Raw genomic sequence first — 288,358 nt, forward strand, 5'->3', positions numbered from 1 at the left:
GTTCTACTGTTGCTGCCATAAGAAACTTCTTGTTTTGGAGATATAACATTTCATGCCAGAAAGAAATTATTCTAGTCTACATATGCTTTAATTTACTGCCAGGTATATAAGCCTCGTAGCAATCCCAGTGGTCTGCAGGTGTTAACACTTCCATTTTTCTGTGCGCATGGAAAATGATGTCCTGGTATACAACTTCTTTTGGTTCAGCTATGAATTAGAGCTGTGAGAACTGTGTGATCCTCCTTTCTGCTGAGCCTTGGTGAACTGAGAAATCTCTTTAGATTGCAGCTATATCGTAGCACATATGCGAGGTATTGCAGGGTTTTGATTTGCAGACTACTGCGCTAAGACAGTGCCAGATTCCGTATCTGCTGTGTGTGTGCATGGGTGTTTGTATCTATATGTATGTGCAGTCAGTTGCTCAAGTGGTCATCAGGCTTGCCACTGGAAGATGAGTCACAAATATAAGATGTTTCTGTCATGTAGCATCCTGGTGAGGGATTGGAGAACTGAAGAGACAGTTCCTTTCTAAGAATGATACAATTATGCCTCCTGCTTTATATATTTTAATGAAATCATTAAACCAACAACAGTAAAAGTTTAAAATGGAAAAGGTGGTAAATACAGGCAGTTCCTTGAGTGGCTGAGCTAATGAATTCTTCTTCTTTATGGATCTGTGTTTTGTGGTTGGATGCCTAAGTGTTTAATAAGATAGAAACATTTCCTGCAGTTGAGGCATTCGTAATGGCTCTTTTCACTGTGGATTATCGAGCGTCTAATCGGAGTAAAGTTCACTTTGAACCCTTTTCCTTAATGAATGCACTAAGTTGTAATAATCTCTTAAGAAGCTTTTTTAACTTTAATGGTATGGTTATCGAGGATATGGATACTGTACTGATACTTCACAGTCGACAGCTCATCTCTTGCCATCTAGTAGAAACAAATTGACATGGGAAGAATAACTGCAAACTGCTGTTTGAAAACTGTAACATAAGAGAGCAAATTATAAAAATAGATTTCTTTTGTGAAGTAAAACAACAGTTTCATTAGTAGTTTAAATAACAGTGAGTGATAACGTAACTCAACCTGAATTTTTTGCAGTAGGAATACCTAAATGGAGATTAGCAATAAATTGTTGCTGTGCAGATTTCCAGTGTGGGAAGGATGATAATCTGTAGAAAACATGAAGATGAAGGGTGAGAAATAACAAAACAAATCATGCTTATTTATTATAATTTAAAAATTTATTCCTTTTGGTGCTGTTCATATTTGGTTTGTCTTTACTTTCTGCAAATAAGATGTATTTTGTAGTTATAGTAGTCCAACACGATTAAATGCTTTTTAAGATACAGATTAATGCATTTGAAGGCACATTGGTGATTAACAAATATTTTTGTCTCTCTGGCCTTGCTCCTTGTGGTCGTGTCTTCATTAGGGAGAAGAAAATATGCGTTTAACTACATCTTAGTTCACCTGTAGCAACTAATACCAGATAAAATCCTCATTAAGACAAAGTCAGTTTGTAGTTTTAAGCCAAGTTAGCAGCTTCAAGTAAACTCTTGTTCCCTTTGGGCCCTCTGATGTTGTTGGCTAGCAAAACTGCAGATTGTTTTTTCTCATCATCTGATTAAAGGTGTCTATTTTTCACTGTGTCAAGCATCGGTAACTTTGGGTGTCTAAACAGTGAAAGTCCTCTGGTAAATTAGTTACCATGAGCCAATAATGCAATTATTTTATATTTTAATGGGGAATATGTAGCCTTCTTGTTTGTGCAGTACCTTTTCCCAAAAAGCTGAAAAGAAAGAATTTTGTAAATGTGGAGTTCAACTTTGAATCATTTAGGTACTCAAAACTTCCGTTAAAGCAGGTTCTCAATCTTCATTGGCTCATAGAGCCTTGTTCAGTAGTAGGATTTTATTAACAGATAATGACAGAATATAAAAAGTCCTGGTGTGGGTAAGGCAGCTATAGTTTTCATAGATACTGAGTCATTATGATTGGATTTCAGGTCGATCGGGGCTTCTTGTATAATGTTGGTTATCTATAGATGATGGCTTTGGGAGGACTGAGTAGAATTCAGTCTGGTTTTAAAAGCAAGCATTGGAAAATACCCAAATGCCAGGTCTGTGCTGGAGGTCAGGCTGTGCTTTGGTCTGGCTGAGGCACCACGCTGCAGATTTCTAGTTACAGGACCCAAGCGAAGGCCATGTCCCCTTAGGTAATTCATGAGGACAAAAGAATAGGCTCAGCCCCTTCCAACCCCAGCCCACAGCCAGGTAAGCCCTTGAAGGAAGGGCGTTAATCAAGGATAGCCTTTGATGCCTGCCTATGCGCTTTCAGTGACACAATGTCAAAGTTCCCATTTTTTGTTCTAGTGCAGAACAAAAATATGAGTCAAAACCTCTGTGTTTCTTGCAAGATGCAGTTATGATTTTGATTAGTGTTTTCATCACAAACTGATGAAGAGAAAGTAACTTGACATTTTGCAATTCTGGTATCATTTCAGTGTATGACTGAGGAGAAAATAGTGCTGAAATATTGAAAGGTGGCTGCTCACTTCCATGAAACTGATTTGAAAATTCGATGCCTATTTATGAAGGTAATTTCAGTTATGGATTCTGTGGTGCCCATAGATTAAGTCTGCTGGTATTTCAGAGCTTGGATGAAAACCTGTAAGTACTAAAAGTGCTGTTTGGAAAGTAATTTGAGTTATTTTACTGGGGGAAAGTTTATTGGCTGACAGTCTAAAAATGAGTCAGCTCTGTTAACAACCGGTCTTGAATATATTCATTAAAAGTTGATATTTCATTTGGAGAAAGCCACAGTTTAGAGAGTTAAGTATGCAAACTCTTTTCAGAAGACCGGGGCCTGGAAACTGGCTTGCTGTCACCATAGATAAGTAATGAATTTTTTTGTAGACACTTTCACTATTTGCTTATGCAGGCAATTGAGGGCTGTGGTCTGTGAGGTACTCTGAAACCTTTAAAAAACACCCAACCCACTACATAATACAATGTAGTCTAATTTCTGCCCCCTCCCCCCCCCGATTTCTATCTTTCTTTAAGATAGAAGAATGGACATGGGTTTCTAGAGACCAAAAAAAGGTCTGAACAAATTTTATTAAACTTTTGATTTAGTTTTTTCTACACTCAATGAAAATTTGCATTCAGAGAGTCAGCAGAAACATGATTTAAGCCTGTACAGTAAATTAAGGTTTAACATAATGATATCCTGACTATTTAGGTTGTTTTCTTTCCTAATATTTATGTTAGAAATGCTTGAAGTTTTCCTCTGAATAGATTAGAGAGGGGTACTTTATGCTAACCTACTGGCATGTCAGTACTTTGTCAGCATGATCTCTATGACCTGCTCTATTCCTGGCCTGCCAAGAGTATTTCTTTCTTTAGGACCTCATCCCGACCACATACCACATTTGCAGCTTTGCATAAAATAGTTTGCCTGCTTTCTAGCTGCACTTGTGTTCAGCCACAGGTCAGATTGCACCAATAAAATAGTGGAGATTTTCTGTATTTTTATTTTCTTGCTAGCATCAAGTCCATTCCCTTCTTAGGCTGCTATGCAGTTGGGATGAGATGCTAGGGTGCTAGATATTTTTTTGAAATGAGCTCCACGAGGAAGACTAGAGGGAGAGGAGGAGATGGAAAAAGAAATAGAACAGAAAAATCTCTTAATCTCATGGCATGATTGAAGAGATTTTTAGCTGTGTCTGGACTACGGTGGTGTATCCTGGTCCTTTGATTGTCCAGACTCAGCGATGCTTGGAAAATGCTCCACTCTGTTTCTCCTGCGTGGCTTGGTTTCCTTTCTGTGCAGTCAGAATTTGGAGGGTCAGAGGCCTTACACAAGACCCAGGTCTTGCTGCAGGGTGGAACCACGGGGCAGCTGGAATGTGCATCTAGAACTGCAGTTTTGGAGATACTTTCGGGTACCACAGGTAGATGTGTGGCCTGCAGACTGCTTGGTTATCGAATAATATATAAAACTCAATAACCTTCCTTTCAAATGCAATTATTCGAATCAGTGCCAAGAAGAGGAGACTGGGAGAAGCAATAACAAAGGTGTGGGTTTTTGTTTTTAAGGAAAGAGGAAGTTGGGAATGCGTTTGAGGGAGAACAGGAAGAGGGAATAAATTTAGATTTATGTGCAGTACTACACATTCAGAGAAGGAACCCTTAGATTAAAAGCTGAAAGGGGCAAAGTTCTGCAGTGCAATGAACTGTGTCTTGAGATATGTATGGCACATGCTAAAGCATGCCTCTAAGCTCTCATAACAACTGTAATCAGTGTGCTCACTGAAGGACAGAACTTGGTCCTGTATTTTTATTTCATTGTAATACAGTTCAGATGTAGAAATTAAAAAATAGCTTTCTATTTTGAAAATAAAGAAATCATATTCCTTATTTTTTGAATGCTAGAGATGCTCTATTATAGTTGCATTTGCAGCAAAACTTTGCCTGTAAAAAAAAGTAGTTATTTCCATGACTCATCTTGAAGGAAAAAAATAATTCCCAGTAAAACTTATATTTTCTTTCAGTTTTTGGGCTATAAAAAATTGGTCCATGTTAGGCAAAAAGGTGCTGGGGTCCAAGCTAGGTTGTTCCTCACAAATAAGTTGAACAAGAGATTGGTTTATCCACCACCTCTGAATATTAGGCTGAGGTACCTAGGCTTGACTATCCGAAAAAAGGCTGCTTTCCATGCTTCTGCATTCCATCCTGCAGGCAATAATGTTTACTCACCCTTGTAAAGTCATTTGAGGTCTCGTATCTGTGACAGTGCGAGTAGTAATTAGCAGTAACGCTGAACAGAGAGGGAAAAAAAAAAGGCTTAGAAGCACTGTATTTCTTTTTTTTTAAAAAAATAATGGATTCTGACTTTATTTGCATAGCCAAATGATTTATTTCTGTACACATTGTCTGCCAGAGATCCCTGTATAATATTGTCAAGTAATGAAATCTAAAGACACTATGGATTATTGTTTTGGTAGATATGCAATGTTCAATGTAAAGTGGTTTCATGCAGAGAACTGAAATGAGACACAGATGATTCATTTACACATTTATTTACTATCCTGCTTATTCTATCAGACTGAAATGGAGAACAATGCATTTATTTTACAGACATTTGACATAAATTAAACAGATATTTTGATGTTGAACAATCGTACAGACTACAACATGCATATTAATATGTAGATTGGTGCAGAAATATTTAGTTGATCAGCAAAATCTAGTATGACAAAAATAATAATCACATTTCCTTTTTTATGAAGTTAAAATGCAGCTGATATGGAGACATTGATACGATTACCACTAAATGTGAGAAGTTACTAGTCTAATGGAATCAGATGGTTAGCTGAAAAAATAAAGCTATTGTCAAACAGTCTTATCTACAAAAAGAGAGTAAATCAAAATGTTTCTAACAAATACAATAATAATGAAAAAAAGCATGTTTGATGCAATTACCATTGCAAAATGCCCTATTATTCCCCTGCCCCACCCCCAAATACGAACAACGCATGAAGCAAAAGCAGCATAGTCTCCCGCAAAATGTCTGGGGCATTTTGTAAAGGCAGATGAATGAGATTAGACAAGACTTATCACATATGCTTTTATCTCCTAGTGACAGTTCTTTAAAGAAAGGTATGTTGTTAATATAGCATTGTACGATGAAACGTTGCTAATTCTGTAAAATTGAACAATAGTGAAGACACTGCTATCGCGCCAAGAGAACTTGAAAAAATACTGTTGTGCTTTTTTTGTTTGCAGCATTCAGAGCATTCACAGAGGAATACAAAGTAAAGTTCATTAAACTCAATAAAACTAATAATAGTCATGCTACTGTATCTATGAAACTAACACAGTAATAACTTATAAACATGAATTAGTACATATTTTTAGTTGATATTTACAGTGATCTTAAAGCAATAGGCTATGTATTTATTCAACTCTCAGGTTTTTTGTACACTAATCCCTCCATGTTTCAGCTTATCAGCATGGCTCCTTTGACTTTTGAAAGAGTTACATAGGTAAAACTCTGCATAACTCTTTGAAGATTTAGAGGTATAAATCCAGAACTCTGCATCCTAGCAGAAGTACCCATGATTGTCCCCAACAGTGTTTTTTTCTTTTTTTCATTTTGTAATATGTGTTAGAAACGGTTCCTTTTGCCTAAAGCTATAATATATTGCTCCATCCTTCAGTTTTATACAGGCAGAATTCCCATTGGCTTTCTGCTTAAGGACTTCAAGAACAGGCATAAATGTTTCGTATTCTGAACCTCCACTGAGAGATGCTATCTGAGCAAAACTTAGAGCGAAAATATCAGTATAAGACATAAATCCTTCGCCTTGCAATTGTTAAAAAAGTAAGATAAGGAATAGGCTTTTTGTTTCTTGCATTACCTTTTACAAGATATGTCCTAGACATCAGAGCAACTAAGCACACGATCAAAACCCTACTAGCCCCCCAATTTAAATAAATTTCATCTGATGATCCAAATGGAAAGATACCTAGACATCGTAGATGTCTACCGGCACAAAGTATTCAAACTGTGCTTCTGATCCTCCATCACTGCTTAGCCATTTGCACAGCCATTTGCTTTTATTCATACCGGTATAAACTAAGAGTTACTGTTAAGTGAAATAGGGCTACTTGCAGTCAGTTTAATCATTCCACTGATTTAACGATTTTGGAGTGAGAGTCGATGTAGGGCTGTCTGTACTGTCTTAATCAAATGTGACACCAACTTTAGAGTAAATTGACTATAGAAATACGCAGTATTTAAGAGAGTGGTCCAAACTGCAAACCACAACTATCCAAGGGTTATCAAGAATTTATTGTTTAGATGATTCCACCTGGGTTAAGTTGGAGAACACACTGGGGACAATTTCATCTTTGGCTATATATTGCTCTTTTTATGCAACACCACTGATGACAATGGCAAAATTTGCTTGAGTAAGGGACTTAGCCAAGACTACATAGACTGGAGGTAATAACCATGGTAGAGATAGTCTATGTCTACATTAGCAAGTAGTACAACACAATAGAAGCAGATTTGTTGAGGAAAACAAATTTGTGCTGACAATTTACGCGATGTGTGTCAGGGGTGGACTAGCTCTAGTCTGGTACCAAGGCCTGAGTGCTTCGTACTGGTTGCAGCCCAGGAGGTGCCCTCATGGAACAAGTTTTCTGGTTCAGCTTCATCTGAAGATAACCCAGTTGGCATGGTCCAAGATTGCTCTGTGATGTGAACCAAAGCACGAGAAGCGGGGATAGCTGAGAGATTCACGTTAAGAGAGCTCTCCTGATTTCCACTAAGATGCCAGTGTAAACGTAGCCATAGACTTCCAGATTTAGAGGTGTACATTACTCCTGCTGATGTTAAATATGTATTTAAATACTTATTTGAGGTAAAAAATTAATCTACTGAAATTAATCACCCAGACTGCTCTTAGATTCAGGGTTTACATTAACCACAGGACTACAGTCAATGTCTAAGGTAACAACGTGTCACCGTTCTGTTTGGTTCACAGGTATAATTAGGATAATCTTATCTTTTTTTAATTAAATGTTAGCTAATAGCGTATTCTTGAGCTACTTTTAATTAAAAAGAGCAATAATATTTGTGTGCTATTTCCCTGTTCTACAATGGGATCCATCTGGATCTGTGTTAGGTGTCATAAAAGAAAATTAAATAGCAATCAATAATAATATAGGACTATAAGGTATTACTGCTGTTTTGGAAGAAATCTCCATTGCACTAAAGGGTAATACTTCTTATATATCATAACACAACATTTCGAAACGATATTATTTAAACCTGCAACTGAAAAGACAAGTATGTTACTCCACCTGCAGATGTCACATGGTGTATGATTACTGAAGAAGAAACCATCACACGATGCAATTTTGTCCCTGCCTGGCAGTCACCTAACCTTTCTTCATTAAGGAAGCCGATAGAGTAGCTGTGAAGGATTTGGCTCCCAGAACACCTGATCTGTTTTAGAATATGAAGGCATTTCAGTTGGAGTTTAAACTGAGTACCACTAAGTAATAAAAACGTATTGGACAAGAGACAAATATTCACACTTATGGTGATGGCTCTCTTAATAGCATTTAGCAGTCAACTGCTTTTACAAAAGCTCTTGCAAAAGCGCTGAACAAATGCATTGAAACAACTTGCAGGTTGAGGGGGACACTGGAGGAGTCAGAGCATTTTAAAACTAGAAAACGTGAAGCTGTGAGATGGTATGGCTGCAAAAATAACAGAGAGAAATGACACTCAGTTCTTCTTGCTCCTTGGTTCAAATGCGATGGAGTCCATCTGGCCATTTGCACCAGACTACCAAAATGCTTTCCTGATAAACAAGACACACCTATCATCTCGTTTGGTGGGTTGTCTTCTAACTGCTCCCAAGAAGAAGAGAAGGTTGGTGTTCGGAGGGCAACGGGAAGAGATGCAAAGATCAACAAAGATAAGAACACACAGTATCTTCTTTTTCAGGAAAGTCTTCTGAAAAACCATTACAGACCAGATGTTCATGTAGCAGGCGAGCGGGTAATAACATCACTGAAAATCTCAGTAGAGACCTGTTGGTTCTAGGATAAAAATTAAGATGGAGTACGACTGGAATTAAATCTTTTTCTACTGGCATTTTTACCTCATTAAGTGTGAACAAGGACTATTTTATATATGTTTTGTTATATCTCGTTTATATAGTATATTAAAACATGCCTTGTTTACTTACAGTTTTCTGCCTTTCTTCCCTTTATGCTGTATTTGCATTTCTTGCTTGATCTATACTGGCTACTTTGAAAAAAAACATATTTCTTGCATTGTTTTGCTTTTAAAGTATTTTTTGCATGGTCAAAATGTTAAACTTTATTCTTTATCCAAATGATTCAAAAATTATATGAATGAAAAAAGCCAGTCAGGTAGGCCCTGGGTATTTTTACCAGGCTGACTGTATTTGCAATAGGGCTTTGAAGAAGACAACTGGCTTTTGGAGTGGACTGCGGTTTAGAGATGAAGTTGAAGGAGTTAATTAGATGATTTGAAGGTAAACCTTGTTTCAAATAGACCTAAGGAAACAGAAGCTCAGTCTACATGTTGGGGAAGAGAACTACTTTTAAAAGAACGCATTGTTTTCCAAGGAATAAAAATATGTTGCCCAGTGTTACCTGTTAGGAGAAGACTCAAGAAGCCAATTGTCATTTTGATTTATGTATGTTATACAATTTTCTGTGTGCACTTTTGGTTACATAATATTGTGCTAAAAAGCTCTTCAAGTCAGTTGCTCTAGTGTTAGATCAGATATCACCTCTCTAATATCACTAATGTTTGAATTTTGAGACCAATTTTGAAGTGAGGACACAGTGCATTAGATTGCTGCATTAGCACAGAGGCTCCTATGTTCTATACAATGAAGCATTAAAAGGCCTTTTGTGTTTTTATTTAAAAAAGTGTATTTTATATAAATTCTGTAGTGCAATAACTTCGTACACCTTGTTACATTCTTTACGTTATATGCTTCCCCTGTAAACAGCTTTCCTGTATGAACTTCCTTTGCAGTTTGTGCGATATATTATTCCCCCCACCCTAGATTTGGATTAATGTGACTATTTACTCAAAAATTGTTCCGATTACTCTGTGAACATCTTTTAAATGTATACATTTGGTTTCATCATTGAAAAGGAATTAAAACTTTGATTCAGGATTCTGCAGTTAGTATAAAATATAAAAAATAGATTGATTGCAAAGCTATCTCCCTGAACAATCTTCATTTTCCAGTGATACAAAGAGTCAGACCTCTTTCAGGTGTACAGGGGAGTGACTTCATCTTAAGACTCCTTAAGTTGTTTTGAAATTCCACAACTGTTGGAGACTGACTCCAGAACTCAAAAACAACCCTCCCCTTTCTGTGGTGAATGGCTAATAAGTCTGAAATGGCTTCAAAGTGTTAGAAAAACAGAAAAATATACTCAGGTAATTTTGCATAATTTGCTACATAGCAATTCATGATGAATGAAGTGATCCTGGACTGCACTTCTTACACATGCTGTACTGGAATGAAAGCTAGGTCCAGTCCTGCAACTGCTCAAGTAAATGTTTTGATCAGGAATTATACATGAGCTAGGTATTCAGGAGTGGATCCCGTGTATGCAGCCAAGACTGGAAAAACCAAATGTCTAAACCTGTGCTTCTGGAAATAATATTCAGCATAGTCAAAAGTATATAATGAAATTATACCAAAAGCACTTCTAAAGCTTGATCCTTTTGCTTCCAAGATTTCAAAAAAAAAAAAAAAACATCTATTAATAAAGAGAATTGCATTTCCTTTGCTTGTACAATTTCAAAATAAATGTGCTTCTCTGAAAACATTTAAAATATGGCAGTCAATAAGGGCCTGGTCTTCTCATCTGATTTATATATTTAAAGATCCTGTTGATTTTAATCAAGACAGAGTGAGTCTTGCCATCCTCATTTATATTTCAGTCAGTCCCTTTTCCCGTCAGACTCCCATTGGTTTCAGGGGAAATTCATCTGCTCAAGGATTGAAGCTTTGATTTTACCACTATTGAATTAGTGATTTTAATAGGGCAGAATCAGGTTTGCATAAAGTTTAGCTCAGGAGAGCTTAAGGAATCAAATCTCTGCTCCTGCAGTACGTTCCCTATGGCTGGACTCCTCCCTTTCCACCAAGTGGCACAGATCTGAGGGGGCTTTTCCAAAGCGTAAGGGTCACCTGGGAGAAAGAGCACACGGTAGGAACACAACACAGACCTCAGTCTTGCCAGAACAACATCATTATCTGGAATGGGATTTTTCTGTGGATCCAGAGCATGGGATCAGATCCTATTTGGACTTAATTTGGTCTTCATTAGTTCACTAGGATGTAAAGGCAGATCGAGCAGGCCCATGTGATTTCATAAAACTGCACATAGAAAATACAGACCAACACTTTAGGCATATAAAAATTGACTGGCATTTAGTTTTAGTCACTGAAAATATGTAGGAAGAAAAAAATAAAAATAAATATAGAAGATTAATGACTATAAAATACCCAAGAGCTAATTTTTGGAACAGTGAGACACAACATGATTGAAAAATGTTAAGCAGAATGCCATATAAATAGGTAAACTGAACGCAGCAACAAGTTGCAATGAACTGCAACTAAGGACAAAAAAATTAATTTTTATTTTGAGAATTAATGACCAGACGTTGTTTGGAAAAAATAACATTATATTCCCAGTTTTTCAAATGACTGAAGAGACACCTCAATGTTATCTTGTTATGGAAATCTAGGAAACTTTTTTTTTTTTTTAAAAAACTGAAGGATTGTGCTGTGCTCATTGTTTAGCTCAGCCACCAGAATCCATATTTTGGGGCTTTTCAAACTTGCCTCTTTTCCATGGGCCAGGCTTGAGTGAGGTCTGTGGCATCAGCGCAGCCATTTCAAGCAGAGGACAGTGTTGCAACAAAAATGCTTGCTCTTTTACATTAAATGCATTAGGTGCCTGACTTTTACTCATTTAAGTGACAGCAAATGGCACATAAATGAAAATTAACCGAGGTCCTCTATAGGAAGTAGAAGCCTGTGGTTACAAACCACATGTTGGTTGGTCTAAAGTGCTTCTGCGGCTTCCATTCTTGCTGACTCAGTGACTTTGCAATGCTTGCTGTTACAGCGCTGACCTGGAAGGAGCATTCGCTCCCTTCTGTGCACGGGGCAGTGAGAGGCCCGAACTCCGGCAACATGCCCGTGGAGCAGCGGGGAACTGATGCTAGAATTTCTAAACACCTCCTCAGACTTTTAACTGCTGGACCCTCTGGCTATTAGCTGCGAGGCTGGACTGCTGCTTTTACAAAACCGTCATAAGGGAGTATCCAATTTCAGCAGAAAATCAGAGGACAGCAAAAAAATACCTGTATTCTGTTTTCCTAAAAAAAAAAAAAAAAAAAAAAGAACATTTTGTAGGACATGCCTGTGTAGCGGCATACTTTTGCTTAAGATTAGGATTAATGAATTGAACAAACTTTTTATGATTTAGGGAATTAAAGCGATTTATAGGCTTTTTTATATTATAGCATAGGAAACTATTGATGCTGGATAAAAAATCAATAGCTTTTTTCAGACAGTGGTTAGATGGATACTTTGTAATGAAGGCTTTGCTTCAGCATCTTTCTTTTACAAAGCTAGAGAATATCAGAGAAACCAAAGATGCTTTGGCAGGATTGACATTTCCCTTTATTTAAGTATAGGGGAAAGTGTATACTCTGCTTTTTGGAGCAGCCATGGGCGTATGGGTCGAGGCAAAAGCTGGTGAGTCCGGTGGTACTTTCTGTCAGTCCAAACGGTTGAACTGAAAAACACAGACAAGCTTCGGGGCATGGAAGACCTGGGGCAAGTCACACGTACTTGAAGCCTGTTTTTTCCAGCTGCGTGATTTGTGGTAATAAAAGGTACTACTTCCCCCTACAAAGCTTGTCTCTTATGTCCTTACAGCATAACGGCTTCAACAACATTGCCATTATTGAAGTATGGGCGCTGCATGTAAAGCAAAGGGAAAGAGAGCTCAAAGATCATGTAGAAGCAAATATTGTTAAATCAAAGGAAAAAAAGAATGTGGCTAATATTTTTTTTTTAATACCAAGTTAAAAGAAATATTCTAAGAGATTGAGAACTTTTGGATATGTCTACATAGCCATTTGGCACTATTTATTGCCACAGAAATAACTATTTTTTTTTATTTTAAAATGGAACATTTTTTTCCTTAGTTATGACATGTTGACAGTTTTCTATAAAAATATCAAATGCTTCAAGTTCTGGTCATTAAATCTTTGCTTTTCCTCACAGGATCATTAATTAAACTGACAAATGCAATAACTAAAGTTATGCAAATAAAAAAAAAAAAACCATCATGATTTACAGCACAGATAAACTAAAATACTCTAGTCCTTAATTAACAGATACACTCATGAGCTTTTTAACAGAAAGCAAGATACGTGAGATGCTTTAAGTAGAAGTTGCAATTTTGCAACATAAGTCTGTACAAAACCTCCAGGCAGCACGCTGTGAAGGAAGTACCTGTGTCCCAGGAAATGCTTTTTCCATAAATCCTTGTTAACAGTAGCTTTCCCCCCAGCCCCAAACTATTTACAAATATATGCATTTTGCAAGCTCAAAGCACCTTGTTTCACATCTTTATGAATGCATGCATTGACATTTCATCCTTTCATGTGCAAATTCTAAAATTCATTGTAACCAAGAAAACAAAAAAAAGTTAAAAGACTTCAAAATCTGTCTACAATCATAAGTGAAAGGATCAAAAATGTCAGATGTTGCAGAACACTGGCTCCTAACAGAGCTCTCTTTATTTTATTCACTGTTCTTGAGTCATTTTTTTCCCGTTTTTTTGTTTGTTACAAAAAGCAGTCTTTTTTTTTTTTTAAATTAAACAGTATTTAAACTAAACAACTCTTCATGCCATGCAAAAATAACATTTTATGCACTTTTTTTTTGAGGCTTTCCATGTTTTAGTTCATAGGCATTACTAACTGTGTTTTAAGAAAAGGTATTGTTATTGCTTTTGTAACTAGTCACATGCTAGTTTCGCGTGTGGGACAGTAACCAGTTTCTCCTGGACTTGAATGAATTTCTGGGGCAAATAAATGGTTTTCCATTTTGTGACCTTCTTGGTTACTGTCTTTCTTTACCTCACCCACAGCATGGTAAATGTCTTGGGTACAGTTGTGGCTCATGCTTTTGGGTGAAGAGCTGACCTGTGGCTCCTCTGTTAAGTGGTTGCCATCACTGTGTTTATCCCCACAGCAATTTGTCTTGGTATTCTGTTGCTTTTCATGTTTTATACCATGTAACTCCATAAACTCTTCTTCTTCTCCAGTGTCTATTTCAGTGAAGCTCCTCCTCTCTTTTGAAGGGAAGGTGAAAATCTTTTGTTTGGGAAAGAGAGGGGATGATTTTTTAACAGGTCCCTGACAAAGTGCTGACGCATCAGCACCAAGTAAAGGTCGTTCACCTTGGGGTGAATTTTCTTCTAGGAGAATGGTGCTGATGTGCTGAGGGGTGGCCTGTGTGAAGTCTGCTCCTGCCATTACTGGCAGTGGCCTTGCAGTGCTCGGTGGAGTTTGTGGAGCACCACCTCTATTGTCTTTAAAATTAACTTTAAGGGATCTAGATTTTAATGGGTTGCTACCTTTCAGGGAACTTTTGGGGCTTTCCATGGCAGTGTCTAAATGCAAATGACCATGCAAAACAGTTTGGGATCCACTGCCGTCACTGATAACAGCTCTGTCGATTGGATTATAGTCAAAGGTGACATCGGTTGGAGAAAACATTCTGTCTTTTGTGAACGGTATAAACTGAGAATTCCTTACTCTTTGGTTGTCTTCCAGGTTAACGGCATCAGCTGGAAATCTCATTTGCAAATGAGAGCCAGAAAACAGAGAAAGGGGGGACCTCTCCATTTCCGTGAAGTCGGTTGCACAGCTGGCAAAACTGTCGATACTGGATGTGCTTCTCATGTCTGTTATGATGTCTGTAGGTCCAGCTGGCAAAGGATCTCTCTGACCTGTAACTTCTTCCATTTCTATTTCTTCTTCATACACAGGTGGCTTTGCTGACTGGTCTTGGTAACCGGCATTAAGATTAGGCTGAGACTGAGTTTTAGTAATTTCATTGTACAACATCTCCAGTTTTTGGGCACTGAGGTGCTGCGGGCTGGAGGATGCTGCGGCGTTGTTTAATTGCTCGTGGGAGTCTTGTTGACTAACTTCTTGGTATTTGTTCTCATAAGACTTGTTTGAGCTTGTTTCAGACATTGTCCTTCTGGCCCACTTCCACCGGCTTGGGGACAGGTGGTTGTCATCAGGTGTCTCCTTTGGATTGGCTGCTTCTCCAGGCTTACCTGAATCTACTGCTACGTCTATCATTTCCATACTGCGAGCAAAGGCATCCTTCAGGTTCATGGAGACAATACTGCCGTTTCTTTTAGCTCGCTCAAGTGCTTCTCTCCTCTTAATTGCCTTCTCCTGTCTTTTCTGCTCCTTATAAAACTCTGAGAAATTGTTCACAATAATTGGTATGGGCAGGGCTATGACCAGCACTCCAGCGATACAGCAAAGTCCTCCAACTATTTTACCTAATAATGTCTTAGGATAAATGTCACCGTATCCTACAGTAGTCATAGTGATTGTTGCCCACCAGAATGATGCAGGGATACTGGTAAATTTTGTAGCATCCTCATCCTTTTCAGCAAAGAATACAAGACTCGAAAATATCATTATTCCCATGGCTAAAAATAATATCAACAAGCCCAATTCATTGTAACTCCGCCTGAGCGTAAAACCTAAAGACTGAAGACCTGTTGAATGTCTGGCGAGCTTAAGAATCCTTAGGATCCTCATAATACGAAATATCTGAACTACACGTCTGACATTTTGGAACTGCAGGACACTTTTATTGGACTCCGTGAGGAAAATGGTGACATAGTACGGCAAGATAGCCAGTAAGTCAATGACATTTAACGGGCCTTTGAAGAACTTCCACTTATTTGGTGAGGACAGAAAACGCAAAAGGTACTCCATGGTAAACCAAGCAATACACACAGCTTCAACGTGTGCTAGCTGAGGGTTGTCATTTGGCTGCCCAAATTCATCTATTTCTTGAAGCTCTGGCAGTGTGTTAAGAGACAAAGCAATAGTGGACAGTACGATGAACAGAATGGACACAATGGCCAAAATCTGTAAAACAAAATAAACAATGTTTTGGTTAGACTGATACAAGCGTATTTGTCGGGGCTTGCTTAAATCCTTTCAAATGTGCATGTGTCAAATAAACTCAGAATGGTGGAAGCTGCTTTGGCTGCTGCATTCATTATTTTGTTTTAATGTTTTGATTTTTGCACAGAGAGAAGACATTAGAATCATCTTAGACATAGTCAAAACCTGATGGTTTTACTGCCTGCAGTAAGCCAATTCATTTCAGAAAGCAAGCCATGACTGGTCTTACCATTTTTAAATCACAATGGGAGGTGATATTTATTATTGCAAGTTACCAAGAGAAGGATATAAAGTTCCTGCTAGCGTGCAGAACATTATTAATTTTCTGCATTAAGTGTAATTGTGTAAAACTTTACACAGTGCAGAGAAGTGATTGGGAAATACCGTATGTAAGCTGTCAATTTAGTACTACATAGTGCACACCTTCCTAGCCATGCATAAATTTATGAGCCAAAAGTCAAAGTTTAGAAAAATAAACAAGAAGCATTGTTCAGGAGACTAGTCCTGCTGAATTGTCATGCCTAGACACATTTCAGGTGCTACAAGAATTGAAGGTATTGGCCCTGAATTAGGTTGAGAGCAAGATGTTAAAAAGTAAGCAGTAGTATGAAGGTGAACCCAGTTTCTCATCATGATTAAAATGTGTAAGTAGACGAATGCTTCCTAGAAATAATGTTTCAATTGCTGTCTCGGGAGATAGATTTTCTGAAATATTTTGTCATTCATTTTGATAAAGTTCGGGCACCTCCGTACCTCACAGCCTTCCATTTTGCCTGGAATAGCTGGTCATTCTCATTTACAGAACCACTATTATGAGAAAAGAAATCAATCTATCAGAGAACCTAATGGTTTTACTACAAAGTTTAGTTATTTACACTCAAAGGAATATGGGCAGCTTTGAGATAGTGTGTGAAGTGTTAAAGTGATGCAGAAATTATTGTAACACTTTACTTGGAAAAAATACATTGTTTTGGTTCGAAGTTCTAAGTAAATCCAGGTTTCTACTAGAAATACTAAAATAAATTGTTTTCTGTTTTAAAGCTCAGTGTAAGCTCATTCATAAAAGCATCTGCTCTCATTTCTCAGAAATGGTACCGTTAAATCCACTTGGTGATGTTTGGTGTACTTCCCAGGACACAGTAAGTCTGACAAAATTGCTGTAATACCCCAGAAGAGTGAAGCGCAGCTAAGCAGAATGCAGGCGTGATGAGTATGTGGGGAGAGATTGGTCACAGTGGTGATAACGGCTCCAGAGACGGAAAGGCCACCTCACTCTAACTTTGAGAAAAATAGCAGTAAGCCTGTTTCATCTGGGGGTTACTAAGCACAAATTCAGCTCTCTGAGCAAAAACTGAAATTGCTCATGGTGTTAGGGTCCGTATTTGGCATCATCTTGTACTTATCTTGTGCTACCTTTGGCCTTTTTCAGCTAATAATAGTACAGAACAGGTAGCACCTTTCATATTTTGAAGTATTCCAAACAGACTTGTACTCTCTCTACCAGTGCTACTTCTGCCTTTTTTTTTTTTTTTAAAAGCCATATTTATTGGAGGAATAAGATCCATTTCTTTCTCCTGCCAAGTGAATTCTGGACCACCTGTCTTCATCCTTCATACAGCCATTCAGAAAACATACTCTGGTTAATCAAGCCTATTTAGAAGGGCTGTAGAACCCCTTAAAACAACAGCAAAAGAAGCCAATCTTAGTAAAGAATGAAGGCAATAACACTGCGTACCTAGGCAGGGCTGAATAATGAATTTGTGAAGTCCTGTAGCTAGGACAGAGGCAGACAAAAGGCAACGCTATTGGAGAGCAATAACTACCTTTCAAACCGTGAAAGTTGCCTGTATCAGATTTCACTGTGAAAAAGTTTGAAGCTTAAATAAAGTATATTAGGTTCTCCACTTCACTGAAATTACTGTGAAATAACTAACGCGTGCTCGAGTTCTCCAACATACTCAGTAACATAATTATACTTTCAGAATTCAAAGAACAAATAAACGTGGCACAGATGTGAATTGTTGAGTTTGCAGTTTCTGTCAAACTGATTGCTTCCTCATTGGGGCCGGCATCACAACGTACATAACAGCATAGGAAAAAGGTGTACAATACAAGGACACAATTACTTGACATGTGTTGTTCTTAAAAAATAAAATCATGAGAACGTATCTGCCTGATTGTCATCAAACTGGCTGTGGTTAGGAAACACTGGCGTTTCAGTCTGTCATAGGGAATTTATTTTATGCCTAAATGTTCCCCAGCATACAAAAGATCCTTTGAAAAGAGGTGAGTCGATGTATATCACCCCTTCTTACACTGTGCGACAATGCTAAAACTCCATGCATTTTATAGGTCTTGAATACAAAACTTCCCTGTTCAGAGTTGCCGCCCAGGGTGTTTTACTGACAACAACCATCTATCTGTTCCAGCCATTCATTCATATGCTGGTAACATGCAAGCCTGAACTCTGCCAGCTATTTGAATAAAATCTACAGAATAGCAGGCCTGGAATTTTTAGTGTTTTATATATATAATCTATAAGCATGAGCCTGTTCTCAGTGAAAAAAATTTACAGCAAAAGAAAGTATTTTGGTTTCTTCTAATGTAAGAATCTCAAGCTTTTGTTTGTCTAGGACTTTGTTCTGTAATTGAAGTTGCGCATCATTCCACACACAGTATGTTTTAATTATTGCAATTGATTAGATTTTACAACTCATTAGGCAAGGAATGGCAGGGGATCACTAGGAAGAACAATAGCAACTATGAGGAAAAAAAAGAAGAAAAAAAAGGGACTCCCTATTCTGAGTCTACATAAAGAACACTTTGCAGATAGTATTACGCTGGTAAATCCTGATAGACCAGATGTAGCTGATATTAACAGAAGCACTGAGTTTATAAGAAAGGCCTGTAGCAATCTGCTCGGCTAGCTATGCTGATACAGAAGAGTAAATAAAACCTCCGCTGACTGAAAAACAGTCCTGTGTTCTGGGCATGTTTCTGGAACTGTATTCCGGACTGAAATGCCTGGAAAATTTTGCATACTCCAGGTAATCAGTCTATGACCACAGTTTAGCTATATAATTCTTGACATACTATATTTAATCTGCATTTCAGAATACAAACAATATTCTTTTAAATGAGAGATTCTGGCAGTTTATGTCATTTAGATACGGTTCTACAAAACTACATAAAAATCCAACTCATTAAACTTTAAAAATATTTCCTTATAAATTGCAAAATGCTTCTAAAAGAATGGACATATTTAAATTCCTTTCTTATGGGCTGGGTATGAAACATTTTAATCTGCTGCTGATGCAACGAATAGTAAAACATTCCTTGAGTTAACGATGCAGTCTTAACAGGCTCTTCCAGATACTGTTGTTTCTGATTTTTGTGGGGGCAAGAACTGGTAGCAATCTGAAAATGTAGTTTCCCAGTATTAAATTGCCACTAAAAACTGGCTTTTTTTCCCCTATGCATTCATCTCATTACTTGTTATTGCCAGCACTGTGAGGATTTCTGCATAGAATGAGCGTACGAATTGAGGCAGAAAAGAAAGGTGTAATGGAATAGGCTTCAAATTGCTCCTTGCAGTTCTGCAACAACTGATACTGTGAAAAGGCTCCTGACGTAACTGGTATGCCAGTCTTATTGTTATATAAAGCAGAGAAAAAAGTATATATTAGGTTCACACTGAAGTATAGCTGCTCAGGGAAAGTACAGTTGATCCATATCTAACAGCCAGTGCAGTATATTTGATTAATATAGATTTCAATCTGTAATCAGGTAAAACTGTATTAGCAATGTTGTTTACTTAGTTTTTGTTCCAGGGTGGGATCTAGGGTAGGATCTAGACCATTTAAATAACAGACAACAATATAGTCTCATTACTTTTCAAATCTCTAGCCTCCATAGGCACCGAAATTTATCAGACTGTTACATATTCTCCTCTTTCTGCATTTAAATGTACGATATTATCTTCAAATAAAGTGCTCTCGCAGTATCTTTAGCTCTGGGTTTAGAAAAAAACTCAGAAAAAATAATCATCGGTCAGCTTTTGAAAGACTTCTGATAACAGTTTGTGGAGAACTGTGTCAAGTTTCTTGGGCACTTAACTATATATTCTCAGAAGCATCTGCTCTTGGGAAAGAAGTGTCTAGGTCTAGATTTGGGCAGATAGATAGCTGGAGTTGGTCTAGGTTCTTCAGAGAAGCCTGAGAGCTACCAAGTGCTGTAGCCAGCAGGCTATGCCGTATCTTGCATAAAAATGTCCTCAGCCTGTAGCACAGAGCTCCCAGCTTGCGCCCAGTCAATCCATCGACTCACAGCCACACTGGCAGAAGCAGAAGGTCAGATCGTGGAGGTTTTAATTTCTCTGAGGGAGTAAGCCCATGAAAGTGGAAGACATATTTGTAGGATTGATGGGAAGTTTATGGAAATCAGTTTAAATCAGCAGCACCCTTACTGTCAACAGTCTTCAGATTGTGATACCGAGTTTGCAACTGAATGGAACAGAAAGTTGTGCTCAGTAGGAGGACTGTCGGGTACATCTGCCTAAATCTGTGTGTGTCCTGTTCTTGACACTTGGGATTATCCAAACGAGATGCCCATTGGAGCAGCAAAGACAACGCTACAAATTGAGCTGCCTTCCAACTATAAGCATTATCACATGAGGAATTTCAAGAATAGGCAGGACATCAGTCTGTAGATATTTAGGAGAAAGGGCCATTATACTTTCCTTCAGCAATGCAAAGGAGGAGCACATTTTTACATTTGTACAAACTGGGTAAGTACAAGGATATTTTACCAGCTATATAATAGCACTTACCAGTACAACACCTTGGCACTGCCTTCAGCAGCTGCCACCGCTGTTCCTTGCTAGTCACTGCAGAACAAGGTCATGAGACAGCATCTCTGTCCCTGCTCTCTTCATTGTCTCCCTTCATTGTGTCCCTGGGACTTCCCAGTTACAAGCATGACCTCTTGCTTCTGGCCCACGATTCTACATTGTGCTGCTCTGCAGAGAGGACTGTATTCAGCTCCCACCTGCCTGCTGGCAGTTCTGCACTCAAAACCTGTACCTGTGTGTCACAGCTCACAGCATGAACAGTCTGGCAGACTTAGAACTCTGTTATTTTGAATCTGAGGTTTCCACAGGCCACACTGAAAAAGTTCAACAAAGAGGCAAGACATTTTGCTATTGATAATGGGGTATGGCCTTTACTGGCTAATGCTCTTTATTAACATAAAGTCCGTGGCCAGGAGACATGAAAAAGGAGACAAATAGGGACAAACCCTACTTGGATTTGGTCCAAACTGCCAATTCCGGCCAATCTAGCCAATAGTTCTCCAACACTGAAAATTATGTAAGAATAGATGTATTGTATATGTTTGCAAATACTCCTTGTCTTAAGTCATGGAAAAATTCATTGCCAGTTACTAAAATTAGACCTAGGTACCAATTTAAAATTATCCTAAAACTATTACTGAAAAATAAATAAGACCTCAGCCTCCAGTCGGGTCAGGTTCTCTGACCTCAGCCTCCACTTTCTCATTATCAGAGCTGGGTCAGTACTTGCAAGAGTGAAGACAGAATTTCATGATAGAGTAAGAAAGAAGTTTATATCATTCTGTCATAAAGTCTCAAAACAGATATCCTTTGTAGTTATCTTACAGGGCCTGCAAACCGTCATTACAAGTGGAAAATTGCCACTGCTTATGCACATCTACCCTTTCAGAGTACACCTTTCATCTCTTTTTACCTCTCTAGAATAAACTCTGATTGCAGACTCCTGGCACAGATCTAACAGCTCCACATAGAATAGAGTGTTGGATTTTTGAAAAATAAGATGGAGGAGAGGGGCATAATTTAACAGAATAACATAAATTTAGTTCAGTTTACAGCTCTATCACAGTTGCCCTTTCAGGAACACATCTGATAATGGCTCTGACAGCATGTGTAATCACTGAACAGCTTCTCTCTGCTACTCTTGATCTCCTTCCTTGATGACATTATTTAGAATTCTGACCTTTCATTTCCACTTTTTCCTAGATCATCATTATTCATATTTTTAAGGACTCAATTTGAATGTTCTTCATTGATCTTTCAGGGATAGTCATTAAGCCTGACATTAACCTCCATATATGAAGGTTAAGTTTTTAGTGTTGTACTTATCTGGTGCCTAAGTGATGCACAGTCTTTTCTTTTTGTCTCTTTGCACTGGGATGACTGTCACCTTAAAAGCTTAGTCTAGAAATGCTCATTTAGGAGGTTTTCACTAAAGATTTAATGACTAGCTCCACAGACACTCCCTATCATATCTTTAGATAGGAGAAGTGGCTACTAGTTCATCAGTAGATGAGCAGCCACTGCTCTGCCTTCAGTTCAGCTTGACAGATGCAAGTTTCCATTAAGCTAGGGAATTCAAGTACTTCTAGATGTTTATTTGTGGTTCCACGAAGTTCAGTGGTGACTCTACCTAAGTAGTCATTTCTTAAGTGGCATATGTCCAGGGATGTGCTGTCCTATCAAGATCACCCAGACTGGGAGCCAACATGTGTAGCAGTGAAGCTGAGGGCAGGTAGTCAAAGGGACTGCCTTTGCTTCTGTAATGAGGTGTCCTTCAGGTCTGTGTCTGAGGAAGCTCAAGGGAGGTGGCAGTTTGCTGCATACCAATTCCAGTATGCATGGGAGACTAATGATGATAACATCATGATCATAACGATGATAAGTCTGGTGGGAGGGGTAATAACAGGTAGTTAAAGCTGACATTTTACCACTAGGTCACTCAAACTTCTTCAAGCACAGCTATATCTAAGCAAAGTATTTTGAAACTGGCTCTGGTAGGTTTACCTGACCTGAGAACCTATCACTGTCCTGGCACATCCTTCACTTCAGTTCAGTCATAAAGCTTTTCTGTGTAGCTGATACTCTTCCTGCTTGAGGGCCCTGCGAGAACTCCATTTTTCTCACAAAGCCTTTCCATATCTATCCCTCTTCCACTTTGTGCTGTCCTTCCCATTCCATAGGCTAGTATTTGCCTTAGAAGACCTAGACTCTTGGAGGGGATAAATCTGCTTAGGAAAGGATTCTATGTTCTTTGAGAGCAGCCTGTTATACTTCTGGTTTAAATTAACAGTAATAAAATACATCTCTCCTGCATTCTGTTACAGGTAAATCACTGTTTTTTGTATTTATGCTATTAGGATAACAGTAATAGAATACATCCCTTCTGCACTCTGTGGTGGGCAAACCATGTTTACTTAATGATTTGCTTATTGCTTTAGGGAAGGATGACCTTGGGGTTTGCACCACCTAGAATTTCAGCATCAGGATTCAGTAAAATGTGGGTTTGAGCATTTCATTATGGCTGAATGTGGAGGTGGCTTTGTATAATCCAATCTTCCAGTGGATAATATGGGAAAATGAGAACCCTGGGAATGTGGACTGAGTTTCTATGAATCTGAAGACAGGGGCCATTAAAGTCAATTAGAACACTAGTTCTAGGCACATTAGCTACACAGTAGAAAATTAACTACAACATTGCTAAAATTTGAAGGATGTATTTACTAAATATTACGACCAAAAAGCGGTGACATAGATCTTGGACACCAGAGAAATTGCTCTAGGCACAAGTAATAGGCAATGGATTGCAAGTGTGACTATTAGCTGGAACTTCAGCACAGCCCTGAAGAAACCTGCTGTAATTAATTATGAGCAAAAGTTGAGGATAATACTGGGGGTATCTGTTAGACTGGCAAAGATGGGAGACCTTAAGTAGTCACAGATGAAGGCAGTCTTCATAGTTTGGGAAGAAGCATATGTATTCTGTTCAGCATCAACGGAGACAACCCTGAATACTGTTTATTTAGCACAAAGCTAATGAGCATTACTTTGGGCTTGTTAATAGATTAAAATCCATATCAAGTTAGTTCTAATATTTTTTTGCTGAACAGCAAAAGGCTATCCCAACTGGAGACATGAAATCAATTATTTAATGATAAATAGCAAACTGTCCGCTAGGACTTAATGTAGAAGAAATGGCAGATCCAGAGTCAGTGTAAGTGAATGGGAATCGCTTTATTCTTTTCACTAGGAATTGGATAAGCCCATGAATTTGTCTGTCATATTATTGCCAGAAGTGGAGCTAGTACCTGCTTAAAATTATAGTGTAACTAGTTTAATCAATTAAATCATTTAATGTAATATAGGTTACAGTGAAAATAAAAAGTATATCTAGCTAAAGCTTTCTTTGCTCTATAAGAATGGGAGAGATTAACTCCCCATTACAAATAAACACAAAAAATTAACTTCAAGAGTCGTGTTAAAGGCTTTATTTATAAAACAGTTTTGTGTCTGCAGAGCTTTTTGACCTCCCTAAATCTTATTTTTAGATGAAACAATTTGCCCATGCGTGTAAGAAAAGTCAGCTAAATTTATCAAAAATGAATGAGATGTCTTTATTAAAGTCTCTGCCTGTCCTCATTCAGAAGTTTTCTGAACCTTTTGATGATCACAGCTGGCATGTTTCTTATGTTTAGCTTGTGTTTTGTACTAGCTGTCTAATTTTGGGGTAGTGAAAGCTGATCATTATTACTTAGATGAATGTACTAGAACCTTCAAAATTTCCACCTAAGTCGTGACAAAGAGCTTGCAGTTTCCAACTCTTTTGCGTAGCAGACCACGTGCAAGATCTGTTCCGCACTCCTTGCATGCACAAAACATTGGCTTCATTACCGGGAATTTCATTTTCAAAAAAACCCCGGAACAACGCGGCCCCCAGGCCCAGAGGAGGAGGTCATCTCCAGCAAGCCGCTGGGCCGACGGTGGGACGGGGAGGCGGGCGGGCCGGCAGCGGGGCGGGGGACCCAGCGGGGCCGGGCCCGGGAGCTGTCCCCCGCCCCGGTGCTGAACAAGACTGGCAAAATAAAGAGAATGCCGGCGCAGTATTTGTTTCTCAGACAAAATACCATTGAAGTAGGCTGGAAAATGTCTCCAGAGGTGAGAGATTCCTTTTTACTGCTTGCCATTAAATCAGTTATTAAAAGCACCCGGCAAATCATGGTGGAGCTAAAGAAGCAGGAGCAATGAAAAATCAAAACGCAATTGTTTAGCTCTGAGAAGTTCTAGTGTAGGCTGTTGAATGGATATAATGGGGAGAATCAACATATCTGATGTACAGATTTATTCTGATGCTACTCATTTTGATATTAACATTCAACTTAAAACAGAAAGCTGGGTATAACTGATTTCAAAAAGAAATGCTTTGGAAATTAGAAGTTAAATTTCTTGGTTCTCACTGTTTCTATTTGCCGTTCAGTTTTAATGGAATTTGTTTGCAGCTGAGACCTCAGATTATTAACCAGGACTGTACACTTGAGTCTCATTTGCTGACATCCATATTAAGATTATTGTTTAAACTATTCTCATTCTATCATCTTTTTACCATTGACTAAGACTGTCTTTTAGTAATATAATATAGCGAGTAAGGATGACCTCACACCTGAAGACTGCTGTTATCTATCAAAGAGATTTGCTACTCAGCCTTACTTGAAATTATGACAGGCACAAAATTCAGACATAATCTTGACTCACACTTTTAAAATTATTTTTCTATCTTGGCTTCATGTCAATTTCTATATATATTTCAGAACTGCAGCTCTATATAAAATGTCTACATCAATCTATAGGTTTATATAAAGCTTATGCCAATATTTCCCACACTTGTGGAATCAGAGAAATTGTTAGGGAAATGAATCCAGTCTGTTGTTTCCTCTTTTGCAGTACAGTCATGTGTAATTAAAGGCCTGCATATCTTAACTGTCGTCTTTTTTACTAACTGTAAGGTGACTTTCCTTTCTTTCTCCCTTTTCCCTATAACCATTTTAGACTTCTGCTGGAAATATACACAATATGATACTTTTTCTCATAACTGCATAGGCTTACATTTATGACATTTAAAATATCAACTATAGCTTCAACAGAAATATATGAACCTTTCATATCCTATCACGTATTTTAGGATGCTATCAAATTCTAGCAGACATTGATTTTTTAGTTACGCTCATTTCATTCTTCAAAAACTATGGCCATAACCATGGGGACTATGGACTTACTTAATATAAATTAAAAAAAAAAAGAAAAAAAGAAGAAAAAAAAAAGAGAGAGATCAAGCTAAAGAAAATAGACCGACTTGTTTATCAGCCTTTAGTTTTTTGCATTTCTTGGAGGGAATTCATCGTATCCTATTGGGAGAAATTGCCATCTATACATTTTCCATTCACAACTTAAAGGACTTAATTCTCTGTGGGGTTTTCACCTCCTTGAATTAATAACATTTACTATAAATATATCTAAAAAAGAATATTGATTTAACTTTAGAGTCAAGTCCTGATACATAATATTTTTACTTTATGCCTATCTTGTTATAAATCATTAAACAATATTCAATTCTCCATAATTCATATTTTCTCCTATAAGTATGTTTTATTAAGAAGATATTTAATAAGCTTTAATTTCTTTTACAGTAAGTTTAATTATTCTAACTACACAACAATCCTACCAAAACATTCTGATAGCACAGTCATCAAATAGTATGATGATCAGTTGATAATGCATTCATAACTTCCCTATGAAAGAAGGAACTGCTTAATTGTCCAGTCTCCTACTGCTATTTTAAAGTATTTTTTCTGTCCATGGTTCACTGCATATTGCTCTTGATTAACTTCTAAATTTTAGAATCTCTTTTCTTAAATAAAACCTTAAAAGTTAAATACAGTGCTAGGGAAAGTTAATTTAGGGGATGAAAAAATGTGCAGCAGTTTAAATAAGATACTAGTCTTAATCAAATCAATAAATAAAGAAAATTTATTTGATTAGATGTAGATGTTTTATAAAAGTTTCCCACCAGTTTCAGCAGAATCATAGAATCATAGAATGGTTTGGGTTGGAAGGGACCTTAAAGATCATCTAGTTCCAACCCCCACTGCCATGGGCAGGGACGCCTTCTGCTAGACCAGGTTGCTCAAAGCCCCATCCAACCTGGCCTTGAACACTTCCAGGGATGGGGCATCCACAACTTCTCTGGGCAACCTGTTCCAGTGCCTCACCACCCTCATAGTGAAGAATTTCTTCCCTATACCTAATCTAAATCTACCCTCTTTCAGTTTAAAGCCATTACCCCTTGTCCTATCAGTACATGGCCTTATAAAAATCCCTCTCCAGTTTTCTTGTAGGCCCCCTTCAGGTACTGGAAGGCTGCTATAAGGTCTCCCTGGAGCCTTCTCTTCTCCAGGCTGAACAACCCCAACTCTCTCAGCCTATCTTCATAGGAGAGGTGCTCCAGCCCTCTGATCATCTTCGTGGCTCTCCTCTGGACTTGCTCCAACAGGTCTATGTCCTTCTTATGTTGGGGGCCCCAGAGCTGAACGCAGTACTCCAGGTGGGGTCTCACCAGAGCAGAGTAGAGGGGCAGAATCGCCTCCCTCGACCTGCTGGCCACGCTTCTTTTGATGCAGCCCAGGATATGGTTGACTTTCTGGGCTGCAGGCGCACATTGTCGGCTCATGTTGAGCTTCTCATGAAGACATGTCACTGAGAAGCAAAGCTGACAACTTGAGAAACCGGAGGAGAAGCAGCTAAATAGTTAGTGAAGCCAAAGTATTCTGTAAATGTAAAGTAAAAGGTAGCATTCATAGGCTATGTCTACACTGCAGACTGAGGGGGAGTGGAGCCCTATTTAGCCTAGTTCTAAATAAACCATCAAGGACAGCAAAACCAATGTAGTTGTTGCAGCATGGAAATTGTGATTCTCACATACAATATTTAAGCAGCTTAAGTATCAACATCATCAGAAATCAGATGGGCAACTCAAGTGAGGGCTGTTTGGAGTAACACTATAGCAGAAAGCAGTCTGCTGAATAAACTCATGGAACTCAACCTCTGATTTCCCCTACCACTATCCAAAGCAGCTGGAGAGCTGATTAAGTTAGTTGGGTGAGAGTTAGCCTAACTAGCCAATCATTTGGACGATGGATCTTTTATAACATTTTTGCCTTAATATTGTTTCTGTTAGAAAGGATGTAGTTCAGGAAGAATGGGTTTTGCCACTGATAGCTAAAATGGCACTCCAGAGCATTAGACAGCTTGGTGGAAAACAGGATACTTTAAGAGAGGCCTAAACTAGACACAGTTTCAGAGAGCCTCTGAAAGTGCAATAAATATTCATCCTGCACATGCTGACCCTATCAGATAATGTAAGCAGGTAATGTAATCAGATCTTATCGCTATTACTGGCAGTGAATCCGAATCCAGTGATTATTAACTTTAATCTTTTAACTTCAGCAGCTCCTGGAATTCCAAACATTCAGGAAAAGATGGAGTCAGATTCTTTGAAAGCTGATGCGGAGGATGGCCAACCTTTATTGGAGTTCTCCTGTTTTGGACTTTTTTTAACCCATGGGAACCACTGCTGGTAGAGCTACCATGACAAGACTGATGGGATGGATCTGGGAACAGAGCTATGTATTTTGAGTAGAATTCCTTACTCTCCTTTTCAAATTTGTCTTTCATGTGGTAAGAATGTTTGTTTTCTCCAGTGACTTTGAAAGCTATGCTGCTAGGAGTTTTATCTCTTGCTGTGGCTACACAGCCAAAATTTGCAAAGGTAGGCATTAGATTGAGAACAGTTCTTTGGCCGGGTTGGATGCCAAGTAACAAGAGTTCAGATCCAGAATTTGGGTTAGAAACTTTTCCTTATGTTAGATGTCCCTCCAGAATTACTGTTGAAACTTCATCTGTAATACTACAGTTTCAAGCCTTTATTAAGGTGTGATGTATTCTGTAACACATCCACAGAGTACCAATGCTCTTCAAACAAATATATAAATGTCCTCACATCATATTTAGAAAGGTCAAATTGTAATTGAATAAAAATCTGATGCACAAAATATTTCATCTATTATTAAAATATTATTAAAAGGTACTGCTCATGCTGCTGTGAGCTCAGACTAACAGCATACTAGATAGGAAAATGCCTGTAAGTTATGCGAACCTTCCAATTTAGGGCTGTATTTTAGACTCTGCTTTTAGCACGAATAACTTGGGCAGGTGCTGAATAGGGTGTTCAAGGAATGTCTGTTTTCTCCTAAACTTTGGATTGGCCAGAAGCAGGGCTGCACATTCACTGCTCTACAGAAAAGACTGGTTTTGTCTGGCCACATATAAATGCCTATTAGGCTTCAAACACTCATGGTCTACCTGTGTCACAAGATCTGGTTTTGTTCTCAGGAAATCAAAGGGAAATTTGCTGTTGCCTTTAACCAGAGTGCACAAGTGGAGTTTGAATATCTTGGTAAGCTTTATTCGGAATGTGCTGATCACCAAGGGAAGAATGCTGTCTATGTAAAGAAGAGCAGGTTTTGGACTTGAGCAGTGGAGTGGGGAAGCAAAGGAAGGAAGTCTGACAAGCCTTAGTCTAGTGTTCCACAAAAGATGTTTTGATATTTTTCCTATTTCGTATTTTAACCAGTAGGTGTCTCTGTTTTATCACGCAGTTGTTGACAAGGACACGATATTCCTGTTGTCACAACACATATTTAGTAAAAAAACATATGTTTCCCATGGAATGAATGTATGTGAGTGTAAAAATGCCGTCTTAATGCTCTTGGCATAGCCTGCTGATTTTCTGACCAACCTAAGCCCCTGGAAGCTTTAGTGAGAGCTCTGGCTGCTAAGCAACTTTAAAAATCATCCTTGTGGAAATTTCCTATAGGATTTTACAAGGACAAAAAAAGGAATTGGTGAGATTCTATGGACATTCATCTAGAAATGTAATAAATCTGGTACAGCTTTCTTTATCACATGGGAAGGCTCTCTGAAGCAGCTTGCAGAACAGTATGGAGTATTCGATTTCTACACAATGCCTCGGGAAATTCCAAGTTGTGGTAGATGAATTATCTTCTCTGCTTCATGAATGTGTAAGATAATATTATTTCTGTATCTATAGCTATCAGGAGTAATAATGTAGATGATTTGAAACATTCACATCTAACTGAAAAGATAAATGTGATGCAATTCTATTCAGACATTTGTATTTTCCTCATCATTTGCAAAACATATAGTGCATATAAATATATATTTAGTTTTTCTAAAATCTTTACAGAAGAGATCAGCAGTTTTAAAATTATATTCAAATTATTTTATTTTAAATACATATAAATATATAATTTCAGAAATTATGACTTCTTGAATTTTAGGAATTGTCTAAGAACGTGATATGTTTCTATTAATTGTTTCTTGGCTTTACCCTTGTTGTCCTATGGCAGTAGTCCATGCATTTAATATCAGGACCTAGTTTTTTGGCTGTTTTCCTGGGTATCTTTATATTTGAGATCCTGGATTAGCTCATCAGTATTTGAGATCCTGGATTAGCTCATCAGAGAGAAAAAACTCCAGACTGGATCTGCACTGAGCCCTGAACTGCGTCAAAGCTTTTTCTTTGTGGGTTGTTCCATCCTGGTCAGGTGCTCCCTTGGTAGAAATCCCTATAGAAACTGTTAAGATTTATGGTTGTGCCTCACGCTAATTAAATTTCACAAGCATATTACCTTAGAGGAGAAAAATGTTGCCTAGTTTAGATGATAGCTGTGCCCACATGAACCAAAGCGGTACATTGAGGCTTTTTTTTGCCATTGAGACCCAGGTCTACGTTGGAAACAGAACTTCTCCAGCTGGAGGGAGCACTGCGTCAGGGACAAATGATGTGTTACGGAGTTCTCCTGCGTGTTCACACTTCCACACATTGTGGCTGTTTCTCCTACTGTTAAGTGGAGCCATAGGTGAGCTACTTTTTAGTCCACATTATGCTCCAAATGCACTGTGATGAAAGGTGCGGATGGCCAGTCTCTACGAGTCCCTAGTCCTGTGTCACCGGTTCCACCTCCTCAGAGGGTGGCCATTTCTAGGAGCCAAGCAGAACGTGAAGTAGTAGAAGGAAATATCAGGCCTTACCCTGAAGTGCTTATTATTAGACACAGCTGTTCCCCGAATGTAAGGACAATGAGGAGTTGACTGTAGAAGGGGAAATCCGTGTTGAAGAGTTGCAAAACAAGGAACAAATTGTGTTGAATCTTCCTGATATTGTCAAACTGATGGTCAGGCCACAGAAACCCCAGAGGTTTCCATGACTGCAGCTATACAATAGTTTCTACAGCTCAATCAAGCTTAAGACAAGACATAAACCTGAAAATAAATTTGTCAGGTATGAACAGCTATGATGCAGCTATTTGCAGCAAGGTTATGGACAATAAAATTAATCTTCAAAGAACCCTTGAACATGGAACAAATACATTATACTCTGGCTATGCCTCAGGAAGTATCTTTTGTAGCTGACAATTTCATAATACATATTTTTTTTTTCTTTTTAAATGCCAGCACCTGGCAATTTATGAGAAAGACTTGGAATGGAGGCTTTGGGGTATTTACAACTGCTTCTATCTACACACTGATTATATCTACTTCCACTTCCTGAAAGTCACATAAAAAACCCAAGCACTACCAGAAAACAAAAAATTTGCTGTAAGGACAATGTGATTATTTTGCACGATCTTTATGATAAGGGATAGCACTGCATGAGAAAGTCATAAAGACAAAAATTTGTGTTATTATTCAGTCAGAAGTGCTAATCAAAAGAAAGCAAATATTTTTGAAAAATCTTTTACTGTGGAATATATATGACAAAACCAGTGGCTTCTAGTAGTTTACAGAGAATTATGGGAGTACTCGAAGAGGACAGTATAATTCAGGCACCAGTCAGTTACATGTGGAATAAACTGGAATCACTGTGTATAAGGAATATACGTAATATTACTATATACTGTTACGCATGGTTTCTCTGAGATGTAAACATACAGCTATGTTCTTTCAAAAGGATTATTTATTATTGATCTTGCAGATTATAATTGCTTCTGCTTTATTCTGGGTCCTTCATGCCCAGTTATTTTTCTGTAAATAATCTAATGAGAAACACATTTTTATGGGAAAATACCTGTTTTACTATACCTATAAGCTAACTGACATTGATGTATTTCACTGCTATTAATAGAAACATGGCAACAGCACCATGGCTGCGGTTTGGTTTTTTTGCAAAATGATTTATCTTAGTAGTCATGGAAGTACATGCTCCTATCATTGTCCCATGCTCCTTTGAAGGATAAGAAGTGGGAGAGAGGTGATTTGTTGCCTTTAGTACAATACTTTTGTCATTATGACAGAAAGTTAATGTTAGTCTGAAAGCAAATAAGTGGCAATACTGCTTTTGCTGTCATACAAGATGCAGAAATGCACATGACGTGGAGATTAAGGAGTCAAAGCATAGGAATATTTGAGGTGCTTTTCAAAATTTGGGATCTTGAGTTGTGAACTGAATTTTTCAGCATCTAAGAAAACACTCCTCATCTTTAAGCTCCTATTTATATTTACCTCTAACAGAACCTGTAATATCTCCCCTTCTGTCTTAATGGTAATATTTCAAAAGGAATTTAGTTTGACATGAGACTGGGATTATTTAGAAATACGGGACTATATTAGTCCCAGTGACTAAGGGAAATATACCATCCTCCATCAGCCCTAACATCACTGTTTGTGGATACATTTATGTTCAAATGATTAGCTCCCTGCTTCATTTCCAAATCCTGGTTCACTTCCAGGCTCTTTCTGGTGGCAGGTAATTACCTCCCTCTGAGATGAAACCAATATTCTTGATAATATACTCCAGGAGAGCAATATGGACAAAACATTGAAGTCTAAAAGCAGGAACAAGGATGTTTGGACCAGATTTGCCCGTGACCTCCACCTCTGCACAGGGCCCTTTTGCTGTAGGTGCCCTTAATGACGCTTCCTGTCTACGTGCTCGGGCTGAACCAGGACAGACATTTTTATCACTGTCACAAAGATGTTTTCAAATGTACATATTATAGCTACAATCTGACACCGAATCTGATTTATGAGAGAAAGCACTCATATAGCAACTGTGTGATGTTACTGTGCATATTTAATGCATCTGCTGGGGGAAGCATGCTATATGTAGCTCAACAAGATAAAAAGCAATTTCTATGGATTTTTATCAGCGGGAGGCTTGTTTTAGAGCAGCATGATTTGGGTAAGAAATTCTAAAAGAGGAATACAATTTCCAAATCTCTCTCAGTGGAAATCAGAGATCCAAACAGTAAAATGGTGCCAGTAAAGAAAGTGAGTAACAGCTGCACTTTTCATTGTCTGATCCTTCCACTTACAGTTAGTCTTTCAATATGATGAACATGATTGCTAACATGAAAACGTGCAAATAAAATCACATTGAAAGTGTTAAACGTCAGCAATGTTAGTAGGGTCACTAGCTGCACACCAAATCTGGAAGCTGGGATGAAAGGGATTAGGTTTTTTTTCTTCACATCAGAGGAAAACGTCTCCTCTGAAATACCCTGTAAAACAAAAAAAGCCGCAATCCCCTCTCCAATACAAAGCACTGTTTTTTATTAAAATTCATTTAGTTTCTAACTCAGTAGCTGGAAAGAAAAGCAATATTTTGGAGTTCCCAATTGCTTTTGAATTTGACAAATGACTTAAATTATTTGCTTATCAGATTTAGTTTAGGAATTAATTGTATACTTTTTCCAGAGGGTGTTACAATTGCTAAAGAGTTTCATCAATTTTCCATTAATGTGTAAGTCATTCTTAGTGATAATTACTAAAGCAGAGGCATCATATTAACCTCTTGGTACCAGAAGTTGGGATTAGCATATTAGCACTTAAGCAACGTAAGCCTTGGTCCATTGGTGAAAAGAGATTAAACTGCAGCATGCTGTGCCTGCTGTGAATGAATTTACTATACCTGGTCTAATCTATTTTCTGCAGTGCACAAATCCTTATCGAGGTCCACAGAACTCAGTTGGAATATCCAAAGGCCCATGTAAAGCAGCTGTCAGGGATAAAAATCCTACCTCAATTTGCTATGTCTTAAACCAGCTCGAAAGAGTGAGCCTTTAGCTGTTTCTTAAGTTTTCTTTCTGCACTCTATACAGTCATTACTGTTTTTTGGCACAAGGTGGTAGTTTTCAAGTTATTTAGATGCACTGAAGCATAGAAGTTAGAGGTAGATAAGACCTATTAAGGCATGTGGAATACTGCTCTGATAATGTCAGATAAATTAATACGCCTTTTGCTGGCTGACAAGGCTGGAATTGACCAAACAGCTAACACAAGAGTATCTTTGTGTGGCTGTAACATTACCAGCAATACATACACTTTTCTGATCAATAATTTATATATCAAGATATGCTTCAAAATCTGATCACCGCAGTAAACCGCAGTAAAAGCCCCATTGCTTTTAAAATCTTTTTAAAAAGCTTTAAAAAGTGACTTGCTAGAATTATGGTGGCAGCAGTACAATTTTAAATTCAGTGACCGAACAAATTTTTTTCAGTGAAATAACTGGCTTAGACAGTTATCATTCATTTTTTCTTCAAACAGTATTTAGACATTGCAAGTTAGAAAAGAAGCAGCAAATATATAGGCTTATACCTTAGATAAAATGCCAACATTTTCTATTATTTATTAAATATGTCAGAAGTTTCATGGGAATAAAGTTATGAAGGAAATTTGTTGTTCTGCATTACTATTGCCTTAAGCTTTGATGACCTGTGAGTTATCAAAACTTACAGTTAGGTCCTGAAATTGAAAACCAGGTGGCCTTTCTAGATACGAGCTGTTTAATTTTCAAGAGAAGTGCCAAGCGCTCCTGGGGAAGGCTGTGGAATATCATGTCTACTGCTTCACTTCTCCTAGCTATAAATTTCCTATTGTATGAAACTTCTGCATGAAAACTACTGTGTAGTAGCTGCCAACTTTACATTGGTCTCATGAGGATCAATTAATTATGTTTGGCATTCGATAAACTTTCAGAGGTCAGTTCCCATTTAAATCCCAGCACCTTGCCTGCTCTCTTCCTTATGCAGGAATAAAAGACGGGGTTATTGTTATCGTTCACCTCCTGCCACGCAGGCACTCAGGGATGGGCTGGCCACAGTCTAAGGACCTGCGTTGATATTCTTACTATCAATTTTTAAATGGTTCTGGAAATGATACCACGCTGGACCAACTGTTAGCATTAACCACAACTGAGCTACCTCTCCAAAGTACTGGTTCGCATGACATGATTTTATGGCATAAGATAACTTGTTTTCTTTATGATTTATCATTTACTATTTACATTGCATTGCTGGAATAATGTAGTTCACTTTGAAGTGGGCTCTGACAATTGTCAGACTCTCGTCTGGATCTAGATTAAACCTGATACTGAATGAACACAATAAATAAAATGGAAAGACAGGAAGATGGGAATGCTATCTTTACTGGTCAAAGCTTAGTACCACATATTATCTATTTTATATGGTTTTTATATGAGTGCCTTTAGAGGGCGTGAGTGCCTTTATGAATTCTGGGCACTGTGTAGCATTAAGTGCTCTTCACATAGTTAAAAAATACAATTTATTATTTTCAATGATCATTAGATTTACATATGATTTATATATGTAAGACCTCTTTGCAACAGTCAGAAATGTAAAAGCGCCCTTAGATTAAATGAGAATTGGGTTGTCACAGTAACAATATTTTTCATTTCCTCACAGCGAAATAAATACAATCCTCAAAGATAAGGGCAAAGCTTGAGATGGGTAAACTGGTCCAGAGTTTGTGTAGTTCAATTGGTGGGACTGGCGTCTGTTAATACTGTTCACTTTCTTCCACATCTCTAACAAATATCAAATAATATTTCCAACAAATGGTTGACGACTTCTCTTCCCTCCTGCACTTGTTTGCAGTTCTGCCAAAACCATGAGAACATGAATAATGTATTTATTCTATACATCTTCCATGGCAGAAAGAAGCTGTAAGTATCCTATTTGAAGAAAACTCTATTAACAAACTGGAAATGAAAAAAAAAATCATCCTTTTCCTCCACTCTCCTGCCAAGCTGGAAGACTGCCATTATTAATTATTCTCACTACATTTTGTTAGTTCATTAAAATTCCTGTTTACCAATTTATAAACTTCCCCTTCTGAAATGTGTATGAAGACATAATCTGTTTGTGCATGTATTTGTGTGGTTATCTATCTTAACTACAGCATCTACAAAAGCAGAAACCTTAATGACCTTAATGCAATCAGGAAAGGAACTTCTGAGTCCTTTCAATACAAATGTCTTATTAATGGCTTTTACAGCTGATCTGCTGAATGCTAAGTTGAAACATATGAGAACAGCTGATATTATGCTGATAGACAAGAGGTCAAACATCTACAGGGGTACATACGTTACTGCTGAAAGCTTAAGCAATTGCTTGCACGCACGGTTATTTATAGTGTTGAAGAGTGAACCAAGAGTATTGGTATCTGATCCATATCTCAGATACATAAAGCAAACTGAATGCCAACTGAGGGGACAACAGATGCCCATGAAGCTCGTCTGGTTGACAGATGTCATTTTGAATAAAGTTATTACATATTAATGACCACTTAAGCGGATTTCCTTTGCTAGTTTCTCTCTGGAACAGTCACCAAATCCCAAATGATCTGGGCTGCATTACAGTCCACGAAATACACCTACGCTACTTCAAGGTTGCATCTCAGGCTCTTTGATGAAGAGTCGTCTTCTTCCTAAATCTCCACAGCTGTGGAAGTTAACTCTCACTTGGAGCAGGAAGTAGCTGTGGAACACGGATCGCTGGCTGTAAGAATCAAAACTTCGTGGTAAGAATAAAACCAGCTCCAGACCATCAGAGGTCCTGGTTAGATCAGAAGTTTGAGTTCATGCATTACTTGTATTGGTTTCCCTTTAGCACATTTTTAGGTTTGATATCCTACTTTAAAAACGGTTCTTGGATGCAAACATATGCTGCTTGGTTATGAATAAATCAACAATAAAAATATTATGCTTAGTTTATGAATACAAGTAAGTAAAATGACTTTGCTTGGTTTTTAAACTGTGTAACACCTAACTGCAATGAAAAATGCATCAAATATGCCTAGGAAGCCAACAGCTTCTTTCTGAGCAGAAATGTGACTGGGAACTGCTGCTGTTGCTCCCAGCATTACCATAGAGATGGTACATGAGAAGAATAAACTTGGGGACTTCTGGAAGCCTTTGTATTTTGTAACAGACAAAACTATGCAGCTCAGAACAATGGGCAGCATCTCTCCAGGACACATGCAGGAGGCTATGCAGCGCAGAAGGAAGCGGGAACTTTACATGTAACGAGCCACTTAGCATAGCAGATTTTGGGGTAGCCTCTCATAACAGAGGAAAATACATTCCCCAGTGTGAGCTTAATTTTAAAAGACATCTGCTTACAACTGTAAGTGATAATATTTTGCAGTGATAGAGAACATTTGAATCACAAGCAAGAGACTGGAGTATTGGCTGTGACTACCTGCAATTACCATTTCAACTCTCTCTTACAAAGATTTCATTCCAGATCTCCACAGCTGTTCATATTCGTGTACTATACAGATGAGGAGGACAAAGATATCCGCTCAGACTACTTACAACTCACAGTCTTTTAGATACTTAGAGTAATCTAAAATGTACAAAATGTACATCTAAAACAGCAGAACATTGTCTCAAGATTACAGACTCTGCAGCAAAGTCACCAAATCTCAGATTTACTCTTACACAAAACTGCTGTTTACAAATCCCTAAATTTCATGAGAGCAGCAGATGGTGAAAATACATTTCTAACTCATTTCTGTTCTATGCAGTGGGATGAATTCTTTTTGCTCTCCTCGTAAATATCCTTCCAATATGATTCTAACATTATTTCCCAAAGCTGAAATTGGTTATGAGGTTGTTTTTTTTCTCCATTTCATTTATATTGTTTTTGAAGCGAAGAACAACTAAAGCTTATCTTCATTTACATTTCAAATGCAGCACCTGTCAGCATTCGTATATAACAATATACATATACACACATATACACATACACACATACACAAATACACACATATATATGTATGTATGTCCACCTATACAGAGAGAGATTCCTGTTAAACATCTTCAACTCTGAAAGACAAAGGCTTAATTTAGGAGTATTTAGAGTTGTGGGCTACATTGCTGGCTTGGTGCTAAATGCAATTTACTAAGCACTTTATGCAATGTTTTATTATACAAAAAATTGCAGATGTGCCAAAAGTAACAAAGCGGATTGGTTTGGAAGATTTAATGAATTTATGTCAGCTCTGAAAGCCTGAGTCAAACATCATATTCCTGGAGCTTAATTTGGATTGCTAGTGCAATTAAGAGCATACAGTTAGGAGATGTTTGAACTGGGCTGGAAATACTCTACTGGAAAATACGGTTTTGTTACACATCTTTTCTGCATTGTATCATGTTGGGCTCCTTTCTTTTTTACTGCATACTGCCTTGCCCAAGACTTGCACTTCCCGCTATGTCAATCTTTTCAGCCCCCACTGATTCCTGTGAGAATCCCACCTATGGGAGAATGGCAAGAAAGAAAAGCTCAAAAATAACAATAAAAATGCATATGTTCCATGTTAAAAATCCACGGGCTCTGAGGATTTCAGGTAGATACTTGTATAATAAATGCATACAGGGTGATTCGTTGTTCATTCAATATGATGAAAAACCTGGAACACCCCCACAGGGGGTTCTGTTGTGTTTTTCCGAAAAAATCAATTCACAGTATTTCCTGATTTGCTTCACCAACCTGATCTCATTTCAACAGTACTCTTTGTGAGGAAGATGGAATAGAGATCTTCTAACACAGTCAGTTCAGCTACAAATTCAGTTATACAGAAATGTTTTTAATGTAATCTTGTACTATGATTCATACCCATTTAGCAAGGCCAAGCATTAATAGAATCAAGAGAAAGAGGAAAAGAATAAAATTATGACTAGACCTTACACTAGACCTATTCTTCAGAAAAAGCAAAATGAAAGTGTCTTAAGACTGACTTGTGTATTAGAACAGTTATCCACATAATATTGATGTGTAAAAATTAGGAGTATCTACAAAATATTGAATGAAGCCTGGAGGTACTTCACCAGTGCTTTAATGTTCATTATGTATCATATATATTGATCACTAGAACAGATGGGTAAGCATTTACTGAGGAAAATTTTGAGTGAAATGAAAATGAAATAAATATTTTCTCCATGCCTTTTCTTCTGTTTTAATGATAAAAAGGAGGGTTTTTTAGAAACCAAATGTCTCAGATATCCATTACAAATGTGAAGATTTTCATTTAGAGGGAAAAGCTTTTCTAAACAAATTTCAAACAGTAAATTTCTGACTCTCTCCGTGGTAAACTAAGAGTTGAGCCTTAAGTACCTGGACAAAACACTAGTATACTTCTGGGGGTACTGCATCACTACGTGGACTCTGGCGGTCTGACTCACCTATTGGAATGGTCAAATTCTACCTTCCCAGTTTAACTACCACTTTGCCTCAGGTGGATGAATCTCAGCACAAATGTTTAACAGAGCCATCACAAAGGTGATGTGTTTCAATGCACAGCAAAATAATATCCAAATCCTTGAAAACAAGGCTGGCTCAGTATGCCCAGCACATCACCTTCTGGGGCAACTTGCACATGCTCAGTCATGGAGGTACCACCATAGGCACAAAAGGAAGAGTGTCCATCTTCCCTCTACGCTGCATTTAGGGGGATGCCATTGTGACAACACTTTTAAATGAGTTCATCAAAATTAAGGGTGTGAAGTTAAGGTGGAATGAATCTGAATTCTGATGTTCATGACATTTCCTGGTACTTCATATAATCACTAATTGCATATGATCTATAAAAAATTAAGATTAAATAATAAGCACAGCATATTAACCTTCTCTTAGCTTGTAGATAATCTATATGAGAAGAGTACAATTCATTTTTCTAATTGCAAGGGAATTTCATATTATTCAGTGGGGTACCCTCAGGCTAGATATGTGCAATGGCTTCTACTACTGAATCCTTCCCAAAACAAAGTTGAAAACAAAACTCACCAACCTATGTTCAGAACCAGGATTTTACAGAATCAGAGAATCACTAAGGTTGGAAAGGACCTCTGGATATCATGTAGTCCACCACCACCACTCCCTGCCCTCAAAGCAGGTCATGGTCAACTACAGCAGGTTGCTCAAGGTTGTCTAGTCATGTTTTGAATGTCTCCAAGGATAGAGACTGCGCAACCTCCCTGGGCAACCTGTTCCAGTGTTTGACCACTCTCACAGTAAAAAAGTTTTTTCTTATATTTAAAGGGAATGTCCTGTTTTTTAACTAGTACTAATTGCCTCTTGTCCTGTCACTGGCCACCACTGAGAAGAGTCTGGCTCCATCTTCTTTACCCACTCCCCCAATCAGGTATTTGCACACATTGATAAGATTCCCCTTAAACCTTCTCTTCTCTGGGCTGAACAGCCCCAGCTCTCAGCCTCTCCTTGTATTACAGATGCTATAATCCCTCAGTCATCTTTGTGCCCTCTGAAGGACTCACTCCAGTCTGTCTGTGTCTCTCTTGCACCGGAGCCCAGAACTGGATACATGACTGCAGGTGTGGCCTCACCAGTGCTGCGTAGAGGGGAAGAATCACCTCCCTCCACCTGCTGGCAACACTCGTCCTAACACAGTCCAGATGCTGTTGGCCTTCTTTGCTGCAAAGGTAGTTGCTGGCTCATGTTCAACTTGGTGTCCACCAGGACCCCAAGTCCCTTTTCTGCAAAGCTGCTTTCCAGAGGGTCAGCCCCATGCATGTACTGGTGCCTGGGGTTGTTCCTCCCTAGGTGCAAGTATTTGCGTTTTTCTTTTGTTGAACTTCATGAGGTTTCTGTTGGCTCATATCTCCAGCCCGTCAAGGTCTCTCTGAATGGCAGCACAACCCTCTGGTGTACAAACCACTTCTCCCCATTTTTTATCATCCATAAACCTGCTGAGGATGTGGTCCTTTCCATCATCCAGGTCATTAATGAAGATGTCAAACAGTACTGGCCCCAGTATTGACCCCTGGGGTACACCACTTGTGACTGGCCTCCAGCTGGACTTTGTGCTGCTGATTACAACGCTTTGAGCCTGGCAGTTCAGCCAGTTTTCAGTCCACCTCACTGCCCACTTACCTACCTTGTATTTTATCAGTTTGTCAGCGAGGATGTTATGGCAGGCAGCGTCAAAAGCCTTATTAACATCCACTAATCTCCTCACATCCACCAAGATAGTCATGTCATTGTAGAAAGCTATCAGGTTAGTTAAGCATGATTTCCCCTTTGTAAATCCATCTCTCAGTCACCTTTATGTCCTTAATATAGTTGGAAACAGCTTCCAGGATGATTTGCTCCATGACCTTCCCAGGGATTGAGGTGAGGCTGACCAGTCTGTATTTTCTCCTTCTTGCCCTTCTTGAAGATATGAGTGACATTTGCTTTCTTCTAGTCCACAGGAACGTCTCCTGATCACCACAACTTTTCAAAGATAATTGAGAGTGGCCTTGTGGTGATATCCCCTGGGTCCCCCAGCACTTGTGGGTTCATCCCATTAGGTCCATCGACTTGTGCATGTCCAGTTTGTTTAAATGTTCCTTAATCTGATTCTCCTCCACCGAGGGTAAGTACTTCTTGCTCCAGACTTTCCCCGAGTTCTCAGACATCTTGGATTGCTGATGGTTGATCTTATCAGCAAAGACCCTCTGTGCTGGTTCGAGCTGCAGCTTCAATGCTGCTAATGTGAACTGCATAATCTTTCATTAATAGTGGATGGGTTAGAAATAATTTTCTTAACGTTTATAGCCATTAGTCAGAAAAGCCTTATTTTTCCCTATCAGCAGTGATTTGCATGTAGAACTCTGAAGCACTGCGCTGAAGATGTGGGGCTATCAACCTCAGGATATACAGCAACTTTGAAGGATCAGTTCTTTGGTAAACCTCATCCCATGCTACGATGCCTTCAATGCTATTATTCTGAAATAACTAGATTAAACCCAGCAATTTCTATACATGCAACAATAACCTCTACTACTTTGCAGAATTCCGCCAATAAACAGATAAAAGGAGGAGAGTGGCTCATAAATAAATAATATAACATGTGGAAAGCAAATTATGTTATCATAATTTTTGGTTTTATTTTAGAGCTGAGAAATTTCCACTCTGAAGACCAGTTTTATGTTCCATGTAGAAGAACATCTTGTTACCATAAAGTACTGAAAGTCACACCTTCTGACTTGCTAGATACGGCAGAAATTGATTTTAGCACAGAAAGTAAAAAGCCATAGCAAAATTATCATAACTATAAATGGTATCTGAAGACCACCATTTCTTTTTTTGTGTGTCAAGTGGTAATACAGATAATAAATTCAAACGCACTTTGGAATGAAACAGTTTAGCAGATAAGATGAATAACTATTGAAAGGGTTTCCTGGAACTGAGAATGGCTAGAGTGAAAATAAGAATGAAACACAATTATAATAAAAAAGACTACTCAGGAAATATCTACTGTTTGGAATTTCCTGAGACTCTCTTACAGCTTTTTCCATGCTGTGCTAGGCCGATTGTTAACAAAATTTTTCTTTTTCTTACAGACACCTTTCTCTCACTGTTGTTACCTGAAAACTGATAAGGAGAATATATTATATCAGGCAATGAAAAGTCTCTTTACCAAAAAATACTTCCCAAACATTTGTTTTGAGCTTTTCTAAGTTTAAACAAGAGAACGAAGTCCTACCATAACAAAATAAACTTTTGCAGCAAAAAGAGTTAGAGGCCATATCCAAAAGGGTACTTAGAAAGTCACGAGGAAATCAACTGAATACAGACTTTCCCAGGATGCAGACCTGTGGCCGGGATCTGGGGGAACCGTGCTCACAGTGCTTGCGCAGCGGGGTTGTCTGAGTGGGTAGGCACGAAAGGAAGGAATCGGGTGCCAGGCTTCTGCAGAGTCTCAGAAAGCTTCTCCCTTTCAGTCCTGCTGTCCAGCAACAGTGGCTAATGCCAGCAGATGACAGCTATTAATGCAGCCTGGGATGAGCAGAGGGATTGACTGTGTTTGCTGAAGGGCAGGGACAAGTATGAGGCTCAAAAGAGAAAAAATAGGAAGAGAGATGCTGGGGCAGAGAGATGGGGTCTTTTAGAACAATATGCTGTTCTTCTTTGAGATACAGACAAAGTTAGAAAAGTTGGGGGCTTGATTAAAGTACCCTGTGTTTGAAGCAGGGCTAAAAGCTACTTGCTTACCACTGTGTTCACTAAACAGCTCCTTTTAGCAACTTCTGGTTAGAAAAATAAATAACTGACATTTCTGAGCTGTCATTGATGCAGTATGATACTTCCCCATGGCACATGGACTTAGAAATAAGCTTGCTTGACATTGGCTGGAGCACACACTTCATTTTCTGAGCCTTTGAATATATTTACGTTGTAGGACTGTCACCCTACAGCACATACCTAAAGCCCCAAGGTCATTAATCATCTGATATGAAAGATATGAAGTTACTGGAATAGAACATTGTCACCAGACAAATTACAGTATATTTCTGACCTTGTGTCTTAAATATTTATCATTGCTGTAAGTAGATTTGCGGGACTGCTTTTTTTAAGAATATGAAGAAAGCTGCAATGAAGGGAAGCTTGTCACTTGTTCTATGAATAAATAGAGCACTTCAAGATCCATCAATCCAATGCCTTCCCAAAGCAATAAACTCAGTTTGAGAAGGAAAAACCCTTCCACCCTCAGTTGCAGATTTAATTTGTCATCATTGTACACATATGTTAAGGTTGATGGTTTAAAGGAAATTCTTAGTGACATAATTTGGCAGTCAATAGCATTAAAAAATTATCTTTACAAAATATAATGCGGTGCTTCACTTTGAAATCTACGTCGTTATGCTCACATGTATTTCCAGACTTTATTAGGGCACGTGGTAGAGAAATCCCATCAAACCAATCAGAACTTCTGAAGATAGGTTTGTCACAGTTGTCATTCATCCTGCCTGGTTCTGACTCTGTTTCACATACCCCAGAGAAAACACCTTTATCCTTCAGTGAAAACACCCTCACCCTTCCTCTTTTGGTTGCTTCTTTCAAGAACAGGAGGTACTTTCATGCCCTGTACATCTCAGATATGAAAGACAACTATGTCATAAGACAATACACTGCAGAGGTCAGTCCCCATGGGAAGGGAGTGGTAAAATAATTAGAAAGGATATTGTATTTTTTGCAAGGGATTGTCTGCAAGAAAGCCAAGTCTAAGCTTTGAATCCTATGAGATTTCCTCCTCTCTCAGTTGAATGACAAACTCTCTAATTAATCAGAAAGCCTCCTCGTAGGCTTGATAGCTATTTGGACTACTATTTGAAGCACACTGTTAACATTTGCCAAAAGAGACGTGCTTAGAAAACCTCCTTGCTAGCATTAGAAGTTTGAATACAGCTATGTAAGGCTGTTACGTACAGACACACAGACACAGGTTCTGCTCTCAGTCACGCTGGAGGCTGCCGCACAGAGGCTGTGGACATTAACAGAAGCAAAACTTGGTCCCTCATAATAATTTGTAAAATAATTTGTAGCTTTGGCTAAATGAAAGCTCCACATGGCTCAACACCTCTGAAAAATATGGGTCCATAATATGTCACATCAAGCCATCGTAAAAGAATGCAGTTAGGAAAAGAGGAAGGGAAGGGGGGAGAAAGTGATGTTGGGCAGTCAGTGAACAGGGTGCAAGGAACAGCGCGCATGTGTGTGCGTGTGTGCGTGTGTGCGTGTGTGTGTGTGTGTCTGGGTGACTTGGTGAGACGGCTGATGAAATCAGGAGCAAGAGCAGGAAGCCACAAATATTTGACATTTTATTTAGGTTGGAGGGTTAACAAAATTAATTGCCTTTCTTTTTTTAAATTCTGTTGTCAATTGTGATTACAAGCCAAAATGAGCAGTCCCGATTGGGACGTTATCCTTACACCTCTGCCTGATGATCAGGCCTCTATGTATCCGCAGTGCACATGCACAGCTCGCACCCCTGCAGTGGCAGCTCTTGTTTTGCAAGAAGACCTCTGAACAGTGGCAGGTGGCATTTAATGCAACCCCACGGTCCTGTGAAAGTCTGGAACTTAAAGCTTGACTGGCTACAAACATGACAACACAGGAGAGAGAAACTGGAATGGCATATTACTACGCACACCAAAGAGGCATTTTGTGTGATTTACATGTAACTGATAGAAGCATATTCTATTTTGACAGCCCATGCAAATCAAAGGGATCTTCCTATGTCACATACTTTGCGATTCAAAAGCACAAAAAACCAATGTAATATTAACAATCCTGAAATACTGTCATGGAAAGGATAGACATGCACAGTCAATATAAGACCCTTAGTTTCACAGAATATCTTTACCACTCAACAGCATGTACATTTGCTGGGATCAGACTGTTTCCTCCAGGCTTGCACTAAGCACAACTGCAGCAAGGAGTTAGTTGCCAAACTGATAAGCTATGTTTTTAACATCTTTCTTACAGAATCAGAAACATCATCCTCTATAATATAATACAATGACAAATTCCCACCCCTCGTGTCTTTTGAGTACTCCCTTTGATGGTTCCCTCCAATGCTGAGTAATATTCACAAGCACAGTAGCTGATGCATTTTTGTATGTGTTTGTGTAAAAAAAGCAGTCAGTAAGTAAGTTACATATACTCTGCAGGGACACCAGTGAAACTCTTGTCCTCCTGCGCTCTGTTCTCCTGTGCTCTATCATGGCTTTAAGGTGCTATGCCTCATTACAATTTTAGCCTCTTCAGATCAGCAGTTGACCTTTTCCTTTGTCACGGAAAACTCCATGCATATTCCTGGAGCAATACATATGATAAATAAAAATCACCTAGTCCCTAGCTGGTGCACAGCAGAAATGCTCCATGCTAAAATTTCTAAAATCATAATCTGCCCCTAGGTATTCATTACTGTTCACAGCCAGTGATCAGGCCATAACCTGAATAAGCTTTGTGGAAGGATATATTTTAAGCAGTTGAGACTAAATACATAAATAACTTAATTTCCAGGTTCAGGTAATAGAAAAAATAATCTGTACAGAAATCTTGCTTTACCTCTCTAGCTCTACCTCTACCTCTATTCTTTTAGGCTCTGTTTCTTGAACTTTTAAAATTCATCCTCTTATCCATGATCCATGTCTGTTTTAATGGCCTAGTATCTAATGCATGGCATTTAATAAAGTAATAATCTAATAAAGCCTAAAAATGGTTCTCTTCTAAAATGCTCTTGAAGAAACACCAGACGGTTTGTCATCCTGTACAAGGAAAGAATGAGTAAGTGATAAAAGTGGCTTCACATCCTTACTATATATAGAAATCCTATTACAATTACCCTTAACTGTCCTTTGCCTTCCTGTAGTAGTTTCCTCTGTGTCCTCTGTACCTCCACAGGTAAATACAGTAAGATGCCAGGGCTTGTCTGTCTATACAGAAAGCAGAGGCAATCCCAATCCACTTTCAGTGTATAGTTCATTTCCAAGCAAATGACTATCCTCATCCTCATCCTTTACCTTTGTTTCACAGTTTGTATATGCAGTGACAGTTCTTTATGCTGTACCTATTTTTACATTTTGTCAACTGAATTGTTGCTCAGAGTATCCTCCATTGGCAGATCTCATATTTGGAGTACAAAATATTCAGAAAAGAGTCAGGCAGCATTAATACCTTCAGAAAGCAAATCTGTGCAGAATTCATGGCCTGCATAAGGAATGAAGGTAGATTTTAGTGAAGGTATGTTAGCACATGCCACAGATGGATAATAGTTATAATAATCATCAGTGCATCTAATCACATTTTTAGCAGTTCTTTAAAAGTCTTCTTTGTTGCCAAAATTTTTTCTTCCCCTCACTGTAAGTGCAAAGCCTGTCCCTTTCCTTCTGAAGATTAATGGTCAGTTAAGTGCTCATGGCTGAGCAAGGCTCATTTAAGCAATATTCTCTAATCATCCACAACACTGCCAGTCTCTCCTTATTCTAAGCATATAATTTTGTGGAAACAGGATCAGAGATTAATTGAGTCAATTAGCAGCTAGATTTGCAGACAGGTTGGGAGACCTGAGATTTCCCACTTACTGTATTGATTTGTGTGCAGAATGGCATCTAATTTTCCACACTTCTCGGACTGGCAGGCATCCAGTCTGTTCTTTTTCCATCCTAATGGCTAAGAAAATGTCATGTGATCTTTGCCAATAAATTGCATTTTTTTAGTCTTCCTCCTGAATCCAGTCATTCTATTTAGGTACTTGGGGATTTGTTTAATATATTTTTCAAAAATCAAGCTCTGTTGCTAAAATACATGCCTGGCCAAGCTTAAATCTAAGACATTAGCTGTAAATCAGCAAGTTACATTGGTTTTCCAACTGAAAATGGGCCAACATTTGTACTAATTGATAACTGTACATTTCTGGTGAACCATTGCTTTTCGCAGAAGAGGATTAACTAACATAAAATTCCTCAGTATGTATATATATTTTAAAAGTTTTGGCTTGGAGAAAATAAGTTGTTCTTTTTCCAAGCTTCCCTCTCCCCAGATCTGGTCTCTGTTATTCTTTATCTCAAGGCAGAGCTGACACAACTGATGGATAACTTTCGGCCATTGACAGGGATCAGGACCTGCAACTGGGTTTCGAGCATCCAGAAAAGCACTGCTACCATCTTTCTGGTTGTTGTGGTTTAACCTGGCAGGCAGCCAAATACCACGCAGCCGCTCGCTCACTCCTCTCCCCCATCCCAGTGGGACAGGGAGAGAATCAGAAGGGTAAGAGTGAGAAAAACTCATGGGTTGAGATAAAGACAGTTTAATAGAACAGAAAAGGGAAAATAATAATGATAATGATAGAATATACAAAATGAGTGATGCACAATGCAATTGCTCACCACCCGTGCTGACTGATAACCAGGTAGCGATCGCTACTTCCTGGATCACGCCTACCGTTCATATACTGAGCATGACGTCACATGGTATGGAATACCCTGTTGGCCAGCTGGGCTAGCTGTCCTGGCTGTGCTCCCTCCCAGCTTCTTCCAGAGCTGGATGCTGGATGTCCTTGACTAGTAGACTACTTAGCAACAGCTAAAAACATCAGTGTGTTATCAACATTCTTCTCATACTAAATCCAAAACACAGCACTAGGAAGAAATTTAACTCTATCCCAGCCGAAACCAGGACACTGGTGTGCTTAGATATATGTAAGAACAATTTCATGAAGCTAAACACTTCTGCTTTAAGGGTGAAAACTGAAGCAGAGAAAGTCCTCTTTATTTAATCTTTTGTCTTCCATCCTAATAGTGCTTAAGTACTTCCCAATCATTAACAGGAAAAAGCTCGTATTATGTCTTTACAGGATGCAGCAGAAATCAACCATTTAATCTGTAGGCTGTTTGTGAAAATAAATGATGGGGAGATTTCACATGGCAGAGTAAATAGTTTTGTGGCTAGCTCTGAAAGCAGTAAGGTTGCAGGTTCTTCTCTTACGGGGTTGATCTTCCTGGGCTGTGTGGGGCCTTCATCTACCCATACCTCTTCCTCCTGGCCACTGCCAAGTGAGGGTGATTGCTGCAGGAGAAGGTCAGGGATCCACAAGCACAGCTTATCCTTGGTTCAAAGTAGAAACCAGACCCTGAAAGTACTGGTGAGCTGGCACAGCACCCTGTTAAACTGCTCCTGCTGAACTATGTGGCTTCCCATATTGCTTCCTCCCTTCTTCAGTGTTACATCTGAGATGCTCTGCCCTACCCTGCCCATCATGCCAGGTAAGCCCTGCTATTTGCTTTCTCTCTCCACCGGGAATCAGTTATCTTCTTTCCCCTCCTCTGGGGTCCTGTTGCCTTTTCCTGCTGGAATTTAGGTGCTCCCCTCAGCTCTATTGCTGTCGCCACCTGACACGTAAGGAAGAGTTGCTATCTCCCTCCTTCTTGCCTTTGCTCTCCTCACTTCCCCCTTTCCTCCACTCTCCCACGTGCTTTATAAATGCCCACTTTGGTCTGTCACATAACCAGCCACTGCAGGACAGCTGAAGGACCCTTTCCCAGCTCTCCATAATCCAACCCCATGCTGTCTCAGGGGCTCTGCTAGCGCTGTTGTGCATAACCTACTAACAGGCAAGGTGAGACCTCCTCACTGCTGAAGAAGACCATCCCAGCCAAACTATATTCTCCTCTTGCACAGGCAGAAGTTGTACACTTACTGATGACTCTCTGCATTTCTGTAGACTTGTTTGACCTGATGTCTCAGGAAAATGGTTTTGGACACAACTTTTCCTATAGGCAGCAGAACATTGTAAAGACCAGCTTGTTATGTTAATGAGTAAAGGAGTGGACACTCATGTGTTTCTATGAGGGACTGCCACACTATTCCATTTAATTCTGTCTTAAAATAGAAGCTAGTGAAACAGAAATGAAGGAAGGAGGAGGGCAAACTTCAGAGTCTGATCCAGATAGCACTTAAGCTATTGAGAAGTGGCTGGCTGATTTGAATGGGCTTTCATAGGGATGAAGGAACCTCGAACACAGAACTGAAACACCTCCAAAGTCATACAGCATGATCACCTGCTACACCTACAAATGGGACTGTTTCATGAGGCGATCAGGCTCCACCTACACCAGGTCATATTCTTTGTTCCCACTATTCCTGCTGGGAGGATAGTCCTAAGCATTACAGCTCTGATAGAAACGTTCTTCTAGTTTTCAGTTTAAATTCATTGTTAACAAGTGTATAGCAATTCATTCTTGTGCCAAAATGGTTAAAGTAGCTGTCTCCCTCCCTGATACTTACTTCTGTTATTTGCTTATAGATAGTCTTGGAAGGCTAAGCAAGCCTTTTTGAAGCTAGGCAAGTCCTTTAGTCTCTTGCAATAGAATGGGTTCTCTATTGCTCAGATTATAATAGTAATCCTTCCTTACCCTTTCTTCAATTACTCTTGCTTGAGCAAGGAATCAGATCCTCAATGTCCAACATTTTCATCTAGAAGCTTTTTGCTGTTCATGTATCTAAAAAGGAATTGAGAGGTTTTATCTGCTTGTTTCATAAGGTTCCTTAACAGCCTCATTATCCACCTCCTTAGTTTTCCATTGGCAGGTACTACAATTCAGCAGAGCGGAGAACGAACAGAGCTAATTGCTTGAAAGAAAGAAAACACAAATAATGCAAGATTTCATGAGCTGGTTCATTAGTGAGTTTCCTCTTCACTTCCAAAGTGCAATTCAAAGCTCTGGGCTGGTTATGCACACAAGTTTTTGATTCCTGGGGATTATTTAGTGAAGGTGGTGGGAAATATGCTATTGTAAGAAAGCACAGCTTTCATTTACTTAGCGGGTATAACAGATTCTCAGCTACTTTGTGTAATCAGATTTACTTCTTTAGCTAAATCATGGTATCACGTTAGCTTTAAAAAATATGTGAAACCTTGCTTCTAACCCCAGCAGTTTCCTGCCTTTTCCTCATCTGTTACAAAAGATTACATGCTTGCCATTTTCCTTTCAGGCCTGCGATAGGAAAGCATCTTCTGTGCTGGCTTCTTTGAAAGACGCATTTGTAACTGACTCTTTCTTTTTCTCCTCTTATTGGCCCCTGTTATCAACTGTCCTTTCACTCCATGGCAGGCAGGTATTCATCCAGGTGAAAAAGCACTGTAAGAGGAGCACTAGGGAAATAGGAAACTTCCAGTGGGATGAACAAACCTGCATCAGGTACAGCAGAAGTTCTGGTGAAAGTTGACCCCACAGTTGCCATAGGACAGACAGATGAGTAGCCACTTATTAAAAATAGCATGACTAGCCTCTGTCTTTCCCAAAAGAGTATCAGCAATTGTATGAAGACGGTATCTGAAATCTTGACACTATCCTGAAGAGCAGCAAAGAGCAAACCTTTCCAAAATTATGCATCTTGTAATGGAACTAAGATTCTTACTCATTGTAACCTCCCATGTCCATGTGTTCAGTACACAACAAAGTTAAAAGTTTTCTATTCAGTGAAGCTGACTATTTTACACAAGGTTAAGGGTTCTAAAGATCAGGAATACTAAATTCTATTTTGTATAATATTGGGGTCACAGTAGACATTCAATATTACAGGCAAAGAAGTGAAGATCCTTTAGGTAAAAGACCTCAGTGTATGAATAAACGTTCTAAACAAAAGTGCAAATTTCCCTTTCAGCCTCTTTAAACTACTCACACCCTCCAAAGTTGTAGCAAAGACCATAAGCCTCAGGTTTGTAGCTATCTCTGGCAGTGTTATCTGTCTTTTATTTCTAAGCTAATCTTTGCTATTGTGCTTCACTGCTAATGGGATACCAATTCAGCAATACACTTGAGCACATCTGGTGTGAGGGAGGTGCATAAGCCTCTCTCGAATCAGTGGGATGTAAGGATTTTTCTGAAGTGAAATGAATTCAGGAGTTTTACCCAGTATGAGGTGGGTTTAGTGGTGAATTAGAGCACATGGCACAGAGCCAAAAAAACCCACCTGCAACTGGATTTAGTAGATATTAGTCGCTGAAGTCCCAAATGACTTAAAAAATACACTGTTTAACGAACTACCTGGAGGTACCTAACTCTTTCACTGCCTTCCGTTCCTTCAAAGACTTCAAAGTCTCCTTGGAGAGACTGCACATGGGCAGAATGACCCTGTGTGAACCGCTACACTAAGCTGCCTCTAAAGAAACTAAGCAGACCAAAGCTTAAGACCAGCAAGACCAGGATGAGAGTGTCGCAATGTGCCCTGCTGTCCTGCCTCTCTGCCAGCCGTGACTGAGAGACCTACTGGAATTTTTCTTCTGGTAGAAACCAAGGCACAGGGGGAGGGAAGGCTGCAGGCACCCTGGTCTCATCCTGATAGGTAGTCAGGCTGCAGCTGGGCTGCACACCCAAACCTGAGGGCAGGACAGTGCTTTTGCATCCCACAGCTGAGTTGCAGTCTGAGGTCCAGAGCTGCCAGGCAGCTTTTCTTTATTCTAACAAGAGGCATCTCCTCTGATAGACAAACCCTATAAAGCAGCAAATGTGTGTCCCTTGTTGTGGTCTCTCTGTTCAAGGGCCTCCAGTATAGCAGCTGATGAAATGGTTTGGGGTAGCTTGTGAACCACCCTCTTAGCAACACAAGGAACTCAAGGAATTCAAAATTCAGCTGCACTTATTTGCCCATCTTAAAAAGTATGCAGCTAAACACACTGTAATGTAAATGAGAGGACAAATTAGCATATCCGACCACAGTCATTCTTCGAAGAGTGGTGTGTTTAGATACAAATGATTACTCAGTAATGAAATAGCAGCAGTAGCGATGAACCTATTTCCTCAGTTCTAATTACATAGGCTCCAAAAAGGTGTAAGCTATGTTCCCTGAAAAGCTAATTATTCTAGCAAAAGCACTTTCTGCATTACAAATAACTTAATCCCTACAGCAATAACTGAGATGAAGTAAATGTGACAATATTTTTCCCATAGGGAAAGGCATTTGCTCCAGGATTTTTAACCATTCAAATACTGGAAAAGCTCATTTTGCCCTCTTCAAAATAAATACATTTTGATAAACAGTTCAGATTTTGCAAGGTTCATGATGTCTCTCTATTTAGTTATTCATTACAATGACCATTTAAATTCCTTTCAGATTTTTCAGAAGACACCACTTCTGATTTTCTATCTAAAGTTAGTTACTTTAAAGCACCTTAATAAATGCTTTAATATGACTTTTAAAAGGACTTTAAAAAAAAAAGTCCTAAAACTGCAACAGGTACTGGACTGAACAGTTCTTCATATAACCTTAATGTAGTAATAAAAATTAATAAAATAAAAATGATCCAAAGTACATTGCTATGTTATAGCCTATTGCCTAGAAGTAAAGGAAATGCTTACTGAGAGCTCAAAGGCTCCCCAAAGTCAAGAGGTACAAAGGGGAATCTGGCACTTGTGTTCTGAGCCCTCTGTTTAGAGACACCCTGCACAAGACTGGGCCAAGTTTTAAGACTGCTACTTTCAACTTCTGCTAAAAGAAGGGAGATGTCTCTGGGGTCATATGGAAGACATTGACAAACCAAAGTCTACAGAAACTGAAGAAGGTTTTTGTCCCAGCTTGCTTCACTCTTGAATGCTAAAATAAGATAGAATTGATTTTATTTATAAAGATATCCTCCCTCTTTCAGCTCATATGCTCTATGTGACTGAAGTGACTCAAGTGACTGGACAAAGTGCCATTATGTGAAAAGCCCGAGTACCCTTGTGGTGCATGCTGAGAAATAGCCTGGCAACCTATTCCAAACAGCGAGAGCAGTTATATATAAATCATCACCACGTCCAAATTCTCAGAAGACATGCCTGCCAGCCTACAGAATGAAGTTAACAGTTACCACAGAGGGAAAGAAAAATGTTTTCTAGTGGTGTGAGCTCAGCATGAGAGATAAACTATGCTCATCTTATAGAGTAGCTGCCACCAACCAAAGTCTCTAAGTGTTATTCTGTCCTCCCCCGGCATTAGCTCTCTGGTTTTCGGCAAGCCACGTAACCTCTGTTTCCCACTCCGCAGAGCACAGGTAGATACTCTTTTATTTATATTGCAGAGGTGCTGAAAGGACTAATTAATAAAGCTGTTTACCAATCAAATATTTTTAAGGTGAGGAGCACAAGGGGCTCTTATTCACACTCTCAACTATACATGTTCTTAAGTTGTCTGATTAGCTTGTATTGCAAATTATAAGTAGAGACTATTTTAAAATAAGCAAACTAGCTTGTCTGCAGCTTTTCTTCCTTAGGTACTAACTATGTATGCTTCCTCCTCCTCACCTCTTCCTGAGACTAGCAGCAACACAGGTGGAAAGGGAGGGAAGGGGCAAAGTCCTCGAGGCTTGCAGTACTTCAAATTTCCACCTCAGGTCCTACTGTTGGGAAGATAAATGTACTTTGTCCCCACGTACCTAAACGGAGAGGCCAACACATCCTAGCAGGGTCAAAGAGAATTGTCGCATTCAGTTCTAGCAGCATCTTGAGAGCCCTTCCCTTTCTAATTTCTGTTTCTTTTGTTTCTCAGCTTTGTGTATGGAAGAAACCCACCAACTCTGGATTTAAGTATGACAGTCACAGATACTATCTTCTTGTATCTAAAAGGCTAGCTTATCTTAAGATAAGCTTAAGAAATTTCTTGAGACAAATACTCACCAACTCACCCTGCAGCTAAGAGGAAGGGAGTGAGCAAGATGCTCTTTTGACTTGTTAAAGAACACATTCCCATGGAAAAGCAGAGCCATCTAAAGTAACACTGTACTGCACTAGTAACCCACTAAAAAGTTGCCATTATATATTTTAACTGGGCAAGTTATAATTTGATCAGAATGGCAACTGGATTCAAATATTTAAATTTCAACTGGCAGATTGAAGAAGAGGGCTTATATTTACTGGATGTGGAAGTTTTATAGTACCTAATTTTATAGTACCTAACATACTTAGCGTTATAAGGAGGATTGATAGAACTAATCCAAACTTTTCACATAGAATTAAACAACATGAAAATGCGAGGACATATGATTTATAAATTATGAAATTATGAATAAGGTTACAGCTTTACACTAGGGAAATAAGCACAAGAAATACTTAATTTCAAACAAAAGAGACCAAAGGGCGTGATGGAAAACGTAAGATAATGAAAATAGTTGGGAAAAGAGTTCGGTGCCCCTTTGTTCCTCTGACATATAGTCCTTATGGATCCATCCGGGATATTTGACATAACTGCTCATGATAAAGAAAAGAAACAGCAGTTTGTTAAGAGGTTATAGCCTTTTGATAACATTGGCATACTGCACTTGGTTTTTATAATGGCAATTAGATCAATGTAAAACTTGAACTGAGATAGATGAGACTTTCATTTAGTTTTCTCTTTTACGATCTGATCTCTGTTTCTTAACTGAAAAACAGTAAAAATAAAGAAAAATAGAACAATGTAATTGTTTTGCAATCCATTAGATGAAGAAATATGTATGCCACTAGCTAGGTAATAGCTTTCTGGGAACTAATGAATACTCAAGATTCAGTCTGGTGGTGATGCAGCATAGGAAAGAAAATGCTATACGCAATGTCAAAATCAAAGACTTGAGGCAAAAGCAGAGGGAATTTTAAAAACAATGAATACGCTAGTGGAATGGCAGATGCAGCCTCCTGTAAAAACAAACTTTCACTGGTTAAATTTCAGAGTGTATTTTAAAATCACTTTACTTAAAACAGTGAAAACCTGTGAGGAAAAACGTATTTTGATGTGCTTCTAAGTGCCATGCTTATGATTTACAGTCCACCTTCAGCTTTCAAGCCTTCATTCCCCACAGGCCCTGACTATGGAAATGCCTGGTATCTCCACAACAAGCCTTAGCACTCATCGATGCCAGCTAAAGCAGGGTGCAGAGGCATGTTTTCCTCAGCATCACAGCCACTGCAAATGTGTCAAGCCTGGCTGCTGTGCTTTACACTGTTCCCTGAACAACACAGAACCAAGTGAAGGTCTTCATCTTCAAGGCATCTTCTCACTGAAATTTAGTATTCAAATGTTGACTTAAGCACAAGGATGTAGACCACAGCTGACAACTCTTCTCCTCAGGTGGGAAGGAATAATATGGCTAAAGATCATCTCTACAGAGAATAGGGCTGGCACATTCAGACATTTAAATAAGAGTATCAGACATTTCCAACCTGAAACTGAAAGCATATTTCTTTCACCTTGTCTTCTCACACGGGTATTAACGACGTCTCTTAGTTAATGTATATGGGTTTTCAAAACAAAACTCTGAAGTACTCACTTCTGTCTCTGGGGAAGGGGTAGGAAAACAAACACTGCCTGTCAGGTATTAGATACAGTGCTTAATGCAAGATAATAAGGTATTTCAATACAATGATAAACATAGTCTTAAAACCTATGAGCCAACAGAGAGGAGGTTGAGATGTAAAACTCTTGGAAGAAAATAACATGCAAAGTTATTGGTACGGAAGAGGAAGAGGGCAGGGAGGGAAGAAAAAGAGTGAAGGAAGGGATTGAGAGAAGCATTTTAAAATAGCTTCCCTGTATTTCTCTGATTTTCTGCTTTCTCCATTCATTTTCCTTTCTTTTAATTGACGCAAGAAGCATTTGACTGTGCAGAACATGGAATGGGAGGAATGAAGAGAAGTGCCCTTGAACCACACTCAGCTGCAGAAATCACCTACGTCTGTCTCTGTTTTTCAGTATCAGTTACCAAGAACAAGTAGGTAGTTTTTTGCCATTTCTAGTTAGACAATTCTAAAATGGCTTGTTCCTTTCATAATGCATAGTGCATTGTCTATAAGAAAGGGCTGGATGGCTCTGAACAGTGAGCAATTACATCTTAACCTTGAATGTGTTTTGTTCCTAGGGTGAGGCAGATTGCTAGTCTAACATTACAGGCAAACAAAGAATTGTTTGACAAAAGAAGTCACTTACAAGGGGACCAACCTTGATAATTGAGATGGCAACTATCCGTCCCCCGAGCTACTGGTAGAATTCCTCCCAAAACCTCAGCTTCTGCAGCCATCCAACAGCGTGGATGGGAGCTGCTCATCTGGGACTGAGCTTTTAGCAGAAGATCATAATCTTGTGCTTTGGCCCTCTTTGCTATGAGGACACGTAAGGTGATCTTTGGCTTTGGCCAGTGCAGAGTTAGAAACTGATTCTATTATTAGCGATAGCCAAATGACAGCGAATGCACATAAGATTTATCGCAGGTCATTAATTCACTTATATATGACTGTGTAGAAAGGTACTCAACATTTTTTAGGGAAAGACCAGTATTTCACCATTTGTGAAGATCTATGGCATTACACTGCATCTCTGAAGACTTGACAGATGAAATCTAAAGTGATGAATATTTCCAAACAAGAGTCCATCACCTTAAGCAACAGTTACTAAAGAATGAATGAAGGAAGGGAAAAAATTATACTGATTCATGAAGCAACTTCTTTGGAGGAACTTGTGATTCTTCAGAGGTTAAATCAGTCAAATGACAGGGATCCTGTAAAATCTTTATTCCATCTTGCTCCCACCAAATTGTGATAAAAATCTGACATTTAAAAGCTTTACAGGATGACTTTAAGGGAAGAACAGCCTCTCCTCTGATGATCTCACATTTTAAATTCAAGTTCAACAGTATACAAGACAGAAAATAGTTTTTCTGCAAACTTCAGTAAGCTTACATTATACTTTCAGGATGCACAAGCTCAGAGTCTAGTTGTGGCAGATAAGATTGCGGCAGATTTAAATCCATTCTGGATAACTTTATCCAGGTTTAGCAAACTTTTCAGTCTAAGGCTTTCCAAAAAGTAGCAGCAGAATTGAGGGAGAACGAAAGCATTAGAAATACTTCACGACCATCACTTTTAAGTATTTGGTTTCTTGCCTAAGGTGCTGGAAAAACATGGAAGCCAGTTATGTGAGGCAAAAGAATAAACTATGGAGTTGCTGGAAAATAATTATTTCTGATGATAAAATGTCTTATATTGCCCCCCTTGCAATTCTAACACATACATGCTTTCTACTGTAGTAGCCAGTTCTTTGCTTTGATTAATGTCAGCAAAACTGAGCTGCCAAGAACTTTTCCTCAGATAACTGAACTTATAATTTCAGGGTGGCATTCATCTGGGCATGTTCTGCTGTTTGGCTTTTTTTTAGAGGACCGGTAGGGCCAACAAGCCACAGGAACACCAGGGAGCAGCTGCAGCCACGTTGCCTGGGCACATTTCTGCCCAGCGCAGCCTGCTCTGGGGGTTCTGCTGGCTCCACTTCTGCTCACTCCTGGCCCCGTCACCCACCGCTGGAGTCTTCCCAAGAAATTCCCCAAGCATCCCCGCTAGCACCAGCTGCTGAGGAGCCAAACATATTCAGGCAATCTGTTCTATTACCAGAGACTATGATTCATTTCAAAGCACAGGGGTGAAAGGTAATTAGTATTAGTGGTGACATTAAAGTGAAATTCTTCTGGAGAGGGAACACCAGGAGAGAGACACATTTTTGTCTGATGTTTTTCAGCTACCAAGATTATTTCTAGATAAAAATAAGTGATTCACCCTAAGCATTTTTGTCACTTGTTATTTAAAGGAAATTATTGTGGTTTGGCATTAGTTTTGAGGTATAATTCACAATGTTTAACATAATAAATACATAAGATCCTCTTGGAAAACAGATCCATAGAAAGGATAGGCAGATGGAGGTCTGCATGCTGTTTTGTTATATGTCCAACATTACTTATATTTGGTAACCCTTGAAACTCTTAAGCTTCAGATCTGCTCTTTCTCTTATAAAATACTGTGAGATTAGGAGGGATGCACTCATCAAGTGCCAACATCAAAAAGACAACACGCATTGTGAAGCATCCCATGAGGACCAAGTGAAAGATGAAGGAATTGTCCCAAATCCTCAAAGATAGACCTTAAGTATATTTTTCTCTGGTTTGTGTTATTTTTTTAAAGCTTCTTCATCTTACAGTTGGGGTAGACTAAGTGACCTGGGTGTAGGTGCACAAAGAAGCAGAAAATAGCGGATGAATATCTAATTTTCCAAGGTATCTATCACAAGTGCAATTGTGAGCTGGAGGCATAACTTGTTCACACATTTTTTTTTAAACATCACAAAGCATTCATCTACACCCTTTTGTGCCTAAATACCTTTGCTAGTTTTCTTATTTGCCAAGAAATACAGCAACAGGGCTCTTGAAATATTCAGAGATGCACTGGTTTTGTAAAAAATTCAGTTTTCATTTCTTGAAAACCTTTCTTTCTGACATTTTCTAAGAAAATGCTTTAATTTGGTATTTGGAAGTTACATTTTAAAATAATAAAAGGTATGCAATGAGATGCATCTTTTTAAGCTGAACAAAACATCTCTTTCATTCAAGATGGCTTTTTTTACTGTAATATTTTCAAACATGAAATTGAAAAATCTACAGCTACTAAATTTAAATATATACACATATATATATTCACAAAGTCCCAGTGACTGTATTGATATTTACATTTCTAAGTTGCTTAACTTAGTGAAAAATCTAGATTCTCTTTCTAAGTTCTCCAGAGATAAAAGAGAATATTGCTTAGAGAAATGCTAATGTTAGTTCATTAGAGTCTTGTGACTGAGGGCCTTAAGCTGAGTATGTGGTACATTTTACCCTTGAAAAGATCACCCCCATATTAATAGAATTTCCTAAACATCCTTTAAGGAATATCACTTCTATCACTATTATCTTAGGTCTTTATCGAAGGCAAAGCCCATGAGTGTTTAAAATGAGGCCAATTTTGCTACATTAAGAATAATGATTATCACCTATATTGAGGATAAGACTAAGCCACCTTATATTAGCTACTTGAGAAAGAATAATAGAATTAACAAGGCTTCTTTTCTGAGTCTAATTATGAGAATATAATATAATTTGATTTAAAATTACCATTTTTTTAATCTTATGAGCCAGAGGCTGGGTGGGTGGCTGGAATTTGGAAGAAAAATCTTTAGTGTAATATATATGCCACAAACAGGATGCGCTGATGCCAACAGGAGCTCTGTAACAGACTCAACTGAGAAGTATGCTCCAACTGTGAATGAAGTTCAAGGTTGGCTACTGGCCTCTTGGCTAGTAAACATGGTCTGGATTCTGCCATGTAGCAGGCGATAACGTTCAGAATATTGCAGAAGTCATCAAGGAAAAGAAGTACAGCACAGAATCAGTCACTGACTAAACATTCATTTCAGTTGTGAGCACGAGCATGATTAAGATGTAACTATCGGAATAAACAACTAGAATGGAAAATAAAGATCTTGAACCCCCCTCATCACTCTCCCGTGCTCCCCTCACTACAAAAGGTTCTGGGACTGGAAGTCAGCTATAAGCAAAAGTTACAAAGCAAGAACTGATTTTTTTTTTCATGTGAATGATCATCAAGACATAATGGAGAAAACCCCAGAATATCTCCACCCTCAACATACTCATTTCAGCAGAATGCCAGAGGGCTAATGGGAGATGGAACGGAACAAGTTGGTAAACCCACTGTGCGTTTTCTTATGTCTTTTACAAAGGTTGAAATAGAATTCAATGGAAACTGCAAAAGTCAAGAGTCATCTGAAAGGCTGAGATTTTGAAGGCAGGAGTACCCATACAGTATAGTATTGTAGAACCTGAAAGTAAAAAAGCATATTTTCAGTCCCCCATAAAAAGCACTAATTTTCAGAGGTACAAGCACTTTCATCTTGCCCTGGCAGTTAAGAGACCTCGGCAGCTCTGAAATTCAGAAGAGGGGATTTTGTTTTAGGCATGAAACATACAAGAAACAAACATTTAAAATGCAGGTTCAGAAAAAGGTCTTAGCAGGGCTGGATTTGAAACCCATTTACATTAATTCCTGATTCAGAAACACATCTGTAAGACTATTCTCTCATTTAAAACCAAGGATTTAGAAGCAAGCGTGTGATGGATATACCACAGGAATAGTTACAGAAAGGTTTCCAGAGAGGTCAGCTTTTGGGCCTGGCAGTCTTGAAACTGTTGCTTTGAGCAGTAGGGATTATCAAACATCTCAAAATATTCAGTGTAAAGATGCTGCTTTTGATGCCAGTCAAATATATGCAAGTGTCAGCTTTCACTGGCTTTTAACCTTCACAATTATAATGAACAGCTTGGAAATGTGACAGTCAGAGCATGATTCAGTGACCTAAACACAGGCATCTAGTGTCATTTTGGATGCCCTACAGGACCCTGACTGGCCTCCAGCTACTGCTCTAGAAGGGCATGGGTCCTCTGTTGCTCCAATGTCACATCTGCAAAACTCATGCAGATGGCCCCGATACCGCCCCAGGGCATCTCAAATGATACTAGATATCTATATTTAGGCAACTGAATGGAGTCCTCTGTGTGAAAAGAATGCAAGCAAAAGGATCCAAAACAGATTCCTCAGGTCCATAATTATTTTTAAATTGTTATAATTATGGGAGGCTCACCAGTGATTTCAGAATGCTTCAGCTGGCAATACTGGAGTATGCAAAGTGATTTTTCAGATGTCTGCAATTAATTAGGCACTGGAAGTATTCAGCAAAGTCTTCCCTCCGATGAGCATTTACAGAGAGGATAGCATTTTGGTGCAATTCTTCCACTAGCAGGCTGCTTGAGAAACTGCAGTGTTTCGTGAAAATTTTGGACTGACTGCTTCAAAACCTTGACAATATGTTTAGTCTGCATAAACGAGGGAAAACATATTTTGTTTTGTTCAGCATGCTCTGAACTTTCACAGTTATATAATTATCCGCTCAGATGGTCCCACAGTCTTATTTTGACTGAAAGGGAAATTGGAAATGTTGATAAAATAAACCCAGGCTGGAAGCTTGGCAGCTCTGCCATTTGTTAGAGAGAAAAAGACCCAGGTTCAGGACTTTCTTTAGCGTGGGATATTTTTCACTGCAAACCGTTCCCTGACACAGTGACAGTTAGCTGCTATAAGGATATAAGAAACGGCTGGATTATGCTATTCTGGTCTTCTCTTCAAGAGAGATATTATGAGAGGGCTGAGATGCTGGCATTTCATACTGCCCAGAATCTGAATCAAAGTGCTTGATCTGACTTTTGAAATGAAACATCCCAGGGTTTCAAAACAAAGGTCTCATTTGCTGTTTCCCAGTACCTTGTATGTAAAACTATGGTGACAGTGATTTCCTCTCAAAGCACTTAGGTGATACTAATGTTATGGGCTGTTTAAGAGACAGGTATGATTTGAGTCAAAACAAAACGATAAAATTGAATGAAAAATTTCAGATGCTTTTTGACAAACCCAGTCCATGCCCATGAAATGGATTTCAGAGTTGCCCTATGGGAATTCTCTGAAAATTATTGTCACTCGGTTGTTGTGTACAAGCCCATACATCAAGGTGTAGTTGTATAGGAAATGAAAGCTTTTCCTCTCCAGCTCTTTGCCTCAAGACTGGGTTAGGTGCCTAGTTTCATATCAGCCAAAACAAATATGGTCCGAAAGTATAACTGCCCTGCATCTGTAGCCATTTTACACCTTAGCAAAGAGTGAAATCTGCTTCTGAAACTCTGGTTGCAAAAGCATTATCTTACATCCCTTGTCCCTAGGTGTAAATGCCATCATGAGGTCCAAGGCAGCTGAGGCTTGCATCATAAATTTTTATGTGTGCACCAACATGTCTAGTCTTGCTACTTACAATTTCATCGACAGGCTCTTGACAGACAATGTATTCACAGAAAAATCCAAACCGTCTCCTACTGAAGCAGCAATACAGAGGTAGGCTTTAGGCAAATCTAAAAGGGAATGCAAACGCTGCATTTTCCCTTGCACATACGCAGCGGTGTGACTACTCGGTATTCATGGGTGTGGAAAGTGCGATTTGATACAGACTTCTTAACTTCTAGGACTGCTAAAGAAATGCATTGCTTTTGGCTCCTCACATCTTAAGTTTCACAGTGAAACTTCTCTGCTTCAGATGCTGCCGGTTTCATACTTTCTTCCTTATCAGAGAGGCTGAATAAAACCGCCAGCCCTGCCTGCCCCTGCTCAGCCTCCCCAAGACCCCCACTTGCCCATGGCCCAGGACACCATTTCAGCCCCCCGGGGCTCCCTCCACCCTACCCAGCGCTCAGGACCCCGTGTCAGCCTGCTGGGGCCATCAGCCCCTGCCCCAGCAATGCCGCAGCAGGGATGGTCTCTAGCTCCCCACAACCCTGCCATGGGCTCCGCTGAGCCAGGCCCACCGTGGGCCCGCGGCCAAGCCCAGCCTTGGCCCATCACCATCCCCAGGGAGGTGCCTGATGTCTGGGGCTGGGGCTGCCCCTGTGCCCCCCCAGCTGCCCTGCTCCTGGCTGGGGTGGGATGGGACGAGCTGCCAGGCCCTGCCCTGCCACCCTTGTGGTGCCCTAACAAGAACCTCTAAACCATTATTAATAACTGAAACCATGACAGAGAGAATCAACACCTTCATATGTTATTTATTTGGGAACTCCTCGTTCTTAACACGTAATGGTCCCAGTGGATAATCACTCCAGTCACGTCACTGGAATACCGAGCTTTTGTACCGTTACTCCATGTCATTTAACTGAGGCCAGGAAATGAAGTTCACTTTCTCACAAAATCCCCTCTGTGTCCATGGTCTCAGGAGAACACGAAAACTTTGGTGAAAACTACATAATGTTCCCGTATAAAGAAAATTAAGAATAAGGGGAATGGAGGAGAGTGGAGTCAACTCAAAATTCATGAGTTGTTGAACATGAATTTTCAGAGGCAGGTGGCCAGGTGTACGTGTGGCATGTCTCTCAGTGGCTTCCTCTGGTCTATTGACTCTTCATGGTTCTCAGACTAAGCTTAGGACAAGAGGCTGTGCCCATCCTGCTGCACGGGATCAGCCTGCGACGGGCAGACCCACCGCGGCGGCCGGCTGGAGACCCTGCCCTTCAGGACGCAGCCGGGCGCAGGCCGTGCCATAGACTGCGCTGACCACCCCACGGTACCCGCCAGTACCCTTCCACCCTTCCACAGCCCGTCTGTCTAGACTTCTTATAATTTTATAGACCCGTGCATTTAATATTAATAGAAAGCTTTAAGATCCTGAAGATCTTAAAGGTTTTTCAGAAATCAAAGTTTGAATATTTTCCAACATGTACCTCTGGAACCATACCGTGTCCTTTCTGATGATCAAAACAGTTAACCTGGAATAGAGGAACTTTTTTATTACCGAGAAGAACTCTGTGCTGAGAGCACCGACAGCTTCATGCCGCTCAGGACCTCCATTGCTCTTCCCAGACAGAAGAGAGCAGTGGGGCTATGCTTTCTTGCAGATATCCAGTGCTAAAAGGATCATAATTTTGGTGGACTGGGGAACCCCAGGAAACGTTTCTCTGTCCCAGTGCAGCCTACAAACTGGCCTCAGTGGCTTTTTTATGCCAGATATCCTGCAGGTCCAGAGGTGGTGTTTCTGGATTAAAGGCACTCTTTTTCTTACATGGGCCTGGATTTAAGAGATAAAGGCTTTAAACCTCTCATCTAGAAGTTTTTCTGTCGGTGGGACACAAACATCAGGGCTGCAGGAACACATCAGGACATGCTTTCGCAGGACACTGCCCTCTCCTCAGAGCAGGATAAAGTTAACTTTAAAAATACAATCTGTTTTCATACTGCATAATGCTCGTGATTAAACACGAATTGCTCATAGTTGTTAGAGCCTGGGGCAGTCACCAAACCCCAGCTGATAAATGTTGCTTAAATGAAAAGACATTTTTTTGTTATGCTCCTGGCAATTAAAGAATGGTGTGGACAAATCTCTGGCAGGGTTTACTGCCAGACCCGACAGACTTCCAAATGGCATTTTTTTCAAGTGGCAAGATAACAATAGGTCAAATCACTAATTTTTGGCCCAGAATCATAACCCGTAAGGATAAAGCTCATTTCCTTATAACTCCTACATGACACTGAAAAATTTTCTGTTTGATTTTGAAAAACGTACCAGGAACACACAGAGCTGCAGTAAGAAATAGATATATAGACCCTGATATATGGCATGACTGATGAGCCATTTTGTTTTGTGAAAACGCCTCAGGGTCTCTGACAGGACCGGGTCCTGCGGTGCTGGGTGCTATGAGCATGTAGCAGTATAATCGCATCTGCTCGAAGATTTTGCAGTCAGAATAAGAGTTTGCAGCCCAAAGCACAATCTAATCCCTGTTCCACATCCTATGAGTTAGGCCTAAGAAGTGCCTTGGGTAAAGGTGAGAGGGGAACCTCACTTGTGTGGAGGTTCTAGTATTATAATTATATTATAAATGCCATGTCAGGACACAGGATGTTATGTAGGCAAGTTTGCTGATATATCCAGTTGCTGGAACTGGGAAAACTCTTCTTGATAAGTAAGTTAAATTCTTTAGCAGTTTTAACTTTTCGTATTAATCATAGTGTTAATGATAATAAAGTTCATGCTAATAGCAGCATTCTATAATTTAGGGATCTAAATATAGCAATTTCCTGAGGCTCTGACAGTGTGAGGTATTAGTCTTTCCTGACTGGTGTACTGAATGGGACCTTCGGCTGGGAGCAGTATGAATCATGGATTTAATATATGTAAATTCTTTAGTGTAAAATCTTTCCATGGTTTACAACCTGGCTGCTTAGACTCATGATCCACATTTGATGCATCTATAATAAGGAGTTACGCAATATTTTTTATGGTGGCATACCATAAAGGGAAAGGGTTGTTACATGTTACAGGGGAAAGGTAAAAGTTATGTGTTCCTCCTTGCAATACGGTATTAATGAAAATGACAAACAAATGCAATCTCTACAGCACTATCATTTTAAATTTCTGAGTCATTAGCTTTCTAGTACAATAAGGAATAAACGTCATTTAATAGGCAAAGCATAACAAAGGGATCTTGCCCATACATGTTTAAGTGATTAAACAGCAGTGATCAGCAGGTTTCAAAATGAGAAATCATTTAAAATAATAATTTAAACATAATTGCTTCACTCGTTAGCTTAAAATTTCTATTCCCAAGAAATTATGTCTCACTTCCCAAAGAAGACATATTTAGAGAAGATATACATGCTGTTTCTGCCACAGTGAAAACTGGGAAAAAAAGATGCCCAAACCTCTGCCTTATGCAAAGCCTACCACCTAGCCAAAAAAAGAACAGACTGTTTTTGTTACAGCTATAATGTGCTGTTCCCAAAGACGTGACAGGAGCATGTTTGCAGAACACACAGCATGCCTGTGGAAAACAATAATCCCCTTTACTTCTTAATCTTAGGGAGAAAGTCTAGAGCTAAGGCGGCAGACCTAAATTTAACCAGACTGGAGAATTTAATCAATTTTGGGTAAGTTTAGATCTCCCTCCATGTAATCTGGCAGCAGGGTGGTCAGACAGCAGTCTTATGAAAGGACATGAACTACTGAAGTAATGAGTTGGTGACCACAGCCTGACCTCAGATTGCTTCTACATAAGTGACATTCTCTCCTGGATGCTGTAACACAGAAACGAATCCAACAAATCTCACCCCCAACCTGCTGTTCACTGTTCCTAACTGAGCGTAGCACAGGGCTTCTCACCCTTCGGTCCCAGGGAGGGACGCAGGCTCCATCAGGGCATGCTCCCTGCACTGCTACCCAGAAGCCGCTTAGAGGTACCTTAGAGATCCTCAGCGTGTGGTGAACATTGACTGCTTCCAGGGTCCTGCTTAAAACAAACTTATGGCCATCAGCTCTGAAACTGCATGGCCTCTTTCTCCTTTCTTACATGCAGAGGACAATTTCTCCATTCCACTGTATCCTTTTTTCAAGAATCTGACCCATCTTCACAGACTATTTATGGTAGTAATAACATCAGGCATTAGCCTGGATGCTCTCTGGAGAACAATGTATGGGACTCCTGCTGGCAGGCTTTTACTCCTCACCCAAGCAAAATTTGTTCACAGAAGTCACGAGAGAGCAAAGGCATGACTCCTCAGCTAGTAGCATGAATGCTAGCTGAGATGCCTGCAAAGCACAAACCCTACAGCTTGGTCAACTAGTGGTATTTTGGTTCCCCCTGCATGAAGCATTAGGACAGAGGATAGAGGAGCACAGGGAGAACAGATGTTACTCTGGTGAGCGTATGAATAAAATCTAGACAACAGTCCCTCATTTCTGGGGAAGGATGAACAATTAATGCCAAGAATATGTTTATTACTGTATGTATATATGGGAGTGCATCCTGGTATCCTGGCTGCTCTCCAAGACGTCTCCAAGGTCTGTGGGTGATTACAGTACACACAGAAGTATGACCCTAACTACAGGTCCCGTAAATTATCCTGTTGCATCGTTTGATTAACATTCTTCTTTATGTTTTATATATATACTACATGTAAAATTGTAGAACTCATATTTATCTTATACCAGCATTTTACTAGTAGAAAGAGCGGAAAAAGGAATAAAAGAATCAAGATCAAGAACTATTATTTTTGTTACAATTACTTTCCCGTATTCACCTACTGCTGTATTTAAACTTTAAACTATTAGCTTTCCTGGGTAAGTGTATACATTGCACAGCTGTACCTGTTTCTTTAGTTCTCTGTAAGTAAGATAATCTAACCAATGAAGTTCAAAAGCATTTTTACTTCTGAATAGGGGTGGGTCAAGTGAAAAATTGAGACATGACTTCACAGTGATCAAAATCAAAATGCAGAGTTGGACTTTTGAAAATGATCAAACCTGAAGAAATATGAACTATCCAAAATCCTGATCTAGAACTGAGTTTTGAGTTATGAACCAATTTCTAGACATTTCTATTTCTCATTGCTATAAATAAATAACAAATTCCCCTTTCTTTTAAAATGGTCTTTTTTTGAGAGAGAGAGAGAGAAAAAGTAGAAGAAGTGGCACAAAGTGCTTTTCTTCCTCCTTTGCTACAAATTTACCAGAAGTTACAGAGAACAGTTTAGGTGGAACTGCATTAGCATGCAAAACCTTTTTTTATCATAATCATTATCCTCCCCATAAAAATACAGTGCTTTGTATCCTTCTGAGTAATATTGCGTGAAGTTTGCAGGACATAATAGTGCAATTTTGCAGGACAGTCATAACCTCAATACAAACCTAGGAACTCAGTTTGGTCTAAATTGTCTACTCTAATAACATAGCCAGTGGCATTTTGCCCGAGCTACACCAGGAATATGTGTTCTTTATGATTCAATAACAAACTGGTTTTTTTCTCTTCTTTTGTCAGTGATGGGCTAAAGTGCTTGATAAATAGAATAGAAAGCAGTCTCTGAAGTACTTTTGTGATGAGGCTTGACAGATACAGCTGTGGAATAAAGTCAAGATCTAGTGAAGAGTCTATAAATCCAACAGATTTCCCACTTCATATTAAAATCTGTTCACAGATGAGGACTAGCACACCTTCAGAAACAGGGAAGCTTTGTCTGTGGGCGGAAAATGTGTGGGAAGCCAGTGCCTGAAAGAATGTGTTCTGGAGAAATGAGGCAAGGTGGAGAAAGCAGGAGGTTTGGGACAATGAAACAGCTGACTGCCTAATTCAGGAATGAAGCTCCAAGTACAAACATTCAGCTTGAAGTCAGCCTCCAACTACAGCTTTATGAATGGTTTAAGCTTTACCATATTTATTGTTCTGTGTTATGTGAGTCCCTATCAAAGTCTTCTCGGCAGCTGTGGGGATCTAAAGTGATCAAAAGGAGCCCAACCATGTGAAAAAAGAACTCTGTAATGCATTAAGAATACATGCTTCTGCTCTGTGATCTAATGCACCGTTGAACATGTCATCCTTCACTTTTCTAATGCTGGTTTTAAGTTTTAATTTAAATATAATTAAATTTTTAATGTAATTTACTTCAAATATTCTTAGTAGCAATAGCAGCAAAATGAGGTATAGGAATGATGATAGCAATGTGCATTTTGAACTGATAATAATGGGGTCCTGTTATATCAGTCTATGCAACAACAAGAGAATAGTAATCAATCCTTACTACAAAGTAGTTATGGATCTATGCCATCTCTATCACGTTTATCACTTGTTCTAAGCAAATAGGTTGGTTTTACTTCTTCCACTGTAAAAAATACCAATTCTTACAGTGTGTTTTCTTGTTGTAACTTTTTCAATTTTTCAATATGTCTTTATACCACAGCCATCTGAACTGCTCTGTGGGTGCCATTAGCCACTGCTGGTAAGAAACAATGATCAGTCTCCTCCATTTCAAGTCATATGGGTGATTAAGAATGGGTCCTTATGGTCTTAGGCCCAGTAAAGAATCAGAAAATTACAGGTAGTTTCCTTTAGTTTGTCTCATAAGGACCTGTGGCGGGACAAGAGAAGTTCAGTCCACACAGCTGCTATGAAAGTTACATCTCCACAGACTATGCAATTTAAAATACAGCAAAACCTGTTATACCCTGGAGGTAGGAACGCGTTCTAGCATTGCTCTCTGAAAACATTTTGTGGAAGCAGTTTCAGCAGCAAAGGGATTTTGCTTCTTCTAAAATATGACAAGCAGTTTGGGAATTCAATTCATACATTTGTTAATACACCTGCTCAAAAACCAGATATTCTTCGTTTTCTAGAACTTTTTAGAAGAAAGCACTCTGGTACCAATGCATGAGCCCTATGTCCACTGAAACGCATGAGAATCCTGGCTGAATGAGTTTTAGCTGGATCACCATGTCTCTGTGATGTCTGCAGAGAAGACGCCTTATACTTACAGAGCCTCAAACATCCTTACCCCAACAAATGAGCTAGCAAATCACTGCCCTGCAAAGCAAAAGGCAAGCCTGGAAAAATAAGGGGGTTTTAGGCTTTAACCACCAATTTAACATCTTCTTCCTCCGAAGATCACTTGGGCTTTGCACGATTTCGTCCAAAGCCAAAGCCCCCCAGCCCAACCTCCCCTTTGGTTCTAGCAACAGTAACTTTCTCACATTTTCTTTTAGGCAGACAAAATGGAAGTTTCAGAGAATGAGCTTTGAAAGGAAGCAGTGCTGTCTGCCGAGAAGAAAAAATTCAGGAAGGAGTGGCACCTCCAGCTGTTAAGTCCAGATAGTCTTCTGCCCAGTAAATGCTCTAGATTCTTAGCAAAAAGGGAACACCACCACCTCCTTCCTCCCCCCGTCCCCAATTCCACACCGTTAAATCACTTTTGTCTTGGGACAGTTTATTCTGGGGTATTACGGGCATGAAATCATTAATGTATTACATGACGGAGCAGTGGTGTTACTGTAACTGTGACAGTCTAAGGATACAAGGCCCAGGGTTTGCGGGGAGAGATGGTATCTTCTACTAGATCAACCAACACAGTGAAAAAAAGCATAAGCTATTGAGTGAAAATATGCTTTTTCTGATGACTTGATATAACCTTCTTTTCAGCCTCTAAGAACTGCTATAACTGAAAAGTATTTGCCTAAGGATGATCACCATTTCTTGATATTTGATTATCCTGTGGTCATACAATAGTTATTTCCACAGATCATTTAGTAATACATCATGTTTTAATGACAATGATAAGAACAAACATTTAATGAAACATTAAAAATCAAAGCGAGTGTTGCCATTTATCCTGGTATTGCCAAGATTTGATCCAGTTTTCCACTGTTCTTACTAGTTCCAAAGGGTTTGTTCAATGTTTCATTATTTTCTTATCTCAGACTGTGGTTCATGACTGAAGGATCATGAAAAGAGCAGGAGAACAAAAAGGGGAAGATAATCTTTTTTGAAACCGGGGTCAATTATTTGTTTGGGTCAGCTGTTGTAATGGATGATGTCATGTATATCTCACTTAGCAACAAAATACAAATAGCAAATATTGTTCCACCGAGTCCAAAATACTGTAAATTGTGTAGATAACGAGTTTTTAATGACTAAGTTCACTTGGTGCAGAGTCTTAGAAATGTTCCAGTAAACGTTGTTTACATCATGAGAAGTGCACATTAAGTACAGTACAGTTTACCACTCTGTACTCACTCCCTGCACTTACAGGAACACCATTAGAGAAGAGATTTGAAGAGACTTGAATCCTGTTTTTATATCAACATCCAGTGAGAAGGAATATTTTAGTAACAATGTAAAGTTAAAGTGCTACAAAAGAGCCTAGAATTTCTTAAGCATTTTGTCCTGTGCTTGAATATAATAGGCTACAATTTAATTCCAGGTTAAACCTGGAATTGCAGCTATGTAAAACCCAAAACGTTTCATTTTGCTTGACCTTTGATTTGCTATTATAGAGCTATTCATGAACACTTACTGCATTTTTTCAGAGGGAAAAAAGAACGTATATACAGAAATATGCTTTTTGTTAAGAATAAGACAGAAACATGGAGAATAAAAGCCAAATTTTGAGTCGCTTTATTATGACAGTCCCTTTTAACTAGTTCAGTCAATTTTACACATGTTGGAACACTCTGACTATGATGATATGGTATCCACATTTGCGTCCTTTGGAAATCAGAAGCATTTTATTGTGAATTTAAGGGGATTCATTACATCTTCCATCCTGAATACACAGTGGTTTGTATAACTTAAATTCCTTGTTTCCAGCAAGTATTTGCTGATGAAGTCAATTGTAAAAATCTATTAATTTCAGCAATGGCCAGGTCTAAGTACTAATTATACCCTTGACTAGTGTATAGTGACTTTATAATTGCACGCTGATAAATATAGCAGTATCATTTGAAATGTTTGATTTAGACAGAATTAAACCATTTTGTTTTCATTGTTACTTCTTAACATTACAATTTATTGTGTAAAGTTTAAAAAAAAAAATCAATTTGAAATAGATTTTTTTCCCATTACCGAAAGGTTAAAAAGAGTTAATTTGGTTTCTTTTATTTTTTTGTTAAATCTATATTTTTCAGTGGAAAAATGTTCTGTCTGAAAATTCCTAATTAGCTCCAGTGGTAGATACAGTATATAAAAATTGCATGGCTATTAGCTCTCTTTTTCTATGGAAATTTTGCATGGCATGACTATTTTACATTCCCCAGTATATTGAAGAAAATCAGAGGGAACATTTAATCCTAATTATATTTCTCCCAGTAAATTATCTGAAAGTTTACACATTTCTTTGTCTTGGTTCACTATCACAACCCCCATCCTTCATTAAATGGTTAAAATTCTTCCCAGTGTCTTGGCTTTCCTGATCCTGGTTTCTAAAATTTGCTGTTAGTCTATTTTCACATAGCCTTGTTATCCAGTGATCACAGGTTGCCTTTGCTGTGATTTTTCTCCATTTCCCCACCAAGCATGTTTATCCTTAGACAACACTTCACCAGTGCTCATTGCCACTTCGTCAGCAATTTGCAAATGCCCATTCAAGCACTAAAAAGAAATCCAGAGAATCTAAAATTTGGAATGAAAGTTTCTCAAGTAGCTTAAAATGAGCAGTAGGGTGCCTACACTGGCTACATAAAGGAAACGGAGAATTAACTCTTTATTGATTGCTAACGCATTGATTAAATGTTTGCTAGCTGTCCTTTCACCTCCACTCCATCCCTTTGGCCACGGCTGATTACTTACTCACCAACCTTTTGAACCCAATCAGCCACCACAGTAATTATCAGCAGTCCTCATAAAGCCCACTAACTTTGTAACAGTACGTAGGGCCATTTATTATGGACCTTGCAATGATGAGCAATACACACAGCGGTTTTACCCCCCACTTGAAATGTTTCTTTTTGAATGCAGACAATCTGAGCCACAAAAGCAATTTTGCACGTAAAATGCCGGTATCACCTAACTTGTGCGGAGAGCCAGGGCTGCAGCAAGGATGTCATCTCTGTTCCTCTGGGTGGCTTGGAAATCACCACATTCTTGCAACAGCAAACTCAAATGCTGATCTATTTTATACTGGATGCTGTGAAGTCCAGTAGGTTGAGAACTTACAACTTTGTATCGATTTTCTACTCCTTTTAAAAGGCTCTACCAGGAGTATTAGTCTTATACCATCTTTAAATTAATGACATACTAGTTTTTATAGCCTGTTTCTATCCCCAACATAAAAAAAAAAGACCACAGAAAGAGCAAGCCCGTTTGTTCTATACTACAGAAGAGACTGTAGTCAGTATTTTGACTGGGCCTGTGAAGAACAACACAAAAAAGATTATACAAAAAGCAAAGATGCCACTTGACAAGGCGGCGGTTTTGTAAAACAATACACAACAGGTCAAATCTGTTGGGAAGAAAAGGAAGTCACAAGAATTGGCTGGGGTGAAGGCTTAACAGCATTCATAAATTACCTGATGCTTAAAAATGTTGTTCATTATGCTCTATTTATCAGCTTGTAAAGGCTCTCATTTTAATTTAATAACACTCCTCAGTCATCACCCTTCTGCCTCCTTTCATTAGCTTAGAAGATTCAGTTTTGTATACCCTGTTCTCCCACAGAGAAGCAGAAATTTATTTTCCTCCTCATCTTTTGACTACAATATGCATTCTTGCCTAGATCCTCCTGACTTGTAGTAATAATTTACTGGACAACTCCCCACCATCTCAAGGATGTGCCCATGAACAGCATACTGCATCCTGATTTTTCTTCCTGACAGCAGAATATTGAAATCAATTTCAAAGATAAAAATGCCATCCAGTTTGATTCATCAAGTGGAATAAAGCCCTCTTGCTGAGAAAGCCATTTGAATGCGGGTTAACTGTGACCTGTGCTCCTCCACAGTCCTTGGAACATCTGGCCATATGGGCTGTAAGCAGATTAATCCAGTGCTTTGCACTCTCCTCCTTTAAACAGCTTAAAGGTTGCTGTTTAAATAGCACAGCATGCAATTTTTTAAAAAAAGATCAGCAAATATCGAAAACAACTGGGACCAGATGAATATCCCCTCTCCACAGGAAATTTTCAGAGGACCTGAAGAAGAAAAATATTTGAAAATGACTTGGTTTTGTTGTGGTTTTGTGTTTTAACTCGATATATCTAAATTTAATCTTTCCCAAAGTTGTCAAATCCTATCTAGCTTACATGATTGATCCAGACATACGACTTCCACTATTCCTGCTTCTGACAATTGTAATAGACGGTTTTAAAGTCTGGCTAACCAGGGAGCTGTGGGTAAGAGGGACCTGTATTAACACCAGCTTGTCTGGATGAAGTCTTTATGCCTAGATGAAGCATCCCTCCCAGGGTGCTGGTAGCAATGTACTTGCTTGTAACTTCAGCTGCAGCTCCAAAAAGCTGCAAAGTACACCCTCACAGCACTGACCACCCAGCTGGTGCCTGTTAGTGCCCAGAGCTATGTAAGCATCTCACTTGACATGTCCTATGTAGAGCAGGCAGGAAGACGTGGCTCTGGCTACCTTCCTCACACTTGCTGATGCTTTTGGCCGCAGGAGCAATTGCAACCGGATTGTACTGATGTGCTAGAGGTCATGTGGAGGACACTGATGCAGAGACTTTTTTACTACTTTTTTTCACAACAGTGTAATAAATACTGTGGTTGCTCAAATAACTTGTATTTTAATTCAACTTCCTCAAAATTTGTGTTTTCTTCTTTTTCCACTGAAAATGGCAAGCTCCCTGCAGGTAGAATTTTGATTGTTTTTGAAGACAGGAAAAGAAAATCCATTTTATTTCTTTTAAAATCTAAGGTTTTCTAAAGAAATAATTATTTTAAAAACAAGTCAGGTTGTTCCTGAGGGCAAGTTCCAATAAATGTGAAGTCAATACCAGACACCTTTTATCCCCACCTCTGTTTCTAGGATTTTATTTGGTAAAAGCAGAAGCTAAACCCCCCAGCACCAAACTTTTGATTTGTTTGACATTGTACTTTCAGGTTTTGCATTGCATCTGAATTCATATTTGTCTGTTGATTTCCAAGCATTTCACCTCTCAGCTGTTGTACTTCACGGTTACTGCAGTAGTGATTTAGCCTCAGATGACTATGCAGGATGAGCTCTGGCCAGAAGAGTTGTTTCTCTATGTGAGTTTGAAGAAGTTGCCTTCTTCACAGGTGCTGGTGGTGATCGTTGCTGCTTTGCAGACAAGCTGAAGTCTTATTATCTTCATTTTGCATAGCTAGTAATTTTAATGTTGTCCATCAAGATTAGTTCCGGGACTAAATCCTGTCAGTTACCAACCACGGTGAGTTCAAGACTGTCTCTCAGCTTTTAAGAGAGGAACATCCTTGTGTAATGGTAGCTACTGTGAGGAAACTCTGCTGATACCCTTTGAACAGTACTAGAAAACAGCTTGTAAAGTTGGAAATCTTATTAACATGCAGAGCAGCACGTTGCCTATTACTCTGCATTCCTAGTTAATGGGGAAATTATTAGCAGACAGCACTAAATTAAGAAAAGGAATGATATTTTGATTTAGTTATTGAACTGGCTCTATTAAACAAGACTCCATCACTGCGCTGACAATCCCTGCTCCTCATTCTGTTGTGCATCTTTAGGAGGGGACCTGAATAAGAGCTGGGTGCCAAAGTGTCCACCTGAAGCAGACTGCAGGAGCATTAACACACCTAAGGCGGTGTTTTAAGGACTAGATCTCACTTCTTGCTCAAGTTGTCTGGATTGTGTACACCAAAAGGCCAGCTTGAAACAGAAAAGTGGCAGCAATTCACAAACTTTTGGCCTGATCCTGCCACTGGCGATACTCCACCAGCCAGTTCAGGTCAGATAAGTGTGTGATGCATGATCTTTGTTGATAATTAACAGCAGACTTTGTGAAACACGGAAGTGGCAAGCAATTCTTTCTTTCAAATAAAACATATGTAGCATTGACATACGAATTCTCTCTTTCCTTATAATTTGATTACAATTATTCCTAGAGCATGGTGGAAAATAGTTTTCCAGTGCTTTAAAAGTTTCTGATTTTACATCTTTCCCATTCCATCTGGGTTGAAACTAAGACCTTTCCAGTGAAAGTCCAAATCTCAGGATATCATGAGAGGTTAAGGTTCTCCTCTAAAATGGAAGATAACCCACCTGAACTTCCTTCAGCTCCCAATTTCTGCCAGAGATTTCTATTTTAGCAACTCATTTGGGATTCCTGGCTACTAGATTACAGACTTGGTATCTCTTGCTGTGTCCTAGTAACTACTCAATTATTTAAACATGGAATAGCTCCAACAGATGCTATTGCAAGAAACACACTCTCTAACGGCACAGTCAGGGCATTCATCTGGGACACTGGAAACCAAGGGTTCAAGTCCTTGTACCACAGAGTTTTAAAATCTTTATACGAAGAATTAAATTTATGCTAGGCAAACAACAATATCACTGGGTCAGGGGAAGAGAAGTTCAAATGCCTGTTCTGGGCTATATCCTATCCTACCATGGAATTAACTCCGTCTCTGCTTATTGGGAAGATAATTTATCTGTTGAATTTTGGCAGAAATGAGCTCTTACATCTTGTATGACTGCATCCTAAGAAGCAACAGAGATCCTCGCAACTCAGAAACGCAAAAGTCTAATTGGCAGTGTAACTGACACTGATAACTATGGGGTATGAAAAACAGCTATTTTGTGGAAGTACAGAAGTTTTATTGAAATGATAAGGTATTAAAGCAAAGTTCAGAGTTATTGCTGACAGCTCACTTTCTCAGCAACTCAAAAAGAGGCTCTGCAGTGCAAGCTATGGAGAAAGCTGCCTTGGAGCTGGGTATTAAACCCAATGTTCACGTTGGGGAAGGGACTCCTTAGCAGATGAAAGTCCAGCAAAGGTCCAGGTAGGTCAGTGGAGCTTTGTGGCTTGACACCTGTTAGAAACCCAGCATATAATCCCTTGGCAGCCAAAATCAACACCCTAGAAATTTAGCTATAGTCAAAGCATCTTTGATTGGTGTGCCACTGGGGGAAAGGCATTCACCTTCAGCTCATGACATGACTGCCACCATTATTTCCTAGGCTGCTAGGAGGTTTTGCGGTGTATCTCCCCTCACTTTGGTAGACTTCCATCATGCTGATGTTAGATCTGCAGGCTATAGGCTTTGAATGGCTCTCAGGGTTGGAGGAGCAGTGGCAGCACTGGACGGGGCTGGCCCAGCGTTGAGGAGCTGCTGATGATCAGTGCAGGCACTGCCTGCCCCGGCACAACGGGGCTGCACCCGCCTGGCCACACCTGGGGCCCCTGAAATCTGTACGAGCTTAGCAGAGCAGGGGGAAGGAAAGCACAGGATTATCGCATATGAAAAGCACTGATTCACAACTCTTGGTCGTCATTTCTTCTTTCTGAAACTCAGTGATTTTGTGGTATGAATAATTCTCTGACTACCGCTAAGATAATGTCTTTGTTCAAAGTGATATCCTGCAATAATTTATATAAACACTATAAATGACATATTTGTACTGTATATCAATTTTATGTCTGTGCCCACTGATTTCTCTCATAAAACAGAGAAATAAAACTTAACACACTTTTCAGATACATCACAAGCTGCCTGCCTGATTTCTTAAAAGCAAACAAAAACAGTGTAGGTGACAGTCAAGACAGGCAAACTCAGGCACTCCCAAATCATATTTACCTTCCATCACTGCCTTTTCTTTTCTGATTCATCTATAATGAATATCCCCATCTATTCATTAGATTCAGTTACTGTTTCTTTGTCTACGGTAACATAATCTGTGTAGTTTAAAAACACAGTTCATCTCCCTATCTCTATTCCTTTCCCCTGACCATTAATATAATTGGGATGAAACTTTGCCCACAAGACCTACTGATATTGTTCCCAGTAATAAGGTGTCAGAGGAGGTTAAGAGTGAGAGACCTTTAAGGCAGAAAGAAACGTACCACAGCAGCTGTTCAGTGAACAAGCCTGGGTTTTGTGAGGCTCTGCGCGCCTGCTGCTGCCGCGTTACACACGAAGAACTAAATGCGATGCCCAAAGGCAGAGTAAGTGCATTTGATAAGGTAGGATGCCTTCCCCCCGCCGCCCCTTGCTGGTTGCTTCCAGACCGAGCGGGAGCAGGGCCAGCTCCTGAAGGCCACATTGCAGCAGCTTCTCAGCCACTGCTGCTGCTGCACCGGTTTTTGGGAGAGGACGACAGCACTCAGCAAGCTCCTCACGGTTCTCAGAAATATTGCTGCAAGCTATCCGGGTGCCGCAAGAAAGAAAGAAAAGGATTTGTACAAGAGGCAAATTGTACAACTTCTGTACTCTTTAAAATAAATCTCTCACCCTGCACAGTGACTTATCTTTTCCGGGATTATTTTTGCAGCCATGGATTTCCCTCACTTCTTCCCTAAGTGAATATCCAAAGTAAGACTTTAGTCCTAAGACATATGGAAATCAAACAAATCAAGATTCATATAAGCTGATGTCCTCTGGTTAACCTGCCATGTGTGGAAAGCAACTTAATCCTCAGATTTTGGAATGCATCCAGTCTATAAAAACATGTGGACTGGGAGGAGCGGATTGGGAGGCAGGCTGAGCCGCAGCAGGCGGTAGGTGCTGCTGCTGCTGCTCAGCAGTGCCCTCAAAGAGCAAAAACCCCACAAGTCCGTGGGGTGCAACCCCCTCGGGTGCTGCTTCTGTCTGGTTTGGCTTGTAACAGAGAAAGCCTTATGACAAAAAGAGCACCTCTGTGTGCTGTGAGATTAGGAACCGCCATAGCCTAATAAACTGGCTTAATGGTGAAGTGCAACCTTCGGGTCTCGTCTCTGACGCTGAGGGTTAGAGATGGCAGAATAGCACTACAGCACATGTTCTGGTATTTGTTTCTGCCAGAAGCGCTCTATTTGTATAGGGGGGGAAAAAGAGCGAGCTTCTAACTGGAGTTTATTTCAGTTCCCTTGCCTTTCTACAACAGAATCCAATATGGACAGTGAGTATCATTTGAAAACTATTTAATAGGAACATATTAAAGTAATGAAGTGATCCCTTCTCAGCATAATACTGCCTGCTATTTGTCGGTTTTTTATAAAGTAGTAGCTGCTCCTGTTCTGTTGCAACGTATGTGCCTGTATCCTATCCTGCTTGTTACAGACAGAGGGGACGACACTGCCTCAATCTGTTTTGACCACTGAACCAAAATGCTGCTGAGAGCATCAGAGGAATATGCCAGAGATTAGCCAAAGAAATCCTTTGTAAAATGGCAGTACACAAGTCCTCTGAATCCATCTTCAACAGCACCAGGCAAGTCTGCCCTGTGAGCCAAGAGCACCAGCACCACGAAGGAGGTTTGCTCTTTGAGTTGCACAGCTCGTCAGCGGGTCTCTTCCAGCCCATGGGCCATCAGGCACAGAAGCTGGAGCCAGGTGCCAAACACAACGTGAGCCAGAGCTGGCAGCCGAAGATGCTGAGGGATGCACTGGTCCAGAGACCAGAAGAGCAGGAGGAGGCAAGGCCTGGCTGCCCTGTCTGCAGGAGGAGCCAGTGCAAGGATCAAGGAGCAGAAACGGGTGGCCTGGGGGAAGGATGAGGAACAAGGGCTCAGTAGCAAGAGGGGTACTCAGCTACTGCCAAGAGACACTGCAAGCAGACAGGCCAGTCGAGGTGATTACATCCTCTACCAAATGAGCAGGGCACACATTTGGCTAGTTGGATTTAGCAGACCATTTTAGCTAAAGAGCCGGGCTGCTGGGCTACTAGCTCAGGCAGAGCCTGTTACGTGACCCGGAGCCCATGCTGCATCAGCAGAGAGCTGATGACAGTGAGGGAGGAGGAATACAGCTTGAACAACTTAGTTCTCCTCTGCTAAACTTACCCTTGCTTACGGAGAGCTGGAACTTGCAATTTTTTGGCAGAAAATGGATGAGTTTTTTTTTTTTTGAATGCTAAAGCATGTTTTCTCAAAGAGTGATTACCGCAGGATTTTAGGAACACAATCAGAAAGCTGGAAGGAGGCCGAGGATAAAGCACACATGGCCGAAATGTTCCCTAGACAGGCAGGGCTGGCTGGACAGTGGCCACGGGCGAGGAAGCCAGCCCGTGCCACCACCACCTCCAGCTCTCGCCCGCCTCGCTCCACAGCCCTGCAGCATGGTAAGCACAACCCACCACAAATGAGGCTATGGTACAACGGGGTCTTCAATGAGGCCATGTTGCAATTAGCTTTCAGAAAAATCTACTGGTGTGCAGACCAGTAGCATGCAAACACATTAGGACCAGTCTTTTAAAAAAACCTCACTTGAACTCACCTACATTTTTTGCCTCTTGATACCTAACAAAGCTCTCAGACTCCTTTAAACCCTCATTCCTGGTCTCATAAGTAATAATCTCTCGCAGGACGAGCACAGGAAGGAAAAGGTTCCTTCATTACAGAAATTCTGCATAAAACACTTCAAATAGGTTTTAGGTAAGATATTAATGTAGCTGAAAACGGCTGAATTATATAAGCTGTAGTATAAGATTTTTCACATTTCATGGAAACACAAGTACAAAACAGCACATTTGTTATTCATGACATGAATCTCCATAAAACCCCAGTCTTGTAAAATGTAATGTCAGGAAAAATCTGATTAAATGGCACTGTCCTCCCTCAGGGAAAACCTACTTCAATTAGAAGAAATTGTGTTAAAGTCTGCATTTCCTGCTCCATTTCATCTTATTTATCATTTCAATAACTTTCTTTATGCTAGGCTAAAAATGCAAAAATCAGTGAGTGGCGGGTGAACATTAAAAAATATATGCATTTATTATACTTACCCATTTAGACTTAATGCTATTCAGTTGCCTAGTTTCAAAGCTTAAGTACTTTCTTTGGGTTTAGTTTTGTCAGCTTGACATTTTTAATAATCTGAATATTTAGCTACATCAGTCTCTGGCATAACTGGAACTAACTGCTTTAACTAGGAGCAATAAATTAGGGCAAGAGTAGTCCTTGAACTGGATAGTCAAGGCTAGTTAAAAGCTACATTTAAGTTTTCTCAGGTATTAAGTCAGTGAGAGATCTGGCTCTTGATTAATAAAAATCTTTGGTGACTCTTCACATTAATTGCATCAGTATTCATTTAACTTTGATTTAGGAAGACAGTTGTTGTATTGTGAGTGATTAGATGATTACCGAGAAGATAGCTGAAGATTATAAACTGTAATAGATGTTTCGTCTTCTCCCGCCTCTGATTTGAGTTTGTGTCTATTATGCAGCTGTGAATTCCAGTGATTATGTTCTTATTATTCAAGTGAATATAGTTGCTGCTCTGTTTATCAACATATAACCAGCTTAAAAAACACTAGCTAAATTCATACGTTAGACCACTGACACATACGGCAGAGGTACTGAGAAATGAAGCATGATACTTGGCTCCTTAAAATACTGATGTTGACTGCATATTTTCTATTGCATATGCTAGACTGCAAGGGAATATGTTGCACCATCTGAAGTGCATGACATCTGCTACGGCTAACAGATATTAACGAGCTCGCACATCTGTTCTCCTTCGATTCTTTGGGCTCACAGCAAAACTGTGAAGGCTGATGGCAAGGCAGCTTTCATTGACTACTTCATTTCCTAGTGCTGGAGGCAGCTAGGGACAGATACTGCAGCAGCTCAGGGAAAACTTGGGTGAATTGTCTTCTGATGGGGTAGGGGACACTATGCAGCCAGGTGCCAGTCATCGTATCAGTGGAGCGGTCTCACTCAGTCTGTCCTTCCTGATTACTTCAAACTTTGTTCATGTCTTATTGGTGATATTTTTGGTTGCTTCCTAGACTGTCTGATGAATCAGCTGTAGAGAGAGACAAGGCCAAGCAATACTTGTGTTGATGCAACTAAGGCCTGTTTTGCGGCTTTAAGTGGTATCAGGACACACTTCAGGGCAGTGATTTTCATTATTAGAGTAATTTTTGATTTGATGAGTTTTTGATAGATTTTCAGTTTCTTTTCTACCTTTTTGAATAGCAGGGAGGGACCATCTGAAAAAGGACATTTTTGTAAAACGCCGAGATGTGGCTTACACAAACACTTATCTTTTCAACTGATTTTTCAACAAACAAAAACCTACAAAAAGAAAAATTACACATTCACTTTTTCTATTTGCTGATTGGTAAATACAGGAATTCAATAGGAAAGCAAAAAAAAAATCATTCCTTGCTTCTGACTTTTCAGAAATTAACTTTCGTCACGTACAGAGAACATGGTGTTTAGCAGACTATCACAATGCAAAGTGCGAATTATTAATCCTTATATTTCCAATAAAATTGTTTGCTAATGCACTGGCTTATAATATTAACTTTGTCATTCTAGATGTTGAGCACTGGGGATGAGACTTAACCTAAGGGAAACCTTAAGGTCTAGAAAAGGACAATTCTGGTTGAAAACACACCCCAATTCAGTGTCAATATGAAGGTAACAGTTGGGATAGAACTTTTAAAAATAATAAACAGGGCAGAAAGGAAAAAAAATCAGTATACCACAAATAGCAATAGGTTGATGGAGGAGGTTATTATAATACATGGAAAAAAAATTATAGATAAGTGATGAAAAATGAAAAAGAGGACTAGAAGAAATTTAGGACTCGTATAGATATTTTTCTATGTAGATGGGGTATAATGCTGTGGCATAGACAGAAGTGTTTAACGCATCTTCTTCTGTTTTCACAAGGTAGCAGAATGAAGTATTGTAAGAGCACGATGAAGTACTTTCTAGCACTTTCAAGAAGGATATCAAACAGCATGCACAGGGGATAAATATTTTTCAGGCTGCAGCCCTGAAAAACTTGCACCCAGGAGTTGTCTGAGAGATATAAGCCTAAATTTCGGTTTTAAAGACAGCCAGAGACTGGAAAAGAGTTAATGTTGTGCTAATATTCATTCTAAAATGGCAGTGGATGACATGAGCATCTGTATAGATATAAACCCTGGAAAAATTAATACGGATATCAACTCATAGGGAATTAAACGATAGGGTATCATTACAGATAAACAGCGTGGCTGTGTATCAGACAAATCCAGCATAGCACCAGATGAGCATTGAAGAAAATGTTATACACATAGCACGATAGGAGTGGATCAGTAGATGAAAAGACTTGGTGCTGAGGCTCCTACATCCTTGTCAGATGTAGCTGAAGGAATTTACTTTGAAGCAGAGTTTGTCTGGTTCCTGAGACTGAAAGCCCCCCCATGCTGGGGCTCAAAGCTGTCAAGGCCAGTCATTGTTTTGGACTCTCCCCTCAGAGCTGGCATGGATTGATGAGCACTTGGAGGGGACTTTCCAATTTAGCTTCCTCCAAAAGAAATTTAAAATCCAAAATTTTTTCCCTAACTAAACCAGAACATACTAAATGGAGATGATGCAGGTATTTGCTTCAAACAAAACCCTACTGTAAGTATTTATCTGAAGCAACAGAATAAGGGCAGAGTTCCTTGCTGTGTCACCATCCGTGTCTCATCTCCACTAGTTCTGCCTAAACCCTCCTCTGTATTTAGGAGGCATAAATTCATAACACAACCAAAGTGTTGCAAGAAAAAAAAATAATCAAGTTATATCACTGTATGTCTCCTCTAAAGTTCTCCAGAGGATTAACTCTCATTTTGGCAGTGTTAGTTCCAGTTAGCACCCTGTCAGCTGGTAGGCTGAATAAGCAGTTGTGAAGGTATCATGCGGCATGTCTTCTTCTGCAGCTAATCTAGCTGAAGGGGAGAGTAAAAGCTATGAGTCATTTTGTCAGGCTATAGTACCAGAGTTACGGCCACTGCTGGAAAGCTTTACTGCCTGAGAGAAAAGCGTCAGGGCGTGAAAGAATGAAAAGCAGGAACTTACACAACTTCTTTAGGGCTAAAATGGTATCTCAATTTAGGAGCTCTTGGCATCAAGTATCCTTAGTTACCCATGGAAACTAGGCCTGTGTGAGTCAAAACCGCACAGCTGAACAAAAATAAACACAACTGAAAATCTTCATTTGAGTTGATGCAGACAATCATATTTCAATGTGTTTTCTTTGGTAAACTGAGAAGAATATTTGAGAATTTTGGGCCACTTATGATAGAAGTAAGGAAAGTAAAGAAATTCTGGCCTACTTTCATAACAAGATTCAATTGCCTTTCAAACACCAAAAGGAAGATGCAGCAATTCAAACCATGCATGGCACCATTAAATTTTGTAACTCAGGCTCTCCAACAATGAGCAGGCCATTTTCCGGGCAGATGGGAGTCTCCTGCTCAAATCTTGTCTGACTGTTCAGTGCAGTAATTGGAACCTCCTCTGAAGACAGGACTCTAGCCATCAGACTGTATGTGTAGATAGGCAATGAAGAGTCTCCATCAGTCTTTCTTCTTGAAGCTGCCTAATTTTGGCTAAATTATTGCAAATCAAGCTAAACTGAGTCTCAATTATCATGAAGAGAGAATATCATGCTGAGCCTGTAGCTTGTGTGCTAATAAGGAGGAGCCACCACATTTCCAGTTAAATCTAAAAGGTTTAATTAATTTTCCTACCAGCTTTTAATGAAAATAAGCTTCCAGTGATGAGAAAGTAAGATTTTTTATCTAGAAAATGTTCATCCTCTCTTCCAATCTTCCGACTAGTCCATAGGGGACATGGAAGTTAACTTCTTCACTTGCATCTGTGTATCAGATAGATGCATGCAAAATGGAATACGTAAATTACAAATTGAACATCTGTAAGGTAATCATCTGGTGAAGCCTCCTCAGCAAAATACAAGAGTTTTGGTTAAATTATTCTGAGCTGCAGTAATTTACACAGAAAGGGGCTCTTGGGTATCAATGCATGTGTCTACATATAAATAGACACACACATCACAATCCCAGTTTTAGCAAGGTGAATTTGCAGATGTTGTCTCATTACTCAGTGTTATGGTAATAAAACCAGACTAAAGAAATATATGTCACTTTCCATTTTCTGCCTTGCCTAAAGTATATTTAATTACATCCCAGCATGGAGTATCTTTGAATCCTGGTTTGGAAGGAATACCCACCTTTCTAAACTCTTACCTGTTTTACCTCTTTTCAGGGGAATAGCTCTCAATTCCCCTTCACCCACAAGGAGCACAGTATAAGGAACAATTTGCCAGTCTATGGGCAAAAAGTTCTTACACAAAGAAATCTTCCACAGGTCTGTTCTGTAGCCTGAAGGCAACTCTTTGGATCAGCACTGAAGACTTCTTTTGCATGTAACATTAATGGCTTGACTTGCTAGCACCTTCCATTTTAGAGACTGTAAATGATGATATATTTATTGTTGGTTGTCGGTAAGAAGCAAGTATTAGGATATTTTTAGACACTTCACCCTGTGTGTACCATATGTAAAGAAAACAACCTTAGGTGCAACTTAGCCTTCATATTTCACATTTAGTCCCATATTCTTTTAATACAGGATGGTCTGGCATATTTTTCTTCAACTATATGAAATTTCATATTATGACTTGCCAAGTTATTTTAAAGAGATTTATAAAGACAGCTCATAACATCTTCAGAGGCTGAAAACCCGTTATGTCTGTAGGAGGGAAGGAAAGAGAATCTGAAAACCATTTTCTGGAAGAGACTAATGGCTGAGAGCATGAGGAGAACCTGAGAACAATTTCAATGATATTTACAAGAATGCATTTTTCATTTAGCTCTTGGAAGAGGCTCTCACACGGGTCAAATGTGTCTTGGCAATTTGTCAGCAAAATGCAACTTGAGTTTGAAGCACTCTGAATTAAGGTTTCCAGAGTCTCAGTTTTGGCCTGAAGAGGAAGGTTTCATTTCAGTAACTGTAGACCTGATTCTCTTCTTCCTTTCTTAAACCACTAATGTCACTGACGCAGTGACTACACTCCCAAAGTGATCAAAAATATCAGTTCCTGAATGTCAGTACTAGGGCAGCTATCACCAGAACAGCAGGCTACAGGACAATGGGGGAAAATGGTGGCTGGACTTCTGTCATGTCTACATATGGGAAAGGACAGAGGCAAAAGCAGAGATGAGAGAATCACCTTAGACACCGACTTTTACTGTGTGACCCCTCACTGTGGCCTAGGGCATTTTGCCCAGTTTCAGGTTAGTCTCCAAAAGCAGCTGAATTTTGTGGCTGAATAATCTATGCCAGCTGGTCAGAAGAGTTCCCCACTGAACAGGCTGTACTAAGTAATGACCAGAAACAACAACTAATGAAGCTGGTAGGCACACTGGGTTGGAGGAAATCCAGAAGCATTTAATTGCTGACAGCAAGGAAAACCTTAAAAAAAATCCTTCTCACAAAGATGATAAATCTCTTTACAAACTGCATGCCAGTTGGTGGTACATCCACTACCCCTGTTTAGACATTCTCTCCTGCTTTACAGTCACAGAGGGGATGTTGTCCGTAACCTGCCATGCCTCACTCTCCAGGGAATCCATATGGCAATTTTAATGTTGGAGCCCTGGTCAAATATAACTTCTGTTGAGTTCTAATGCTCAAATCCTAAGGAAGGACGTTGCTCCCTGTTCATAGCAACTTTGGGGAACTCTTCTGAACAACACAGCCTGTCGATGTACATTGATGACAGTAGGAGTTTTCTACATAAACTCATGGCTGTATTTTACATACATCCATGCAAAATAAAGTGACATTGCTTTTGTTCTTAATAGAAAGAAATAAAATTTAATCCTGGTTTGAAGAAAGAGCACTTAATAAAGTATAGTTTCTACTCAGAGAGAACAGCATTTCGTTCCAACAACAAGAAAGGACAATGACAAAGACTCGATGAAAGACATGGTATGTTTTAATTTCCATATAACAATCCTTATCAAACTGAAAATGATTTTGCGCTATCACTGAAAATGATAGCAGGCTGCCTAAACCTCAGGCCCTTAAGAAAAAAAAAAATATGCAGTGGAAAGGGCATAGAGGTAAAAATGCTATATTGGATAACACATTTACATAAAGATAACATATTTAAAATGCTATTGTTTAGGATAAAGACAATCTTTGTTAAAAAAGAAGAAAAAATGCCTCTGAACGTTACTATACTACTATATAGACATTTGGTGAAGAAACGTACTATCACTCTAAGTCTCAGTCAAGCACCGCTAGTAAATACATCATTACATGGAACACTGCAATTACACAGAACAGTGACTTCCACAAAACTCATTTTAGACTGGTCAATTCTAGTAATTTATGCCTACCATCACCATACGCAAATGAGATGAAGAACTCATTTTGTGATTGCTAGCTGAAAGAAGATACAAGAGTATAGGAAGTAATTGCCTGGATCAATATTTTATTTATTTTTTCCTCATTTATTAAATGGGTCTGCTAGTGCATCTGTAAAAACATAAAAACAGAATAACACAGTGCATTGATCACCCAATGTTGGCAAATGCTATGTTATAAAAGAATTCTATAAATGTCTATATCTCTCCAAGTGGTTAACTGATAAAATGCCAATAGAAAGCGCTAAGAATAAGTAGCGGATTTTCTGGGTTTTGTACAATCAATAAAACTCCTGATTGCATACTGCAAATGAGTTCTTCTTTGCAATCCTTGACCTGGAACTCTTCTCATGCTCTGTATAGAAATGAACGGTTTGTCCAAGCTCACCTACAGATCGCACTTAGAAAAGGAAGGCCTTCTATGGGATTTGGAAAGGTCAACAGCTCAATTTCTAATCAATGCATTGCTTAAAGTCAGGAAGTCTTTAAAGCTTGTTGAGCTAGTCAAATGCAGGGAGTTACACAAGTAGCAAAGAATTAATGTATAATTATTAAGATTGCTCATAGAATAAAGGAGGATAAAGGCAAGAAAATTTACTTGATAAGACTCCCATATGAGTATCACTTTCCCTGGGATGGAAATTTTTCCAGCTGTAATGTAGACAAGCATACCTCTTTTGAACAACATGACCAACACTACAGAACTGATTAGAGAGGAAGGAAAGAAAAATACTACATTTTTTAGATAAAACCCCACAGGGAATTTCATAGATGGGATGCAGAAAAGCCAGTTGATTAGTATCAGATAACCTTTTTGACTAATTCTACAATACTTTTGAAAACTTCTTGCCATTATATGCCCAGCTTAGAGACCTAGCTGAATCACTCACAAATATATTTCTGAATATGTTCTTCAATGTGTTCCATGACATTTTAAGTAGAATGTACAATGAATACATTTGTCCAGTTCTCAGATAATTCAAGTAATTAAACAAAATTGGGATTTGGCCAGAACACGGGGACTAACAAAATTACTCTTACAAAAACTGTCATGAGATTTTTTAATGACCCAAGAATTATAATACAGCTTCCACTCTGCTTTCTGGACTCATCGGGGAAGGTTAATTGGGTGCAGGCAGAGAGAACATGGTCTAGTGAATGAGCAGAAGTACTGTCTGTGGTTAATTACTGGTAACCTCCATCCAAGCTGCAATATAACTATCTTAAAGTGGGAGAGCTGGTGGGATCTGAGTGTGACGTGTCAGCAAGGAATATGGGGCAGGTTAGGAAATATGAAATGTGGAAAGTAGGCATGCCTGCACACTGTCACTCCCTGCTTCTTTGAAAGAATTTAATAAATTTAAAGATATTAAGCACTGAGAGCTTAGGAAATACTAGAATTAGTGGTTTCTCTTCAAGATTTGTCCTTGGTTACCCTTCCCCCTCAAGCATTAAAATAGTTTTTAATGACTTGAACCCATATGATTTTTTCCATATGCCTCGTATCTCATTCAGTGCATGTATTAAATAGCACTTGATCTTCTGTTTTCTCCTTGCTTAATATGTTGTGTACACTTCAGTAGAGAAGCTCTCTCCTGAATATAATAGATACACTCCTGGGCTGTTCTGTGGTACACACAGAACCATCAGGTGATTTGCAGATTTTATTTATCTATTTTCTTGACCTCTAAGGTGAGGGGATATGTATCAGCACCATTTTACAGATATGGTACTGAGGCAAATAGAGATTAAAGTTAAGAGTACCTGCTAGTTTTAAGCTCTCATTTTGAGATGCCCTAGGACTCACTTTTCAGCACAGGCAATATTTGTGCAGTGGTTAATATATTCTGAGAACAGCTCTCCTAAGTTCAGCTCTGCCTGGCATTGCCCATACTTCTCCAAATTAGAACCGTGCTACTCTCAGGCTAGGCTCTAACGTACAGAGAAACCCACAATTAAAGACTCTGCAAAGCCTGGTTTATGTGACTTGCTCACTAACGCATAGGAAGCAGCAAGAACTAAGGAAAGAATCCTATTTCCTTGGACCAGAGTCATCTTAACTATCAGAGTATCCCATCTCCTCTAGCAGTTTCCTGCCCCATGCACTGCACACCTCAGCTTTCGCAGTGACAGAAGCAGTGGGATACAAAGACTTCTTAATCATACTTAATACTCCATTTGAGTAAATGGCAACACAAAGTAACACTCCCTTATGACAGTCCAAGAGGACCCCCTTCCAAAGACTGTGAACTTAGCAGGACTAGTTTGACAAAAGCTACAAAACTGTTTTTCATTAAAAATATAAAATAAAAAGAATCTGAACAAAGTATTCTAAATCTTGTAATAAATACAATTAGTAGAGGACCTGATTCTCTTACATAGTTCATGGTGCGTAGAGGAGGGGAACAAAGTGACAGCCATCTGCACTAAACAAGGGATGTCTGGTTCATACATCTATTTAGACATGTATCTTTAGCTTCCAAGTATGATCTCCAATATATGTGGAAGCAAGCCTTACCCAGGTGGATTCATTAGTTCAGAGCATCTGAACTGACATATTCACTGCCAAATTTATGATGATGTCAAGCAGTTGCAGTTTACCACTTCCAGAAATTTCACTATTTAAAAAGCAAAATTTTTTTTAACTTTCTAATACAAACTCAGTATAACATAAAAGTTATCTTTTTCCATTTCAAATAACTTAGAGCAATTGAAGACTGCTGCCAGCCTGGCTCCCTGTGTCTCACAAAGCATTAATAGAACTATTTCCTGAGCCTCATACTTCCCTAGTCTTAACAGTATAAATCAAATTATAAGCTCAAGAATCACAATCACTGCCTTGGTGCTGCAGCCTAGCTAATTTTCTGCAATATCTGAGAACATTGTGTTTTTCCTAAATACACTGGTAGCTTATTAGATTTATCAGGTAAATGAACTTCTTTTACCCTATGAGATGAATATTGCTCTGGAAGTAAATCAATACCAAGCCTTGTACAGTCAACAGCAAAGATACCAGACTATTGCTCTTTTTCTGCTGCAGCATTTTATTCTGAAATCAACACGACGACTTTCACAGCCAATGCACTGTGCTGGTGAGCATTGCTCTGTTCCTGTAAAGACCAGTGCATAAGGCACTGCAAACAGGGCTGATGAGAGCAGGTGACGTTTGTCAGAGGCAACTCTTGTTTCAATTGACATTGTATTCGAGTTCTGACAGCTGAAGGCTAAAGTTCTGATTAATTCATTTTCCTTTCACTATAAACATTTTCTTTTTCCCCTGAAGGTCCATTCAATCTAGACAACCGATGGCCCTTGGCAGTACTGCTAATATGCAAGAGGGCTTTGACTTGTAACTTCTCCCTGAATTTTCAGATCTGTCTGGACTCTGCTCAATGAGTGAGCAAAAGCACACCGTTTCAGCAAGCCAGTAACTGACATATTTACAGCCATGGACAGTTCTGTTCTCTGACCTGTTTTTTGGTCTCTGCACAGGCAAACAAATAACTTAAGTGGGAGTTTTGCCTGTGTAATGAATTTAGGAAGCCTTCCAAAATAGGAATAGGATGTGTGGGTAGCAACAGTGCAATCAATAGCCAACTTTTGTTTTCCCCAACTATCTGCAGAGAAAGAACAGAGATGGGACTGAGCAACAGAATTTGAATCCAGATTCAAGTTTCAAATCACCAGCAGAATGACGATATTCAGATATAGTTTATTTCTGACCTCTGAACCCCAAAAAGCCAGATACAGACATTATATACGGAGACTGAAGGAAAGCTACCACTATTTCCTCTGAGTCATAGAAGCATTTTAAAAACTATTTAATATGAATTTTAATTATTCACAACAGGACACATGAAGATAGATCCCTGTTCTGCAAATGACAGGCATGTATAGAAATTGTAAAGAAAAATTCCAGATGTGCAGCTAAACTTTTCCTGAGTTGCAATCATATTTTGTTAATATTTACCATTTCCCAGATTACTGGCTTTTTCTCAGGTTTTGTTCTCTTTGTTTTGCCACTGAAAAAATACTATGCAGTGAAATTGTTTATTAATCCTGAAAACATGTTCTTGAGGAGAATAAATTAAGGAAAACACTGCTTACTAGATGGACAATCAAAAGTGACATAAATTGGGCTTGAGGGAGAGTATAGGACAGAATTGTAGTCTCCTTCATGCTAAGCCAGGACCGTAATTATGGGCTCTCCGGTAAAATCGGTACTTTTTTCTCTAGGACTCTTGTGACTCCAGCTTGTTTTCCCATAGGCTTTTCTGGCAAGCAGAAGAAAGCACCTGCTCCATTTTTGGTTGAAATATGTGTTTCCTTCAGCTGGAAATGAACGGAACCAAGAACTCTGTCTGGGTGAGAAGATCTGAAATGTCTATCTATCTGTCATATTGATCTGGCTGGTGTTTGGTTTTGATCTGGACACTGAACAACCACAAGAAAAAAAACCCAGTTACATTGCCTTAGTGAACAAGAACTAGATCTAACTGAGGAAATTTTTACTTTGTTTAATGCCACAGTATCCACGGTGGTGACAGTGATTTAAGGCAAGGAGCTGGTCAACGCTAACAATGTCAAGCCAGTGCTTTCGTGCTAATAAATGATGTTAAGAGGCAGAAGTAAAGAGCCCTGTTAATGTAGGTGTCTGATCCTGGCCCCGGGTGAAGCTGTCAGTGCTGTGCCACACAGAGAAGCCCTCCAGGCTGGATTTGGACACTCACGTGCCCATACTCTTCAGCTAGCTCCTTCCTTTCCCCATGATAAACTTCATAAAGGATTCCACAGTGCGTGACAAGCCTGTGCTCACCAGGCCTTAATGCACTGGCTGCTTAAAGCAAGAATTTGATTGTTTGGAACAAAGGCTTTTGGCCCAAACTGTATGACTCTGTCCATTTACGTCATGAAATGCTATGTTCAATCTAAGAACACGGTATCTTACCCATCCAGCAGTCGTCTGCTAAGTATACTATGAACTAGTTGTTAATACATTTGAAATAATGACGCTGTAAATAGAGCAGGCCTTAATTTTACACAGTCCTGAGGGACATCTGCAATTTATCTGAGGTCAATGCTCTACACAAACAAATGTCGATTTCAATGTGACTTACGGAAATATAACCTCATATGAGCTCTGTTTAACAGACAGATTGGAATATTTGGGACCTGCACGTTTGGTGTTTATCTGCCAAAATACAAATGACAGTGGGAAGTGTGACAAGCGCTAACAAAGAGTTTAGGAAGCAGGGATCCTTTTATCTTTCCCAGTTACATATCCTTGGGCCAGCTGGGCAAAGCACTAATGTGCTGTCTAGACATTTATATAGAAGCTGATTTGGTTTGTTTGATGGTGAGTTATATAAATGACTAATTACCCTGTATCTTACATGAGCCATCTTTGACTACCATATATTTTATTGAGATGAGCATATTAAGAGGCATAAACTCTATATGGGACTGAAAAGTCCATATAACTTAATTTTCATAGATAAGAAATGCAAAACAGTCTTTCCAGTGTACCATGATTTTCTTCAGGAAGTAAATCCATTAGAAAAAAAGAAAGCTTTCTAATGCAATGACAGGGAGCACAGTCTAGTCATCTGCATGTAGGACTGGGACTCATAAATTATTGTTCCAGCTGCCACTGGGCAACTCTCTTCATCAGATCTAATTTACCCATCTTTTATCAAGCCATGTGAGAGACATCTTAATCGTGAAGGGAGGGATTCATCCTACCTAATGTCAGCTGACTGAAGTTAGGCAGATGGTACCAGCTAGTCCTCAAGGTGATGCTTACAGTCAGAGGAGAGGGGCACCTCTTTGAGATATCTGTTGTGGGACTGGGTCAGTGATGCTCTGGAGCCTCCCATCGCTTACTGTTGACTATCAAGAGACCACAGATATCTGGCTTAGACCTTGTTTTTAGCTTCCTGAACTGGGATGGGGTGAATCCCATACTTCTTTCACAAAATACTAATGACAGAGGTGAACCAAGGAAAATTTGGATCTGGAGACTAAATTTTTCCCCAAATCAGACTTATGTGATGCCTTTGATTTTGTTCCATCTGTTACAGAGAGAGGATCTCATGGGTGTTAAGACTGGTACTTCAGTCAGGACAAACTGAAGAAAATGTCCCTGTGAGATACAAAACACCTGGTTGATATGACTGACTGATCCTGAAGGCAGCTGAAAACACGAGCACCAACACAAGGTTTGCGACTTTGCTTTTCCAATATCTGGTAAGCACAAAACCTGACTTGAGAACAATGCTGTCAACCTGCAAACAACAGATTTTCCTTATTGTCAGCAGGAGGTATTCCAGACTGGATACCTCATATTCATCTGATGCTTTACAACACAATTTTGAATCCAAGTAAATTGAAATAATAATAATATGAAGGCCTTCAGATAGTTGCCTAGATCACGCTTGATAACTAAGAGTCAGCAGAGATAAAGAGGAAATGATTGGGTGAGAACATGAAAAAATGTTCAGTTTAAACATTAGATATGATTTTTGACAAGAGCTTGTTAAATTACATTCTCATCTGGCCTTCCTTAAACAGTCTCCTACCTGAACTTTGTTGTGCCCTTGAAACCAAACAGGTTGAAAGCTTCTCTAAAACGCAAAGAATCAATAGCACTCAGAGATGCTGTGGTTAAGATGGAAAGCAGTGCAGGGTACATAATGTTACATCACCAGCCTGAATTGTTAAATCCTCATTAATACATATACAAAAACATAAGGTTATGTTCTGTAATACTGGCTAGGCTAAATATATTGAGATCAGGTTTTATTTTTCCCAAATAGAAAGCTCTGTGTATTAAAAGAAAAGTAAATGCGTGCATTTTACGAAAATATATTTGGGAGTATACTGACCAGCTTCAGTAAAATTACAGAGATTGACCTCGACATGAGTCAAGCCATTTCCACAAAATGTTCTTTTCTTATATTTTCCATTTTCCTTTCCTGTAAATCAAGTTAATCCAAATATAAATAGTGTAAAATATAATGAATAACTGCTGTGAAGTCAGAAGTGGGTTAAAGATGGATAAAGAAGAACTAATCTGAAGACCAAAGGCCATTGTATTTCAGATACACAAGTTTAAAGGTGGAGAACTCTATAAATTTTAAATGAAATTTGGTAGGCTGAGGCTGGTGTGACTATTCTGGCCATCACAATCTGAATTCAGTTTGCTGCTACGCGTGTCCACCTGTGTAAGAAACACTACTGAAGTGAAAACACAACATGCTATATGGGAATTGATTTATTGTCATCATCCACAAGAAATGCATTAACTCATCCAATGTAATGAGTTAGTTTGATTTAGGTTCATTGATTTTACTTAGTTTTCTGGGCTACTACTGGGTAGTAGTCTCGTTATAATATGCCAGAAAAGTACATCCAAATATCACATACCTATACAAAGATTGGTGTCATCTAATATTCTCCAGTTCCAAATAATTGGGGCACCTCTTTTTAATACAGTGACAAGACATACAACTGCTTTTACACATACCAGTATCAGCAATTCCTAACATGATTCATCTACAAAGCGTAGTTCTAAATACCGGCTGATGAAATGCAGAAAACTTATAAATTTGATTAAATTTCGTCAGAGGTCAGAGTCCTCCTTTTTCACAAAGTTATCAGAGCCCAGTATTGGCTGCCTTGCTAAATGTGATAGATCTTCCTCTCAGTTTGTTGTTTTAATTTTCTTCCCGTTTAGATATTCAGTCTGAGGACAGTAACAGCAAATACAATGAAAGTACAATACTGCTGGAACACTGCTTACAGGGTCTGTGCAGGGGACGAGCCACAGCAGGGTATTTTACTCTAAGCCAATGCTGCAGATTGATCCTAAGAAAGAACATAAAGGGAAAACTGGTAAAAGGCTAAAAATCCAATCTGATGCTCCAGTACACGTCCAAGTATCTGTACTTCAATGACTTCAATTATGGAGGAAATGAGTGCATTAGAGATAATGCTGCCCTGGCTAATACAGCCTCTTCTTCCTCAAAAAGGCATTCAATTGACTTTCAGCACTCTGAGATTTTTTACAAGAGTTGATGTCCTGTGCTTTACCTCACAAACCATTGTAGTGGATGAGATCTCCTACATCCTCTAATAACTGGCTACTTTAAGTTTTGTGACTATCACAAGAAAATTTCACAAATTTATCTACTTTTCAACCTTCTTTTGCCATGTAGCCAGCTGAACAGCAGTCACATTTAAAGCTATTTCTTCTGCTTGATTTTAACCCCCAAGTTTTTAGAAGCTTAGGCATCTCACTAAATTTATTGGTAATTTGTCCTGAAAATGAAGCCCCAGACGAATGGAGTTCAGCACACAAGTACTGGAACTTCACATGACAGCAGGACTACTTCAGAGCTGTGGCCTGACATTGTTCCTCACCTGGGGCAGTGGTTTCAGGCATCTCCACAAGCACCTATCCATAAAGAATAACTCTTCCTTTTTGCAGCTGAGATGATCCTGTCCATTTGGAAGGTCCTTCTAGCACTGAAAGAGACTAGCCATGGGTAAAGCACAGGGTGCCACTGTTTGTCCAGAAGGTGAAGACCTGATGTTTTTTGAACAGAATATGTCCAACAGGGGAGGTGCCCACCAGACCCTTCCCAGGGACGTTTATTAGCTTCTCAGTAAAGTACTATATGGCACAATACGGCTCTAAACTGGCTTCAGGTTTACTGCCAGCTCCTTTCTAGCCAGCGTGGAGGGTGAGCAGGAATGTTTTGGTCCACCCGCTCCAATGTGAGTAGCCAGCCCAGTCTCTGTGGCACTGAGATTCCTCTGTCCAAGCTGTGAGAAGAAGGAACCAGGATTTTGTCAGCAATTTGATACGCTTCAGATTACTGGACTGGATCCTCAGCTGGTGAAAATCAACATTAACCAAGCTGATGTTTTTTGGTCAATGTACACCACTTGAGAATGTGATCCATTGTATTTTCCAGTGTTGAAATATCTAAAGTATTTGTTACCTTTGTGTCTCAGTTCAATTTGCTGCAGCATTCTGACAAAGTTATAGAGAAACTTCTCTTTGATCATTAGGTGATAGACATAAGAGCAACTGTCATTTTGAAAGTGAAGATGAAAATATAAGCTATACAAACAGATCTGAGAATTTATATAGTGCCACAGAACATTTCTCCTGAATTTCTATTTAGGAATTAGGGTTTGTTACGGTGAGTGAGCCCAGGTACACTGGCTGACGTCCATTTGAGTAATTACATTCAGCTCAATATGAAGTTCTCTTTTCAGAGGAGCAATGTATTCTCTTTTCATCCTGACACATTGTATAGAGGTGGTGCCTATTATTTCAAGGCTGCACTCAGCCTCAGAGACAGCTGCACTTTACTGATAGCTGAAACAATCTTTGTACCCATAGTTCGTATTCTCTTTCAGACTCTGCTCTGCTTCACAGAACACTTGCATATTGCATGTCTTGTGTAAAAGTGCTTACCCTCTTTCGCGAACAGCTTTGAGAAGCACAGAAGAGCAAGTGAGTCACCTGGGTGAGAGCTAGTCCCTCCATGACTGTAAGGAATGAGAAAGCATAAGAGGGGAAGAAAAGAGCTCAAGGTCATAAAGGACAGCTTCTGTGTCCAGAGACACCACTATAATATCCCTTTGTAAGCTTGCCTGAAAAAGTACAGAATAGGTCATACCTGCCCCAGCTATCAATCAATGAGATGTGCACAGAACTTTAAAATACATTTTTTTTTCCCGAAGACCACAAATTTCCCTCAGTCTTTTTTCATGGTTAATATCCCACCTGGAGTTAAGTACAATGTAGCATCCTTATTACTCAGCCTACCCCTGCGTTGGGCAAACTATGTTGCCACTAAGTACTGGCTAGTACCCCTAACTAATGTGTGATCACATGCAGGGACTGGACCTGAGGAAAGTCAAAGGGTAAGACAAGAGTATGATACAAGAATGATCCTACCATTCATCACTGTTCTCTTTTTTTAACTCTTCCACTTTGATTTGTCATCCTCCTTCCATTTTTCCTTCATCAGCTAGAGCCTTCCGTCTCAATGCTATAATTTCTTAAGTTGGTTTCATTACCAAGGGAGGTTTGCTTCTAAATCCATTAAGTGTCTTAAGATGTTTAGCCACAAGGTGTAGAAAAGGGCACTTTGTTTTGCCATGGAAGTAGTAGCACTGTGCACTGGTGTCTGATGCCATGCCATTTGAAACAACAGGGGTGCCTCCATCCTCTTCTTTAAATCAGTGTCTTCCACTTTTTAGTGTTTTCTTTCTTTTTTCTTTTATCCTAATTCATGTCTAAACCTGGTTCAACATCTTTAAAATGATACCAAGACAGAGCCAAATTCTATTCTGGTACATGACTGGCTGCTAGTAAATCGTGACATACTTAATTTTTACTTCATTAGGCGTTTACTAGACAAGCTGTTATTACCCATGATGCCATCATGGGGCAACAAAAGCTTTTTATGAGAATAGCGTACAGGAAAAGTTGTTCCTACACAAAGAACATTAACAGATATATTTATTTTATTACCATTCAACATACGGGAGGGAAAAATAAACCCAACGGTGTATTTGCCAAATGGAAAAGGACCAAGTTGATTAGAGGGGAAAAATTATTTTCAAACTTCTGACAAGATTTTTACAATTAACAAAGAAATGTGAAATTAAATTAAACAAAACAGAAAAATACTCAATTGTGCTCTTTTTACCATCATTGTTTATTCCTCCTAATAGTCCTGTTTACTCCTTTTCTGCCTCTTTTGATCTGACTCGATTGAGTTGCCACCCCTTTCTCTGGTTTCCATTGTAATCTCACACTTGGCCAAAGAACAGAGGAACTGAACAAAGCTGTTGATATGTAAATAACAGCTTTGAAGATAGAAGTACCAGATTGTTCCTAAAAAGAAAAAACGCAAATGCCTTTTTTTTTTTGACCAGACTAAAAAAAAAAATCCTGATGTATAATTCAAATGGTGCCTGAAATCAAAGATTCCATTACCTCTGAAGAATAATCATTTCAGTCAAACCAGGTATTTCCAGAGAGCTGTGGAAATTGTATTAAGAGTGCAAAATGTTGCATTCTAAATGTTGTTGACAAAATTGCTGATTTCAACCCTATTTCAGTTTCCATGTATTTCATTATGAGTATCTTTTGATAGGGCATTTTAAGAGATGGGATGATTTTCCCCTACATAAAAACAACTGACGGCCAGATTCTGATGCCTCGGCTCCCGAGGTGGTATCTGAATCACAGAGTCACAGCGTTGGAAGGGACCTCTGGAGGTCACCTGGTCCAACCTCCCTGCGCAAGCAGGGTCACCTAGAGCTGGATGCCCAGGACTGTGTCCAGAAGACTTTTGAATATCTCCAAGGACGGAGACTCTGCCACCTCCCTGGGTGACCTGTGCCAGTGCTCGGTCACTCTCACAGTGAAAAAGTGTCTCCTGATGTTCAGACGGCACCTCCTGTGTTTCAGTGTGTGCCCATGTGTGGTTCTCTGATCCCAAAGAGATTCTCCCCCAGATCACAGAATTTCTGATAGGTAGGCTCCAAAACTCACTGAAGTCAATAGCCAGTAACTTCTACACTTCTGGGCTTTGAACAGGACCCTGTATAACTCGAAGGATGAAATTATGTCTGTTCTCCTGCAACAGCAGTCTAGTCTAGTGTGCATTATTAAGGCCATATTTCTGTATGAAATCTGTCCATGGAGCGATTTACAAGGATGGCCGCTTTCACTTTTCAGTGAGATAGATACCCTAAAGCTTTAGTCCAAACATGCAGTTGGTGGTGTGTAGATAATACGCAGATTATCAGTTGCACTTGCACAAATGTCATAGAACAAGCCTTAATAATGAAAGGGGCTTAATGCAAAACAGCCTCAAAAGGGAGTAATTGCTGCTGATGCATGCCGGCTCCAGAACTCGTCCCAGAATACCCAGCTTGTCTGTGAAAGCTATCTGATGGAGGAATATGTTTACAGGTAAGAAGGGACCATTTGCAATTATCTCATCTACACTGAACAAAGAGAATGCTTGTGTTATTTCAACATGAAGACCACTTCAGTTTAATGGTGTTGCCTTAATATTGTGGGTTGGGGAGTATTCATGATGCCTAGCCACAGGGACCTAAATATAGTCCAAAGTCATGGCTGTCAATCCTTCCACTCTGAAGGGGAGGGCACCACTTTTGGTAGTATTAACTGGCTGAGCTCTTTGCATAAAGATTTACAATTTTCTGGATGTTAGGCAGGCCAGATTGTTGGACATGACAGACAAATAGCTGATGCATATGTATAGATCAACTGCAGTAAGACTAGAGAGTCTTGGATGTCAAGGATATCAAAGTTGGTTTAAATACACAGTACATAGCACTTACCACTTTTAGACCAGCTCGTGTTGATCAGTCCTCTTGCATAGACAAGGGACAAAGGCAGGGCTCCTGAGAGGGCCATGAGGAGCAGGACTGTTCCTCTTCCCACTGATGAACAGTGAGCCTTAGGTATCAAACCTAGCTGGGAATCTATCTGCGTTAGGTTCCCTTTTTTCTGGGATTGCAAATATTCCCTGCTCCTATGGGGCTCCAAGGGTAAAAATGAGCTCCTAGTTTCTTTTCTTAACTTGTCAGGCTCAACCTGGCAGCCAGGTACTCCCACACTACCCTGTGCCCCTATTCTACCATAACCATTTGTGTTTGCTTTCTTGCCATCTCTCTCATTCAGTATTTCTTTTTCTTGCTTATGGGTCTTTCTAATTCACCACATCTTTTTGTGAAAAACTGCACTCTTTTTTCTTTCTGACCCTGTATCTTCTTCATCTGCTTGTGCAGATTTTCCTATTAAAAACAGCATTGTGAAAAAAAACTGATATTGTTGCTTACCATGACAATGCTATAGTCTCATGTTGCTGATAGTCACTAAGAACAAGAAAAAACAGACTTTAAGCAACGTAGAACTTGTCTTTTCTACATCTGTAACTTAGAAACAAATCTAGTTAAACAGCCTACGTGCCAGATAAGAAAAGGTAATCTTATGCCCCTATTAATTCTGAATTGGTGCCAACTTCATCAGGCAATATAAGGTATTTACCTTTTGTATATCAGGCACCTTGATTGTTTATTACTGGTAATGCTCACCCATCGTTTATCATCATGCAGAGCTGCAACCCTTTGGAAAGCAGAAGTCAGCATCACTTCGCCAGTTTTCAGAATATGGACAGAATCAACAACAGATCAAACTGTCTCCGTCAACGTGTCTTGAAGAAGAGGCAAACTGGGCTATTTGCTAGCAGAGGCCAGTACATAATTTGTGAACTACCTGAACTTTGCCTGAGATCCTCCTGAGCTTCCCCACGGTTTTCTCCAAAAGGTGAAAATTGAACTGTTTCTGAACACGGAAGGAGTCTCTGACATGCACTTTCACACACTGACACCTTATGTAGCTCTTAGACAACAGATGTCTGCAATAGTGGATGTACAAGAAGGACATGGAGGTGCTGGAGCGTGTCCAGAGAAGGGCAATGAAGCTGGTGAAGGGTCTGGAGAACAAGTCTTATGAGGAGCGGCTGAGGGAACTGGGACTGGTTAGCCTGGAGAAGAGGAGGCTGAGGGGAGACCTCATCGCACTCTACAACTACCTGAAAGGAGGTTGTAGCGTGGTGGGTGTTGGTCTCTTCTCCCAAGTAACAAGCGACAGGACGAGAGGAAATGGCCTCAAGTTGCCCCAAGGGAGGTTTAGATTGGACATCAGCAAAAATTTCTTTACCGAAAGAGTGGTGAGGCCTTGGAACAGGCTGCCCAGGGAAATGGTTGAGTCCCCATCCCTGGAAGTATTTAAAAGACGTGTAGATGAGGCACTTAGGGGCATGGTTTAGAGGGCACAGTAGTGTTGGGTTGACGGTTGGACTCGATGATCTTAGAGGTCTTTTCCAACCTTAATGATTCTATGATTCCATGATTCTGCTCACTTCCACTCATTCACCACTGGGTAGCAAGATTTAAAAACAGAACACTTTATTCAGTTTGGGTAGTTGAAATAAATAATTTCTGAATCATGTTCATTTTTATTCATAAGGAGAATCAATAGTGCTCTCCCAGAAGCCACCAAGTTTTTTTCCTTCTTCTACAGGAACTCAGGTGTTTTCCCTCTGGCTTATCTAGAGCAGGTCTTGTTCTAGCACTGGCATCCAAGACAGTTGTGCTTCTTTCAGGCGGTGCGGAGATTTGCATTTCACTGTGGACTTCTTCGGCCCTTTGCGTCCATCCACTGAAGCAGCTCAGAAGGACACTCCACCCTGATGCAGGGGAGAAGCGCAAGGTGGAAATTACCATATGCATATTCTGCAGGAGACTGTTTGGACCAGAGCATCATATTACACTTCTGTCTGAAGCTGCTGCAAAACTACGTGCTCAAATGCTAGGCTGAATCAGTACCTGAAATGAATTCTCCATCTGAAGCAATTCAGCAACTCTCTAGTGGGGTGTTGGGTTTTCTCATCTTGTCCTTGCGCTATAAGAATGCCCTTGGCCACTACCAAGCAGGTTAGAAAGAAGAAAACCACTTCTCATAGTGTACATTTGACTGAAACAAGAATTAAACACTATTCTTCTCATCTCACAAAACCCCCGTTGTGTCCAAGTCCAGGATAAGAATAAAGAGTCTGAAGTCTATGCTCTTCAGGGTAGATCACAGTGAAAAAAATGAGAGGTTTGAGAAATTTCAACTTGCTCACTTTCTTCCAGCGTGAGTTGAGTTAAAAAAGGCTTAAATCTCTGCACTTTAAATACATCCACTCCTAGAATATATATATATTTAATGGCATATAATAGCAATAATCCCATTTACCTCTGAGCAGACAGGAAGATTAAAGCTTCAGTCAATCTACTGTGCAAACAGTCAGGCTGCAGCATCATACATCCCCTCTGTATATTCCAAGGCAAACAGCTTTCTTTTAATTAAAGCACAACTTGGACAAGTAACTTATGAAGCCAGTTATTAGTCGCATTAGGTTGCCCCCAGAAACCATACAAATTAACCTGAAAAAACAGTGGGTTAATTAAATAGAAACTATACAACCTTAGGCACACACTGTATTTTTTCTGTCTGTGGATGCATAACACAAAAGAATCCTGATGTGGCCTTCCATGCTACTATGAGATAAGATTTACTACTACTATGAATACCATTTTACACGTATTTATTTTGATTCATCCCAAAGCTATCTCTGTTATGGAGGCTGGGGTCTGGATTATCAACTATTAGCACCACCATGACGTTATCATGCACAGAATATATAGTAATTTGCATTGAAGGATCTCAAAATACTTATAATGTATTCATCAGAAACCTTTAAATGTTTTTAACTGCTTATCTGCAACTGCACATCTGTGAGATTTTTATCCTTGACTAGATGGATTTTCTAGTGTATCTATCATTCTTTAATTGAGAGAAAAATATGAGTGATTCTAAACATTATACTTGTGCTTTGAACTTAATCTTGTACAAAAAATCCTTACAAGGATCAAAAATGTGACTTCTTATTTATTTAATCTCGTTCTAATAAAAAATGGGTGCAAGCCCACTAGTGCCACTTTAACATTTGAACAGAGCCTTTTGTGAACCTTACTATTAAAATGGCCATGGTAGTAGGAAGCAACTATAATTTGGCTATGAATCATAGAGCTATTCACAGGAGGGCTCTTAGCAAAGACAAAGGCCCTGCTGTCCATTATAAACCCATGAATTGCCTTCAGATAAATGCAGCTTGTCCTTCGATGTAAAGCTACTCATCGCAATCCACCCAGCAGTCTCCATTGTTCGCCCTAATGAAAATGCACTCTGTAACGGAGAAGCTGTCTAATTCATTACAGCAGAGACTATTTTTTCAACCAACTGCTTTGTACTAAAAACTGTAAAAATCCCCAAAGCAAGCAGAAACAGATTTTTTTTCTACACAAAATTTAACCTTCATATCCAAATGGCAAAACCTCCTTTTTCTTTAAAAATAAGTAAATAATAATGGCGTTGCTTTTGTGTGTATTCAGCAGAAAGGTAAATCTCAAAGAGCTTTCCTCTATACCATCTTTAAAAAGAATCTCTTCTTTCTGGGTTTTATGTATCTACAAGGGCTTTGAACAAGAGGAGGCAATTTCTTTGGCTGCATTTATCTTCCTCCTGGCTCCTTTCAGTTAATATTTGTCTAATATTTGTTAATTGCTACTAAAGATGCTGTGTCAGGTAATGCATTTAATTTACCTACTGAGCCTGAAACCACAGGATGGAAAGTGTATCTATGGATATGCCTCTGTAGAGTAGCAAGAGTAGCTTTGGGCTACAGCTGCTAAAAGAAACTTGCTTTGGGCTGCAACTCAGGTATGAGAGATTCTGACCATTCATAAGAAATGCAATTAAAAGCATCAAATGGCATGGAAATACCCTCCTCCATCACTCTGGCAATTAGTTTTTGATGAGTATGTGCAATGGTAGAGTTTTTCTCTTGTTTTGCTTGTTCTGTTTTTCATGAAATCTCTTTTGATCTCTTTGCTGGGAACCAGTATTTTTAGAGTTTAAACAGAAGTGGGCATCATTTTTATTCCAGACAGCAAGGAAGAAGAAAAGGTAATTTTTCAGGCCAAACAATGTTAGACTACTGGCATTTTTTTTAACAAGGCAATCAATACAGTAGCCCTCATAATAAATAAAGTTCCTTTACCATTTATATAAAATGCAGCCTCCTGCATACATTTAGTTAGCATATTTTCCTTCATATAGTCTCTAAGGGCAAGGTTGATCTACTCTTACTCTTACTAAAGCATACATGCTTGATAAGTAGTCCCACTGAAGATGAAGTTGAAGATCTTGATCATGAAATTAAACCTCTCATCAATTGGGCCTCATAATAAATGCTGCAAAGTGACAGGCAAATGAAGAGCTGAAACCCTGCCTGGCAATCTTTCCGTAAAACTGGCCTCTGGGAAATCAGGCGAAGTCAGAAGCAGTAACTCGTATCACCCACTCGCATGGCCCTGGCGCCGAGGAAAGCGGCTCTGACAAGCTGAATGGCTGCACTTTGGCAGCCAAGGGTTTTCCTCAGCTTCCTCCTTTCTCAGAAAGCAATCCCGAAAGGCAGGCGGCTAACGTGGCTGGAGCAGCCGCTGACTTGCAGCGGCTTTGGCTACTGACTTCCCAAGGAGAGGCGAACAGAGCCTGGCCGCTTTCCCGCATTTCAGCAAGCCCAGGCACCCACGCGGGAGCAGGCTGTCCTCCTCACACAGCAGGCAGGAGCACGCCGGGGAAGCTGCCAGCCGGGGATCGTGCTGGGGCTGGCGGGGAGCTTAGGCCCAGCCTCCCGGGCAGAGGCACGCGGAGCAGCCGCGCTGCCAGGCCGGCTGGCCGGGAACCTCCCTGCTGCCCAGGGTACGGCCCGCTGCCCTGCGCTGGAGGGAAGCGGCTTACACCAGCTCCATCCTTGCGCAAGTTATTTGCCCCAGTGCTCAGTCTCCTCTTCACCTCTTTTACCGACGGTTTGGCCTTTCTCTGCCTCAGGGGACAGAGCACCTGGATGGGGGCAGCTCTACTATTTTCTTTCTTGGGAAAAACCTTCTTTCTCACCTCCCTGATGAGATCCATCCGCGGGTCCTGAGGGAACTGGCGGATGAAGTTGCGAAGCCACTATCCATCACATTTGAGAAGTCGTGGCAGGCTGCTGAAGTTCCCGCTGACTGGAAAAGGGGAAACATAACCCCCATTTTTAAAAAGGGAAAAAAGGAAGACGCCGGGGACTACAGGCCAGTCAGCCTCACCTGTGTGCCTGGGAAGATCATGGAACAGATCCTCCTGGAAGCTACGGTAAGGCACATGGAGGACAGGGAGGTGATTCGAGACAGCCAGCATGGCTTCACCAAGGGCAACTTCTGCCCAACCAACCTAGTGGCTTTCTATAATGGAGTGACTACATCAGTGGACATGGGAAGGGCTACAGATGTCATCTATCTGGACCTCTGTAAGGCCTCTGACGTGGTCCCCCACAACATCCTTCTCTCTCAACTGGAGAGGTATGGATTTGATGGGTGGACTGTCCGGTGGGTGAGGAATTGGTTGGATGGACGCATCCAGAGGGTAGTGGTCAATGGCTCAATGTCCAGATGGAGATCGGTGACAAGTTGTGTCCCGCAGGGGTCCGTATTGGGACCAGTACTGTTTAATATCTTCACCAATGACATAGACAGTGGGATCGAGCGCACCCTCAGCAAGTTTGCAGACCACACTAAGCTGAGTGGTGCGGTTGACACGCTTGAGGGATGGGATGCCATCCAGAGGGACCTGGGCAAGCTCCAGAAGTGGGTCCATGTGAACCTCATGAGGTTCAACAAGGCCAAGCGCAGGGTCCTGCACCTGGGTCGGGGCAACTCCTGGTATCAAGACAGGCTGGGGGATGAAGGGATTGAGAGCAGCCCTGCCGAGAAGGACGTGGGGGTACTGGGGGATGAAAAACTGGACATGAGCCGACAATGTGCACTCGCAGCCCAGAAGGCCAACCGTATCCTGGGCTGCATCAAAAGAAGCGTGGCCAGCAGGTCGAGGGAGGTGATTCTGCCCCTCTACTCTGCTCTCGTGAGACCCCACCTGGAGCAGTGCGTCCAGCTCTGGAGCCCTCAGCACAAGAAAGACATGGACCTGTTGGAGTGGGTCCAGAGGAGGGCCACAAAAATGATCAGGGAGGTGGAACGCCTCTCCTATGAAGAAAGGCTGAGAGAGTTGGGGTTCTTCAGCCTGGAGAAGAGAAGGCTTCAGGGAGACCTTATTGCAGCCTTTCAGTACTCAAAAGGGGCTTATAAGAAAGACGGGGACAAACTTTTTAGCAGGGCCTGTTGCAACAGGACAAGGGGGAATGGTTTTAAACTAAAAGAGGGTAGATTTAGACTAGATATAAGGAAGAAATCTGTTACAATGAGGGTGATGAAACACTGGAACAGGTTGCCCAGAGAGGTGGTAGATGCCCCATCCCTGGAAACATTCAAGGTCAGGTTGGACAGGGCTCTGAGCAACCTGATCTAGTTGAAGATGTCCCTGCCCATGGCAGGGGGGTTGGACTAGATGACCTTGAAGGGTCCCTTCCAACCCAAACTATTCTATGATTCTATGATATTCGCTCTGTAAAGGGGGAAGGGATCTTCTCTGCTCCACATTAAGCAGCAGCAGCAGCACAGACACAGGCTCAGCTGTCCCATTAAAACCAATGAACTACACAAGGATTAAGAGTACCAATAAAAAAACAATTGTTTTTTCTTTCTTCCAGTTAGAACAAACTGAACAGTATCTTTTTTTTTCCCCCCATTTTGTTCTGCCAAAGTAAACCAAAACAGTTTTCTTATCAAACTGTTTTGCATCAGAACATCTCTTTAATCTGCAACAAAAGGTTTCATCTTGTGGCAGACGTACAAGAAACAAAAGGGAATGAAGGCTCGGCTGCACCTCCTTTCCCAAGAACAGCCACTGTTGGGGACACTTCTGGGACCCGAACTCAAGTCCCAGCTCTGCCTGAAGGGCTTTGAATTTGCATCTCCTGCAAAATGAGCTAGCCACTGTGCTATGCCATTCTCTCACTCTTGGCAGCTGATGTTTTAGTGTTTCTAAAAATGTGTTTCAAAGCTGTAAATATCGAGGAAACACATATTGGGATTTTTTTTACCCTGATGGTAGAGGCACTCTGTTGAGGTGAGAGAATTACAGTTCAAATCAATGCAGGCAGCAGAAGACTGAATGTAACTCTCCCATGTTTTCCTTGACAACATTAATCACTGGACTCTGAAGAAGCAGAAAGGACATCATCTGTCCCTCTGTCAAGATATGTCACCTCCTCAACAGCCTAAACATGTTTGCAGCTGAAAGTACTTGGCAAATGTGATCCAAGCCCATGTAAATTTTGAGCTGTATGAAACCATGTTTTGGCAAATTTTCTATTTGTACTACTTCTAAATTTAAATCCTATTCTGCTATACTGTTGTGCAAGAACAATTATTTATAAGGAGTCATTCAAAAATAAGCAGTATATTTATTCATATTTTTGTGAAAACTGAACACATTTTGCATGTGAAATATTTCCTGTGTTAAATTCATTCTCACAGTGCTGTTTTCTAGCGAAGTTTCTCCATACTAATCAGTACCCAGTATATTCAGCATGTTTAGGCTGATATATACAGGATGATAGTGGTTTAGTACAACTACTAAATTATTCATGTGAAAACATATGTTGCACTAACACTGCCAAAGTGTTTATAAGCAATATGTCTGGAAAAAATAAAAAGAGGAGAGAGAAGGATGATCCGCAAATTACAAACAAGATATCTTGTAAAATGATCATTAATAAATTTGGCACAAGATGTAGTCGTGCGCTAATGAAAATTGCCAATTACACCAAAATAGGAGGCAATGTCCATTAGGTAAAAATGAAAATATCACATTGGAGGAAAGAATTGAGCGTTGTTAAAAAAACAGGGATTGGACAAAAGGGAATATGGCAAAGCTGAAGGTTATGTTCATTTATACAGAGAAGAAAGAGACAGTGGATGGAAGCGGCAACACCGAGCAATGAAGTGACACATCCAAGTTTGCATCCTAAGCCAGGGGAAGCACCAAGAACACAGATCTATGCAGCATCAGGCCAGTGAGCTAGGATCTCAACGTGCCACCTTTTCTGGTGATCACATTGCTATTATAGGACAAACAGACTCTCTTGTAGATGGCACCATGTAGTCATGAGTTTCCTGCTCAGGAACTGTTCTTAGACAGGCAGATTTTCATTAACTTCAAGAGCAAAAACACGGCCAGGGTCACCTGTTCCTCATAGCTATCATGTAGTCAGGGCTATCATAGCTATCATGTAGTGAGAGTATTTTGTGCCATTTCTAAACTCCTCTCTGATCCACCTTTTTCAAGAACTTTTAAGGTCAGCAGAGAGCAACATGTGCAGCACGCAGATTTAGTGGGCAGATTAGCTAAGTGACATCAGAAAGGGAACAAAGTGTGCTGCTTTTTCAATCAGCATCTTTTTACATCTCTGTTAACTAACATTGAAACTGTTGCTTTGACATGAGAGTTTGCTGCAAGAGTTTCCATGGTAATTCTTGGCCTCTCGACTGTGGGGACAATTTCAGCTAGCTCCAGCAGGCAGGATGGGTTTAAGGTTATCTTCCCATACTATTTGCTGCACAGACCCCGGGAAGAGCTGCGGTACAGATGTGGATGGGAAAGAGGGTGCACAGCACCCTCGGCAGGCTGCCCTGTGGTGCTAAGGGCAAGGGGTGCAAATGTTCCTTCCTGTTGGTAAATTTACCCCCAAATTGGATGCTGCTGAGATTAAAGACGAGAGATGCAGGATGGTGTTTCTCCCAGATTATCATGAGCTCTGTCTGTAGCCGGAGCACAGCTCTCACTCAGCGCAGCAGCTGGCTGCTGGCTCCAGCTGTGGGCTTGCTGCCTGTTCTCTGCAGGCCTCCCGGGACCCAGCAAAACCACTGCTCTTGGATGGCCTTCTGCTACAGACAGCAGGAAGGTGTCAGGCCGTGTGAGTCTTCTAATTGCCGACTGCCAGTTGCTCCTACAACGAAAACTCTTGTCCACCTTTCTAACCAGCTGAACTGCATTTACTAGTATTGTTCCTTGAAATACCTCTACAGTACAGCTATATACAAATAACACCTCGTTACTGGTTTGTGCAACTCATCTGATTATATTTTATACACATTTTTAGCATTGCAGTGTTTTATTTTCCTGTAATTGGAAGAACAAATACATAAACAACATGCCTATAAATATTATGCAAACAATAGTACAACACCATAAATATTGCATCTATTTTGCAAAGTATTATATATGCTCTATATGATATTATACATCAATGGGACATCTATATACATGTGTAAAGATGTACAAACCTGTGTACATCTATATAAGGAGATTATGGAACAGGCTATGAATGCAAAAATTCTTGTTTGGTTTAATAATGAAGCAAGCAAACACTCTCTTTAATAACATCTATGATGCAGAGTGGCACAGGAATATGGATCCTCCTTAATAAGGCTGTAAATGTTAATGATATGAACCGTCTTTGCTGCACCATTGGGTGGTTTTATAGCAGCATGTCATCGTGACATACAACACCTCCAAATTTCTATCAGCATATTTCATACTGAACTTGCTTATACATCCATCGGTTTCTGGTGTGTAGTACTTGCTCCTTCTTTTTTATTCTATTGTTTTGAATAGAGTGAAAGAAACTCAGAACAAAAGGCTAGGGTCAGGTTCACACAAATATCGAGTGTGTGCTGCAGAGAGCATTTCCATTTTGGTGTCATCAAGGCTGCTGCCAGTTAGCAGAAAAGCACATTGCAGTTAGCACAAAAACACCCATCCCAAGCAGGCTTTACACATGCGACCTTACAGCTCTGACAGGTTCAAACCGCAGTTCTGTGTGATGGGACGTTCCTCTTTGTGGGGTGATTTGCACCCTCCACCTTTGGGCGGCATACTGAGAAGTGCCACGGAGTAGGGGAAGAGGCAGGAATTCACACCAGACCCCCCCCGCAAAGCAAAATCTGTCCCAACACATTTACCAACCTGTGCAGAACCACAGTGTCATCAAACAGGAGATGCTAATTGCTATGAGGCTAACGAACCATGCCACATGGCTACAACTGCAAGGTGAACAAGCAGTCCCTGCTTGGCTCCTCCGTCCATGGGGCCACCTGGTGCTGGTCTCCAGGGGCACGTGCCGCTCACCCTGCCAGTCCCTGGGAAAGGTGCCTGGAATCCCCAGGGCTGCATGCATGGGAGCACCCACCGGGCTCCCGTGGACCACAGAGATGTTTGGGGCTCTCGGGGAAAGGCGATGTAGGGCAGGCCAAAACTGCCCCTTGGATACCTGTGACTGATGAAACCAAAAAGGGTGGTTTCTGAAATCTTATCTTTCTCTGAGATTCTTCTTTCTGATCTCTTTAATTCTACTGGGAGTGGATGAGCTGTGATTTGCTTGTGACCTTCACAGACTGTCTTGAAGAATGTATTTACCTGAGGTACTATCAAATATGGCAGCCAGCAGGACTCTCTGGCTCCCTAACAACTTGCTCTCGTTTTTTTTTTTCCCCCCATTCATGAGGTAAATAATAGTTTATTTGAGTTCTTTTCTTGAAACAAGGATAATTTTTTCTGTTATTCATCTCTAGACATGAGCTACCACATTAAATAAATATTGAGTCTTAAAGTCTTCTCTGAGACAAATCTCTTGTAGGCTTCAGTATGAGCTTTGTATAACTTCTACAGAGTTATTAATGTACTTGGAGATTGAGTTTTATCTCTGTTTCTAGCCCTCCTGTTTAATTTAACTACTTATATAAAACGAAAATGAAACTTGCAATGATCTTCAACTGAAAATCTGAAACCTTACCATCATGCCAACATAGCTGTCTAATATAAAGCTGAAGCAACAGGAGAAAATAGGAAAATAAACACTTGAAGGATGATTATACCTAGAGAAAGGGATACGAGGAAAAGCAGCATCATTTTTCAGGAAGTTATGCACTAAGAAGAGCTATTACAGACAAAACGAGTTGCTCCTGTTGTTTTTATTCCTGGTTGGAAAGAAACAAGAATATTTCTAGTTTTGAGATGTACCATGATTTTCTACCAGGACTGTTTTTACTAGTATCTTTTAAATACAAATAATTCTTGTTTCTTGTTTGAGAAATATTTTAGTTTAGTTTTGCTTTGCTCTCCTTTGTGGTTCCAAAACAATAAAGAAACAGGACAATGAATTTAGTTAACTTATCATGTATGGTGTTCTCCATCAATAAAAGACAGACACCAGGAATAACCACACCAAATTCCAGTCATTAATCACATTGCTTTTAATCTTTTTATCTTACCATTTATTTATTGTCTTCTTAGATTTTGCAGAAGTTTACAACATAAATGTGTTTTTCCTTCTACCTGCTAATTTCAGGCTGATTACAGCTACTATAACAACAGTTGTGTTTAATTAGAACATTCTTGTCAGCTGGGGAAGATGGGACATAAATTATTGGGTAAAGTTTCCATATAACATCTCCCTGGTGGAGGTAAGTGCTGATAACAATGAGAACCTCAATTCCCTGCTCTAATCCCCTCTTCCTATGGTTGTTTACCACTGAGAAGGAACTCAAAAAACAACACAACTGGTTGGCTGGGAAAACATCAGGAGAGCATCAATCTGAGGATGTGACAAAGGAAGAAGAGGATTTGGACTCTTTTCTACCAGCTACTCTGGGCTGCTGACGTGGCCAGCAGGCTCTTGGGAGGAGTAGCTGTGTTACAGCATCACCTGGGGTGCAGAAAATTGTGTATTCCTGAAGATGCTAAACCCATGTCTTTTGGGGGTTACAAATCAAAATCTGACCCACGTCTCTCTATATTACATTCAATTACATTAACCCTTTTGTTGGTGCATTGTATTGCATTCCAAAACTATATATTAACATTGGTTAAATTGTTACTGGATCACATCTGGCACTGTACTGGAAAATCATTCAGCTTGTACTACTCACAGCTTTATGAAGATTGAAGGTGATTTAACATACATATATGTGTAGCTGTGTGTATGCAGGTTTATATATAAAAGTGATCTCTAACCATCCTGTTTAAAGGGATAAAAAGTTATATGTGTGAGTATGCATGCGCTTGAACATATTTATGTGTTTGTTTGTAACACAGTATATAATGTGTTCACAAATACAAATGTAAGATATAACTATTTCAAAAAGTCAGTACTTGCACCAAATTTTGCCTTTCACTGATGATTTGCATTTTATTTTGTAACTGAGCAGTGAAGAATGGTCACAGGACTGGATGAAAAAATCACATCTACTTTCAAGTTATTTTAATCTGAGAAAATATCTACTAATATACCTAATAATAGGGATGGGAAGTCTGAGGGGAGGACCAATATGAACAGAATGGTTAGAATAAGAGTAACAGGGAAGACTGAGGGGAGGATGATATGAACATAAAAGAACCCTTCCCTTTCTCAGGAGCTCTAGTATCTCTCTGTAAGATGCGTGGCTCACTGAATCCTTAGGACTGAGAGAGCCAGAGACAACTCCCTGAAAATGGAGAGAACAATATAATGAAAAAGGCTTTGACAAAAAAAAAAAAAAAAAATCTGTCCCTCAATATATTACAAGCCTAAACAGTTCCATGTGTAAATATCATATGTGTACTATTTGTCCAAGATTATTTAAGTTTTCATGAGGGATTTCATTCTTAGGTTTTTCTGTTCACACCCCTGAAAGCTCAGTCAACATGTGTTATTAGACGGAACTTGGTTTAGATTCAGGTATGTCTTCCTGGAGATATAAGCATCTTATGTAAACTTTTCAAATAAGGGTGAAGAAAGCACCCTTATTTATGATGAAAGCAAGCCTTATTTAGTTGTGGACTACTTCTAATATAAGATAGCATAAGATTTAATGAATGAACACAGGTTACATTTTTTTCCCAAAGCTGTAATTTCGGGGCTCTGTTTTGTCTTTGAACACAACACATGATTAATCTCAGTGTAGGATTTACAAAATCCTCTTTTAGCTATAGGATATACTCAAAAAAGGGGAAGCAAAATGTGGCTTGTGCTAAATTTAGCAGCTTTGGCAATTAATCAACTTTATTGATTGACTTAGTCAAGTGAAATAGTTTGCTAGATACGTATAGGAATTGTAACTGCAATTAATACATAACCAGCCAAATGGGCTTTAGAATAAAGAGGCCAGTGTGATTTATTTGTAATCCCTTTAGTTGCTTTTTTATTCGTTCTTTCAGATTGCAGAGACTAAAGAATATGATACTTACCCAAACCCTTGGATTATTTCCATACAGAAGATTTGACCTTAATGCTCTGTCTACGTGTGTAACAAAATCAGATGGGTTCGAATGATCCTGGTACAGTGACGCATTCTTGATACTGTCTACTTATTTGAAGCATGCAAGTGTGGTAACCTATGCCCACTCTTTCTCTGCCTGCACATGATAGGGCTCATGTTAGCCTTTAACAAAGGACGATACTATGGCAAGTCCTGTTTATCCTGGGAGCATCATCAGCAGGGGAGGAGTTGGTCAAGCTCCCTTTCACTGCTCTCTGGGTGTCTTAGCTACGCTTTTATTTCAGCATCTGCCTCCAGATGTATTTCAATTAAAATTAAATGAGGAAGGGACCTTAGAATCCCACATTGTATATTCTTCACCAAGGAGGAACCCAAATTTCAATATCCCATTGGGAACAGTCTCCAGCCCAACACAAACCCTAAATGAGCCTTTGTCTGCTCAGATCCCAACCCCACTGGCCTCTCCTTTCTCATGCCATCATTTTGACATTTAAGAGCCCTGAGCCTCAGGAGGAGATCTCTGATGAGACCACACTGGGGAAATACGCACTCCCAATTGCTACTGACTTTCCTCTCATCTATTTGGTGTGTGACTAAGGGACCGACTGATGATATGATATTTGACTTGAAAACCTGGTTTTAGCAGAAGCAAGCAAAGACCCTCAAGTCTGAAGCAATCTGAATCCTAGGAAAGATAGGCATAACCTCCCCATGTCTCTGCAGTCTCATATACTGAAAATGCTATTCTACATTTTAAAGTACAGTTTTCACCAGTGGCTTTTAAAATATTTTACAAAGCATGTCAGCATCACTGCTCATGTTTCACTGAGATATGTGGGACTAGAAAATTAAATGGTTTGCTGAAAGTCACTTCAGGTGGGCAGTGGTCCAGATCTTACTCAAGTGCTTTACTGTGTCTCCCCTGCTTGTGAGATTATGATATTATTGATTACCGTTACCTCCTGCTACATTCTGCTGTTCTTGTCATCCTATAACTTAATGTGCAAAGATATACTGAAAAATGAAATGCTTAGGATCACCTGGCCACAAGACTGAGTAGCAAGTACTTCTGCATAAGAATGAAATGAATGGCTGTCTCACAGCACACACAGACTAGCAGACTAACAGTTATGCAAACTTACTTCTGATAACAAAATATTCAGACCAAGTCCAGACGCAAGAGTTAGTCAAGGGCATCATTAATATCAGCTGCAAGATGAAGACTGTCAGCATGTTCTCAAACACTGGAATAAAAATATCTGGCAGGAAAATCAGAAATAATGGCTAACTTTGGGTCAGGTCTTACAGTCTCAATGTACCTGAGCAATTCCACCCTGATCTTTGCAGAAACATATGTACCAGAGGTCTTTTGTTCAAACTTGAATCCCTAATTCTTTTATTTTCCTTTTCCAAATTAAAAGGAGCTTTCAAGAGTAGTAATTAGCTAGAACCAAGAAACACTGCACTTTGAACTCCACTGCTGAAAAATTCTAAGTCAACTCTGAACATTTTTATTCTTACTTTTATTCATTTTATTATATTGGGGCTGTGCTTTTTTGAATTATATAATTACACATAGCAATCCTGCACATAGCACAGTTCTCTTCTTCCCACCTCTTAGACTAACATTTATATATGCTTGTAAAATGTGACTAATTAGGGACCTGGATCCTGCCTATGCATGCTAAGGGCATAAGGTTTCTTTTTAGATTCTGTGCCTCAGATTAGTATTCTTTTTGCACTAGGTAACACAAAGTCTTTCCTAGGTTATCCACTAAACCAAACAAAAATACTTGTTGTAAAAACAAAAATTAGTAAGATATAGCAGGAAATACAGCATCAGCCAGAAAAAGCATCATTGCTTATTATCAGACAAAAATATTCAGTGACCAATAAGCCACACTTGCTTAGGTAGACGGAAGGAAAGATGAAGACAGATTCCGTAAGAACACAGAAATTGGTGAAATTAAGCAGTTTATTCAATACTTTTACGCTCTCTGAAAGCTACTATTATTCTTGCATGTGATTAAACATGGAACAGCTGCAGCCTAGGTCACTATAAACCTAAGCAAAATTGGCAGAGGTCATTTAAAGTGATCTGTATAAATATTATGAGGAATTTCTATTTCAGCAGTACATGGTACTTGCCATTGGTTTAACGGAATACCCTGTTGCATTGTATTATCTTGGGCTTAATGTTTTTCTAGTCACGCTCTGGGCATCTCCTACAGTTCCTCATTTCTCATGAAGCTTAATAGCAAATGCACCATTTTAAATAATTCAGAAGTGATCGTTTCACTTCCTCCATTGCAGAGGTTTGGTTGTTGTTTGGGCTTTTTTCTTTTTAAATATTACCTAATGTTACTGGACAAGGCCACAGGGATCAAAATTAGTCTCAGTAACTTCCCTCAGAAATTGTCCTGGTGTGTACCAAAGGACTACAAGACAAACAGATGCAGCTCGCTTCTGTACAAGTGGATACCCTGAGGAAACGTCGCTTTGCTCTCTTCTGAGTGAGAGCAACATATACTGGTCTGTTTAATCGCTGCATGGAGGTAGGTTAATGTTTGGGGATGGTAGCATGCTCAGGCTCTTTCTGGGGTAGATTTACCACCTGAGATTTTTCTGAAGCAACAAAAGTAAGAGCACAGATTTTTGGGTCTGGTGCAGGTACTGCTAAAATCATCGAAATGGTTCATTTTTCATGAAAGTTGTCTGAAAATATGCTATACGCTGTTGGAAGATGATGGCCACGCGAGTCCCCTAACCGCCTTTCGTCGTGCCATTCTGGGTGTCTGCAGGTTGAGCAGCGAGGGCCGGCGGGGCTGCCAGGCGGGACGCACCGCACGTGCGGCTGCCGGCCATCAACGCCAGCCGGCGCGGCCGTCCCCACCCGCCCGCCTGCTCCCTCCTGGGGCTCAGCCCTTCATCGCCGCAGGGAGGCCGGCCTCCGGCTTTGCTGGAGGGTATTTAGTCCCCTCTGACCAATGCTTGTGATAGTCTGCTCTACGAGCTGGTGTTTCACTACATGAGTCTAAGCTAGATAACTGATTAAAGCATTTAGGTCATACAATTTAACGAGTTACTAAATATTACCCAAGCCCAGTCCCAGGAAAAGGAGGCAACTACTTCTGAATTGAGCAGAGAAAATATTTTGCTATCTGAAGACAGATCAGAGTCTCATGTAAAGAAAAAATAAGATGGTTCCTGGATATCGTGAAACAACTTATCAAAACACATCAGAGGAGCTTTAGAAATCCACCCAAAACATTGAATAATAAATGAGTACATTCATAAAAACTTTAAATCAGTGTCGCATTTAACATATGTGATCTGTGAAAAGAACTGAGACTTATAAAATCTCTTTTACTCAAGGCTACTTTCAGGGCCCATGGATACTGCTAATGTTATTTATAACATTATTTTCTAAATATTCAAAGAAACAAGGTAATCCCAGATATTCCAGTATGTTAGTACTCAAACATCCTAAATCAAGTTAATCTGTTCTATAAGTTCTCTGACTTCTCAGGGTTGCATGGGAGAATAAAATGGTCCACTGTAGCATATGAAATCTTTTATAAGTCGACAGTAACCATCCTTCTTAAAAATTCTCCTAAAACATCCACATCAAATTCAAGAGGTGAAATTGTCCTAGAACAGAACTTCAGGCTATAAAAATAAATCTACAACATAATTATTTTAGGGAACAACTGGCAATTAGGAAATATTAAATTCAAGGACAGAGTCAGGCATTTTATGACTTTGCTAAAAGTCAGAGGTATGATTTACTTTTTCTGTTTGATTAGGTCACCAGATAAATAGCATAATTAGGAATAATAATAAAAAACCTTGAAGTTCTGTAGAGACACCAGCCAACTTTCTCTCACAAAGGGGAAACATATGTGCCTTTGAGCAACCCATAACATAAAATATGTTTCAGGTGCCATATGCTATCTTTCCTCTTTGGATCCCATTGTAGAACCCATAACCCCTAAAAACTTTTTTTCACCAATTGCTTCTTTGCATCAGTCATACTCACATTTTTTAGTCATAAATTTGCATTTTGGACATCATTTTTTTGTCAGACATGACAGGGTCATAAAATCAATTCCAATGAGCTGTGCAAAATTAACAGATGAAATGGTGTGTTAGGTTTGTTTTCACCACCATGATCATTAAATACAAGGCTGGCTCATTATGGGGAGACAATGTTTAATCATCCTCCAAATTTTGCAGATGGATTTACGTCTGTGCATATCCTCTTCTGTGATGCTCAATAGCCAGGCACAGTCTGTTCCAACCGTCTGTAAACAGGACCCAGTTCAGCAGGCTGCTCCGATTTAGCAAAGCATTTCAACATGCGTTTGTGTCTTGTTGGTTTCAGAAGTGTTTAAGCCCATACTGAAAGCTAATAAACCCATACCAAGGCCACATGGTAACGGAGCTTGGCCCTGTGCATGTGCATCGATGCTTTTGTGAGCTGGAGTTCACCACGAGCTATGAGGGCTATACGGAGATGCAGCAATCCTGACAACTGCATCTTGATTAGCCAGTGCTGCTACTGCAAATGAAAGGGTGGGAAGAACAAAAAATGGAAGAATTCCCAGTGTATCAAAAAGCAAGAACAAACGGTGAATAGCCATTTTCTTCACAAGATTAGAAGACATTCTAAGAAGAATTAAAAATATATATCAGCCTATGCTTACCATTTCCTTGTCACATTCCTGGCAACAACTTGGGGTTAAATTATGCTGAAAGGAATCTTATTTTGGTCTAATTTCTCAGCGTAATTATTTCCCTCCCAAAGGGATGACGCATGGGGGAGGCACTGCAGTGCTTTGAGGTTCCTTTCCTCAAATGAAACAAATGAGCAATGACGCCCAGGATTTTGCCAGTGGGACTCCGTTCCAGCTTTGCCCTTCAGCTTCTTGGCTGAAGAAATCGTGAAAAGCATAACCTGGCTTCTCACAAAGAGGAGCCTCAGTGATGCTAAATCTAACACCGAAGCTAGTTTTCTAAATTTTCGCTTAATGGTAGCAGATTTAAATGGTGACTTTAGGAAAACATATACAACTCATTGGACAAAATTCTTGGCTAGTATAATTCTACTACTGCTATTGGACATATCAGAGCATGGGGTTAGTTTTTTTTATTTGACTATGTTATTTATTAAAAAAAAATTTTGTTCTTTAAATAATCCAGAAAGAGTATCAAGATTAAGAAGCCTGTTCTCTCTCTACCATTGTGTGCTTGACATTGATCAGATCTATTGCACGGCTGTGAAGAAGAGCACAGCAGCTGCTTAATGTCATGGCAGAAAGAGGACGTCCAGTATATGCTTACCACTGGCTAGAAAGAGCAACCAGAAAACCCAAGCTGTCCAGAGAACAGAAAACAAACCACAACAGCGAGGTAAGAGACTCAGGTTCAGTTTCAGTCCTCGATGGGCCTGTTGCTTTTCAGGTCAGTGAGGTCTAGGCAGTGCTCAGATGACATTAGGGTCACGCATCATACAACTGATTGCTCAAATGCTTTATACTAGCAAAGCTATTTACTGAAAGTTAATGCTTTCTTAAAAAAACATTAAGATAAGCCACTCTGTAGGATCAGAAAGAAGAGATGATAAAAGGTGAGATAAATACAGTGACTAAAGGTAGATGTCCTCTTTCTGAGAACTCACACATACCTGATCCAGGACTCACTCAGATGAAGCACTGCAAGGCCCTTTTACTGGGTATTAACCAAGAAATAAAGACTAATCCATTTTTTAGCCAGATACGAAGGTTGTTTCAGAAACCGGGCTACAATGTTGTTGGAGCTCACTGGAAACCAGGGATGTAGAACAGGCTGTCACTGGTGGCAGTAAACAAAACAAACATGGGCAGGTGTGGATCAAAGATTAAAACTTTTTCCTAAATGAAAAATGTAGGAAAACCATTCAACAGAGGAGAGCAAATAAATGATACACTATTATTTATATCCTCTGAGGATGGCAGTTATGGAACATCCCAATGTAAACACAGAAATCCTAGATGAACGACAGTAAGATGATCCAGGTGACCCTGAAACTGGTCCTGTTAATGAGACTTCTTGCTCTCTAACTTTGCACAAACTTAGAGACAGAGCTATGAGGCAAAGCACCTTTCTCCTCAAATTAGTATTATAAGGAAAACAAGTTGTTAGTCTTCATTTTCTCCGACTTTTTTTAATATAATCTACCACGTATTAAAAAAAGGAAACTTTAATTGGATTATTTTTTAACACTCCCAAGTAACACGCTTTTGGGGCTTTTTCTACAAGGATAAAATTAAAAGAAATTATTCAGACTTTCTCCAGCTGAGCAATCTTCTAACAGCTTGCTGTCTCATCTCTTTCTCTATATTCTTTAGGAAGGGACTAGATACATTTAATTCAGGTTATAAAACTTAGCAGGGCCTGAACCTTTTCTTATCCTGCAATTAAGAGACTTGCAGATTCATAGTCATGCTCTAAATACAAATCAGCCAATACATAAATAATGATGCATTATTATTTTATTATCATTAATAAATAATAGCAACAACAAGAAATTTTGCCTGAGTCAGAACTCCACAGTTTGACTCCAAGACTGGATTTTATTCTCTGATGGGAAGAGAACCCGTAACGATGGGATGATATGGACCAGAGTATGAGAGGCACCCATTTCATATTGTTAAGCCCATTTTTCCCAGGAGATTGCTGCAGTCACAAGAAGTGACTTGATGCGGGAAAGCCATAGGCTTATGTGAGTACACCTGTGCTGTAGGTTCACTCTTGTGGACATGCAGAAAAAGCATGACTGCAAGTTATATGGAAATAAACACACTCCTCTACTCCCTCTCCCTCTCTTCCCAGGGAAAAGATGGTCTTTTAAATAGACTTGAAAGCAGGGCTTTTTCATGCCGAAGGCAAATTCACAACAGTCAGAGACTAGTTAATAATGTGGGCATCTGAGAGATAGGTCTTGTTATTCAGCTACAAATAAAAGTAGGCACAAGCTAGGAGCTGAAAAGAGGATTAATGTGATGTTTTCCAGCAAGATGGCTTTTTTCCCCAAGCTCTAGAAAAGCTACATTAAGAGTAATCTAAGCTTTTATTTCTAACAATGCCAGGAGAAGGTTTCACAGCCAAGAATCCATTTCCTTCATCCTAGAGTGTGCCGAAGGAGCTCGCATCGCTTCCCCACACTACTGCTTTGCAAAACAAGTACCAGGTTATCAGACAGGGACAATAACCACTTATTTCTGAACAACCACCATATTTAATCATGGGATTTGGAGGCGTACCTACTGTTGTATCAGGGCAGGAGAACGCTGCCAACTGCATGACTACTCCAGCTGGCAGCGGCACTGTTCAGGGGCGGCACAGGCAGAACTTGCTGTACTTCATGCACTGAACATGTACTTCATGTTTTGCGTACAAACCCAAAGAGTCACGTGCTGCTTAGGACTTAAGAGGGTGACGGTCAGAGGTCAGACGCACCTGCACGAGTGTGTGCCAAGGCCAAGTACCAGGTGTTTCAAGACAAAAGCCTCTCATTGAACTCCCACGCAATTTTGCTTTGCAAAAAGCTATCCTGCAGGCTTTGTCTGGGGAGCTCAGATTTCACCTAGGGTGCTTCTTTTATCACTAATGTTAACAGCAAAATGGCACGTGTGGGATAGTCAATGAGACTGCCGGTGAAAGTCAGGCTTCCACCTCAGGCCTCCCTCAGCATTGAATGGTTCACCTGGAGAGCACCCAATGTGAAATAATTGTCGAGAAAAAGAATCTGTTTTCCACTGGACAGATGTCCCCTCCCCAAAATCCACCCCAATTTGGTCCAATTCCACAGATAAAATGACCTAGACCGCTGTTTCTTATCCCAAAAATCCACTGCACAATGAGGGTGATGAAACACTGGAACAGGTTGCCCAGAGAGGTGGGAGATGCCCCATCCCTGGAAACATTCAAGGTCAGGTTGGATGGGGCTCTGAGCAACCTGATGTAGTTGAAGATTTCCCTGCCCATGTCAGGGGGGTTGGACTAGATGACCTTTAAAGGTCCCTCCCAACCCAAACTATTCTATGATTCTATGTCAAGGCTGTTGATAGGGTTGCTAACCCTGATGAAGATGTGCCATGTATACAGGACTCCATGTCAGAAGACTGGGCATGTTCCCAGTGAAGAGCTTAAGAATGAACAAAAAGAAGAAGGACTTAAAATAACATGATCGGGGAAGTCTGAGCTCTGGGAGTTTTGAACCAAATCCCAAACTTTCTGAGTCGGGATACGTTGGTGCATTTTTTGCTGACAAGTATAGACAATGTACTTGCACAGAATGAATTTGTTTCCTGCATTCAGAGAGCTTTTTTTAATAGAAAGAAATAAAACTGAACGCACTGCGGAGCTTAGGGGAAGCTTAGAGGGGTTTCAAACAGCATGTTTGCACTATTATCTTTGCATGAGTTCATAGCAAAACATGAAAATAGGTACAATCCTTCAGAGTAATAGGGAAAATGGATGCAGGAAGGAAAAGGGGAGGTAAAGGAATACCTATAAAGTTCAGTTGATTCTAAAACACTAATTTTGGAGATTATCCACATAATAAGCACAGGTTGAACGCAACAACCTATATTGCAGTAATACTGTCCACAAAGATCAACATTAAAGACATGGATCCAACAGAATAATAATCATATCACTAGTGACATAAAACATAAGTAGCAACTTTGTGTACGTTAGAGGACACGATTTAGAAACACTAGGCATGAAAGGTGAATGCAGACTAGTCCTAAAAAGTTGAGAACTCACGCAGAATCTCTTAATCAGATGTTTTATAAGGTTAAATTTCAGTGAACTGTCAAGACTTTAAAAAGCAACTGCACTGCCTGATTGTAACAGAAACCAAGTGATCACTACTGCATTGCTGTCCAGTTTCTACAAGCAAATGTCACACTCGAGTCTCAGACAGGCTTATTTCACGTGACAAGCAACAACTCTCTTCAGACAGCTTGTTCAATGCCTCCTTGGAGGAAATGGCAGGTCAAGTTTGAAACTGTTCTAAATATAAGTGCAGAAAAAGGCAAAAAAGTGAGGAGAGGAATAAAAAAATACATTAGAATGGTCTGCTTTCTATTACATTTTTTTCCAGGGCTATTACCAGTGTTAGATCTCCAACGGCATCCAATGACATATCTCAGAAGAAACCCTTCCGCACTCCGTGGCGCCTGTACTGTCATGACAACCTGTCACCAAAATGCTGAAGGATGTGTATGGGAAGGTTTCCTTTCAACCAGCCTTCATGGTTCAACCTTCCTACGCTGTTCTGTATTGTCACCAGAGACGCTGGGATCTGAATCCCTGCACTCATCCAATTTGAAACAGGCATTGATAATTAATTTCCACTGAGGGTTACAAACCCTTTCGTACTTGTATTTAGCCTCTTCGTTATAATGTTTTGATAGACCATATGATCTTTAGGCAGCTGAAATAGCCATGATTCTTCCAACTTGGCTGAACAGGACTCATTTGCCCCGATGAGCAATGCGGCACGGCAGCTTCCTCCGCATGCCTTTTGCTGCCTTGTGCATGACTGATGCTGTCAGGCAGAGGAATGTTCCTCCTTTTTTTTTTTTTTTTTTTTTTTTTGTAAACAACTTCTATCGCCTATTGCAAATCGACTGTCACAATAACAGATCGGGTTCTTCCGCGAGGAGCTAGCTAGACGTTTTAGGAGTAGACTGATTATTTGTGCATACTGCATTTTGCAATTCTTTATGTTTATGAGTTATTAGCCTAGTACTCTGAGAGATTTGTCATCCTCTCTTAGAAAAACATTAGAAGATGTTACATATAATAACACATTATGCTAACAATCCCAGGCTGACTACTTTTCGAGAACAATTTTCTTCTCTAAAACATGAACTGAATTTTATAAATGTGGCCATTTTCTTCTTTAAAATGCAAAGATCCTGCTGTTTTCCAAGCATATATATTCTAAGTCTTCCAAAGCTTAATACCAGAATTATTCCACCAGGGTCCTGTAATGACTTAACAGTATCTAATCATTTCCTGTCGGTTCTGACTTGTCTCTAGCACAGTAAAAAAATTGCTTCCGTTCAGGAAGTCTCTTTCATTTGTTTTGATGTGATTGATTTAAAAATTATTAAGATGGAGGATTAAAAGTGCAGGAATAAGATACTCAGAACCAGATTCTGATCTTTTTACTCATAGGAGTGTGTCCATTTATAGTAACTAACATGGGCAAAGCAGATGTTAGAGCAGGACCTGGACTCCAGTGTTCATCAGAAATCCTGGGACAGCATCCAGCACTCCCTGTCTCCATTGGAGGTCCTTCAAATTTTGCCTTCCAACATATCTATGAGGTGATTTTGGCCTACTGACGCTGAAGGTCTATGAATGTAAATAGATAAAGAAATTTAATTTGTCACATTTGAAATGCTTATTTGCAACAAGACTCCAACTACTGAATCTTCATCTGGTGCTGTGGATTTCTCTTTCTCCTCTTGATTCCTAATAGTGTCTAACAGGGCTTCATCCCTAGAAAGCTCTCGGTCTCAAGGTCTGTGTGAAATGACTTGCTCTAGATCCTTTGGCTCAGACGCTACTGCTTCTGCTCTCATGACCTGGAGCTTGTGTTACATCCAACAAAGGTCCAACAAAGTGTCGTTTGGTGGATGTCAATACAGGCAAAACATTAATAAGTAGTCAGGAAATGGGAAGCAGGCCCTTTCAAATTCAGAATATAGCTCAAGAACTGGCTTGCATCCAGTCTAACTCTTTCGTCTTCCAAACTGATCTTCCCAGTCCTAGTATGAAGCCTTTCTTGTGTTCAAACAGCCCAAGTGTTTCGTTAAGGAATGACAAGACCCTTCTTCTAAAATCAGAAATGCAATTCTAAGTCCAACAGCCAGAGCTGGTCACTCTGTTTGGACTCCCCTCATACATAATATATACTTGTGTACATATTGGGTACACTGTCTCCTCAGAGAAGCAGGAGATCATTTTGACACTTCTTTTAAAAGAGGACTGCCAACACCTTCCCATGTTTACTGAAATGTTTGGAGGCTTTCCAGTGTGGGTGGCAGCTCAATTGTGCTAGCTAGCAAGTCTTTTACAGAACTTGGCACCACGGCTACTAACACGCAGTGGTATGGAAGAAACATCAGTTAAATGTAATTCAGGAACACTGTAAATACTGTACCACGTTGTTTGTAAACAAGCCTCAGCAGGTAGAAAGTTTGGCCTGGAGAAGTCATTCTGAGAAATTGGCCACCAGTGAGAAGACCTGGGGAGAAATAATGTGAGTTTCTGAGGGTTTCCCCTCTGTGAACAGGGCCTTTTTCAGCCTGCAACTCCTCTCCAATTCACCAGAACTAAACGTTTTTCCTTCAGCTATCCTCTCTGCTCTCTTCACTTTCCCTGGCTGCTTTTATTCTCTGCTTTCTTCCAGTTGCAGCCTTTTTGCCCCCTTTTCCCACTAGAAGGCCACTTGGCCACCTTACCACCACCTGCTCCCTCTGTTCTTGTTCCTGTCGTGCCTCTTGTGGGAGTCCGAGCTGGACTTCATCTCACCTGGCCTCTTGTGAAAGATAGGGGTCTGACCCAAACTAGTCATCCACACACCCTCTATAAGCAATGGGGAGACAGGCATTCCCATAGCATGGGACAGCCCATCCTAAGAGATGGATCTATCCAAACTCTCAGATTAAAGGCAAATCCCATCCGCAGCAGCTATGGTTCTACCACCTCCCACTCCACCACCTCCTAGCCCACTGCTACAAAACAACCAAAACTGGCATCAAGGGATACTCCCCTGAGGCCAGTCTCTTGGGCCTTTTTATCTAGCCACTGATTATCCCAAATTTCCAGGGACTCCTATTTCCTTGGCAAATTTGTTCAGAATTTCTTTGCAGTGAGAGTGAGGATAATGGGACTGACGGAGAGAAGGATGCAGAAAAAGACAAATAAGCAATGTGACTGCCTTTAGGCAACCCAGACAAGAAGTATTTGATCAAATTTTTCTAAGCTACTCTTTACTTTAGCTCTATATTCACTGATACTTCTTCATCCATACATATAAATCTGTATCTTGTGTCTTCATCATCTCATATCTCAGCATTGCATATATTTTTTTGCTTTTTTGACCTTGCAAGTCTCTCCTTTTCTGGTAGACATCACAAGCTCTACTGCAAAGAAATGGTTTTCTTAACACTTCAAGTATGATTAATCTGCTCTTAACAGCCATTCTCTCACTCTCCCTTCTCCAACACATGAAACATACCCTGCTTGAAGTCTCAAGCCCTTCCCAATCCACTACTAATCCTTTCACATATATGCTTCAAATGCTGCTGCATGTAGAGCCAATGATACCTAACACATTCAGTCTGCTTTCAAAGGGGCACCTTCGTCCTGCATCTTTGCACTGAACTCCTCAAAACCTTTCCATCACACTCAGTTCTGCGGAGCTGCAACTTCCCACACCCTCGCTCAGTGCTCTTACTGTGTCCAGTTTTGGGTGCCAGGAGGGAGCAATGCAAATGATCAGGTGTCTAAACAACATGACCTCTGAGGAAACATGTAGTAGTTGCTCAGTCTGAGAGAAGGCTGAGGGACAACAGGATGCGATTTACGTCAGACTAGTGAAAAAGGACTGCTGCAATCAGCTCTCCACCTCTACTATGGAGACGACAAGATGTAACAGCCTTCAATTTCAGCAAGGAGCACGTAGGAAAATCAGAACAGATTGCCTGGGAGGGCTGTGAAGATGCCATCAGTGAAGGTGTCAAAGCAAAGATCAGAAGTTTGTCAGAAGCAAAGCAGGTGTATTTGGTTCTGCGCCCAGAGGATTCGCTAAGTGCTCTCTCCATGTCTCTTCTACTTTCTTACTCCATGACTCAACGATAAACACATGTTACGTAACTTCATTGTGGTTCTTCAAATATCTCTATACAAACCTCATTCATCATAATCCAGGAGAAAAAAGGACCAGAGCTTATCATAAATTGTGCTCACTTCTTCTACCTATTCAGGCATACTAACTCATACGGTTCGGATCACCTTTCTCTTACCAGTTCACTGACTGTCCTGACCACATTAATAAACATAAAATCCCAGCCCTACACTGTACAGTACAAATGGCATTCAAGAAAGACAGCCATGAGTGGGATGGTAGTTCACCTTGAAGCCAGTCACATACTCTTCCCAAAACAGGATACAAAGTGGAAGCAGCAAGTCAGTTCCAAACCACTCCCCAAATGCACTCAGAAGTGCTTGCTGTCCTGCAGGCAAGCCTGGCTGATGGCAGCAAAGGTCGTCTTTATATTTTTCTGTTTCATATTCATTAGAAAATTTTATTATCTAATATGATGCCTGAGTTCAAATTTTGTTGCTGGGCTATTTGTTCCATGAGCTGTTTGGGGAAATTTAGGAAAAAGTAATTACCTTTTTTTTCCTAATTTTAGTTTTTTCTTTGAAAATGCAGTAGTAACAGCAGTGCCATAGCAGTGAAGGACTTCTGTGCCCTCAAGCATGTCCATTTTTTCCAGCTACTCCCATCTGGTCCAATGCAAGACATTACGTCTCCCTAGAACTTCTGCCTGTTCCCAAAAAGTTTTTATTTTTTAACCTTTGACCAAAACGCTGCACCAAAAATGGAGTTGAGAAGAAAAACATTGTAATTCACTGAAAGCTTTTTACCATTGAGAATAGGACACAGGCTTTTTGGGACATCTTTCATATTGATATAGACAAAACAAACTGAACTGCTCACAAATAATGATCTTAACTGAAATTTCTTACAGCACTAAAAGCTCCAGGACTCCTACCTTGGGTTTTGGGAACAACTGAGGCTTTTTTGCTTGGCGAAGCTCTGCTGAAGGCTTCCTGGTAGGATACAGTAAATGAAATCATCCCTTAATTTGCCTTGTATGTCAGAGAATGCCACGCACCTTTAGCACTGCAGTGGAATCCTGTAGACACCAAGCTGCTCGTTGGTGGTGGGGAGGTGGTCAGGAGTCTCTGGCACTGCCTCTCTCTCCAGCAGAAGCTCTCTGATTACAGCCCCAGGGTGGGGCTTATCGTGATCTTCCTCCTCATGTGGCGGAGCCAGGTCCGCTTGTCTCATCTAATCTTTTGCTACAGATAATATCCAGCCTTCTGGTGTTACCACTGTTTCTCCTACCCCATCCCTCCTTTTGTAATAATGACATGATCTGGAAGAAGGGTGGCTTAGTCTGCCAACCAGCAATGCTTACTGGGATGAAATACGGTTTATCTCCTCTCCATACTAGCCCATATATATATACCAGAGAGCGCTTTCCTTCAGATGTCTTTGTTTTCTTTTCATGTCTGTTCATCATCTCTGACACAGCACCTTGGATGAGTGAAAACTATAAATGCTAAAGGGACATTTTTACAGGACAGATAAAATCATCAGTTCAGATTCACCCTTGTGAAAAGTAGAGAGAGAGAACAGGAAGAGAGCCGTTCTGGCACTAACGCACCTGATACTGTTGGGCTAAATGAAGCAGTTTGTGCAAACACTGGTAACGCCATCCCTAGTGGCCATTAGCAGCGGATTACCTTCCATACTTCTTTTGTTATGCTTTATGAATACATTATGCATATTTGTGCTTAAGTGAAGTTTTTTTGTTACTCATTTTGCTTCTTAAAAGCGTGTGTTGAAGTATGTCATTAATGTGGGCTACTTCGGCATTAAAAAAGGGAGACGGTCACCTGAAGGAAAGCTGCAATAGAGTAATTTTGGTCCTGAACTGCAGCATATCTGGGCACAATTACACTCTTGGCCACATATGGGTACTGCTTCTCTGCCTGAGACCCCAGCTAGCTGGAGGGACCCAGCCAGAATTGGCTGCACAGCACTGATCCACTCCATGGGGCTTACCCTTCCCCACAGGGACAGACCCACAGGAGTCAGCATGGAAGATGAGGACGTCCTTGTAAAGCACTGACATCAGAAGACTGAGCTGCATGGAATAGCCTCTCATTTGCTCTGTCTATTGACTACTTCATTAAAATGTCCAATGTTCAGATCTGAGACAGGGATACAAATTGGAAGATAATGGCTTTGAGCTTGCTGTGATTATGCCCAGTCTAGGAAATAAATGGATTGGACTAATGCTATCCATAGAAAAACTGTCAAAAGGTGTTTCACAGCAAATGCCAAGAAGGCAAAGATGAAAAAAACCCAGAAATTTAAATAGGAATGAAAAGAGTGGAGGATGTTGATAGGACTGATAGGACGTTGATAGTGCTGCTGTGGATGCACGACCACGGGGAACGAAGGAGCTGATAAGCAAATTGAGATGTGTGAAAACAACAGCTGCAACATTTGAAAAGCTTCATCATTTGAAATAGGCGAACACCAAACCTCAGCGTGAAGCGAAGGCTGAGGAAAGTTATTGTTTATTTTTGCAGCTGACGACAGGTGTGAGAGATTGAGAGCTTTTATGTTTTCTACATATTTTTTCACCAAACAAATGTTTGTGTAGTGACAGAATCAGTTAAGTTCAACTGGAATGTGAGTTCCAGGTTTGATTTTGTACCATTCAATTTTCCACACTGTTTATTTTATACAGTCCATGCCAGCAAGAGCAGCACGAAGTAAACAAAAATCAGACTACAGTGATATGCCCAGAGATCATACTACCAGATACCAGAGTGTTAACTGAGACTCACTGGAAAGGAAATATGGCCTAGTTTTCTCACAAAATAAGGGAAATTCAAATATATCCTTGTGTATACTAAAAAGTGATACCTTAAACCAGAAAGGATTGAATATGCTGTGTGAAAGAGACAAATCTAGGTCTTCTTGACTAATCCATACCTGAACCTCATTTAACGCCTCCTCAGTTTTTTCATACAATTATTATGTTCTTATGAGTTTAAAAAATGCTGCTATATTTCAGAGGGGTTTCTCTAATCTAATGAAAATTAGAGCCTTTTATGTTTGCCTTAGAAATATTTCCTAAATTTGGGTCAAACAGCTACTTTATTTCTTTCCATAGAATCATAGAACCACTGAGGTTGACAGGGACCTCCTGAGATCTTCTCATCCAACACCTTCCTGCTCAAAGCAGGGTCAGCTAAAGAAGGTTATGCTTGACCATATCCAGATGGGATTTGAGTATGTCCAGTACATAATACCTATTTTACTACTTTTTTTTTTTAGCTCTCCTTACCTATCATTCTCTAGGTTTATGTTTTTTAAATTTGCCTTTTTTTTTTTTAAAAAATTACATCTAGCAACCTCAGCTACCCAAGAGCTAGATTTTGGCAGAGGACACAGTCCATAACACAACTGGTAACACAAGTCAGTACAGGACTGCTCCACTTCAAGAGAGTCCTGTGAAGACTGGGTGGCTGGGACTCTAACCAGTGTCTGTCCAATTGTTTCAGCAGGAGAGCTAGTGGCATGGCAAACGTACATATTCGCCTGTCTCTGAACTATGGGTTTGGTAGTCTGAATTGTTATATAAAAGCTTTTATTGTCTTACGTTAACTTGCAGAGCTCTACCATCCATCTCACAACCTACCCTAAGGAAATGGATCCTTCTTAAATTCCTCTTACTTAATCTCAGTCTTGAGTATATCAGCATATACTTTACAGTTTAGACACAACATTTCCACATTAAAGATAAGATTTCAAATGAATAATATATTGGAAGCAAATTTCTCAGTGAATCAAAATAGCCAAGGGTCAAGGACCAAGTTAACGTTTATTGCTTCTATTTAGGTGCCAGATAATCCTATTAATCTCTTATTTGGGAAGAAATACTTCAGCTGGGTAGGGGATGCCCACAAACAGCTTCATTTTATAAAAAAAGAGGAATTGCATCCAGTCACTGCACTGACATTAAAACATGTATATTGATCTGACCAGGAAGCCCCAGAAGTCCTTGAACATCTTTTATTTGGATTCCATTGAAATGGGAACCAGGCCTCAATGAATCAAAAGAGCGTTTTTTTGTAATTTGTTACACTGGTTTCCACCTCTGAACACACGTTTTCTGCACCACTTTGTCACTCCATTTAAATTAGAGAATAGATTCCAGTTAAATTAGAGAATAAATCTAACCACAACTATAAGGCAAAACCCATTTCAGATTAAGGCAGGCATATAGTCTCCCCTGAAGACCTTCACATAATTATTGTGGATTTCAATTACAAAACAATTCAAACAACTGTCGGGATCATTTTATAAGGGAAAATTTAAAAAAGCAAATAGGGCTAGCTTGGCCAAATACAGACTAAGTTATTTGTCTTTCAACCACTTCCACTGGAGAAAAACATTTAATGAGTCTGCTCTCAGGATTAGAATGAAGTGTGTACTCATGTGCTTGCAGGTTTGGATCTCAGGATCTAACCCCGCAATTTTTTATACAAGTATTCCCAATATAATCAGTAAAAATACTTCCTGCTACATGAGTCTTCAGAAATGTATTCCCTAGGAAAAAAAAAGAAATGGTAACAGTAAACAAATACTGATGGCTTTGGGAATAACAATGTGGAAGAGGATTTTTAAGAGCTTATGACTAAAGATTGTGAATAATATTTGATGCACAACAGAACAAACAAGTAAACATTTAAGTGGGAATGAAGTTCCATTAAAACTGGGGGAGCTGTACAATCATTTCCCTGACGTGATTCTAAATTATATGGCATTTCAATTGTACCAAGGGTCGCCAGATTTTCTTCTGCTGTTGGTGCCTTTAGAAGAAATGTAACAAGCCAGTGCAAACTCAGTAAGACTGGAGTTTTAACCGCAATATAAGAATAAAAATGACAATGTGTTTATAAACTGCATGAAGTTCAAACCAGCACAACTTTATGAAAATTAATGAGAATTATTAACAATTTATTTTAGTTTGTGTAATCTGAGGTTTAATAGTAAAGAACTGCTTAAAATTTTTATGTTGAAAAAAAATATGAGCATCTATGGCATCTGATTGATGCTATGTGAATGTCTGTTCAGAGATGGAAATGCCAGAATTCTGTCATGGACAATCCCTTTGCAAAGAAAAGGCAGGTTTCAGGTAATAACCTTTTCTTATTCTTCTTCTAATGTCTGCTTAATAATAAATGGTAACACTTTTGCCTAACCTGGAAAAACAGAAAGAACAAAAGCTAAATTCTGTTCATGCCAGATCAATGTATATGGAAGTTTTGAAGCCTACATAATGCCTTTTGTTTGACCTCCTACTTTTGACTGCAGAAAATTACTAGCACAATGGAGACAGAATATACCGACTGAGCAGGCTAAACTAAAGGTTTCTAATGCATGTACAGAAATAGCCTGTAGATATGTAAATAGCACCTACATACATACATAAAGCTTTATTCAGGTTTCCTGCATCAGTGTTGACTTCATTAAGTCCTAAAAATAGCCTTGCAAAAGCTTTCTCCTTACAGGAACATAAACAATACTATGACTGTTCTATTATGGGCAGTGGTAGGCTGGTGCACGTGTACAAGCCTAAGAGAAACTGATGTGGGCTTTGAAATTTTTGACTCTAAAGAACCTAAACCCAATAACTAATTTATGAAATGGTTATCTCAAGGAAAAGAAAAACTAATAAACAGTCGTTTAACCCTTAGAACACCAGAGCTCTCCAGGCTGCCAGCAAAATCAGTGCTTTGGAAAATACATGTTGACATCTACACTACATACTTACTCTCCAAAGGGTTACTTTAAGTATTATTAAGCAAAACTGTCGGCTTGAATGATCGCAGCATTAACAAACAGGTTCTCCTTGGCAGCCGGGAAGCCGTATATTTCATGCCATTGGCACCCAGGAAGCCTTGTATTTCATGCCAAGATGACATCTGCCATTTATAATTGCTTGAAAAAGACAAAGAATCTCCATGACAGTGCTGTATAAACGCATGTCTTTTATCTTTTACTCTGATATCCTGCACTTTGAGGTTCCGAGCTGTTTACTTTTAATATGTACAGAAAGAACCAAGTCTAGAAGTGACAAAGATAGACCTTGGCAAGGTGACAATGACATTTGGTGCTTGCTCTTTTGCTACCATTTGCTACATTTTTAGGCACAAAAAACTCTCAGGATGGAAACTCTCAGTAGGAAATTATGTCTTCCAGCCAACAAAATGGCCCAATGAACACTGCCTTAGTATATTGGCAACATAGCCATGATCTAATAAGCTCTGACAACGTATGCAATATTGTCTTGTTTTCCATTTGATGTCTGTTGATCAGAAATAACTCACAAAAATAAATAATTTGGCCTCAAGCCATTCTAGCAAATTAAAAAGAGAAAAATACCTGGACATATCCATTAAAATTAAGTGCTGTGTCTACAGGAAGTGGAAGAAAAGGAAACCTCTCTTTTAAAATCCCTTACGTATTGATGTCTGTGTTCACACCAGCTTTGGAGGCCTCTACAGTACCGGTGAGAGCTCACTCACGTACAAATTAGAGAAGCCTCAGTTGCTTTCTTTCACACTCACATCTGCCATTACGTATGAGCATAGCTAACGTGTACAGCCCCGTGCATATTGCCTTTATGTCTCCTCCCTGTTCTCAGTGTGCAGCTGCCTTGGGTGGAGGAGGACCCAAAAGAACGGTTCTGCCATTTTTTTTTGCCATGCACAGACCTTCCTCCAGCTGCTGTATTTCCTAGAGGCAGCACATTTATTCTGAAGGATCACAGTGGAGCACTTATCCTGGTTCTCTGTATGCTACAGATGTATATGATAAACTCATGCTACTTGTCCTAAGAACTGTTAGGACCAGACTAGAACAAATAAGTATATGACAGAAATCCACACACAATACATATTTCTGTGTAACTTTGCTGAATACCTGTGTGTTAAATGTATAATTTCATCCTGGATTTCTCTGTAGTTGCTTGGCTGAAGTTCTCTCCACATCTTTCTCTGCTCTGTTGTGCAAGGTTTCTTTGCAGTTAAAAACCCTTCCATGGTTTACCCAGCAGCTCAGTGTGATCACATGCAGTGTGATGATATATGAAGGTCTCCATTACACAACAGGTATGACAGTTTGTTCGTGGCATGACTTCCTTAAGGATAAAAGCCTTGGACTCTAACATTCAAGGGACTGTTGTTACAGAAGTGGTCTTCACAACTATTTTGCTGTCTTCTTCAGTAGGGGTTTTTCTGCTCCAAGAAAACTGGAAGTATGAATGAAGGAGCTCGGTACTGACTGTCACTATGTGTTATTATGTACCTGCCTGTCTGAAACAGATGGGCTGCAGGAAGAACTGGTGATGAAGTTAGATTCTGAGTACTCTCTGATTAGGGGATTGCTCTCAACAGAGGTTTGGGTTTGGGGCTGTGTCTGGCTGAGAGGTAAACAGCCGCCGCAGAGGTGGCTGCAACTGTTTTGGTTTTATTCAGTTCAGTGGCTGCTTTTAATAGAAAGCCTATCAGCTGATTTGCAAAAAGCAGGGGGAATCCGGCTTCCTGTGACTGCAATTTTGTTTTGGAATTACCACAAAAAGCAGCCCCAGACTGACGACTTCTCCAGGGTTTTTAATTTAATTATAAGATCTGAGACCTGCTGAACTTTCCTGTAGCTTCCACACAGATGGTAATTCATTTCTATTCCTACTTGCACTCCTAACAGCACTGGATCTGTGTGTATGAGGGAGAGATCTGCAGTTGCTGGAAGCTTGTACACAGCCTGAATTCTCATAAAATAATAACAACAAATGAAAAATGCAATAAAAGACATGACATGGCTTTTACTAGCTAAATCTAATTTATAATCCAAAAGCTTCCTTTAATATAAGATGTCATCACAGTAAAGACATGATTATAAAGCTAATAGCAAATGCAATGAAAGGAAAGAGAATCCAGAGACATATTGTTTAGATCTTGCCAGTCACTTACTCTCCCCATAGAACTATAGTGCAAAATAAAATTAGTATTTGCCTTAGTTTTGCTCATGTCATGGAGGACATGAGCAAAACTAGGAAGGGATTCAGCTTGGTACCAGCTCACATGCTGCATAGCTGCCATAGCCACAGAAAGTCAGGAGCCAGGTCTTGAGAAGAACGCAAGTGCCTTAAACAGGTTTTAGACAGATTTCTGTTATCAAAATCCAAAACGGTAATGCAAAAATTTCTATTTCACGGGCTTTGCAGGAAACTGTACTTGCTGGGCACCCTCCCTTCTTCACCCTCTTCTTCTTTCTGAGCAATCCCTGCAGCGGTGCAGACATGAGGTGATGTACAGAAACAATACACACCGGCGTCCCTCAGCTCCCCCGAAGGTATCACCGAGCACTGACAGTATTTTCTCATGTGAAAAGTGCTCAGACGCGTGTCTCCCGCCCCACAGAGCTACCCACCTGTGGGCTGGAGGTGCTGCCGAAGGGCTGACATGGATGTGGTGCTCTTTGCTCTTTCTGAAGAGGATACAAGACCCAATGACTATTGACTAGGCTGGGCTACAATTTGAAGACTCATCTCCTAAGATTGTTTTTTTTAAAAACAGGAAACAAACTCTTTTTTTTTTCAAAAAGCATGCCCCTCTCCTTAACGGAGAGGCAGCCCTGACTCAGACACAGAAGCTCCAGAGAGGACCATGACTGATACCAGCATCCAGGGTTTCCTATCGGTGAGCCCCAAATAATCCCCTGTTCAAAATGGGGACCTTTTGGATTGCTTTTCCAGATGTCTCACTCTCTCCACCAACTCCATATTGGACAGCAGGGACACAACACTTTTGGAGCTCTGGAGTTTTAGGATGAGACAAAGTTTTGTAGTCCGCTCAGTGGACTAAGCTGGGTACCCAGCCTCCCTAAAATGGACAGCCACAGCATCTGCTATGGAGGCAATCTCCTTGGAGGAATCGACAGGCTTCAGAGCTCATGGGTCATCGTTAGAAGTCCTACAATTGTTCTGTGCCTCAGTTTCTCATCTGTGGAAAGAGGTCAGGTATATTTCTCTTCTCCTACTTGCTCTCTGCTTTATATATTTTGTGCCATATTGTGAGACTTTTATTCAAAAGAGTGAATTGTGGTACTTTAAATACCACTGACTTTACAGAAACTACCCATCAAACTCATCAACCTGAGACAGGGTTACTTATAGTTTATCAGCTCTCTGAGGTGAGGGACAGTCCGTTCTTATGGGTTTCAACAGTATTTAACAAAATAAAGACCTAATTTTCATAGGTTCGTTTCCTGTGATCAAAACACTAACAAACCCTTTGCAGGTTTTTACCCCAGGCACTCTTTTGCTGCCTAGTCTATGCATGTGACCAGCCCTTGAATATCACTTTATATAGGGTCATTTTAACAATTTAGCGTATCAGATTAAATTAACAGATCAGTTCTGTGGAGATGCAGATACCCAGCTGACTGGATGCACTCTAACATAGACATTTCAAACTGGAGATGAGAGTACCCAATCAAATTTATATGTCAGCAACATTTGTGCCTTCTGTCAAATCACTGTACAGTTGCAGTTTTTATACTGCTGCCAAATCCCCATGCGGTTGCTGGTTTTATACCGCTGTCCTGTGCAGCTCAGAGCTGTCTTCATTGACTTCAGCAGGCACAAGGTGCTATGGATTGCAACGTTAAGGAATCTTTAACAGCGGGGGATTAACGAGAAATGTTAGTACTGGATGGTAAATACCTCAATCCACAAGTCCCCTTCACATTCACAGCTTTAGTATTCTGACTCTCCTGGAAGTGAAATGTAAATTTTGGAAAACTTCCCAAAAGCAACATACTTTCCCCTTCTTTCACCAAATTGCTCATAAGCAGACGTGTTCGCTATGTATTAAGTTATGATCCTCTCAATCAGAGGCTGAATAAGAATTAAACAAAAGCCCTAGCCCTAAGCTATTGCAGATGTGAACTCTAGGATGTGAAAAGAAAAATTTCAAAGCAGAGAGGAATATCTTGACTCAGAGGTAAACATCAGTCCATCATTTTTGCTTTGGATTTCAGAATGACCACTGTGAACCACGAGATCCTGCTCCCCAACTGCTTCTGCTAGTCTCATACCATAAATATTCTAAGCTGATGGAAGCAGATGTTCATTTTTACACAGAGGTCACATATAGTTTCCCATATAGTGCTTGTCTGCAAGGCAAAATAATCTGATTTGTTATATAAACAGAATTGCATTTTATTGCTGTGTTTTCCTGTCACATAACCAGAGCTCAGGTACATACGAACTTGAAAGTTATTTGTCTGAGACATATTTGGGAATAAGATCAGGCTATAATATGACCCTGTGACATCAGCTAACCTTTTGGAAGCCCACACAGAATGGGGAAGTAGCAATGAATTTCAGGAAACAGCATTACAAAGCGGGGTTGCAGAAAATAAACATAAACAAGAGAAAACACTGTATTTTAAAGCCATTGACTGTCCTTTTCCTTCGTAAGTTAGCTGCAATAGTCTCCAACAAAAAGTGCCCTGAATAATAAATGTGAAGAATTGGATGGTACATGGAGTATATGTAATAGGTAGGGGGTGGAGATGCAATTACCGATAACTACTCTGAGACTGTACAGAATGCAGAGCGTAGGCTATTTGGGCACTTTGCCATGATTCTGAGTTAGCACTAAAGTTGTGCTAGTAAACCATGACAACCACTGTTTTTATTAGGTTCAGCAATGGAAATGTATCAGCTTGCCACACAGCATTAGGATGCAGAGCGCTTGAAAATCTGGGATGCTGCTGCAGCCTGAGGGTGGGATGAAATGGCTGGAACAAAGAATTGGTGCTACAGGGAAGGAGGCTGTAACACCCTCGGAGGATTTTTAACACACCGGTCAAGTTGCATGAGTTAGCAACACTCCTTTGGTCCCACTCCGAACTTGCAACACCTGCAACTCCTACCCTGGCAGCACAGCATCAGCACCTCCCTTCTCCTGGGGGCATATGCACGCAAGCAGAACTGAGTGGCCCAACCCAGCAACTGCAGCTGGCCCAGGGGGACCAGGCTGGGGGCAAAGGGGGCTACACTCCTGCCAGGACGCCTGCCCATTGCACGGAGGCTCCACGTTCAGAGGCACCAGAGTTGATGGTGCTCCTCTAACTCACTCCCCAGTGCGTGATCCCATGAAACAGGGATGCTGGGAAGCCCTGTCTTGTAAGCCAGCGCATGAGCATCTCCACCTCAAGTTCTCCTGTCTCCTCCTCAGCCAGCCCCCTGCCAGGGGAACTCACACAGGTTTATCCAGCCACGCTGCTGGATAACTGAAAGCACTTGCAGAGTTTCCAACCTGCCTGGAATAGGCAACCTGAACAATTTTCACTTTTTACCTGTTGGACATGTATGGGTTCTTGCTTCCTATGGAGAAAGCCAGATTCTCAGAAGAAATACTACTGACAGTAAATTGCAGAGTGAAATATTTCTCACTGAACCAGGCATGAATTAAAAAGTATAGTAACCTCAGAAAGCATAGTCTGACATGAAATACTTAGTAAGCCATGTCATGATAGGAGTTTAATTAGCATATATCCAGCTGACTGCTGTACAGGAACAGACCCTTTTCAGTTGGCATGTGTCAATAGGACAAAATTCACCAATTAAATGACTGTTCTAATTAGAAGCTGAAAAGAATTAGCCACCACAAGCAAATTAGTGACCAGGCAACATGCCATTTTGGGGGAGAGTAACCAGAGATGACCCAGTGATTTTTGTAAGCAATACTGAATTCTCAAAGGTTTCTGCAAAGCAGGAGTCACCGTCTCACCTGGGACAAAAGATGAAATATTGCTCCCACTCACTCTTTTCCAAAACAACTGGTAATTCTTTCAAAGTATTAAAGTCAACCTATCCTTGCAGCAGGGGATAGCTAAATACTCTCCAGCTCCATTTCTGAATATGACAGTGCTTCCCAAGGTAAGGAGATAGATACTGTCAATCTGTATTTCTGCAGTTCCCCAGAGAGAGACGTGCCAGATAAGCTGATCTAACAGCTGGCGATCACAAAAGAGGAGTCCCAGTGCACTCTTTTCCCACCTCTTCTGCTCCTGATCGCAAGCTTCTGCTGTTTCTCTTTACAAGGCCTGGTGCTCACTTGACCCCACTGTAAGCTGGTTTCATTCATTATTTCTGGAGGAAACTAGAATAACAGGGCAAAAGAAAATTAACAGTTTTCTTTCAGGATGGGTAGTTGAATCGGCTCTCCCTAAGGTCTGATGAGGGCTATAATAGAAAAAGCAGGATTGTATGGCCGGGAGCAGGGGTAGGAAGAGGAGGGGAAGAGGGTCAGAGAAATGGGACTGCCCTTTTCAGCAGCAACCAGCCATCAGACCAGACACCATCAGGCCTCCAGCAACACATTCAGTCTCTCTTCAGCCGATAGCTCTGTTCCTGCAGCAGGACTGAAAACCTGCAGCAATTACTGGCTTCAAGTATTCCCACTGACCAGGGAACCGCTAACGACCTTTAATTGCTGGCAGAAGTTCTAGTGTCAGTAATTCCAGAGCAGAAGACCAAGAACAGCTATCTGAAACAGTAGCTGCGGATGGCTTCACTCCCCCATCCCGGTGGGGGGTGAACCTCTGCTAACTCAGGTGCTCATGCATGTGTGTGCCAAACAAGGTTTGTATTTAAATTTGGGAAACGTGCTGTTTATCACGCTCTCAAGCACACATGGCTGTAAGGCACAGAGGCAAAGTTAGCCCTGGCATTCAGCACTCTCAGTACAGCCACTTTGTATTTCATGACTTGCTTGAAATAAGCAATTCGCAGCCAAGCTGTGCACACAGTGTTAAAGCCTTGTAAAAATGCCTTGAAGCACAGCATTCGGTTGCTTTATGGGGCCAGGGAAGCTGTATGAGCCGAGTCCGGGGTTTATGCCACAGAAGCACTCAAAGGACAGAGCTTCGGAAGAACCTGCCGAAGAGGTTCTGGAGAGGAATAAGTTGTGTCATCTACCTGCCTGCAGGTAGTGAAGGAAATGGCATTGGCTCCAGTTATTTCTAAGGACCCTTGCACTTTTTATCAGCGTGCCAGTCACATGCATCCATTTGTGTGCAGCCGTATGCCGTGAGGTGCTCAGGTGTTATTCCACTCGTAATCGGCTTCTTGCCAAATAAAATCTGCACTGAGATAACTGAGTGCACTGCGTACATATGCCTATTTTAGGTGTTTCCTTAGATTACAAAGGGATCCATTTTATCATCTCAGATTAGGAAAAGAACAGATACCCAACCTGAAAAGATAACTGCACTGCTTTTTGTTTCATAGTTTAATTTGGAAGGTGCAATTAAGAAGTTATTGCTTTGCTACATACCACAAACATTATTAAACATAAATACTGACACTAATTCTGAACTGGAAAGATCTAATAGAGGCATTATACAACTTCCATTGAACAGCATAATTTCTATTGATTAGTCCATTAACAATGAGGAAATTAAGCCCTGTAACCAGTTACAAGCAAGTAATAATATTTAGATCATAATTAATTGGTTAAGGGTGTGGGTAAAATTTTGAAGTGTCACTAAGAATATGGTTTCCATCCAGAAGGACAATTCCACTTGTTCAGCTGGGGGCCAAACTCAAAATGAAGCAAACTACATGGTTTTTTGGGAATGATAATTCCAGCAACAACTTCACATAATGAAGACGCAAAATAAGGGCGGCCACGCGGCAAAGTTTCACCAGATCCAAGAATGCCTTGCATTTAACATTAAGTTAAAGATGCATTCTGAAATGTAAGGTCCTTTCCTCCCAGGACAGAGAAGTAAGTGTAATAGTGTATACTTCTCTTAAGCAGGATGTGCGTAATCAGGATGGCGCCTTATTAAGATACGTCCCAGAGAACCTGTTTAGCTTAATGATAGCGAATGGTAACGACAACTGCTTAACTGGGATAATATTAGCAAAAATTTCACTTAATGGGATACATGCAGATTGTGTCAGGGGGTTAAGTGGTGTTTAACTAAGTGTGAAATTCTAAGCCCATGTCCCTTAATAAAGAAATTGTCGAATAATAATTAAAAGAAGAAACTGAAATGAACTGTAATGAATAAAATTTGTAGCCCTGTGTTTATAGACAGCCCTGGAGTGTTATGTACACAAAACAATGTACTTCAGAAAAATAACTTCTTTTTTCCTTCCTGAACAGATTGCTATTTTTCAACTGTTTTCATTATTTGAAGTAATTGATAGACAGTGTTGCAAAATAACTCTTTAGCTGAGGCTAGTCTGAAGCAGATCATTGCAAGGGTTAGCTCTTCTACACGTGAATGACTTTACCTGGATAAAAAGACCACATGACAGGTTGCTGGTCTTTGGCTGGATGGACATAATGTAGAATTGCGTTCACAATGCGAAAAGCCGATATATGAATTTCATTATCTGATGATGCTCTCCAATATTGGCTTAAGACTTAAAGTTCAGTGAATGTTCGTCAGCAAATCCATTTGCCAAGAACCCTCATGATGAGAAATAAGCAAAGCTGCACTGGCAGGTAAGAGGCATTGTATTTTACGCTTCAGCGGCATTTCACAGAAAACTCTTTCGTTGCTCCTCATGACTGAGGTAATGGTTAGGCTCCACACCAGGGAGAGCAGATCTAGCACGCGTCTCCCCCCTGCCCTCATCCCCTGCAGGCAGGCACCCACAGGAGGAGGACCTATAGCTGCTTCCAGTCTCATCACATGTGGGTGCAAGTATAAAGCCAGTCTTGAGCATGCCCCTGAGCCAGGCCACCCGCTGCACGGGGAGCAAGTCAGAAACAAACTGTGACTGCCGCATCTGGGGTAGTGATCCAACGCCCTGCCTCAGGAACAGGGCTCATGGGGAAGCCGTAGCGGAGCCCTTCGTCCTAGCTAACATAATATTTATATGAGTTGGCATCCTTCAGACTTCTTCCTTTATGCCTGCTTCAAAACAGGACAGCTTAATGAGTGACAACAAACGGTTGACAGGTGCCCTCATTAATGAAAATTTAGTATACTATTTCTAGTGTGATATGCCTTGCTTTGGTATTTTGGAAAAAAAAAAGTTGGCATTTAAAATTGGCTGCTGAGTTGAGGACTCTAAAGATTCCCCAGCAAACTGCCCAGATTAATATTATTGGGCTGTGTGAGGGAAGCTTGGAAAGTATGTGGTCCAAATATTTCTTAGCCAAAGTTAGCAGTTCAGCCCGAATGACTGCTCCCATCCACTTTAAAAGCTCTTCCATGTCATACAATTAGTTGCATAGTATAATACAGAATCAATTTACACAGGTGAAAGCATACTTCTGGAGACTAAATTCCATATCTGCTAGGGTTTTTACGAGTATATCTGCCATGTTCAAGGACAAACACCCCTGAACATCATAGGGACTCGTAGCAGGGCCTAAGCTGTAGTCAGGCATCTGTCATGAGACATTGCTTCTCCTCCCTAATTGAATGACTAAACATACCTATGCAAGATCAAGGCTTGGGCAAATTACCTTTTAAAGACCAACATAAACATATGTACGCTGTTTTGTTTTTTTTTATTTTTATTTTTAATGCCAGGACCATCCTTTGACGAAAAAGGATTTCTGGTAAAAAGTAAATAAAGAGATTGTTAATGCTACTGAAGAAAACAAAAGAGGTTTGCCTTTTTTTTAGGGGTTTTCTGAATGAATTTTGAAAATGAGTTTTCTAGTATTTTATATGCCGTAGTCATCATCATTAGCAAAGTAAATTGCAACATTATTTATTCACAAGGAATACAAGGACATTTACTTGGATGGGTCCAAAAATGCACAGTCTTTGTTAAAAATTCACTTTCACTGATGAATTTGCAGATTTACGTCAATGCAAATAAAATGTTGGCTGTGCTGCATCACTCCTATTTTTTATCCTTAAATGGATAAAAGTATGTGGATGAGATTAAACTGTTTGATTCCAAATCCATCCAAGCCCAATTATTTTATGTGGACTTTCTGATTCTATCAAAATATAATCAAATTATGTATAATGATAAATGATACATAAATTATAAAATATATCAAATTATAGCAATGTGTCATTGAATACATTTTGATAATTATATATCACCAATATTATGCTGCTTTGAGATAATAAAGAAGCAAATGCAATATTGCTGCTTTCATTCATTTGCTTGCTCTTACGTTTTGTTCAGAAAGAAATTGTTTTCTTTACGCATTTCATTCTGGTTTAGGACTGGAGAAATTACACTTGATTTGTCTGATTGTCTCTTCAAACTGTACGGCAGCGTAGTTATTTCTGATTTACCAAGCGGAAAACCAAGCCTGAACATTTTAAAGGGACATGATGAAAAGGTCTAGCTGTGGAACTACTCCTCATGCAGCAGCAGATCTGGATGTGGCCCATGCATCACCGGGTATTATTTGTCCCTCTGTGCTCTGACCCACGGTGGATTTGAGTTTGCAATAGCCCTAGATATGAACATACTGAACCTCTGACACAAAGCCTGTCTCTTTAGTGGGCAGCTGTAAAGACTGAGACTAATAGCTCTGGAGTCTCCAGCTCCCCGTGTTAGCTAGGATAGCAGACAACACAAAAGTGGGAGCTCATCCAGGAATGAAATGCATTTACTAGGCAAAAATATAAATGATGTATATGAAAAGTAACGCAGATAATGTAACATTATTACATAAAATAATTCACTGCAAATTTGTGAATCCATGTGAATCCAGTTGTTCTTTCTCCTGTACTCATTGCATTTTATTGGCCTGACCGAGATAAGAGCACTGCCAGTTTTCTTGGTGTTATTGTATGCAGAGCATCTTCAAATGCATGTGAATACTTTTGCACTGCTACAGACATCTATATGTCCACTGAACTGAATAAAACGTCACACCAACAATCAGCTATGGTATGACTGTACATCGCCATGTTCCTTTTCTAAGTGCAAAATCTGAGCAGACAGACTCAGTCTGTCTGCTGAGAGGTGGAGGTCACAGTCGAACTAGGGTTAACCCCGTGGATTATTCAAGCATTCGGTCCATTTTCCCGTGACATTTCCTATTGTAATGAGCTTCCCCAAAGAAGCAAACAAGACTCATGTCTCTTCTGCATGGACATTTCTGACGAAATCTTGAACCACTTCTGGATTGTATAGGAAAAAAAAAAGCAACCCTAAAACCAAAGAGGAGACAGGAATGATGGAAAGGCACATCACAGCTGTGCAAACTCCAAAGCCTCGTAATCTACACAGGTTCTCCTCTACGCTGGTAATCTTTGTTATGTGTTGGCTGAGTTGCTCAATCCTTGGATAAGCCAGCCCAAAGACTGCGCCTGCGGAGGCAGGCGTGGGGCGGCAGGGGAGGGATTGCTTCAGCAGCCGACTCGTAAAGTCTGATTAAGCGATCTGCCGCTGGTGAAGCCCTTCAGTGACCTGTCTGCTATTTCTGTGTCTAAGTCATTTGTGAAACAGCCCCAGCATGTGATGCCCTTGCTGACGCATGCACGCACCAACTGGGCAAGGTGGCCACTGGCTTTTCTCTTACAGCTAGGAAAAAAGCCAGCGCGCGCCTACTTCCTCTCATTTGTTTCTAATCCGAGGACTGAAAACTTGACGTTAGATTGGAATGGGAGTTTCATCAACAAAAAAAAAAAAACAAGGAAAAAGAAGAAAAGGAAAATTAAAGAGATTTCAAACTAGTTTTCAGATTTCTTCGATTAATTTGAAATAATTTCCTTCCCACAGCAAAACTGTCAGCCCATTTAAGAGAATCAAACTAGCTTCAAACATTGCACTCAATCTCCCTATAGAATAGCTAAGATGTCTGTACTTCCATGAGGAAGATGTTCTGGGAAGGAGAGGTCAAAAAATTCAGTTAATGACAACTCTTGTCAGTGCCACACCAAAAACCTGTCCTTCCATTCTCAGAAATGTGATCTTTTGCACTCCGGATGATTCAGTAGTTTGCACTGCTTCATCTTCTCTTTGTGAAGCATTTATCTATTTCGGTATCGGAGCTGGAGTTCTGTTAGACATAATTAAAACAGGATCTGTACATACAGAGTAATTCTTTAATGAAGATTCTCACACTTGAAAGTACTGACACAAATTTTTTCCTTCAGAGAAAGAGAAAACGAATGCATTTCTTGAGTGTTTTTAATTATGTAATGTGATTAACACGATTCATGAAAAAAAAAAGTACTTTTGCTTATCTGGGTAAGTCACTAGCATCATCAGAAAGCCTTCCCAGCAAAGATGAGCAGGTTGTTTTTCATTATTCAGTGCGTTCCCGTGCCTGGTACCTACCTCTGTGCCTTACACACTTCAGCAATAATTACGCTTCCCATTGCTAGCTAGGTTGGGGGCATCCCTACGACAATGACGCCAGAAGCACATGTTGACTACACTGCGCTGATGTCATTCATGTTTCAGCCTGCCAGAACCACTGGCCGTGATCGGCAGCGATAACAGGAGTGGCAATGGCTGTAAGCAGTAGGGTTGGCCTGTGCATCCACCATTACATATTGAACATCCTTCCTCACGGGATAATCTGGTGGGCAAAATAAACACCCTTGTGAAACAGCACACTGGAGAAAAATGTGATCCCTCATGCTGTTTTGCTTTGGCATACTGTAGCTGTGGCATTTTTGTACTCTAATATATATAGATATTGCTTGTTACCGGATTTTGGGAAGCCTCTTGTAACCTTTGGAAAGGGTGAGGGGAATCCTTCTCTGTGAATAATCTCCTACTCCACATTGTCTACACTCATGTGGTATTAGATTTGGTGAATTTCTAGGAATTGCTAAAATGGGAAAACCCTTTCTTTGTCAGTGCCATTGCAAGGTAGGTTTCACACTGAATCCCTTTTGATGGGATTTCCAAGCACTGTAAGGTAGCTGGGGACACATATCCAATATTTTTAGGTGCAAAATCAGAGGTGGTGGAACATTTGATTCTGAAATTTTAACTAAAACCACAAAAAACCTACATGTTGCTACTCTTTTGGGACAATAAAAGGCTAACCTTTGTTACCACTCTGCCCCTCACGTAACTACAGTCAGTAGAAACCACGTCTCTTTCTCAGAGTACTGAGAAGACTACTCTTGGAGCGTTACATGGCCAACTTGGAATAAAGGAAAGACAGTATCAATATTAAGCTTATATCAGGATGAAAGCATCAATTCAGATCTGACAGAGCCTCTCTCAGAACTGCTCATTCACAGCAGTTTAAAGCTGACAGACACAGGCAATGCTCATGCAGCCAGGGCTATCAGGAACACACTTAAGAGACCTGAGCTGCGTCTTGACCTCCTGAGATCTGGCCTCACTCAGACTAATATGGGAATAGACACCTGAGTACAAAATCAGCATTAGTCTTTTGGAAAAGCAAGACTATCGCAGAGCATGTTTTCATTACCAGCAACCTGGAAATGGGTATCAGGAGATGCTCTCTAGGACACTCTGGCTACTGGGACCCAGTTCAGCCTTCACGGAGGTCAGCTAAAAGGCACCCACGGACATAACTGGCTGTAGACCAGGTTCCCCCTGAACTGAAGAGAGTGGTCATTACTAGCAGGAAGGCAGTAAGATATCCTGTAGGACACCGAGCTGGAGCAGATGGAAATTACATCTTATCCTAGAGAGTGGTGATGACACTTGTCATGAGACTTTTCTTACCACACATCTATCAATAATTTCATACTGCAGAAAGCTATGGGTATTTTGGAAAGTGAAATGAGAGCTGGGAGACAAGCTGAATAACAAAACTAACCTTTTCAGCCTCTGCTTCTCTGTTTGCATTAACAGAGTAGGTTCAGCAGCTTATTTCAAGCACTGAGTGTAAACATGAAACAAGCTACAACATCAACTACAATCCAATGAATTGCTTCTTTCTGTCCTCACTCCTGGAGGGTATTATGGAGAAAGCAGACGCCTGGAGCCAGATTTCTTGATTCTGGGTGCTCTGTTATATAGTGGCTACAGCTATAACACACCTCCTTCCAAGTAAGTTCCTCTGCAAAGGTAATTATTGCTCCTGCAAATTTCTGTACAGTCTGCCATTCTGATGATGGCAGACTGGTAGGTTAAAAAAACAGCTTTACCCACAGTGTCACTCAAATACCTGACCAACATGGCAATCCATGACACAATTAAATCAATTTTCCATAGAGCGCACCCTGAAGAATTAATTAGATACACAAATTCCATTAACAATCGCTTAAATGACTTGCATTCCTAATTTTCTGCACACCAACAGAAAATGTATTCAAGACAGTGAATGACTATTATGTCTTCTGGTATCCACCGTCGTGCCTGTAATCACGCTCAGTTTAATTTTTATTTAACTATGAAATGTAATCCTATAGGCTCCTATAGTAGTTTAGTATCAAGTAATATCCACTTCATGCCAAGTACTCCTTGACTACTGAGGGTAGATCTGAGGGTAGATCACTCAGAAAGAACAGTCAAAAAATGAGGGAAGGGTTAGGTGCGAGGCTGTAAAAGGCTGAAACTGATATTTCTAGCAATCACTTTTTAAAAAATGTGAATACTTTCGTGGTCTGTTTCCTACCTAATGCCGCAACTTTGTATTCACCACCTGTACAAGAAAACATCCATAACCTATATTCCAACCTATCTAGTTTGCAATGCACTGTTTGTGGACATCACCATCTCGGAATACTTTTAACGATGCTGTGAATAGTGGCACCGCCAAATCAGGCTACCTTATCTACAAACAAACCCTATGTCTTGAGTTTGCCCATAGCTTTCCTTGCTAATGGGTTCCAGGTCTATGAGGCCAGAAGCAGCTGAAGGAGACAGAGCTGGGAAAAATTATGTTAATCCATTTCACATAATATTAGTCCTCTGAAGAGTAGGCATCTAGTTCTAGGCTTCTCTATAGTTAGTGATGATACTTCCAAAGGGCATTTCATCCCTATTTTAGAAAAAAATTACCCTTTACAGGGGACCACTGAATATGAGGCAACAAGTTCTTTTACTTACTCCTTCATTCTGCCTTGTTCTTTTGAAAATTAAATAACTTCCATTCCCAGGCTCATTAAGAAGCACAAACAAGTTAATATCAATGTTTTGCACGAATGCAAAAATCTTCTTCAGGAAAACGGCATTAAAAACCACCTTTCTTAGATTTTCAGTTTAACTGTGCTGACGTAGGAAGAGCATTTGTGGCTTTTCCTTACTCAAGATCAGGGATCAGTGGATGCTCGACAGAACAGAAGGCTGACCCTGAGACAATTTCACAGGCATCCTCCCAGCATTTCATTTGCCCTAACAGTGACCAGCAATTGAGACTCTACAAGAAATCTAATGGTAAAGGCAGTCTGGTTCGGCAGGGGTGCCAATTTAAGACACTCCTTCCCATCTTACACAGGAAAAGCACATGCATCTGAGGCTGAATGCCACAGCAGACTCCTTTAAGGCACAGTGACTGTCAGCTGGGATTATACTGGATTGCACTGGTTGAAGCAAGCGTTACCTGAGAAATGACTCCTTATGCTACTTAAGACTAGATCAACTGATTGTACACTAATAGAAGAAAAAAAAGTCTTTATTTAGAGGATGATAGAACCTTAAAAAAGATGCAGCATGCAATTATGAAGAAAAAGTCTTGTGCAGACTTTATTACTTTGTCAGGTAGATTAATAAAAGTAATGAATGAAAGGAGCATGGCAGATGCTAGTTGAATTTTAGTGATGCTTTTCTGAGTCTCTCAAAACAAGTCTTACTTTCCTAATTAATACAAATTACCCTGGATATAAACATTATCAGGAGGATTGAAAACTCGCTGAAAACATAAACAAAAGGTGATGATGAATGACAACATATCAAGTAGTGAGAATGTGTCTACTGAGGATCGCAGGAATAACAGCAAGGTATGGTTATTGCTAAGTATCTGCATTAGAGGAAGAATACTTATAGTAATGAAATTTGCACATAATGCAAAACAGAGGGGACTTGAGTATCCAAGCGTTGATAATAAAGTCACACAAAGGGGTCTTTAAAAGATTAGAAACATGAATAGACGGATGGTGAATTATGATTTACTCTGGGAAAATACAGAGCCGTACATGAGTAGGAATGTTCTTTAACGTTTGTCTACATGTGAAAAATTGCCTATACAGCTGTACATAATAATTACATTGGTAAAACTACCACGATATGTCCCTTGTGCAGCCATTCCACTCTGGAATAAAAATTATTTCTTTACTCTCAGGTAAGTCACTTTTATTCCAGAAAATCACTTCCCAAGGGACGTTATGCTGGAGTAACTGGATGCAGCCGTGCTGTGCACTGGACTGGGTGAGGGGGTTATGCAGCAGCTCCGCCATCAGCGTGTGCCGTACACCAGCAGGATGCTCAGCCCCCCGTGAACCTCCGTACGGTGGACTCTGCGTTCTCCTTAGCCATGCTGGTGGGTCTTCTCTGTTTAGAAAGCCCCTAAAACCCAACAGGAGAGAAAGCCAGGAAGGCAGGAATGCTAAGGGGCCTGCAAACACCGTAAGCGGTACCTCAGACATGATTTTGCAATGCAAAATTGCAGCAAAACTGTGTTGGGGAGTGCAGAGGAACTGCAGGAGAAAGGGAGGTGGCCTGGTGCTCCCCATGGTGTTCCCTTTATGTAACCCCCTAACATGGCTGTCCCAGCAAGGTGGCACCCAGCTTTGCTCACTGTCAGAAATACTCAGTGCAACGGACGGACATTTGAAGAGAAGCGGTGGAAAGCACTGACTCATGAGGAGAGACCAGAGGAGTTAAACATGTAGCTGGCTAAAAGCAGGCTGAGTGGGGAACCCTGTAGTACTTTATAAATACACGACTCTGGAGATGAATTTTCTTGGAGTGACCCTAGAAATCATAGCATGCAGCTAAGAAAGGAAACATTTAGAGTAAGAGCCAGATAAAACTTCCTGACAAGGAACAACATTAGCCTTGGCAACCCCAAAGGGAAGAAGAAGAGATGAAAACTCACTTAATATGTGGGAGATCATGTAATCTGATTTTTCTGACTTGAAGGAAAGGTGAATTCACAGCAGGAACCACACCAACTGGAAAGCAGAAATGCACAATATTTGACTCTTACTATAAAGAGGTCATGAAGGTGAGCCAGAAAATGGCTCACAATAGAAAATGGAGCAGAGAAGGACAAAAGAGAACAGAGGGACCAAAGGTGGAGAAAGTAGCAAATGCCAAAATACTAGGAATGTATTTACATAAATGTGCATGGTTACATGGCCACAACAAGCAAAAATGAAAGCTAAGGTGCTAGTCCTTTCCCTTTAGCTTCAGGGGTCCGTGCAGACACTGAGAGTTTGAGAAGTCCCTTCCCCAGAAGGGCCATACTGTAGTTGGACCTCTCCTGTAGCACAGGGAGCCCCGAGGGCAGAGTCCTGGAGCAAAGCCCCATGCAGAGGAGTTTCATCCCCTCTGCCTTGCACTATTTAATGTTGAATACCTAATGTGGAGACAGTTCTATGATGCTCAAATAAATTGAAAAGGATCAAAGTTTAGACGCTAGCTGCTATTTCTTAACTGAAGAGCCCGGCTGGCCCTTGAGACAGCATTACCGCTCTCATGAGATAAACTGTGAGCACAAAATCTTTCTGCTGCTCCTCAGCCTTAACGTATGGCAGGCACGCGAAGGGGGGCAGCCCTCTGCTATGGCAGATGCAAAACTAGAGGATTACACCTACCTGGATGATAAAGTGGCACTTCGCTCAATTTGTCTTGCTAATATTCCACGCTGCAGCATGGAAACTGTTCTCAAAATAGGTTTCTAATTTCTGTACAGATTAAATGCAACCAAGCTACTTTACTTGCTGATAATTTATCTAATACGTCTTAACTGTGCCGTCACATTCACTACAATGAGTCAGACAAGGAGATATCAGGTGTCCTGTAGAAATTCAGAGAATTACTAATAAAGGAGCAGCCTGCTTGGATTAGACATACATTAGTACTGCTCTTCCAGGCTGGCACCTCTAAATCCTTATTCTCTTGCTGTCGCAGCTACATCCTGCCCTGCCTGTCAGCATCCACCTCGTGCTTGTTAAATTCCTGTGCCGTGTCATATCTTAGCTTAGCCCCCCTGAGAGAAAGGACCAAAATACGTTGTGAAGGATCAGGGTTTGTGTCACTGTGAAGGAAGGGAAAGTCTAGTCCAGCCTTCCTAAGGAACTAGCTGAAGTGTTACCTAAAGTTAAGCAACAGGGACCACCAGGAAAATTTCCAGCAGAAAAAACAGGGAGATAAAGTTTTGTATGACTCATTCAGTGGATCCATGAGCTTATCTGACTGAAGTCCTTACTTTTTGGGCAGCAGTGAACCTTTTAGGCTCACAGATCAGAACAGCATATACTTTGAAATTCTCCCAGGATTTCTTTACAGGCACTTGCTTCTGTGAGGAAGAATGATCTTGCTTTTAGGTTTAAACCCTGCAAAACAGAAATACTTCTTTACTAGTTTATAATCTCAAGTATATCTGTGTAAATGAGAAGAAGGAACATTTTTACTTCAAAGCCATTACTCTGAACTTACACAACTGCAACTGGGCTCAGAAACAAGTTGCAAAGAACTCAGGAAATTAAAGGTGTATTAGACAGAGAGAGACTCAGTAAGTGTTAATTTGCCTTTTGTATTTCAGAAAATAAGGAGCATCCCCAAAAGGGAAGTACCTATCTCAGTATCTCCAGTATGTGCTTCACGTCCCTAACATTGAGAAATTTAAACTAGAAAAGAAAACCCAAGCAAGCAGATACTTCTGGTTTGTTTTGCAAAATGAATCCATCGACACAGAAAAATGCATTAACAACCAAGTTACGTTTGTCAGAATTCAATGTCCAGAAATCAATCACAAAGGTCCTTCCCTGCAATAAAATAATTCAGCTACTGATAGGTGTTTTCCAAAGTTTTGGAAGGAGTTTGAGAGACCAGTAAAGCCGCTTGGTCAAGCCCTTCCTGCCCCAGCTCCTGCTGGTGGGGAATCTCCACCTGGGGCAGAGAGAGAAAAAACAGCAGCTGGAACTGAAACCCTGAGGGAGCCTTCTGCAAGTCCTTACGTGGAGGTGACAACTGGTCAGGAAATGACGCTTTTTTCTTTTTTTGTTAAAAGCACTACATGAGTACTGCTACTTATTTTTCCTCTGAATCCCTCTTGCTCCCCTACTTCATCTATGATGGAAATTTTCTATTTAGTCAGTATGTTATTTTCTGCAAGAAGTGACTGAAGTTAACTTGTTTTAGTGTGAGAGAAGTAGCTAGAGATGCTTCTGAATCCCCTTCTTGTGTAGGGCAAGGCAGATATAGGTAGAGAGAAGATGTGAGGTGTGCAAACAGTGAGAACTCCTGTTCTCAGGAGTTATGCGGCTCAAAATTGCCACTTATAAATAGCTGACCATATTGTCTTCTAATTCTATTTTTATCTGTTTTATCCTATTTATTGTGGTGGTTTTTATTATTCTAGGCATTTCATAAAATGAGCAAAGACATTCTCCCAGTAAGCATTCCTTCTTGCTTACTAGGAAACAGCGATTATTCCAAGTAAAGATGGTGCTATTAGTGACTTAAAGAAACGTGAGCATTGTTGGCCAAAGCCTGCTTACACAGTAATGCCCGGAAGATGTGATGGTCTCGTGATAAATACTGCTTGCCATAAGCCTGCCTGTTTAAGGAATAATAAAAGAAATATTAGAGGGTCAGACATGTGGCTGGAAGCTAACAGATGCTATGAACAGATGCTTGCTAGTAAAGACTGGTAGTTCATTCACTTTGAATTAAACTGTAAATCAAGGAACTATGGAAGTGTGGGAGGAGTGGATTAAAAATTTAACAAAAAAGCTTTTGGTTTCTTAATTCCATGATCTGTCACATCCCTCCATCTGTGCAAAATGCGTGGGTGTTGTAGAAAGAACCTGAAGGGGTGGGATGTTAAAATGGTTTACACTGAGGTTCCTGTGCAGCGTGGCTGACTTCTACGCTTCCCGAACGGCACCATTTCAGAACACCTCTGCTTTTCTACAGATTCAAGCCAGACATATTTATCACCAGTCAGACAAAAAGTGATTTAAATAGCTGGATTGAAAATGGAAATAAAGGCCTTATCATGCTTGAAAAATGCCATTTACTTTAAAGTGAGGTTTTCTACTTTGTGAGCACTAATTTAAGTAGTAACAGAAAACAATACTCGATACAAGATTCTGCCGGTTTGCATTCAGGGAATCTTAGGCAAAACAAAATCCACCCTTTGAGAACCAACAAGAAAGACAGATTACACGAGATGTGTCTGAAAGAAAAATGACAAATGATTCCAAGGTTTTATTTTTAGTTTTGCTCCAAGAATGGAACTTGCTTTTGCTAAGCTCCAAATATCAATTGCTACACATTTCAAAAAATGACAAAGGGACGCTGGTCCTGAGAAGTGCTCTCTGATAATGAAGTGCAGTGCCCAGAACCTGACAAAATTAACTGAAAAGTGAATATATTTAATAGTCAAAGGAATGGTTTTAAGTGCAAACTCCTGAAATAATAATATCATATAATTCACATATCTTCCTAAGTTGCTGGATCTGTTACTTATTTTAACTGTCTGCATGCTCAAGCATGGAGACACACATCAGAAAATGCAAAGTAGTTCATCCCTAACTATAGTGCTAGTCTCTCTGCAGGGAAAGACCACAGGAAAACTCCTCTCAGCTTTGAACACGGCATGTTTTGATGCAAAGCGACTGGCAGCAACACAGCTGGCTAGAGCAACAAAAGTAGTACCAGCAGACTTTGTACAACAACAGGTTTCCACATGGAGCTGTACTTCTGTCACGCATGATCACCTCCATGTCCTGGACAACAGCCCATCTGGATGAAAAGAACAGGGGAGTAAAAATCATTGGTGTATTGCAGCAGTGCACAGCCAAACCAAACTGATCCATAAATTCTCCCTACTATACAGGGATCAAAGTAGGAAAGGTGGGGTAAAGTGTCCTCTCTTGCTTCAGAGCATGTGTATCTCCCTATTAATAAAGGAAGGTATTATTAATCACTATCTCGACTATCTCCTAGGTCAGATAATTCAAAATTCCCATCTGGCTGGTCTTTGGGAAGTTTCATTACAGGCCTTTCATATTTCTGGTGTCTCATCATTTCTGGAGGAGTTTCTTACACTATTGGCAGCCATTCCAGATTGTCTTTTACTCTGAGACTACTCACAGCGTCAAGGAGGGAGAAAAAGAAAATAAAAACCCACTCAGCAAAAGTGAACGATGATAACTGGAAGAAGCCTACACTGAAAACAAGAAAAGGAAGAGTCATTCGAGATGCAGGCTGTGTGTGGGAAAGCCTGGTCCCTGGGGACCTAACTGGCTGGTTGGTGGGTGGGGAACTGCAAAAGGATGCCTACAAGAGAAGTACAGGAAGAATCAAATGAGAGAGATTTTTCACAAAAAGGGAAAAGCAACCGTAAATGAAGATGATAATTCCATCCCTTCTCCCCCTCTCCCCTTCCTCCACCCTCAGTGTTGAAAATGCTGTCTCAACCCCACAGATATATTTGCTTTTCCTGCTCTGTGAGTTGGATCCAAAGCCTCCTGGAGCCAGTGATTTCAATGGGGTGTAGGATCTGATGACCCTGTTTTGTGGGAAAATCCTTTCCAATCATAGAATCATAGAATAATCTCATGAGCTATTGGAAAAGAAGGAAAGGAGCCAAAGAGCCCACTATCCTCTTTCCTCCTGCTACATGACAGAGCGAGCAAACACATAGTTCCCTTCAGTCCTGACTGTACGGACAAAGATCTAAGAAGATCCATGGAGATACGTGGAAATTCCTATTATGGATACTCTGCAGTCCCTGTTAACTCATGCGGACAAACCGGAATTGGCTTTTGCAGAGTAGCTGGAGCAAAATTGTCCCAGGCTGCAAAGCACAGAAACACAGAATCACAGAATGGTTGAGGTGGGAAGAGACCTCTGGAGGTCACCTGGTCCAACCCCCCTGCTCAAGCAGGGCCACCCAGAGCCGGTTGCCCAGGACCATGTCCAGACAGCTTTTGAATATCTCCAAGCATGGAGACTCCACAACCTCCCTGGGCAACCTGTGCCAGTGCTCGGTCATCCACACAGTGAAAAACCGTTTCCTCATGTTCAGAAGGAACCTCCTGGGTTTCAGTGTGTGCCCATTGCCTCTGGTCCTGTCACTGGGCACAAAATGGGCAAAACCCATTCAAGAAGATGGATAAAACTTGAGTACTGATGACTTGCTGCATCTTCACTCCCTGAAGTTCCTGAACTGGTTAATTTAAATTTAGCCTGGGTTTGCATTTAACACGTTCTAGTGCTATGCAAATCTAAGGTCCATAAGGTAATCTACCTTTTGTGGTTCCCTTAAGCAGGAAGCCAGATTCCAAATATACTTTTTCTGATCATTATCGTACTTCAGTGCAGTACTGTAGATAACAGTGTCTCCCAAAGTTACCTTTCAGTTGCAGATGTGTTGCAGTCAGGCAGGCATAGCCAAAAAGTATGATATAATAACATTACCTATGGGAAGACTCCTATATATTCATATTGCGTATCTGTGAGGCAGTGGCTCTTTCAACTGTATCTTTGACCATAACAGTAATAGTTTTAAAAGAAAAATGTTTGCATTTATACTGCATTCATGAATTTGTTTTCCATTATGTTAGCAGTTTTAGGCTTGCTGTATCTTGTATCCAAAATATTCTTAATAGGAGCAGTCAGGAATATTTACATTTTAATTAATAAACATTCCAATAAACTGGAGCTTATTATTGGCAAAAAACAGGGAAGGAAGAGCGGGTTACTGCTATTTAATTTAATGGCACCAATCAGCTCTTTTCACTGTGGCTTTTCTACAAACAATTTACTGCGTTGAAGTATTTTTTTGTCATGCAAATCATTCTGAACTAATATTATACAAATTTATTCACGAAAGACTGCAAGTCTGCTTTTCAGAACAATAATAAGCTTTAAGTGGTTTACATCAGAAATGGTTTTTCCAAGTTTGGAAACCACTGAAAGGAGAAACAATGCTCAGAAAAAGTTCAGTTCAACAAGATCACAATCTGAACAAAACAGGTCTAATCCTCATTGCTTTCCGCCACTATGGCAGCATTAAGGATTCCTTAGCATTACTATAAGCTATGTTCCCAGGCCCCGTCAGGCTGCCTTATCACATGCATGCCGGGTAAAACAGCCTTGATGTAAATGCAAATCTCTTTCTCCATGTTTGTAAATTCCTACCAAGATCCATTTAGTGAAAAGGAAAGAAGAAAATGGATATCCCAGTATGGCGCTTCTGAATGCTCCTGTTCCAAAGAAGAAAATGGAGGTAAAATTGGTAGAGGTAGCACATGTGAGGTTTGAATGATGGGAGGAGGGGAATGCTTCTTGAGAAAAGTCAGCTTACAATAGCGATTCGTAAAAATACCTCACAGCATTTGATGCCTAGACCTGATATAGGATATACGGATGCAAAATGTGTAAGCCAAGCCAAGTGTCTGAAACCATCTAACGTAGTACATAAAGTAGAGCTGAGAAACTCAGAAGGCTGTGAGAGCTCTGAGGGCCCCCTGAATGCTCAGGAGGGAGACCAACAGCTGTAAGAGGCAGTAACTCTCCAGCCCAGAGGAGTTCGCAGCTCAGCAGGAGCCAAGAGCAGGGAGACTTGCCTTTCTCCAAGGACCAGGTTTCTCAAGCTTGTGTCTGTATCTCGTGCACTGCGAAACATGAGCCAGTATGCTGCCACTGGAACCTGGCCTGAAAGGTGAGCCAAGGACCTTCAGGCTAATCCTGTATTGTCATCACATTGTCAATGGAAACAAGAAGGTGAGCAATTATCTCAGCCCACCCAGGCAGCTTCAACCTGGAGAAAGGGAAATGTGGAGTTAATATTGGAGAGAAACCAAGTTCCAGACAAACCTCTCAAACTTCTAAAATGACTAACCAGAGAAGAATGACTCAAAGAAATTAAGCAGATCTTAAATCACATTCGTTTCATTTCTTTCTGTGTACACTTCCCATTATTCCCACAAGAAACTTTAACTGATGTCCCTCAAGTCCTGTTTGGGAAGCTCTACAGAGCTCTACCTCTTCTTCCCAAAGACTTTCCATTTGCTGAGGGTTACTCAGAGGAAGCCTGGAAACTGCTGAGGTAAGAATTGTACAGACACTAATGGTTATAATTCCATGGTCAAGCATATTTCAGCAGAAAAGGAAACCTACCTATAGGAGCAGACAAGCGCCACTCAGAATATGGAATGCAAGACACATACTGGAACTTAAACACATCTGTATCATCAGTATTGCATTTTCCTGCTCAGATCTGGGTTTAGAACGGACACTTTTTTCCCCCACTTAATTAAATCAACTTGCAAATCAACCTCAAACCCTCCCAGAAAATGTAAGATGGGTTTAAAAAGAAAATAACACAGCTTAAAGAAAATGTATTAGCCTTCTGACTTCTGTGCATTTGGGCCATGTGTTTAAGTTTCTTCCCACAAACAGGACAGCTAGTAAATCACTTAAAAATTATAGCAGAGATTCTAACCATCACTTGTTTCTGAGCTTTTCACATTTGAGTATCATAGGGTCTGCAACCAACTGAAGATGTGGCAACTCTGTATGGAACATGACTTCTGAATTTCCCCGAACCCCCCTGACAAGTCTGTGGATTCTTTGGTTCATTCCTTGAAGGTGCAATACGCAGGAGCTCCCCGGATTTGCATGTGGATTACAGCTAGTTGGCTATATTTTCCGAAACACTTTCGTTGTGAGAGGCAGTTCAGTGCCCAGAGCAAATCGCTGCTTCTGTAGCTGCAAATTAGGCAAGAGAGGACAATCCACCACTCCAGCTTGGTACTATGCAATATAATGTATATTTTTCAAAGTCATCACCTCAGGAAACAATGCCAATCATTTAAACATAAAGTTGAATGTTTTTAAGTCAAAAACTTTGTGAGAAATGTTTCACATGCAGAAATATTAGCTGCGAGCACGTGCAGGGTTAAAAGCTCAACTACGAGAAATGTATGTAATTTTATATAATGGCTGCAATTTCATATTCAGTAATAATAGCTGAATTATCAAATGGCCAATTATACATCTAACTGGTCATTTGCGTTTGCAGCAATTATGACTACAACATAATCATAGTAACTAGCCTTGCTATTGTCTCCCTGTTTAGCTGAAAATCTAGGTCTACAGCTTTGTATTTTGAAACAATCTATGTGGAAATCAGGACTTTATTTACCCATCTATCATAACTTTGGTCCAGGGACCATGTCTTTCTTTTACATCATCTGATGCTGCTGTTTACACTAAGACAAGGTAAAGTGACTGACTTGAAATATTTTTGCCTGTCATGATGTATTGCAAGAAAAACCTGGGAAGTTTTTTAGAAGAAAATTAAGCTCTTTATATACTTGGAGGACAGCCATTCATGTATATTTCCCGAAATACAGTAGTCACCAAGAATAGAGCTTCATTGCAAATTTAGTCATATTACTTCTTGCTTATTAGAGACGATAAAATACTATGCCAGCATAAGCTCACAGGAAACCATAGATTTGATTCAAATTCCACCAGAGTCAAGGGAAATGTTGCTGTAGGGCTTGAGGAAGCTTCGGGTCAGATTTTGCAGCACGCAAGCACAGGTCTGACTGGGAGATAGAGAATGGTGCTCACCAACACAAGCCTCTGCTTCAGCATTGCAGCAAGGTCGATGCATGGCTACAGGGATGCATGTAGCACTTCCATTTCCTTTGTGCTGGGAAATCCACAATATTGGGGCTGACTGGGAAGGAATTCACCTGTCTGTCTGATGTCAGCTATACCGCACTGCCTCAAGGCACTGGGAAATATGTGGTGGATGTGCCATGGCTGGCCTGTATGTGCCGCGCATAGGGCTAACTGAAAACCCATGTCTCACCTCTCATATGGTGCCAGTACACCCCCCAACTCCTTCTGTAAGGTTGGGCTTGCATTCAAAGAGAAGACCCTGAGACAAACCTGGTATCAAATGCAGAATCAAGCAAGCACCAACGTTTGCATTATGCATATGCTGCACTGCTGGGCAAGGTCGCAGCGAGCAGACCTCCTTCAACTTTTCAAACCTTATAGGATCCTGCCTTTTAAAAAGAAGAGCTTGAGATGTGTTAAGTGGGAAGAAAAGGACACTATTTATCTATCTGTCTTTTTCTTTTCCTTCCCCTTTACACACTTCTGTACTACTTGGTTTTTCTTTTTTTCCCTGACAACTCTCATCTCCTGGGTCCATAGTAGGAGTTTATTTTAAAAGAAAGGAATTAAAAAGGTCATAAATATTGAGTTGTCTTTCCAGTTAAAAATACAGAGCAGCTGAACTTGACATTAAAGGGCCGACCAAAACCAGCCATTGATTTTCAGATAGTAGATGGAAGTTTTGCACTCAGAAAAATGGCAGTGAGACCAAAGAAATATAAAAGTAATATTGAAAGGATTTTGTTATTTTCCCGTGAATATAAAGCAGCTTTGGAAACTGATGTTGCTTTTTTTAACGCTGCAGGAAACAGGTTAGTCTATTTTTCTGTTTTCAGAATCTTCTGCCATACTACGCAATTTTCAAACTTTTTGCAGCTTTTGCAGAATTTTCAGTTGCACTTTAATTTTTCTTTTTTACAGAACATACAGAATTCCTCATTTCCACCGAATCCGAGAGCTGTATTTAAGAGATGAACAAACATTTTAAATACATTTTTACTAAAGAACTATTAAAAACAAAGCCTGAAAGAGCTCTGACATTTTGCATTTCCCCTTTTTTCTTTCAAATGTTTCAGCTAGCTCTGATGATACTATAGCACTTAAGTCACTGTAAAGTTTCATTAATGAATGCTTTAATATGGTTAGATGTAAAGAATTATGGTGAGTGCAAATAATTGTAATATAGAAGTTTTATCAATTATTTTCTTCCCCCTATACTTTTTCCCCCTCTATCACTTGAATCTTTGGGTCCTTTGAGACTCTCCTGTTGCATATGCTGCATATATCTCTTGCGGTAGTAAGAAGACTGTCCAAAAATATGACTCTGCACTTTTTCAAATATCTGGTGAGGTGACATCCGAAGATGCTACACTTCATGAGATGCTTTCCGTGGAGACCAGGTCAGGTCCACATTTTTTAGCTCTATCTGTTTAAGCCTGGAGGAGAGAGCGTTTCGATCTTTCTAATACCAAGGTTTTCATGAGATGCTCAGCGATGGCTGGAAGAAGGCCAAAATATTCAGCCTCCATGAGCTGCCAAACACCCTGTGGACGTGGGGTGATCCCACACAGCTCAGCTGGGCCATAAAGAGGAAGAAAAATACTTTTGCAGTGGCCCAGCTCCTGACCCACAGACGGAGCCTGCCCTTCGCACCTCACTGCTCTCGCCTCCCAACCTGGGTCTGCGGGTGAGGAAGAAATGCCCTTTGCTCCTCCGATCTGGGCTGGCTGGAATCAGTCCCCACGCGACTGCTTGCTCCCCAGCTGGTTACAATACTGGCTAGTGATAGCTCGCTTCTTTTGCAACACTAATTGCTTCCATGCCTGCCTTAAAATACGTCTAAATGGAGCCCAAATAAATCTAATGTCCTAATGTCCCAGTGCCTCTGGACTCTGATATCATGAACCTCGAATAATGACAAAATGATGAATAGCTGCATGTTGCAATTCAAACTTTTATTACAAATAAATTTCGAAACAATACAGTAGTACAGCCCTTTTTTATGTTGCCTTTTTTAACTCGGCTTTTAAATGGTTCTCATGAATCTGCAAAAAGGCCAGTTTTACACAGTTATCCTAAAGGGATCACATATACTTTGAGCAGAAGTTGGGAAATGAATTTTAAGTACATGTATATATTCGGTTTAATCAGGTTTAAAAAATATACTCGGATTGCAGACCTTTTAAAATGTATATTTGATTATTTTTCCCTAATAGAAAATATCCTTCCAAATTGCATTGCAGTCATCTGTGGCATATAAAGAGAAAATGAGCACATTTGCAAGGGAGGTTGGGAGAAGGCTAAGGGAGACAGAGAAGATTTCTGAAGACTTGACAGAGCTTTAGTTTAGCAAGAGAATTGAGTCGATAGTTACTGAAGAGACATTTTAGTTATGACTAGAGAAGTATGTGGCACTTAGAAATGCTGAAAATCACAAATTTTTTATGGGCATTATGCAATTACTGTCCTAAAACACATCTTTCACTTTTACTGCATTATTTACTAGGCTGGTTGTAAACTCTGAAATCTCTTTTTCTGTGGATTATATTTAAAACTTACAAACTTAATTTGGCTCTAACATCATCATCCCTTTGCTAGTGGTGAAGATGGAGCTTCACCTCCGTCTAGGAAGTCTCTGAAGTCCACGCATACAGAAAATGTGCTGCCAGAAGCGGGCTGGATGGCCTCAGCCTGCACCGAAGTGCTTTCAGCTGGGTACTGCAATGCCTTAAATCCATCTTTCTTGCCCCAACAGGGTGACTGACAGTGCTGGGATTCGGGTCCAGGCCATCCCCTGTCATGGTGAGTTGGGCACCTCCTGAAAGGCAGGCGGAGGAGAAGGCACGCACAGCCGGCCGACGGCATTCACGTTTATCTGTGCTGGTGCTGCAGTCAGTAGGCATTTAATTTTATATAATCATTAGGTTTATAACATAATGTAAGTCATCTCATCAAGGAAACTGCCTAACTAAGCAAAACTCCCAGGGCTAGTACTGATGCAGCGTCCCTGCCCGTGCTGAGTGCCCCAGGGAGGCACCCAAAGACTCCCCAGGACAAACAGGGGACCTGCTGGTAAGTTTATGGGCTTCCTGGGCCAGGTGCTTGCTGAAGCGTCAGCGTTCTGGGCACCCTAAGCTGCAAACTTCCATTTTTGCCCCTAAAATAAGTGCTCTCTTCATCAATCCCAAAGCAGGGATGTGTGTGTGTTGAATACGTTGTTTCCTCAATAAAGACCTAAATGTATTTCTATATTAAATATTTATACATTTTAAATTTATAAATATTAAAAAATGTATAATATATTGATTTGTACATTAAATACATATGTCTATATACACGCATTTTTATGGATATAAATTTTTTTCATACTGCCTCCCTGTTAAGAGAAAAGGTATTGAATATTTTGCCAGAATTTTTCTAATCTCTAATAAAGTACGTATACCTGACAGGCTGCGTCTCTCACTGTATTACAACCTTTGAAGACTGCAGCGCTTTAGGCATCACAGAAATACAAGGATTGTGAGGTTGGGCAAGAGCTGGCAACACGCACGCCATGATGCTATTTTTTTCTTATTTTGGCTAAGATTTCTTCTTAGCAAGTTTTTTTTTTCCCCCAAAGCTTCTAATTTACAATATTTTCAAGTCTAATTACTTCAGATTCTGACCTGTTATATCAAGAATTTATTTACATATGAAGCAGACAGTAATGCATCTGCTTAAGAGCAAGAACCCATCATAGTTTCTTCAAAGTCAAAAGGCAACTTAAATTTCTTCCTGAAAATTTGCACACAGGTCACAGCTCAAAGGCTGTCAGGCTCAGAGCACATTTGTACATTTTTTTTTTATTATAATATGAGACTTAAACAGATTAGAGTATTTTGAAATAGGGCAAATCCCCTTTTTGCAAACCACCGAGACAGCTGGGTGATAAAACCGAAGTGGAAATCCAACAGGCTTCACCAACAGAAACAAATCAACGTGATATGCCTGGAAACCAGCGGCAGAGCAGGCAATTAACAGCCCAGGGAAAAGCTCATCAGGCATCGGCACAGGAAATCTCCGTGCCTCCCTTCGTCCCGGAGGTGGCTGAGAAGCCCTGGAAAGCAGTAAGGGTCAGATTGCTCGCTGCTGACGTCGGTAAAATGAACTCATATAAATAGTGCAGTGACTTCAGTAAAATCAGTTGTGTGAGTAAGAGCTGGTGTGTGGGAACAGGGCTACGCCATCCAGCCCTGCATCCTGCACCTTTTCAGCATCTTTTATCTCAGGTTCTCAAACTCAGGTACTTGCAATGCTCCTGTTATCATCAGCCACTTGGCACCTGGGAAAAAAATCACAGCTGATACCTCTTCCCTTCATTTATTGTGAGCAGCCTGTTACTAAGCTGTGAGAGTGGGAGCGTGGAAGGAAATCTCAGACACCAAGTGTCAGGTAGGGAAGTGGAGAATTTTACAGCAAACTCTTTCCAACAGGGAAACAGTCACAGGAGAGTGAGCAATTTCCTGCGGCCAAATAGTGAGTCAAAGAAAGGGTCAGGAAAAGTTTGCAGAGCTGTGAGTATGTATGTCTCGAAATAGCAACAGGTGATGCTCTGTTGTGATTCGGATGGCCAGTATTACAGAGGCTGAAGTCAGTATTTCAGTTTGCACGCTTGAATTTAAATTCATGTCTTCATTTATGGTTATGACCAGAATCCCAAAGATGGGACCGCACCACCTTTCATTGGTTTCACAGGCAGCTGTGACATATATGTTGTTTAGCAAAGTCAGGCCTTAGCATCTTGTTGCTTCATTTTTGCAAAGCAGGGCTCTTTTCTGAGCTTGTTTTTGGGACTACTGCACATTCCCAGTTGCTGGGTGGGCTGTTACTATCTGGTAGGGTGGGAGTCATAGATCCGCTGGATTTGTTGACTCTCCATCACCAGCAGCAGGATTTGAAACATCTTGCTCTGAAAAATATGACAGATTTCAACGAGAATACACTTTTACTCGGTGAGACAAGGGATAGAGAGGGAGTGGGGAAATCCCGCAGCAGGGGACGTCCGTGCCCACCGCTCCTTCAGAGGGAAGTCGCAGTCATCAGAAGCGCTTTTAGGCCGTCAGGGCAGAGTGTCTAATGCGTTGTGCCACAACTGGGTTGGCGTGGTCATTACTCTTTTATGTGGCATCCTCCCTCCTGCCGGCGCGCTGGCATCGGGTGCGCTGCAGCAGCCGCTCGCTCGCAGGGGACTGACGGGCAGCCGGCTCGGGGCAGGGGTGGGCAGAGGGGCGAGGCTGAACCCACTGCAGGGGGCACAGCCTCTGTCCGGGGGATGCCACGATGAGGCGTGACACAGTGACCGCCCGCTGTACGCTGCCCCGCTACAGCGGTCTGCTTGTAAAGGCAAACCTGGGCCAGGTTTGGGAAAGGCCTGAGGCAGCTCAGCAAACCTGCGGCTGCGTGTGAGAGAGTGGGGCTTTGCACTGAGCAACCGAATAGCACACACTAGCGAATGAGGGCAACTGCATTTAAAAATGGGCTTGGCATAGTATTTGCATCTCTAACCTACCTAATAAAAATCTGATATTTGTATCTAAAACTAATCTAATACTGTGCATTTATAAAGTCTTTTTCTGACTCTGAAAGCTCTTTCTGAAGACAATTAAACATCATGAGAAATGCACAGCACTCCCTTCCTTGGTGCGAAATCAAGCTACGGTTGGGGGAGTTTCAACTTTGATGTCACTTAGATGTTTTTATGGTTCCTTCAAACTCACATAATGTCAGAGAGCCAACACACTCACAGGGACCAGAACCACACGCAGATCTTACACGGGTCCTGGTGAGGAGGTGCTGCAGACTTCCTCGCAGCGCTGCTGTTCCCAATTTTAATTGCATTTCTCCACCACGTGCTCTTTTTAAGCAAGTATTTCTCAAACTCCTGCTGGAGGTTAGATCTAAAGTGCTGCAAACTGATTAAAAATGTCATGTAGTTGTTTTAAAATTTTATGATGTTGCCAGAGGAATAGCTGTGTGATGAGACAGTAACTTCCTTCATGCGAAAGTAAAAATTATGAAGAACTACTTGTGTTGAGTACAAGGTACTCCTTGAAATTTGTGAGATTGTCTCCTAAATATAAAGATAGCCAGCAAGGTCAGATTGTTCATGTACCTTTGTAATGGGGACAAGTCACATATGGATCCTTCTGAGGACTCCTGTAACCTTCAAACAGCCAACCCAATCTGTCCCCTGCACCAGGGGGAAGTCTAGAAATCAGAAGACTGGATAATCTCTGACTGGATCTACTGATGTGATAGAGATGCTGTAGAGACAGGAGGAAAAGAAATTAGACAGAGACAGGGTGCAAGATATAAATGACAACAAAGTTATGGAAAGAATAAGTCCAACTCAGCATAGGGTTGGGAGTTAAAACCAAAAGGGTATGAAAACTCTTGGAGAAAGACAAAGAGAGGAGGACTTGCAGTGCTGGAGGGAAGACAAGAAACTGGGCTGGTGGAGGACAATACAACCTGAAGAAAGAGGGGAAAAAATGAAGCATGAGGAGATAGGATAAAAAGGAAAACAGGAAAAAAGAGGAAAAATAGGGAAAAATTATACTGACAAATCCCTGCTATTCAGAGTATGCCTCTGTGACTCCTCAGTGAATGCAACTGCTTTCTGAGTGCATGCTAGACTTAATTTGCCATGAATGATAGAATTCAGAAGAACTTTAGATTTCAATATGTACTGTGAAATGTTCCCTGCTCAGCCGCTCCTGTAGAGTGGGGAAAATGGCAGGAAATCGTTGCGAACAACAGCGAGTGTTATTTTGAGGGAGACATAATGGCTTGTTTGGTTTGACATCCAAAACAGATATAACTGCGACAAAAGCATTTAAATGCTAATCTGTCATTTACAGCGGGTAAACAAAAACTAACGCGCATAAAATCTGTGGTGCTTGTGAGCGAGTGCTCTAGAAGCCTGAAATACTGCTTAATTTAGAGAAGACAGGCATCTCTTTGCAAGCAGAATTTATACCTGAAATATATGGATGTCGAGAGCAGAATTTAGGTACTTAAACCTCTGTTTCCTGGTGGTGGATTTGGATCATACAATTAGGGTCACAGAAAGGAGTGATTTTTCATTTGCACTGTATTTCTCAGAGATGGAAATAGGCAGACAAGTATTTTCCTGGAGCAGTTAACACCTGCACAGTCCTATCAAAATGTACCCCACATGTGACCAAATTTGATAGATTACATAGAGATCCTAAATTCATCACACTTTTCTGCCTTTTGTATATCCTCAGGCCCACAAAGCACTGGTAACTCTGATCAAGAGCCAAGGAAGTAAAAGGCGGCTCTGGATGAGTCTGGAAGAAATGTTTTTCCTCGATCACAGACCAGCCTGTTTCCTGAGACACTTCCCTGAGCAACTGAGAAAAGCTTGGAGAACATTTCTAAAATCACAATGCCTGCCACCAGCCTCCAAAGTGTCATACACAACCAGAGGTCACCAGGAATGATGCTACTGTCGAACGGCTCACCCCACGGCAGTGATGGAAAGAAAGGGTAGGCTTCTTTCCACTCTGGGATGAGCCTCCTTAGGTCAGCGACTCTAGTGTCAGCTTCCAGCCATACCACAGAGCAGCAGGTCTAGGTCGTCAGACATCATCTTTCTATAAATAAAAGGAATGGACCTGAGATTTATGTTAGTATCACACGTTTTGTCTGTGTTGCAAGGAGGTCTCTATGAATTTATAGTTTCGTTACAGCTTGTAAAAAGAAGAGGAGAACAGAGAGGCAAGAGTAACTTATTGCAATGTATCAAAAGATACCCTGAAGTCCTTACTCAGAGAAGATTTCCATTAATTTCTATCAGGGCTACCATGCTGTATGGATACACAGGCAAAGAGGGGAAAACCTCAGATTGTGTTGTGCACAAATGGAGCTTGAGAAGGAAATATGCAATTTAAGATTCACCTGGTAGTTTAAAATTTGCTTGAAAACTGTATTAGTCTCGCTATCCTTCCTGCCTTCCTCCTAAAAGTTTCTTAATTATTCTGTTCTGCCCAAGTTTGTGATTAGCTTCACCGTACCTACGTTTGCTTCTTTTTTTATATACTTTTCTTTCTATTATGCCTGCTTGTATGTGGAAATCTTCAATACACCCATAGACAAATAATTTAAGAAGTCTCTCAATGGACAAAATGTGGTCATATAACCAATCTCAAGCAAGCAGACAAAATTACAGGAACAGAAACTCAGTCACCTGCTGCTTCTCCTTGTAACGTGGTGTGCTTAGCATCTACTTAGTATCTACTTAGTATCTACTCACGTGGCTTTTGTCACGCAAGTCTCTGAGCTCCTGATAACTGCTGAGTAACTTGTACAGAAAACATGCTTTTATAGATATAGAAAAATATTTTAATTTCCAGTTGATGAGTGGCTGCCAAAATACACAAAAATAAAACCTACTGCAGTTAATAGGACATTCTGTGATGATCTGTCTGGATCTGACCTTGACATGGTCAGACTATCTGTGGCATAACTGGTTTTAGTCCTGGGTCTTCACTTCTTAACTTTCCTTTGTCTTTTCCCCATACACGCTCTTCGGTAATACAGGAAAAAGCTATGTGTCCTCTTTGTACGAAGAACTGCACTTTCCTGTGCTCTTAACATGCCCTGTCTTATAAATATGTAATATATAGCCCTGGAGTACAAATGTGAAACTTCTGTTGAGCTGGCAACTTTGCCAAGCCCCTCAAATGGACGGTCATTTGCTCTATGCCGCAGGGAGGTGCTGGTTCATGGGAGGTCTCCTCCTGAACATCACTTGTCCAGTGCTTGCTGTTTGTTCTGTGACTGAAAACAGTGAAGAAGCGAAGGCTGTGCATTTCCTACACAGAGCCTGCGTCAAAATACACATTAAAGACATCTTCCTAGAAGTCTTAGATCACAGTTGACAAGTTCAGAACCAAATCACCCTCCACTTGTCTTGAGACACTTATCCACGGGATAAAATGTAATCATTCATTTGACAATCATCACCAAAATACGATGTTCTTTGTGATAGTCTATTTCTGTTTACGTTACACATTTGAAAGCATTGATAGGATAAAAATCTGCAGAAACTTTTTTCTCCAAGAAAATTTCCAGCTCAATTTCAAGTACAGAGTTTCAAGGTATTCTGGAACTGTCTTAAAACTATTCTGTAGGATAAAGAAGACAACACAGTATTCGATATTACATTTTGAGAGTCTGTGAAATTACTATATTGCTTCAAAATGTTTAATTATGCCTGTGTGGGCTTTGACATTGCTCTTTCAACTGACAAACATAATCTCATAGTGTGTCTAAGCCTCTCCACACAGATCTTACAAGCTTTACTCTGTTGTCAATATCCTGCCTTGGGTTTCATCACCTAGATTCAGTGAATACTTCAGGACATCCAGCACATGGCATCAGACATCTTGATGACACCAAACCTTGCACACTGCTGTTTAATGACCTCTTGTATTATTTTTGTCTGTTGACTTTCTAAACCCATCAAAGCAGATTACAGCCACTTATAGTGTTCATGTCTTCTGAGTCCTCTGCTCAGCTTAATTCAGCAAGGAAATCACCTTATCTGTCAGATATTCACTGTACCCCAAAATCTCTCTAAAATACATCATAATCCTTCAGTTGGACTAAGAAAGGATCCCTTTTCAAAGATAATTACACCATCTGTTTTAAACATCTTTTTCGTTCTGATAAACATAAAGGACCAGACTTTACTTCTTTCTCATTCTATTCTGCGAGCAGTTCACTGATGTCAATGGTGTAAGGTACGAATGCAGAAGGCAGGCTATCACTTTTAGTTACATAGTTCTTGTTTAAAGTCCCACATTTGTAAAATTACTCCAAAGCAGTACAACATACTAATGTACAGAAACTGAGCTCAGGCAACACAGGTACACATATTTCTCAGGCATAATTCTGGATAGTTTTGCATACTTATACCTGGGATAAAATTTGCTGTGATGAATACAAATGTGTTTGTCTTGCTTTAGACAGCCACTTCTTTTTTAATTGTAAAGGTGATTACAGCAGGATTTGCTGAGAGCTGTTGTTGCATCCCCATCCTCTATTGTTGCCCCTTCTCAGATGAAGAAAAATTAATAGAAATAAATATAGACGTTAAGGTGGTAGCAAAGTCAATGCTCTACCATTGCCAAGTAATATGTCAGAATATGTGATCGGGATTGAATGGGACGGGGGGAAAATACAAGAAATAACTTTTTTCAACCCTTTTGCTTGGACATATCTTTGCTCTGGATGTATAATCTGTAACCACCAATTCATACCTGTGAAGAGAAACTGAAGCTAAAGAAAACGAAAACTTCTTTAAGTAGCAGTTGATGTTCTGCGTTAGCAAAGAGGTTAATGTGAGCAGTATATTTAGTTGTTTTGTTTTCTCCTCAAAGAAAGATGACATGCTGCATTTATGCAGGAAAATTTACTGCCACCTGACTAAAATTAGTCAGTCCACATTTATGCTTTGAGTTTATGTCATTATCCCGGGAACGGTGTGGGAGTTTAAACCTATAATCTCTGCATACACAGGGAAAGGATGAGGGCTATTCTGAATAAATGTGACAGCCTCAGAAATTCAGTTCTTAGCATTTGACTCATTTTTGAATGAACTTAAAGCATAGGTGCTGGAAGGCAGGAGTGGAGGGGAGAGGAAGGACAAGTAACCAAGCATACCATATGGGCATTTAATGTATCTGCCAGCCTGCTGTTTAACCACTCTGGAGTCCTGTAATAGCATTAGCTGACACAGACGTGTGAGCGTGCTTATCAGACGTCACTGACGGGCTAAGAGACATGCTGCAGTGGTAAGCCCCGGCACTCCAGTTTACATTGCACGCTGCAGCTCTGAGTGGGAGCTGATTTAGCTCCCGCTGGTCATACTTTCAGATGGCCAGCTACTTAATAGATAACAGAACACTGCCAGCTGTAACACCTCATGATAGATTTTCTGATTTTCCTGAACTTCTGTTGACAACTTCTGCTTCACTGTGTTGACAATTTTTTTTAAAGCAAACTCGGAGTCTACCATCGGCAAACTGTATGGGGTCAGGGGGAGGCAACAGCAGCTCTCAGTAAATGACACCACTTCTCAGTAAATTAGTTGTGTGGATTTGTCAGACAACAACAATTTTCAGTTCTAGCCTTCAGACCTGTCTTTCCACGGCAGCTTTGCATATTGCAGCAGATTGCGTACTAGCTCTGCTTCCTACAATAGGCTGTAAATTCAGAGAGGTGGGAAGTAAATACCTAATCCAAGCCCAGTGTCAGTGTTATTTTGTTTGGATCCTACCTCACTACACTCCGCTGCTCCATGTCTTTCCAGAACCGAGCTCTTACAGTGAGCTCATGTTATGAAACTGGGTGCAAGGCAATATTAAAATGTAATGGAAAATATTGCTGTTTCCTTCAGATGCCTATTTCCCATCAACCTGAAAAATTAAAGTACTTTCTCACTTACCTGACATGTCTGTCTATCTGTAAACCTGATATCCTATGTTCCAGATCTATCACAAGCATGCTGGTTTGGATCATGACACAAATCCATGATGATGAAGATATCCCTTGAACAGCCTTAAGAGTAACTCGTGAGCCTACTGAAAACCACCTGCTCTTTTTACTTGCTAAAACTTCTGTGCTAAACTCTTAAGAGAGTGTTTAATGGATGTAAGGAACTTTTCAGAAATTCCTGAGAGGCTGGATCACATCTTACAGAAAGAAAAGCAACTATTATCCCAGAGAGCATATAAACAGAAACCATTCATCTAAAAGCCAAAATACAGCAAGACTCCATTATAAGGCCAATTTTGGATTAGTGAAGCCCTAGTTTCTCCTTATCCTATGTTATTTCTCCATTATCTTTAGTCAGTGTAAAGCCAGAGTAGACCAAATACAGCGGTTCCTTTGTTTTTCCATGAAATTATTAACTAAGTAGGCAAGACAACAATTGTGCATCATTTCTGTACACATCTACAGTCATGTGTGTTCATGTTTGTGGATGGGTAAATATGTGTATATATGCTCATGACAATGGCTTTTCACTAAAATTAACAAGGCAATCCCTGCAGGGCTAATTAGTTTTTATTGCACAAAACCTTGGCAAAAAGTTCTCATTTCCTCCCATTTAACAGTTGGGACTTGAATTGTCTCCATTTCTGTCCAAGTCAAAATGTAGCTTAACTGTTTCAGCCACAGTGGGAATGTTAGTCCACAATGAAGAGTATTTCTCCGATTCAGTGATTCAGTGCCTTGGACCCATCTTTTACTGTGAAGCTGGTGGAAGGTCAGAATAACGCGCTTGAGTTCAGTGGCCAGTCCTTATCTAGTCAGAACAGCCGTGAATAAGACAACTTGCAAAACGTAGTCATTTGTAAGTTTTGTCCAGAATTAGAAAAAGATACAATTTCTGGGATTCTTCTGCTGTCAAACCAATTGCCATTCTTTCCTTCTGTCAGATATCCTTTGATCTTTGTCCACCGTTCTGCCTTTTCCCTTCGCACAGTATTTTTTTTCTCAGGTTAGATGTCAACATGCGAAGCAGACCAAGGTTTTCCAGTTGGAGTAGAACCGTTTCTTCCATGTGCCTTATACTACCAGTTCAGCACGTGTTAAGTCCTGAGAATACATCTGATCTGAACTATCTCATGGCTAATAAAATAAAGTTATAGCAATGTGATTCACTTGAGAAAAATATAGAACACTGTCTGTCCCGATGTTGCTCAACAGAAACAGTAATAGAAAAGTTTATGCAGACTAGCAAATTATTCTCACAGCAGAAGACATATTTAGAGACTCTGAATTAAAAATGAGCACATATGCTTTTATTCCTGGAAGCGTGACATCCACAGTATTGGCAGTTTGGGACCCAGTGTAACAGATTCTTAAGCAGTTTCCACCCTTCTGGAGTACCAGATTAATTCTCCACAGATGAATATGATGTAAATATGAAACACTTGGCTCCAGCTCGAAGCAGTCAAAAGTGATTTGCTGACTATCCTGCCACCGTTTCAGCAGGCTCTGAGCTACCTTATTATTCCTGTCAGCAAACTCTCAGATGGCCAATGCCAAAAGCTTCTGCTCCCTTCCCAACAATGCAGCAACTGCTAGTAAGATACTCAGACAAAACAAAACTGACCCCAAAAAATCAATTAAATATAGCAGTTTAATTTCAGATTCCGTGTCACTGAATCAAAGTCAACCACCTGAGGGGACGGAGGACCTGGCTGTACTCTCAAAGTATCGAGAGTTGATATGCATCAACCGTGACAAGGAGCTTTGAGAACAGCCCGTAATCAGCAACAACATTGTGGAGGTGTGCTGCTTACGTGGTGTATATGCGATGTAACTTTTGAGTAGTAACTGATGAGAAGAAAATAGTATCTTCTTCATTTCCATTGCAAATCCATGCTTTCATCTATAAAAATACCCTACTAGCTACTCCTGGGTAGGGCAGATTCATTTTCCAAGTTGAGCACACAACATAAAGCTTGGATATTACACTCCCAATACAAATGAAGCACTGCAAAAATGACCAGACTATAATGTCACCAGTCTTACCAGAGACCATTCATATATATGAAGATGCATTTCTGCATTTTCTCCCTTAGGCATAACATGTACATTATCACATTGTCACAATGTCTTTGAATCTGTTCCCAATAGTGTGATAAAACTTTTTCACTTATTTTCTATTTCTGTTTCTGTGCCTATAAAGAAGGCCATTTAACAGCACTATGCTCCTATTTAGGATAATTCAACATATTTTGACTTAGTTGTTTGAAATCTGAAACATTTTAATCTTAAAGGCAGATGAATTACAAAATCTATCACATCTATATGAAACTATCAACAGAACCGAGTCTGACCTGAGCGAGATTTCGAGGATTTAGAGAAAAGGTGGTTCACTGTTTGCTTATTTTACAGAAGGTGGATCACAAGACAAAAAAGTGCTGTATCTCATCTCTGTTTCACCAAGCCAATCATTGTACTCAAGTGCTGAATTTTAAGAGATGACTTGCAGTTAGGTACATGCTTAAGTTCAGACCAAATAATATGTACAAAATATAATCCACAGGTAACATAATGTGATGAGAAATACAAGATATTCTCTATTTATTCTGTAGACAACGTGATCATGAATTTTAATATGAACTGTCACGGTTTCAAGGAGACTGACTACGACAGTTTCTAAGAAGTGGTATGTTGTATACCTGTCACCAAATTTATTGCTTTGTGGTATAATGCAATGGAGCAGCTCTCAGGAAGGAGCATGCCTTTGTGTGACTAGCTGCAAACTTTTTCTTCAGAAGCATAAATATTTATTTTGCTGTCTTCCAATGCCTAGCTAAGTTTCTGTGGAACACGCTTTGTTTGGTGCTGTGCACTTAAGAAAGACATTGTAGCCCATTAGATGACAGATATCCACTGAGACAAATTTAAGTCCCATTTATTTCAGCACAAATGGAAGATGCTGTTTGCAAAGAATCCTCAAAGCTTTGTGCCAAATCCAGCTCTTTCCTATCAGTATTTTGGAAAACCTGCAGCTTCCATCCAAACAGAAGAGGACGGGAGAAGCTATGCAGACAACTGACCTTGCTGCCTCTCAAGATGAGAAAATTGAGAGGTCTCTTGAACTAATACAGTGAACGTGGAGCAGGACACCAAAGCCTGCTTTGTCTTCCCTTTCTCCTACCTCTGATGAAATCAGGCATGCTGCTGCTAAGCTTTTGAGAGCTGCGCTTGGTGATGCAGTACTGGAAGACAACTTGGCAAATCCTTATCCGTGCCACGCAGGTCCTCTGCCCGAGGTCCATACTGCCGAACCAAGGCACCTCCCTGAGCCCTGAGCTCCTTCTGCAGTCAGTGGAGAAGGGCATATTACCTAAGCCTGCACTCAGCCCCACTGAGCTCCTGTTTTCCCTGGCTATGGATGGAGCTGGAGACAACCAGACTCCTGACTTGGGCACCTTGGTTTGGGTGCTGGAGGCAGAAGGGATGAATCCTTAGCTCTCCTGCAGCTGGACTGCGTCTGGAGAGCCAGTTCAGCTCCCACTAACAGGACTCCTGCCAACATAAAGGAGGGCTGAATTCAATCTTAAGGCTGCTGCAGATTTTGTATTTAGCAATGTTGCTGAGTAATCCAACCAAGCCCACATTTTCAAAAATACATGGAACACCTCAAAATTAAAGCTCCGTACCTAAATGATTTAGACACCTAAGTAAAATTCAATTAATGTAAAACAGTTCAGAGTGAGTTTAGATGGTCCACCTCTTGCTCTTCCACTCTTTACAATTTTTTATAAGTAAAAAAACTAACCTTGGAAGAAACACTCCTTCCACAGACTGCTATTTCAGCAGCAACTGAAAAAGCTGGAGTAACAGGAATTCAGCTACCAAGCACTTAAGGAAAAACTATCACAAAGTGGGACACCCTGGGATTTATGTCAAAAACATTTCTGAAGGAACTGCTTATGTTTTCTCTTCCTCTCCATAAGGTAAGTGCTGGAAACTGCTGACAAGGATTATATCTGAATATATACCTATACATACACACACGCACAAACATATATATATATGTATAAAAAGACAGAACTCATGGTTTCAAAGCTGGACCTGATGGGAACACATGGCTCGTGTCAGGGCAGGGCTGCGGCTTCTCTCCTGGGCTGGGGCTCTGGGGGCCACCGGTGAGATGCTGCTCAGGGTGTTGGTCAAGGCACCCACCCCAGCAGCACCACTGCAGAACTGAGACCGTGTTACCACTCTGCTTCTGGGCTCGCTGCACGAAACCTCTCATGCCTTCTATAGCTCTTTTGTCTCCTGAAATTATATATAAGATCTCATTGAGGGTTTTTCTGGCTTTATACAATGTCTCTAGGCATTGTGAGATTGTAAAATATTGATGAATAGGATTACTCCCTATCACATGACCTGCTGACACTTGAAATGTTCTTTGATCCCCCTTTTATTTGCACAAGTTGTTAGACTAAAGAGCCAGACACCGTGTCATTTTCCCTCACACAGATCAACTTATTTCCTATTGTTGGAGAAACCAAACCACCACATATTATGTCAAATGATATTTCTTAAATGCCGTAAGATATAGAAAAAAAAAATGTTCTTTTATGTTTTAGATTGATACCTTGACTTCTGTTTCATTTCATTGCACTACAACACTTAATTCTACTGGGTAATAAATATTCTCTTACTAACCCTTCTAAAAATCCCTACACAAGGACTAAAATTTGCTCCGAAGACATTTGATTCTAAAGGACAAACAACTGAGAGATATTTTTCTTTAGCAGATTTCCTAATCACATACTGCCTTTGCTTCACTAGCTGAGTATATAATGAAGTCCCCTAACAACTGCCATATTTCAGTATCTGTGGACTCCTCAAATGGAATTTTTATTAAATCAGTGGCAAGAAAGAAAATTTGAAATGAAAGAGTCCAGATACAAAAAAAACGAGCTCCACTTACAAGCGTTGCCATATTTCTACTCACTTTATTCTATTCTAAATCCAGTACAAAAAAATACAAATTTTATTGATGAAAGCATTTTGAAAAATGCGGGGTTTACCTCCTGGTACAGGGACTGTAATATTCTCTCTAGTCTTGAACTTGTTCTCTATGGTTGTCAACTTTTATCCAGTCACACATCTGTCTGAGAAACTGGAGGAATGGAAGTAAAGAGGTAATTGCCTTCCAAATGAATTTTGGTATTTAACTAACCCCCTAATCCCTAATCAGGATCCGTAGGACAGAACGAGCGCTATGGCACAGTACGACAAGGAAGGCTTCCACATCAGCCTTGCCTGAAAACAGACCTGCCATAAGACACTCCCTAACACGTGCCTGCTCAATATTTGCTTTCCACAAGGACTGTTATGATTAATGAGGGCTCATTTCTTTTCTATTTGTCAATGATTCACACTAGCATTCAAAAGAAAAAACATTCTCCTTTATTTCTCAATGCAAACATTTTATGACCCTGAGAAAGCCCAGTAGCTAACTGCTTTCAAGCCACAAAAAAAAAAAACAACCAAAAAAACCCCACAACAGACTCAAAAGATCAAAACCTGGCTTTATCAAAGAAAAACAACAGTATCTTGTGTAGATCCAACGATGTTGCAGAGATGCTAACCAGCTGTCAGGGAGCAGCACAGCATTGTCTTCCACGTTGCTGGAAATCGGCCCCAGCTGTGCTTTGTCACCGGCCTCGTAACAAGGGGAGCTGCTGTGATTTAGGGGGGGATGGTGCATTTTTCTTGACATTTCCCTTGGGTGTCTTTTTATAACTACATTTCTGCTAATTCACCTCCGCATAGTAACTGCTTCCCCTTCAGGTGACAAAAAGCCCCTACAGTCGCACCTTGTTTCATCAACTGTTTGGGTATGAACAGCACAAGGACACAGATTGACTAAATAAACTCAAGCAACCGAAATAGCACTGTTAACCAGAAACAAGCAAACAAACACAAAACTCAGCTCAGGTGCCATTTGACCTTGAAATACCCAAAACACGCTCAGCAATGCCCTCTCGCTCAGAAAACTCCTAGCACACTGCGGCAGCGGTACATGGAAAGGAGGATGAGCTTTCCCATACGAACACACACGAAAATGTCCACGCCAGGGCAGAGCAATGGCTCACCTAGCTCTTTATCACACATCTGAAAGCGCCCAGCGCCAGGGAAAGAGTATCAAAGGGAAGAGCTCAGGGGGAGATTTTCCTCGGTACGTACTCCCAACCTCAGCAACCGTGGCCGGGGACTTCCAGAGCTGGAGGTTGAACCCATCTCGCTGCCTACAACAGCATTCGAGGGACCTTTCCTTGTGCTTATGCTCCCTGTTTTCCGTGTTTGAACATGAAGGCTTATTTATTTGCAGTAAAACTCCCTGATCAGCTGTTTTATCATGCCAGCTTATAGGATTAATTTTTTTTAATAAGTGCTAATATAATTGCACCAGTTTTGGTTTTTCCCTACTATATTTGCTCCTTTAAAGTTGATTCCAGCAAATTTCCTCAGCTTTGTGGAATCTTTTATGTTGAAATTAAGTTTTTCCACAGTGGTTCGTTTTTATTTTTGATTTTTAAATCATGACAGATTTCCAAACAATATGCTCATTTTTAATAGCTTTTCTATGGTTATATTTTGAAACATACATTTATGGGGTCGAAACATCTGGTCTTTATATCACACCTTATCATGTGGTTTTTGCCTTTGCAAGCCTCTTTAGTTTCCTTCAGCTTTTCACAATCCCTGTCCTCACCCAGACGAAGCAGCGGGTAGTACAGCTGTAGGATTTCATTCTTTCTGTTTATATCTGGGATTCTGGGTTCCTCCTGATAGTGTGAACTCTTCACTCCTAATGTATAGGAGCGTTCCTCCAATGGTGGGACTTACTCTGCCATTCATACATACTTTGTAGCTTGATATTACAGTTGATAGGTTTCCTTCCATCAAGGCTCTGAAACACTTACCTGGCTAATATCCGTAAATAAAAGTAGGCATTTCACTCCATTTGCCTTATTTTTTTAGCGTTATATCATTTACATAGCACCTTAATTTATATTGATCTGTCTGTTTTTACATATCTGGCTTAATTAGGACTTTGCCAGCACTGTTTTTTTATTGATCTTTGTCTTATTTTAATCAAGGAGAGAGGTTTTTTTTACTTTCTCTCAGTGGACAATCACCTTGATTTTGTGTGCTTCTTCACCTGCCACATTTTCCCTACTTTTTGTTTGAAAAAAATGTCTATAATGTCTTTAGCTCACTTGTTTGCGATGTAGAGAAATGACTAAATGCAATGTTAGGTGAAGACTTTATCCAAGCTTACCTACTGCATCAATTCCGTTTTTCAGAATGTCCAGCTCAGCCTTTTTCTGAGCCATGCAAGAGTGAGAAATTGGAACAAGATGAAGATAAAACTAAGGAAAGTTAACTCCATTCACAGAAGATTTATATGTATTGTCTAAGAAAACGTCAGGCGCTATTGAACCTCCAGAAGCCCAGTGGCGTGCTCTAGCAGCACCGACTATCGTAACCACGTCCCTGCTCAACTCCATTTGCTGCACCCACGTCTTTTTTCTCCCTCCAGCCCTCCACCTACTCAGACTACGAGCTCTCTGAGATCGGCGTGGTGTACCTGGCGATTCTCTACTGGCTGCCACAGCACTACTGTAATGAAGATTAATTGTGACCATGAGTCACAGTGGAAAGGGAAATAAATGTTCTGTCCAGATAGCAGTTGCGGGATAGGTCTGACAAATTATTTACTGTTCTGAATGTCAAAATTGTTGTCTTGACTCAATATGCAATAGCCTTAGCCCTTGTCCAACTGCAGTAAACTTTGTTTCTTCTCCTTTACAACATGTTAAACAAAAAATTTGGAAGACACAGATCTGATACGGTGGAACTTCGTGCTGAAATCAAATACCCTGAGCATGCTGGTCCGTCCACAATGCACAGCAACACTGGGGCTGTCAGTGTGACCCTGCATCCAAATTAATAAGCCTTGCCTCTTACCAAGGTGAATTAATATGACGGTAGCACCAAAGGGTGATGCATCAATCCAGCCGCCAGCCCTGGGGTAGACTAGCTGGAATTAGGACCTGCTAGGAATTTTTGCCCTGCAACCCGTTTCAGAATCCGGAGGAAGCTGACTGCACCGATTATAAATTCAGCTTGTCCAAAGTATACTGGAAGAGTAGGCAGGTTGCAGCATCTCAGAGGAGATGCTTCACATCTGCTTACCAAACAAAAGGAATTTGCAAGCCAAAAGATCAGGAGGGAATTAAGAATCAATGACTATAGATAAATATCTAAAGCAAAATCTGGATGCATCGGAAGACTTCCTTACTCTTTTATTTCTGCTCTTAGCATTTCTTTTTGTTTTCCCACCCACAAAGTCATTTTTATTGACTTTAAATTAAATATTAATTCATTTTTCAAGCTAGACTGTAGAAATCTGATCAAAGGCAAACGGTTACTATGATAAGTAGCAGTTAAATTCTGTAAGTATAGTGTATTCTAGATTTTCTTTTAAACAATAGCACTGAACTAAACATGTCAAAAGACTCTGGGATCAACCGACATGTACACCATTACACAAATACACCCACAATATATTGGCTAAAATAGCTTATTTCCCATTAAAAGGAATAGAAACAAGACATCTGAGTCCCTTAGGCTTGTAAGCTTGAAAATCTCTGCCAGCATTGTTAAATGAGAACATTATTTAATTAGTAACGGTAAGGGAGGATAAACTCTGCCTGCCTTAAGTCTAAAATATGTAAGACCAGATTTCCACAGAAAGAAAAGATGGTCCAGATGTAGGGGGCTGTGTACGACATGGAAGATTTGGATCTAGCTTCCCGCTTTGTCATGGACTTTCTGTGTGACCTTAAAGTAGCTGCAGTGTACCTCAGGCCCACATTTGTACAACAGGGCTTCTCTGCTCTCTTAAACGACTGTAAATCTCAAATCACTCAATATTACAAGGCACTCAGTACTAAAACAATGACATTAGGGACAGATGAGAACATACATCTACTTGCCTGCCTTTAATTTGTAAGCAAGGCTCATTAACTTTACTCCCCAAATACTAAAAAATGTTCATGCTTTCTTTAATAGATGTGTTTTCACCACAGAGGTGAGCTTGTGACACTAAATCTTTACTAGGAGTGATTTACACAACAAAAAACCTGACAATATCATATTAAATTTCTCTCAAGCACAATGTATACCCCTCTCTGGGGTATCTTGGCTTTGGGCTGGTGTGGTGACATGCTGATGTGACCCAGCACAGCTGCAAAGTACCTCACTTTGCACGGTAACTTTGATATGCACATGCCTAACAGATATGCATGAGCTGTCTGTAAACATGAGGGAACAGCTGTCCCCTGCTTAGTTTAAAATTCTGTCCTACACAGTTGGAGAAAACACTGCTTTGCTTTCACAGAAGGAGTAATCTCACTCACAAGTAGGTTAGTCATCAGACCTCCTCCTTCAGTCACTATGCTGAAGTTCTGTGCTATGAATTAAGACATGGCAAACTGGAGAACCTTCATATGAAATCATATGGCCACTACCTTCTCTTTTGGACCAAAAGGTCTGACAATAGAAACGAAAAGTTACGTGAGATATCGAGCTAAGGGTTTTTAAGAAGAATTGAGTAATATTGCCATGGTTTTAGGTGCCAAAACCCTAATATGCACGAGGACTTCAGCACATTTAGATATTTTTCTCTTATTCCCTACTTTGTCCTTGGTCTTCCTTTCTGCTGATCTCTTCTAGCCTTAGGGAAATTACCTGGTGACTTAGACTGCCTATTCCACTTTTCTTGAACCCTTACCATATGAAGTGACGTCAGCTCTACAGCTCAAATATTAGGTTACTGACACAGGATGAAAACACAGTTTTCTAAATTGCATGTGTTATTCCAACCAACACGCCATCTTGCTGCTGATACAGGTTTCCTTCCTTTGACACATGACAAGCCAGCCAGAGCACCGACACGCCGCTCCGTCCCCAGGGCAGCTTGTCTCCAAAACAGGCTGCCGCTCGGCTGCCCCAGAAGCAAGCCTCGTGCACAGCCCTCAACCTGCCCGCTGCCCTTCTGTGGCGAGGCCACACGCAACACCAGCTGCTGTGCAGAGGCTGAGCTCTCAGCATCACCAAGCCTGTTAGCCTGGAGGGTTTCCTACGGTCAAGGGACTATACTGGAGATGTACGCTATTGTGCAAAAGAAACAGCATTCACTGGCACAACCGCGACTACAGATTTTGCGTGGAAGGGGAAGAAAAGACTGCTTTTGCTGTTCAGACGCAACCTGGCTCCTTGTTTTACTTCTTCATTTTGATCTGTTATCGCACTCCCATTTTTTTAGAGTACTGTAAATCTCCTTTAACAGCAACTGTGTTTCAAAATAGCACCCTTAAGCCTAGGAAATCTACCTTATCTGTGACAACTCACCAAACAATGAATGCCAAAGTATTTGACATCATTGTATAAATTTATCAGGGTTTTTCATCCGCTGAAAAATATATCTTCTTTTTTTCTTAACACACTAGATCAATGTTACGGCAGTACACACCAGAGTCAATGGCTGTTTGCCTTTTTGCTATAAACACCTCAGGAGACTTACATGAACATCTCTGTAGAAGGGAAGTTTCACTTTAGAGAAGTTTTAAAACAACAGTTACGGTAATACTAAAAAATAAACATTTTAGTAAAAACAGTAAAAATATTGTGAGTCTTCTTTTTAGACCTTAGGAAAACAGAAAGGCAGCGCTGTGGGTTTTTTCTCAACTCCTTTCTAATTGACTCCTTCATGCATGTATAATATGGAAAAGAAAACTGTATTTATACAGGCATGGGGAATGAAAAGGGGAAATCCAGCTGGAAACCTCCATTCTTCTCTCGAGTTTTACTCGTGTACCTCCGTGCAGGTTCAGCGTCCTTTCTGAGCCCGTAAGTGCTATTTGCCTACGACAGAGCAGTGGGGGAAGTGCGGGAGAGAACTGCTTCTTCCGTCCATCGTCACCTGCTTGGAAGAAGGAACAGTTACCATGTGTGTGTACTGCTGTAGGGAAACTGATCTGCCCCAGGGATTCCCTGGTTAGCATATGCCTTTGAAGCATTGCTCCTCCTGGAAAGACCACTCTTGAATTCAGCCTCGTTCCCAATGGATAACACTCCTTTTCACATAACTGGAATATGGGGAAAGGTTCAGAGTTTTTGTAAGTTTTCTTCCCTTTTAAAAAGAGAGAGGGAAAAAGCATCGAACAGATTTGCAGTTGTGCCTCCTGCTTGCAGTGACTGACACGGGCTCTCCTGCAGCTTGCACGCTGACTTTCAGCTTGACTTCACAAGCAGAAGACATCTGTGCCTGCACGGTGCCCTCTGCAGCTGCACCGTCCCTTTCCAGAGAAGCCCTGGGGGAGGACGCCTCAATGAAAGATTGGCAGCAATAAAACCCTGCTAGCAACTGTGCTCTGTTAACCACTTCTCTGTCACACACAGCCTCCTTCTCAGGAGCCTGGGCTTAGGTAAAGGTTGGGTTTTGGTTTTAAATCAAATTAGGGAGGAAACAGATGATGCCGGAGTTATAAATGTGTTAACGGAGTTAGGTTAATGTGAATGCGGTTATGCTGAAACGTATCAGACACGTTATCAGGGATTCAGTGCAATAATGGATATTTCCAAGATTAGGCTTATGTTTTCATACCCCCATAAACTAAAAAAATTGTTTTCAAATAATGACAGAAATCAGTCAGAGAGGAAAGGACGCCTGTGAGTCAGACACATCAGCTCTCTTCAAAGGAAATTCATTTGCTTTCAGAAAAGAAAAGGGAAGTATTTCAGAAGAGCTTATTTTCCGTACAGGCATTGCTAACATCAGTGCCACAATATTGTAATATTGTGGCAGGTTATCCTTCATCAAGCAGGTTATCCTTCAGTCCAAGATCTCTCATCTCCGGTTAGCCACTCTAGTTAAAAAACTCTCTCTTCAACATACTTATTTCATCCAAAACCACGCATACAAGCACATAACAAACTGCATTGGTTCTTCCTGAATTCAACAGACTGGAGAAGCTACTGAAAAGCTATGAGGAATTATTCACCATTTCACTGTTATTGCAGCAGCTACAGCATCTTGGGTTAATTTTCCATGTGTAGTTTAGAATGAAATCTGTGCACACCAACCTCACCATTGGGCAGCAGAAAATACCAACCTAAAATTCAGATTACAATAAACTAGTATCAAGTTCACTGAAGCATGTATAAGGGTTAACCTAAGGGTCAAATGTCGGCTAGCAAAAGTACTTATAAAATACAGTATTTACCTTAAGAAACTAAATGCAATATAGCAATTAAGAAATTGCTCCTATCTATATGTCTGTGATTCTGGGCTGAATTTTCCCACTGAAAAATGGCCAAACAGAACCACAACAAATGTGAGTGATTTGACCAAGATCACACTGGAGCAGACTTTGGACTGGTTGAAATTTGCTATGGATATTTTTTTAGCTAAACAAGTTGTTTTCCATTAAAAGTATCTTCTTTTTTTCTTTCTTTGTTTCTCATCTACTGTTTTCTCAGAACTTCACATCTTCATTTTCCTGTCTGGGTGAGATTCCTCAGTTCATTTTTCATGGTGCACCCACCTCCTCTTAGGAAAATACAGTCAAGAGGAAAAGCAGGAAACTCAGTGCATAAGGCTAAAATGGGACCAGGACACACGTCCACTACCAGAGTTGCGGAGTGAAAATATTTCTAGTGAAAATGTTTCACTTCCGAGTGCTCACTAGGATGTCCTGATGTTCAGCTAAGGCAACAGGGGGACTTTTTCACCAATAACTGCATCTAATCCATCCCTAACCACTACGCCTATTAACTGGCACATGAAGAGAAAGGGCAAGCATTCACACCGCTCTCTCTGCAACTTCCTAACAGGCCACTCCAGTGGCCTTATAAATCAACTTACGAAGGTTTTTTTTTCCCTTTGTTTTACTGCTTTGAAAAATCCACTTTTAAGACAACTTAAAAAAACATTTTAAAGACCCAGAGAAACTCTGTTACTTAGCATTCAGTTCACGGGATTTAGCTTGTATAGCCTCTAAAATAATTGGTCAGCTCTGTTCAGCTTTGTTTCCCATATCATTTGCTCACCTTTGACAGAATAAACAGTAGAAGTGTAGGGATTTCTTATTCTATTTCTTGCCAAAAATAACTGGGACGTTTCACAAATTGTAATGTCTTTTATAATGAACTTCACTCTAGCATGAAACCACACCATACTTCTGTCTTCAACTTCAAGCCTTCATGAATCATTTATTAAAGTAACAGAACACCAATCTAGATTTCTAATCCTGTCTGGAGGAGCATCCTCTTTCTTCCCAACACACAAGATGCTCATCAAGGTGATCCACAGGACCTTCAACCTCATGGCTTACCTCCTGAGGAACCAGCTCTCTCATGGACCTGGTGCCACTCTCCTGAGCCCAGCTAAACACCGTCAAACACAGCAAATTGCATTGCACAGACCTGCAGTTAGGTAACACTGTAAAACAACATAGAAAATATTGAATCATGAGATGAAAAAAAAAATGACGACCATACGCAGGTGGTGTGCCAAAGGGAAGTCATAAGAAGCCACCTGTGCTCAGGGTGAAGAGTTATTAAGTGTTCTGCCAGGACACAGGGGAAAGCAGTAGAAGCATCTCAAAATGACTCCAGGCTTTTGGTCCTCATTTTGGATTCATGAGCATGGCCTACCCATCCCCAGAGCTTTAAGTGGGTTTCCAGCCATCTGAGTTGGAGATGCAGAAGTGGCTAGTTATAATTCCTGCCACGGTACTGCAAGTGCTCGCCATTCCTGCAATTACCTTATGTCTTGCCAGTAAAGAGACTAAACTGTACCATGCTGGCCTGAAGGGCTACTAAGTACAGAACAGACTTCTGATCAGATACAGCTCGAACTTACAGCCTCAGCTCTAAATAATGTCTAAGTCATTTGTCCCTCGTGCTTGAATTCGAAAAAAGGCTGTAGGGTTCAGTCAAACAGGCCATACAGCTATGCACTCTTTTCATATTAGATGTTTTGCCTTTTTGTGCTGAATGCTGGTAGGAATGGTCTAAAGCGTTTTGAAGTCAATGCCAGTGTTTCAGCAGAAGTCAGGGGCATTAGCCAAGTTTTCCTGTGCTATAATCTCACAAAATGTCTTTGCATACATACACAGACCACAGACCAAGATACTTTTGGAACAGTTTTTTCAAATGGCATTTAACTTCACAAAAGAATTTATATCAAAGTTTTTAAAAGATAATATATGAAAATATAAAGGCTTTGTGAAAATAATAGAAATGGAAATGAGTTCACAGTTCTTCTCGGAACAAGCCTGTAACACTTTTAGATAATCTCTTGCAGTCTGCAAAAGAACTACCTTAACTACTTTAATTTAGCAATATCCCACTGTTCTCCAGAAAAACCTCCCCCAAAGCCAAAGACAATGGTAGACGCTTCAGTAAAGCAGAACAGACAAGTCACCCAAGGAGCCTTTAGTAAGCAATCCAAAAGGAGATTACAGTGCTTGGGAAAAAAACTATGTGAACGTGAGTTTGTATACAAAACTTGATGCCGTTGTTGTCTGTCACAGAAACCTGACTGACTGAAGAAGTACAAAAAATGGGATCATCTCAGGAGTTCACCAAAACCACCATCTCTAACAATACATTAAATCAAGGGAAGCTGGACTGTCCCAAAGCATGCCAGCAGCCACCCCTTCCAATGGGGCATTCTGCAAGCAGCCAGTGACACCCGAAACTGTCACTGCAATTTGGCTGTCCTTGGGATAGCTCTGGCGTGTGCCATACCTGAGCTATTTAAAGCAACGTCTAACCCTTGCGGTTGCATCAGGAGGGACCCAGCGAAAGATGAGTGAAGACACTGAACTCCGGATAACAAAAGTGCCTTCAGCAGTGAAGCTCATTATGCCCTTGGCGAAAAAAAAAAGATCTCCCTTTAAGAGCTGTTTTGTGAAGAACTTTGCTCCTGTTGGACTTTCATTTAACTTGCCTTTTAGAGGCTAGAACAGAAAAGCTTAGATAATCCTAGAAGGTTTTTTTATTAGTCCAGTGAAGTGCCAGGTTTTAGGCAGGAGCTTAGGGGAACACAATACCATTTCCCACAAGCAGTAGGCATAAAAGGTTCTCAGTGAGGAATGAACCTGAGCCTCAGAGATCAGGTAAGTCTCGCCCAACCTCAGGAGTTCACCTTGTCATTCAGATAAAAATTTCCTCAGACTTCAGGTTTGCATCCTGTGTTCTGGCTCCTGCCTTTCCCTACATTTTAGAAGAAATCCTGTATGAATATTTATAACAAGTAGCTACAAGATGACTTGAAAATTCAGCAAATATGATTCAGGCAGTTTGTAGGTGCTTAAGTACCGAGAGAAAACCACTGCTCTGATTGCCTCCACCATCTCACGCATTTTCTCATTGTGCAATATTATGAGTTAAAAAAACAGGCTCATCTGTCAATATTATATATACTTACACATAGGACATGCATGTCTAAAAGCTCCACCACCACCAAATACACTTTTGGAAATAAGGGCTAGTTTGTTAATATGTAAACTTAATGGTTACAGTGTCTAAGAGTGCTTTTCAAAGACAACTTGCCTCTTTCCACTGTTGCTCAGAAACACTAGAAGACCTGTCTCAGGTATGGTGTGTGGAGTACAGGTATTCACTCACTCATAACGCCATAACATTCATGTGGAAAGGATACTGCAATGTAGGGCTGTTGTCTGGGTCCCAGTCGGTGCAAATCAAATACACTTAAATGGAAATACACCTGAAAACCTGGCCTTACTGCATGCCTCCCCAAAGAGAGAGTTACCAAAGAGCAGACTGTGGTGGCTTCATAAAAAGATACTCTTTATGGGATACTTCTGGGATACTTTTTTGATCTCAAAGTCATTTTGAAACAGCTGTGCCAGTGTCACATGCTTGTTTTCAATATTCCCTCAAAAGACCTGGGGTTCAGTGCTATGTGTCAAATATTCACATATCTTCATCAAATAGAAAACTCATGAGTCTGCCATATGTCATGATAAATACCGTGGGTTTTTCTTCTGAAATAAGTAACATGTGGAAATCCCTTTGGCTTCCCAGTCACTTAGGAGCAGTTTTTTGCTCTCCCACATCTTGCAACAAAATCAGAACTCAAAGAGAAAGGCCAATTTGCAGGTTATCACATAGATTTCTGTTATGTTATGTTCTCAGCTTTACAAAAGCAAGACGGAGCCTGTTCATCCAGACAGTAAGTCCAGCCCTTCGCTTCCAACAGATTTGGTCTGGATAATCCTCCAACTAACATCATCTTCACATCATTTAATTTATTAGTGTAGCTCCCTGACATCTGATTGTTTCCAAGTATCTTACATGAGAGAAGACAATGCAACGGCAGCTGCTTATGAAAACACAGAAGGGAAATGCAACATTGTTAGGACATATGATCTGCCTCTGGGTGAAGGGAAAGGCACAACACCCCTGTCTGTCCATTCAGGCATGACACAGCTTAAGTGACATGTCACAGCTGAAAATCCAGATCGCGAGATGCCTCTGATGTTACTGAGGGGCATGCCGTAATGCACAAAACATTACCATCCTAACCAGAAATACCACAGTACATATTTTAAAAGGTATATGCAATTGATGCTGGTCTATACTCAATTTATGGTAACAGCTGTAAAAAAAAGGATATGAGCAGTGGTAAAAAAAAGCAGTCATCGTAGGGTTAAATTGCTCTCCTATCTTAAGAAGGACACATGGGGCTGGGGTAAATTGGAATCATGCTCTCTATCCATTATGGCGAAGGCTAGCTGTTCTTATGCAGGTTGTACCTGCTGGTAATTCACTGTAATCTTGTATATTCTAAATCCTAGCACGTTACTCTGTGAAAAAGCTACTGTGTGATTCTGTGAATGGTGTCACAACTGCAGGCACACTCTAGTCGTTACTTTAAAACTTTGTTTTGCAAAACGTTACCAATTAGACCTTATTTCCAAATACGAAGAATGGATTTCCCCTATTTTTAAAATAATTATTCTTGCCTTTTTTCCCCCTTTAACAAGTCTCATCATGAATCCCCTTTAATTTTCCTTAATGTATCCATACAACCGGAGTCAGTGAAGCCCCTTCTCGCAGCTCCAGGAAGGAAAGATCCCTTCCCTCTGTTCATACAATGAACGGCGATATTCCCTGGTGCCAGTGCTTGAAGCCAGCCATAGACTGTCTGAATATGACTCACTGCATCTCTGCCCCTGGCACTGCTTCCAAAATTTAAGCATCTGATTTACTGAGAATTAAGTGTCAATAATAAACAGGTGAGTTCAAAGGACATTTTACTCATTTTATTCCAATAGTAGTTTTTACTAAGTTCTTTTAATAAGTTTACAGCAAGACCTTCCAGCACACCACAGACAGGATCTCAGGGCTGGAGGGAGCCCGTATGTAACTGAGGTACTAAACACATCTGGAGCAAGACAGATCAGATGGTAGCTCTATTCCCATAATACTTAGGCTGACCAAAAATGCTGAATCATGGGTTACATGATACTTGTATAAAGAAGGTAAATAATCTTTTAATGACCAACTCAGCAGTGAGCATACACAAGCTTTTAAGACAAAATCAATTAACTACTGCCAGTCTACTGTGTTCCTTGATATAATATCTATTGAAAATACAATATATTCACTTATCTTTCAAGATATTAAAACACTTCAGTTATTAAATATGAACGACTAGAATCAAATATAATCTCTGTCTTACAGTCACATTAGCTGACTTTATCATTTGGCACAAAAAATAACTTCACCTTAAAAGCAAAGAGTGGTAATAAATGTCCTGGCCAGAAACAATGGTGAGATGAAGATACATATTTATTACCAGTGCATTACCATAACTTAGTTTCAGCAGCCATTTGTCTTTAAAGTACTGGGAGTGACAATGCAAACTATAACATTCCTGGTAATACATTCAGACAAAGGCTTGTAACAGGATTCCCCCCAAAATAAGTTGAAACCAGAGGTCAAACATTAAGTTCAACCCACACATCAGCTAGAAAACACCACTTATCTTCAATGAATGTTATCATGCTCTGAGGTATACTATATACAATACAAAAACTTTTGGGAATTAGAATATTCCTCACACTTCAAAAAAGAGACAGTCTTAATTCTCTGTCATCTTCATCCTTGGTCTACAGTTAGATGGGAAAGTACATAGAACATATAAGCTTTTGTAGGGAGAAACGTTAACAAAATCAGGATAACACAGAACATGTAAACCTAAACTGCGAAGAGGACATAAGCAAGAAAAGTGTTTTGTTCATATAAAATAACAAAGTATGTAAACATAAGAAAAAGTATTCTTTAACTTGAACACTTTAATACTCTTAGTGCAAACATTGAGCTGTTGACAGACACTTCTAATGTGTGATAGCTCTTCTTTGCAATACGACCAACCAGCTAAAAGTTTTCCTGCAGTCCTTTCAGCATATATGATGGGACCTTCAACCCAAAAAGAAGCAGCAGTGTACCATTAATTAGGGTTCATCCTGAACGAACACTGTGTGACAATCTAGGAGATAATTTGTAAGGACTTGTAAAGGAATACTGATACATCTTATATGACACTCAGTTCTGTTCTGAAGTCATGCATAATGATTGCTAATTTGCACTTACCCCAAGACCTCTACAAAGTCTAAATAGGCATGAAAGTCAGTGTGAATTATATATAAAACAGACTTACGGAAAATAAGAATCAGGCCCCTAACGTGTAATAGGTGTGTCCTCTCTTGGCAAGTCATTGTAGCAAGCCTAGCCATAATGCACCTGGTAGCTAAATAAATATCAGTGGCCTGAATCTCCTCTTTCATGCTTTTTTTTTTTTTCCCAAAGGAATTTTTTCACCTAGGGGATTAGTTACTGAATGCAGCACACAAACTCCTCACGATTTCCAGTCAGGCTTGGGATAATTATACCTTCCGTAATCCACTAGTTAGCTGATAAATTAGTGTGCTTTTCACAAAGGAGGAATACTCATATTACAGTTAGTAATGCAAAGCAAAAAAAAAACCCAGAAAACAAACCCCAAGAAAAAAGAAATCAACAAAATAAAATAAGGATAAATAAGCCATGCAGTGAGACAAACAAAATTAACAGAGAACACTTTCAACCCTATCAGGTTTCACATAACTTTAAAGAAGGTAAACCCCATGCTGCACAGCCACAAAGGCCAGTATTGTACCCTTCTGTGTATGTACATCAACAGGGGTTATGCAAAAAAACAAGGACAGAATGTGACTGACTAGTAATTTTTTTAATTACTTTTAACTTATTTATACTATCTTTTATAATTGATGAGTTAATAGTCACCCTGAGCTTTAAGGAAATACTCATGTGAGAAAGAATGACTTGCACAAGAAAGTCCTGTAGAATCAATCCCAAGCAATTACTCTCTATTTGTATCCAATGGGTCAACCTGTGATTTAAAATACCAAATAGAAAATCTGAGTGATATTTATTGTTAATGTTACTGTAAGGTACTTTTAAAATACTCTTGTAGATGAAAGGTGATTGAGTCAGTGTCTTTAGGCAGACATAGCCTCTCCATTTCTCCTAGACATTCACTTATTTCTGACCTCATTCACTCTATATTTATAGTAGATCATCTGCACCAGAAACATTCCATATTTATTTAGGATCTAGTCCAAATGAGTTTCATCAATATAAAACAAGTGTGACAAAAGAACCAGGTTCTTGGATTCTATAAACAAGAATGAAAGGAAGAGCTCCTGCATTAACACTTTGAAAGAAACATTAAACATATGGGTTGGTTTTATTCACAGCCATTCCAAAGTAAGGCTCCTCTGATTTTAAGTGCACTGCACAGAACAAGGTAACATAGACATAGTTAAAAAGGCATCAGCTGAGCTAGGTTCATTCTTAATATCCCAGTTTAGCAAGGTGCTGAACTGCAAGCACCTGTGATATCCAGCTGCAGTCAATTCACATCCACTGAAATCAATGTCCATTCTGGTATCTGTTGAGGACTTTCATACTACTGATGGTATACTTTCATATTACTGTTGGTCAGAGCTGCTACTGCTCTAAGAAAGCTGTTACAGGTCCAGAAACTGTAATTAAAAGACCAAATCATGACTTTTTTTACTTCCCAGCCAAAAACTCCAAGGTGAAAGACAAGACTTTTCATGAGAAAAATGGATGTACCATGACCCCACGCTCAGAAAGCCTATTCTGCTTCAGAACTCTTTGCCATAAAGTTTCAAACTATGTTTTTGTTTTGCTTTTGCTTCATTATGCATTGGTAAAATAACTTTTTTTCAAACAGAGTTCCTGCAAAATACTGGTTACACAATAAGTATAATTAAGTGCCTGGTCTAAAAACTCAGATGTTACTCTGGAATCAAACAATACCAGACTCCCGCAAAACTCTGTGGCTTGGGGACCAGGCTTTGGGACTTCTCTGGGATGTAGAATACACAAAACTCCCATTCTTCCTAATTCCCAGCCCTGCTTCTCATTTCATATCACTGTGCATGTCTGAAATGGCTGAACTTCTGGAAGTCTTTGTCTTAATCTTACTTAAAAAGCTTATGAATGAGAACATGGAAAAATGGAAGCAAATCTTGTATTGCTCAGTTAAAACCTCTACTGAATTCACAGAGGGCTTTGCTTAGGTGAGGACTAAGCAAGAACTGCTGTGCCTAGAAGATACTCATTGGTGACTGAGATGAGGTGCATGCCTGCATTCACTAAAATGAAAAAAACTCACATAGCAAAGTGTGCCTGTATTGTGCAACAGTACTTGACCTATAATATTCCTTTCTTACTAGCTAACCATAGTTTTCATTTCTTGTCACACAAACTTCTTGCTCTCTCCTATTTATTGTCACAGAACCTGCAAAATACCTGCTGTTCATACACTTGTTGTGTCTCACCTTGCTGTCAGTGAAGTCAACAGCACGCTGTCGTTGACCTCGAAAGGAGCAGGATTTGTCCTGAGATGCCTAATCCAAAGTGGGACTCCCCCTTAATTCAGTAAGCTTTGGATCAGACCTAGAAGGGATCTTAGCAAAATCAAGAAGTGGCAAGACACAGCCACATACTGAAACCACACCTGAGTATTTATCTCACATTCCTAATCTTTTACGTGAAAAGGATTAAAAAGCAAGCTGTTTCTACCAACTGCTTGGGTGCTACGCAGGTTCTGAATGATTGAACAGGCATCTGTAGGATAGCTACGCACAGTGACATGGTTTCATCTCTTTCTATAGAAGTTCAAAAGGGAGCAAATATTTGAATTCGAGGCTTCACAGTAATATTTCCTCATTTGGTTCCCAACTTTCCACTCTTGAAATCCCACTATCCTTTCCACTCCTACAGAGGAAAGAAGATGGTTCTGCCTCTTGTTTCAGGACAAACTAGCAACTTACCACATAACGGAACAAAAGACAAGAAATCTGAAAGCGATGTTATCCAAACATTCAGATAAAACCTTGCCACAGAGCTTAACACAGTCTGTGATGGCTCCAGACTGTTTGGAAGTACATCCAACTGATGCCAGCATATCTTGTTTTACATGCAGCTCTGCTTGTTTGCTTATGTTCCCCAAGTCTGAATGTGCTGCAGCAGTTTTTGCTCTCCTTTATGTCATTCAGCCAAGTTTCTACAGTTGTCTTTGAGATGCCATGGGTGTATCTGACTATGATTTTGGCTCATATATATGTTTACAGACTGAGGGTCGCTAGAAAGAGAAACTGAGTGCATGCAATACGGTGACTTCCAGCCGCTAGAATCACAGAAATCACATCAAATGGCATTAATTTAGACAGAAGGCAATTGAAATAATGAAAACCATTGCAACATGCATACAAGTGCAAAGTGAAACTCCCTGTAGCAAGAAAGCATAGAACCATAACATTCAATCAAACCAGAAGATGAGGGAAAAGGCAAATAAAAAGGTAAAAAAATAATGAAAGAAATGGCCACTTTCATTTGCAAAACCTGAGGAGAAATCTGGCCTGAGTGGCCAAAGGGGGATTTTCTTAAGCTCAGAGTTGGCCTAAGTCCTTTCAAGCAAATCCATGATGGGGCACTGTTAAAAGTCATGAGAAGAGTTTGGTCAATGGCAAGCACTCATGCAAGTTTAACCGTCCTGTATTTCTGCATTTATCCACCAAGCAGAAGAACGATCAAATGCTAATCAGAGTCATACGCAAAGAACCTAAGAATCAGTATTTTAGTTTCGCCCTATTCATCTGGTCCATCTTACCGTGTTGACTCCTACCTAGTCTTAGGAAAACACTAATTAAGCATGTCTCTCAAGCCCTATAGGCAATAGCCTTCTTTTCTATGTTAAAAAAGAAAATGAGAAAGAAAAGATTACACAAACACACACTCGGGTTTTCTCTCCCCTCAAATCTGCCTGCCGGGTACCGTGTGGGATGTAACTGAGCCAGCGCCTACGGCCGGGCGATCTCCCAGCTCGCGCGCAGCGTGTCCCAGCCGCCTGGCTCCAGGAGGAGCTCCTCCCGCCCGCGTCCAGGAGGAGGAGAGGTCTGTTACAGACCACATCAGCGATGTTTCAAGCCATGCAGGACTGAGAAGCTGGTCACTGGCTCCTGCAGGCTGTGTAGCAGCTGTGTCACACAAGCGCTAGGGGGGCTGATGGATGCTAGCTTGTACCAGGGGATCGCGGTGTGTAACACGGCCTCCCTGAACCCTTTTTGGCACAACCTAAGCCCATCTGCTTCCCCTCTGTTCCTTCTCCTGGAGAGGAACATATGGCCCAGAATATGTATCTCAGAAGCAAAAAATGTATTCAGATCGTTTTCTAAAATATTCTGAATACCTTCTTTTTTCTTCTATAAGCTTTTATTCCGGTTCCTTATATTCTGGCATGATAAATAATTCTTTTACAAAAGTAAGTCCTTGCTTAAACAGTTAGGGAGTTCGCAATGAAAAACTGAAATAAAAAAAATGTGTATTGCACCTCAATAGCAAGAAGTTGCTATTGCAAGAAAAATCTTTGCCAGGATTCTGTTTTTTGTCCACTCCACCATCATATTTTAATTCTTACCTTATCCAATGGTGTCGCATCCAGTAACAAATCAAGAACAGAAGAAAATAAAGCCACAGTTAAGCTTAACATCAACATCTAAACACTGAACATTTTTGCTCGGAGTGGTTCAAACTGGAGACAAGCTTCCACAATTTTCCTCACATTAAATAGTACCTCACATCACAAATAGAGCAATGAAGTTCCTCAAGAAGCAAGAAAATCTTTCTTTTAAATAGCAGTACCAACATCTGTGTGTGCAGTCCCGCTTCCCTAACAAGGCTAAACTTTTCCACCGTATCAGTGAGACTTTTCCCAGTTTGCCTGTGTGAAGACAGCAATACTGGAACAAGGCTTCATCTGAATATTTCCTCATATCTGCCTGAATATATACAAATTTTATACATATATATATATGTATGTATGTGTATATATAAGTATGTACACAATATACTTGTTTATATACATATACATGCATATATACAAATATATATAAGTATGTGTGTATATATATGCTTCAATATTTTAATACTTTTAGATAGAACACTCTAATTCTTGATCGCAAAAATGCAGTCTAAGAGAAAACATACTGCAATCCTTGCCCAATGTAAAACCATGCCAGACAGGGGCTGCTGACACTATTCTTTGATAACCTATCCAGCACACCTTATGGCCACTGATACCACACCTACGCAATGCCTGTAATAGGTCAAGTAGCAATACTGAAACCTATGTTTCTCATAACCAAATGCTTTTCTAACAAAAAAGTAGGTAGTGTTCTCTGGCTGTATTTTCATCGAAGAGTTCAATGTGAAGTCCATTAACAATCACACAGATGTTTCTGATTATACACAACAGAAGTAAAGTGTAGCAGTTGCCTAAAATCAACTGAAGTCAACAGGACTCCTCCTGCTGATTTCAGAAGGTTTTAGGACAGATTTGGGTGTATTCACTTCACGATATGTAGATTTTTTGGATTCTTCTTTCCTCTAAATATTTTAGTGGAAGTTGTTGATTCATGCATGGTCAGATACATGGGTCACGAAAGCATTTTCTACCGTCTTTGCGTTAAGCATACTGTTTATCCTACCTTTGCTGCCACAGATGAGTTGGGTTTCTCCAGCAAGTCCCAGAGCTTCTTCCTTTTCTCTGGGCAGCAGGTGTTATCAAACTCTTCCCCTTCTCTCTCTCGCATTGTCTCTGCCTCTCTCCTCAGCTCCTCATTCATCTGCTCTTTCTTTTGATGGTATCTTGCCTGGCAGCAAGATTCTAAATATATCTCATCAATCCCCCAGTAATCAAGCTCCTGGCCAAAAGAAAGAGCACACATTTCTTCCATCATATGTAGTTTCCCTGTCCTGTAGAAATTCAAAATGGAAGTGAAAGCCCCTGGGTGTCGATCAAAAAAATATTCATTTTCATTTAGATTATAGTCATCACATACTTCTAGCAGAGATTCATGAGTATTGCAGTCTCTGAGCTTTCCTAATCGTGTCCTTGGAAGTCTGTCCAAAGTCCTCCACAGCACTTCATGGTTGAGCCCACCGACATTTATTTTAACTCTCCGCGAGCAGGCTTTGCTCCTAATGATCTCCACTGGTTCTGGAGGCAGAGAAAGGGTAGACCTTGAAGATTTTTTGTTGATCCCTGGTGGAACCTTCTCAGCCATTCTGAAAAGGATGCAGTTGTAACACCAGAGTCTTAAGCAGAATGAGCTTGGAGACTACAAATAGTTGGGCAGAGTCCTCTTCAGATAGACAGCTCCATTCCTGAAGCTAAAAAAGACAAAAAATTAGAATATTGCAAAGTACAATATATATTCGCCAATCACTCTCTGTCTCTCTCCTTCCATGCTTTCATATGCAGATGAAAATTTAATGATGGCAATTTGCTCTCTCTACAGTGAGACTCTTTTGTGGTAGTATACAGAACCACTGGAACAACTGGAACAGTTAAAAGCACTATGTTTAAGCAACGGAAAAAATTCACTGGAATTTGTGCATTCATGAAAATCAACTGTGACAGTTTGTACAGAGGACCTATTTTTTTGTTGTTCCGTTTTTTTTTTAAAACCAGTTTCTGATGCAGCCATGTTATCTTAATCTGATTACTTGCCACTTAATATGTGAGGTATGCTAACGGAAAGATTGTAGAGATATCCATAAGGAAAAAGTGAAATGAGGGCTAGCTTCCCTTTTATTTGGGAAGATATGTTCTGAAACTGAATAAAACAATTAGAGCATATCAAAATCTCCTGTGAAACCAAACTGCTTCCCTCCTCCTCCCAACCCAAATCTTGATTTACTGTACTCTTTCATGGCCAAACGTTACTCACCAAACAATTCAATTGCCACCCTGATAAGTCAAATATTCTAGCACCGGACACTGCTGATTTCTTCACAAATAGGTCAAAAGAATCCTAACTCTTCCGCAGCCAACTGAACAGTAATACATGTTACATAGGCAAGGACTGTGCATATTGTTCCCTGGCCCCTCAGAAAAGCTCTTCTCTGTCCCACTTGTTCGCCTGTTAAGTTGCTGCAGGGACATGATTGCATGACAGCAATCGGCAATCTCAGTTTTAATAATCCGCAATTGCATCCTCACTCGCTCTGCCTAGTGCTTCAGTGAACCTTAGGTGCAGCTGTTCATCACCAAATTTGGAATACCAGTATCAAACAGGAAGGAAACCCACTCACCACCTCTACTATGGTCAATTATCTGACACAGTGCTTAAATAATAACCCAGCAATGGTATCATGGCCCAAAGAGAAGAATATTAAGAATGCTTAGACAAGCTTCTCTTCTGAAGTAGGAAAGTCCTCCTTAGTAATGTCCCTCAGTTGACACCTCCTCCTCCCGTTCTCTGCAAATCAACAATTCAACAGTCTGGGCTTTTTTTTTTTTTGAAGTGAAATAACTCCAGCTTTAAAAAGGCATTTGATATGAACAAGAATTTGATCCTCTTCACAGAGTAAGCATGAAGGTTGTGATGGGAGGGATTGTTGCCTATAAATACATCAGGGGTAAACAGGGAGGGAGAAGAACTCTTTGTACTAAAGGACCATGATGGCACAAGAACAAACAAACTCATGAAAAAAGGTGGAAATCTGAAAGGGAATTAGAAGGTCACAAAGACCAGATCCTCACCAGAGCAATGAGGATCTAGAATAATCCTTTACTAAAAGTACCAGGAAAAACAAAGAATTATTTCAGCGTGTCATGTGACATGCTTATGACAGGGTTGACTATGTTGCTAGCATAAAATTAAAATTACTAGACCTCATTATATCTAAACTTTAAAAGTACCTCCACCAACAGATAAAGTAATAATAAGGCTCAGCCACGTATGATACAGGTATTAACAGACTTCTACGTCCAAAAATGTCAGGGAAAAGGAAAATTACTCATCAGAGTAATATTTACATTTACAGATTTTTTTTTTTGAGTTGAGTGCATAGCTCACTGTCTTGCTAACCCCCATACTGGCAACAGTCCAAAACACCACCATGCTAGCAGTTTCACTGTCAAGCTGAACCCACTTCAAAAACACATGGGCCAAAATATTCTGTCTCTTCCCATCCTGCCTCCAGCACTGCGCTGTGAAGCTCCCTCCTGATCTTCCAGTGCAACCCAGAGCACCTCTGTGCCTGTTTACGTAAGGGTTTAAGCCTGTAACGTTTACCTTCATTCATGAAAAAGATAATCTGATAACTTCACTTGCAAAGATAAATGTCATATCAAAATCAAAGCCCTGACATCAGTAGGTTTACATAATATATATCCCTTTCTGTGGTGTTTGTTTGTTTTGTGTTTGCTTTTTTTCTTTTTCACTTTAGGCTCATTTTTTTTCTGTTTTTTCCCTCCTCATCATTGCCTTAGATGCAAGGGGATGATGGGGGAACTTCTGAGAATGGGAGGACTGAGGTCTTCACAAGGTCTCCTCATTTAAGCATCTCCTAGTGGTCTGTGATGCATTTGTCAGTATTCTGACAGAGACAACCACATAAACACTAAGCAGTTACGAGAGGATATTTCTCCACAGAGGAAATATTTACAGCCTTTTTCGAAAAAAATCCTTTTAGACTTTAATGCACAATGATGTTTCTCCTTTAAAGGATGCCTTACATAACAAAACACAAGAATTTAAGAAATTTATAGAGAGGTTCTGTCATTCACCATGAAATCAGTCAAGTCTTCAGGCAATTTCTAGAGAGGTTCACTAGTTTATTCATTATTGAATCTCAGCGATTTCTTCTTTTTTTTTTTTTTATTAATATGTGTTCCCTAATATTAGCAATACTGAGTAAAACACAGTAGAAATCAAGCAGTTGATCTGATTAATCTTAGGTTAACCATACCCTCATTTGCTTTTCTGATTACAAAACTAAAGATATGCAAGACTATGCATTGTTTTAGCTTTTATGCAGTGTAGTTACCACACAGATTTGTTAAACAATGCAAAATTATAGTGTCACCAAGACTGGTCTAAAGCTGATAAAACATTTTCTGATTTGTCAGTATAATTATTGGTTGCATCTTCCTACATGAGGAAACGTGGCTTTTCTAAAAAGCTTTAAAAATCCTGGTTAACTGTGGTCATACTGAAGTCAGCAGTGAAACACCATTAAGTTTAGTGTTTAGAAGATTGGATCCAAGGTGCTATGTATGTACGTGTGTACCAAGGGATGAACCAGCATTCACAACATGTAGCACTCCGAAAAGGTCAAAAATAAAAAGCATTTTCCCAAATGAAGAATCTTGAAACGTGAGGGCTATTTTTGCCTTTTTCCAGAGCTCCTTTCATTGAAATATATACAAGCCGTGGACTACATAACTTTAAAAAAAAAAAACAACCTTTTAGTTTGCTTCGGAAGTGCCTTTCTTCACACTTTCTTTTGTTTTCTGCTGATAATTTTTAAAAATTTCTTCCTGCGCAGCTCTTCCCCAATCCTGGACTACAGAGCCTGTATTTAGACGTGCCTTTAACAAAAATGTAATCAATACATACTACATAACATTTTGAACTTTATAATCCACATCATAAATTTCAGATAAAATCACCAGATCTTTCATTATAACAAAATTATGCAAGGTTACGTTTACAGTTCATTAAATAACCTTTCTGGATTTTTAGCTACTGCAACTAACTCTTCAGACACTGCAATTTTTGTCCTGAGAAGGCTTAAAATATTTTTCAGTTTAGTTTATCGCCTTAACCTTTTGTCTGTGTGCGACTCCACCATGCACTTTTTCCACCACGGGCTAGTCAGAAATGCAACTACCCCTCGGCAGGCACGCAAAGCCAGCCTGCCGCTCACCAGCGCTGCTTAGCAATCAGTAGAGAAAGACACAAATTCTAACCACAGATAAATAGTAAGAGCAACTCCAGATAAAAGTGATTTCCTTTCCTTGCACTAATAAAATGACTTTATAGGAAAACACCTATAATATTGAATAAAACTCTTTCAAACCAAAGCCAATTCTTTGCATTAAATAAAAGCTAAAACTGCAGACTACTACTCAAAAAGCTCGGGAAAGCCAGAATGAAGGTTAAGTGTCCTCCCCCGCACCATATGCATACAGCTTTCAATGGTGTGATTCCCCCCACACCAATCCCTTCTGCATTAATGAACGGGTAATTATTTACCATTTCTTTTCATCTTTCTCATTCAGTATTTGGCCTTTGATGTTTTTTAGCATGGCCTACCGCAAACCCAACACTACACGCAAAGTGATGGATTTCCCTCAGGGAGCTCTCACTGTCCTACCTGAGTGCTTCCAGGGCATCCCAGAGTTTCCCTTCTCAACATCACTAAGCGGCTGTTATTATCATTGCTTTACAATGGAGAAATGAAGGTCATAGATATCTGAAGTATCCAATAATTTTGGCTGCTCAAACTGAGATAGCTGCTTTTTTCAGAGTCCTTAGCATTTTTATCACATTTGGTGGGCATGCCTACGTGAGCAGATTAAACCCTCAGGCAGAGGAACTCAGTTGCCTGTGCTGTCACGTCGCCAGAGCGTCGCCTGGCACGGCACAATTAGGACTCTCCCAAATAATTTGCAGGGACGGCTGGAGAGTCAGCATGCTTCAAGGTCTGCTCCTAATAAGCGGTTCGTCTGCAGCCATCTGCTTTGGAGCCTCGGTGAGTTTAACCGCACGCACAGAGGTCACCGTGCCAGCTGGCCCGAGCAGCGCTGGCCCCTTCCATGGACCCAGCCACCTGGACCCTGCACGTGCAAGACCTCGCTCCAAACAGATTCACGTCCACGCTACTTTTGCATGCCTTAGCCATAAACTTCCCCTCCCAATCTTTGCCACAGAAATTGCGCCGAAGAAGGTGGAGGTGCTACACTACATAAGCACACTTCACTGTTGGAGCACGTCCTCCCTGTGCGTTTAAAGCACTGTGAGGAAAAGGCTGTATCATAAGGGCCCCAGGAAAGGGGAGCAAATTTGCTTTGTTCTGACTTTTAAGAGACAAACTTTTTCCATTTTTTGTCAGATGTCCTTTTGTCAAAACTTGTCAAGTTGTTTGCAAGGAAAGATTGTATTAATTCATTTCCTTGCTTTGGAAACAAGTGGAAGATGTTTTCAGAATTTGTTGAAAGTTTGTCTTCAACATTTTTTAAACAAAATCTAGATTTCTGGTTCTAAATGTACTGATGTTTAATTATTTCTTTAAAGGTTAAGAAAGCTCTGGATCAAAATGAGACATTTTGAAATTATTAAGCAAAATAATTTGGGTGATTCTATTCAATGCATTTTTTTTTCAGGTCTGGAAACTCTGAGATCAATGTTTTTTCTTTTTCCCAGGCAAAAATGCTCACTGAAATCCAGAAAAATCTGGGCACATCATTGTTGCATTGACTAGTTCGGCTATTAAAAATGACTTACTAAAGTGTGACAAAAATCAGATCTGCAGTCTGTATATAATGCAGATATGTAACACTTTCTGGAAAAACTAGCTTTAGCTTTTTGTAAGCATAATGTCAGGGGAAGTTCAGGTTGGACATTAGGAGAAGGTTCTTCACCGAGAGGGTGGTCGGTCACTGGAACAGGGTCCCCAGGGAAGTGGTCAGGGCACCAAGCCTGTCAGAGTTCAAAGAGCGTCTGGACGACGCTCTTGGTCATATGGCTTAGTTTTAGGTAGTCCTGCAAGGAGCAGGGAGTTGGACTTGATGATCCTTATGGGTCTCTTCCAACTTGAGATACTCTATGATTGTAAAAAACCTTAGAAACCCTGTGCCCGCCTCAGTGTCTAACTCTTAGAGCCTATAACCTGGCATACAGCAAGTTGGTCAAGAAAAGATAGAGCATGTTAGTTGTGACAAACTAACATATTTCTACTGAGTAAACAAATTTTTAGAGCTTTATATGCTGGCTTATTCAATTGTATGATTCTGCTTTTTCCAACCTCTGCTTTGCTGTAATATCTCTGCTGCCACATCTCAGCTATCAAATGTCTGTTCTTTGTTTCAAAATATGAAGACCTGCAGTTTCTTAATGGTGAGCTGTGAGATCTTTATTAATAGCATTTTCCCTTAATTTCCGTTTTTAAAAAAAATGGCTGAGATGATAGCTAAAACTCTGAAGAAAAACACCCTGCTCAAATGATGTGCTCGTTATTTCCATTTCCCACCTTTACAGAAGTCACACCTCATACAGTTAAGGATTGGCAAGCTGAAGGCAGGAAGTGTCAGGAAACATGTCGAAGTATTCCTGAGCATCGCGTGTATGTCTCAGATTCATATCCATATGCAGGAACACATGCATGCATGCAGAGGAGAGAAGTAGCTGAACTTTGATTGTCCAAACTACCTGTGATAGCTGTGTTGGCACTTGGGCTCAAGTCCTCAGAGCCAAGTGTCTGAAACCACTTGAAGCCACGTGGCCTGAAGGGGCAAAGATGGAGCCTGAGCCTGTCTCCCCGTGACAGAGCTTCTTTGAGAGCAATGGCAGGCTCATGCCAGACCATGACCATGGTCAGAGCCATCACTGGTGGGTGGCAGGGACTGTAAGAGAGCAGGGTCCTTCCATGGCTAAGCGCAAATTGCAGCTGTAGCCTTGAGAGTTCTGCTCATAGCTACGGATGGGTTGGTCTATGGAAAGTAGGATTTTGCTTTGAGAATAAATCCTGCAAAAACAGTTCGTGGGGCGTTACTATGGCTAACTGGTCTAAAACGATGATTATTTCTGTTTCATAACAGACCTCACAGACGATTTATTTCTGGTGTGTGAAAAATTAAACGGCTGCACAAGAGAGCTGCAGGATCAAAAAAGATGGGGCCTTTTATAGACGAACTTTTCAAATCGACTAAATCAGTCTGTCTGCTACCTCCTTGTTCTCACCATCTTGAGCACAGAAGTGTCTTTTAGATGGATGAGCTGAACTTCACCGAGGAGCAGCAGACTCAGAGGCTTTTTATATTCCCTAAGAGCCTTGGATAAGAAAAGCCGGACAGAAATAGGTAAGGAGACAGAAGACAGAAAAAGAGGGAGAGTATAACTGGTAAAACGTTTGTAAAATCTTGCAGTCACGCAAGCTTGGCAGTTTTGGCCTATCTGAGTTTTCTAACTACCCCAATAGCACTTGCAACTACTTACTGGAGCTCTTACTCAAGGCAAAGCCTTGTGGGTGGGCCCTAGACTCCACTGCAGGTGATGTGGACAACTTTACACCAAAAGGCTGAATGCTCTTGACAGCATTCACTGTAATTTTACCTCAAGACTCGTATAGAACTTAAGGACTCAAGTGGCCTTTCGAGTAGGACCTCACTGCAACTCTGGAGCTGAGAGCTGGTTTTGGTGCACCCCCTCAGACCGCACTGAGGTCTCAAGAGAGTGATGAATGTGGTTTTGCACTTGTCCCAGTGCTGAATCAAGATCACCACTAGCCTTTATTCCAGACCAGCTCCGGTTCTTTGTCTGTCTTTATTAGCAATGCTCTGCTGTTGGTGCTCGTGACAAGCGTGGCGATATGATCCTTACAAAACAATCCTGATGCGTTCCTGCTCGGTTTACAAAAACAGTTGCATTTCCATTGCAGCCCAGGTTGAAGCATCTCTTGTTTAGGATGTAATTGTCTGTGGTGTCTGCACTTTACTATTTATGTTTACAATTGGTTGCTAAGGGCTGAGTTATTGCTTTCACCAAAGATACTGTCTTTCACTGCATATTTAGCCTTCCCTGGAAATTTCAGAGGGGATGAGCTGTCACAGAGAAGTACAAGGCCGAATGGCACATCATATTCTTTAATTTCAAACAACCAGGTATTACAGAAATGAGATTATGTAAGATCCTCAGCTCAGGGCTAAATCAGATGACATATTTATATCCCAGCTAGCATTCTGGATCCACAGTTTTGATTGGTGCTTCCGTACAATTCTTTGAGAATGTACAGATATTATATATACAGGATACAGTAATAATGGTAAATACATTAATATTAATAAATTAGAGCTTTGAATTGCAATTGATTCATCCACTACTTGATTTTTTTTTTCTAATTGCATTGCAGTGCATTCAGATGATGGAGGAAATTGTCAACAAGTCGTGTATTCTTTGAGGAGGCACTATTGTAACCAGTTGTCCTAAAGCAATTAATTTTAGGGCTACTCTAAACATGTTACCTTCTATTACCCTTCAGTCTTCCACCGCTCCCTACCAATAACACTGCTGCCAACTAGCTGAAAGCACCGAAGAACCTCACAGATGTCTTTTTGTTCTCCTGAAGAAAAGCTTGCACAGTGTAGTACTGAATGATGAGTCTAGGTTTCTAGGCAGGGAAATACTACACAAAATATAATATTATACTACATACATAGAGAAATATGTCTGAAACAACAAGGCACATTGAGAAGGGTCAGATTTTATCCCTCTTTGAATGAAACTGCACCCAAAACTCTGGCTGTGACACTTTGTCCAGAATCCTGGTATAATGTTTGAATTTTCTAATAGAGGATAAACATGCAATGCCACCATCGTAGATCTACAATTAAGGAAAGTATGGTTGGATTCTTAAGGGACTTCTTTGGAATGAAAACATCTGGGTTCAATTTCTGCCTCTGCCAAAAATTTCATTTTGAACCATTTCTAACTGGACTGTTCCCTGATTCAATCAAGGAAAATGGTAGGCCTAGACCTACCTAGACAACAGATAGGAAGAGACATGGCCAAAGATTTCAGTTTGAGATGGGCAGATTTACTCAAGAGATGTTTGTCTCAACCCAATGACTCTACCCAGACGGAGTACAGCCTACGTTCCTATCTCTGGTGCTTCGCAGAAGCACTGAAGCTGGAAGGAATGAATCAAGGCCTTGATTTTTGGGTGACTCAATTCTGACAAGCCCCTTTGCACACAGCTGGAAATGTCCCCAAGGTCATAGCATCAGCAAGTCTTCACAAAAAGCTTTTATCATTAAAAATTAAGACAAATTTCGGTCTAGGCTTGATTCTGGAGAATCCATCCCTGCAGCATTTTGATGTCTTAAACTATGGAATGCCTTGAAAAAACGCCCCAAACTACTACTAAAAATTGTCATGCAGGGCCTATGACAACCTGTCATCTTATTTTGCCCATCTGAGAGAAGCAGTCACCCAGAAAGCATAAAACTTTGATTCCCGACCTTATCTAAGGTGTTTTGGTTCCACATACTGCACAAAGGTACAGAGGGTTTGCGGATCGGGTAAGGGAGAGCAGTTTTTAGGAACTCCAGTTTAACACTGCAGAGAAGAAGCTACACTTCATTTTCATAGTGATTTTAAGTCCTACCCAAATGGAGGCAGTGTAAGTTTTGGAAAGCAGAATGTCAAGCCTAAAGGCAGCTGATACCAGGAGTATTGATATTTTTGACCCTCAAATTGACCTGACAACAGAAAAAAGTGAGGACTCACTATCATGCACAACCCCATGCTACTGTTGCTGTAATTCTGAAATCAACACATGCTAAAAGGTAAATTTTTATAAAACTGCCACTATAAATCAATCAAGCCAAAATGTATTTTTAAAAGCCACAACATCCTCTTAAAAAATGTGCTTCATCAGAGCCATTAGTTCAGGGTTTCTAATATTAAACATGCAAGACCCAAGTTCAAAGAAGGGTGTAGGAACCTCTAAGGCAGGATCAACACGATACTTCACAGTCAGAAAGAAGATGTTCTGAACTCCCATCCAGATCCAGTGCATAGTCAGGATCAAAAGGGACACAACTCACCCACATGATATTCTAAGCCTGGAAACCTCCTCTTATAAGAGGCACGTAAAACACAGTCCTTCAAAAGAACTGAAGAAGGTCCACTCTTTTCAAAATACACCTTGAGGTGGTGGTAGCAACCCACTGATGTAATTGCCTGGTTATTAAACATTCACCCAGGGACCACGTTCATCCCTGGTGACTCAAACCTGTGGTTTATATTTTGTAGGCTGCTGCTGCTACCACCAGTAATCGCCAGGATGGCTGCAGGGATGGAGACCACCTTGCCTATTCCTACTAAGCAAAAATGAGGCAGCCTGCGCTCAAAAGGCAACAGGCATGAGTCTGTAGCTGAGGGGCATGAGCAATCCTTTGGCTGGGGGGAATCTTGGATTACAAGACGTGAAATATTTGTTTGCATCATGTTAATCTAAGAAAGGCCTAAAAGCTTGATTTTTCTCGGTGAGTACTCTAATCACAAGGCTACTGAACAAAAGCCAGTCATTTTTGCTTCTACTAGGTGATCCAAAAACATGTCAGAGCAGCCAAACAGTCTCAAGCCTTCAGAGTTCAAGGGGAGCAGAAGATACTCAGCACTGCTAGTGCTTCTTTAATGAAATGCCTAAATAGGGACTGAAGTGACTAACTATTGGTAGCCAGCTAGTCCTGAATACAAATGCAAGCACAAGGCCTACCGAGTTAAGAAGTTCGCTCTATGTCAGAATAATGAGAAAGAAGAAAGCATGAGATGGAAATATTCTAGAAGGCAAGACCTTCTAGATGGCACTACTGTCAAGGTAGATCAACTCTGTGTGCTATTAATCTCAGCAGCCACTGGATGAGCACGTACAATAGTGTCATTCATAGCTTTGTGATTTCAAGGCTAATTAGTCCAGTTCCCTGTTTTGAGTCTGCTTAAAGACATTAGCGGGTTTCTTCTAGCTGCTGCAGTCTACCAGCACTTTCTGCTCAAACTGTCCCAGGTGTCTCTGATATATTCAAATTTACACTAAATGCATGGCCAGAAATTATAGCAGGATTATTTAGTCATCTGAGAGTACATCCAGCTGAGATGAGGTCATCAACCTTGTAGGTAAACCAAAACCTCACAGTTTAAGAGAGCAAAAGACACAACTGAAAACTCTGTAGAAAGCAGCATTATGGCCTCATTTTGAGTTGTTGAGTTTGGTCGTAAGTTTTATCTCTATATATTTTAAATACAGCTAATCTTCTAAAACTTAACTATTGATGAGGTACTGTGAAAAACTATTTTATGAACTGCCTTGAGATGTCTTATTAATGCTCTGAGGCAAATTTATTCTGTATTTGGACTGTACTGCCATAATTGATTTCTATTTCTTAACTTGTTAGGCAATCAGGGGGACAAGCTCATCTCCAGTGTCATCAAAGAAGATTACGTTTGAGAGCTTTGTTCAGTTAATTATCAGCACAGCTTTGCATTCGTTTTCTCGTTACATGGTTTTACCTGAAGGGCTGATGTTTATTTCCTAACAAGCTAATACCCGAATACGATGGCAGCATGAAGAATACCCTGCAATAGCAAGCATGACTTCCTAGGGAGAAGCACTGACCAGCGTAAGAGACTTCTCCCGCATCACGTGCCAGCGCGGTGATAAGGGGGCTGCTCAGCCCCTCCGTTTAGGCTGGGACTGTATCTGCCCTCACGCAGTTTCACAGTGTACCGCGGTCCCCCTGTCACGGTATTATGAGAGGTAAATTGGTAGATTGCCATTGTTCCTTGTAAAGACTACAACTGCTGCTTATTGCAGCCTACTCCTAAATACTCAGAGCTGCATTATGCCACCATGACATATATTATTTATTAGCTAATAGATTGCTGGTTCTGGCTCTCTTGCTGCTGCCAGCAGTGATGCTACTGACTACTCTTTATAGTCATCCGGAGGAGGAATAGGGCTGTATAGAAGCCAGACACCTAAGTCACAGCTGATCTGCCATTACGGCTAAATATAGATTTCCTGCATTAGAAACAAATAAATTAAAAACCCCAGAGATTTTAGTGGCCTAAGACTTTTCCATTACTGTTTCCATATTGTTCATGCGGTTACCATAATCCATGAATAAGTACATTCAAAATAATACTCATTATTTACTGATTATGCAGTTGACATCATCATACTTTCCGCGCTGGTGAAAAAAGCAACTCCTCAGTTCAAAAACTCCTCAGTTTACTCCAGCCCTCCAGCCTTGGAAGAAAGTGATGTATTGCACATAAACAAGTGAAACTTCAGAGGATGCCGATGTGCAACTTGCGCTGAAGTTTCTGCATGTTCTGTAATGAGCACCAGGAAGGACAAAAGGCAGAATAGCCTCTGCAGTCCTTCCAGCTTTAATGGAGAATACAGGCAGTTTTAAGCTTAATAGATTTTAAGTATCTTGACTGATGCATATTATATCTAAGGCTTTTATGGTATTTAGTGATTTGGGAAGCTATACGGGGACTGTCTTTTACCTAGAGCTACCCAAGATAAGAAACTTCTAAGTTCTGTTCAATAAAAAATGGAATTGTTCAGCTTCTCTGATCACTTTTTATATTTAATCATAAGATTTAACATATATGTATTTTACTTAGATTGAATTTGAGCATCGCGAAGCAATCTATTTATTATAGCATGCAATATTATATCCAAAATTGCATAATACTGGAGAAAAAATTCAAAATAATGAAATTCTTTCCGAATCCTTTCCATATAGGCAGAGAATTATAAATAAATAAACATGGGAAACTATGGGATTGCACAAAAATATACATTTACAATAGGAAAAAAAATCTAGTCTATAATGTCCCAAGCAATTTATTTTCACAGTATCCCATAGAACACTGTTGTACATATTAGAGATCTCTGCAATTAGAATTTGGAAAGTTTATTTTGATTTACAGTTAAAATTATTGTTAGGAAATAGACACTCATTTCTACCTGCTAAAATGTGAGTTAAAACAACATGTCCCAAAGATTTACTAAAAAATCCAAGAAATCAAATACCCACTGCCACTACCTCAGCAATAAACATAAGAGAAAAATGCCAGTTACTTATGAGAAATCAAAAATATTTTCTTTTAGGATGCTTACATCCTTGTAAGAGTAGAAACAGCACAACCCGACAAAGTAAACAACAGCCTGTTTTTATCATGCATTTCAGTTTATAATATTCAGACATCTATTCAGTAAAAAAACTTATTTCTAAAAATGAAAAAAATCTCCCATAGCAAAAACAGAAAGTCCTTTCAGAGGCGATCGTTATTTAACCCCAAGAGCTGTGAGCATACTGTTGCTGGGTCAGCAGGTATTATGCAATAACATGATGAGTTAATAGAAATGACCCCTGAAAACATCCAAAAAATTCCTTTTTAGAATGCACCTATGTCTACTCTGATGAAGCTGAAGTGAAGTGGCTCGCAACTTTAAGCGCTTCCTTTTCTGGCTCCCAGCTTTCCCTCCTGGGCTCTGCCTGTCAGGAGCAGCAGGTCTGTACTCTGGAAGAGCAAATGCCTTCAGAGGGGTCTGCAGCGGGATCCCACAGCACTGCAGTGCTCCCAGTCACTGCCCCCTTCACCAGATACCTCATCTCTCATTCACTAAGACTCCTTTCCTCTAAACCATGCAGACTCGAAACCAGACAGCCCCTCCCCAACGTGCTGTTTATATAAGAACAACATACAGAGTAAAACACTGACTGAAATGTCCTCCAGCAGGTAGCTTTAAATATAGTAGCACCATGAAAAATATTTTACCTGCACATGTTAGTGACATGAAGCTCAAGGAAGTCACATAAGATCAAGATTTTCTTCTAAAAGTCATAGTAGCAAGCTGTTTGGCAAAATTCCAAATGTTGGCAAGAAAGCTATTGCGAATCTCGACTCCTCGCCTTGCCTTGAATGGCAAGCCAGAATTTGCCAATTAACTTGCACTTAGAAAAAAAGGCTGAGCATGAATAAATAAATACATATGATATGGCATTGTTACGGCAACAGGACATTTCAAAATGCTGAAGCCAATGGAAATGCTCAGACTGAAGCGTGCTGCTCCAAACAGCACTTCTCCCTCATCTCAAGCTGAAGATGTTTTTGTTTTTACTGTCTGCATATGTCTGAATGAGGCCAACCTGCTGAGCCACAGTGACAGCGTCCAGCTGAGAAAGAAGCAGGCGAGAGCAATTTGAACGCTATTGTAAGAGCTGCCTGTGGAAGCATCATTTAAAAAAAAAAAAAAAACAAAACACAACAAGGCGGCTACAGTTCCAATAAGGCTGAGGGAGGGGACGGTTTATCAGTTGTTGTTTGAATAGAAAAGACAGCAGTGTTAAGAACCAGCAACAAACTTTTTTTGTGTCCTGCACCTCATCTCTCTGGCAAAGATTTCCAGAGCTTTGCTAGTACATCTCAGGTGATCACAGAGCAAACAAATCTCACAAGCGGCATGTACTGACTGACCCTGCTACCCTGAAAGCTTCTAGTAAAAATCCCTGGGAGGAGGGTCGTGCCCCAGGCTTGGTAGGACGTTTACTTTCTCAGAGCTTGCCCAGCCTCTAAGGCTCAGTGCTAGTTCTGCACTAACTTGGATACGACTCGCCAGCCGAGCAAACTTGAACTCTGAGTGTTTTTAAAGCAAAACCTCACCAGACAGGCTTTTCCCACTCCCAAGCCTGTCCAGCCTCGCTGCTCTTCTTCCTCTTCTAGACCAATCCCGGCAGGTCTTCAGAGCTACTGGATGGGGTCACTGAAATCCTTCGCTTAGGTGTCCTTTCAATAGCAAGGTCTTGATGACTGTGTATTTGCTAAGGAATGTTGCCTCCACCTGATGCTATTGACACTTCCCTTTCTACACAAACATTTAAAAAGTGACAATTTTGGCAGTGATGCTAGAGATGGTGTCATCTGTGATGAATTAAAATGTCCAAGAAACTGCAAATATACTGCTTATTTATATCTTAATCATTATGTAACTTGAGTTGAATGAAGTCCAAGACCTACTATAAATATGGACAGTACATACATAGGGTATAAACGAAGGTCTACCTTCACCCGGGCAGTGAAATTCTGATGTAGGAAATATACTGAATGGTTTGTAGAAACCATGCAGTCAACATGCCCATTTATAAAGACACTTAGGTTTTTAAATCTAGGAGAGTGACAGCATCTACAGAATGCCAGTATATTTTAGACTAGCACAATGCCACAGTTTTTGTTCTTTGATAAAGGTGATTTTTCAATCCCCGGGTAGACAGGGTAATTCAAATGACAGCTATCTACCGAGAACGCTGAGGTTTTGTATCATCAGGTTCCCACAAGCGCTATTAGAGCATCGGAAACAAACGACCAGCCTTTATCTTTAAAAGCAGGAGGTAGAATACTACGAAATGTCATTTCCCCCACTCCCTTTAGCAGCTCTGAAGGAACAAAAATACAAGCCAGGGTTTCCAAAGCGCCCCAGCGTGAGGGCTGCATTATTCTCCCTCAAACTGATCCAGGCAGCCGGGGAGAAAACCCCGTGTCCGTCCAGCCCCACCGAGCATGCCCCCTCTCCTCCCCGCGCCGGGGCCGCCGCTGCGCAGCGGAGCGGAGCGCGCCCAGGGCACCTCGGAGCTCCCCGCCGGCAAGCCGCGCTCCCGTCCGGCCCGGGCGCCCTGGAGCCCGCCGGGGGCCAGCCGGCACTTTTCGCGTCCCTTGTAACTCCCAGTGCGAGAGGCGTGGATGACTCAGTCGCTAAATAAATAATACAAATAAAACCAAAAGGCAGCCCTCGGCGGAGGAGCGATGCCCGGCCGCTTACCTTGCTCCGCGGGCGCCCGGGGCACCGCCGGGGGCTGGAAGAGGGATTCCCCGGCGCTGGCAGGGGCTGCTCGGGCTTCCCCGGGTACTGCGCGGCCGCCAAAGCCACGGCGAGAGATTTGTTTTGGTCGCTCTTTCTCGGGGAGGGTTTTGCTCTACATTCCCGGCTCCACATCACCGCCCCCCCCGGCACGGAGAGGACCGGGGGTGGAAAAACCACGGCAAAGGCATCTCCCTCCTATCCCCGGAGACGAGAAGCCGCCGAACAAGCAGCGCGGCGAGCGGCTGGGGTGGCAGGCGGAGGGGGGGGGCGGGGAAGGGGGATAAAAGCCGAGCCCGCGCTGCCCTCGCCCCGCTGTAATCCCCGGCTGCATGCGAGCTGCCGGCTGCCGGCGCGGCCGCCCGTGTCTGCGGCTGTGCGCGGCGGCGGCGGCGGCGGCGGGGCGGGGGGGCACGGCCGCTGCCGGCCGGGGCACGCGGGGCGCCCCCCGCCCCCCCGCGCCCCCCGCGCCGCGCCGCCCCCCGCCCGGCTGCGCGCACACCCGCGCACCGCGCCCGCGCCCGCACACGCTCCGCGCTCCCCTGCCCGGGAGAGGGTGCGCGCACACACCCCCCCGCATTAACACTAGGCGGGGGATGCACACACACCCCCCGCGCCGCTGCCCAGGCAGGGGATCCACACACCCCCACACATTCCCCCCCCCACACACATATGCAGACACGCACAGACACTATATCAACACCACAGGCAGGGGATGTGCACACACACACGCGTGCACACACACAACCCACGCTAACCCCCCAGGCAGGGGATGCACACACACACAGAGCCCACACTAACCCCCCAGGCAGGGGATGCACACACCCCCACCACACGCACACACACACACAACCCACACTAACCCCCCCCAGGCGGGGAATCCCCCTCTCAGACAAGGATGCACCCACATTAACACTCCCATACAGGGAATGAGCACACCCCCTCAGACTTCCCCACACACCTCCCTCCCCACGCACCTCCTTCCCAGACAGGGAATGTGTGCGCATACACACACGCTCTTCCATATACCACCCCCTCACATATACACACGCACCCCCACCCTCCCCTGGTCAGTGGTAGCCCCACACCGCCATCCGTCCCCTCTTTTCCTTTCCCCTTCCCCAGCCCGGGCAGGGTGCAGGCACACACCACAGGACACACGGGTGTTCCCCGAGTCCGGCTGACAACCTGACAGCCCCAGCCCAGCCTCGCTGTTGGAGTGCCGGGGGCCTGCCGGGGGCCGAACCCCATAGCAGAGGTGCAGTGCCTGGGGAGTCAGGACCCCTCGTGGGGTGGGGACTCACACGCTTTTGTCATCAGGTCTTGATGGGGTAGCAGGCTGCAATCAAGACTTCTGCTACTCCTGCTGCCTCTTCCTCCCTCCCGTAGGGTTTAATAGTTCTTCTTTATTGCTTTTTAATGGAAAGTCCTTTATCATTCCTGATAATGGGAGGAAGTCTCTCTTCCTCATTCAGTGATGCCCCTCTATATTTTAGGTATTGGATTAGAAAGCTGTTCTCCGTTTCAAGCTCTCCTCTCTTTCTCAGGTTTCATAACAGTTCCTCTGTAGCTTTGCCCTCTGCATTATGTCGCTCTGGCTTCATCTCATCCTATAGCTCTGAGATTCTGTCTTCAGTGTTGCACATTTTGCTGCTGGGATGAAGGCTTTCCAACACAATGCTTATCAGCTTCCTTTTTTTTTTAATTCAAAGACCTTTTGAAAGCCATCCAAGAAACAGATTGGGCAATATTGCCACCATGATTTCAATTACAACCAACTAAAAATTAGGTTAAACTTTGAACGCTGTGTTAAGTTCTCCCCCGTTTTATTTGCTTCCTTGCCCACCAGTTTGGGAACATATAGATGTGTGATTTTTTAAAAAAGCTGGGGTTGGACTAGATGACCTTTAAAGGTCCCTTCCAACCCAAACTATTCTATGATTCTGTGATTCTATGATCTTCTCCCCGCCTGCCTTCGGAAGTTTTCTGAACAGGTACCACAGTAGTGAAAGTCCTAAGTGGTGCTGATTTCAAGGTTATTTTTCCATGGAAATAATGATTTATGTTGAAAACTCCAGCAGAATGCACTTTGTCTGAAATCTGGATACCTGAGATGTAGACATGCGTGCCTGTGCTACTCAGCCTAGTCTACCCTTATGGTCAATCAGGGAAAGTCTCTTCCATATCTTATATATAATAAACAAAGCTCCATAGCTACCCATTCCTTTCCCCAACTACTCTCCAATTGAAATGTAGGTATCTACGTATTGCATACATTCCAACTCTTGTGCGTGCATGTGTCATGTGTCTTATTCCTCATTTTCGAACCCGCTGATCAGTTTCAGCTGAATGTGAGTAAAGCTCTCAAAGACAATTAAATTCCTACAAGTTTAAGAAAATAAGACAGTTGGGTGAAGAGGCTCGCTATGTATCCCTTTGTGCCCAGGGCATGGCAAAGGTGGCGTTAGGAGTTCCTATGTTGTTACATACCTCAAAATCTGCATGTATATGTCACATCAGTTCATATGTGGAGCTTGTGTCTTCTTAGCCGTTGCAGTCAGTAAAGCCCATGAGACACAGCTGTAGAAAACCAGAATTCATTCATTTGGATGCTCATGAAATAATAGGTTCTCAGGAGCTCCAGTGCTCCTCTACTGCTTTTCATGATGCAGTGAGTGGTTTTGAAGGCTGTAAGTGTTTTGTAGAAGCAGACCATGCTTTTGTGAGATTTTAGTATTTGATTTTTCAGTATTTCTGGTAAAGGGAGACTCTAGTATTTCTATTTCATAAACACACACCCAGGCACTAATACGACTTGCTTATTGGGAAAACTGACAGAAAGAGCAGTCGATAGACGAGTTCCTGCAGTTCTCCGGCTACGCTGGTATGCACGCTGTGTAGGCACTGCTCCAGAATAAGCAATTTATCTGCTTTCAAAAAGGAAGAATTATTCTGGAATAAAAAAATTCTTTACTGAGCTAGTGAGTCCACCATAAAAATAACTTTATTCTGGGAAAAATTTTTTGCACATAGAAGTATATTATCATACCTAGATACATGTTTACTTCACTGGATCTACATTATTCAATTTTCCTTCATAAAGAAAATGCTAACTGTTCTTGGCTTGCTCCTTTTCTAGGCTCGGGGCTTTTCTGTTCACAAACACTCATCTTCTGCTCTTACACCAGTATATTTGGAAATTGAAAGGAAACCTTTGTGGTTCCTCTATGTGGTTACCAGAAAAAAAGTGCAAAATGTACGGCCATGCTGATGACCAGTGTCTTGCAGATCATGTGGCAAAGATTTACTTCACAGGGGAAGAAAGACACAGCTTGAATGAAAGAGAAATCTCTTTCCTAACAAGCTTTCTGTTGCAGGATTTTTCTCCCTCATTACAGCAATGTTCTTCAGAGCACCTTTCAAAGACTGGCCTCGTAAACCTGCTGGACCTCTTCCTTCTCACTTCATGCCAGGTTTGCATAGACAAGCCCACTAGGTCTGTGCAAGGCAGTGCTTCCCAAACGCTTCCCTGGAGTGAGAGGAGAGGGCGGATAGAAGACAACGTGGATGGAGGAAAATGGGCAGACATCTGGAAAGGCATAGTTAAATCTTGATATGCAGCAGGAGGACTGATCAAAATCACAATCTAACTGTTGCAAGAAGTAATTGTCTTCTCTGCTGCTGACCATGTTGACCACACTAGTGAATTCATGTGACCCACACCTTTGCTTCCTCTTGAAGAAAGAAGAGGAGATTTGTGTTTGTCAGGGCCCTGAAGGCACTACCAGGGCTGCCGGCCCTGCCCCGCCTCCCCTGGGGGCTCCCCCAACCCCTGCCCATGGCCCAGGACCGCGTTTCAGCTCAACCCAGGGCTGTCAGTCCCTGCCCCAGCAACACTAGAGACACTCCCCTGTGGAGAAGGGAATGATCCTCTTACTTGGGCTGGCTTCACGGCTATTCCTCACTTGTAGGAGCAAATATTACAATAAGCACCAGCAACGAGAGGACTGCTGTCATCAGCACCAAAGTTGGCCTGTCTGTCTGAATAAATAGTTGATCATTTTCCTGAGTGCAATCATCTTAGTTACTGCAATGCCAAAATGTAATGTCAGGTGGTCTGGAAACGTCTCCTAATTTCCCAGTGATGAGTCCAACAAATGGCAAAAAGAAGAAGGTTCTGTTCTCAGAGAAGAGCAAACCCCATCCCAGTGCCCTTTCTGTCACCCAAGACTGCCAGATAAAAACAAGTCAAACAAAGGCAGCTTCTTGGCCAAGTCTAATATTCTCTTAAAATAAATCACATCGGAAATAGCATCTGGCAATAGCATAGCCCACCACAGTTCAGACCAAGTCTGGTCTGGATTAGGGACTTCCTGAATCATGGAATAGCTTTCCATGCTTCCTAATGAGTGGTGTGGGGTCAGGTTTTTTTCTCTTTTTCAGGTTTTGGTTTCCTTTTAGCAGATTTCTGCAACTCAGAAGAATATGGTTTTTATTCCTCTTGCCATGGATCAGACTCCAACACACTTTCTCCAAGCCTCGGGTTCTAGAGGGACTCCTGGAAGAGGCTTCAGCTCTTGCATAGCATGCAGTGGGATAGCAGTCTCACTAGTGTATAAAAGCCATCTTGTAGACACGTCTGGGAACGGTGTGCTGCTGCACACAGGGGCCATAGTGGCAGCTTTTTCCTCTCTAGTGCAGTAAGTGGAAACTTACAGGGCTGGGTATCACAAAACCAGCAATGGAGCTGAGCAAGAGCATAGCCAGGAAGGACAGATCACGGGCAAGATGCCATCATCAAATTAGCCACAATTTGGAGGGTTTTGAGGGTTTTTTTCTGGCTGTTTGTAAAAATTGATTCATTGTTCCTTTCTTCTCTGGGTAGAATTTATTTTTTTTTTTTTTTATTCTGGATAAAGCTGCACAAGAAAATAGTAATCGCTGTCAGGGCTAAAATCAATTGTAGACACAACATAATACAAACAGAAAACAATCTTGAACTAAACAAAGGCATATCAATGTGATTACAGTTGAATCATAGTTGTACAAACTGATTTATTTCAAATTTGGGCATCTTCTCACATGTAGAAGTCCCATAGATGAGATTTACTGGCTGGCTTTTTTGTCAAGCAGACAGAATGCCTGCTGAGTGGCTCCTGGAGCTCCAGCCTGCAACATTTGGATATAGAGCTCTCCTTTGTGTAACGTAAGAGGGTGATGATTTCCACAAACTCAAAAGTCTCTTTCTAACCTTCTGTAGTGGGTTACTCTAGCTTATGTTTTGATAAAAAAAAAAAATCATATTTTGTAATGTAATCTTCATAGGGTTGGTTTTTTTTAAACATGAGCTGAATGTTAATCCTCTCTGTCAATTAAAATGTTATCCGGTGTTATTCACAGACCTTTAAACCGAGATCCCTTATTTTGGCCCCATGCCAGGTCACAACCTGAGGAATGATTCAGCTTTGATCATGAGTCCCAGGTAGGGTATATCCCAGGTTTAAACTTGCTCTACTATTGCTTTCTAGAAGTTGCAGTAGCTTGGTCCAAGTTTATGACAAAAGAGCAGTCGAATAAAACCCAATCCTCTCATTCTAAAGACCTGGCATTTCCTGATTATATTATATAGGGGAAGCCATGGGATGCTTATAGCCAAATGTATACTTAGCCTGAGGCTTGTCTAGGTGATCAGATGCTGCCTTCTAGCTTTGAAGTCTGCAAGCTCTGCAATGAAAAAATGTGTTTCTTCAAGGAGATGGTTTTCGTGTCTTTGGAAAAATCCACTGCCGCTACTACAGTCACTCGCTGCTGCGGTGCGTAGCGCTGAGCAGGCAGGTAGGGCTGAGAGCACTGGCTTCTTCCCCGTCCCCGTGGAGGCAGAGCCACGCAAATGGGGCTCTCTGTTCCGGGAGGGCTGTCGTGGAAGACGTCCTTTCTAATCTCCTTTGAACATTTGTGATACCTGCCCGGGGTTTATGTAGCAGGCAGCAATTTGTCTGCCTTTCCCCAGTCTGGTGAAATGAGAGTTAGAATTTTTAGGCTTTTCGCTTTGGATTATTTCTGCTCTATGTCAAATATGATTTAATGATAGATTAATTAAAAGTAATCTGTCACAATAGTTTAGGCATAAGCAGAAGGCACTTTCTGTGCAGGTCGAAGCTGAAGGAAAACAGCAAGGACTGGAAGGAGGGATGTTCAGCAGCCACTCAGAATTACTGGCTAAATACCTCTCTTTATTAGCAAGGGAGAATGAAACATCCAGGAGCAGAGGATTTTGCAATGGGAAGAAGCCAATTGCAGAGGGAGGAGGATCAGACTGTGATTAGTTGTGAGAGGTATGAAGCTTCTAATTATAAGGGCAATCCCCATGCTCCTCCCCTGCAGCCGGGTGGAAGAGGATAGAGACTCCGAGCGGAGAGATAGGGCCCGGCATTTGAGAGGAGAGCTTCCTCCATATCTTGCACTCTTAACAGGCTTTTGGGGGAACTACAGGGAGAATAATTTTCCCGAAACACAGTTTGAGGCTTTCTCTGAGCCGGGCAGTTCTGCAGGTAGCTGGGCACTGAGCTGTGCACAGACAGCGTAGTCCTGCTCTGACGTTGTGACGGGAACTGGGGAATGAGTTTCCCAGAGATTAGACTGAAGCTGTTGTCAACACATCTGATAAACTTGTGCTGCTGATAAATATGATAAATTAAATGTGGATAATTTGTTTAAAACTTACTGTATTTGCAAGTGAAGTGTTAGGCCTTGGAATTCTCATTCCCATCATTATTTTTCATTTTCAACTTGTTCCCCATGGATTAAATCTCAGGACTGAGATGCAGAAAACCTGCGGACATTACCTTTTTTAATGAAATGTGTTGATATCACTGGCAAACCCAATATTAAGCCCATGTTTCTCCAGCTGTGAATAACCCATTGCATAGAACATAGTTTTGCTCCTGGCTTGCAGTACAAAACAACCAGCAAGCTAAAAAACTCCACAAATTACTTCCAGCTATTTTTCAGGGTTTATTCAGACTTTTTTTTTTTTCCTATGGGATTGTATATGAATCTGATAGAGTAATAAGTTAACCTAATTGCTTTTTTCTTTAACTTTCACTCTCAACAGTTCCCTACAGCCTTTTTATCCTTTGTAATGTCTGGAAGAGAGGACTGCGGTGATGTGTAAATGGGGCACTTAGCCCAAGTGGAACCTCCTTGACGACAAACAATAATGAAGTTGTTACCAGGTAATGGTTTCCATTTGTAAACTCTTTTTGGGAAAGAATCATATTTTTTCTTAAAGCTGTCTGAAAAGCAGAGTTTCCTGTTCATGAGAACTCTTGAGTTTTCCAACCGGAGTGGCAGCAGCTCAACTTACAAAAATGCCAGCTTCCCTGACAAGCTGCAGACGAATTCGGTGGTGGAGGGTGAGCCCTGCCCGGACACGAGCACAGTGGGCCCCTATGAAGTTTTTCAGGCTTCAGGCCCAAGACATATGAGCTTAAAAGCTTGGGGAGTGAGGGCTCTCCCTGGCTTCCACCTCACTACTGCAAAACTGGAGAAAAGCCCTGATTAGGTGGACAGTTCCCAGGTTTCCAGGGTCTTGCCTCAAAGACATCTGAATGTAGACCAGTATATGGGGGTCAGCCCTAGCATGGGGGACTCCAGAGACCTACGAAGCAGATTACTTGAGACATGGCAAGCCAGGCTCCTGAGCAGGTTAGATGATCTTTGGATGAAGTGGTCCTTGAAGAACAACAGGGTTCCTGGTTCCAAGGCAGCCTGCCAGGAAGTAGAGTTGGTTTGGAGCTAGGCTCTGGGATGACAAAAGTTCACCAAACCAAAGTAAATTTAAATGAGCATCTTGATACTAACACACTGGCTTTGCTGCAACATTTCAAGCAGCCCTATGCTCATAACTAGTTTCAAAAATAACAACCAGTAAGGGACTGACTTTTTGAAATAATTTCCTGAGTGATGCACAGTTTTAGAGATTCTTATTGCACAAGTATGTGTTGCTGCTCTGCTTTAGATTCTGCATACCTGAAGATGCTGGCTCTGTGGGGTTTGATTAATACCATGGGGTGCTATTTAAGTCAAGGAAATCTAACTTTTTTAAAATTACATGTCAAGTCTTCAGGCTTCCCTGCAGTATATCAAATCTCAATTGTCAGGTTACATGCCATAATCTCTTCTGAAATATTTCATTAGACATTTTTATACTTACTGTAGCTGGTTTTTAAATTCCTGTAGCGCAGGATAAATGGCTACAGGAAATGCTTAAGAAACCCCACCTTGGAGGTGTAAATTTATGTATTCACATTTTCCTAAATTGGCTAGAACACATTTCTCATTGTTCCCATTTAAAAAAACCCCACAAACCAACCAACAACAAACAACAAAAACTATTCTTAAATTGCTTATGTAAGTCCTTTGCAAACCAGTGGAAGAATGCAAAAAAATACTGCATAGATACCACAGTGAAACACACTGTTTGGAGGAGTATGAACTAACATGGTGACTTAAATGTGGAAGCTGATTAGGACTGGAAGCAGAGTCATGGAACTTCATATTCTTAGCATAGGTTAAACAGGTTGTTTTCGGGGTGGCTCTTGTTTTATATTTTAGTGACCTTTACCTCTAACTACCTTCAACTGTTCTTGAAATTTATTCCCACAAGCTCCGCCACTTCACACTCCTGAAATACTCCTTATCTTGCAGAGGTACACTCAGTATCCTCCATCCACTGTGTCCCATTCCCTAGCTGCTAGTGACATACGCTGTGGGTGATTCTGAACTCTATGTGCTGAAAGGCCAGTGTTTCCACTAAATTAAGCAAATAACAGTAAAAGTGTATTGCAGCCTCAGCAGAGACACTAATGTGGGTTCTTCTCCTCTCCTGTCACTATTTTTCATGAAAGTTGATAAGATGTTTTGAAATGGGCTAATGGATTTAGAAGCAATGGGGAAGAGATTGTGGAGAGAAAATGGACCTGAAAGGCAAAGGCATAGATTTTTCCCTAGGAAGCCAGGCTGAGCTGTCATATGCAGAGCTGAGCAGGCAGAAATGTTCAGTGGACCCTCTTGCTCACTGCCATCTGAATACTTGCTTGTATCACTGCAAAGTGACTTTGAAGAAGGTGGTAAATCCTACAAAATCTGATTTGAAAAATATTACGTTCATATTGCATGGATGGAGATGACTGCTGAAGATGCAAGTAAGCTGGAGATCAGGCTACTTTGCTAGTGACTTACGCACAAATAGACTCGTGTGATTATTATTAATTTGCTTATTAATTGAATTTACTTGCAAATGACTTAGACAAAGATCCCAGCTTATGAATTGTTTGCCTGGTGCACAATTATTGCTTTACATGTTCATTATTCATATTTGCTATTTGCTTAGTGTTCTGGGATCATGGCAGTGCATTGGGTCTCATGATATAATTTCGCTCCCTCACCAGGCAATTCTCAAACCTGCCAAAGACTCAGGATGGCAACGTGATCCCTGCACTGTAACACTCTGCTTTCTGCCACTTTTCTGTCCATCGTTTCAGTGTTCTGTTGTTGCTCATTCAATAGACTGCTCTACTAACTGTTCTCATTACTCTGGTTTTCCGTCCTTCAATTTTCCACCACCCATTTTCCATCAGAAACTCCCCGTCATATTGAAGTGTGCCCAGTCAGCTGTATTTGACAGCATGGAACTGCCTTAATTCATGGATGACACATGAATACCCGCATGTTTATGGCCTTTTCCATATATTTTGTCAAATGCATATTTTCTTCCAGTATAATATTTATGTAAAAATAACTGCTGCAAATGCAAATACAGAAGTCTGCAGTACCATATTTTTGACCCTTCAATATTAAATCACAATACTTAGATGTCACACATGCTGGTAGAAATGCAGAGGGTATACTGCATGTAGCTATGAAGCAGCAATCCTCTTACCGTTGCTCTGCATTCACACCATTGGGAACTCACCTCCGCTATCACTATGATTTTAATTGAGAAATCATCTGTACAAATAAGTCATATCATGAGTTCAAAGCATTCCTTGAATGATTCTAGCATTGCTAAAAGGCCACGTAAATTTACTTTAAAAGTTAAATTGAATGTACTGTGTTGTATTGGTAGTGAGCATGCAGTTCATGTGGGACATAGCTTCCAACTATTGTGTGCACTGGTTACAAGAGTGAGGATCAGGTTCATAAGAGTACCAAACATGCCACGCCATTGCTGCCAAAGCAAATTATGAGGCAGAGAAACCCTGTGATAGAGAAAATGGTACATTTGCATTTGGTCTGGATTCAAGACCTGAATAAAAAGACTATGTTAGTAATTCAGTTCATCACGACAGAGAAGGCTAAAAGCCTGCGTGTCCGTTTGAGGCAAGAAGGACACCGTGACTGTGGAGAAGGAGGAGACTTATGACAAGTCACTGCTAGCTTCATCCACCCACAGAACGTGTTGCGGAGGGACAGAAGCAAGCCATGGGGGGATATAGCTCTTTTTCTCTGCTTTCCATCATCATTCTTTCCTGGCTGTTATAGTGAATACACTCTCTCTTTTATTCTCAAAACCAGATGTTAATACCAGGTGTGTTATGTAAAGTGTGGCTAATCTATTAGAACAGACTCTTGGACTTGAATCTTTAAATTTGCAGGCAAACATGAGATTCTGACAATAAATAGGTTTTGCTATGGGTACTACCAACTGGATATACATCATCTTCAGACTGATGAATGGTTGTGACCCTCCAAGCAAGAAACTCGCACCAAGTCATGAACTTGTGCAATCAGGTTAGGGTATTTGGGGTGAGCCCCCAGCATAAATTCTCAAATGGACATTTCTGTCTCTCAAAGAATCACTTATTTAGAGAATTGGACCATTATTCAAAGGAATTCCTGTCATCATTTAAAGACATAACCATCCATTTTATAAACTGAAGATGAATTGACAATTTTTGTCAATTCTGAGGTAGGAAAGTACTTTCATCTCTTTCTTCTCCCACATAAGAGACTGACTTTCTCTGAAATAAAGAATAAACCCAAGCAGACCAAGAAGCAGAGCAATAAGATCTGTTTCTAATTCTGTAAACCAGAGGTATTTTTAAAGTCCACACTTGTTGAAAACAGAGGTGGATTAGCTGAAGTCAGAATCTACAATACTGGACTTCTGGTTGGATGCCTCAATAAGTACACAGTCTTTTTCTCCTCTAATTTCCTGGTTATTTAGTATGACTAGGAGCAACATTTGAACCTCTTTATAAGGAGAATGCTTCCCAGAAAATACTTTATCTCTTTCAGTTATTACTATTGAAAATGCCTAATGGTTCTCACCATCTGAATATTTTAAGCAGGTTCACTCCGAGTAATGCAGATCTGCATTATTCTATTTAGCTCCTCTTAGCAGAATAATCCTTTAGTGAGTGAAAAGCCCTAAGGCAGCAGCTGGTTCCAATTTTATACAAAAATCTTGTGGTTTTCATCAGGTAGTGGAAAAAAAAACCTGTAACTATGGAAAAAGCTGCAGTGTGAGCTATTAGGCACCGGAGAATTCACCCCAGAGAAGCCCTTATAAATATCCAAGTTACAGAAAAGACTTCTCATGAACATTACAATTTAGATTCAGTACTAACGATGAGACGCAGATCTTTAGGAAATTGAGCTTCATTGGTTCTGGTGTTCGAAGAATTGCTGTTTGCTACATTATCTCTAAGTAAAAAATGTGCTGAATGCCACTCATGCTTTTCTTTCTGATACAAAGCAGAAATGCCTCCAGTTGTCCCTAGAAGAGCAGTTACATATCTAATTTGGCTGGTGTGCAGGGATTTGGCATTGAGAGCTACAAGACATCTGGGACTGGGCTGTTGCAAGGACGGGGTCCAGCATGAGGAAACCTTCACTGCTTTTCTTTCTCTTACTGCACAGAGCATCTCATTTCCACTAGGCGTATAGCTGCGTAGTACAGTGATCCTGGTACTTTCGTGCTCGTCTGGACAGCTTTCAGTATGGGACGTAGCTCTGGTATTTTATGTACCACACAGCTATAATCTATAATGTGGTTTCACACTTTGTCCCTGCTTCAGGATAAGTATGAGACTCAAAGGTAAAATCTTACTGAATCATGGTTTAAGTGATGGTGTGTTTATTTAAATTGATTTTCAGTGAACAAGAATGTCCTCGGCATAATACGCTACCGCTTATGCATCACACTGTAACTGAGGCTGCCACCAGTGGTAGTTAGATTGGAGCTATCAAACCATTTATCACACCATGACTGAACTCCTACATCAGAAGCATTACTTGCCTGCTTTCCTTTTAACATGCAAATTAAATGTTTTAAACATGATGCAAATATGTCATTTTCCTGAATAGTTTCTTGTCTAAACTGTTTTGTTTTTAGAAAGAAATGCGCCTGTAAGTGAGAACTATGTGAGCAGGACAGGACATATAAACTGGAACAAATGAATACCTTAATTAAATGTTGGTGAACTTAAAGTTCACCATAATGATTAATGGTTCTCTAAGCTTTCAGGAGTGCCCCAATAACCATGTATTAAATCAAGAAGATTTTTTTGGATATGCTATATTGGCAGATGTTCATTAGAAGTATCCAATTATTGAGGATGTATGTATTTTCTCAAGTTCTTTAAAGATTAATGGTTACACATATGCATCTGCCTTCCTACAGAAAAAGCCTCCTTATACTGCAATAGTAAATATGGTTTTGGTATGCTCAATTTTGTAGGCTTCTTGAGTTGGCCCAGTCTCATTGCTGGACTTCAACCTACGAAAAACAGTTATGCTTTTCTATATTTAGATAAGCAATTCTGCATAATCTGCCTCTCCTCCTAGATTACATACATTATGACTCTTTTGAGCTTCCCTATTACATTATCAGTCTAATGAATTGTGTCAGTATATTGATTGAACATGACATTAAATCAGTGCAAAAATTTGTTAGCTGGGGCCTGAGCCGTTGGCGGTGCTCCGCCTGAGTTGCATCACACCATGCTACCAGCTCAAAGCCACTCTGCGAATGATGGAGGAATTCACAACACAGGGACAGCTTCCGATGAGAGAAGGCTGTCATGCTGTCCCTTACGGCACTGTGACAGGCATTAGACAGAGAACATGTGTGTAGCATGATAAATCACAGGTGTTTTGAAGCTTTTGATGAGCTACATAAATGTACACGTCTTAGCAACTGGAAGCATGGAGGTTTCAGCTGCTAAAATTCACGCTGGCGTGCTCATGCATGCTTTTACTAGAGTCATATAGTGCACTCCTTGGACATAACTGGGAAGTGGGCTCAATATGTTTAGCTGGGTATCTACACAAACATTAAACTGTTTTGTGAATAGTAGATTAGAAGAAAATGCCCACTTGAAACCCATTTTCTAGAATTTTTTTATGATATATGAAACAGCTGAGATATATGAATATGAATTTATGATGTATGATATGTTTGGGTATCACAGGAAGGAACTGAATCAGTCCTGTGATCCTTCTAAGTGATTTGAAAGTGTCCCCTAACCTGTTATACGTGCTTTAAAATTCCTTTTGTGTTCAGGAAAGAGATATGTTAGCACCACTTATGACTTTTGGACCTCTTTTAAGACCTGCATCTTGGTCCCTGTAGTTGCACTCCATTAGCTGAAGAATGCATGGACAATATCACGACACAGAAAAAAGGCTTAATTAGAGACAGTTTAATTTGTGGAAAGAATATTTCTAGCCTGAAAGCAGAATAATTTGATTAATTCTACTATCAATACTGTGGCCTTACATGTGTAATCTACATGCAAATATAGGTGCAGTCTGTGAAATGGGAGGTACTAATAAGGATGTCAACTTCATTAGTCAAACAATCTAGGAGTTCAAGTTAGTAATGAATCATTTCCACCATCATTCTTCATATCCACTTCTTGGAGTTTAGCAGGAAATTAGCCTCTCTTTGAAACAAAAAAAGAGTTCACAAAAATAATCCTCCAAGCATCACCAAAATTCCCTTTTTTCCCACTGATGCTCAGAAGCAGCATCTTCTTATGCCATTCACATCTATTAACAGGAGTCGGGCATTTATGTGTTGATGGGGAGTTTCTTTTGTTGCTTTTTTGGCTTGATTTGGCGCGGGGGAATGTATCGCTGCTTTATCTAGGGCAGAACCTGTTGCACATGTGCCTTTCCTGGTGCTGTTCCTGTGACATTTTTGTCTTGTCTTAATGCCTTGGCCATTGTTGCAGGCCTAAAGCTTAGACTTTGCTGTGTGGTTTTAATGATTTTACTGCAGTTTCGTGGGAATAGTTATACACATTTTCTCTCTCTCTCTCATTTTAAAACCCTGAAATCAGATTGCAGGCAGCTGAATTGGCAGAGGCTGGTGTGGTGTATATCTACACTCATGGCTCATTTTCTCGTAAGTGTGGGAGAAGTCCCTTTTGGGTTCACTTTATAGCACTCACAATCCTGTCTCAGTATAAGACATAAGGACATCAAAATGCAAGATGTGCTTACTGTGTTACTCCTATCACATCATAAATTGGGGGGAATTATCGGTGCATTCCTAGGAGGGAGGCTGCAATAAAGGAGATATTTTGCCATGGACATTTCCCCTTTTTTCTTTTAAAACAGGAAGATGAACTTCAAATGTTTCATAAGTTTTACTTTTTCCTAGTTGCAGTGAATATTTGCTCTTTTCCAAAGGAAAGAGGTAATGCCCAGGGAAACCATGTTTTCAGATTCTAAGAGACAGATTATTGGACTGTTGTCACTGTAATAAAATTCAGTACATCAAGTGAATGACTTATTGTTTAGTGAAACATGGCACAACATCGATTGAAGCTACCCATTAAGTCAAGACATCAAACATACCCTTGTGACACTGTACTAGGAATCGCTGTTGAAATTGTGAAACTTCCTGGTAATAGCAACTGATCTCACGATAAACATTGTCCTTAACTGATGCCATAGTGACATTAATGGCTCATGATATCACGCAGTGATCAAAGCCTTCTGGGAAGACATAGACGCAAACGGACAATTTTCTTGGTGATCTATATCCATTTTTTTATTGAAGAAAATACACCAGATTTGAAATTGGATGGATGTTTACTTTAAAATATCTAGAGAAATTCTGATCTGTGGGCTTTTTTATTGCCTTTTAAAGCTTCACAGAAACCTAACCACTGATGGCACTAAACACAAAAGCCATCAGAGTGTTTTGTCAATTAACTATTATATCAAGAAAAACAAAAGAATACATTACTATTCAGTACCTCTCAAACTGGAAGAGTTTTTCTGAACCTACACTTGTAAAATGCATCCATAAATTCAGACTGTGATCAGGGCCCTGACCTTGCAAGCCTTATTTAAGTACTCCTTTACACAAAGTTTCTTCTTGTGGTAAATCTTCTTGACTGGGTCATTAAGATTCAGGGTCCGATTCCCTTCATGCAGGTGCTGGCAAAGTGCCAGCTGCCCCGTTGTGTCCCTTGGGGGATTTATCTGATGGCTGACGGGCTGTACTGTCACCACCTTTCCTCCCTTGTCATTCTTGTCAAGAAAAGTCAGATTTAAATTCAGCTTGGGATTTGAGGACTTTGCATAGACACCCTGCCTTTCTCCCCATCTGGCCGTCACCATCCATCTATTGGCTGTGCTTATGTCTTGGGAACATTCTGGCAAGCTGGCAACCCACAACAGATATCCCATCCATAACAGCATTCTAATAATGTTCTCACAATCCTCTGAACCAGCCAGAAGGGATTTCTGCCCCCTCAGGTTTTACAGCTGGTACAAATGTAACTTTGCCATGACTCCTGTGGTAATCATATCGGACCTTTCTGTGTTATTTCATGTGTTTCTAATACATACTTCTGGCTGAAAGCAGAGATTGTAGAATTGACACACAGTAACATCTGAATGCTGAATTCAGTCACAATGCTTTTTATATATCTGGTTTCGCAAGTCAGGTGTGCAAATTTGGTACACCTAAAATGACCAGTACATACATACATTTTGATAACTGTTCATTCATTTCCTAAATAAATACTGTTTTGAGGCTTTACTCATAGCCTTCAGAAGAAATTTACTTCCCTCAGGGGAGAGCACTACCATTAAATACAACTCTGCTTCTCTATGGAAATTGTAATCCTTTGGGGAAAAGCATATTACAAACCGAAGGAAATAATAAGTCGTCTTTGTACATGAAAGACACTAAATTATCTCCTTACAGTCACTGAATTTAAAGTTGTTTTAAGTAGGAACTTTTTCACCTGCCAATACTCATGGAGGGTCCAAATGTTCTATTAATTAAAATCTGTGATAGATAAAATAAGCCTTAAATTCAGTGGGAGAAATAAGCTACATATATGATTCCTTTGTTTATATATATCTAAAGCAGTTTGGAAAAGGAACCGTCCCTTATACATTCATAGAATTGCCAAGCACCAAACTTGTCTGATGGTATCATAAATAACACTTTGATGATACCGGTAATTTCTACTCCATAGAATAGATACTCCACGTCTAGGACACTGGTCAAGTAATGTCATATTTTTGTTTGCAGTCTTGTCGCTCTTTATCATTGTCTCGTTTGAATACTTCACCGAAAATAAGTATTGCTATTTATTAGTATCGTCTGAAGAGCAGTTTGCTAAGGAAGATCTTGGAGCTCTTCAAACTACTTGATTTCCTCTTGCAAACTGGAAATGCAAATGTTTGCACAGAAATATTTGTCAGGAGACAAATGCAGTTTCCTAGCACCTTCCTTTGATACATCATCTCTGGTGCTTGGTAAGTACAAGCGAAGTACAAGAAGTGCCATGGGAGATACTACAATCTAAATGAACCAATAACAAGAGCAATCTGTAGGGAAGCAGCACAGTAATTAAGACCCAGCGAATTCTGACATTCCCTTGAGCGGCTCGTGAACTGGAATTACCACTCTGTTTTCCACATGCAGCTGAAGAGAAGCCATCAATGAAACCGCAGAATAAAAATGTCATCACACCACCCATTCAGAATCAGTTCTCAGTACTGGACCCTGCAGGTTACATACAAGCAATGGAAGAGCATTCTTAGCTTTGGAGAAATTTGTCTTGAGATGAATACCTGTCTGCATTTTAACTATTTTCTTTAGTGTCTCCCTATCACCACGCCAAACACACACACACACACAGACACAGACACACACACACACACTTGTGATTAGTAACAAATAGCTCCATCCTATTGTTGCTCAAGCAGGCCATGAGTTTAAAGAATAATTTATTTACACCTGCTTCTTCTTTTCATGATTGTCACTTCCACAAATAGTTTTCTTATTTTAACACACACATGCTTTAATGTACTGAAGCATTTTGAAGGCACATCCAGGGACCAAATATGAAAATGCACGCTCACCGAGTAATTTCATCACCACCAGATACCATCGCGGTAGAAAAACATCATCAGCCACTCATTGCAGTTCATATTTTTCTGGGCTTTATCTGGTTTGTATTGAAGTCATTGCAAATATATCTATTAACACTGAGTGAGTAAACTGACACTCCAAATTATCATCTGCAAATATTACTTTGGAAGGAAAAAACTCACATCTTGGTTATATAAAAATGCCTCCAATTGGCACTGGAAGAAGAAATGATAGAAGTGCTAGTGATTAACATTAGCACTTCCATATCTGGAAGATGGCTAATTCTTTATGATATACAATAAAATCCCAGAAGAAAAATGAAAAGAGATTGAGAACTAACATGTTTGAATAGCAAACTGAAGATATAATCTATGACACATGTGTAAGACACAGAAGTGTTTTATGAAGCATTATGCTTCTGAGTGTGTTTTATTTAATGTCAGATCTCAAAAGTTAAGGCTAAAACACTTGAGGTTTTAGGAGGTGTGATCCTGCATTGACTGATAATTCGCATAATAATATTAATTCCCAGTCTCTTGATTAGTGAGCAGAGCTTAGCAACGTTCTCTGGCATTACTGGGAATCAGCTCATCCGTGGCCCTCCTAAAGCTCAGCCAAAAAACTCGTTTGTTGTTGTCTCCCTTCAAAGTCAGTAAGATTTTTGTACCAAAAATGATACATACATTAGAAGACATGGTGAATTTTCTGCATGATAACCTTAAAAAAACTATGAACTCAAATATATCTAAGAACATTTTTTTGGAGACAATATAAAATTTTTTTTTGGCATTTCAAAGTCTTTTGATGTGGACACAAAATGCCTAATGTAGAAAATGTTACTACAAAGCCCTGTGGAAGTTTTGGTTCAAATACACCATTCATATCCATAATGTCAATCCTAGCAAAAAGTCGCGCTCGATGGACTCCACTTCCCATAAAATGTCCCTAACCTCCCATCTTGCTGATTTACTCAAGTGAGTTAGCTTTCGCAGTGCATCACGGGAGGTGGGTTGCCCCACTTTGCATATGAGATCTCGTAAGTATGGTTTTTCATTGCTTTGTTGATTTTCCAGTTTTGTCTGAAAGTTGTAATTTTCCACACAAAATTGTGAAAGATGATGTTCAGAAAAGAAGATTTTCCCTAAAATTGTCCATGAAAATTTCCAGTTGACTCTAGCATTCATGTCATCATGGATCATGTTTTGGGAGACAACTTGATGCGTGCTACTTCCTCTGTGGGAAGCGATTAATATTTTTTGCTAATGGACATAATGCGTCCGTAAAATAAACAAAATCCATTCCAATAACTTCAGATTTTCACTTGGTGAAACTAGACTTGAATTTGGCCCATTATTCTTTTCAAATGAAGAGGAGAATAATGCCTTATGTTGTCATATGGCACTATATCAAATTGTTTCTAGTTATCAACACTGAAATCAGCTGCACCCACAGGGATTTGGCCCGATGCTTATTAAACAGTAATATTTTTGTCAACAGATGGATTTTATACTGCTGATATCCTGACAAGTCACTAGAATGAATCTGAAGATTCCCAGCCATAACACAATCCTATTTTAGCCTTGGCTATTTTTAAAAACCCAGTTTAAAAAACATGACAAGCATCGATGCTTAATGCAAATGCCTAGCAATGCGTGTTACCTGGTAACCAAATGGATGGTATGTTGGAGAGGGAAGTGACAACAGCAAGTGAACATATGCCAGATCAGCTCCTACCAGATACAGAGATGGTCACCATGGATTTTGCCACATCGAAATAAAAGATCACCATGACCTACTATCGTTTCATGGGAGAAGAAAACAGGATTTTCCTTTTACACACTCCTGTGGAGGCAGAGAGCATAGTCTCTGGTATCAGAAGCTGCTGGAAGTCTCACTTTTGTCTGTCCATGACAGAGAAAATTTCCCAGAAATAGGGAGGAAAGTGTACCACATTTGTCCAATGAAACAAGCTTGGAAAAGTGAACTGTAGCATCACAGGAGAACCTGGTCACAGTACAAGGTTCCCGAGTGGCTGGCAACACTTCTTCTGCTTCATTTGCCAAAACAGAGAACTATTTCTTGGAGAGATCAGGATTTATTATCTTTCAGTGGGTTCAAAGGTTCGTTTCTTTGCCCTGGCCTTTCCTCAAGAATAACAGGCAAACCTGACTTGCTGGAAATTCATCATCTCAAAAACACAAGGCATTTCTTTTGGTTGGAAGAGGCAACCTGAGAGCTCTGACACACAGGAATTCACCAGGGGTCATGTTCTAAAGCTAAAGTAAAAGCTTGAGGTATTATCATAGTATCCAAATAGATTGTTTTCTGTGAAAACAGGAAAAACAAACAATTTTTCTGAAGAAAACTTTTGCTTTAAAATGTTTTTGAAAGGATTGTCAAAATAGTGTACAAAATAAGTAGAAAACAAAATGATGCAGATAGGAACTAAAATATTGGAGCATCATAAAAATATTTCTCTTTAGGGAGGCATCAGTATGTTTTTTATTTCCTAGTGATATACCGGACAACCACAGTTTATGCTGCCTTTGAAGTGTTTGGGTTTGCAAAGCAGTCTTAAAACAGCTTCCAAAAATGGCTGTTTTTCTGAAGCTATTCTTGGCTGATGCCTTATGTTGCATCATTTTAGACTAACGCTGGGAGTAGAAGTGTCAAAGGCCTAGGTGAAGGAAAGAAAAACGATGAGTGCCAGACAGTCTGCCGTACTTTTACAGAAGTGACATGCAGTTCTGGACTCTCATAGTTCATTTTTAAGTCTGTATGAAGTGGCATAGTTCACAGGAGCTGCAGAATCCAGCCCTTCCCAGGATGTATGGTAGATTTCAAATATCTTTGTTACTGGGGAACGTGCTGCAGATAGCCAGCTTAGCAATATTGTGATTTCATCTATGAAACTTCAGGCTTCAGAAGGAAGAATGAAGTCCAGCTGTTAGCAGAGAAGGCACTAAATTGGATCACTAGCACAATTAGTGATAATTAGAAAAAGGCCAAAGCCTGGAAGAAAAAACAGTGCCCGTTCCCCAAGGAAATGCTTCTTCACAATAGATGTTTTCTGCTTCTCTCTTAAGACCATGGGAGCACAGTTTGTGCTTGTTCAAACCACAGTCAGAGCAGCTTACTTCGTTAAGATCTATATCTATCTGTTCTTCAGTTATTTTCCAGATTTGTCGGTCTGGCCCATTTATTAAATATATCCCAAATAGCTAATCAAAAAGCTTTTGAGAATGTTTACATGCAAAGACGACGAATAAATTATTCAGTATCTGAAATCTAATCATACACAAATTTCTGGAAAGTACTTAACTACGTGCTTACATCCTTCCTCAGGAAAGCAGTAGGCATTCACCAAAGAGACACGGAGCTTGTGCCACCCAGCTCTGCTGTACCGACCGAGCTACAGCCCCCCGCCTGGGCATGGGTTTCACTGCTAAACTGCTAATTTCCAGATAGACTGGGGCGGGGGGGGAGAGGCTGCGGGGTTGCAATTTGCAACAGCCATGGCATTGGATGCTGTGCTACATAAATCAGCACAGAGGATTTCTCCTTCCCTGGCCTGCTGATGTGTTTCATCGTTGATGGTCACTGGATAAAACGCAGAAAAAATCCATGAGGAGGGCCTTGGAGGCTTGCTCTCCTTCCTTCCCCAGAACGCTTTCGAGGTGCTGCCGTCCTCCCGCGCTTCCCTTCCAGCCTCCCCAGACTTTAGGAGCACTTCTTGTCCAGACCGCCCTGCCACCGGTGTTCAAGGGTCCTCTCTTGAGCACGTGAGTTACTGGTTCCATCACCGCATTTTCTTCTCTTTAGGCCTGGCTGGCACCTCAGACACCTAAGTGATTGTCTAAATGCCTTTTTAGGTACGTGCTTGATAATACTTAAGCACTTGAAATCAAGTTTGTGTCTATGTCAAGCCCTGTACTGAGTGAAATGCTCTCTGTTCTTCAGTTTTAGGAGAGAGGTCCGAATCACGGACCAGCCAAAAGAGGGAGTCTGCTATTGGAAAAGTATATAAAAACAAGCAGAATGAAAAGATAGGTGTTGCTTTTTCCCCAACATTTGGAAGATCAGCACCAGTTTTTTATGCTAGATATGTTTGGCTAACACTGTGATGGCAGTCCTGCAAACGCTTGCAATAATAAGCGGAGAATATTTGCAAAACCTTTTTTGTCTGGAATCTGTAGGGAGATATCTTGACCTGGTAACTGTACAGGGAAGATTTATGTGCATGCAGCACAGCAGTTTCTAAACATGTTCCCGACGTTATTTAAGGAAACCGTGTTGCAGCTCCACCATAGTTTATTTAATCCCTGTATAGATTCACTCTGATCTTAGCACAGGGGGATATTTTTGTCATTGCACGTTAAATGAATGGAGTTGCTTAATATTTTTGCTAATGAGGACACCAAAGACAGAACTTCCACTGGAGCCTTTGGCCATAGGGATTTGTTTCTAGCAATGTGTCATCTCCACTTCAGCTCTCAGTTACATTGATGGCATTACTCAAGTGACAAAAATAGCAAGATTATTGCTCATGTATGTATGCATTGGAGTTACTTGCATGAGATTGACAGGGAATGCCTGTATGTCCTTAAAAACAAGCCAAAAAAGGAAAATATCGTATGATGTTGCAAAATGGCACGTGAATTACCTCACTTTCTCATCTCAGTCTGTCTCTCACTACGACTCGTGTTATAGACACAGTGGAATATTCAAAAGCTTGAAATGGATCTACCACTTACAGCCAGAGGACTCTTTTAAGCTTGCTAATCCATTGGAAAAATAGCTCATTCCTTTGGCCAGTGGACACTATCAATTGAAAACAGTCTCAACACTGAGATTTTATAAATGAAAACATAGATATATGTACAGAAATACACACATTCATATATAGGTGTGTTTAAATGTTTTCTATTTATATACATAAACACACATGTGTATATATATTTTGTGAATGTGTATGTATCTTATGTATATACATGTACCAACATACAGAAACAAAAAGGTATTCCTACAAAATAATGTGGAATATGAAGAAAAATCACTTTTCTGCAATCGTTGCAAGTACTATGGAGCTGCCAGCAGGGAAGTTAAAATGCCTATACAGAGTTAAAATAATTTACTTAATTTTAGTGATCTAGAGTGAGGGAAGAGCAAGAGAGTAAAAAAAAGCAGCAGAAACAAACATATAATATTTTATCTTTAAAATACCTACCAGTTAAATAAAGTTGGGCTTGCCATTATTATCATATACATACAGTCCTGCCTTCTGAGAGGTTGAATATCTTCTGTGAGAAGTTCATAAGATACAATATTTAATTTCTAACTATAAAGGGAAAAGAATCTAACAAATTCCAAGCATTAGCAGAGTTGGGTGCATGCCTACATGCATGTGTACGGGTGCATGTGCATATGCATATGCATGAGGACAAAAAGTAGGAATCAAGGAATCTGAACGATCCGGCCAAAAGAGATACTTGTCTAATTTTTGTTTAATGGCAGATTGCTAGTAGCAAAATTTACTGATAGTCTTTTGAAGTCAAAATCTGAAGGAGTCACTTTATTACAGACCGCAGCGAGAGCTGAAGGCTGGCCGCTTCCTCTGCGAGCTGTATTTCAGTTGAGGTCATGAGAAATCCTAGCCAGTAGTGAGCATTAATGAGAGGCTTGCTGGATGTTTATGGCATCCAGTTGAGGAGAAGGCAGGAGGTATTAGCACAGGAATTATTTACCAACTTCTCAGGCAGTTTCTGTTGTGGTTCATTTCTGAGTATTCCTCTGATTCTCTTCATTTTAGCTGTAATCTCAGTGTACAATAGAAAAAATCATGAACATCTGACTGCCAAAAAACCCTCTCTTCTGTCTTTCTATTGCCTTTCGGATAAATGAGACACACAGGAGAAATAATTACCCAGGGTCAGTGCTTCTGTCCCCCCACTAATCATAGTTTTTAGAAGGCTGTTAAGAGCACTGAAAACTAAATGTAAGGTTTTCTTTGGGTTATCTCTGTAATTGTAACTTCTCAGATATAGTGATTTTAAAGGCTTGACATCTTAGATGCAAGACAGGAGGAGAGCATGCTAACACACACAATCAGTTAGGAAATTTATTAGTTGAGTATTTCCTTTCATGCCCTCTGGCACATGAGACTTCGGCACATACATCAGTTTATTTTATCCTTTCTGCAGCCCACATCTCTAAATAACAACTGAAGCAGTACTGAAAGCAAAGACCTGGCAAGCTTAAAAAATGTAGTAGAGGGTTACACAGGCAGCAAGAATAACCAGTTCTAAAAGCAAACACTAAGAAAAATAAAGTGGTTCAGATGCATAAACTCCTCAGGTTTTATAGCTCAGTTGTAATAGTACTTATCAAATGATCTGGTACATTGTCTTAGAATAAATTCTGACTGTGGCATGCCCATGAGCAGATTACAGCATCCTCCACTGCCTCTGTATCTGCCTATCCCTTGCTCCTAATGATATATTTACTCCTCTTAATGGCTTGGATACTGAGATGATTTCAAGTGTAGATTTTCATGGGGGAAGGGAGGGTGAAGAGGCACTCCATGTCCCTGACACACAGTAGTAAAACAATTGAGATATAAACATGCAAAAATGGTACTGGCAAGGACAGGCACAGCCTGCTACACATATTTATCCAAAGTAAAGCTGAATTTCTCTTCACCTACATTGGTAACTTAGCCAGAAATGCTTTGGTAATGTGGCAGGACATGAGATTTGTAATTTAAGAGAGATCAATGGTACCAGGACTTTGTTACGCTCTCTTTGACACTGACCAGGATAACCCACTTCAAATGACTGCAGCATGAGTGTTTTCCTGGTCTGTTGCTAGCAACACAGAATTTTGATCCTTCACCTGGGACCCTCTGAGGCAATTATGCCCTTATTTTTTTATACACGTATCTAATCCTACTGTTTCAAACTCGTTTTCAATCTGTGACAATGTACCCCTCAGGTCACCAAGCCCGAGCCTTCGAGTTAACCCAACCTGTTTTGGAAACTCAGAGCTTCATGGACTGGGTCAGGGGAGCACAGCTTTGCATATTGAATAAACTACTGCTTATTCTTACCCTCTTAAAATCCATTTCCTTTCAATTTCCGTGGCTGTCCGCACTTGTATATGGCCTTATATAAGGGTCATGGCTGATTAACGTATAATTACGAAAAGAACAGTTTAGCAATGTGATTTTTTCCAAGGAAGAAAGGACTCTTCTAAGGTCTTTTTAAAGGAGTCTCAAACACTTCAACATACATTGTTCCTGAGTGTGGGTTAATCATTTGGCCGGCTCAAATGTATTTATATCCCTGGACTGTCACACTTGGAAACAATGATCAGAGGAAACTATGAGAGAGTTAATTATGTCCTGTCTGCCATCCACAACATATTAAATACTTCCGCTGGACACTACAATTTTCAGATTAGATCCAACATCACCTACTGTGGCAATTACCTTTAATTTTACCTCGCCAGAAACACTACTGGGATTGGAGAGATTAAATTTTACATAACTAGATACATTATGCAATTAGGTATATTATAGTGAGGGTTTAAAGTAACAAACACATCTTACTAATTTGTTGTTAAGAAGCTTTTTTAATGATTTATTTTTAAATAATTCTATGGGATTTTTTCCTGACTGAACTGAAAAATCAATGCTAATAATAGTATTCATTCAATTTAATGAGTTCTAGCTCCAACATTTATGAAGCAGCATTGTCATATATTCAGTGTTATTTCAGTATGAATATCTGATTTCTTAATGAACTAGTCAGTTTATTTCCATGTGATCTGACAGAAATAATTTTCAGCAAATACTGTTCCTACAAGAATCATTCATTATTCTTCTTTCATTCTCAGATAAATAATGCTGGAAATTTTAGAAATGCTAGAAATACGTCCAGTGGCTGAAATTCTTCCAGAAGTCTCCCTATTAATCATTATTTTTATGACAATATGTCATGTGTTTTCTGAGTCATATGGAGTTCGATTAACACTCTACAAATTAAACTGGCTCATGTATGTACGAAGACAAGAATTATGAAGAATTGTTGAAACCAGGTTAAGCCCAAAAGCCACATAGTTAACCCACCTATTCTGGCAACAGTTTTGTTATTGTGTGTTGCTGGTGTATTTTGCAAAGCAATTCAAAGGCTGTTGTCTTATGATAGCCAGTCTGAAAAAATATGACTTGAAAGTTTCTTATCATCAGAATCCTGAATAAATCCTTGTACAAGAGCAGTTGCCTTATGTTCAAATTCAATACCGTAAAGTTCAATGCTACAGATGACAGATACATTAAAGACTATAAATTCAGTGCTATAAAATGATAGGAGCGATCTCACAGCCACTCACTGAGGAACCATTTTGCTTCAGCAGCCCTGAAAAGTTAGAAGTAGTCATTTGAACCTAAGCCTATTCTGTTTTTGCTGCAAAGCTGCTTTTTGGGCTGGGTTAGCATTCATCATGTGGTGCTAAATTAGACCAGGATTTCCCCTATAGTAAAATCAAAACATTGTTTTCAACAATTTGTTTTTCACTATTCAAAGCGCAAAGCCTGCAAATAGAAGCCAGCTGGTGAGCAGCACCAGTTCAGCGCTTAGGGTAGCTACTGGCGTGCCAGAGCTCCTGCGCGTGTCCGTGATCCTCGGTGCGGCCGGGAGCTAAACGGCAGCAGTGAGGAGGTCTCAGGCCGCTGAATGGTTTAATGTTTCAGAGCTGCGTCAGGGGAGGTTCAGACTTGACATTAAGAAGCATTTCTTTACAGAGAGGGTGGTCAAACACTGGAAAAGGCCTCCTAGAGAGGTGGTCGATGCCCCAAGCCTGTCAGTGTTTAAGAGGCATTTGGACAATGCCCTTAGCAACATGCTTTAACTTTTGGTCAGCCCTGAATTGGTCAGGCAGTTGGACTAGATGATTGTTGTAGGTCCCTTCACACTGAAATATTCTATTCTATTCTATTCTATTCTATTCTATTCTATTCTATTCTATTCTATTCTATTCTATTATTCTATTCTATTCTATTTTATTCTATTTTATTCTATTCTATTCTATTCTATTATTCTATTCTATTCTATTCTATTCTATTCTTTTCACTGAAGGGCTTCAAGGAATGATGATATTCAGGATGCATTTCATTGCTATTGGTTTAATGGTGAGACATGGGTGAGAATCCAAACTAGCCAGTTCACAGACATTTGGGGTTGGTTTTGGTGAGTATCCTGCTGTAGTGTTGTAGTTTAGTTCTTTTGAGCAGATTCCGCTTGATTCTACCTGATCAGATTCCAGTCACACTACAGAAAAATTAGTATTTGGAAACACAGCAACAGTGTCAGATACTCAGATTCTAATTCTCTAGGGTGTGATCTGCAACTTCACCAAAATTAATGAGAACAGAATTTAAACCAGGCTGTGATCCCTCCAGCTGCCGTCTTGAGTTACCTTTCGACTTGTAGAAAATAAGCCAGCCTCTTTTAACATCCAGAAACTGCATATTTTACATGAATATCTATTTTAAGCACGATATTAGAAAGACAAGTCTAGACAATATTGAACAAAAACAGACCTTTACGTGTGCCATAAAGGAAAATGGGACCTGTCTCCTAAGGCTAAAACTAAGTATTAAATATGACATATGAAAAAAATCTCCATTAAAATGAATTTGTGCAATGGACTGCATTATTAATGCTGAAATTAAATGTGAACAAATAAGACAAGGAACTGAATGAATAAATAATCCATTTAAAAAGGTCATTTGAATAGTTCAGAACAGCTCTATGGGATAATTTGGGAAGGAGAAAATATTTTATATTCAACCTGTATTGAAATAAAAACATATTTATAGCTATATGAATGATAACTTCTGGAATTCTGGACATGATTTTGGTACTCACCAGTCCGTGACTGCACGTGCATATTTTGTTGTTTGATATTTCTTATTGTTTTGTCAGTAAGAAAAATAACTTTATACACACAATGAAGACCACCTTTACACAGTACTGACAACTGAAATTTATCTGCTGTATATTTAACACATAAGGAAGAGCTGATTGTATTCCTGTGATTCAGCACATGGTATACTGTCAAACCTTTCTGAATAAATACATGTGCATATGCTTCTGCTTGTAAATTAATACTATGACAAGAACATTTCTAAATAGTCACATAGTTGTTTGATTAGTGTAAGCTGCAGGATGGAGTGGAAGGGTTGGACAGAAAATAACATCTCAGCAGTTTTTTGGAAAGTGTGAAAATCTTGTAGAATTCAGACTAATGGTAGTCAAATTAGCATATCTCCAGTTACAGAACACCATGAAACTGAAAACATTTTTTTGACACACTCTGTTATATTTCTACAAAGATTACTCATTCACAGCTCTACCCTCTGTTTCCATTTTGCTATCATCTTTGGGTTACAGGACCTTACCAAGGAATGGCTGGTTGGGTTCCCTTCAGAGAAGGTAAGCTGATTCATACGGCCTGATTTCGGGGACATGAAACACTATGCTTTACCTACACGGGGATTCATCCCCCTTACTGGACTGAACTGAACTTCTAGTGGCAAATGCACCCCATACTGCAGTACTGTTGGACATCTGGAAATCCCAGGCAATGGGCTGCAGCGCCAACGCAGAGCAACTCTGGGAAGCTGTTCTCATACACCCAGTGTGTACAGGACTACCTGTTCAGATAAACAATATGTGAGAGCTACCGTTTTTGGACTAGATGGTGCCAATAGGTCTGCATCAGCATGGAAATGTAACTGAGCTTCATTTAGAGGTTGCTTTTTCAAGAAGTCATGTCTGTCTTTGGCTTTGATGTGGCCATGATCACATTCTTAAACAAATTTGATGTCCCAATATTAGCTAAAAACTCACATTAATTTCTTAAAGAAAATATTCTTCCAGAAAATATGTTCCAGGATGCCTTCAGAGTACACTCCAAATTAGGGTTACCTCATGGAGAATTTACAAACATTTTACTCTTTTTTTCTTTTGTTAATTGGCTCCCTAGGTATGCCATGATGAGTACAATCTCCTGTTCATAAACTCTGTATACAGTTCAATTACCAAAGGCCCAAAGCTGCTACCACTCTGCAAAAAAAAAAAAATTCTGATTATTTTACTGACATTTCTGCCAACTTCAGTCCTAGAGGACTGGATAACTGAGCCCAACTCAGTCTGAAATTTGGAAAGTTCACATCAGTTTGGATATGGAACTGGAGTCAGGTCCTCACCTGGTATAAATTATTCTATAGATCTAAAAAGACCCCTTATGGATCTTTTTAATGGAGCCTCAAGCTTCTGAACATGCAGAGATTCTCCCATAATTGATCTCAACTGGATGCACAACAATGAGTTGTAGTATTACATTGGAAAATTCTTAAAACACTCCAGATGGCCATAAATCAGGAAAGCTGGTGTTGACTGCTGGCACTGAAAGTGAATATTTGATTCCAGGACAAGACTTTAACCTGTTAAATCCATGTATTAAATAGGAGTAAACTCACCCAGACCATTTGGGATTTTGGTAGGCTCAGAAACTCATTACTATTTACAAAGTACCTTTCAGATTTTGGCAAGAAAAGACTATAGAATGCTATATTATTGTAATACTATAGAATGTGTTACATTATTGTAATGATATCTTGAACACTTTCAGGTTCTTGAATACCTAAAACAGTTGACAAAGATGAATAAGCTGATTAAACAAAGGGAAGCTTAATATAGCTCTGTGGTGACCATCACCAGCAGTGGAAGAGGAAATGCACAAAAGTGTATGACATTTTAATTGAATGTTGGAAAAATATACATTTATTAAAAGGTTATTGTGCCTGAAGATGCCAATGTTCTTTGCAATTTGTTATGGCTTTTGAATAGTTCTCTAACAAAGGGGTGCTATTGCAAAATGCTGTAAGAAGAGACAGCAGATTTTACGGATTTTTTTGTGGTCCTTACTGAAGACTACCCATCATTCTAGACAAACGGGAGGGGATGAAACAGGCTGCAAAAAACACCAAGATAAAGAACAGGATGTTCTATACTTTTAAGTCCCAAACATACTGGCGTGTGTTCTGGGCAGGTTAAAGAAACCAGTGAACTATCACAGGGCATCTATTTTGGGGGATTTTCAGGTTACAACTTAATTTTTCATTCCAGACTGACTGACAGAGCTATTTGAAGAGATAATACTTTTAAAAATTAAACAAACAAAGCAAAAAAGCATTCTTTTCTGAATTGTTGTCACAGAGGTTGCAGGTGACTTTGAATTTGTGACTAAGGCCAGCACGAGATAAAAACCAGAAGCAGATAAGGGGTCCTGGGACAACTCGCTGGGACAGGAGACAGCTGCTACCTAGACAGGAGTGCACAGACACCGGATCTGATGGAGCACAAGGAGCTTCAGGAACAGAACATCTGGTTGTGGCAAACACAGCTGGAAGTCCCTGGAGGATGGGCTACTGTCCTTGAGTTACAAAGAGGTTTTTTGAGGTTTTGTTGATAGTGGAGTGAAAGCAGAGGTATAGGAGGGAACTTTGGTGTGCAACACTGAACAACATAGTCAATAACCTTCCCTTAATTGCTGTATCATGTGAAGAGAGCAATGCACTGCATATTGCGCCTCTCATCTTTATAATTGACGTGATAACCTTATCAGGGATAAAAGCAGTAAGAATTTTTATCAAATTATACTTTTTTATACTTTTAAAAATATAGGTATCATGCCCATATCCACAGTATCTTAGTTCTTTTTGATATCAAAGCACTACCAGTTGATACAAAGCTACTTGCATAGATAGTCCCTGTTTTCCACTGAAATTCTGAGTGAAAAGGAAACAAACAAGCTAATAAATAATGATCAAAATGTCATCTCTGCAACAAAATCTTTTCTTATGTTGATTTCCTTATTCTAGTTTTGATTCAGCTCTGTTTTTCTGAGTTTTCAAAGATTTTCCCAACATGAATTCCACCTTGCTAAACTGTCAAAACCTTTCTCCATGTGTGGAAAGTATATGGTTCTACTAAATATTGCAGATTTTCTATTTTTTTGTTAAGGCTTGAATGTTTTGCTACCATGAGATTATGTTGTCATAATGCTGTCATGTCATAAAACATGTAATTAAAAATCTTCTATCTGTAGAGGGGCACACTCTGCCTTTCTTTTACACCTTTAATAATTTACTATTTTTTTGCAGTCACTGGGATTGTTCCAATTTCCATTGGTGTAAACCAAAAGAGGATTTGAGCTAATGGGCCGTATTTATTCCTACTATAATTCCACTTAGTTTAGTGGCTTAGCTTAAGGGTGAATTTATCCTTAAATATAGTAATGTCTGCTTTTTATATAGAGCTGAATTTTGGAAAGGTATTCCTAATAATAGCATCTCTTTTCATTACAGCAGACAGGAGCTGAGATTTCCCTAACACCACCAGAAATAACAGCAATTTTGCTTGGTTTTGCTTCAATGCATTTCAACTTCAAAACAGCTTTACTGTTATCAGAAGAAGGCTTTTTCATAATCTGATTTATAGTGATTCCAGGCACTTCCCTGAAAGCAAGAGGAGGATGGGGGGAAGGAAACAGAATCTAAAGGGCAAAATCAACTAGGATTCAGTTCTATTTATAAACAGGAATACTATAATAAGATGCCTTCATTGGCAGTTGTCTCCATGTTGAAATGACATTATGACCACTTACAAGGTTTTAAATGAATTATAAGACATTCAAAGGAAATTAGCCTTTACTGGTCCATTCAACGAGATCAATTGCTACAGCATTTTATTTCTATGGGGTGATCTATACCGTAGCTTATCCATGTAGGACCAGAGTGTTAATGACATTACCTATCATTTTTAACAAGGATGTGCCAAGATAAACTCCTGCTGTATGTTACAAAATGAATAGGAATACTAATAAAACACACTTGCTTGATATTCTTCACCTTTCATGTGCTGTACGAAGAAAAAACTCTAAATTCTCACAATGCTTTTGTAAAGAAGGGAAATACCAATTACACTATTCCAAGAAAAGGCTATAGCTGCAACTATGTGTATTTTTAAGGTGTGACATTGTTAACACCTAGTGGATCCTTAAAAGACACTCCCCCCCATTATCTATGTTGTTATCCAGCCAGCAATTCAAAAGCGCAGGAAAAAACTTAAAAATACAGAAATATAAAAGCCTTCAGAAGCTTCATACGTGGCTGTCACAAAACCTCTAGAGCAACCTTCCAAAACCTAGCTAGAAAATATGAGTATTCTTTTCTTAGAAAGAAAACGATAGTGTATATAATACAGATTGTCTAAGCTGAAAATATAATTAGTACATTTATAAATGTACGCACTGATGATTTTCTTGTTATTGCTACAATTAATATTCTGGTTTTAACCGTTTCCAAACTGCAGGCAGAGCAGGGAAAATTTTCAAAGCAGCTTTCTACTTGCAGAATGCATTGTCTTGGTATTGTCTGATTCATCCCTCCTGAAAGGGCAGACAGGACTAAAAGGCAAAAAAGTAGCTTCCGTTAGCTCAGGGCGATATTTTCAAATGCTGTAGGTGCATATATATGTGCATATATGGCTAGTATCTTTTTGTGATGCAACAGGACCGATCAATTCAGGTTACAATATCTTCCCCTTTTTCATTGTAGCAAAGGCACCCAAATACAGAGCCTGTCCTAATAACACCAAAGAGATTTCATGTGTAGAAGTCAGATGTGAGTCCAGATGGGGACTGGACACTGCCTTAGCAGGACTAAAAAAGTAAAACACTGTTCGATGTGGAAACAAACATTTGCACCTTCTCCCAGGTTTTTTACCTGAGCTTTGTGAAGTACGTACATCTTTCTCCCCCTGTGAACCTCGTCTAGGTACACCCCATCACAAGGGGATTAGCAAGGGATAAAATTGCCAACATATTAAATGTTTCTGTGGGTCATGAAGTCCAGCACCCCTTTTGACAGTGGACTAAAGTGGGTGCCTGGAGAAAACAGGACACTATACATTTCTCCAAGTACTCTCCAAGACTCCAGGTCTCAGCAGCTCAAAGACTTCCTAATGGAAGATATGAGTTTTGTATATTCAGAGCCCTCAGTGGAATCCTCTACCAAGAAGTTGCCCATAAACCTGTGTAAACTTTGAACACTGCCGGTTTCTGGGAACAAGGAGATCCATGGCTTACCTGCGTTCCCTTGTGTGAAGAAGAGTCTTCTCCTGTTCATTAGGGACCTGCCTCCTCCTAGCACCACTTGAGAGCCACTGGCTCTTCTGCTGGAGCAGACAATGAACAGTAGAGTCCTCTTCCCTGCCATTTTACAGACCTCCGTCATATTCTCCTTCTCCAGACTGAAGAGATTTAGTTTATTTAGTCATTCCTCACATGGAAAATGTACTGTACCTGTGACCATTCTTTCCACTTTTCTCTGAAGTCTGCTGTTGCTCTTCTACCTTTCTGGAGATGGGAGAATCAACCATAATGGCCATAGGAAAAACTCTCTTCTATGCCATAGCCATTCTATGCACCAGACCTCATTGATACACAATATGATATTGTAGGAAGCTTAGACTGGGCTCCCATCAGTGCAACCCCTTCTTCAGTGTTGTTCAGCTTCTGTGGGTAGCCATCATTAACACAGTCAGGTATGACGTATCACAGCTGTTTATCTGAAGGTGGCAAGCGCATGGATCGTTATGATCAGCTCTTCATCTGGGAAAAGAAGACTAACAAATATGAGATGGAGAAATGAATTTTTGCAAACCAATATGTAGTTGAACAAAATGAATGTGAAAGAACATTACATGCGATCAAAACCAGTTGGTAGTGTTCCACCTCCACTTTGCACAGATTTAAATGACCGTAGATGAGGGAAAGCAGTGAGAATGATCTGTCTGGAATTCCAGAAGAGGAATCATAGACCACAGGTTTTCTTTTGGATGCACTGCTGTATAAAAGCACTAACAAGGCTGCTTTAGCTCTTAGGATATTTTGCCTGCAATTTTTTCTTGGATTTCTCTTCAGAGTTTGTGAAAGAAAGAAAAAAAATGTGTGGAAGAAGAAAAGGTACCCAAAGTAGCGATAAAGAAGACAGAGAAGATTACTTTATACAAACTTTCAGCTTAGTGGCATATCATCTTGTGATTGTGATGCTCTAAATGTAAGAGCTGTTTGAATTTTCTAGTGATAAAAGTGATTAAGAGTCCTAAATTCAAAAACAATGGAGTATGTTCTAAGTTCATTCCCAAGAAAACAGCCAGAGAAATGCAGACAGCTGTCTGCCTGACTGCCTCACATATCAAATATATTGGCTTTGCAAATAGTGAAACATATCACACTCATGAACAAGTTGCTGAATAGGTTCATGCTGTATGAAAAGCACTAACAGACCACTTAGAAGATCACAGCCATTCCAGCATTCAAAGTAAGTTGTGGGAACTTGAGCTGATAGAAGAAATTTCACTTGGCTGACATTTATGGAAAATAATATACTTTCAGTATTTCATATTGATAGAACAGAAGGTTAGCTGGAATTGCATGAAATACTCCAGAGGAAGCAAGCATAGATATAAAAGTGTTGGGCTGCTTTCCTCCTCTTTTCCAGAGGCACATCTTAAAAATGGATGCTCTGTCCAAAGATGTTGTTCTGGAAGAAGAAACACATTTTGTGTATATTAAGACTTGAAATTTCTCTGTTTCCCCTTAGAATACAAAATATGCAAAGCTTTTTGCCCTCTTCATGCCTAGCATGGCAAGCATATTAAGCATTTGTATTCTTTAAAGGATGCAGCATAATTTTCTAGTTGTAGCATAAAATACGGCAACTGCTTGTTAGTCAGGCTGCAAGTCATGTATTCAAGAAAGAAACGCATCAACCTTTAGGGATGAATTATCGCTTCTGGTGATAGGGTGCTAGAAGTGCAGTCAGCATAAGATCCCTAAACAAGTCTGTAGAGGTCCCAGATTTTTTTCTCTAATTCCTTACAGTTGAATAGCCTAATTCTAAGGCTGATAGCAATCTAATAAGAAAGAAGAGATGTTTCACTTGTGCATCCTGCTGGAAATAACCACCCAGTACACAGTTCACAGTAAAATGGGGGTAAAATGGGCATCTGCCCAGGGGATGGAGAAGTCATGAATGTGTTTCCAAATAAAAGGGAAAAGCCAACTCTCAGTGCCAATGCTCACAGTCTCCCAGAGGCTGTTGGACTTTCCCCTTTTCCTTGAAGGAGGGACTACTTCTACTTTCCTCAAGTTTTCTCTGGATACTTTATCCTGTGAGCCTCTATGCCTCCTCTTCATCTGTATCTGTATGTAAAAAATAATTGATAGAAAATGGTAAGAAAATTAAAGAACTGTCTGAATGGAACAGAAGCAAAACAGGAATGGCATGAGTAGGTTTAGGTTAAACAGTTCCTATAGTGAAGCAGGGAAAGCTACAGCTGTGACAGCATAGAGCAAAGAAGGGAGTCATTTGAAAGTAATCAATAACTACAAAGTGAGGAGCTGAAGAAGTCACAGAGAGAGAGAAGTATGAGGATACTTCCCATTAAGAGCTATAGCTATAGGTACGTGGGAGACAGTGACCATCCATCAACAACTTGCTAATAGGGTAGAGAAACAAGATTTTTGTTTATGTGCAACCTGTTCCAGACAAAAGGCACTTTGGGTTTCTCATTACAAAATGTGACTTATGTGATAGTAGAAGTAATTTGCACATGGTCAGGAAGTGTCTGAGAACTAGAACTTTATGTCCCACTCCCAAAAAAGACTGGAATCTCTGGTAGGAGACACATCTGAGGCACCGCCAGTAACTGATCTGGGGATGGGGCATGCCCCTGGGGATCATTTCTACATTGGTTTTAAATAAAGCCCTCAAATAGTGGGTAGTAAACTTGTCTCTTAGATGGGCATCTCTTCAGGGTAGGAAAGAGTTCAGCTGAAACAGTCAAGTAAATCAAACCAGGTTTATTAGCCTGTAATGAATGGTATATGTGAACTGAATCAGGAGAGAAGAAAAGAATTACACAGAGCAAAATGGGCACCTACTGTACTACGAGCAGCTGTATAGCTAGGGAGCTTATATAAATTATAGCGTATTGGATTTCAGACAAGGCCACCAGGTTTACCCAGCACAACACTGATGAATTCAGAAGGAAATGAGAAATATTACTGCAGTGCAAAAACCACTGCAATCCAACCTGTACAGACCTTCCCCTCGCATAGAGCTGATTGTGTTCTCATTTAGTCGGGGAATTTCAAAGCAGTAAGCCAGGTGCCACACTCCCATTGAAAATATCTCCCTTAGAGCCCTTTGAGAATGCAAACCCTAACAGTTAATGCGGCTTTATTTAACAAAACCCTTTTTTTACATGTTTTTTTCCCTGCTGAGTTTTGGTTGCACAATCCTGATCTGATTGTATTACGGCATCTGCTTTCAAACCTGTTTTCATAGTTGATGGAAGGAAAAGCACTAATATTACACAAATGGAAACCGCAGGTAGAATTCTTCCATTGCCGGTTTTTAATTGGTTTGTGTTTGGCCTGAACGGGTATAATAAATACCTTACAAGAAGGAATGTGCTGGATAGCACTTTCTTGTTTAATTCACAAGGCTTTATTTGGAGTTAGGGGAGACTGGAGAAAAAGCTCTGGTCAATCATTTTCTTTTTTTTTTTTAATATTAAAAATGACTGTAGTAAGTTTCACAGCCTGAAGAATTTAATAACTTAAAGAAGGTCGACGATGTAACTAAAGTTAAGAGAACCGTGAAAACTGCCCAAAACCTAAAAAGGTGACAAGAAAGCAATAGAGAAATGCTATATCTCAATATGTTTCTGTCTGTTTGGCAGACAGTTCAGAGGTCTGACAAACGGAGTACGTTAAACAAAGGGGCAGTAGAGTTAAACCCGCAGTCAGGTGTACGTGTTCCCAAACTGCTAGTGCTTGTTGCTTTACAGGTGATCATAGCATCAACGTTCACACACAAAAGACATGGGCACTTACTCTTTTTTACAGAAGACCTGTGTGCAAACCGGCAATTTTTCAGATTTTCTGTGAAACGGACATTGTTACGAGATGTCTTAGCTTTATCCGATCCTTGGGTGCCAAAAGGGAATTATTTAGATACCAGGAGTCTCCTCCAGCAGGGAAGCAGCTCAGTACCTGTGTGTTGCACGGTCAATAGTCCATGAACAGGAGATACACATTCCTCTGAATCCCAAAGGTAGCTCTCCCGTTCATCTCAGCTACGAAACGTCCTAGCCAGAGAGAGAGCTGTGCACAAAAACAAAGGCAAAAAGTAATTACAGTCCTTGATACACTAGGAAGTGACAGAAGGTTGCAGGGCCTGTCAACCTTCTTTGGTGAGCCAACAAACGCTGCGGTGCTCGACAGCCCTGCTCGCTGCGTAAGGCTGAGAGCAAATCCCAAGGTGCTGCAGAGCCCGCGCGGCTCTGCTCTTGAATGACATATTCTGCGACACCAGTGGGCACTCGGCGCCGATCTGCCCTAGGAAATGCTCTGCGCCTTGCCACATCTTCCCCCGAAAAGCAAGTCATGGAGTCTGACGTAAATAATATATTTGGCGATTGCTTTTACAGGCGAAATCTGTTTCGATCAAACAGAATTTTTGCTTTATGATGTATTAATTCACAGAGGGATTCCATTTTTTCTCAAAACTTTTACTCTTCATACTTCATGTTCTTCAAAGGTCACCTTACAGAAATATTTTGGTACTCTGTTACAAATGACCTAACCCGCTTTTTCTGGGTCATTTTAATGAAGCTTAATGAGAATATCTCTTCACCTATACCTGACCACACAAAGCTGTCTATCTGAATTTATTGTTCAACTTATTTTGTCATGCAGAATTTACGTGGAAAGAAGGAGATTCTTGCCTTTTTATCAGCTCTCCTAAATCACAAAACCACTATTAAACTGCAAAAGGTTAATGAAGTCCAGACTTGTCTGTCAGATTCCAAAGTGGGAAAAATGTCAATTGCTGTTACTTAAAAATGTCATTAGCACGTCTGTTTAATTATGTATGAGGGACATGGTTTTCAGAGAGCCTCTTGGCTGCCATAATGTGAGCAAAGGAAAATTTTTAAAAGTGAGGCTGGAAGTCCCTGACTAACCCCCTCTCCCCTCTTGCTGCCCCACTCGTGTGCATGCACACGAACACACGTATATACTTATATTGGTGAGTCTGAGTTAGAAAGATATACATAAAGAAAGTGGAAAAAAAAGAAGGATTCGTAATGGAATAATGAAATAAAAAAGAAGAATGAACTGAAGAGTGCACAGAAGAGAAAAAGGGAAAGAAACCCAAGGAAGGACTGATTCTCGAGAGAAAATGTGAGGAGCAGAGCTTGGTTATCCTCTTCTGTAGCTTCTGAACTTCATCTGCCTAAAACTGGGACTGACAGATGCCAGACCCTTACCCTAAGTGTGATGAATATGCATAACTTTCTGATTTCTGAGAGAGCTGCCTGGGTTGGCTCCTTCCATTGCCAGCCACTGGGGACCCTGGTGCTCAGGAGGGATGCAAGAGAATCATATGAAAATGGCACTGGACAACACAGGGATTTATAACCATGCTTTATGGTTGGTCATTTATGAAAAATGTCAGAGATGTTTGGAAAAGGGCTGTTCAAAGCTTGTGGCTGGAAATGGCAGTTCCTCACAATTTTGCATCTGCTCTCAGAACAGAACGTGGGGACTATGAATCCACTGGGACTAAAGCAGAAAAATACCTACCTGCTTGATCCAGCTAAGGTTCCTTCAGATTTATCCACCTTGATACACATGGGCAGTCAGTATGCAAGACTGCTCACTGTGCATAGCAGCATTAGACTTGCAGCTATTGATGGGTGTTTCTCCAGAGGCTTGAATGTCTTACATTTGCCCAAAGCAGAAGGACTTCATTTCTGACTGACACGATATTTTGCCAAATGTCATTTGCCAAAATGACGTTTTGCTGGCAAAAACAGACAGGTTTTGTTTTTAAAAGTTTAGTTTCCTTACCATAGGAAAATCAATGACTTCAGATAACAAGACCACAGAAAGGGATATTACCCTTCCTTTGGAAAGGCATGACTTTCTAATTATTCAACACTTTCAGGCTTCGGAAGGCTTCAGTGCTTCAGTGCTTTTTAAAGATATTCCTCTGATATTTTTCAGCTTCTCACTACTATGCCGCTCCCTTCGCTGTACCAAGGGGAACAGTAGCAATTCCTTGCTTTGCTGGAGCCTGGGTTGGTTACCTTCCTGGATGCATTGGAAAGCATGGTTTACCTCCTGTGTCTAAGCAAGACCTGCAGACTTTAAAATGTATCCAAGTCAAAATGTAAGGATCTGCCTGTAGAAGTATTTCTTGCCAAACGCCAGATTCGAATCCTGACTCTGACTTCTGTCCTAGCTCCAGATGATGTTTCCCAGTATAATTCTGCTTTCGGTTGCTTTTACTTTTACCAAACTTGAAAGACACACAATGAATAAGGCTGAAAATGTAAATCACCTAGCCCGGATGCTTCATAACGATGGCTTGACAGGATTTTTTGGGTTGTGATATCCGCGTAGAATCGCGGCTACTGCTGGGGCTGTAGCTGCTGTCAGCTCCATGAGTCACAGCGACGCTGCTGTCGGTACTGGGGAGTTCTCTCACTGCAGCCCACTTTTGCACTATAGTTTGCACACATTCCTCATGTATTTTCTGGAATGGGCAACAGGCGCTGATCTGCTGCAAGGATAGCCCATCTGTAGCTCTTGCGCTGGCGCAGCTTGGGAATGGTTCAAGTGCAACTCCTGCGCGACGGCTGTGCTGCTCTGCGGTGCTCGCGCAGGGCTGGTTGCGCTGCTCCGAGCCCTGCCTGCGGGGCACAGCACGCCAGCCTGGCTGCCGAGGGGGATTTCATCCCTCATCAGCATCCCTCATCAGGGCATCCTCTGCTCCTGGGGTATCTCCAGTCCAGACTTAGCCCACATTAGGGTGCCAAATGCCCTCTAGGGTTAGGAAAGTTGGCTACAGGTAGAGAGTGCAATGTTCCCAGTGACTTATAATTTTCACTTAAACTGCTAGAATCACCTACAGTCATATTTTTACAGACTCAATATTGAAATAGCTCAAAAGGGAGTCTCCTTTATGGAGGAGAGGATAAGTCTTCCAAAGGTTGTTATTTCCTTTTACCTCATTGAAGAATGACCACAGAAATCTACTATTTCTCTCTTCAATTTCTCTGTTTTAGAAAACCTGGGTGACTATAGGGTCAGGCTATTCTTCAGAAACAGCTGGCTCGCAGGATCACCATGTGATACTACCTGGCCCATTTTCTGCTAGTGATCGGAAACCCCAAACAGGGTAATAGGAGCTGACCATTGGAACATTTTCATGGTAACTGAAGAGAGCTGTTACAGCTTTGCTATTGAATATACTCATCTCATCTCACTGGATATGCTGTGAAAATACATATTGGCCTGGTTTTTTCTGTTCCAGGTACCAGCTCTTCCTCTTTTTTGGTTATGCTTTTCTAAGGAGAAATTTTGTGGTATAGGATAGCACAGTGTACTGTGGTGTAGTATAATATTATTTTAAAGGCCTCTGTTTCCCAGCTATTCCCACCCAGCATATCTTTACCTTTTAATGGTAGAAAATACACATTTTGCACTTACATAAAATCAGTATTTTGTCTTCTGAAGCAAATTTGATGGTGTGTCTATAAGTGGGTATTCCCCTCGAGCAGAATGTTGGAATCTTTGAAGCCCTAGATTTCCATAAGGTTAATACTTGAATCTTTGTTAAAGTGGTTTTGCAGTCTGAAAGGTCAGTATACGGAACAGATAAATGTCTTAGGCAAAGGTGGAAAGAACACCAGTTGCCTGAATACCAGAATTCAGCAAAGAGTATATGGGTAGTGAACACCAGATTCTCATTCCTCCCTTTCACTAATACAGTATTATGCACTGCTCAATAGCAAATCTCACAGACTTACATTACAAACAGCATAGATCTTGATATGGTGACAAAATTTAATATGAATTATATGCCATTAGTTAAAAACACTAGTTCAGGCTTTCAGTGTTTCAAGGTTTTATTCCTTGTCTTCTCTAGAAAAGTTCAACTGTTAATGTGATTGCACATTGAGGAGAGAAATGACGACTCGCGTCATTCTCATCGTTCTGTTTGTTCTCACCTCTTGTATTTTCTGGGAAATCTACATCACACGATAACCGCAGCAGCTCCTTTTCAATAGGAAACAGTCCTTTTGAGATTCCATAGTCACAGTATACAAAGGAGCGGTGTGCTGAGAGTTCTTCTCTTTCCATCTTCAGTTGCTATATTTGTCTTCTCAAGTCCTTTGTATATCAATGTAGTAGAAGTAAAAAATTATCGAAACAGGCTTTTCACTTTATCAACTCAACTGGTGTATGATAACATGCATAGGTTGGGTGTGAGTCCTTTTCTTTCTTTCGGTGCTCCTGTTTGGGGAAGAAAATGTTCCTGCTTTGGGTAATAACTATTTTGAGCTCTGGCACAGAACTCAGATTCTTAAGAGATCATTTATATTACAAAGGCTCACTCTGTACTTCCTCAGTGCTTGGAGGCACATTTCAGCTTCCAAACCAAAGTCTTTTTATGGTTTTTGAAAACAAATTAGGGGTTTTACTTGGGCTTTTTAAAAAGAAAAAAAAAGGAATATGAAAGCAAAATTAATATACCATTCTGTCTGAAATAGAAAGTTGGTCCATTCTTTTATATTTTTCAAACCATTTCCTGAAATATATTTGACCCTCACACAGTGTCTGTGTAAAAGAGATTGTATTTCTTAAAGCCAAATGGGAAAATGATTCATAACATCCTATTCACGATGACAACTGGGCTGATGGTCTAGCTAACTACATATCTATTTCCAAATGTACTAAATTTAAATGAATGCAATCATAGTATTTAGTACATACGCGATGTTGCATGACAGCTAGACAGCTCAGATGCATTCTTGTCATAGAAGAGTCTAGTACATGAGGCTGGGTTTATTCACACAGTTTAGACCTCCTATCGTTCAGCTTTTTTGCATAGATGTTCAGTCCACTGGTAGGCCAGAGACCGTTCTCAATGAGGCCAATGAAAAATTCACTCAAAAATCACAGGTGCAATACAGTATATATCTCTTTATATTATGAAAGGGCTTTCTATTGCCTGAAAGCAGAATTTTGATCCTCAGTATTGGTTTGGTAAATTTTCAAGTATTCTATTTGACCTTCCATAAAAGATGATGTATTGCTCTGTTTGAGTTGATATGTTATCAAGGTGGAAGTCTGTTTGTCCTTCTTAAATAACCAAAGGAAAGAATGAACCTCCTGTATTACAGATAAATATAGTTCAATGGGACAAAAATAGGAGGAAGGAAATCAGTTTGGAAGTATTTTAAGATATCCTTTCTTTTCCGTTGTTAGTGTTTGATTCCCATTATTTTAATTGACTTAAATAATTGATGTGTATCCAGTCTGATGCTTTGAATTATGTTTTTAAAGTTCTTTCTTCATGCTTTTATGTGCTTTCAGTTTTTGAGAAAGGCACTTGACTCTACCAGTGAGTACCCTGTTCCCAATGAACTATGTGAGCTACGCTTGCCATGGGAAACTGCCCCTCACCGAGCAGCAAGCCCTGCCGCTCTGCAAGATGTGACTGAAGAAACAAGAGGGGAAAAGCGAGAGCAACACAAGAAAAGGAGAATAAACCACCCAACAGCTATTACGTATTATCTTGGGGAAAGGTGCTTAGGGAGGAAGCTGAGATGCTACAGGAGCCCTTTCAGGAGAAGCTAATCAATGCGAGTGATGGATAACTTGTCTCCAATCTATATCTAGGGAAAGAGAAAGTGTACAGATAAACTTAGCAAAAAATTTGTAGGGATAAATTTAGTCCCTCTAATTAAACTGACCGATCACTTCATACGTTCGATTTTGCCCCCCTTTATGCTGGTCAATAGTTCCTTACTTTGAGTATCTCTGTGTGAACCCGGATGGCCCAAGCAGATCTATCTAGCAGGTGGCAAGTGAAATGCCACATATAATATTGTATTTTTGCATGCAAATAATCAGAATCATTTTGCCAACCAGGACACAGCTACTCGTAGAAATATTTAGATGTTATGCAACAAATTTAAAAAAAGGAATAGCTTTTCTTTTTTTGTGTGGATATACACATACACCTGTGGCCATTTCTCAGGAGTGTTTTAAATAATAGAAAAACTATGTGTTCTTCTGGGAAAGTCTCTCCTACTGTTTTCATTTTCTACACCTATTGTTTAAGCAGCTCCCACACACTGTTCTGCATCTAAAGGGCTGCACATGTGCAAGCCAGGTAACTGCTGGGGCAAACCAGCACATTAGATGCCTACAGATCCCACTAGAACAGGCTCGGTGCTTCCAGCTGAACCAGACTGAAAGGGGTGTGAATTATGTTTCTAATATTATCACTTTATTGACTTCCACTTGGGAACTGTCCATCAGACCAAGACCGCCTAAATGACAGCAGAGGCTTCGTGTTCCTGGCTGACCTGAGAACCTGTGCAAAGCGTCTGCCCAAGGAGAAAACTGAAACGGTATCAGTTAAAGAAATGTACTGCTGGTATGCACAAGGCATTGTAAAACCTGTGCCTTAGAAATTCGTTAGTGATTCAAAGCCATGGCAGGAGGGAAGTGACAGTAGTTGTTCAGGCTATAGCGCTGAACTGTTATAAATTGGTCCAGAAAAACTAGTCTGTTGTTTTCTCTCTCTATTTCTGTCTTGGGCATCCGTGTGGGGTTCCTTCTCACGCACACAGCCCTTGCTGCTGGTGGTGGCTAGGGAGGAAACACAAGTGGAGACACCTTCGTGTGAGAGATGGATGCAGCTGTAAATGTGTCACTGCTGAACCATCTGCACATGACTCATAACCGCTTATCTTGGGGGAAGTTTGGAAAGAAAACTCTTGGTACAATTAATAGATAAAAGGCTTTTCTTTTTATGTTACTCCTCTCTCACTGCTTGGGTGCACCACAGTTCTGTTTATTTTACATTTCAGGGGCAAAAGGTAGGCTGAGGGGCTTTTCCCTTCTGAAGATAGCAATTTTTGTGTGAAGTAATCTGAATGAAAAAGTCCCATTTTTGTTAGGTTTTTATATATGGGGGTTTTGCCTTCCAGTGTTAATTTGCAGGTATCATGAATTGTTTCTATCTCAGTTTTGGACCATTTTATGAAATGAATTAAATGTAAAAGGTCACTTGGATCATGAAGCCATCATCTAGCATTTCAGATGTGCAAATTCTAAAAATATTTTAGAAATATGTTTGGTGGTTTAGTTTGGGGTTTTTTTTTTTTTGATTGTTTGGTTGCTTGCTTGTTTTTTCCTTAATTTCAGCACAGGTGTAGTGAAGCTAGATGCTTTGCAAATGTCTCTATGGTATTTGGCAAGGTACCTTTGCACTGGCCAGTGCAAATCCGTTTTTTAAGATTACTGGGTCCTTAGAGCACAGGATGCTATTTAGCTCACTGTGTATGGCTGTTAACGGTGCACACATATTTCTAAGGGAATAGGAAAAGACTACAGGGAAAAAATATCTTCCTGTAGCAGGTGTGCTCCAAAACCAGTAGGTGTGATTGTAGAATACCTGGATCTCATCTGAGTATTGATATCAGGCCAAGACGACTACATGGGACCGAGAGTTAGAGCAACGTGACGCTTCACGCTCTTTCTCAAGTCTGAAAGACAGACCTGTGCTCACCTACTTTCTTGAAGTCCCACCAATATCCACTTTACCCTGCTGTTAGGATGGTCCACCTGTGGTACTAGCTTAGGCGCTGGTAACAGAGAAAATGTAACCGTACTGTGCATTAGGTGAACGCGAACTGTTCTGCATAATCTACACTAATAAAACGCGGCATATATCCCATCTCAAGTTAGATACGTCCTTGAAACATTAAGGTCAGTAGCAATATTGCTTTGTGCTTCATGTACGATCAGTAGAGAGGAACGATCATCTGCAGGAGGCCGCGCTGGTCTTCACGTCTGAACGCCCTGCAGAAATACTTGTCTCTCTCCATTGCCAGGCTCTCCATTGCCAGTAATTTAGGTACTCCTTTCAAGGGATGTTACTTCAAGAATTTGGAGGCCAACCTGACTACAAAAGCTGAGGCGCTGTTGTGAGTGGGAATATCGGTGGAAGCTTTCTGAAATATTCAGTATATTTTCAGTGGCTGAAGTCTGAGAATTGCAAATGCTGATTTCTAAATGGCGGAAAAAGACTCAAATAACTACCCTTATTTCAAATAAGGTGTTGTTCTCTTCCCTTAAAAAGTCTTTTCACACTGTTCTCTTTCTGACTTGACTGGAAACGATCATCTGAGGTACTTCAGCAGAGGAACGAGAAGAATGAGGTGCTAACTGTAGGACATTTAAATGAAGATAGGCTAGATACCTGCTTCCCTCAGTGATTCAGTTGTAGCTGTAACACACAGGAGACATTACTTTCTCTGTTCAGCACTTTTATACTACAGTATGCTACCTAATGTGATAGGTCATTTGAATAAATGGGATTTTGTCTAAAGACCTCATCTTGAATGATTAATAGGAAGGTATTAATGGTTTCTTTGGCGCATTGCGCTGCTTGCTGTGTGCTTCTCATGTTGCACATGTTAGGGAGTTGCTGAATCTGGCAAGCTGGCAGAGGTGAAGCTGCCGCAGCTCCGTGCCCAACCAGTAACGGGGCTGAGCACGTATTCCCAGTAAGCACGCACACAGAGAGCACAAGTATACATCACATATATGCATATATACACAGCTGGCCACACAGAGAACACAGGCAGAAACGTCTCTGTGTCCCCACCCGGGACGGGTGGCAGGGCCCTGTGTGGGCAGCAGGCACTGCGCCAAAGGAGGCTGAAGAAAGAGTTTCAACAATCAGGGTGTGAGATTAAGCCTGATGGCACATCCTCACGTATGTTGTCATCCACGTTCATTAAGTAATCAGCTGCTGACCTCCTTTTAGCTCCCATTTATTCAGTCATCACTCTGTCAGGGATTTCAATACATGAGGAGACCATGCTAAGCAGAACTGATCAAATAATGAAAAAATGGCTTGGGAGCCTGTTCATTGAACAAGAATCTGATTAGCTCATATCTGCCTTCTTATTATTCTTTGCTTATATCTGCTCCAACAACTGAAAATGTGGTGCGTATAAATATTTTAAGAAAGCAAATTTCAGGCTTTTACTCATGACTACTAACATCAAGAAATTATTCTGTCATTCATCTTTTGTTGAAGCAGAACTAAGTTTTTTTTTAACAACAGGTTTTTGTAATAATACCTACTGCAGGTGCTGAAGCTCTGCCCATGTCAGAAGCATTATCTTTTCTTTCAATTCTGGTGCATGAGATCCACCCAGAAAAGGGAAGCCACTTTCCAGCATTGCTGGATGAAATACTTGCAGTCATACCTCCAGTGATAAGGCAACATCAAGTGACTTTTTAAGTGACTAACCACAAAGCAGAAGTGCTTTGATTAAATCCAGCTTTGATTAAGCACTTGAATAGTCGCTATGGTCAATTTATGAATAATCCAGGGAGCAAATGAATCATGAATATGATTGGTCTAACCCTTCCAAGTAATCAATATATCAGAATAAAGAAGGATCAGGAACAATTTGTGAACAGAGAAGAGTGTTAAATCTGTCAGTTAACTGGTCATAGTGAGTAACGTGACCAGCTCCAATAACGGAGAAGAGACAGAGCTCTTTCAAAATAGAAAAATCCTCTTTTTCTGCACGATCTGAAAGACATCTGAGAGAGTTGCATAAAAAACATAGTTGAAAGAACAACCGTGAAGAACATATCAATACTGCTAGCAACACCGGCAGCTGATGGGAATTACTGAGCAGAGGTCAGAAGGATATAGCCGTGCTCCAGCAAAGAGCCGCAGGGCAGAGCTGCCAGGGGAGCCTTCCTCAACACTCCCGAGGTGGCTCTGGCAGGTCTGGGGGCTGCCCCTGAGCCCGGGGGAGCGTAACGCGAGGCTTGGGTTCGCCTGGACTTCATTCACCCTTACTCAGTGTGCTTTTTCTTCCCCATGCTCTTCCTCCAGTCTTAGCTGGATTTCAGGGGTAATGATTAGTAATGAAATTAATCTGTTAAGGACTGAATTTCCTTCTGCAAACACCTCAGACATTTCCATTGCCATGTAACAGCACAGGACACCCAGTGCAGTACGCAGATGAGAAAATCACGGACAGAGCAGTGTGTGTGGCAGAAGTGAGGCATTTCTAACTTCTGAGTTTATTTTCAAATGGGTCAGTGTATCTGGACTATTCACAAACAACATTGTCAAAACTTTCTCTTTTTTTTTTTTTTTAAAAAAAAAACCCCTTCTCACTCTAACAGGAAATGTACAATCAATTAAAGAATGAAAATGCAATACCAACACCAATCAACAGATCATCCCAAAGAAACAACAAAAATCCCGGCTCAAACCCTCTCCAAAGCAAGTTTTACCCCAGAAAGAGAGGAGAGCCAGAGACACCACGAAGGCCATTAGGGCATAGTTTCTGGCATATGCAAGCAGGCAAAAAACAGCTCATGAGGTCTGAAATTGCCAGCAGGTATCTCTGGATGATATCAGATACCACTGAATGCATAATACTTCCGGATGAAAGCGTATAACTACAGAAGAAATATGTTCCAAGATAGATCCCCGGCAGAACTTAGCTCTGGAAACGTTGTAAATATTTAGTCACTGAAACAAAAGCCTCAGGTCAGATGTCTAAGATGCCTTTGGGAGGTGCAACTGTATGAGGTTAGGAAACAAAAGTAAATCACCGGTCAGCAGATATAAACAGATCGCTTCGGACCACGCCGGGATGGTTTTACTGCTCTATTACAAACCTGAGATGAGCTCTTGTTTTTATTGTAGGTTTTGTCTTTCAAGCTCCAGGTTCAAAGTTTGCAATCATAGTTTTGTCAGAGCCGAAAAGCCTTCTGGAAAAAACATAGGCAAAGTTCCCGGTTCCAGAGATTGTGAGGATCAGTTTCTGTTTTATTTCTGTAACATTTTTTTGAGTCTCTGAACAGTTAGTTAGTCACACCTTCCAACCAAGGCTAATTGTAAATTGTACCCTGACAAAGTTTTTCATTAAAGGGAAGGATAAATGGCTCCTTAGCCTCCTGTTTGTCTCCACAGATGCAGCCAAGCTGCTTTTCACTAGGCTCTTTACAGACTTCCACTGCGGTCTTTTTGACTGCTATTGTACCTCTTCTCCTAATGAATCCTGCCCTGCGCTTGGGCCATGTATTTACAAACAATCTCATTTTGCTTAGCGGCAGTCCTTTCCCCTCGATTAAAATGTGTGAGACTGCCGAGCATGAAGCGCTGCTGAATTTGTGCTACTTTTTAGCAATCCTTATTAAAAGGAGAATGCAAGAGTTGGGAGAATTGATGTATTATTTCCTTCAAGCCTTAAAAAAGATTAGGATTCCTTTGACTCACCGATATGTTGAAAAACTATGAGAAAAGGTTTGTGAGACGGTGTGGTTAACAGCCTGCCGATGGTTCCCCATGTAAGTGACCACCCAGTCCCCACGGGATGGGGACCGCCGGGGGAGCAGCGCTCCTTCTGCGAGCATCTGCGGGAAAAGTTCCTGGAAGAAGGTCTGAGGATATGGACAAAACGAGGAGTGGTTGCTCAAGAACTGCCCCGGAGTTACACTTCTACACCAATAATACCACCAACATTGTGGCGGTTCTGCGGCTCCTCTCCTGCCCCTCTCGTTCACATTGTCCGCGTAGCTGCAGTCTCGCCTGCGAGCGTAACCTGGCCTGCACAAGAGGGGAAACTAATGACGCCGGGATATGGTGCATCATGGCATTGTACTGTGTGTTGGCTTTACATTAGTAAAAGCATCATAGCCTTAACTCACATGGTTCAAAAAATGAGAGGAGTTAAAACCTGCTTTTCTAGTCAGAAAACTAGAATGAAAATGTGAACAGAAAAGACCTCCCAGGCCTCAGCAGCAGGTACATGACTTCTTTTCCAGCTACAAGAAGAAACAGATATGGCTGGGTTTGATATGCTGGGACTTCAGAAATCCCTCACAAAAAAAATCCTTGTTTTGTTTGCGAGATTTCATCCAACTTGCTTTTGCTTACTCTAGAACCTTCAGTACCGTTCAACTTTAAAACTGTGCCTCCTCCCTCCCTTCCCAACCCCCCCTGCATAAACACCGAGCAGAGCCCAAGGAACACAGGAACACGGCTATTTTTGTGTTCATAAAGACGTAAAGCCTCATTCCAATTAGGTAAGGCAGAATTAAAAAAGGTGCTGACATATGCACATCACAGCAACTGCCTTCTCTGTGTGATCCCAACCTCTCCGTTAGCAATTTTTGACCTTCAAAGGTTTAGGCGCTTCTATCAGATTAAGAATTGTCCCTACCCAATTAAGGATTTACACTAGGAAAGTTTTATTGGAGCACAGATATACTTTCCATGAGTTTGCCGTATGTTATGATACGTTGCTTGCCCGGTAGCCAGCTCTAACCAGTTATCCATGTTTACCACTATGTGACTTTCACCTTCTATCTCTGTTTGAAGACAGAGCTTGGAAATACATCTGGTTTTTTTCAATTAAAAAATAAGCTTGTATGGCAAAACCTTAAAATCATACCTTAAAAGTACATGCAGTTATACTAACTTTTAATAGGACTCAGAAAGACTTTCAGGAGCTTTGAATAGGATGTCCTGAGACCCATTTCAGCCTCTGTGCCAGTTGCTCTTGCAGCCCTTTGGTGACTCTGTACCACCTTCGGTTTCCAATTTACTTTGAAAGATTATTTCTGCAGTTGCATATCCATATCAAACAATAAATTGCAATTGCCTTCTTCAGAGCACAGCTCAAGCAAGTCTTGATTCACTAACAGGATTTCTTTCCTTTTAAAATTTGCAGCAAATTTCACTTTGTTTTTGCCTCTTCACCTCTGCTGATAACCAGGACAATAACATGATTGCAGATGTGTTTCTAAATCTGCTGATCAGGCTTGACGTTGCCTCTGCCTCTGTTTTGCATTTCTTTGCAATACTTTTTGGTCAGTGCAACCAACCGACTAAATTGTGAAAAGAGAGTGAGGACTGTGCAGGAAAAGCACAGAGCCCCACAAACTTTGGCCTAGCCGTATTCATAGCAGCAAGCCTTATTACCGAATATAAATGAGTGTCATGAGAGTAAATCACATTATCTTTTTTCTGAGGTTATTTTGGAGATATTTCCTTATGATCCTATTTTACCTACAGTCTGAGGATGCTGACGTCTGAAACTAGATAAATACCCTATCCGATGCACTTTTCTTTGTAATTAATCTGTATAAATATGCTGGAGTCAAAGCAGTCTCTGGTTGCTCCTAACTGTGCAGTCCTGCCACATTTGTATTAGCCTCAGTTCTAACGTCTGCTGTTTTACAGCTGTGTGAGAAGTATTAGATGAATTTCTGAGAGAGGGAGATTGGGAATTAGGGATTTAAAATTTTAATTAATCCAGTTTGAATATAGAGCAGAGCTGCAGAAAGAGCAAAACACATTCTTATTTCTGCGACAGAAAAAAATGAGGGACAGAAACGCTAATTTAGGTAGGGCATTACATTTGGAAAGAAAATGGAAACTATTGATCTGCTAATAAGATTTTTGCCTTAGGAATGCTTTGAGCATAGAGTGCAATTATATACCTGGTGTTTCAGTTCGGAACCATCTTCACCACTAATATGAATGCATCTAAATGAAACGAAAGAACAACAGTAACAAATATAAGATTTGTTCACTATGTCTGGGTGCTATATTTGCTATCAACACAGCAACTCTGAGAAAGTCGAACCATGACTTAGTGGGTGGCATCTTAGATGAAAGATAGTAACAGCCAAAATAAAGACATCCAAACCCCAGTGTGCAGTGCATACCCATAGCAGCATGACTGCTATGTTATATACCTAGAATACTCTGTCTACTTTACTGAAATGGGCTGAAGTTCCTTGCTAATTTGGGAGCTAGCAAGATGTAAACCAATTTTTTTTTAAATTTCCTTTTTTTGGTGATAAAATATAAGACAAATTATGTGAGCTAGTTTTGTAGATAAAAAAAAAAAAAAAAGAAGTCACCATGAGAAAATCCTAATTGTTTAACAAATTACTTGTAATATGGAGACATCTGTAAAATGCAGCCTCTTCTATGGTTAGAGAGGTTTGAAAATATGTTAGAATGATACCAGCAAGAAGGAAAGTGGAGATAGATTCAAATATATCTAAACTGGCCTAATTGATTTAACAGAAATGTATTTGATTCTTTATTACCTTGCACATTTTCCTTATCTATCCTTCTACCCATGACATTTACCCATGACATGAGCTAGCAGTTGAGACTCAGCATTTTCAGTGTACTCACATCGTCCAATAATACACCTCACGTCAGAAAAATAACATTGCCGTGATGTAGGACAATCCTTCAGGCTCAAACACACGATCAACTTAATTTGGTTTACAGAGCTATTGCCTGTCAGCTCAGCTCTAGTAGCTGACTGCATCTAAGCTCTTAACTGCCAGCAAACTCAAGGTAGGAAGTACAAGCTTAAACCTTGTCAGGGGAGGGAGATGCTCTGTGTTGAGTGGAGAAGAAAAGTTCCTCACGTACTGACATGCACACTTGAAAGACCATATATAGTAAAAATTTCAAAATTTGTATCCTCAGGGAATATTTCCAATATTCCTGGAAATTTCTGCCAAACTCGTTCAAGTCCCATAAAGGTGCTAGGTGGTAAGCTGACCATGGCACTCTAAAGCTCTTGGTAATGTACGAATCAGTCTGGTGTATAAGGTGAATTTGCTAGGCTCTGCCAAACATCCGTGGCAGCAGCCTTTTGCATGATGTCAGCCTTTTGCCCATTGGAGCACTCATTGGGACATGGGAAACTTCACTTCACAATGTGGAGGCAAAAGCAGTGAGTTTATGAAATTCTTGTTGTATCTTGGATGTTGGGCATTTAGGAGTGGCAGATACATGCAAGAAAAATGGAAGGAAATTACTTTGTAGCTTAGACAAGGAAGGATAATAAGGTTTCAGTCCCTTCTGCCTTAATTATTTCTACTTTCAATTTTTGGGGGAAAATTGTTGTTCGTAATTGTAAACATGCCCTATACTATTTTATTCTCTTCCTTATACTGCCCTCATCAGCACTACGTCTGAGCAACAGAAGTGCATCTTTCGGTACAGCCACTGCCAGTCACGTGTGGTTCCTTTTTTCCCAGCTGGTCCCTCAGGAAGAACCGTTTGCTGTACCGTGTTTTGTTCTATAGCGCTCTTCCTTTTAACGTGCACTTAGTGCTCCAGTTCACAGACTGGAGCCTTTCTAAATGCTCAAGTCCCTCTTAGATAGTTTGATGTATACCAAAGTCACAGCATAAATATCAACTATAGAAGTGCTGTCGCTCAAAATGTTAGCACACTTGATGTCTACCTGACAGGCAGGCACTAACAGCTGCCATTCTCTAGAAGACAGCACATTTAATAACGAGGAGCTGAATTGGCCCTTGAGCAGGCATTTGGACTAGTTGATTCCAGTTGCCTACAGGAGCATCAGAGGCAACCCAGGAGTTTCACCAACATTGGCACTTCAGCGCGGCTGCCATCTGATCCCAGGAAGTCCCTATTTTTTTGAAAGCGGTGGTGAATGACAACCTCAGTGGCTTAATTACTGAAATGAAATAGATTATCTTTGTTTCACGTGCTTATACATGAAAAGTTTGCTGTTCTTCAGACTTGTATTTACAAAACGATGCAATACTTAGCTAGATAATTTCTAATTCAGTACCTATAATTTGCAGATATCTCATTACGTCAGCAATAATCACTCCTGAATCTCTCTTATTTTTAGCCTGTTTTGGCTGGCGATGATTGAATCAGTGCCTTTAGATTAGTTAATGAAATACTAAAATTAATCTATATAATAATAAGGGTTATCTAAAGAGGCTTTTATAGGAAAATAAAAATTGCAGAGGCTCTGGCTTCAAGGTTGATTTACACAATGGGGAGAAAGGACTGCAAAGGACAGCAGCCACACCAAGGAAGGCCAGTGGGGTTGGTAAAAGGCAGTGAAACTGAGTTTCAGAGTGAATCATTCAGGCTGTGAAATGGGCAGTACGTACTGGGACGGAAAGCATGGGCTCTCTTTGCCAAAGCATATATAAAGACCCTATCCAGGTTTCAGCCCGAGGACAAGTTTAAGCTGATACCAGCTGCAGAGGGGGAGGTTAAAAGACCTCCTGTCTTTCCTGGTGGAGGGGACGTGTGCAGGCCAACATAGCCCTTCATATCATATAGGGCAGCTATAATATTTAAGAGGTTACTGTATGGATGAAGCTAGTGCAGGCTGTACAAGACCTAGACCTTCAGGGCCTCCTCCGATTTTTAATATGCACCAAAAGCCACTGGTCAACCAAGCCAATGTTCCACCCCAGTGAGATTTCCAGCATACTAATATAAGGATATTCTTGAGTCTTTTTGTGTCACTGAGGCACAATTTATAAAAAACATACAGCAGATTCAAAAATGGGATAAAAACTATCCTGCTGTTTCTAAACACATTAGAAATGTGGTGAGCACTGCTGCTCTATGGAGAAAGGGTATAAAAGTATGTCTGCACAGCAGAAGATGTAGTTACCAGGGGTTATTGAGTATATGAAGCCTGCAGAGTAATGTAACAGAACTGCAGTTTAAAAGCGTAAATACTTTTTGTGAAAAAGAAACATATTTCAATTTGAACAAGCCACCTATCTTCCACTTGAGTCTTACTATTTTTAGCTGACCTTGATTATCATTAGTCACATAATAAATTCATCTATAAACATAGCTAAATCTGCATTGGGTATGGATTGTATCTATATAAGGCTCAAGAAGAGATGTATTTTCTTCCCTCATGATGTATGTGTCACTTCACCAATTTGGAGATTGCTCTAATGCAGTTTGGGTATAGATTTGAAATGGGAGACAAGTGGAAGTTTTTCTTTTCAGGGAATACTGCACTTTTCTATTTGGTTTCTCATGCCCGGAGAGGTAATAAATTAGATGGATAGACTTTCTCATCGGTAGTTTCCTTTCCATTTCTCCAGGCTAAGTGCTACTATCAGACCCCCCCATGCCACAGCCTCTTCCCTTGGCAGCCCTAGCTAATCCGGGAAACAGCGGCTAATTTAGTACCCGGAGCGTCATGTGCAGAGTGGACCAAAGGTGGATGTGTTAATCTGTGATTCTCCTTGCGGCGCCCTGCCAGCTACTGAGCGATTCCCGTCCTCCTCCTGTCACGGCTGCTGTTGCTGGAAAATGGAGTGAACTGAGCTTCTAGTGTGTTTCTCCCATTTAAATAGAAAGCTCACTGCTTGGGAGGTGTCTCATCTTGCATGTCTAACACACAGCCTTGTAGAAGGTGGCTTTGAAGTAGCTTTTTTGATAATTATTCTTTTTTATCAGTCTCAGTTGAAATAATAGTCAAAGAAATCTAATGACACAACTACAAGGCAAAGTCTGTGATTCAGGCTTTTTAAAGTACTTGTATGTTAGTTTAGATTTTTTAAATTGTTTGAACAGGTAGACCTTGATATACATAAAACAGTCTTTGAAATGCCTTTAGTATCTGAATTGCTTTGTTGCCATCAAGTGGTTTAAGGAAGCATTTCACTGCATCACGGTTTGATAAGCCAAATCGATTGAAGTTACCGTATCAACCAAAATTAAGAAAGGTGGTTTTAAAATACAAACAGAACTTGTGTGGTAGCTTTTCTTTGGGATAATACTGAATGGTTTGAGGAAAGTGAAATATTTGCACTCCTGCCACAGTGATTATGAATTACTGCTGTCAAACAGGCGTTATTAGAGAAAATGCCATTTATTTGTTCTAGCTTTCACTTCCTTGGCCAAGCACAATATAATTGCAAGTGAGCATTATAGGTAAATGTTATTACCCAGCACTGTAACTAAGTCAATGATTTTTCTGAAATATCGCGGTGTTTTGTTCAGCATCTGAATTCTGTTAAGGTAATGCTGATGCCATTTATGTTTTTGAGGAGTTTTTGTTTTTCTACTGATACTTGTTCCTTACAATTAATCTTACCCTTATTTCCAATCTCCCGTCATTCTCATTATGTTGACAAGCCATGCTTCTTAAAGCACCATATCCTCATCATTTGCTTATATTGCCTTACATAATCTTAAATACAGAAGAGCTTTACTCACTACAGAGGTGAAGAGAAAAGCAACAGAAAGGCCTGCCTACTTGTCAATTTTGTTGATTTTTTTCCAGCTTACCAGTGAAATTTCTGGTGAGGTATATTAATAGCATTCAATGGTAAGGCATCTCCTTCATTATTTCCACATTTTTCCCCAAATACAGCACAATGACAACAGCTGGGATTTTGCTATGGATGGAACTGGGAACAGGCAAACTTACAAGAGATGAGACTTAAAGGAAAAAACAAAGTTCTTAGTATAATCCAGCTTTAGACTTTATGTAAGCACTACACAGACCTAACTTAAAATTTCCTATTTATATGTAGCCTGACAAAGAATGACATGAAGAAAACCAAAAGAAAATGATGTGCCTCTAATTCTAATGAAGTTATTTTTCTAGTGATACAATAAAAGAGCCGAGGGGGATTTTAAAAGGCTGAATACTTGCATTGGCTGAAGGCTGGACAACTAATTCACACAGTAATATTTTATTTAATGCTTAGCCATTTTTGTGTTCATAAATTGGGCACTAATAGATTCGATGCAAAAAAGATATATCCTTTGGCAATTAATGGCATTGATCTGTAGAGTGCTTGAAAATAGCTATTTGTGAGTATTTGATATCTGATGTGTGTTGTTTAGTTTGAACAAGAAAAGTGAGTCTGTAGTTGTAGTTTCTGATATCTGGCACATTGACTAGATTTAATTCTTAGAATCAGATTTCCAGCATGAGGAAGCCAATTTACAAGGCCTAATGACTTCCCAAGAACAGGTACAAATAATTGCCTAAAATGTTTTTTTCTCTGCAGACAGCTCCCAAAGTCATCCTGCTCTGTTTGCTGGTAAATGAAATGAAGTGGTCCAGATGGAGGGGTAGCTCATTTAATTTTGTATTTAAGCAAATGTTAGCAAAAAATGTTTTGTGTCTGTAACCTCAGGTTTACTCTGCTGTTAGGGTGAGAATTACCTCAAGCAATCCTGACTGGACTAGCTGGACTGTTTGTAAGTGACTCAGCATTGTCATGTCCTGAGACCAGTCGAATACTGCCTTCCGAGCACTGACTCAAGAGAAAAAGTAAAATACAAGAGAATACTCTTCATGCTGTTTCAGAAGAGTCCATTATTTTCTCAGCAGTATATGAGGTGAATTAAATAATGGAACAGTGAGGTGCATGCTTAAAATCCTGAAACTAGGAACAGGCAAATATTTTCCAGGACTCAGTTTTTTACAGAAATTTTATTCCAGTGAGTAATGCACATATATAACCTGTAATACTGTGAGGTTTAACCCCAGCCAGCAACTAAGCCCCACAAAGCCGCTCGCTCACTCCCCCGCCATGGGATGGGGGAGAGAATCAGAAGAGTAAAAGTGAGAAAACTCATGGGTTGAGATAAAGACAGTTTAATAGGGAAAGCAAAAGCTGAGCACGCAAGCAAAGCAAAACAAGGAATTCATTCACTGCTTCCCATCGGCAGGCAGGTGTTCAGCCATCGCCAGGAAAGCAGGGCTCCATCACGTGTGACGGTTACTTGGGAAGACAAACGCCATCACTCCGAATGTCCCCCCCTTCCTTCTTCTTCCCCCAGCTTTATATGCTGAGCATCACGTCATATGGTATGGAATATCCCTTTGGTCAGTTGGGGTCAGCTGTCCTGGCTGTGTCCCCTCCCAACTTCTTATGCACCCCCAACCTACTCGCGGGTGGGGTGGGGTGAGAAGCAGAAAAGGCCTTGACTCTGTGCAAGCACTGCTCAGCAGTAACTGAAACATCCCTGTGTTATCAACACTGTTTCCAGCACAAATCCAAAACATAGCCCCATACTAGCTACTGTGAAGAAAATTAACTCTACCCCAGCTAAAATCAGCACAAATACCTAGAGCATTAAGACGATCCCTCACTTCTTAAGGGTCATAATTTGGTATGTTTTTATAGTATAGTTCAAATTAATTAGGATTGATTACATCTTTTTATCTATGTATCCATCTGTCCATATGTTTGTGTGCATACATATACACATGCTATGCATAAAATTACACATGCTCTGAAGAAGAAGCAAGCCTAAATTAAAGCAAGTCGGAACTCTGTGGGCATTGCCATTCATGTCAGCTTACCATGGCACCCATTTCATGCCAGGACTACGCCCATCTCTGAGATACAACAGGATGTTCATGTGAAATGTTAGTAGGGCCTGTTGCGATAGGACAAGGGGTGATGGTTTTAAACTAAGTCAGGGTAGATTTAGACTAGATATAAGGAAGAAACTTTTTACAATGAGGGTGGTGGAACCCTGGAACACGTTGCCCAGAGAGGTGGGAGATGCCCCATCCCTGGAAACATTCAACGTCAGGTTGGACGGGGTTTTGAGCAACCTGATGTAGTTGAAGATGTCCCTGCTCATTGCAGGGGGGTTGGACTAGATGACCTTTAAAGGTCCCTTCCAACCCAAACTATTCTATGATTCTATGATTCTATGAAATACCTTTTGAATCTGTTGCATAGGTTGGCTATAGACTCAGACAAAAACTGTGTTGGTAAGAGGCTTGTATTTGCCTTTAGCCATTTTCTACGTGTACAGACTGAGTTTCTGATCCCACATGACTTTAAAAGGTGGGAAAGCCTCTTTCTAACCTAGTCCTCTATACATACTCTTTCTTATATATAGTGGCTTACACAATTACATTCATCTTTCCTTCCTAACTTATATTGTAAAATATGACTTATAATACAGAACATTTTGACAGCTAATGAGTGCAATAGGAGATGGAGAGATTAAATATATGTTTAGAGGATAGACTGGATAAACAGCAAATAAGGGGATGATACTTACATATTGAAAAGACACATATATTGAAAAGGCAATGTTGTGGAGAAGGCTGACTAGCTACTTCTGATTAATCTCCTCCTATTCAATAAAAATGGGAGGATTTTCCAAGTCAAAGGTTGCATATTTAAAATGAAAAAAGCAAATGAACCAGGTGCATAAACAAACCCAAGTGTTCCACTGCCAAAGAATACAGAATAGGAAGCAGAAGACCTTAAAAGTCCCTAAGTCCATTCTCAAACAAGGATCAGCTATTCACAAGACAGAACTGAGGTAATGAATTTAGCAGGATTCAAAGGGGAATAGACATTTATCTAGGTAACAAAAACACTCCCATTTATGTTTGTATTTTAGAAGACCAGTCTTGTGTGGAATTAATAAATAATTATGCTACATTAATAAAGACTAATTTCTGTTTAATTTTTATTTTAATTTATAGAGCAATGAAACTGGACAACTGAAGAGAGGCACTGAAAGGTGGAATTAGTGAAAAAGATAAATTAGATAGCTCAACTGATAAATAAGCAGACTATTTTAATAAGAAAATAATCATCTGCAAAGAATGGCAAGATTTTTTTTGCGCAGTTAAAAATACCTACCGAGTTGAAAGAATTGCCTCCTTTTGCCTGTCATCCCGCAGCATCAGTGCAGAGAATGAGACCTTCACTGAACAAGGTGTGCTTTGTAGCACGGCTCAATGCAGACTTGCATCAGCCTCAGTAAGACCAGGCAAATCAGTAAGGCCAGGTAGGCCTGGTACCTACCTGGTACCTACACTGACAAATAAGTCTCCAGGCAGGAGTGGTGTGATCAGATCCATAGGTCCAGGTACCACTTTGTGTTTGATTGATTACTGAGACACAGCATAGGCTCTCTGGAGAGCCACTGAATAATGGATTGCTCCATAAAGGCTAAACGGACTGGAAATAAGGGATTTAAATAAGAGAACTGAAATTAAAAGCTTAATTTCAGAAATAGTCAGAAGAAAGAAGCAGCTTCAGTGTAGAGGGCACGGGATTGGTGAAAAGCATCTGCCAGGCTGTCATCCAGAATGGGCACGCTGGGGACAGGGATAAAGAGAGGTAGAGGGATTGTGCAACGCTTGGGAGAAAAAGTAAAATGTGTTTTGGCTACCGTCTACTTGTACTGATTAATCAGACTAGGCTGCAGTGCAGGACAAAAGGCTAAAACAGGAATGCATACTAATACCACTGCTACTTCTACTACTACAACTAAATAGTTCCTTATGTTTGTGATATGCATTTCTTCATATCTCCACATGGCCTCAGAAATTAAATACGCAAGAGATGGTCCAAATAATACAGAATCTTTCACCCAAGGTTTTCAGTGTAGTGCTCCAAAAAGGATTATGCAAAACACAGAACAGTTGTGTGAGGCCTGTAAATTACAGCTGGATGCACAGAATCAGGGTAGCGTGGCTGGATATGTTTTTGCAATCAATCTATATTGTTCTTTGCTCTGTGATGGTCCAATACAGTACACAGACCTTGCACACGTGTGAAAAGAATAAAAATGACACAAACCAGCTTGATTTTATTTATTTATTTAAACACTGTAATAGGCATTTATATTGCATATAATTAGAAATATACAGTTCCCTACTATAAGCATAACAAAAAACTTGAAACAAGCAGTAATAGTAGTAGATAGACTAGGATAATATGGGAGCAGTTTCTTTTGAATTTTTAAACTTTATTTTACCATATCAACAATTCTAATGCCCATCTAAAAAAGGCTCTGGAAAAGGAAAGGAGATTTGAATCACAGAACGGCTGAGGTTGAAAGGGACCTCTGGAGGTCACCTGGTCCAACCCCCCTGCTCAAGCAGGGCCAGCCAGAGCCGGTTGCCCAGGACCATGTCCAGACAGCTTTTGAATATCTCCAAGGAGAGAGACTCCGCAACCTCCCTGGGCAATCTGTGCCAGTGCTCGGTCACTCTCACAGTGAAAAAGTGTTTCCTGATGTTCAGAGGGAACCTCCTGTGTTTCAGTGTGTGTCCATTGCCTCTGGTCCTGTCACTGGGCACCACTGAAAAGAGCCTGGCTCCGTCCTCTTTGCACCCTCCCTTCAGGTATTTCTACACATTGACGAGATGCCCCTGAGCCTTCTCTTCTCCAGGCTGAACAGTCCCAGCTCTCAGCCTTTTCTTATAGGAGAGATGCTCCAGTCCCTTCATCATCTTAGTGGTCCTTTGCTGGAATCTCTCCAGTATGCTCATCTCTCTTTTGTACTGGGGAGCCCAGAACTGGAACCAGCACTCCAGATGTGGCCTCACCAGTACTGAGTAGAGGAGCAGGATCACCTCCCTCCACCTGTTGGCAATACTTTGTCTAATGCAGCCCAGAATACCATTAGCCTTTCTTTGCTGCAAGGGCACATGGCTGGCTCATGTTGAACTTTGTGTCAACCAGGACCCCCCTGTCCTTTTCTGCCAAGTTGCTTTCCAGCTGGGTGCTCCTCAGCATGTGCTGGTGCCAGGGGTTGTTCCTCCCCAGGTGCAGAACTTTGCACTTCTCATTGTTGAACTTCATGAGGTTCCTGTCAGCCCATTTCTCCAGCCTGTTGAGGTCCCTCTGGATGGCAGCATGACCCTCTGGCGCATAAGCCACTTCTCCCAGTTCTCTGTCATCAGCACACTTGCTGAGGGTGTGCTCTGTCCCATCATCCAGACCATTAAAGAAGATGTTAAATGGGACTGGACCCAGTATTAACACCCTGGGATACACCAATGGTTACTGGCCTCCAACTAACCTTGTTCCAATGATCAGCACCCTCTGGGCCCAGCCATTCAGACAGCTTTCAAACCACTTCACTGTCTGCTTACCCAACCCATACATCAACATCTTCTCTATGAGGATCTTATGGGAGACAGTGCCAAAGGCCTTCCTGAAGTCTAGGTAGACAATATCCACTGCTGCTTCCTCATCTACCAGGCCAGTCATTTAATTGTAGAAGTTTATCAGACTGGTGAAGCACAACTTCTCCTTTTCATCAAAGATGAAAAACTTACCTTGCAACCAGGTAGATCACTGGGGACTTGCTGGTGTGGGGCTGTTATGTAATATTTCCCAAGTATTCAAACAATAAATAGATAACAGGGTATTACCCAAGTACAGGCTAATTTTTCACTGCCCAGGAATGTTCTTACTCATTTATGCTAGGAAAAAATAACTACCTTACATCTTTCATCAAAGTAATGACTCTAGAACATGGAGCCCAATGCAGAACCAAGCCTTGAGCTCAGTGTTACGATCACTGTGTAATAACTTGGCATGAATTCTCCTGACAGCTAGCCTGTTGCATAGTTCTGCATGTTTCCATGTGTATAGCCAAAAAAAAAGAAAAAATCCCACCTGAAATACAAAGCATAACTGAGAATGCCAGTTAAAGAATTACTGTAAAGAAAAGAGTTGCCATAAAAAAGCCACAATTTATACTGAATCATCCAAAAAATGTCTGCAAGACTAACTTAAGCTTGCTATAATTTAAATGTGCTTTACAACAAAATATGCTCTGGTGATCATTTATACCTATAGTAAAATTAGATATTAAACATAAATATTATTGCCAAGTGTAGTAACAATTGGGTCATCTCTGAAGTCCTGAGGCTGGCAAAATTCTCCGTGAAAGCGATGGGATGTTCTTCTGACTGAGTCCTTATTTTTCGTTTCACCCATTTCTTAATTTTGGAATGTGTCTCTTTGGATTAAAGACCTAATATATAGGGAAAACTGACCGATTGCAATGGATGGTCTCCATCAGGAAAACAAATGTCTTTTTTTTTGGAAGGCAGGTTTTATCATATTGCAAATATTCTTCCAGACAGATGCAGACTTCCTTGAGAGATAATCTGATGATCCCTGCTCTGGCTTTCCTCTTTTAAATACAGCTCAGCTGATGAGTCAGCTGTTCCATAGTCTCTTTTGCCATCTGTTTTGATTTAGAAATTAGTTTAAATTACAGATATTATTTTGGTCTATTCTTCCTTTTTCCTGCTGTTTTTAAAGGAATGAATTTCTAGTAGGAAAGGAAGAAAGAGAGAGGACCATTTGATTAGCAAATGTCAGTAAAAGATGTAATCATTTACTAATGTCAGAACAACTTAATTTGTCTTCTTCAGCTGGCCTTAGAGGAGTGTTTGGCTACTTTTTGATTTCATAAGAGAGTAATTGTTGGGGTTGTTTTGTTGGCTCAGCTGGACAATTGTATAATGAATGAGATAATATTGAATGAATCCTCAGTTTCTAAAAAGTCAGACATTCAGAGAAACCATCTAACTGACAGGCATTTGTGCCAGTGTATCCTAGTAGCTGAAAAACATATCTTTATACTTAAGGAGAAGCAACTTTTCTCACAGTACTTAATAAAAGCAACATGACGAATTTCATGACGAGGGTTAGCTGTCACTATGCCACCAATTGTGGACAACCTACCACCAGAAGAACTCTACAAGGCCTCATGGCCATGTTTCAGGCACAGTGCCTTCTGAAAGCAGCACTGGGCGGTCGCACCTCAATGGCACGAAGCGTTCGTGTTGGCACGCCTGCGTGCAGAAGCAGAACAGCAGTCTGCGCTGTCAGTGTTGCTCGTTCTGTGAAGCCGTTCCAGTCACTGGGTTCAAACGACCTTCACCTTTTTCCCTCTGCAACATGCACCAGGAAATAGTATAAAACTAAGTCATATGCTTGTGCTTGCAATCTCAGACTTTTTATTATATATTTGGTAAGAACTACAGACTCTGGAGAAACTCCACACTCGGCAAGGAGCTAGTTCCCATTTCGATTCTGAAAAAGGGGCACATACATCTGTGAAAATATGAAGCCAAACAATGGAAAACTTGCTTGTTCTGATGTTCTCACAAGTCTTATTTGTATTCCAAAATATAATAGATGTCTAAGGCTCACAGCCATGGTGCAAGTTTCATACACAAACTTCAGCATTTTTCTGACGGGTATTTGTGACAGAATGTCACTGTAGTTAGAGAATATGAGTAACATGGACAGGGATAAGAATCAGAGTCTCAATAAACTGACTGGTGATGCTATTATACACTTCTCTACAATACTCCCTGATAGATTTCAAAACTGGAAAGACCACTGCATGTATTTCTGTTTCCATTCCCACTCATTTCTTTGCTGATTATTTCTATTAAAGTTATTTGTAATAAGCACATCTGTTTTGTTGAATACTTGAAAACTGGCAAATCTCAGAAGTTTCTATTCTTCTGGGCAAGTACATATAACCACAATGATGTTTTTATGATTTGAAATAACTTAGAACTGTAAATTCAAGAACAAGACAAGAAGATGATGTTGCAACACTAATTTTCATGGTCATATATCTTGTAGAAGTACCATAAGCTTGTTTGTAGCATTCTTTATTTTGGAAATAGATGAAAGGAGAAACAGCAGTATTAACTGAAGATCACCCAGGAGATAAAGAACATGTCCACAATGCATAAATGAAAAAAATACTGACTGATAGTTAACAAATTCTTATATACTCCACATCATTATTTATGGGTGATAAACTGTTCTATCAGTTGCTAAGCATTTAGTTGGCAGCTGATGAAAAAGAAGTCTGCTGTTGATTCTGGCACAGAAACCTAATGTTACTCAGCAACATAGTTATGAGCATTGTAAATACCGCATATGGAAAAACCTGCAAGCGGCTGTTTGGGTGTGTAAGTGATTAAAATTCCATGTACTTCATTGTGTAAGGTCAGCTGTAAACACTCATTAAACTTGAGTCTATGTCATATATCTCAGCTGCTTAGCCCTTGCTTCTTTTCTTGAAGTATCTCCTCTTACTCTTCTGAGCAAGAATCTTCAAAATAGTCCTCTGATTATGTCCTGGTAGAGGTCAAATGCAGATCTCCAAATTGCCATGCCCTTCTGGCTCACTTTTACCTGCCTAGATGGCAATGGTCCTGTCTAGAACATGAATCGGAGTGAATTCTCAGCTGAACAACAGCCATGGCAGCAAAGGCCTTTTGTATCTCAGTCACATAAATGTCTGTGTATAGTATGTGTGTCTTTGAGCATTGTTTTAAAACAGAATGTGCTAGAGATGGCTGTGAATGTAGCAGGGTTATCCTAACATTGGGGTTTTTTTATTTGGAAAATGAAAAGAAGGAAGTGAATGGAAAAGAAGATAATTCCTTACTGTTTTTTTTTTTTTAATATCTACCCCCTAAAGGGAAAAACTCCAGTCGATTTTGGCAGGGCTGGGATTTCTACCTCTTCCACATGCCCAGACACCCTGGTCCGGTGCAGCCACCAGTAGCCTCAGAGCACAGGGAGACCCATCCCTGGGTGCTCCATGCCCTCTGCTGCGGCTGCCGCTGCCCCCACCACCACCAGCCCCGCTGCCCACATGTGGCAGCCCCGGCTGCCCCGTGCCCGCAGGCTGCCTCCGGCAGGGCTTTCCCCAAGCTCATGCCTTGTAAAAAAGCCAAGGGGAAGAGGAGGAGTCAGGCTGCCACTGGGAAGTACTTGTAGCCAGGGCTCCTGCGTGCCTCCTCTTTTTTCCTCATGGTTCTTCCACAACCCCCCACTTCTTCTGTTGTTTTTTTTTTTGAGAAATGTGACCTTGTCCTGGTTTCGGCTGGGATAGGGTTAAATTTCTTCCTAGTGCTGTGTTTTGGATTTAGTACGAGAAGAATTTTGATAACACACCGATGTTTTCAGTTGTTGCTAAGTGCTCTCCTAGTCCAAGGACAGCTCCCGTGCCTACTGACTGAGCTAGGTACACAAGATGGGAGGGAACATAATCAGGACAGCCAGCCCAGCTGGCCAGTGGGGTATTCCATACCATGTGACGTCATGCTCAGTATATAAATGGTAGGCGTGATCCAGGAAGTACCGATCGCTACTTGGTTATCGGTCAGCGCGGGTGGTGAGCAATTGCATTGTGCATCACTCATTTTGTATATTCTATCATTATTTATTATCATTATTTTCCCTTTTCTGTTCTATTAAACTGTCTTTATCTCAACCCACGAGTTTTTCTCACTCTTACCCTTCCGATTCTCTCCCCGTCCCGCTGGGGGGGCGGGGGGAGTGAGCGAGCGACTGCGTGGTATTTTGGCTGCCTGCCAGGTTAAACCACGACAGTCCTTTTTGGCGCCCAACGTGGGGCTCAAAGGGTTGAGATAACGATAGATCTGATCAAAGTGTGTTAAGGCAAAATTGTTATAAGCATCCATTATATTGATTGGTCACAATGTTGATGTATTGGCTGTCAAAGTTGTGGGGCTGGCTCTCAATGTTGGGTCATGTAATACCTTGCTTGCAGTATGTGTTCCCTTTTGTGCTGTTTATCATCAGTCGGAACTGGGCCAAGATTATCATTTTGTTGCTGTTTTATGAGGTGATAAAATCATTGGTCGTAAGTCTAATCTGGTATCTGTACTCGGCACTGCCGTCATTTCTGTACCTCGGGAACCACCTCTTAGAAATTATTGGTAATTGCACTTGTTCCTCCTCGGAGAATGAATTTAAGGGGGAGACGGGATGGGACACTCTCTCCCACTTGTTCATCTTCCCTTCCATATCGTCAGAAACTCCTTTTTCTTCTATCCTCTTCACAAAGATGTCCACAATATTCCCTGAGAATTTTGAATATCCTTGGGATGTTCAAACAAGCATGTTCATATTGCTATGTCTCCTGAATGTGGTTCAGGCCTTGTTTAGGGTTAAACAACTATTCAGGAACACTGTCCAGAGATCAACCCTCAGGAACAAGAAAAGAGGGAGGGCAAGCAGCGGTGCCTCATCGGGGCAGGCAGAGCGGCGAGTCTCGGGGGCGGCTACAGACACAGTTGTTACTCAAAACCCCACGACAGGCACTGCGGCTACTCCAACACCCATGACAACCCCTGTGGCTACTCAAACCCCGGCAACAGTCACCGTAGCTTCTCCAACCCCTGCAACAGGCACTGCAGCCACTCAAACTCCGGCAACAGGCACTACAGTTACTCCAGCCCCCGCGACAGGCACTGCAGCTACCCAAACCCCAGCAACAGGCACTACAGCTGAACCAGAGGACCAACCCTTGCTGGTATCCGTTGCCCCTGTACAGAAGAGGAAATCTTGGAAGCGGAGATCAGGTCGTTTAGAAAGGGATGATGAAAGACCAGGGCCATCACGAGGAGAGGAGGAGGAAGAGGAAGAACTCATAAACGAGACGGAAACCACCCGATCCCTATCCCTGAGTGAGCTGCGAGATATGCGGAAAGATTTCAGCCGTCATCCAGGCGAGCATATTGTTACCTGGCTGCTCCGATGCTGGGATAATGGGGCCAGTAGCCTGGAATTGGAGGGGAAGGAAGCCAAACAGCTGGGATCCCTTGCTAGGGAAGGAGGCATTGACAAAGCGATTGGAAAAGGGACACAAGTCCTCAGCCTCTGGAGGCGACTGCTGTCAGGTGTGAAGGAAAGGTATCCCTTCAAGGAAGATGTTATATATCGCCTAGGCAAATGGACCACTATGGAGAGAGGTATCCAGTACCTGAGAGAACTAGGCGTGCTGGAGGTGGTTTATAGTGACCTGGACAACAACCAAACGCCCAAAGATCCAGATGACGTTCAGTGCACCCGACCCATGTGGCGGAAGTTGGTACGGAGTGCACCAGCATCGTATGCCAGTTCGTTGGCAGTACTGTGTTGGAAAGAGGAAGAAGCACCAACGGTGGATGAGGTGGTTAGCAGACTTCGGGATTTTGAAGAAACTATCTCCTCCTCCCTTGTCTCGGCTGTGGAGAAACTGTCCCGAAAGGTCCAGCAACTCGAAGAGGGTATGTCCTATTCCCCACCTGTACGGACCAGTATCTCAGCCATTAGGAGTCAGCGTTTTTCTCCTCAAGAGAGAGGATATCGAAAGTACACACCACGGGGCACCCTGTGGTTTTACCTGCGTGACCACGGAGAGGACATGAGGCAGTGGGATGGAAAACCTACCTTGACCCTAGAGGCACGGGTACGTGAGTTGCAAGGAAAAACAGTCACACAAGGGGGTTCTCCCAGGAAAAATGCTGCTCCAGTTTTTAGGAAAAATCTGTCTCACGACGGTCCAGTTTCCAGTGAACAGTTCCCCAGACAGAGTAGAAGGGCTGATCTTACTTTGGACTGTAATGAAGGAATTCTTGACTCATGTTTGCAAGAAGTGAGAAGCAGATACTATGACCAGGACTAGAGGGGCCCTGCCTCCGGCCAGGTGGAGGAAAGGGACAACCGGGTTTACTGGACTGTGTGGATTCGATGGCCTGGCACATCAGAGCCACAGGAGTATAAGGCTCTCGTAGACACTGGTGCACAGTGCACCCTGATGCCATCAAGCTATAAAGGGGCAGAACCCATTTGTATTTCTGGAGTGACAGGGGGATCCCAAGAGTTAACTGTATTGGAGGCCGAAGTGAGCCTGACCGGGAACGAGTGGCAGAAGCACCCCATTGTGACTGGCCCAGAGGCTCCGTGCATCCTTGGCATAGACTACCTCAGGAGAGGGTATTTCAAGGACCCAAAAGGGTACCGGTGGGCTTTTGGTATAGCTGCCTTGGAGACAGAGGAAATTAAACAGCTGTCCACCTTGCCCGGTCTCTCAGAGGACCCTTTTGTTGTGGGGTTGTTGAGGGTTGAAGAACAACAGGTACCAATCGCTACCACAACAGTGCACCGGCGGCAATACCGCACCAACCGAGACTCCCTGATCCCCATCCATGAGCTGATTCGTCGACTGGAGAGCCAAGGAGTGATCAGCAAGACTCGCTCACCCTTCAACAGTCCCATATGGCCAGTGCGAAAGTCTAATGGAGAGTGGAGACTAACAGTAGACTATCGTGGCCTGAACGAAGTGACGCCACCACTGAGTGCTGCCGTGCCGGACATGCTGGAACTTCAATACGAACTGGAGTCAAAGGCAGCCAAGTGGTACGCCACCATTGACATCGCTAATGCGTTCTTCTCCATCCCTTTGGCGGCAGAGTGCAGGCCACAGTTTGCTTTCACTTGGAGGGGCGTCCAGTACACCTGGAACCGACTGCCCCAGGGGTGGAAACACAGCCCTACCATTTGCCATGGACTAATCCACACCACACTGGAACAGGGTGAGGCTCCAGAACACCTGCAGTACATTGACGACATCATCGTGTGGGGCAACACAGCAGAGGAAGTTTTTGAGAAAGGGGAGAGAATAATTCAAATCCTTCTGAAGGCCGGTTTTGCCATAAAACAAAGTAAGGTCAAGGGACCTGCACAGGAGATCCAGTTTTTAGGAATAAAATGGCAAGATGGACGTCGTCAGATCCCAATGGATGTGATCAACAAAATAACAGCCATGTCCCCACCGACTAGCAAAAGGGAAACACAAGCTTTCTTAGGCGTTGTGGGCTTTTGGAGAATGCATATTCCAGATTACAGCCTGATTGTAAGCCCTCTCTATCAAGTGACTCGGAAGAAGAACGATTTCAAATGGGGCCCTGAGCAACAACAAGCCTTTGAACAAATTAAACGGGAGATAGTTCATGCAGTAGCCCTTGGGCCAGTCCGGGCAGGACAAGATGTGAAGAATGTGCTCTACACCACAGCCGGGGAGAATGGCCCTACCTGGAGCCTCTGGCAGAAAGCACCAGGGGAGACTCGAGGTCGACCTTTAGGGTTCTGGAGTCGGGGATACAGAGGATCCGAGGCCCGCTACACTCCAACTGAGAAGGAGATATTGGCAGCATATGAAGGGATTCGAGCTGCTTCGGAAGTGGTTGGTACTGAAGCACAGCTCCTCCTGGCACCCCGACTGCCGGTGCTGGGCTGGATGTTTAAAGGGAGCATCCCCTCTACACATCATGCAACCGATGCTACGTGGAGTAAGTGGGTCGCACTGATCACACAACGGGCCCGAATAGGAAACCCCAGTCGCCCAGGAATCTTGGAGGTGATCACGAACTGGCCAGAAGGCAAAGATTTTGGAATATCCCCAGAGGAGGAGGTGACACGTGCTGAAGAAGCCCCACTGTATAATAAACTACCAGAAAGCGAGAAGCAATATGCCCTGTTCACTGACGGGTCCTGTCGCCTTGTGGGAAAGCATCGGAGGTGGAAAGCTGCTGTATGGAGTCCTATACGCCAAGTTGCAGAAACTGCTGAAGGAGAAGGTGAATCGAGCCAGTTTGCAGAGGTAAAAGCCATCCAGCTGGCCTTGGACATTGCTGAACGAGAAAAATGGCCAATACTTTATCTCTATACTGACTCATGGATGGTGGCAAATGCCCTGTGGGGGTGGTTGCAACAATGGAAGCAGAACAACTGGCAGCGCAGAGGTAAACCCATCTGGGCTGCCGCGTTGTGGCAAGATATTGCTGCCCAGGTAGAGAACCTGACTGTAAAAGTACGTCATGTAGATGCTCACGTGCCCAAGAGTCGGGCCACTGAGGAACATCAAAATAACCAGCAGGTAGACCAGGCTGCTAAGATTGAAGTGGCCCAGGTGGATCTGGACTGGCAACATAAGGGTGAATTATTTATAGCTCGGTGGGCCCATGATGCCTCAGGCCATCAAGGAAGAGATGCAACATACAGATGGGCTCGTGATCGAGGGGTGGACTTAACCATGGACGCTATTGCACAGGTTATCCATGAATGTGAAACGTGCGCTGCAATCAAACAGGCCAAGAGAGTAAAGCCTCTTTGGTATGGGGGACGATGGTTGAAATACAAATATGGGGAGGCCTGGCAGATTGATTATATCACACTCCCACAAACCCGCCACGGCAAGCGCTATGTGCTCACCATGGTGGAAGCAACCACCGGCTGGCTGGAGACATACCCTGTGCCCCATGCCACTGCCCGGAACACCATCCTGGGCCTTGAAAAGCAAGTCCTATGGCGACATGGCACCCCAGAAAGAATTGAGTCAGACAACGGGACTCATTTCCGAAACACCCTCATAGACACCTGGGCCAAAGAGCACGGCATTGAATGGGTCTATCACATCCCCTACCATGCACCAGCCTCCGGGAAAATCGAACGATACAATGGGCTGCTAAAGACAACACTGAGGGCAATGGGTGGTGGGACATTCAAGCATTGGGACACACATTTAGCAAAAGCCACCTGGTTAGTCAACACTAGGGGGTCTGTTAATCGAGCTGGCCCTGCCCAATCAAGACTCTTACGTACTGTAGATGGAGATAAAGTCCCTGTCGTGCATATGAGAAATATGCTGGGGAAGACAGTCTGGGTTACTCCTGCCTCTGGCAAGGGAAAACCCATCTGTGGGATTGCTTTTGCTCAAGGACCTGGGTACACTTGGTGGGTGATGCGAAAGGATGGGCAAGTCCGGTGTGTACCTCAAGGGGATTTGATTTTGGGTGAAAATAGCCAATGAACTGAATTTTATGATGTCAATTGTTATATGATATTGTATATCATTATTTCTATGGTTGCTATCAATGGTATAGCAGTGAAAATCACCCCGATTAATGAAGAATGAGCTGACTCCGATGAAACCGAGCAAAGTGCAACGATGATAGAACTGGACGAGCGTAGCAGTACCGAAATGAGAACTGGCTTCAGGATGCAACAGCCCAACACCACACACCATCTCTCTGGCCCTGAAAGACTGTTATGACAGATGGACCCCAAAGTTGTGGACTAAAAGAACTCAATGGACATTTGTATATATTTATGTATATATATGTATTATATGTATATATATGTATGTATATGTATTATATATGTATATATATATATAAAAGATAGTGGTGATTAATTGAAATGTATCGAAAAATGTGAGACCTAAGCATAACGTAAATGGTATGGAATAAGGGGTGGATATTGTCCTGGTTTCGGCTGGGATAGGGTTAAATTTCTTCCTAGTGCTGTGTTTTGGATTTAGTACGAGAAGAATTTTGATAACACACCGATGTTTTCAGTTGTTGCTAAGTGCTCTCCTAGTCCAAGGACAGCTCCCGTGCCTACTGACTGAGCTAGGTACACAAGATGGGAGGGAACATAATCAGGACAGCCAGCCCAGCTGGCCAGTGGGGTATTCCATACCATGTGACGTCATGCTCAGTATATAAATGGTAGGCGTGATCCAGGAAGTACCGATCGCTACTTGGTTATCGGTCAGCGCGGGTGGTGAGCAATTGCATTGTGCATCACTCATTTTGTATATTCTATCATTATTTATTATCATTATTTTCCCTTTTCTGTTCTATTAAACTGTCTTTATCTCAACCCACGAGTTTTTCTCACTCTTACCCTTCCGATTCTCTCCCCGTCCCGCTGGGGGGGCGGGGGGAGTGAGCGAGCGACTGCGTGGTATTTTGGCTGCCTGCCAGGTTAAACCACGACAGACCTGCATTTCCCCACCCCTGTCGTGGCATGGCTGGGATTCCTGCAAAAGTGCCCAGGTTGTGATTCAGTGACCAACTCTACTATTAGTTTGTGACATATCATTGCTTACGTAACAAATCGGCTATAAATATTATATCCTCACCTGAAAATTAATTTCATTTTTGGGTATTAACCTCTAACTGGGGTGGTTTTATAGCTGAACAAGGAGATATTTCTCTTTGATTGAAAGTCTGTGTTAAAAGAAAACAAGTTCAAATTCTCTGAAGGGAAAAGGAATATATAGGGCTTCTGTAACAGCCGTCGTAAGCCCTGGCAGTGTGTGGCACTGCCTGCTGCCAGCAAACCTCATCTCCACCCCACTAAAAAGAAGGTAGCAGCACTCATTATGGAAGAGTACAGGATTAAAACAAAAACAACAACAAAAAAACCAAACCAGTAGCAAGTTAATAAGGATATTGAATTAATTTCAAGCCTGCAGTCATGGTACTGGAACAGAAGCAGGTTTAGCTCTGATGGCTGCTACACAGGAGTGGATCTGTGAACACATTAAACAAGGTAGAGATGTATAACAGTAGCAGGTGGATAGGAAAAGTGACTTGAGTTGCCGTAGCCCTTAGGAGAGCCATAGCTCAGGCATAGGGATAGGGGAAATGCTGTGCCACTATTTATTAGTCAAATATTCTGCCTCTGGCAATGGTTAGAACTATGTGCTTCAGGGAAAGGAAACTTGTAATAGGGGATCACTATGCTGCAAAGAAAGCTTCTCTCCTGTAGCGAAGGATGAGTTCCCATTGTAGCAAAAGTAAAACTGTATTGCATCAGCAATAGTAAAACTGTATTATTCAAGTATACATATTCATCTCATGCTGTGGATTATTACTCTAATATTTTAATTAACCTTTATAAATTAGTAATGGAGTAGCATGACAGGAGACAATAATTGCCATATACAGCTGTATTTAGTTTTGAACTTCATGCACAGGGCCTGTTCCCTCACACACATGAGAATATTCAGGTGTTCCCAGCTCATGTAAAGGGCACTGACTGCAGAAAGAGGAACATACCTAGTGTTATCACAGCAGCTGAATAGGCCACACGTTTTATGGCTCTGTTAGATTTAACTGAATTTGCCCTGATATCAAGTGAGCATGTAGCCTGGCTACTAATGAGGTTTCAGACTTTCATCTCCTCCTTTCCCCTCTCTTCCCCAATACCTGTGAAAGTGGTTAAAGGAAACCAACATCCATTTCCCTTCTCAACATGTGGCTAATAACCATTTCCAACTTTCTGATGACTTCTTTCAGCACCTAGCAGAGGGGCAGATTTGGTAAGGGGTGGAGGACAGGAGAGCCACTGCCCATCCTCCCAGGTGATCCTGACCCAGAGGCGAGCACGGAGTTCAAAGCTCACTGTGCTTTGGAACCAGGGCACCCATCTGGCTGCGACGGTGAGAGGGAGCTGGGTCCCTGTCCCTCCTCTGAGAGCTGCTCTGCCTCCTGCAGCGCTTGATAAAGGGCAGGACCTGCCCTCACCTGCTTTTCCGCAGCTGCATGGGCTCCAGGGAGATGCCCAGGGCTGAGCCGGCGGGGAGATGGGGTGGAGGAGCTCCTGCTTTCCGGAGCTCGCTTGGACTCGGACGTCAGCCCAGCCTGAGCTTCTTCCTCCTGTCAAAAGAGGGATTTACCCACAGGGCAGTAGTTTTTCTTAACAACTTTGCTTTTCATGACAGGGGTCATGAAAGCTGCTTTTCTGCTTTGCAGACGTCAGGGGCGGCGGGAGGGGGCTGCCCCGCCAGGAGAGGTGAGCCGGGGGCCGCGGGTGACGGCCAGGCTGGTGGGGCACCGAGGGCACACCATCCCCCCATACCCAACTGGGAGAGCAGGGCAGGGCCAGTGATGGGGACCAGGGATCCCAGCCAGGTCCCTCATGTTGGAGCAGGTCGAGGCTGCAGCAGGACCGTGGTGGAGCGCAGGTCCATGACACATGGGGCAAGAGCAAGGGCATGAGCCCTCTCCTTAAATGCAGCTCCCGAGCGAGGTGGGGAGGGACCAGCTGAGGCTCTTCCTCCCATGGCTGATCCACGGTCCCGTGTGCCAGGGCTGGCCCTGGGCACAGGCAGCCAAAGCTCTCGTCAGGGGAAAGAGGCAATTTCAAGTAGCCCGGTGCTCCGGTTTTGCATCTGGCCCATTACCTTTGGTGCTGCAGAGCGGGACTCCCCATGCCACAGATGTCCTTTCTCCTTCTGCACTTGCCAAGCTTTTCCTTGGGCAGGGTGATAGCTGGAGGCCAGCAGGACAGTCCCCTGTCACCTTCCCTTTTCCCGAGCATCTGTGCCCAGCAAGGCATTATTTGCTCTGAAATATTTGTTTCTCAAAGTGACATCAGTGAGGTGACACTCGTTGAAAAACACTGCAGTAAGCACTTCAGAGTAACTCGGGGAATATTACCAAGATCTTAAGTAAAGCTCTTTTTGTTAAGTAAAGTAGTACAAGGAAAAGAAGGGATAATACAAGAATAATTGAAGATTAGAGAAAAAGAAAGACAAAGCCCCTGAGCTTTTTATAATATGCAATTAACTAGGAAATACCTTTTTTCAATAATATTCTCCTACTGCATAACTAAATTGTGAAAATACTGCCATCATCTGGATGATTAAAAATATAATCCTCATTTTCTTGCTAATGTTCGGCAAAAATATTTGAGAAAGTAATAAAGCAGATTTCTGCCTAAATAAAAATTGTGCCAAATCACAGCACTGAATAAACAACCAGTTTCAGGGATAGAGGACTGCGGCTGTACTTGCGGTAGTCTATGTGTGTAATGAGGCCAGGCTTACAGACCGATTGATGTAGCTGTGTGTTGTGGGGGTGTTTGAGGAGGGGGGCAGATAACCTTCAAGGAGCTGAAAAAGTGGTGTATGTCCTAAAAGCTCCTTCAGAGCTTGTCTATTTTTGAGCGAAATTCATAACAAAGGGCAGGAAGCTTCACAGTTTTCTTCTGAATGTAAACTTTCTTTGGAGTCATGTGGTTTTTTTGAACTTGGAATCTAATTTTTAGATGCCATTTACTCCACACTCCTTTTCTTCCTCTATTTCTTGCTTCCAATTATAGCCAAATTTTGTAGATGTATATGCATTAAAAAATTGCTAGTATTAAATATTGTCACAGACTCAAATCTCATACCAACTTTGGGGCGTAAGACTTGTAAAAACTAGTTTTTCAAATATTTTTAGGTATTGTGCAAAACTTGGTTCTGCTTATTATTTCTGTAGTCAGTAAAAGGCAGTGGTTTAATTCCATTTTAAAATATGAATGATCCTTTCATGCACGTACTTGAGCAAGTTTGTTAAATGAACCGAACCTTCATTGACTTTTTAAATTAACAAGGACGTAAATGACTTGGAGAAGGGAAATCTACTTTATTTTTTGTCCATTAGAGAAAAGCACAACCTTCCCACATTAAAAAATAAACAGACTTATTAATTCCTTAACATTTGAAGTCAATCCAAATGGCATAGTGGAAAAGATAGATAAAACCAGGAAACTCCATATTTTATATTCAGTCCTACTAATCTAGAAAATATATGGCTTTCCAAGGAGGGCTGTGAAAACGTCTTGGGAATACTAAACAGATAAACTGCGTAGTTTCAGAACAAATCCTTCCACAACGGGACTCGATTACCACGGCATTTTGAGACTGTCAGCAAGCTGTAAAAGACCAACTTTCTAAGGTCTTTCTGAAACTTGGGGTTGTTAATTGAATTTTACTTGCCATATCTGTACTTGAGTATACAGTATAGTTCTTATGTACAGTATACTACCTATCTAGAAATTATAGGAATAGAGAGGAGAGAGAGAAACTTAAATTTAAAAAGTCCATGGTTCTTGCAGGATGAAACCTGTGACAGTGATTGCAATGATTGACCCTCATATGTAGAAACCACCATTCGTTATTGCATACTCTTTTAACAAGAATCTCCTTACCAGTCCATATAAATTAAGCAGTCTGAAATACCTAAACCTTCTGCATATGTAGAACAATTAGGAAACAATCAGTAGCTAAAAGGTAGTAAATACAAATCAATATATTTTTCTAAAAGGTGATTATCCAGTCCAATAGAAAATTGCTCAATGGAGGTGGTGAACACAACATATCATTCAGGCGAGGACAAAGATGGTATGGATAATGTCTATATAAACTTGCGTAAGCCCAGATAAAATAACCACTATAAACAACATGAACTTTCTTGTCCCAGAGCCAGTTGATTAAACACCACCAAAGTTTGCAAAGCTCAGAAAACAAATATTGGGGACTGCACTTAGTTGTGTTCATAGATGTGTTATTGACAAAAGTCAGAAATAGAAGCAGAGGATAAATTTTGGAAGTGAATTTTAGAAATCGGTAGGCAAAGCATAAGCTTGGCTTCGGAAAAAGATGTAAACTTCCTAACATCTTTCTCAAGGACAACATTATGCCAGGTCAAGTGAAATACTGTGCTAGGGATGTTGGAAAATATGTGATCCTGGGCTGTGAGATAGCAGCTGCGATGTGGGAGTAGCTGTGACGTCACATTGGAGCAATGAATGCAGGGGCTGGTGGTGGTTTGGTGAAGACAAACATCCCCTTTCTTTCTGTTAAAAACTGTAAACAAAGATTTTGTAATTGTATATCCATGGAGGATTGCTTTTTTTGCAATTTTTTTTTTTGCAATAATTATTTTCATTTTGAATGATAAATTGTTGTTTTGTGCTTCAAGAACCAACTTTGTCATTGTTTGGGATACTTTAAGAACCTTCCCTGCCTCTGCTTTTTTTCCTGCCTGGCTATTGCTGCCTGTGGACACCCATAGTAGGAATAAGAAGAGGGAGAGGCAAGCCTGACCTGGCTATTCTGCCAGGCACCCCAGCAGGCCTGGCTGCCTTCACCAGAAAAAGAGAAGCTGCACAGTCGTGAGGGGTGAGGAGTTCCCCGGGGCACCTCCAAGGCCCTCCCGGTGGGGAGGAAGGGTACTGCAGCCCCATCCACGCAGTGAACTCGGGGCACAAAGTATTTCTGTATCATCAGAGAACAAAATGGCCCTCAGCAGGGATCCAGGCAAGTGAACTGCATAAATCTTTTACATAAAAGTGAAGGTTTTTTTTAAAGGATTGCTGATACAAAACAGTGGTATCTCCATCAGTTTGAGGTGTCCATCATTGCAATTTATTAGCCTTTTAGAATGAAAATGGCTAAGTTATCCAAATACTCATCCAAAACTTTTTATCATTCAAATCTGACATGGGCTGAATTTTTCCTCTTCCTCCACTGACAGTGCTTAGGATTGCCAAACTTGTATAAATATATCTCAGTTAAAAGCCTAAATTCTAATGGGATGAATTCAAGCCTCCGTGTCTTTTGATGTAGTCCACCCAATAGCGTGTTTTTTCTATAGTACAAAATATTTTATACTAAAATAAAGTAACCAGCTTTTATTTCCACATTTTATGTTCCATTAAGATTTCACCAAATATTGGGCAAATATGACTCTGATCATAAGCAAATAAACCTTGATTTCTGTTACCAGTTCTTCATGGAGCCTCTGCGTTTGACAGGGAGACCCACAATTTTTGGGCTGTGTCTGTAGGTAGTATTCACAATTACATGGAGTCTGAGCCATGCTCCTACATCTGTCATTTAAAGCCAGAACTGTTTGCTTGGATAGAATCCCGAGTCTCTTGGTAACCTGTCAATGCAGTTCAATGCAGTACTACAAACATTAGATGCTTTTGCATCTTAGGAAGACGAATGTGCATTGAGTCACCCTGTAGACAAAAATGGAGATTTTTCCAAATGTGTAAGAGAAGATCTGCTTAAGGGACAGAAGGCTTTATTTTCCCTATAGCTCATTCATTTACCCATGATGTGGTAGCTAAGAAGCTGAAGATCCAAAACCTACAGATCTACTGTAAGCAAATACTGTCAGTTTGGAAATAAAACTAGCAAAAAATTTCCAGTGAAATGCGATTTGTCAGAAAACATCAATTCATTGACAGGGAAACATTTTGAGAAAATGTACTGGTTTTGTGACAGTTTTCTTGGAAGCTGCTTAACTGCTGGCTCTGGGCAGCCTTGCCATGAAAACGGTATTGGTGGTGGGGACTCTGGAGCTGGCGTGTGCCATTCTGCCCCATGGGCTGCCCCACGGGCTGCCCCACGGGCTGCCCCACGGGCTCCCCACACTGTGTGTGATGCCCTTGGTACCCTAAGCCAGTGAGGACCCTTAAAATCCAGGAAGTGAGGCTTCTAAACTCAATTTTATTTTTAAAAATATTGTAAAATAATGAGATAAACCAACTGCTTTCTGCAGAAAAAGTCAGCATTCTTTATTTCTACTCGTCACAGCTCCCTTTCTGCCTTTCAGTCCCAAGATATTCCTGGGGACGGAGGTGAAAGCATCCAGCATCCAGTCACCCCTGTGTGGGGCACAGTGTCCCTCCCACACTGTCCCTCCAGCCTCCTTAGCTCCCTTATCCCATCCCTCACTCCCTGCCAGCGCTGGTGACTGCATCCACCCTCCCAGATCTTTCCCCATTCACTGGGATCGGCCGGACTCCTCTGTAGCAGCGCTCAAGTTGGATGATACCAGACTAAGCGGTACAGAACTACGGAGACATCTGAGAAAACTCCTGTTGCTTTGACAGAAGGAAAAGTAACTCTCACAGTACTTATTCAAGTCAGAGTGTGCTACTCCACTACTAAGGAGAAGAGAGGTACAAGTACATTGCTGTATTAATATATTGTTTGCAATATTTTCTTCTTTTTTAAATGGTTAAATAGGGTTGGAGGGGAATAAATAACGTATTGTAACATAAACCATTACAAGAATGATACATCTGCAGCAATCTACTCAAACTGCCAAGTAGTATTATACAACCTTCCTGATCTTTTACTAGTTCTGGCTTTTTAGTAAAGCCTGTATGCCCCAAATTAAAGTTATAGTCTTTTTGTTTGAAGGGAGAGGGAGGATTGTTTCTTGGTGATTATCCGCTGCTTACTGAAATAGGATATTTCATGTAAACTGTGGCTGACAGTTTTGAGCAACTGGCAATTCCAGGAATCAAACTGTGATCACGAGGAAAACATTCAGAAAACATTATCTCCTTTGGATTTCTTGCAGTATTGTACATTCACAGGGAAATTGTAAAGCTGCTGTTCCACAGACAGAAATAAAATCGTTCTGGGTGATGTTTCATTGTTATTATAAGCAAGTATTAAAGTAGTCTTTAGGAAGTGTGAGTTCTGCCAAAGTCCTGGGATAAAATTGTTCAGAGTACTGATGCTGGAAAGGACCACTTGTAAAGGGAGCACTTGAGGTCGTGAAAGAAGGAAAGCTAAAGGGAGATGGGAAAAGAGCAGGGACGCTTAAGACATCCGTGAGGAAGGGGCAATCTTGTGTAGGCTCCAGTTCATTAGCAGCCAGCTGTGATTTGTGTTACTCCAAGAAGGTGCAGCAAAAGCAACCTGTCTCTGACAGCCTTCCTAAATATTGTCCTGTCTGTCTCAACCCACTTCTCCAGGCCTTCTGCAGGAATAAGCTCAATGCATATTTTTACTTAAGTCTTAGACTTATTTGATAACTAGTTAGGATATCTTTTCAATAATATACTCATTCTTGTAATAGAAAAGTAATAGGAAATTGTACGCCTCCTGTCTGGCAGTCAGGTCTCTGGTTATTTTGTCCTTAAATCCTCAAAGCTCTTCAGTGAAAAGACAGGATACTCCTTACTGCCAAAAGGAATTTCTTCCAAGTCCAAGCTAGATCAACAGTGAACGTAAGTCACATTTTCCTGAACGTTTGTTAGAAATATGTGAAACGAACTGCTGGTCATTTCCTCTTTCTGCCGGACAGATGTGTTTACAAACTCTAGGAAAAGGAATTGAGTTGGCAGCAAATTTAACACGAAGGCAAAATAGTGAATGCATGTGGAGATATCTTAGAGCACTTTGAAGGCACTACGGGAGCAAATGGAGAAAGTTGCATTTCTGAGTTTCTTTAGCTTTTGAACAGATAAATATTGAAATTGGCTCTGAATTATTTGTGAGTTTACTCTCTATGTATATTTTCTATGAATATGTTTAAGTGATATCCTGTTACCATCTAGACAGTGTATGCAGACTGACCTAAAGAGATAGGCAGAAAAAGGATTTGAATACGGATGCTGTTAGTTCTTCTAAAGGTTTTATTAGCATTTTACATTTTCTCCTCATTTTAAATGATGAAGTTCTATTAGGAGAAATAAAAAAATATTAAGAGAAGAAAGAAGAAAACCATAAGCAAATATCATAAAAATTCTTTCAGAACAATGAATGAGATGGAGCTAGGTGCAGGAGGTAATGCAAAAGACAGACTCACGGACAACAGACTGAGCATACTGGTAGGATATTTAAAGCTACAAAGCTAGTATGAATGAAAGAATCATTAGGCAGATACTTTGCTCAACATGCCCCACACTAATACTGCTGGATCACACGACGAGAACTGAGAGGAAACCGACCACATAAAAATCCCGATGTACTAAAAGACAACGTCTCTTCAGACTTCTGTGTTAAAACTGGATCTTTTTATGTCACTTC

The 288,358-nt window shown here is 40.7% G+C and overlaps 1 protein-coding gene across 1 annotated transcript; it reads right to left on the reverse strand.

Annotated features, from left to right (window-relative positions):
- Nucleotides 1-13,435: 13,435 nt before the first annotated feature.
- On the reverse strand, nt 13,436-193,438 carry KCNB2 (potassium voltage-gated channel subfamily B member 2). Its single transcript, XM_075141663.1, has 2 exons — nt 192,860-193,438; nt 13,436-15,786 (listed from the first exon to the last, which is right to left on the reverse strand). Exons 1-2 carry the CDS (start codon nt 193,436-193,438, stop codon nt 13,624-13,626), a joined length of 2,742 nt encoding a protein of 913 aa, XP_074997764.1. The 3' UTR covers nt 13,436-13,623.
- Between the last annotated feature and the right edge of the window lie 94,920 nt (nt 193,439-288,358).

The sequence above is a fragment of the Calonectris borealis genome, chromosome 2, assembly GCF_964195595.1.
Source record: "Calonectris borealis chromosome 2, bCalBor7.hap1.2, whole genome shotgun sequence".
NCBI lineage: Eukaryota > Metazoa > Chordata > Aves > Procellariiformes > Procellariidae > Calonectris > Calonectris borealis.

Bases quoted from the DNA above. Each gene is read 5' to 3' on its own strand.
- KCNB2 (XM_075141663.1), bottom strand. From the start codon at position 193,438: ATGGCTGAGAAGGTTCCACCAGGGATCAACAAAAAATCTTCAAGGTCT. The intron at 15,787-192,859 runs GTAGGATAAACA...TTTGTTTTACAG, and splicing joins ACTCATCTGTGGCAGCAAAG to ATTTTGGCCATTGTGTCCAT.